Genomic DNA, 273227 nt, shown 5'->3' with positions numbered 1-273227 from the left:
ACCAAACAATTTTTCAACTAACACAACAGGTTTGGACCCAATCAGAGAAACATAAAACAAGAAATGAATAATCTGAGTGGTGAAAGGATAAAGGGGACATGTTTGTAGGTACTACTAGTGGTTCTTCTTCTTCTTCTTTCGGCTTTTCCCGTCAGGGGTCGCCACAGCGAGTCAACTTTCTCCATCTAACCTTATTCTCTGTATCCTCCTCTTTCACACCAACTACCTTCATATCCTCTCTCAGTACGTCCATAAATCTTCTCTTTGGTCTTCCTCGAGACCTCTTGTCTGGCAGCTCCAATTCCAGCGTCCGTCTACCCATTGTACCTGTTGTACATCCTTTCCATCTTTATCTCTCTGTTTCACCAACATGTATAGATCATTCTCACCCTCCTTACTATCCAACCGAGCATACAAGTCATCGTACACCCTTTGTTTTGCCTTTGCTACCTCTATCTTTACCTTTCACCGCATCTCCTTGAACTCTTGTTTGTTCTCTTCAATCCTCTCAGTATCCCACTTCTTCTTCGCTACCCGCTTTCTCTGTATATACTCCTGCACTTCCTCATTTCACCACCAAGTCTCCTTATCTACTTTCCTTCCAGATGACACACCAAGTACTCTTCTACCTGTCTCCCTGATAACACTAGCTGTAGTTGTCCAATCATCTAGAAGCTCATCCTGACCACCCAGACCCTTTCTCAACTCCTCCCTGAAAACCATGCAACCTTCCTCCCTTTTCAGCTCCCACCACTTCGTCCTGTGCTCTGCCTTTGTCCTCTTCATCTTCCTTGGCACCAGAGTCATCCTACAAACCACCATCCTATGCTGTCTGGCAACACTCTCACCTACAACTACTTTGCAGTCACTGATCTCTTTCAGATTACCTCGTCTATACAAGATGTGGTCTACCTGCATGCTCCTACCTCCGCTCTTATAAGTTACCCCATGTTCCTGTTTTTTTCTGGAAAAAGGTGTTCACTACAGCCATTTCCATCCTTTTTGCAAAATCTACCACCATCTGTCCATCTGCATTCCTATCCTGGATACCAAATCTGCCCATCACTTCTTCATCCCCTCTATTGCCTTCACCAACATGTCCATTGAAGTCTGCACCAATGACCACTCTCTCATTTCTGGGAATATTCTGCATCACTTCATCCAACTCATTCCAGAACCTCTCCTTCTCTTCAGATTCACATCCCACCTCCGGGGCATAGCCACTAACAACATTGAGCGTCACACCTTCAATTTCCAATTTCAGACTCATACGTCTATCTGACATTCTTTTCACCTCTAGGACGTTCCTAACAAACTCCTCCTTCAAGATAACTCCTACTCCATTTCTCTTCTTGTCAGTACCATAATAGTACAACTTAAAGCCTTCTCCTAAGCTTCTAGCCTTACTACCTTTCCACTTTCCTTCTCTGCATCATGTCAACCAACTCTCTACCTTTTCCTGTCATAGTCCCAATATTCAGAGTCCCTACTCTCAGTCCCAGGCTCTTACCTTTCCTCCTCTCTCTCTGCTTCCGAACACGCACTCCTCCTCTTCTTCTTGTTCTTGTTCTTCGACCCACAGTAGCCCAATTTCCATTAGTACCCTGTAGGTCATCATTACCAACGACGGTCGTTGTTAACCCGCTCCGCGACCGATCCGGTATGGTATAGTTTTGGTTGACTCGCATGTTTGGTTTTGGCAAAATTTTTACGCTGGATGCCCTTCCTGACGCAACCCTCTGCCGGCTTGGGACCAGCTCAGGGAGTCACTGCTCCGTGCGCCCCCAAGGCAGGCTTGGAGAGACATGGGCCAGTGCCGCCCTGAGGCTGCATTAGGTACTACTAGTGGTTAGTGGAGAATAAAATTACACAAAAAAACATAGTTTTTTCTTTTTACAAATAAAGTTACTTCCAAATCCCTCTAAGATTCACTTTGGATACAACTGAAGTATTACCTCCTCTCAAAATGCTGTGGGCAGTCAGTTAGTTGATACATGTTGTGTATTGTTCTACAAAAATCATCACATATCATCGCCCACCCAAGCAGTGTTCATCTGATCCAGTAAAGCCTGAAGGATGGTTGTGTAGGACAAATCCGGTGTCTTTGAGTCTGCACTCACTATATGAATGAACATATGGAACCTCAGCTTTGTGCAAATCCCTGGCTCCCAGTTATAATGACCGAATATTCTATAGAGAAATATATCTGAATTAGATATATTTGAGTACATTTGGATTGTAGAGACTTGTATCGGACCAACTTTATAACCCGGATCAACACAGAGTATTGTTTACAGGAAGGGGGTGCGTGCTTTTGATTTTAACAGCAGGTGCAAAAAAGTGTCTGAATGAGAACAAAAACTTACAGTCAAGTAGAATTACAATGTCTTAACATAAAGAATTAGGATCAAAAATGTGTGTTCGAAATGTGACACGTGTTAAATGTGGTCCTATTTCCTACATCAGCTAGAACTGAAATCACATACTTTTTTGATGTACCGGTTGGTGTGGCAATTTCATTTTCCCCTGTGGATCTATCTATCTATCTATCTATCTATCTATCTATCTATCTATCTATCTATCTATCTATCTATCTATCTATCTATCTATCTATCCATCCATCCATCCATCCATCCATCCATCCATCCATCCATCCATCCATCCATCCATCCATCCATCCATCTATCTATCTATCTATCTATCTATCTATCTATCTATCTATCTATCTATCTATCTATCTATCTATCTAAAACAAGGCTCCGCCAAGTGGATGAAGTAAGGAAGTGACGTTTGTAGAAAAATATATTTTACTGACAAAATAAATGCACACTTATACAATGTGGAACAGACGCTACATAAATCATGAACCTTTTCTGTTACGTTTGCCCCTTTTACAGTCCCTTTCCCCAATAAAACAATAGTTTATATTACAATCACGTCAGTCTGGCAAAGTTCTTATGCATGAAGAAATGGAAAGGGCATTATTTTAGTTCAAATGTTAAAGCACTGGGCTCTCTCATGCAAACAAAAAAAACTGAAGAAACAGTCTTGACTATTTAAAATACTCCATACTTGAATCCGTGTCCATAATTGGTTTCATTTTTTAATCTTAATTATTATTGGAATGAAATAGTCAAGAAAAAAACAAAAAACAAAATCAAAAATCAACAAACCCACACACACATAGACACAAAAGCCCAGCAACCTGAGACTGGTATTTACAGAAATGCTGAGAACTCTGTGATCTTCTGTCATGTGATGATGTCAACTGTATTAGATATATTGTGTTTTCTCCTCATTAGCTGCCAGTTCTGCATCAAAGCTGACTAAGAAGTGTCAAGGTCAGAGCTGGACTGATAAAAACAGTTTCGAAAATGAACGAGTACACAAACTTTTGCAAAAGTTGTTCCAAACGGGCAAATATTCTAAAAACCGTGGAATGATCAGCCCTGTTTACAAGCACACATAGCTGGTCTGTCTTTTTATCACATTTTTGCATGTAAGGGTACATCAGGGACAATGGCTGGACGGATTGCTAAGCAATATAATAATAACGATTATGGTAAAGGTAACAGGACAGAAACAATAATGAATACGTTTTACTTTTTGTGAGAAGTAATTTTTCTTTGCAGTCTGTAAAATTGTAAAACAATTAAAATAACATGTAATTGATGGAGTAATAATACATGAATAATAGACAGAATACAATTGAATGTAAAAGAATGGAGTGCCAATTACCCATCTGATATAGAAATAATCTTGAATTGTAAGTACATGATAAATCAAGAGAGATTTGAAATTAAATATTTCAAACACAGCTTTGATTGAAGCACATCTATGACACAATTTAGTTAGTTTAGTTAATTATCTTTTTTTACAAGCGCATTGGCTAAAATGATAATATAAATTATTATACAAAACATATGGCTGCCCTGGATTTTACAGCAAAACCCCACATACTTGAGACGTGACACTCGATGCTGAGACAAATCACAGGTGTGCAGCAAGAACTCTGAACCAGCATTCGGAGGCGCCGCAGGACGCGTACGCTGCCCTCCAGCTTCTAAGGACAAGAGGCCCCGAGAGGAGACACAGACAAAGCTTTCAAAGCCAAAGTGTAGAGACAGTGGTTTTTTTCAACCACAATGCCGCAACTTCATGGTAGTTTCCCGCAATTCTGGATCACCCATCCTGCTGCGTTGACGTCCAACTTGAAGAGCTTCATGATCCACTCATCCCTCTGAGCTCCCTCCATGAACTCTGACAAGGAAATCTGACCTGCAAGTGCAGAGCCAAAGGTATGTTGATGTTCAGGCCAGACATTTTTTATTACATATACATAGTACACATATTATATTTAGTTAGATAAATTCCTGCACCAGTCTGAGTAAAACTAATGTACAGTTAGGCCTAGAAATATCTGAACAGTGACAAAAGTTTTGTTATTTTAGCTGTTTACGAAAACATATTATTGCGAAGAGACCGATATAAAGATTTAAATATGAATCCAGACTTTTTTTTTCCTTTAAATACCTTGCTGTTCTATTTCTGTATATTTTTCTTCTTTTTATTCCTTCTCTTTTTGGCTTTTCCCTTCAGGGGTCGCCACATCAAATCAACCTTCTCCAGCTAACCCTATTCTCCGTATCATCCTCCCTCACACCAGCTTTCTTCATATCCTCTCTCACTACGTTCAATCTTCTCTTTGGTCCTCCACGAGACCTCCTGCCTGGCAGCTCCAATTCCAGCATCCAATCTACCAATATATTCACTATCCCTCCTCTGTACATGACCGAACCATTTCAGTCTGGGTTCTCTAACCTTCTCTCTAAAACGTCTAACAAGTGTTGTTCCTCTGATAGACTCATTCCTGATCCTTTTCATGCTTGTCACTCCCAAAGAGAATCTTTGCATCTTCATATTCAGGATACAATTATGTAATCAATATAGCCTTATAGTGCAGACTCTGAGCTGTCATTTGAGAGTAGTCACATCCAAACATGCGGTCAAAGGAGCTCTCAATGGAGGTGAAACAGACCATCCTGTGGCTGAAAAAAATAAGAAATCCATCAGGGAGAAAGCAGAAACGTTTGGAGTGGCCAAATCAACAGTTTAGTACATTCTAAGAAAAAGAGAGTGCTCTAGTGAGCTTGGGAACTCAAACAGCCCTGGACGTCCTCAGAAGACAACAGTGGTGGATGATCAAATAATTCTTTCCATGGTGAAGAAAAACCCCTTCATGACATCTTCATGACGTGTTTATTGATGATGTGACAAAAGACAGATGAATTCTGAAGTGTATAGGGATATACTTTCTGCTCAGATTCAGCAAAATGCAGCAAGGTTGATTGGACAGTGCTTCACAGTACAGATGGACAATGATCCAAAACATACTGTCAAAGCAACCCAGGAGTTTTTTAAAGCAAATAAGTGGAATATTCTGCAATGGCCAAGTCCATCACCAGATCTCAACCCAATCAAGCATGCATCTCACTTGCTTAAGACAAAACTTCAGGGAGAAAGATCCACAAACAAGCAACAACTGAAGACAGCTGCAGTAAAGCATCACACAGAAGAAAACCCAGCGTTTGGTGATGTCCAGGGGTTCCAGACTTCAGGCAGTCATTGCCTGCAAAGGATTCTCAACAAAATACTGAAAAGTAACATTTTACTTAGGGTTATGTTTATATGTCCAAATTACTTTTGAGCCCCTGAAATGAGTAGTGTTTGTATAAAAATAGCTTCAATTCTCACATGTTTAATGATATATTTTTGTTCAACCCCTTGAATTAAACCTTAAAGTCTGCATTTAAATTCAATTTTAGCTGTTTAATTTTGAATCTGATGTGGTGGCATGCAATGCCTAAAACATGTAAATTGTGTCACTGTCCAAATATTTCTGGGCCTAACTGTAAATGACCCTGCAGCCCAGGCAAACACCAAAGTAGACAATTTACAAAAACTCATGAAATTTGTAAAGCTTCTTTTTCCACTGCTTATTAACATTTGTAACAAAAAGTTGATAATTCAGGATACTGCTAATCTGGATTCACCTGATGACATAAGGACCCCAAAAGTTTTTTACACTCAGCAGCTACCACTATAGATATTGCTTTTCCATTCCTCCATTCCATTTTTCCATTCCTCCATATCGTAACATTTAACGTATCATTCTTTGTTGAACAATGATGACAAAATTTTAATGCCAATGCAAGGTAAGTTGTTTGGAATTAGGATATTTAAGGGAAATTATCTAATAATTCCTATCAGAATTAGCTATTGTTCAAGATATATTTAGATTTCTTGTTGTCACCACTTATTTTACTGTTGAGTCTAAATTGATAATCTGCTCAGTTCTATTCTACAGATATTCTACAAATTCCTCTAACTGGCTCATATGAAGCATTTTGCTTCACTTTAAAACATTTCTTTGTAGAAACTTGTAACATCTGAGTCATGCTTATCATTCTCAACTAAACTATTAGTTAGTAATTATAACTGTGACACCTAACTTTTCAGTGCGCCAGATCATGAAACCTGTAAATTAAAAGCTTGACTGACATCAACTTGTTTTTAACTTGACAGAATTGATGAATGTCACTCATACAGTGCGGTGGTAACGCCTTACTCACCATCACGATTCTCATCAACCACCTCAAAGATTCGGTCACAAATTTCTGCTGGTGTCAGGCCAATTTCACTTGTCCGGAGCTTGATTTTGTAAAGTATCTGCAAACAATGTTTTAAAAAAATTAAAGAATTAAATGCTTGAGAAACTGTATAATTTAACAGCAATCATGTATATTTTTTTAATAATATGTGTATTTTCATAACTAAATTATAAAAATGGACACATCAAGGTGACAACAACTACTGCGGTGGATTTTTTAGAGTAAAGTGGAATTTAACATTTTTAAATTATGCGTGTCACCTAATTTGAGGAAAAGATAGTGTGTGACCTGCTAATTTTACAGGTCTAAATAAAGGTTGACTCTAAAGATACTGACATCCAAAATAGAAAGAGAGGGGAGTTGTGGGCTAATTCTGATACTGTAAGTCTGGATGCTGGTAAACCTCTAATCTGACCTCAGAGGATTTGTGTTATGAAACCTGTTCATTTTGACAACTGAGGACTAATTACCCTACATTCCCTACAAGATACATGGGACGGCAGAAAATAAAGTACAAAAGAGTTTCTATATATATAATATCTTGCCCTTTTCATAATTGGTCATATTTTGGGGATTTCAATATAATCCATCTTCACTATTTAGGTAATTTTCAGCCCATGTTAAATCCTGTTCAAGCGTAATGATATAAATGCACTGAACTTGATTTTGAAGTAATATTTTCGAGATTCAGGTTATCTCTGACTGAATTTAGAATCCAATTTCATGTGACATTATTGGAATCTTTCCTTCTTACCCGTATGAGGCGCTTCACCTCATGCCGGTCCAGTTTGCCATTACCATCCTTGTCGTACATCTTGAAGGACCACTTGAGCCTGTCTTCAAGATTTCCCCGTAAAATCAGGTGAAGAGCTGCCACATATTCCAAGAAATCCAGTGTGTTGTCCTATGAGCAAAAGAGCAGAAAGACGCATCAACAAAAGTCATGAAAACTCAATTATGTAATTAATCTCACAAAGCCCTTACATGGTTTGTGTCAAAGGAGTGAAATATTGTCTCGATGTAGAGGGACTCTTCTGAGGATGTGCTCGGAACACCAAATATCCTCTTGAACTCGTGCAAATGCAAGGCTCCACTTGGACATTCCTTCATAAAAACAATGCATAAATCCTGAATCTGTGCCAAATCCATCTCTTCACCATGGCTCTCCTCTTGTCCCATCTTCTCCACTGATCTTTGTATTAGTAATTTTGAGGATATTCCTTTGTTCTGGAGGCAGATTTGGATCCTACGGTTGCAAAGTCATCTGTTCACATGTCCATCGGGCGGCTTTACACTGCTCTGTAGCCAAATGGTTCAGAGGCTGGTAACGGTACAATCTCATTAGACCCCATAATCCCCTGATCTCTCACCTTAAAGGTATCCCAGCATGAGGATATATTGTTGTTGCCTTGAGCCAAAGACAAGTGAAGCCAAGGGAATCAGTAAGCCAAGGGTAACTAAAAAAAAAAACAAACAAAAAACAGAAAATAAATGTAAATAGTGTGGGACAGGCAAGTTACCTAACATTACAATAACCCAACAAGTGAAAATTACTTGTTGCGACAGCACAGTCTGTGTCATGATTTTATGTCTTAAAAAGCAGGTTTATTCCATATATTGTGCTGTTTGGTTACAGTTTCTTTTCAATGTCCTTGTGCTTAAATATTTGAATTCCAACAGTAATAGAAATTGCAGAGGTTACATATTGCATATACGTTTAATGCAGCCACAAAGGATTTAGTTAGTCCACAGAGTTTAGAGAGGAAAATAAAACAGTTTTGCAGAGGCTGCCTCCTTTTGGGTGACCTGATGAACTTTCTAGGGGAACTCCAGTCCCCCCACAGGTGGAGCTGCCGGACGCTTTAATGGGGACTGTAACTCATTGACTCAGTGCTGTTGGTTGTTGTGGCTGTTGTTGGTTGTCTAGAGTACTCCTGAGCCCACATCCACTGTGTAAGACCCTGGCCCGACTGCTACACCACCACACCTGGCATCCACTCCCCCCCCCTTATAGTCACAGGCCATAACAGAATCCCCACTGCAAAGTTTTTATTCTTGGCAAATCAGGCCCTGCAATCCTGCTGATCTGCCTGTGCCTGATCCACCACCACTGCCATACTTGGTTTGAGTAGGTCAAAGTGGGTGCATAGCTGACATCGGAGGAAGAGCATGACTGGGACTCATTAGTCGTGGCATGTGGGGCATTTCTGTGGGTGAGCAAGAATTAATCCACCCTGTGTTGCACTTTGGATTTGGTTGACTCCCTAGACGTCTTCAACGGGCGCTTCAGCATTTATAAAAAACCCTCCACCTATCCATTTGTGGGTGAGTCAAATAGTGTGAAGCGCATGCGCTTCACTCCATTCGCTTTGAGAAAAACCACAAAGTCACTTGCAGTGAATTGTGGGCAGTTATCGCTGACCAACTTCAGGCAATCCATGATTGCTGAACAAACAGCCTGAAAGGTCTTAGTGGTCGTGATGGAATCCATCAACTCTACTTCTAGCCACTTCAAGCGGGCATCAATTACCACCAAAACATATGCTCCTCAAAAGGGCCCGCAAAATCTGAGCATATTTGCTGCCACAGAGTCCCCAGCCATGGCTGAGAGTGCAGTGGGAAGAGAATAGGGGCCTTCTGGTTACGCTGACATGAATCACAAACTTTTGCCTACTGCTCAATTTGAGCACCACCAGATATAACTCTGAGCGATTATATTTCTGCATGCAGCTCTTTCAGCGATTGTGGCCCTAGTCTTGGAAGCTCAATCCCCCGGTTACCCCAGAGAAGGCATCCCTGCACCATGGTGAGCTGATCCCTCCATGAGTAAGAGGGTGTCAGGTCATTGTCGTGCCCTTGACGCAAGCGGAAGTGCCCCGAGAGCACCCTGTACATCACTTGAGGGAACACTGGGTCATACCTCGTTCATGCTAAGCTGTATCAACCGACCCGTTACTGGATTCTGGAAAATGCTCTGCTATCAAAGCACCCACCTGTTCTAACGTCGTATTGACCGGTATTGTACACACGGTACATTTCTCAAACCGAAAAATATAACATGGTGTCAGAGTAAAAGGGTGTCAGAGTAAAAGGGAAACTCAAGATGAGATGGACATGTCTGGAGTGCCTTCGCCCCGCATGGACTGGGATGCTACAAACTTGCCCGAGGCATGGCGTAAGTTCAAGCTCCACGTCAAAATGATGTTGTCTGGACCGCTGAAGAAAAGAGGGGAAGATGAAAAGTGCAGCTATCTACTTCTTTGGGTCGGAGAAAAAGGCAGAGATATCTACAACACATGGACACTAACGGATGGTGAAAGTAAGACATTACACGCTTACTACGACCGTTATGAAGAATACGTTATGCCAAAGACGAACATTATCTTTGTACGCTACAAGTTCTATGAAAGAGTGCAGGGACAGAGCGAGCCGTTTGAACAGTTTGTAACACACCTCAGACTGCTAGCACAAGATTGTAATTTTGCTAACAGCGATGAAATGATAAGAGATCGTGTTGTTTTCGGCATCCACTCGCCCAGAGTAAAAGAAAAACTGCTCAGTGTCGGGTCTGATTTGACATTAGACAAAGCAATAGACATAGCGCGTTCTCACGAACTAGCACAGAGCCAACTGCAGACGTTTGCGGGCGGAAACAGTGAGCAAGCCGTGCATACAGTCAACCGGCAACCGCAAAAGGCAGCATCATGGAAGCAGTGCAACTCACGACATCATGGCAGCGCAGTTAGCTTCAAATCGGATGGAGATAAAAAGTTCCACAACTCATGTAGATATTGCAGCAATCAAGTACACTCAGCACGAGATGTATGCCCAGCAAAAGGCAAACAGTGCCCTCAGCGCATTGTAGAATACTGGAACTATTGTGACGAACTGTCTCAGATGAACAACTTTCTTTTCAAAGGGGAAAAGATAATAGTGCCAGAGTCACTCCGCCCGGAAATGTTATCCAAAATTCACATAGGCCACATGGGTACAGAAAAGTGCAAGCAAAGAGCTTGTGACATATTGTTTTGGCCAGGGATGAATATACAAATAGAAGACATGGTTGCGAAATGCCCAGTGTGTTTGGAGCACAGACCAGCAAACACCAAGGAGCCCATGATCAGCCACACAATCCCCAAGCGGCCATGGCAAACAGTTGCAACTGATCTTTTCACCTGGAACAACGACAACTACATTGTTACCGTTGATTACTACAGCAGATATTTTGAGTTGGACAAACTGCGCAGCACCACTTCATCAACAGTCATACAAAAACTCAAAGCATCCTTCGCAAGGCACGGTATTCCTAAAATTGTGATCTCAGACAATGGCCCACAATACGCAAGCAAGGAGTTTGAGTCATTTGCAAAAACGTGGGAGTTCAAACATGTAACTTCAAGTCCACAGTACCCACAGAGCAATGGTCTTGTAGAGAAGGCTGTCCACATCGCCAAGACGCTTATGGAAAAGGCCAAAGTTGATCACAAGGATCCATACTTAAGCCTACTTGAGTATCGCAATACACCAGTTGACAATTTCAAATCACCAGCCCAGCTGCTGATGAGTCGACGCCTTAGCTCAATTCTTCCAAGCACCCATAATCAGATCAAACCAAAAACCGTAAGTCAAAAGGCTACCAGAAGCTACCAAAGCTATCAGAAGTATTATGATAGACCCTCAAAGTCACTCTCCGCTCTTCACCCAGGACAGAGTATTCGCTTTCAGGACAATGGACGCTGGAAACCAGCTGTTGTTGTTAGTACAGCAGACAGTGCCAGATCATGCCACTTCCAAACACCAAACGGAGAAAACAGGAGAAATTGTTGCCACCTGATGGACTCTAAAGAAACCGTTCCCACTGGTGATCACTCTGAAGTTCAGCATCCACCCGAAGGGACTGACTAACTCGAAGTCACCACCAACTACTAACTACCATACTCATTCTGGCCGTGACCTTTGTCTATGTTTATCCTAAGTTTTCAGTGTATTTGGGTATTTGTTTAATGTTGTATACAGGTCAAATTTACTACACTCTATTCTGTTCATTAGTCCGCTTTACCACAAAGATTTATCATTTCCTTTTAAAAGAAGGGGGATGTAATATTCTGAGAGAATATGTTGATGCTTTAATGATGATGCTTAATGTTGATGCTTTAATGTTGATGCTTTAATGTCGATGCTACGTAAACAATATAAGCTGTATCAACCGACCCGTTACCGGATTCTGGAAAATGCTCTGCCATTAAAGCACCCACCAGTTCTAACGTCGTATTAACCGTTATTGATCCCACGGTACATTTCTCAAACCGTGAAACATAACACTTCTATACGCTTTCCCCCACCTTCGGCCTGAGCCATAAGGGACCACCTGCACATGACAGAACTTGGGCTGATGATCTGGCTTGAGTTTCAGCATTGCCTCAAAGTCCTTCAAAGTTCCCAGTTCATCTTTGAACACCTCAGCATGGCTATCAATAACTGTTCTCAAAGTTTCATCTTTCTGCATGCAAAGTTTTCTTTGAGCACATAATGGGGGAACTGTGCACTTTGTTTATTCATTTGCACCCTAACTTCCACCACCCCTAATGGGGCTATGACTTGGCCAGTGTATGTTTTTAGCAGGATGTGGGAGTGGCACAGATGAATGTGGCTGAATTGTACATTATACAGCTTCTCTGAGATAATGGACACTGCTGCTTTTGTGTCTAGTTCCATCTTGGTTGTTTGTCCCTCACTTTTGGCCTTACTCAGATTATTGCAGGGGCTGGGTTATCCTGCAGTGCAATGTTCGTTCTGTGTTCCCCTGTTGGCTACATCTACCATGAGCAGGGCAAAATCTGCATCAGAATCAGTGGTATCTGTGTCACTTAGTGGCAAGCTTATTGTCTCTTTGAATTTTCCCTCCATTTGTTGTCTTTCCTCTCCCACGTTGTGGTTCCAGCTTTATTTCGTGGCCTGCTCTCTTTGCATGTGTGTTGAGATGTGGCATTTCTTACCACAGTGGTGCCAACTCAGGTCCTTATAAGAGCAGCCACTTTCAGAATGGTTTGTCCTACCACATTTGCTGCATTTTCTCCCTGACGTGGATGAGAAGGAAAGTGCATTCACTTTCCGGGAGCTGCTAAGCTGCTGGGACTCCTTTGCCACTCTCTCCAAAGATATGGTGATTTCCACTGCTTTCTGACAGGGGAGGTCAGCCTGTTAATAGCCCCTTCTGTATGGACTTGCTACTAAGGCCGGACACCAACCTGTCCCTCCATGTAGAATGTTCAAGCAATTTCGCTGAATCTCCAATGAATTATGCAATTGACTCGCCCTCTGCTTGATGAAGTTTATGGATGTGATATCTTTGGCAATCACGATGGGTTTTGGGGATAAATGGTCATGTAGGACATCCACAACCCATACTGAGTTTTCCTCTGGTTTCTCTGGGGCAATCAATCTGCGCAACAATCCATTCGTTGACGGCCCTATCACACTAAGAAGTATTGGAAGCTTCGTGTCATCTTCTATGCCATTTGCCAAAGTGTTTGCTCTCCACATATGTTGACGACTGCTCCATTGCTTCGTCAAAAAACTCTGACATGACCGACAATCCCCGCCATCTTCCCGGCTAACCGTCAACCGGCCGGCACAGTCGCTAGCAATGCCGTCGCTAACTAACGCAGATTCACCACCAAAGCGTCCTTACGAGCCGCCGGGTAAATCATCCTCGTCGCCAATTTATCATGTTCCCCAAGCAAGTGTGCTTTGTTATATAAACTGTCGGGGTTTAACTTATCCAAAATGAACGTGGGCGAAGACGTGATATCCCGTTGCCAAACCGGAAGTACTCAATGACGCACCGGCGAGGAAGACTTGAATATACGGCATTAACCACGGCACATATAAACACTACCGCCCCCTGGCGGCACCCGGGGGAGATGACCAGAACAGACAAACAACCCAATATGTCTCACTTTGGACTGAGAAATTTTGTACTTCAGCATGTTATTAACACATCAACAGTACGTTGAAACTGCTGGTGAAGCTGACTAAAACTTTATTTCCAATTTATAATACAGAGGCACTATGCCAATAGTGCACAATGCCAATCCAAGCATTTTGATATTTAATTGGTGAAGACAGAAAAAACATGATTACAAGCACGTGATAATTTCAATTGATTCATAGCTGACACATGCAGCTCATGAGCTTTTCACAGAAAGTTTTGTCCAAAAACTGTGTTGGACATGATACTAAGTGATGGATGAGCAACATCCTACAAAGCAGCTGTAACCCTCTGAGATGGCTGCCATTTGAAGAAAATTATTTTCGCTTTTTACTGAACCTCCTGAAACTTGAATTTCTCTTGTTATTTAATTCTGGTGTATTTAAGTGATATATGTGACTCCAAGGTTGACCAAGAATGAAAAGAATCCGATAGCTTGATAGTTAAAACCAGTGAAAACAAATGGATAATCACAAATTAGCAGCATTATCGCTTGTTGCGATTTATCATTTTAAATGAGTTAATATTGTTTTTATAATGATTTGTGTCATTTGCTCCCACTACAAAAATAGGACCTACAAAAATAGATAAAACACTCTTAACATCAAAAATAAATGCCTTTTTTTGCTTTTAATCATTGTAGGTAGGGCACGAATACAGACACTGCAGCGATCTCTTCCACCCTGACTGCAATGTCTGTTTGATGGTCTTAGAACCCTAAAACATTGGGAAACTGGTCCTCATGGAAGAACATTTTGAGATCCTTAGGGAAATCCCAGGGAAAATTCTCAATATAATAAAATTTTGGAATGCATCAGATCCTCCTCAATTGGTTCAGTTGTTTATGAATGAATTGTTATTCCATGAGGCCCAGTTTAACCTAAAACATTGGTCCTGGATCAGGGTGGCTCATTCCTTCCAAGGAGTCTACACGATGCCGAACTGGGCCAGGTCGCTCAGCTCCATGTCACCGAACGCCTCCCAGGGACAGACCACTGCAGAGTCTGCAGGACAAGTGCACCGACAATGTAATTAAAAAAGTTAACAGAGTTAACAAAGACATTGGGTCAAGGCTTGTCTTACCTCCAAGCCCCTCCATTCCCGGGACATCATTGTCAAACCTTTCAGATCAAAGATAGAACAATATTAATGAGTCTGGTATTTTTTTCCGATATGACAGATAGGTCAGAGATTTGATTGTACTCACCCCTTCTGTCCCGCTTTGGGAGCCTTGCTCTTGAACTGCCTGGCCTCCTTTTGCTTGAACTTGGGAGGAGCGGCCTTCTTCCCTCCTTCTCCAGCTGTTGCATTCATTGTTGCACTTTTAAGTGTGAAGAAAAAATATTTTTAAAAAGATCTGGTTTGCTGGGACTTCCTCATCTCCCTGTGTCCTCATATGTAGAAATATCATTTTGACTTCTCTCATGGCTTCATAACTATATGATCATCAATGTACTGGCAAATGTTTCCTTTTATTAGATAACCGATTGTGTGTGTGTTATATTAGTTAACTAACTGTGTTATGACACGAGTACAAGTTGTAACAAGCTGCCCTGCTAACCTCTTAATGTCCATGTCTCTAATGGACCTTAATGTTGGCGAGACAAACTGGGGGCAGGGATTAGGTGAAAATTAATGCTCTAATACTTTATTGTAAGTATTTATTGTCACAATAAGAAGATTTGCAAAAATTTAAGATTCAAAATAAAATCTTTTTATTTTTCATTATTTTTTTTAAGTCAAGATCTGAAAACATAAGAAAATTTATATCCAACAAAAGATCTTCGTCCCAGGAGATTAACATAATTAAAATTTGTCCAAAACATACATGTCCCAACATACATATGACATCTTCTCGTCCCACACCCAACCCAACTCCCCTGTTTATGTAATTTCTATATATAAGCTTTCATATTTTACACAGTTAATCCTATTTGTGAGTCTTAAAGCCATGGGATCACTGGCCTTTGAGTCAGGGATCAGTGAGACTCAGGTGAGGTCACACTCGGCCACCAAACAAGATATAATTGATCCATGTAAAACACTTTGACAAAGATGGATTATGTTGAGGATTATGATCTATTTCTCGAACAGAATATCCAACATATTTAGCTGACAAACACTGCAACAGCTCCTGACCTATAATGGATTGTCACTCATTGGCTGGGAAACACTGGTTATTTTAGCATATTCAAGCAAATGTTCATTTGTTAATATGACGTTAACCTAATGTTTCCCTAAATCAAAACTAAATGAAATAACAATCTACAACTTTTCTCTGATTAGCAGAGTGAAATATATGTTTGTGTTTTTTTCCGTTTTATTCAAAAGATCTAGAAATCATTTGAAAAATTACTCTATGTGATATTATTTTTGGTGAGATTTAGTTTGCTGTGAAAGATCATGAATATCCATGCACACACATATATACAGTATATAACACCTGCACACATTTCAGCTACTTATCAAATTAATCAGTCAACCATTCATTATTCCTTTTTTCCTTATCATCCACAATAAATGTAATGTTTATTTATTTCGATTTCCAAATATCTACATGAAGCTTAGCGATACCAAGGTTGAAAATGCTAATGAATATTGCTGTTTGTTTCTCACAGAAGAGCAGTTATAGGGAAATTTAAAAACTGAAAACTTAGCCATCATTAACAATGGTGTTATAACTGAGCCACTGATATTTGATTATTTCTCTTGTAAAACTGTGCAGAAAAATAACCCATGTTGTTTTTGATCATCATAGTATTCACTGACAGCATGATATTATAAATATTCAATAGAAATTATCATATTATTGCAAGAATAAAACATATGAGAACATTATATATTGTAGCTTTCTGAGACAAATCTAACTAGACTTTTCAGTTTGAAGATATTCAACACAAACTTCCAAACTTCCACAAAGATACACCTACCTGGCTTGCTTTAGGGCTTGATGTCAGAGAAATATCTCTTTGCAGGTAAGAAGCACTACAGACACTGATGCAAGATAACCGTCTCTGATCTGTCAGTCACTGCTCTGTCTCATGATGTCATCAGCCTGCCTTTTAAAACCCAGTTGAGACCTCCCACCAACACATAACTGATCTTATGGCTTCAAAACACCTGCCAGGGTTGACGGGTATTTTGAGCATTGGCTTATAGGCAAACCTTTTATTCTCAACTAATTAGTCATATTTGTAAAAGATGAGGGTCAGTGCTTCCCAAAACCCACAGTGACGCCTGGTCCAACAAGCTATTTTTATTCATTGAGCAAGGTGGCATCAAAGAAATTTGACCCCTTGGTCCTGAAATTTTGTTTTAGGACTCAAAGCCGCTCTTATACTTTTCAAGTAACTAACTGAATTTGAGACTGCAGATAAAACAACATGTGAATGATATATGCAAATTTCAGATATTGACATGCACATTTCTAGAATTGAAAATTCACAAGAATGATTTGGTGACACAATTCACTTATGTATGAAGTACATAGACAATGAAATGCTTTCACAGATTTGTACAAAGTATATTTATACTAAAAACAGGATATGTCAAGATACTATAATTGCAGGGAAAACATCAGATTTAAACAATACTCCTGCAATGTCAAAGAACTGGAATGGACATTGATGTGATATTAAAACACACAATAATAATACATACAAAATATGGATATTTTAACATGTCATTAAAAACAACTGTTGGCATGAACAAATTTGCACAGTTCAATCCTGAGCAATTGATTTGCGTTGAAGAATTTAACAGGTTGCCAACTGTCCAGGTCCAGTTGTCCGAGACGAGTTTGACATGAGTTAACTGAATACATGTAATGAATATGTAGCAAAAAATAATATAAGCTGGTATGCACTAAGTATCAAACCAGAGAATCTGTATGAATCTGTACAAGTCATATGAAACAAACCTAATAAACATAAAACCTAATCAAATCCTCCAGGGTTGTCTCATACTTCATAAAAGTGTTTCATGAGCAAGTAGACAACTCTCACTAAGTAGAGAAATAAATCATGATAGTGTTCTTTACAAACTGACTACTGGGCAGTTTTTGAAGCAGGCTTTGCTTCCAGAGCTGCTCCTCCAGTCTTGAGTGTTTGAGTGTTTTAGCACTTCAGGCACTGAGCCCTTTAGATGCTTTTAATTTTAAGCTTTAACATAAACATAAACATAAACATAAACATAAACATAAACATAAACATCACGACGTCAGATTAGTGACACAGAGTACGTCTAAACTCACCTGAGCAGGCTTATCTGCAAGGCTGTCTGAAAATACACTCCCTCTCACATCGGCATTATGAATAACAGGATTACAGAAACTACCAAATATAAATGGTGGATATGAAAAGAAACTACCTCGTCACCATTTACTCTTCTGTCAGCAAACCTCATCGTATTGGAGTTTTATTCAATTTTTTCTGTGGTCGTAATATTTCATTCGTAGAATTTCATTCACGTCTTTGGCTTATTTATTTTTTTCTCTTTGCTCAATGGCCTAGAGACATTAACTGTGGACCTCACATTTTGGTAAACAGCAATATCTGGAGTAGAACAATGGCTGGAACGTTGCACAGTGTAATACACACCTAAAGGTTAGTTGGTAACTGGACAACACAATTAACTTGATATAATGATTTGTGTTGAGCGTGACACTTTGTCTTCAGACACTCAACTTGTTTTTCAGTCTTGTGTATTTTGGAAGGCTAATTTAAGCAGTTTTTCCAAAATAAAGGCCATGTTGACACAGTGCTGTTAGATGCTGGATAATTAACTGAAACTTTCATTTTTTTTTTTGCTTCCTGTTTCCAACTAAACAATTCAAGACAGCCATGTGGAATAACCAAGAGTCTTGGATAACATTGGTGTAAAATATTTTTTATTTTTGATTATTTTAACTTTTGACTTTCAAGTACAACATGGGATCAGTTGTCCACGAAATAAAATAATTTTGCAGTGTAATTATCCACGCCTACAGATTTTTTGGAGTGTCATTGTTTCTGGGGTGACTTAAACTATTGTAGCGAGCAGTGGGTTCTCACTCTTTAGAAATAATGAAGCACAAGTATTGCTTTGTCGGGCTTTTATTTTGAAAATTCCAAACACAGGAAAAAGGCTGAAGCCTATTAAACTGTCTGTCTGCTTCCCACACAGCTTCGACAGTAACTGTAAATATTAGACTACCCCTTTATAATACACATAACTGAATAACCCCTACGTAAAAACTCTCTTAAAATGGTTATGACAGTCCCTTGGTCTTCACATATCTTATTCACATATCTCACCTCTTGGCCACCAAAACATTTGATTAAAGTATTACAATTTTAGAATTCTATAGAAAACACATAGCCTGCCTCTCCATCTCCTTTTTTAAACTTTGGAATTTTGGAAAAAGCCAAAAGAAAATTGGACGGTTTACATAGCATTTAGCAACCTAAGTTGCTATAAAGTGACCAACCCAGCAATTTTTTTATAATTCCAATGTTTTGTAGTAGTTATCCTTTTCAGTGCATCAAAGTAAAGACTACTAGACCCAAATCATTTGAATAAAAAATATTTTTATTACAGATACAAACCACACAGCCCACAGTCTACTTGATGATAAAGTCGAGATGGCTAGCTAGCTCCAGTTAGCTATAGCACAAATATTGTTTGATAGCTAACTTGACAGCTAGACATCAAGATAGATAGATAGATAGATAGATAGATAGATAGATAGATAGATAGATAGATAGATAGATAGATAGATAGATAGATAGATAGATAGATAGATAGATAGATAGATAGATAGATAGATAGATAGATAGATTAACTATTGATTAAATATTTCATAGTAATTATAATAGTTTGGTTACAGATTTGATATGTATATATCTATTCACTTTAGATGAAGAGGATCTAATTCTCTGTTTATCACCAGTCGGCTTAGTGATGAAACCCAAGTAGTGGTACAGTGTCCAACACTCTTACTCATGTACTGGGCTACAACAGACGACCAGGTCTAAACAGAGATTTCCTGAGATTGAACAGAGATCTTATGAACCTCAGACAGATGGTTAAACTTCCAGGTGGTGAGAGGTAGCCGCCCAGCTGTGAACAAGACTTATTCCTTGGGGGAGCTGCTGTCCAAAAGCTTCATCTTCTGCCTTTCCAGGGAAGCGTTTCAGCATTCAACCTGAATGATAACCATTCAGACTTATCTCCATCATCCAAAGAGGAGAGCGAAAAAAAAAGCTGCTGGATTGCAGTCGCCAGGAATAAACTGTTCATATTTGGCATAAGATTTAGACAATGCCAAACTGGGCCAGATCACTCAGCTCCATGTCACCAAAAGCCTCCCAAGGGCAGATGACGGCTGCGTCTGGAAGACAACAACCACAGGTTAATGCCCTTGTCTGCTTTCCTCTCCTCATTGTTTATCATTTTGATCGACAGTTACCTCCAAGGCCATCCATCCCAGGAACGTCATCAAATCTAAAAACATGAGGCATTTTAGAAAATGTCAGAATTCTATGGGGTGTTTCTTAATTCATTTATTTGTCTCTTTTAAAATAAATTAGACTAAATAAGTAAATAAATAAAGCCATCCAAACTCACCCCTTCTGTCCCGCTTTGGGAGCCTTGCTCTTGAACTGCCTGCTCTCCTTCTGCTTGAACTTGGGAGGAGCGGGCTTTCCACCTTCAGGTGATGCAGCTGTGGCGTTCATTGCTAAGAGACCAACAATAAAAATTATCTTACAAAAGAAAGAAAAATTTTCCTTAGCATATTTCATAACTAAGTATTGCTTTTCTTATTATAAAATAAGCTTTAATTATGTTAATCGGAATTCAGCAGTGGCATGCAACAGAAAGGTTCTTCTGATGGCACGGAAAACTTGAGCTCTATTTGTTACTAAATAAACTACAAAAGGTCAAAATACTGGATTAATAGTAATGACAGACATATCTCACCATCAGATCCTGCTAAAAATGTATTTCATTGTGAATTTTAGGGAAAACAAATGAGCAAGAACTATAGTAATATCCAATAATCCCATAATGGATGAGGACTGTAACACCATCTGCTCTGTGTTACAAATGATAGTCATATAACCCCATCAGCAGGTAAGCAGGTCCTTTTTTATCTTGGGGGGGTTATAGAAACACAAGTATTTTCACTGGCAAGGGAAATAATATTGCATGATACTGATAGCTCCAAACATCCTTAATTTGATTCAGAGGGCACGATTTAGGATATTTACTTATTTGTTTGTTTGTTTTACACCTGACATATTGCTGACATATTGGAGCTAATTTTGATCATTTCTAATATTGATTGATGCACCTTTTTTTTCTACATAAGTCAAACTTAAAATATATGCATTCAGTGAGCTTCTCCCACATGAAATGATGTGTTTCAGAAGATTATATGTAACCAAATGCCACATCAGAAATTTTTATTTTTTTTAAACTTGTACTAATTTCATACTAGAAGATTACGTAGTTCATATCTGAGCAGCTGTTCAGCTGCAATTTTGTATACATTTTCACTAAAGAAGCATGAAGAGATCTGGCTGATTGCGAATTGTTCCTTCGTGACTCCCATTCACACTGGTTACAGACTAGAATATATATCAAGACGTCTTACCTGGATGTTGGTTTGGGTGGTTGGTCTGGGAAGAAGTTGACTGGAAGGTCTGAGTGAGGAAAGATGTGTAAAACAAAGAGAAGAATCTCTTTCTTTTTACACTCTCTGCTCTGCGTTCACTCCCAATGCTCACCCCCTTTTATACCCTGGCTGCGCCGCTCATACACAAAGCTGTTTATGGAGTTGGGGGGGAAACTATTTTCAGGGATAATCTAATGAACCTGAGAACAGCATGTCCTCATGTGTGGTGGAACATGCAGCTGGTAAGCCTGTGTTTGTCCTGGGCGTCTGGCAGAACTCATCACTTTGTTTTTACATTACATTACATTGCATTTGGCAGACGCTTTTATCCAAAGCGACTTACAATAGAGGACATAGGGACTGCAAATACACTTGCAAATACACGATGCACAGGAAATATACAGAACAGTAAGCTTGGGTTAGTGAGGGTTTTTTTTTTTTTTTTTTTTTTGGACAGAGACACACAAACGTACACACACACACGCACACACACACACACACACACACACACACACTGCATAGCCTAACTTGCTGCCAGCCTGATCTGGGGCATCAGCGCAGTAAAAAGTCCTGAAAGAGAAACGTTTTTACCGGTTTCTTGAAGGTTGAGAGAGATGATGCTAGTCTTGTTGCTTCTGGGAGTTTGTTCCACCACTGAGGTAGTAGAACTGAGGTTAAGTGTTTGTTTAGGTTAAGTTGTGTCGTCATATGAGGTACTGAAAAATAAGAATTAATTCAAGCAAGTGTGTGAAACACTGGCCATCTCAACAGATCATTTTCATAAACATTTGATAAAAAAACACTTATTTCTTTACTGTAAATATGCAGCCTGCAGATGGTCTTGATTAATATCATACAAATAGGATTTAAGATGTCATGTCTAATTTGCCGATGTGAGTTGTAAAAACTTGTGTTTACTGTGTATTGTGTTCTTATTTTAGAAATCATCTAATTATTTTATATGATGTTACTGGATGTAATTTGCTTTGAAATGATTTTAATGTGAATACCTCAGATGCTCTTCCAAAATGTTGAGAAGAGCGCATTTGCTCACTATATCTTTTTTATAAATGGGTTAAACAACTGATATTGTTGTCCAGTGAGTACGTTGTGTTTATTATATTTGTATACAAATACGTAACTAATGGAGCCTACTTTGGTGAAAAAAATTACATTTTCATAGGATAAGGGGCGGGGCTTGACACTTGAATCACAAAATTAGAAATCCTCCTTAAAATGGTCTGTGCTTTGGAAAGGGAGTGGGATGAAACATAGCATTTTATCACTAATTAAACAGAAACAATAGTTGGATTACATTAGTAACATGAGTTTATATGACGCTGGAGACATCGGATGAGGATACAAACAATTGGCTTACATCATATGTTAGAGTACAAGAAAAACTGTCTGCTCTCTCTTCCTTATATAAATGAGAAAAGATTACGAGTTTCAGGGTTGAGGCACATCTGAGCAGCCACTGATTGACAGTGCACAGAGACGCAGTTGGTTCAACATAGGACACATCCCTAACTTGCAGGGATGCTTCTGGAACAAGACATTGTAAGTAAATAATTGGATTACACATGGCGACCTGAATTATGTAGAGTTGATGTAACCTGCAACACAGTTATAGACAGTATACTCACCACTTCGTTATTCAACATCAACATTATCTCAGGATGACCATGAGCAGGATTTTATGACTTCATTGTCTCTTTTTAACCCTGTAGAAGTTTAGTTTAATGTTTTAACTGGGAGGAAGACACAAGCAAACTCTCTTTCTTTATTAGAGGGACAGCGACACATTGTATTCACTTACATTGTTTTGGAATAAGTTCACTTAGACTAAAAGGAGCAGTTGCTTCTTTCTGGTTTGTTTCAGAAAACTGTGTACTTGTGTGAGGGTGCCTGAGTGGTGGTCCAGGAGATGGGCGACAGTGAGGAAAAGTGCCATTAGGTGGCAGTCTTGACATTAAAAGCTTAAGTTCCTTCGTCTACAGTCAACCGCCAGGATGCTGACAAATTGTTTTACTTTTATTAAAAAAAAAGAACATCTCAGGTATAACTGACTCATAACTATGTCATATTGTTGTCAAAATGGAGCAGTCAATCTAATTAATCATCAAGTTAAATATATATTGGGCTGCAAACTCTGGTTGTAAAGATCCCACTGTTGGATGGTCACTGAAATTTAATCGATTACAAATATTGATTTTGTTATTTTCCTTTGCTGCTCTGAGAGACATGATTATTGAGTTATATATCATGAGGTGTAATCAAAACCTGCATGAACAATTGTCAATGACCAGGTGGCAGGTATGTGATGAAGGCTCATGTGTCCTTATAGGATTATAACATCGCTTGTGAGGGATTTATGCAGGACTTGATTATCCATATTTAGCTTCAGATGAGTCATTAGCGTACTGGCCTATGGGGAGCCACAAGGATTTTATTACACCTTTGAGACACCTTTCATATTATCTGCAAAATGAGGAACTGGATGAAATGGAAATAAACCAAACTAACATGCCATCAATGCAGATTAAAGCCTCATGGAAGCCTCATGGAAGCCTCAGGGGGGCACAAGCCAGTGTCTCTTTGAGCTGGTCCCAAGCCTGAATAAATGCAGAGGGTTGCGTCAGGAAGGACATCTGGCGTAGACTGTGGTAGACTTTGCAAAAAGAATGGAAAGGACTTTTTTTTCCAGAAAAGACAGGATCATGGGGTTACTCATAAGAATAGGAACAGGAGCACTATATCTTGTATAGATGAAGTAATCTGAAGAAGATCAGTGACTCCAAAGTAGTCGTAGGTGAGAGTGTAGCCAACAAAAAGGCAGGGTAAAGGACAAAGTGGTGTAGTTTTCAGTGAGGAGTTGAAAAAGGCTCTGGGTGTTCAGGGAGCACTTAAACTACAGCTTATGTGATTAGGGAGACAGGTACTTGGTGTGTCATCTGGAAGGAAAGTAGAGAGTTGAAGGCAGAATGAGGAAGTGCAGGAGTATATACAGAGATTGGTAAGCAAAGAGGTGGGATACTGAGAGGACTGAAGACAACAGACAGGAGTACAGGGAGATACAATGTTAGGTAAAGAGAGAGGTAACAAAGGCAGAACAAAGGGCGTACGATGACTTGTGTGCTTGGTTGGACAGTAAGGAGGGAGAGAATGATTTATACAGGGTGGCAAAACAGAGAAATAACGATGGAGATTATATACAACAGGACTGGGTGATTAAGGATAGAGAGGGAAATGTATTGACAGATGCTAGAGGAGTAATGGGAAGATGGAAAAAGTACTTTGAAGAGTTTATGAATGTGGAAAATGAAAGAGAGGCAAGGGTAGAAGAGGTGACTATTGTAGACCACAAAGTAGCAGAGATTAGTAAAAGTGAAGTGAGGAAGGCATTTAAGTGGATGAAGAGTAAAAAAGCAGTTGGTCCTGATGATATATTCAACAGGATCTTAGAGAGTTAGAAGATGCCTGAAGAATGGAGACGAAGTGTGATGGTGCCCATTTTTAAGAATAATGGGGATGTGCAGAATTGCGGCAACTATCGAGGGATAAAGTTGATATGCCATACAATGAAGTTATGGGAAAGAGTAGTGGATACTAGACTGAGAGCAGAAGTCTGCATTTGTGAACAGCAGTATGTCTTCATGCCTAGAAAGAGTACTACAGACGCAGTATTTGCTTTGAGAATGCTAACAGAGAAGTACAGAGAAGGCCAGAAGAAGCTGCATTGTGTTTTAGTTGACCTGGAAAAAGCATATGACAGGGTGCCAAGAGAGGAGCTCAGGTATTGTATGCGGAAATCTGGAATTGCGGAGAAGTATGTTAGACTGGTGCAGGACATGTATGCTAGCTGTGAGACACTGGTACGGTGTGCTGTAGGTGTAACAGAGAAGTTCAAGGTGGAGGTGGGACTCAATCAGGGATCAGCTCTGAGCCTCCTCTTGTTAGCAGCAGTGATGCTCATCTGTTAGCCAAATGGCTGAAAGATGAGGTTAGACAGAAATCTCCATGGACCATGATGTTTGCAGATGACATTGTGATCTGCAGTGAGAGCAGATAACAGGTTGAGGCAAATCTAGAGAGGTGGAGGTATGCGTTGGAAAGGAGAGGAATGAAAGTTAGTTGTAGCAAGACAGAGGATATGTGTGTGAATGAGAGGAACTCGGGTGGAATGGTGAAGCTACAGGGAGTGGAGATCAAGAAGTTGGAGGATTTCAGGTACTTGGGGTCAACAGTCCAGAGCAATGGAGACGGGTTCAAGCAGGTTGGGATGGGTGGAGAAGAGTGCGAGTGGTACTATGCGATTAAAGACCATCGGCCAGAATGAAAAGAAAGGTTTACAAGACAGTGGTGAGACCAGCAATGCTGTATGGCTTGGAAACAGTTCCAATGAGAAAAAGACAGGAGGCAGAGCTAGAGGTCGCAGAGATGAAAATGCTAAGGTTCTCTTTGGAAATGACCAGGATGGAAAGGATCAGGAATGAGTCAATCAGAGGGACAGCTTATGTTAGATTGTATGGAAAGAAGGTCACAGAAGCCAGACTGAGATGGTTTGGTCATGTACAGAGGGGGGGAAAGTGATTATATTGGTAGGCAGATATTGGAATTGGAGCTGCCAGACAGGAGGTCTCGAGGAAGACCAAAGAAAAGATTTATGGACATAGTGAGAGAGGATATGAAGGTAGTTGGTATGAGGATACAGAGAATAGGGTTAGATGGAGAAGGTTGTGTCACTGTGGCAACCCCTGAAGGGAAAAGCTGAAAGAAGAAGGAGAAGGGTCAGTAGTCCAGAACAGCGGAGAGTGTGGAAAAGAGCAAAAGAAACCAGTTCAAGCTGGTTGGAATGGGTGGAGGAAAGTGTCAGGGGTACTATACAATAGAGGACTTTCAGCCAGAATGAACATGTTAGATGTTTTGAAGAGAAGGTCAGAGAAGCCAGACTGAGATGGTTCAGTCATGTACAAAGGTGGGGTAGTGTAAAAGTTGGTAGACAGATACTGGAATTAGAACTGCCAGGCAGGAGGTCTAGAGAAAGACCAAAGACAAGATTTATGGATGTAGTGAGAGAGGATATGAAGTTAGTCGGTGTGAGAGAGGAGAATACAGAGAATAGGGTTAGATGGAAAAGGTTGACTCACTGTGGCGACCCCTGAAAGGAAAAGCCAAAAGTAAAAGAAGAAGAATAATATGTATTGAAAAAAACTAAAAAAAAAAAAAAAAAAGTCAAAAATGGAGTAAAAAGCAATTTTAAATGTGATGTTGATTTTGTACTTTAGTTGTACTCTTGGACAAGGCCTACTGTAAAAATAAGATACAGAAGAAGCCGCAAAGAAAGTGTTTTTATTAAAAAAAAATACAATCAATACAAAAATGCAGTCAGAGATTGCTGGCAGTGATCGAAAAATGGAAATGCTCATGCACACTCACTCAGTCACACACACACACATACACATACACACACACACATGGGAAGAGTCTTCCATGAGCACCTCACAGAATATATCTTTTGTCCTGTAACAGAAAAAGTGACAACATGACTCCTTTATTCCATTTATCATGCATCAACCACTGAACTATACCATTCAAATATGTCAAAGCATTGTCTTGTTTTCATTATTTCTTATTTTAAACTCTTTTCCTATTTCATTTTTTCCAATTACGATAACTCCTTCTCATTGTCCCAATACCCAGATCTCTGTTCTTTATGATTTTCTAATTGCACCAAATTACTTATAATTAGTTGAGTGTCTGGGCATTAAGTTGTTTTTGACTTTATAACTGCAACATTTAAGCACTGAAGTGCTTCTATATGTCTCTGCCAAGCTCATAGCAGCATCACATCTAATCTGCTGGGAGCTGATAATGACAAATGACAAATGATAATGACATTCCTTGGCCAATCCTAATTTACACCTTCATAGCTTTTCATAGTTGGTAATTTCATATAATATATCTGTGTGAAACTGCAGATATTCATAAAACTATAGAAGCAAATTTAAACCCTTTTAAGTCCAGGGATTTTTGGTACATTTGCCATATCAAGCAAATTATTTTTGAGGGAAAATACAACAAATATTTTAAAATCAAAATCCCTTGATGCCTCCATCTATTGGGTGCTGTGCAAAAATAAGCACTGTAACTGACTGGATTTGAAACTGTGACCGTAGCTCTGCTCTTTAGCGTTTCCTCTCAATGAAAGGTACAATAACTTAATTTATTTGTAAGTAGAATGAAATATAAGGTTTAGAAAGTTCATCTAATGTCTAATATTAGGGGTCCATTTTGTAATAGGATACTTTACGTCTGTATCATAGATGTTTCCTTTATTTGCTCCACTTCAGGCTAAAAACAAACAAAGAGCAAACGAAATAAACCTAATCATCCGTGCATGAAAGGTGAAGATGCCTTTTTAACACCCTGCGGAACCACAGGAAAGGGGCCCTGTCTGATTCTATTCCACAATGCCAGCGTTGCTGAGGAGCACATCAGTGGCAGGCAGGCAGCGTGTCTGGTCCACGTGCGGAGACACAGTGGTCTGCTGGATGAACTGCTGCAAGTTACACTGACGCAGCTCCTTATTCAGCTCCTCAGTCACCTCCCATCTGTCCTGGAGGAGGCAGGCAATAACACGTCTCGTTGAACACATGTGACTGGCATGTGGAGGCATGAGCCGTCTCGTCCTCTGGACACGTCTACTTTGGATTATCTTTTTATTGCCTGCGGTGAGCACTGCGGGCCACAGCCAAGGTTATAATGACAACCGCTAGATGTTGTTGCATTGGTAGACCCTTTAATATATTAGCAGCTACTGCTCCCCTTTAATATATTTGTTGTATTTCCAATAAACATTCAATGGAAGAGGTGAAAATAAATAGCTGACTGTGGTTCTTAGTATAAATATCATCTTCTAGCCACAGATTTTCCTGCCTCAAGAATTCTTTAAAAAGACACATCTGTATTTGACACCATGGACCCGGAGAGAAATGTAGTTCAATATTAATATACCTGCAGTCTTTCCTCTGCAGCTTGAAGCTTTCTATGGGTCTGTGACAAGTTTGCGTCCAGTTTTTCTCCCTGCTTCAGCCGCTGCTGTAGCTCCTGCTGCAGAGGCTTCACCGCGTCTCCCACCTGCAAGTTCAGTTTTTGGGAGCTGAGCTGAATGTCCTTCTCCAGATGTTTGGATCGTTCCTGCAGCTCTGTGATCTGATGGATGTGAGTGTCAACCATAGCCTGTATCTGCTGGAGACGCCTGTGCAAGTCTGTCCATGACAGTGACACAAACAGGTATTAAGTCAGGCGTACATGTTTAATTTATAACTCTCTTAAAACAATGTGCGATACACCATGACTAAATGTAACAAAAAAAAAAAAAAAATGGGACAAAACAAACCAAGAATAAGAACACTAATAAGACATGACTAAGAACGAATAATCAATTACCTGGAAATTATGCACAGATTAATCAGAAAAATACCCACATCATTATTGAGAATTTTATTCTTTTTTAATGATGAACATCTAATATCTAAATTAAGTGGGAAGTTTACTTGTGTAATTAACAAACTGCACACAGAAATTTGCTTTAAAAAAGTAAGAAAATGACAATAAATGAGTAATATTTGACCTACAAAGCAAGGAGAATTTACCTAAAACTAAGAAGAATCAAAGGACACAACAGTCAATATGGTAGTACTTAAAATCATCAAGAATACCCCATCCCCTGCCAAATAGCGATACATAACATTGATTTTGGAAATAATGACAAGCAAGACAAACTTGTAAAATACAGTTTGAAAAATGTACACAATTTACATTTACACAACACACAATTACAAATGCACTATAGTTTTAGTTAGTAACGTTATGTCAAATTATTTTTATTTATACCAATAGAGGGACACTCTTGGAAGATTTCCAGAAGATAAGAAATGGGCATTTAGCCAACTGGGCTACTCTCTTCTTGATTGCAAGAGATTACTGTAGAATCAGATGTGCAATGACTGGGAAATTTACCTTGTTCTCTCTCCACCTCTGCTTGGAATCCCTCCTCCCACTGTCTGCAGAGCATCAGCTCCACCTCATTCTGCTGCAGCTGCTGCTCCAGTTCTTCCATTTCCTCCTCAGAACCAGCAGTCCAAGTGGGAGTCCCAGCAGCGATGGCCTCCTGCTCCCACACCTCCTGCTCCAGAGCTGAAAGCGTAACTTCCAGGTCATGGAGCTTCCTTTTTTGCTGCAGAATATGTCGAAACACCCCCTCCTTTGAGGAGGTGGACAGAGGGTCTCGGAAAGGTATGGGGGATGGCATCGCGATCATGGGGTTTGTTGAGTGCCCAAGACTGAAGCTGAGAGCCTTCTGCAGTCCCTTGCTTTTCAGGGGCTCTGGCTCCTGTGGCCTCGGCAGAGGAAATTGTTGCTGTCTAGAGGGCTCGTCCTGCCCTCCACCCTGGCTGGGACCAGTGCGCCGTAGGATGAACTGGACCTCGGCAGCCAACTGTCCCAGCCGAGTCAGTTGCTGCAAGGGACAGTCATCAGCAACCAACTGCTTATCTGTCCCTCTGAGCCTCAGGATGAGAACGTAGCGACCAGTCTGACCTGTGGACCAGGTACACATTTGGCAACATCAGCGCACCAAGTCTGAATAACATAAGGAGGAATCAGCGCTCAACATTTCACAAATCTTGTCTTGACACAACAGTTGTATGAGGATTTAAAATTTAAACATCTAGTTGGCCAGTGCATTATTCTCTTGCCCTTGATTGGCACAACACAAGAGTGGGTGACCTTTGGGGCAATTTTCCCAATTAACCTGCTGGATGTTTTTGACAGTAGGGGGAAACCCATACACACACAGGGAGAACATGAAAACTTCACAGAGAATGATTGGAATCGAATCAGCACAATTCTTCGTGCTGTGGCGTTAATCACCACCAAAAGCAAAAAACAAAGAAAAAAAAAAAACACTGACGTATTGTTCAGTGTATTTAAATATTTTCAATATACAGCATTCAATCCCAGCCAATAGCTACGGGGAGAAACTGTGTTTAATCTGGACTGGCTTCCTGTCAATCACAGGACCATACATCTACATGTTAGACCACTCATATATTCACAGTCATGGACAATTTAGAGCCGCAGTTCACCTAGTGATGTTTTTTTGGATTTCTTTGTGTGTGTGTTTGTGTGTGTGTGTGTGTGTGTGTGTGTGGGGGGGGGGGGGGGGGCATGTAGAAATCATGCAATCTGCTGACTCAGCTACGTTGTGTCCGAATATCACAAACTTTGTGTGGTAGAATGGATAGATATATATACTATTAAAGAGGTCAGGAAGCATCATGCTAACAGAAAAGTATTTGTTCTATGACATTTATAAGACTCACCAATGGCTTGTGCCAGAGCGATGACAACATCCTGACAGGAAGTGTCCAGAGAAATCCCGCACACCACTCTGACCACACCCTCCACCCATACCTTCAGCTCCATCCCCGACACTCAGTCACCTGCATTGATAAATACATAGTATCACTCGTCCAGCCCTTAAATTCATTATGAATTCCTTAGACCAGCCTGATCAAGGCTTGTATTTTGCATTGTAATTTTGCAAGTAGGAATTTCAACACTTGGAGTTCAATGGAGATGAAACAAACACAAAAAAGCCCTGAGAGAGATGAAACATTTTGTTTCCTTTTCAAGGATACTGTATATTTTGCCATATCCAGGATGAATCAAAGGCTGAGTGGAGGCCATTAGCTCTTTATACACAAAAGGAGACTATGAAAACTCTTTTAAAACTCATAATACACTTTTGAAAATATGACTCATCATCAATGAAGTGTGTATTTTTGTCTTGCATGGGTGGAAAATAAAGTATTGACTTTCACTTTGTAAAGCATAAATAATACTTCAGAAAATGTTCTTGTTATCTTCATTTTTTAATGTATTCTTTATCTTCATTTAGGATCTGTTTGGGTACAAAATAACATTTCACTTTTTTTATTGTACTTTATTGATCCCGTGTGGGAAATTCCATCAGTTATTTTTAAAATATTCATTTTTAATCTTATTTCATTACATTGCTATACAGATATGCATCTATCTGTTGGTTATTGATTTTTACTTCCAATTCTATATGGCGTCTATGACTGATAACTGTCTCATAATGAATTTTAAGCAATATAATTACCTGCTAAAATAGGAAATTATCTGTGAGTGGAACTGGAAACATTTACAAACATCAAAACATTTACAACCTTGCTTGTGAGTTATAAAACAATATTTTGTAGTTTGGGAATAATGCATATTTTTAACATTGATCAAAGCTTAATGCATGACCAAGGATTTCTATTAAAATACATTTTGAAATCAAACATAATGAACCCAATGAAGGCTCAAATCAATTATGTTGGCTCCTTTTGGTGTGTGTCGACTCAGTGTGAAGTGTGTGAGGATAAGTATCTATGCAGCTGACCGGATTGTAGCAGGAAGACAGGAATGTGGCACAGCGTGCTGACATTCTTAGACAACCGCCTCTGGTCTCTATTTACTCACCTCCCTATCAGCATCATTTCAAAAAAGCATTAACAGGAATTCCTGTTAGAAACTCTCAAAACCACTGAATATTTTTGCCTCAGTTTCTGCATTCTCTCAAGTGGGAACTCATTCAAAACCCATTTCTGAATGGGGGTATTCACCATTTTCCAATTACTATCTATCAGGTATTGATTGTACTTTATCTACATGCACAGTCTACCTCAGGGGTTACGTTTGGGTCCTTTGCTTTTCTCTCTTTGTATGTCACTGCTAAGCCAACTCTTGGTAATGGCATAGATTTTATCTGTTATGCTGGTGATACACAGCGACAGATACAGATACAAAGCTAATGCCCAGCCAAGATTGTTAATCTGTAGGTATGCTTATTTGCCCTCCAGGGACAAAAGAAAGTTTTTTGTGATTCTGATTCTAAGTAACTCAGCTAAAATATGCCACAATCTATGATTTTTTTTATTGATTTCAATTAATGAATGAATTAATAGATAAATGAACAAAACTGTTTTATTTCACAGTTATTGTAGACATGAAAACAGTTGAAACCAAATATATTTTACAACAGTGATTGCATTTATAGACTTCTTCGAAACAATGATACAGAACTATTTCTATTTCTGTTATATATATATATATTAACATATAATTTTGGTTTGTCATATTCAATTTGTGTCATCGCTTCTGTCTTTTACTGCCCAAAAGGGTCACTTACAAACCATTCGTATCATTCTATTCTATCACACTATTTTAAACTTTTCAGCAAGACTGTTGCCAAACTCACCTCAGGCCTCATCCAACAATAAATCAAATCATCAACAGGGTTAAAAATGATACCAAGAAAAAGTGGAAATAATATTGTTCTGTAGGTTAGATTGGCACAGACTTTTGTATGACATAATGATGTCATGATGAGAAAGCTGAGAGAAATATCAGAATCTGGACGCAGTTACCTGTCAGTTGAAGTCTCCCTCTGTATCCCTTGAGTTCATGGTTCTTTCTGGCGTTGTGTGTTGGTTCAGATGGCCAACAGCGACCACACACTCACCTACAGTAAGACTTCATCTGTGGATGAGGAATGAAGCCCTGGAATGCAGCCTTTCTGGTGCTGTATCAACAGTGATGTCACTTTGAAAGCACTGGGAGGAAGTTCAGTGTGTGCTCTCTGGTGGAGATTTTAAACCAGGGTTCCGTGAGACCTCATTCAACAGTAATATCACCGAGGGAAAGTTTGACCTGAGATACTCAAAGTCCATTGTTTTTTGGGTTATTTTCCTGCCACTCAAACACCATAGTGTCTGCACAGTGACGTCACTTTGACACTGAAACTCCTTCCTCTTCCTTCTCCTCCCCCTCCACCCTTGTGCAGGAGATAAAAAAAATAAGAGGTGTGTTCTCTCTCCAGATCTCCTGCATTCCACTCTCAAGCATGTGTGGTTGTAGCTCTCTCTCTCTCCCTCTCTCTCTCTCTCTCTGTGTGTGTGTGTGTGTGTGTGTGTGTGTGTTTGTTCCGGGTGGGTGGAATGGGGGGTATTTGTGTAGAAGATTAACAGCTCTGCTCGGCTGGTTTTCCTCAGTTTGGATTCATTACTCGAGCTAACAAAGAGAAACTTGCATGGGCGCACCCACACACATGTAAGCAAACAGACATGCACATAAACACACACATGCTGACAAACTTAATACTAATTCTTGCTGAGAAAAATTAGGATATCTGTATAAATTATGTGCAATTCTTGCTTGTTTTTCTGTTGCTATCCATTAAACATAAATAAATACATAAACAAATGAAAAATGAAACAGTCAAACAAATAATTCCTCAATGTTGAGTGTGTCATTGATCTCAAAAATGGGACAACATGTTTACAGACAATATCCAGCTATAGTAATAATGAAAATGTTTATTTCAATTAAATCTAAGTAAACATGAAATAATTTTTGGGGGAATTCTATTGAAGAAACTTGATTTGCTGTGAAAAAAATTCCACTAATAAACTCAATTTACATGGGAGAGTCTCCAAAAATGGTCATACTGAGGCCACAGCTGTAGCAATCTTTGGGGCCCTGTAATCACTGCTGGATAAAAAAACAAGAACCAAGACCTTTTCAAGACAATTTTTCTACTATCTATTTGTTTTCAGCTCTTCTGATTCGAGCTGACAGCATAATAAAACATAAGAGGTTGTGAAAAGCAGAGAGCTATGAAGAACAAAGAAAACAGTCGTTAGGTATTAAAGGCTTTTTTCAACTTTATAGTTTCAAGAGTCTAAGAGGGGAATATTGGAAGGTGTGAGGCTAAAATGAGAAGTGACCACAGCAGAGAGGGAAGCCATTTCAAAAAAGACGATCACCATCCATCATGATCTATGATAAGTGGCATCATCTGCTGCTCTTCCTGCACTCAGGCTCACAGGCGAGAGGCAGAGTGAACCCTTGACTGGTCACCAGTTGATCACAGGGCCACAGGCGACCATTCAGTCACTCACTCATTTTGGGCTCATGTTCCCAATTAATCTGCTGCATGTTTTTGGACTTTGGGAGGGAAGAGGATGCAAACTCCACAAAAGAGCTCCCCTTGTTGGAATCGAACAGGGTCCTTCATGTTGTGAGGCCGAAGTGCGTGTGTGTGTGTGTGTGTGTGTGTGCGTGTGTGTGTGTGTGTGTACAGAAAAACATATATGCAAACATAAACACACGCATATACGTTAATGTGTATCTGTGTATCTGTGTGTATAGATAACATGCCATTTTTGATCTGATCAGGTTGACCTGATTGACACTGACATATATTAGATCAAAATAACATATTCATGGTTTGTTTGAAACATTACACATAATTACACATAACATAATAATAATAACCACATAATAATAACCACATAACCACATTACACATAATGTGGTTTGTTCAAAACACTAACACACTTAATTACTTACCACACTGCATCATCATCATCATCATCATCATCCTCATCATTACCTTGGTGCAATATAAAGAGGATATTAGGGTTTGGAAGCATGAATGGGTCTATTGATCTGATTGATAACTGATAAGGTAAAGTCACTTGGGATTAGTAGTGATCAAGGGGCAGTTGTGACCCTGCTTGTAGAGTGGGCATCCCTCAAATCAAAAGGTGGATTCCCCCGATCCTCCTGTCTGCATGCTGAACCATCCTTGAGCAAGAGAAGGAGCCCCCAGTTTCTCCCCATGTTCTGGTCAGAGGGTTGTGTGGCATTTTTGTCATCATCGCTGTGTGAATGCCTTTGTGAATGTTAGACTGTAAACCATTGTAAAAAGCCTTGAAACTGCAAGGTAATGAAAGCACTCAGTTGAGTCCTTTTGCAATCAAGCATGACGTCTGACCCAATAACTTTTATGCCGTCTTCATTACTGATGGTTGTGACCAGACAGGTCTGTGCTGTTCCAGTTGCCTTGAGAAAAACTGAACCACATTTAACACCTCTATCCCTCCATCAATAGACAAAGTGGATTTAGCGTTCTGGTTTTAGATTCTTATGTACAAAAAATGTTGAACCTTACTTTGACAGTAAAATAAAGTCTACATAAAGGTAAGTCCAATTTGTATCTTTATGTCACTTATTGTATGGGCCATATATCTTGTACGGTGAGTGGGCTATGTTCATTAACTGCTACCCATGGCATTTTGGGCAAGTGCTATTGTTTAGCCCAAAATATAGTTCAGGCCAAAAAATGTATTTTACACGTCAAGAGTTTACTAGCATGATGTATTTTAATAATGACTTACTTTTGTTATTTAATACAATCTAAATTTGGGTAGAATGACAAAGAAATACAACTGTAAAAATGTGAACTATGTAACTGTGTACTAAGCACATTTTCATTGATCATAAAATTACAAAAGAAGGCAGATTAAAAAAAAAATATATATGATGGTCTGTGCCATTTGTCATTTTTGCCAATATAAAAAAGAAGGGGACACAAAAAAAACAGCTTTTGTTTATAACATTTTTATTTTACATCCTTTTTTTTTATTTATACCGTACATATTAGACGTAAATCTACCTCTTACTATTATTACAAGTAGTGTAAATATGGCTCATTCTTGCATTATTATGGGTACCAGATGGGTATACCAGATTTTGAAAAAAAAAATCCCAATGAGGGACAAAATAATTTAAACTCCTTGATAGTATGGAAGAGTAGCCACAATAGATGCAGAGTCATATGCCAACTTTCAAGAAAGATATTTGCAACAATTTTTTTTGTTTAGCTTTACATTCATTTTCATATTCGAAGATGATGATGAATGTTCCTCCGCTGCCCCGGAAAGCCGTAAATATGAGACAATTTGGAACAATTTTGTTCGTCATTTGTCTTTGTTACACATGTGTATATTTCCTGCTGATTCCTGAGTGTTCAGTGGTAACGTTAAAAGCATCGTCTAATCCCTTTAGCGCTTTCTCCAATGTGATTGTCCTCCAGGCTTGTGGAATGTCTGCAGGCTCAGCGTCATACTCTTTTGCAAACATGGTATTGTATCGCACAATTACGTACTTCCAATAAGCAGATGCTTCTATGGAGGAGTCTGGTGGAATGTGCCAGTCGGGGAAATAGTTAGTGTATTCTTTGTAGGGTTGCCACGTTTCATTTGTTTCTTTGGTCAGAAATGAGGAATCACTTTGCACATCAGTTGTACAAAGTGTAACTACCAGCTTTTCAGTGGTATCGTCGACGTACATTGCAACACCTTGTGGGCGATGCACCGCGGCATGATGTCTCTTGTGCTCTTTCCCCCCAGCCTCACATGGGACTTTACAGAATGGACACTGCTCCCCGCAACCAAACACCCTCTTGAAGAGCTCATCTTGTGGCTTGACTACAAGTTTTTTCAGTGTCTCTGCGATGTCCTCTGTCTGTGAGAACTCTGCCTGGAGTGTTTCCATCATACCAGTCACAGATGTGATGATACTTCTTCCAAATGTATGGCAAGTACTCCGGATCTGAAACAGACTGCGTTTCTCAGCCTCCCCCGAAATCAATATATCTTTGATCAGCTTTTTACGTATGTGGTTGATGAGATTCGGAATGTTTTTATTGTCGTCTGGTAACACTGTTAATGCCAGTCTTATCGATTGTATTATTTTATGTCCCACAGCTTGTAGGATCTTGCACTTCAGTTTGCACAGGGTCTTGTTCTCATGCATGCTTTGAAAGATGCGCTCAAATATCCAGCCTTTAGCATATGATTCGTACTTACGAATGTACCTGACAAAGCATTTGAAGTCATCCTTTAGCAGCAAGTCTTTCAGAATGCTGTACTGGAAAAAGGAACGCGAGCTGTACTCAGCCGAATGGCAGCTTGTCAATATATCATCTACGATGTCAATCCCCAGAGATCTGTTGATGTACTCCTCAACGGCCGGTTTGATACAAGACTGGACGAACTCATTCGCTTTACGTTGACAGTGATCAGTCTTTTTATAGAGATCGAGGAAGTCGGACAAGTACTGCTGCTTGTACTTCTCCAGTTGAGTTCGCAGATCATTGTCTGACAAGAATTTCCTATGCATTTGGAGGAATTTCCTTGAGGCAATGCCGCAAATGTGAAGCTTCAGGTCGATCTCAAACTGCGTGTTTGTTTTATTACGTATCTGACTGTTTTGAAGAGATTCGTCGATTCTCTGTAGCAGATCTCTGGTAAAAGAATCTTGGTAATCTTTGTTAATCCTGGTTATATCAAGAATAAATTGCGTGGAATTCTCGATTATATTGTCTGCGAAGAGTTGTAGCTCTCCCTTCCACGTAATGAGAATTCTCCTCATCAAGGAGTCTGAATGATCAATGCATGCCTTAAATGAATGATTTCCAATTTCTTTGAGGTCTGTTATGTTTTGCAAATTCTCATTTACATTACGATTTATGAAGTTTTTTTTCAGCTGGCTAAGAATGCATGCTGACACATCTCGTTCTTTCATGGTCGGTACATTTACTGTGGCTCCGGCCCACATATTTTCAAACTCCTCTGTCAGTTGTCCGTCAGACATTGTAATGTCCTTGCAGTCACTAAGGAGTTTCATGACTCGCTCCTCAATCACGTCTCGGTATTTTCTCTGTATGTCCTGAACCTTTTTGGAACCTATCTTTAATTCGAGAGTGCAGTCAAGCTTTGTGTATACAGACTGTTGGATTTCATTTGAAAGACTAGTGATACTGTTGAAGAAGTCAGCTTTATATTTTTCAATCAGATGTACCCGTCTGTCTTTCCTTTTGTAGTAGTCAGTGAGTTTCTGCTTCAGTTTTGTTTGCTGAAGTTCTATTTCACCTAATACCTCCCTTTTTTTGGTCACAACCAGCGCATTCCATGTTTCTACATGAGCATCAATGTCAGCATTTAGGATTTCCAAGTCTGCTTCTGCCTGCCAGGATAGGATATCTTTTCTGAAATCCCAGTCCCATTGGTTGAACTCCTTGCACAGGTTGTCATAGGCGTGTGCCACAAGTGTGTTTCTGAAACTAAAGATGAAGTTCTCATATTTCACTGCTTTCCAGAGACTCCTCATCCATTCTACAAACTCTGGGATCCGTGAGATGTCATCAGACCTGTCTTTTTTCAAAGTCTCAAGGAGATTTGTCTTGAAATCTGCGACAGCCTCACTGTAACCTGTGTTGACTGGTGCCATCGGAGGGGTCCCGTGCCAAAGTCCAGGGATGTTCCAATTGTTGCTCTGTATGTTGTAATCCAGCACATCAGTGAATGACCGAATGGATGTCTGGTTCTCCATTTCAGCAGCAATTTGTGTCATTTCATTGAGCTGTTCCAATAGATGTTGTCTTTCTGTCATGCTCTTGCTGTGTGCTGAGACTCCAGCTACATTTTGATGCACAAAATGACAAACTGGCTTTTTCCCAATTTGTTTCATTCTCAAGAAGGCATGTACAGCGATTTGAAGGACGTCTTTCATTTCAGCGCAGTTCTCCATCGCAATGTTGATGATGGTAACATCACTTAGGCCAATGACAAAAGTTGCCAGCTGATTATCATGCTCATAACTGTCTTCTAGTTGTGCCAGATCCGGAGATTTAAGGCCCTCTGTGTCAATAAGAAGGATAAAGTCGAACACCAATTCACTCATGAGATCCTCTCCAACTTTGAGAAAGAGCATGTAGGCTCCTCTTGTGCATCTGCCACTGCTGACAGGAAATTGGACGCCAAACATGGTGTTGAGGAGCGTCGACTTCCCAGTACTTTGAACACCCAGTACTGTCAGAACTAACAATCTACTTTTCTCACCAACCTTCTTGTGAAGTTCCATCAGTACATCAGTCACCCACCTCTCTGGGATATTGGAAGCGTCTCCATCTAGAAGCTCTAAAGGGTAACCATCCAACAGCATTTCAGCTGCCAGCCCAGGGAGATGAAACACACTGTTAGCTCCTTCAGTAAGCCTGGACACCTCATAAATCAGTCCAATTTCTCTCATATAGTGCTCTATTCCTAAAGAGCAATCCAACAAAGCCTGATCAGTCTCTTTAATGAGCTTGGCATCTTTCTTCTTGCAATGCTCTTTGAGTTTGTTACGCAGGGCATTTAGTTTGCTCCGAGAATTTGTGTTGAATATGAATTTCATCCACTTCAGGAAAAAATCTCTCCTCTCTTTGTCGTTTGTCGATAAGGTTTCAATAAATCCCTTCATTCCTTCAGATATTTTTTGCTGGCTTAGATCCCTCCAAATGTTTTGTCTCTCAGTCTGGAGTTGAGCTTTGTACTGCTCATAGCCTATGTGGTTAGCATCCTTCAGCCTACATTCCTTCTTGTCCAATATTGATAACCTCTTCCAGTTCTCTCCTTGCAGAGGAAGTTCCTTCTTCTTGTAGTGTGGAATACTCCGTATACCAATTCCATTCAAAATCTTCTCAACAACTTTTTTCTGGTCATTAGTTCTGGTTTCATCCACAAAGATACCCAACTCCACGGCTTTATCGAGCATTTTAACAATGCTCATTGTTGACTTTATGTCCAAGAGGGACATCTTGATGGTTGCGCAAATTTTCTTTGAAAACTCTGCTACATTAACCCTCGAGTCTTTCATTTTAACATTGCTTTTTGGTAAATCCAATTCCTCCAGTGTTTTTCTGACTGACATCATATCCTCTCCCGGCCTCTCTTTGCGATTTACGACAAAGAAAAGTTTAGAATGGACATTGTGGAGAGCAGTCAGAATCCTGCGCTCATTATCTTCAACTTTGTCAAGGAAAACAAAGGTAGCTGTTGACACTTCGAAAAGAAACGTAAACTGTGTGACACACTCGCAAATGTCTCCTCGTAAATTGGCAAAAGCAATCGGCTCAGGAAATACATCAATATTTTCCCTCCCACACGGAAGCGACCAGCAAATCTCCACCAAACCATTAGCAATTTTCCTCGGCAGTGCTCCTCCTTCCATGTCTCGATGTATGAACATGTTGTGATTCTGCTGGCCGCGGCTTAGAACATGATTCAAAAAATGGGACTTGGACAGGCTACAGTTCTTCAGCCTTACAAAGGAAAAGAATGGAATTGAGGCTTGGACAATGTTATCCTCTACAAATCCTCTTGACTCAGACAAATCATGTGGACACCATTCTTTGACAATGTCTCTCAGTGCCCATAACATGAGGGTACACTTACGAGTGTCTTTTTGGGGCAACAGCAGTGGCACAGAAAGCTGGCACATGGACATCTTGAGAGCCATTTCTTGTTGCAACAAGCTGTCGGCACATGAGAAAAGTGCCACAATGAGGTCGAGTGGATTAATGTTGTTGTTTGAAGAGTGGTCCGCAGTGTAAAGGTCAAGATCATTGTCGTCCTCATAGTAATTCAACAACTGTGTGCAGTTTCGGCATTCAGCATTCATTTTAAAAAGTTTTCTGAGGAAATATGATGGAATTCCATCCACTGACAAAGCAGTTTCATCCTTTATGCTCTTCTTGTTGATCTCCAGGAGAGACCGAAGAGGAAGCTTGTTGGGATAGTATTTCTTTAATCCAAGCTGGGACAGAAGGTCAAGAAGGACTGAAAAGGCAAAAGACAAAGTCCAGTTAAGAATAGAAACATATTATTTGGCAGGGCTTTCCCTAAATTTTCAGGAACTAGCTACTTTATAACATTTTTAGTTGAGGAGAAAAATTCGCGAAAAGGTTTACTGGCACAAAAAAGAAATGTAATGAAGAGGAAAAGAGCATGTGTTACGTGTGTCCGGCATCACTTTTACTCATTCAAATTGTAAATGAATATATTCAGGATTTATCATTTGAAGATATTGTGTGTATTAATTTACAATTTCATTATTAACCATCTATATCATAAGACCTAAACGTAGATTTTTTTTTAGGATTCAGACCCCCTTTTAATGCTTCTGTTTACTTAACATCAGTGTTTTTCTATTAAATCTAGACTACATTTCATCTGAAAACGGTTCAGAAGGGTGCATGGGGTCTGAGAAACATTGATGGGTTGAATTGTGATTGGTAAAGTTTGCTATTATCGCTGGCTCTCAACTGGTGGAAAGGTAATAGGAAGCCATGGATCACTGATACTCAAAAGGGGGCAAGAGGCTGGACTGTGCGATCTGATCCAAAAGAAGAGCCACTGTAGCTCAAATTGGTAAAAAGAGCAAAGATGGTTCTTGAAGACAGGTGTCAAGACATTTCCTTGTGTACGGAGCTGGGAAGGCACAGATAAGAACTATGGGAAGATGACATGCTGGACAGACAGTGTAGATTTTGGACAATTTTCTGTGCTGGAATTTTGGGTCCTGGGGTGCCAATTTGACCTGCTGCACTGAAATATTAAGTATTTTCAGAGATTCTAAACCCCACACTGAAAAAAGGATCAGGATTGGCTTGAGGAACACAATAAATTCCACACAGTCTCATTCCACCTATAGGAAGTGCTAGATTAAAGAAAAAACCCTCAACCCTTGGGTTTTTTCCATAGGAAGTGCTAGATTAAAGAAAAAACCCTCAACCCTAGGGTTTTTTCCATAGGAAGTGCTAGATTAAAGAAAAAACCCTCAACCCCCCCCTCCCCAAAAAAAAAAAGCTTGAGAAAAAAAATTCTGTATGAATATGACGCATTGCAACTTGCAGTCTCTTGCAAGATGTGTATTTTATTCATGATTTTTATCTATTACATGAGGAACCAAAAAAGACAATATCTCAGTAGTACCTGAACAGGCAAACACAATATCAAGTACTTTTACTTGCAAAACTCAACTATAAGGAGAAAGTTGGATCCAAGGTGGAGCAGAGCAAAACAAGACAGGTCTGAAGGGAGATGAGGAAGATGACAGGCTGTGGGAAAACCACACCTGGAGCCAAAGGGGGCTCTGAGTTTTTTGTGGGGCTAATCGTTTCCTCCAATAGGTTTGACACCCCAGTGAGCTCTAGGCTCCCATCCCCCTCCTCCTCACCCCCTCAAGCCTCTGAATATGTTCTGAATCCCCCATCAACACCTTGCCCCCCCAATCCCCATCCTCCTGCCCACTAGGAGCAACTTCTAAGGACAGGCCTCCTCACCCCGCCTCACCATCTCCTCAAAACTGGACGCAACCACTACCTGCCCCCCCCCCCCCTTCTCCCCCTCATCTGCAGCCACCAGGGACACCCCCCTCCTCCTGCCGACCAGCATTTTCAGCTCCCGAGGACTGTCCCCCCTCACGCCACTTCGACATCTCTTTAAACCCGGACGCAACCACCACCTGCTACCAACCACCATCTAGTGAGGAAAGCCCGCTCGGTGGTGGGACTGAACCTGGACCATTTTCGATTGGCGGCAGTGTGAAGGTGCCTGAGGTGCATCTGTGCTGCTACCACAGTCTCACTACCTCACCCATTCACTACCTCACCCATTCACTACCTCACCCATTCATGTCATGCCCTAACTCGTCTGTCATTTTTTCCTCCTTGTTGATCCGAGTCCACACACATCCTACCTACATTTGTTTATTTTATTATTGTCATTGCTACTGTCACTCCATCTTATCTTATCTTATCTTATCTTATCTTATCTTATCTTATCTTATCTTATCTTATCTTATCTTATCTTATCTTATCTTATCTTATCTTATCTTATCAATTTGCATCATAGCATATACCGGTTTGCCTAATGAAGTGACTAATCAATGTCTGTGTGTATGTCTGCAGGGTGTATAAAGTTACCTGTTAACGCCGATCCTTCCATGTTCATTGGAGATGTTGTCTGACTCTTCTCTTTATGTCCTTTTCCTTTGAAACCAGAAGAGTTTATTTAGAGTTCTAGAAATAACATATTTGGGGGTGACCTGCTTCACCTCACTTGCAAAAAAATCAGCTGTGTTTTGGAAAGGTATCAAGTCATGTTTTTTTTTTCTATACCAGCTAAAAAATCTCTATTTTCTATCAACTAATATTGTTGTTGAATACTTACTCTTTTTCGGTAATTGCTGCTGGGAATTCCCCTAAACCTTCCTCTAAGATATTTTGAATTCCACAACGCCCTCATGTCATCATTCTCTGATCATCTTATCACCCCAGAAAGAAAAAGAAAAAAACAATCAAACGAATAGTTAGAAGGGGAAATTTGCTATGCAGGGACATGTACTTCTAGATTACAAAACATTTTAATTGTAACTTTAACTGTTAGTGTATCTTTTTGGTAGTCTTAATCTCTCACTGACTGGTGCAGTTGTTCACAGAAGTTGCATTCAGCATTAAAATAAAAAACATGATGTAATTAAAGTCAATGAAAATGGATTCACTGATCATCAAGACATTAACAAAAATTAACAGCAATGTATACAAAGTCTATCGCATGGGAAAAGAAATGTTTCAAAAGTTTTGTGACAGAAAAACTGCATGTCAGTACCTGGTCATTCCGGTTCAAACAGAAGGATGAAACTCCCAAGACGACAAATCTAGACAAATAAAAAAAGAGGTGAACTCTCACAGAACCACTGTTCTCCTCAACAACGAAAAAAGAAATACAAAAAGCCTCACGGACGCTCTGTGATTTATTGAAAATAAGCCACACACTGGTTATTGTCATTTTGTGTGACCAAACTGTTTAAAAAGTAAATGGACCAGATGTTACCTGTCAGCATTGCGCAGCATACTGAAGCTGCCCAGGTGGCACTGACTTGTTTGTATACCACAAAGTATTTCAAGTCATGACAGGGAGGAAAACAGGTTTCTGGAGTTTCTGGAAATGTTTCTTCTTCTGGGTTTATAGAGAAACAAATAAAGAATAAAAACATCAAATACAATAAACTTTTACTGTTAACACTAAAGCTGAGGTGACAGATACAATTCATGGGACTCATGGGAGCTTTTGCAATAACAACGTATCACTATATTAAATTTATGTTTAGAGATCTTTGGTTCTCTGTTTGTCAATGTTGTTGTGCTTTTTGGCTTTGCAATGTGTGTGTTTGGTGATGCGTGTGTTTCCCCCCCCACCCCCACATACAAAGATACACAAAAACACAGCCACATTTTCCTCAGTTCTGGGTTGAACATGAAAAGAATGCTATGTGTTGAACTTTGTGACTCAAAACACTGCTTCTAATCATGAGTGCCCGCCTCTGAAAAAAAGCAAGCTGTAGTTACTTCCTCATACATCGGTGAACAAAGTTATACCTCTACAGTATACCACATTTTTAAAATGTAAGCAGTTGGACAAAGGCTCATGTTAGTTTTTTCACCAGAAACTTGCAAACTTTAAAGTTTTCCTGTATCATCTGCATATGCTCAAAAACCTCTAGCTGCTGAAACTCACAAGTGTCACACTGTTTTTATAGCCTTTGCTACAATTCCAGAAGAATGACAGGGTCTTTGCCAAGCAAGAGCTATGCAGCAATTGATTCAAACGAGTAGAAACTGTTTGATTACAAAAGAATGAAAATAGATGTATAATACAATCATTATCTTAGTGAATGATTTGTAGTAAAAAACTTAATTTCTTTGTTACTTCAAGAAAACCCATTAATAAGTGGTGATGACTAATAACAGCACCAAAAAGAGGTTAAAAATACCAGAATAAAATAGAATAGTCTTATTGTCATTGTACAATGTAATACAACTGAATTATGGTGAATCTCATGTCTGTGTTTGTCAAAACACAATGAGTACCTTCTGTCACATACAGTAAGACATGATAACAAAGATCGGGATACATATAAAAACTCTTACAGACAAATTTGAGAGCTGGTGTCAAAATGCTCAACACTGTGATCACAGACGGACCACGCTTTAATTTGAACAAAAGTTCAAAAATCCAAACAGATGGGCAGATGTCCAAAAAGCACTGCTTTAAATTTTTCAAACTGAGGGAATAGTACCTGAACAGGCAAAATATTGCCAACTCTATTGAGGCATCTCATGTAAATTCAAATTTTCTGTTATTGGCCCTTTGAACCAGTGTCACATTTATTGGTGTCCTAAATTATAGTGGATGGTGAATATTTTTACAAGAAAGGGCAGAACACTAAACTGTTAGAATATAATTCTTCTTGGCCGATACATTAACAAATAAAGATAAAAGACTAATGATTACCCCCATCATTAACTGATACCACACAATATTATATATCAGTAAAACAGGAATGAAAGAAAGAAAAGCAAAAATTGTTGTACACATGCTTTTTTGTACACAAAGAACAAACAATATCACCACGACTGCCCTCACTGCTGCATGCACTACTTGCCATTTACCTGCTGCCATACTGTGTGACACTCATCATTACCACCATCTCCTGAGACTGAGTGTTTCTTTTATTTTTTTATTTTTTAATGTCTCTGAGCTTGAAATAAATGGATAAATGTATAAATGAGATGTAAGTGATCTGGGTGAACCCTGCCTCTTACCTGATGAAAGCTGGGATATGCTCCCGCCCCCCCAGAAACTGTGAGTGCAAGATAAGTGCTATAGATAATGAGTAAATTGAATAAATGGCAATATGTAATGCAATGACAAATGCAGTTTTTAGAAGCAGTGTCTTCATATGGGCACTGTTTATTGTACTGTATAAAACTGATACCACACTATGTTTGAGTTTATTTCAGTCCTACCCAAGGTGTGAGGTGTGCGTCCATTTTGCTGAGCTTCTCTATCTATCCTGTCTATAATCAATAACTTATTTAGTTTTCACAAGGATTCCTTTCATTTTCAACCTCCAACAAGCAATAAAGGTTTCTCTATTTTGAGGACAGCAGGTCGAAGGCAAATGAAATGGTAGCACAGTTTGTTAAGAACTCTGAATGTCTCAAGTCTTATTGTGAGGACTTTGGGTCACGAGACGTTTAACTAATCTCAAATCCACAGAAATAAGGATATCAGTATCTTGTGCTACTGTGCTTTTGATGTCCACCTGCTTCCACTAAGAATCAGCACGCACTCATGACAGATGAATAAAAGAGATAGAATATATATTAAGTGAGAGGCTGTAGATTGCAATTGAAGTAGAAATTATAGGCGTCTCTCCATTTTAATTGCGGTGTGGTAATTTAAATGGGCTCATGGAACAACACAATAAATGACCAGCTCTGTAATTACCACTCAACTGCAGGCAGTGCCGCACTTCCCCCTCTTAATTACAAACTATTTGTCTCTGGAAGAGGCATTGTTATGCCGAGGTCCATCACGATGAGATTAGAACAGTATATTTCGTTTGCTATTCAGGTACTCCTTCTCATTCTATTCATTCCAACCACACATGCTAACATGGGTGATGGAGTGATGATGTCCGTCCTCGACCAAACCGGGTGAAATCGGTAGCGTGAGAGGAGTTTTGCCCCAAAGATCGCCACATTGTCATTAACTCTTTCATATCCTGCAACTTCAGGGTTCAGAAAACAATAAGAACACAACCTGAGGCTCTGGCAGATGTCTAAAATTGTTTGTATCCCACAGAAGAATCACAAATATAAATTATTATTGGTGCTTGAATGAATATGTAATAAGGACATTTACAATCCATGAAACATGTTTTGCTTGTATTTACTTGATTATCATTTCAATTTATTTTTTTTACAAATTCAGTCGGATCAAAACTGCTTATGACAAACACCATTGTTTTTTTTTTCAATTGTGATATAAATCAACTAGGCAAAAATCATTAAATCAGCAATGGAAAATTATTTTATAAACACCAGGAAATCATTGAAAGCTGAAATTCGATCAGAGCTGAATGGAGCTTATCCAGTGAACCTCCTTCATGTTTTTGGACTGTGGGAGGGAACCGGAGAACCCAAGGAAAACCCACGCAGACAAAGGGAGGAGATCCAAAATCCACAAAGAAAGGCTGCCAGGGACTTAAAACAGGGACCTTGTTGCTGCTGGGCAGACTATGTCAACTGTATTCATAAAATAAATGTTGCTGAAAAAATTCACATTTAATTCAACTTCTGAATTGTATTTATTTATTTGCTTATGTGATGTAAACCTGAGGAATCTAGATAAGACAATCCAACAGTATGTTTTTTTTTTTTTAATTCCAAAACAAATGAATAAAAAATTGACTTTTTCATGTTACCAGATATTTAACTGAATGACTTTATACACTGTCAGTGAGACAAATGTGGCTTTGTGGTATACAATGTCATAGATACAGTATCAGAAGGGTCCCAGGAACTAAAAGTTCTAACATGGTAGTGAATAACAAAAAGGACAATCTATCTTTTACTCACCGTGTGAACCTACAGGCTCTGATAAGATGTTTTTTGTAATGACAGCAGATTTAAGAGTCTATAAAAGTAATTCCAAATCTGGACCTCCTTCAGACTCCGTGAGTGGTGATGTTCACTGGAACAAAAAGCTTGCCAGGAATCTCACATCATAACGTCTGCTTGAGTTCACTTATTTCAAAATACAATATATTAAGTGGGTGTATAATATACAGATTTTATATAATAATTTCCTTCTTCTCAACATCACATGTACATTTGCCTTGTAAAGAGGAGTGGGATGAATTCCTCTTGTAATAGCACCATTTATCATCCCGAGCACAACGGTTTTTAGAATCTCATGAATGCTTGATAGAATTCAGCTCCAAACCCATCTGACCCCAGACATTTTGCAGAAAGAAATGTCCTAATGGCTTTGAGTATCTCAGTCAAATAAAACACTTTTATTTTTTTTTCCAACAAAGTTAGGCATAGGAGAGGTGTGGGTAATTTGTCTCTGAGACTGGAAAAAAAAATATTTCAGACAATCTTTTATTGTTTATCAGAATTTCCTGATTCAGACTATAATTGATGTATGACACATTTTGATTGTCCTTCTTGAAGCTATCTTTGACAAGACAATGTTTTTGTCTTGTCTTCAATAATAGACAACTGATATCCCCTCAGACATAAAAATATATATATATATATTCAATTTCAACACCTTCTTAGACTGTTGTTAAGATGTCTTATACTGTATAATTGCTCAAACATTCAAGTGCTCAATCTCCAGTGATATATTGGTATGGAATATAAATAAACAGTAGTTGTGGATCAAAGATTAGATCACAGATCCTTACCGGTTGATTATATAATCAATGTGACTAATTTCAGAAAGTGAATCAGCCACAAAATGGTGTCATAGGATATGTCCACATGTACTAAATATTCCTTTTTGGGGATATTGTGATCTTCAAATGTCAGGTGTCAGGTCCCTGTCTAGGGCTGTGAGACCAAACAAAAGGTTGGGAACAAAAGTATGCAGACACGAGTTATGGCGATATAGCGTGTAAAATTGCGATAGAAAGTGTAAAATCCTCGGCTCCTAGAATATATGTCTTTGGAATGACGTCACGGCCGGTATTAAAGGCCCAGCACCCTGGCCGGAACCAATAGGGAACTGCAATCAATTACCAAAACACTCTCAGCTGCTCGTAACAGTGCCACAGAAGACATCCCAAAACACACAACGACCCCTGGAGACGTAAACAGGCATAATTCAAGATCTGATTATAGTGACTATTGTTTGAAAACTACAAGCTGAAAAAACTTGTGTTGCGGTTTAATTCACTGATTCATCCCAGTTTATTCCAATTCATTCCAACTTGGCAGCTGAGGCGGAGGACAGAGGCTGGAGGATAAGGGTGTGTGAAGTGGAGACGGGTTACAGGGGCTTTATAGCTGGCTCAACTGCAAAACTCCTGAGGGAGGATGGAGTCAGGGGACAGGCACACAAGCAAACCATTAAAGACATGGCCAAAACTGCCGAAAGAATGAGCCATTGACTGTGGCTGAAGAGGAGTGACACCACCTAAGCTGCTAGGACACACAGCTAACCACGAGACACACACCCAGGCTTGATTGACCTGTGATGGGCCGGCCTCAGTGGAGAGTGTATTGTGATAAGTGGCCAAAACACCGCGTGATGCTGAACTGATAATGTGTCCCACTGATAAAACTGTGTAGCAGCCATCCCTTGAAGAACTCCCAATTAAAAATTGTGCAAAAAGTAGGGATTATAACATCAAGTCCTTTCAATGAACCTTGAACTACACCAATGATTACGATGGGCAGTCATATTATGGGAGTACTTGAAAACACTGACAATGGAAGGAAGGCTCATGAATATTTGGACCATTTAAAATCAACAAGGAAAGGTAATTGTTATAAGTAGAAATGTGCTTCCAGGAGAATGAGACCAGGTGGGAAGGTAGTAGGGCTAGAAGTTTAGGAACAGGTTTTAAGTTGTGCTATCATTGTACTAACAGGAAGAGAAATGGAGTAGGAGTTATCGTGAAGGAGGAGTTTTTGAGAAATGTTCTGGAGGTGAAAAGAATCTCAGATAGACTTACGTGTCTGAAATTGGAAAATGAAGGTGTGATGCTCAGTGTCGTTGGTGGCTATGCCCCGCAGATGGGATGTGAAGTATAACAGACTGTATAACAGCAGTCTGGGTGGCACACAACTATGACTGGCCAGTGCATCTGTGCTACCACAACCTCCCTATCTCACCCATTTTACACGTGTCATGCCCTAACTCTGTTAGAGCATGACACATGCAGAGGGTTGAGTGCGGAGGGTTGCGTCAGGAAGGGCATTCGGCGTAAAACTTTTGCCAAAACCAAACATGTGAGTCAACCATAATAACCAGATCATAACGGATTGGTCGAGGCCTAGATTAAAAATGACGGCCATTGGTACTGATGACCTACATGGTACCAGTGGAAATTGGGCAACTGTGGGTCAAAGAAGGAGAGGAGGAAGGCATGTTTGGAAGCAGAGAGAAAGGAGGAAAGGAAAGAGCCTGGAACTGAGAGTAGGGACTTTGAATATCGGGACTATGACAGGGAAAGGTAGAGAACTGGTCGACATGATGCAGAGAAGGAAGGCGGATATACTGTGTGTCCAGGAGACCAGATGGAAAGGTAGTAAGGCCAGAAGCTTAGGAGCAGGCTTTAAGCTGTACTATTATGGTGCTGACAAGATGAGAAATGGAGTAGGAGATAGCTTGAATGAGTTTGTTGGGAACGTTCTGGAGGTGAAAAGAATGTCAGATAAAGTAGAATGATGAATCTGAAACTGGAAATTGAAGGTGTGATGCTCAATGTTGTTAGTGGCTACGCTACACAGGTGGCATGTAAGTTTGAGGAGAAGGAGAAGTTCTGGAATGAGCTAGATGAAGGGTTGCAGAATATCCCCAGACATGAGAGAGAGGTACTTGATGCAGACTTCAAGGGGCATGTTGGTGCAGGCAATAGAAGGGATGAAGAAGTGATGGACAAAGATGGGGAAAGATGGTGGTAGATTTTGCAGAAGGGATGGAAATGGGTGTAGTGAACACTTTTTTCCAGAAAAGACAGTAACATCGGATAACTTATAAGAGCGGAGGTAGGAGCACGCAGGCAGACTATATCTTGTATAGACTAGGTAACCTGAAAGAGATAAGTGAGAGAGTAGCCGGACAGCATAGGATGGTGGTTTGTAGGATGACTCTGGTAACAAGGCAGATCAAGAGGACAAAGACAGAGTAGAGGACAAAGTGGTGGAAGCTGAAAAGGGAGAAAGGTTGTATGGTTTTCAGGGAGGAGTTGAGAAAGGGTCTGGGTGGTCAGGGAGAGCTTCCAGATGATTGGACAACTACTTTTAAAACTAATGTGATCAGGGAGACATGTAGAAGAGTACTTGATGTGTCCGGAAGGACTGTAGATAAGGAGATCAGCTGATGGAATGAGGAAGTGCAGGAGTGTATGCAGAAAAAGTGGTTAACAAAGAAGAAGTGGGACACTGACGGGACTGAAGAGAACATACAGCAGTACAGGGAGATACAGTTTAAGTTAAAGATAGCGGTAGCCCAGGCAAAAAAAAAGTGTATGATGACGTGTATGTTAGTAGTAGTATGTTAGACTGGTGCAGGACATGTATGCTAGCTGTGAGACAGTAGGGAGGTGTGCTGTGGATGTGACAGAGAAGTTCAAGGTGGAGGTGGGAGGTGTCTGTTCCTCTCAATCACACATATATATTCTGTCTTGCTGTAACTTACCTTCATTCTTTTCCTTCCCACAACATACCTCCGACTTGCAAGATTTTCCTCTACCTGTGCCCTGCTCTCACTACAGATCACAATGTCATCTGCAAACATCAGAGCTATGGTGCTTCCTGTCGAACCTCACCTGTCAGCCTGTCATCACCATAGCAAACAAGAGGGGGTTCAGACATAATGTCTGGTACTGTTATGACTAAACATTGAACTCCTGTCAAACCTACGGCACACCTAACCCCCACAACCTCTGAACTTCTCTTTCAGGGCCGGTTCTAGTTTTGTAAGAGCCCCTGTTTTGGCAAATCATGGTGGATAGAAAAATAGATTCATAAAGATGCAATAATCTATTACAATTTAAGTTTTGATGAAGGATCTAGTGTCATGAAAACTTCTCCAAAGTTAAAATCAAACATTATTGACCCAACCAATTAAGTTGGAAAGAGAGTTACGATACAATAAAGTTTAGAATAAATTTTACAATTAAGTTTACAACTAAGGTTTACAAAAAAAATCACAATAGACAAAGTTTACAATAAATGTTCTGATTCTGATTCTGATACAAGTTAAAAAAGGAATGTAGGGGTTTTGGCAAATTGTTTCGATTAATATTCTAATAAATGTGGAAACAAAAGACGGCAACTGGCTCAGGCAGTCTTTTCTCTACACATTTATTCATGAAGTAAATTTTTGTATATTTATTCAAAATCTTCTTCAGAGCGTTTTTTAAATTTCATTTTGAATAGTGGTCATTGTGTTTTAATCTGAACACTGTTTAGGTATGTTGTTTTTTTTATTTATTACATTATTCATTTTCTTGAATATAACTGTTATTGTATTGCATCCTGTTGCTTCACTTGGCCTTATATCATCCTGGTTATTTTGTTATTTCTTAACCATTTGGTACATTGTTTTTGTCATTTTTGTCATCTTTATTTATTTCCACAACATCGCTATTGCTGTGCACTTGTGTCTCATAACAAGAAGGTCCCTTGCGTCATTCCGATCAGGAGGCCTTACTGGATGTGTATTTTTCACCCTCACTGTTCCTCGTCCATTGCTATCCTGATGTTATTGCTGTTGCTGTCTGATGTCTATTTATCTGCTGGCAATTTATTTGTGTATGTATTTGTGTATATCATCTGTCTTGTGTTTTTCTATTCATATTTATATTCATATTTATTTTAATTTTTTTGACATACTAACTGTCACGCTGCTGTGAAAAAGGAAGTTGTTCTTGTTCTTGTTCTTGTTCTTGTTCTTGTTCTTGTTCTTGTTCTTGTTCTTGTTCTTGTTCTTGTTCTTGTTCTTGTTCTTGTTCTTGTTCTTGTTCTTGTTCTTGTTCTTGTTCTTGTTCTTGTTCTTGTTCTTATTCTTATTCTGTGTGGAGTTTGCATGTTCTTTCCACAGTCAAAAACCTTATATCCCCGAGACGTGTGAAGAGGGAGTGAGAGGTTGTACCATACGTCTCTACTGTATGTGCCAATGGTTGCGTGTCTCTACAGGTATATGTGGCCCTGCGATAGACTGGTGACAGGACCAGTGTGAACCCCACCCCTCGTCCTTTGACAGCTGGGATAGGCCATAAGTGCAGGATAAGCATAAAGAGATGAATGGATATATTTATGCAAGTAGGAGGCTGAATTATTCGAGTGTTGTTGCTTCTGTTTCCAGACAAAACCTCAATGAACCACCAGAGGGCTCAAAGAGCTGCATTAGATTAACCAAAGCTTTGGCGTTTGTGCAGAACACTGTCCCATTCCATAATAATATATGTAAGGACTTCACACCACAAATGTATAAGCTGTTGCCACAGAATAAGTAAATTATGAAGTGGTCCCACGGTAAAGTGTTATATGTAAATCATTTATTCTGTATATTCTATACATACCCCTACCCCACACTCACAACATGAAAATAACTTACTTTTACTGTCCTGTGAGTGATATCCATACAGTTTGTTCTTTTTACATATGTCTGCACCAAGCAGACTTGGGGAGAACATGCAAACCCCACAAAGAATCTGAATCAAATCAGGGACCTTCTCGATGTAAGATGGAAGTTCAAACCACTGAGCCGCTGTTCAACCACTTTTTTATGTGTACAACATGAACATACTCATCATCACAACTTACCCCAAGAGGGATCCCTAGTGGTGAAGGGTCGCATTTCATTTGCACAATTTGCTTATAGAAAGAAATGGTATACATCATCAACTTTCTCAAAGCAAATACTGACATTTAAAACCATACTAACATAAAACCATACTGCCGCTCACAAGTACTCACCTCTGTTCTCATATTAGCTTATACACTACTCTTTCCCTTATCGTCTTTTTATGGCTCACCAGCTTAAGTTATGAGATGAGATGAGATGAGATGAGAACAACTTTATTTAACCCGAAGGAAATTGTTGTGCCAGAGTTTCAAGTAAAAACATAATAGTAATAGATAATAGTAGAAAGGAGGAAGAATAAGAAATACAATGAAATATAAATTGCCTTAACTGTTAACTGTTAACTACAAAGATTTGAAGATTCCCTGCGGCTGAGGGAAGAGGAATTAAAAAGTCTGATAGCCTCAGGTAGGAAAGACCTCCTGTGGCATTCAGTGGAGCTCCTTGGTATACCACCATATACCTTATACATACTTATACACCGTATACCTTATACCGCTATAAGTTATCAGCACCGCTGGCAGTCATTGTTCACCCTGGCCTACGGTAAGCCATTGGTTTGATTAGCATGTTTAGTCTGGCATCAGGCATTTTGGATGCCCTTCCTGGCCCAACCCTTTGCATTCATCCAGACTTGGGACCAGCTAAGAAGAGCACTGACTTGTGCATCCTTGTGGTTGCCTTAACAATATAATCAACAATGAGATGTCTATGTCATCCGCAGTGGACAGAAGTGTAGAACACACGAGTGCTTTGTACATGGTAAAGTATAGTGCATCAGGGCCTATGCAAACAAATACTGAGATATCAAACCACAGAATTCCACACATAAACACATTGATGAAGGGAAGAAAAGGCCCCTGGGTCATGGGAACTCCTGTGGTGAATTATGAAAGAAACCAAAATCAAAATACTTAAAAAAAAAGTAACTTGATAATTTATTTTTGGGTTCAACACAGAAAGTAGGCAGACATGTGATATTCTCAGTGTTTTCATACGTCTCAGTGGTTAACCTACTTTTTCTACCTGGTAAGAGAGGTGTTTTTCTTTTTTTGTTTCTGATTAAATTAGTCTTTTTCAACTTAGCAGAATAAGAAGCATCAAGGCAATCACAGTTAATTGCATATTGCATAGTATTCCCAAAAAGAAAGCTGTTTGTAAAAGATATGTCTGAAAAAATAGGATGGTGAAAATAGAAATACATGGATAATGTGTATCATTGCACAGCCAGGCTGCTTTTTGTGTCACCAGAGCCCTCTAAACTCATCAGCAAATCACAATTTTACTGCTTCTTGTCTCAGTCTCTGTCATAAATGTGGTAGGTTTTGAAAAAAGTTTGAAAAGATTAACTCAAGAAATAAAAACATAAGAATGAACAAAAATTACCCCCCTGAAATCTCAAAGAAATAACAATCTTTTTTTTGCTTTATTTCCTTTTTGAAACTATGTATCATTTTATACTTGCTTGATTTGTGAATATTCTTTATTTTATAGTCTTGATTTATTGTTTCATTTTATCACTTCATCGATCACCTTACCCAAGAGCATTCACTTTCTTAAAAAGATAGACAGTGTAAACAAGAAATGGCCAGAAAAAAATCCTAGAACTCTAGAAATACTTTAATTAGACTTTTTTCTTTTTAATCACAAATGGAGCAAAAGGATGCTGACACCGCAATCGCCAGGCTGGAGGCCTAGAAGACGACCAAAGCGGAGTTTTATGGATTGTAAGTTGATGTGGGAGAAAAGGATGCAGAGAATAGGGTTACATGGAGGAAGATGATTGTGGAAATCTCCGAAGGGATCAGTCAAAAGGTAAAAGAGAATAAATGAAATGAAGATGTTAGCTGAAATCTGGAAACACATTTTCATTGAGAAGGCCGGAGGAAAATGAAGAAGAAATCTAGTAATAACTGTCAGTCTGATCAATCACCTGGATCAGTAATTATCGCTCATCCTGATCAATGGCTGTGGTACAGGGCCCTAAGACATCCTTGGAACTCTACTTGTGGTACAGCTGCGCTCGCTATACCGCACCAAGTTGAATATTGATGTCAGCTGTGAGAAATGACTGACAAGCTCTTCTACAAGTCATACAAATATAAATTGCTGGAAATGAGCTGTCAATTGTGAAACCTCTCTGCAACACGAAAAGATAAAACATCACCCATTTCTACAGATATGGGTTTTACCTGAAACACAGAGACCCATTAGTTTTGTGCTGATGGGAAATATATTCAAATCAGGAGAACGTCTTCCAAGCTGATGTGACTCTCTGCCGCAAAAGTGAGCACCGCCGTCATGTGTCTGACAAATAGGCGTTTGGAAGGCATTTTTTAACCCTTATCTCCCCTGAAGTCTTGAACTGATGTTCTAACTATGCTTCATCTCTGTGTTTCACTATCTATCATTCTGGCACTATCTTTTTTATTCTTTGGCTCAAAATATGAGTAAGCTCTGTGCGCATTAGTGTGTGTGTGTGTGTGTGTGTGTGTGTGTGTGTGTGTGTGTGTGTGTGTGTGTGTGTGTTTATTCTGCACTACTGGAAAGACACTGCACAATAGAGCTGACTAATGCAGAAATAGACTGCAGGCTAAGCTGCTTTTTTCTCCCTCAAAAGTGTCTTGAAAAGTGAAGACGCATTACATGCTTGTTTCCGTGATATTTTTATCAACCTCTCCGTCTACTTTTCTGGAAATGTGCAATATCACGTGGAGTGTATATAAAATATCACCATGAGCATTCATGTGATTTAAAAGAGGCCAAGTGATGGCACGGAAATTGTTTGTGCCCAAAGCACTTGCATCAGAAACCGAGTTTGACTGATTTTCTCCTGTCCATTTTTGGTAAAAGGGCTATTTAGCTAAAATGTCCAAAATAGTGGTTTGTTTGTTATCTTCTTCTGATCTCACTAACATGTTTGCAACATTAATTCATGCATTCTTTCATTCATTATCTATACTGCTGTTCCTGCACTCAGTTTCGTGGGGCTGCTGGGGCCACCAGTCAGAATAGAACCAGAGACTTTCTCCCCGTGAGACAGAAGCGCAAATCACTGCACCCTTCTTGCTACATAATCCTGTTAACTTATACAATAACATTTGAGGATATTGTATAAACTCCACCAGAGATCAGATCAACTTTTGAAATCAAAAGTGAAAATGTTGTGTGGATGTTAAGGATTGTTGGATTTTAGTTAGTTAACAAGCCATGCACATCACAATGTCATATCACATGGGTTGTAGTCAGTGTGTAAATCAAGTGGCACTGGCAGTGACTTCCTAAGTGTCAACCAAAAATCAACAACATCCTACAAACAGTTTCCACAAGAGAATGAGGATACAACAAACTGATCAGATACTGTAATTCAGATGAGGGATATTGATTTGTGGGGATTGGTCGGCAAATACGGAGATACATTTCTGTTGAATCCAACATTATTTGGTAAAATCCCCCGACTGATCGATCTGTTGTAGTCATGTTATTGGATTCATTCACATCTTAACTGGTCTAATGCATTTTCTCACAGATCCAATTTAATTTGAATCACCACTGAAATGTCTTTGGCCAGCTTATTAAGCCTCTGTGACCTGGAAAATATGATTGTAAATAATTTTCATATTTTAGTTCCATGTTGTGCATAATTTAAATCTAGACACAGCAAAAAAAAAAAAAAAAAAAAACGTCGACAACTTCGTGTCATGAAGTTTAAAAGTGAGTGGACAGACAATGCGTGACTTTGTCTTTCAGGGCTAAGAAGTCGTGCTGGAACGAAAAGTGAAATAAAATGTTATTACAAATTTATGTGAGCTTGTTTATGGCTTCTTTGCTCTTGAGATATCCTTGGCGCAGACATCCTCGGCACGCCATTCCAGCTTTTCATTGCAAGTTATCTTTGGCAACTTTGACACTTTGTTGATACAGGTCCCAGATCAGCTACAACCATCAAAAAATTGCTTCTTTTTTATAAGAACAACTTCAGTTGGTCTGATATTGGTACAACTGTCACATTCTTCAATTTTACTACCGCTACTAATAAATATATCTCTTTCAAGCATTGCTTTTAGTTACTTCATTATTGACTGGGCAAAGTTTCTTTTCATGTAACTTTTACATGGATCTGCATCTGTGTTTACACATAATCGGTCACAAATAAAGACAAATCCCGAATCTAATGACGCAGACACACACACAGCCTTTCATTAGGAAATGAACAAACTGATTAAACCAAATGTATAAAACTCCTGGAAACACTTGTGGTTAAGGTTTATATATAGAACAAATATATATATTTTTGGAAATATCATACATGTGTAACATTATAAACAAATTTTTCCAAGGATATTGGAAGCAAGATAACAATTTCAAAAAATACATAAGCGATGTTGCAAATCCCATCACTTGTGTTCCCAAATGAATCTCTGTGGAAGAGTGATTTTGACATTTTGAATATCAAAACTGAAAGAGAGCTTATAGAATCATATTATATGAATTCATGTTTGAATGTAATGATAAATGTGATCCCTGAATTTATAACACTAATCTGTTGAGTCCTTATGCCCATATGTCTTGTTATGACCACGATATTAGCTGTATAGTACACATGTATGCATGTCCATTCTCCAGTTATCTACTACAAACCACACGGTATAATACAGCATAAATGTTTTTTTAAAAGATAAACAATTGTCTTGTACAGTGCATTATGAGTTTTTTTCCTGGATGTACTCATAGCTTTATCTTACCTTTAAAAAAACTTGATATTAGACACATTAGTCACTCCGTCAGTTCTCGAACAGACAGGCAGAGAAAAGACTCAGCTCAAGAGCTAAGATGTTTCTGCTCAGAAGCTTGAAGGTTAAGAACTTTGGGAGGCTGGAAAAATCATCAAACAATACAGGTAAATGTTTCACAGATATATTCACCTTCCCCGCAGCCGTCAGGTTGAAGAGCTTTTCTAACATTCATCTTTACAGATCTAAGATATGAGAAAACATGACTGGTGCTTCAGTGAAACAACGCAAGGGAATGTTATATTTTATGGGATGGCCTTTTTCACCTGAAAGTCTAACCTCTGACTGGAGCCGCTCCATCAGCTTGGTGGTTTTCGCTCATTCTTCAGCACGCTGTCGGATCCTGCTGTATTTCAGCAGCGCGGGCAGTTCTTTTGTGCAGACATACCAATTTGATTATTCCGTCTGCAGTTTAGTGCCTCGATCGCAGATAAGAAGCTTCACGCAGCTAGTTTTTTTCAAGTCTTTTCTGCTTTTTGTTTTCACGTCAACAGTTCATTCAGCTCAGCAATTCACTTTTGTACATTTCTGACCCAAACTGTACAATGAAATACCCATCATGACTGATGGTTATATTTGAAAGTTACATGTACATTTGACAGTCTGCCTTGTATTTTCTGGCCTGAGGCACACTCAAATGTTATGCAGTCCTCATGTCTTACTTCCAATCCTGCAAGATTCAAATATCTGAGTGGTATACAACGTTGCTGCACTGAGTCATGAGGGACAGGGGGTGGCGTTGACAGGTCCGGTGAAAATGAATCAAGTGTCTCTTGCTTCAAAGGGCACTGAATAGCCTTCAAATAATCTAATTGGGAACCCTGCTACTCTGTATTTGGTTGCTTTTATAACCTTAATATTCATTCATTCATGATCTACACTGCATATCCTACACTCATGGTTGCTGCCATTAGGTGAGAGGTGGAGTTCATCCTGGATTGTTGGCCGGTCAGTGGCAGGGATTGCATACAGTCACTATTGGTTTGTGCGCATACAACCATTAACTCTTATTCAAATTCTTGGAAATTGGTGTTACCATTGAGTCGTAGGAAATAGGAGAACCTTGAGGACACCTACGGCGACCTGGAGAGAACATGCAAACTTAACACTACCTGTCAGAATTGAGCCAGACTTTCTTGTTGTGAGGCAGAAGCGCTGACCACTGCGCCACCGTGCTGCTAACTCTGACATCAACATGTGAACTAAAGGAGGCATATTACAGAAATAAGTAATGGAGCCCCTTTGGAGGGCTTTTGAACACACAATGTAACCCCCCTCTCCCCACACACACACATACACACACAAACACAGTCCCCCTCATAGGGCCGGGTGATTATGGCAGATTATTCCACATTGAGGTGATTAGGATGCTGCTGCTTTATAGCAGAGGTGCTGTCTGCAGCTGTCAAACTGTGTTACGGCCACCAGGAGATCGGGCTGCAGCATGGAGAGCACGCACAGTCACCAATACAGACGAAAACTCATGATTGATCTGTGGATGAGGGTCACAACCCCCTGCTGCGTTGGTGGTAGTCGGTGGGTGTATCAATTAACAGGAAGTAATTTGTGGTAAAGCCATCCCCTTGCAACAGGGTCTGACGTGATAACATGAAGCCACCCCCATGCCTTTGTTAGGAATATGTGTTTGGGGTGTGTGTGTGGGGGGGTGGGTGGGAGGGGGGGTGAGTGAGGCGGGGGAGTCCATCTGCCACTGAGTGTGCTGGGTCAAAAAGCTTTTGTGGAGGTGTGATGAGTTAGATAGATGGTTGTTGTCACCAACTACTGGTTTAATCAAGTGAAAGCGGCCCACTGTGTAATGTGCTCACTGCAAGCAAGCTCGAGTGATGAAAACACACAAACACACACACAGACACACACACACACACACACACAGACAGACACACACACACACACACACACACAGACACACACACACACACACACACACACACAAACTCTAACCTGAAGATGTACAAGATAGTCTGTTTTTTTCATCTGATGAAAGTCATGATATTTTTGACAAAAACATCAAATGCTTGATGATGATTCATTTTGATTACTCATTAGGATTAGAGGAATGGATCCGAAACTGAAATGAAGACACATGATGCTGTATCTCACTAAAAACTCATCATTAACTGAGGATTTAGGAAAAATAAAGTGAAACTATATCTAATCATGTTATCCTGACAAGGAGTAGGGATAAGCCAATCACAGGTCAGACATACAAATCATGATAATCAATCAATTAAAACGTTAAATATCCCCTCAAAAATCCGGAAAGCTCATTGTTTCAACTAACCCTTTTATTGCACTTAAATTTTCCATAATCGCAAATAAACAAATAAATAAATAAACAAACAAACAAACAAACAAATAAATAAATATTTTTTTAAATAAATAAACAAAAGAAATAAAATGAATAAGCGTGACAGCCTGTCACTTTTCAATCACCACAATCCGAGTAAATCACCCAGACCTGAGATGAAGACTGCGCATGCTCGTTCACTGATGAGCCCAGCTGTGCTGAAAAGAGCCAGCGAGCGGAAATTTCAAAATAATATCGATATTTCTTGGAAAACGAAAACCCTCACCAGTTACCATGTCGTTGTGTGGACAGCACAATTTCATGTAGGGCATTTTTCTTAACAATAATGATAATAATAATAATAATAATAACAATAATGATTTTCAAAGGATTTTAAAGGTTTTTCTGTTTATTCAAACATTTCTTGTTATTGTCACCATGTCTGGTACCGTACATTTAGTAATTTAACATAACATAGATATTGTGAAATCTAAAAAGCCTATATGAAATTGATGAATTCAAAACAAACAATTAATCAAATTTAAATGCAGAGAAGGAACGTTTTATTGGCAACCTTACTATGTGCCAGTGCCAGACCTCCTATTTTCTGAATAGGAGGTCTGTATCGGAGGGTAATTGAGTTGAAAAATAATCAATCAATAAATAGATTGATAAATACATAAGTAAGTAAGTAAGTAAGTAAGTAAGTAAATAACTAAATGCATATTTTGAAATCATATTAGACGAATTAACCAATATTATGCTATCAGACCAAACATCTAAGAGATGGCATTCCTGATATATGCTTAAAATTAAACAACGTTGCAAAAACAAAACAAATAAATAGAATGTGTGTTTTGAAAATGTTGATAATGGAAAGCTTGTAAATTTTCAACCAGTATAAGAAAATAATCCAAAGAAAATCTGTGATTGAGATTTGGACGGAAGATATACATTTTGTTTTATTTTGAAAAATATATCGGAAGTGTCTGTTATCCTCAACAGCAGCTTGATCATGCTGCTGGAGCGGCAGCGGCGGTGGATGTCCCATCAGCAGTTCACACCCAACGGGGCTGCAGAGCACCGTTCCTCCGGCGCCAGCACCATGATGCCCGGGTTCAAATCCGTAGTCTGAGCCGTACCGAGGACACCCGCGAACGGAGCAAAGGACGCACACACACACACACACACACACACACACACACACACACACACACACACACACACACACACACACACACACACGCACACACACAATTATACACGCGCGGGAGGAAGACGGAAAGAGTGTTGCAGAGACGGGAATTCCGCTGCGCCTCGGAATTGTGCATTTCTCTCCGTCCGACCCGCTGAAGGGAGAAGTCGCACTCCGCGCCAGCAAAACATGTCATCGTCGGGCAAGGACGCCAACAGCGGGCACTACGCCAACTATGTGGGACCGTACCGCCTGGAGAAGACACTGGGCAAAGGACAGACAGGTTAGTGGATGTGGCGTCCGGATGCGGATGATGCTCCGCGGCGTCACCGCGCCTCTTTCGCTGACATCACGCCGGCAGCGCGTCCGAAATGTGCAGATGCGGGGGGTTGGGGTGGCAAAAAAACTGCGGGTGGAGGGTTTGTATGTGCGTGTGTGTTTGTGTTTGTCGGGTTATTCTCCTCGTAGAGACAAGAGATGCCGTTAACGGTGGTAATAATGAGGGTGATGATGATGATGATGATGATGATGATGATGACGGTGGTGCGCCTTTAATCCTTGTTGTCAGGCAGAGAGGACTCGATGATAACGGATCCTTGTGATGTTTCTTGTCTCTTTTTTTCCGTTCTAGGATCCATCTGTCACATGTGCCAGCTCTGCAGAGGCAGAGGCTGTCCGACTATGGGTTAAGACACGCGCGCGCGTGCACGCACCCACATAGACGCACGCAAGGCAGCCGCAGCCTTTTTAAGTTTTATCCCATCATCTTAGAAAGAGAGAGAGCGAGAGAGCGAGAGAGCAGGTGTCATCCTGCAGAGCTGCTCGATCGAACTGGTGATCTTGACTAGGAGTTGGGTTTGCAAACGAACGGGCACTTTCGGGCTTTTTGCTCGAATGATTCACGACGCATTTTAATTTTTGTTCAAGAGAAATCCATTCATCTGTTCTGTTCCGTTATGATGACAGAACCGTTCTTAGTTTATCATGACCGAACCCACAGTGGGTCTGCAAGCCAAAGGACTGACGTTGGCTCCATCACTCTGATTTTTGTGACGTCACAACAATATTTCAATGAGCCAACTACAATTGGAATAATCCTGATTTTAAGGGTCAAACAATGTCTTTAAGTACCTGGCCATCATTGACTTTACTGTCATTTAAACAGGCCTGTTTTACACTCATGCAGAAATTACTGGGTGCCGTGACTATCTGCCATTTTTTTTTTTTTTTTTGTGGGAGGGTTTTGGGTGGTGCTGGGCTTGTGAGAAATTCTTGGAGTCCTTGGTCTGATGGGTGGGCTGGTGAATAATTGTTAGATTTACAACAAGTTTATACCATTTAGGTTGGTGAACCTTGGTGAATAAGCCATTTGATCAGTCAACAAAAATATTCCTTGGATTATTTGAAAGTCTTTGGACGTGTGTAATGTAACTGTGATACGTAAATAATATGGTTTCTGTGTTTATTATGTTTGTGTAACACTTGTGAAAGTTCAAGTATTTGGGATGTCTAAATATGAGTCAGTACTTTTTAGTGTTCAGTTGTAAGTACTTTTGGGATACCAACTTGTAAGCATGTGTTGGTCTTTGGGTTACTCTAGATGTAAGCATATTCAGGTATGAGTAGTATAGCAGTTGTTAGTACTTTTGTGTATGGAGACTGCAGTTCCAATTCAGTAAAAGTAATAGAGGCTGTAAGTTATATGTGTTTTTTTTTTTAATAGCAGTTGCAACCATATGAAAGTATTCCGGTTGTTTTGTAGCTTAATTTTTCGGACAAATTTGGAGTATTGTTGTTGTAAGCATGTGACGATGCATGTTGTACTTCGATTGGTATTTCAGTCTTGGTATGTGTTTATGCGTGGTTTAAAGCAGTAGGTGATATTTGTGTAGTTGTCAAGGTTTGTCACGATCTGCAGCATATATTAATACCCGCAGTTTTAATTTTTAAGGGTATTTGTTTTTAGTACCGCAATTGTAAGTGTGTGTTAATGTGTTCATTTGTGCTATATGGATCCTGTAAGTATTTGTCGTACTTACAGTGGCACAGTACTACTGCAGTTCTATGAACATGCAGGTGTTGGTTTTGTTTTAGTTGCAAGGACGTGTCATTATGTGTAAGTCGAAAGCCTTTGCCAGTTCTTGCGGTACTGCAGTTGGAAGTAGCGGCTGGTTTGAAACCAGTGTAGGTCCCGTCCTGCAGAGGCAGCAAGAGCAATAATCACAACAACACAGGGGCTGATTGTTGACAGCAGTAAGTGCTGGCTTCAGTCCAGTCTTGTATCCACTTCGTGCTGCCGAACGCTGACACACAAAGTGCGTGTATGTGTGCGCGAGGTCAGTGTGTAGCTCCGCACACACTCTACGTCTCTGTCAGTCCGTCAGCATCCGAGGGTCAGTGGTGTCGTTGGTGCGTTCGTCTGCGCCGCTCAGACCGGCTTCATTGAGTTAGAGCAGCTGCGTGGTGTGTGTTTGTGTGCATGTGTTGTGTGTCTGCGTGGCTCAGGCTGGGTTCACATGGCCCACCATCTGTGAGAACACTCAGCCAGAAATGATCAAGGTGTCCCCCTCCAGTTCCAGCATGTTCATTGTACTGCTGCTCCTCTCCCTGGCTGAATTATTCATTACCAACTAATTAGTTGGACTCTAACCCTCTGTACCCCCTCCCACATTCATCTGAACGCAGTTCCATCGAGGTTGCCTTTAAGTCACATGAGTGCACGGAGTGTGACCGGCTCTTCAACGGGATGACTTGTGGTAACCGAACCTGCGGGTGGATTAAAGGTCCTGTCCTCTTGTCGATGTGACCCCTTCCATCACCTCTGCTGTGATTATAAAGAGTATGGATTTACAGCTTCCTGCATGTGATCTCCCACTGGACAGGGCATGGACTTGACATATATCAAGTGTTCGTACAGTATAATCTTTTTTTTTTAATAGGAAAACGCATCGAGATTCGTGTTTGTTTTTCCATTGTGTCTTTTATCCACCAATTTGCTACATTCTTTGCCGGTTCACATGTTATTTCAATCTTAATCTTAAACCAGCAAACAGACTATTGGTAATCTTGAAAGTGAGCAGGAAATGAATCAAGGATAAGAGAGAACGCAAGCTGTTCCAAGATTGTGATCAGTAATTACATGGTTATAAGTGGGGCATTTGTGTGTTGCCCTATTTGTAAATTAAAATGGTCACATTCTTGATGCTGTGTTAAATTCACTTATTAAGGGCCTCTTTATCAATTATTGTTCATTGTAGTTCAGACAGTGCATTTATGTTGAGGTTGTGTAGGCTAATATTCTCTACCCAAGCAGACATTGTGACATATCTTCATATATAGAAACGTAAAATTATGTGCTGTATTTTTTTTTTTTGCTTTGCTAAAGCTAAGCTTTGCTAAAGTTAATTTTCCACTCGGGCAGTTACGTTGTGTAGTATGCGCTTACACGTTCCATCATTAAATGTGTGCTGACTGGAGAGCTGTGAATTCCCACCCACACGGATGACATGTCAGCAGTATCAGGCCCTGCCGTGTGTTCAAAAACTGCTGTTTGCCCACTTGGAAAACAGTTGATGTCTGCTGGTGGAATTATGTATCCCCCTCGTGGCAGGACCTGAAAAACAGCGAGAGGATAATTGCTCCTGCCCGTGACGGCGCTCAGTGTGAGTGAGATCGACACAACCCTCGCACGCGTTGATTCAGGTGGCCATGAGAGTTTCAGCCTCCCTATCAATGAGACAGGATGGTGGGAGTCAACATGTGGGTGTCTGGATGCTGAGCAGCTACAGCAGCGCAACACGCCGATCAATAAACACACACGCGATGACGAGGTGACAAGCAAAATCGCAGTGGCGCAAATGTTTTACCATTGTTGATTGTTAAATGGCTAGAAATAATCGACTATGGGCACTAGTCTGCATCTGGACTTTGCCCTATGTGATGAGTTTGTCCTTTTCAGTAAATGGAAAAAAAAAATATTGGAGTTGGTTTACAGGCTTTAAAAATGAACAAAAATTATCTTAAAAGGGTTGATTACCTGAGGAGTAATTTCAGTCAGAATTAAGGTTAGATGTCATTTGCCTTTCAACTGGACCAATGAGCCTTGTTCTTTGTGAATGTAGTGTTTTCAATGTGTATTCCTTTTTGAAATGCTACTCCTGCACCGACCCCGGTGTTTCCATTCCTGGTTGCGCTGACTCAAGAATCTGGTTAAGTGCATATGCATGAAGTGAAGTCCAAAATCATACAGAAAATTTTGTGTGTGTGTGTTTATTAGTGTTTTAGACCACTTATCCAGCGTGCTGAAGAAGAGTAAAACACTCTGAGATTCAATTAATGGAGAGCTCGTCTGCTGCGCTGGCAGACATAGAAGCCTGTATGTCATTAAACCACCTCCACAACTGTAGGGCAAGTCTGACACAATGCTGTGTGTGTGTGTGTGTGTGTGTGTGTGTGTGTGTCTATTTCAAATATGTCTTTTTAAAGCAGCATCACCTTCATATATCAACGCTCCATGGAATTTCTCAGTCTCCAAAATGTAACTTAATCTCCTTAAGTCCCCACCATGATAAATAGCTGCCTCTCTGTTACCAGCTGGGATTTTGCATCCAGAACAATGGGCTCGTCGCATGTCTAGCAGTCAGCACTGAATGGCGAGAGGCTCTGCTTTTGCCGGGGCTGTCAGTGAGTCCCGTTTTTTCCCGCCTTTTGTTTGTGTCCTTCACGATGGAGTCACAGGTGAACGTGCTAAGTACAGTGTAAATACACATGAGACCCGCTGAGATCATATGACTTAGGTCATCATCTGAGATGGTATGAGCTGCATGTGGCCTAGTTCTATGAACAGTGTGAACACAACACACCATGACTCCCTGACCCTGAGATTACCGCTGTCTGAAGAGAAATATGGAAATATGTCGTAAGTGTTGTTACCACACAGGGGTAAAAACAGTGGCAGTGTGTTTGTGTGTGTGTAACAAAACCATGACCCTCTCTCGCCAAAAAAAGATCCATCTCAACCAGTAGTCCCCCCCCTCCCCCGTCTATTCATCAATCAATCAGATCTTCTAATACTAGACATTGTCTATGTAAAGACAATAGAAGATTTCAGGGATATAGACAAATGATGCTTGATTCGATCCATCACAGAAAATAAGATTATTGATGAGTTTGGGTTAATTTTGTATGATGTGTAGAACACATCCCAGTCTGGTTACTCACACAACTTACCATATTTGGTTTCTGCCAACAGGAATGATGTGCAGTATTTTATTTTTTGTCCCCGTACAGAGCTGAGAGTTGTGACTTGAGCGTGAGTGGTCAGTAAAGACATGCTGAGACACATTTTAATTCCAGGTGTGAGGTGACCGTGTGAGCGTGTTGTGGGTGTGTGGGGGATGGGAGGGGGTCGGGGGGGTGAAGTACCCCTCTTCATATACTGTTTCCCATGGCTTGTCGCAGCATTTGCTTTCACAGTGTTTGCCAACAGTGGCGATCGTTGCCATGGTTTCACGTCTCCTCCTGAGACGGTGACCACACGTCTCCTCCCTGGTTACAACATCATGTCGCAAGTCATCTTCTGGTCTTTGTGCTCATTTGCAATGACCAAGATGTCAAAAAGATGCTTCGATCAGATGGCGACATGGTGGCTTAACACGATTGCCATCCTAAATATGCATTCCATACAACCGTAATATATTTGAAATGAAATGAATTAATGACTTGGTTTAGAATAGTTTTATTGAAGTCTACAAGCTGCATAAGATTGACATTCTTAACCAAAGTACAAGATGACATCAGCAGCCCAAAGATATTCAACATATTGTCATATAAATGTGACAAATAAAGAGCACCGTGAACATTTTTTTCTATTATGATGGATTAACCAATTTCCAAGTTTGTTATTAATCTGAAAAGAGGTCTACTGGACCTTTCCATTAAATTTTGCAATATTGTATTTAACTTCATAAGTTGTCTTGGATTTTTCATGGTATTTGGGAATAGTCAGACCAAAACAAAAAAAAAAGCTCAATGAAGTCATAGGTACTTATAAAAAATTAGGCCAAACTACCCCATAATGCAGTGATTCCCAACCTTTTTTGTACCAGGGACCAGTTTATGTATGAAAATGTTTCCATGGACTGGTTAGAGGCGCGGAATCATCAAAACTTTTGTCAGTTCCCAGTATTTAATCTGAATACAACGATTACACCATTCATTAGGCAATTACAATATGAGCTGCGGTAGTAAGGCGAAGTCGGAAACTATTGTTTTTCAAAATAAGCTCCAAAAGATCTAATGAAAAAAATATCATTTGTACCAAGAAAGATTTGCTTTGCGGACCGGTACCAAATGATCCGGGAATGGTACCGGTCCAGGGACCGGGGGTTTTGGACCCCTGCGATAATGGAAGATATACATCTTTGGGAAGAGTTTCCAGGCAGTTGTAGCAGGATGAGAACAAAAATGCTGGCTATTGATGATAGAGGCTTCCCTCTTGCTATTTAGTGAAGCATAATAAGTGTATTGGCTTAGCTTAGGAAAAACCCAATGTCATATGCCTTTCAATTACACCTCATCCATGTTTTGGCTCACACACATATTGGACTGAGAAATAATAATGTCATATTACCAGACTTCAATTTCTTTAAGCAAATACAGATAGAATCAATCCCCGGTGGTTGCATACATTGAGCGATGCCATAAGGGTAGCAGAGGGTTCACAGATGAGATTTACATGCTAAATTTGGGATTACACTTAAAAAAACATATATAAATAAACCGAATATGAATGAGGAGTAACAAAACAAGTAGAAGATTTGAAAACAAAGTGACAAATCTCTGGTCTGATAGGACTTTGGAATAAAAACATGATAAATAACTTCATTTTACAAAAAAATACCAGTGTGTGGCAAATATGATAACTAGTCCTGAAAACCCAGGAAACCATTTTAACATCTCATCAATAAACAATGTAGAGAGTTTATGTATAAACCCGTGTGTGTGTGTGCATACTTTCTGTATGTGTGTGTGCATCCTTGCCTTGTCAGATAATTGACATAGAACATCCTAAAGACTGTTGCACAGTGGCCTGGTGGAGGAGCTTTTTTGTGTGTTTGCACACTCGCAAGTGCGTAGGCGCATGTACATAAGTGCATAGTGTGCTTGTGTGTGTGTGTGTGCGTGTGTGTGTGGAAGTGGTTGTTGTATAGGCAGCGGGGAGGAGAGCCCCACACAGATGGCTGCCTTTAGGTGGCTGAAATATACAGCTTCATTATCAGCAGGTTGCAGGTGGTAACGCTCCCACAACTCTCACCCAGCATGCATGCATATGGATACCCTCCTATGTGTGTGTCCCTACATTATGCATTTGCATACTTGAATGTGGCAGGATTCAGAGTGATTTTTTATTTTCTTTTTCTCTTTTCATGGTCCTCTGTGTGTGTCATTAAACTTTATCTTATTATGCTGCATTACATTTAAAACAACAGCAAATATTTATGCCACCACATTTACATACAGAGTAAGGAAAATGAAAATAGCGCAAATACTGTCTCATGATTTACATCATGCCAGAGCAAGAACAAGAAATGCTCACTTAAATAACTCTATGTGAAGAAAATACTGCTATTCTACTATATTGTCATTATAGACCTAATAATAATGATTGAAGAAGAACAAAATAGCATGAAATTCTGCTGAGTGCTTCTTACTCAAACTCCTATGACCAACCTGTTCCATTTCAAATTTTTTTTCATTTTACTGTTTTTATCTCATTATATTTTCAATATCTACTGCAATTTACAATCAACCTCAATTTTCCTATCTTAAAGCATAAGCAATATGAGCTGTCTTGGAATTGTAGTATGTATGACATAATCAACTGAGCACTCCAACAATTCCGCCATAAAATAGAGAGAAATCTGATTTACAGTTTTCTTTGCAACATTGATTAAGGTGCATAACAATTGTACCTGAGTGTTTTAACAGTTACACAATAGCCATTAAGTATTGATCCTTTTCTTCTTTCATCAAGCCACTATATTGTGTATTGAGTATTTATTACCAGTAGAAAGTGTCAAGTTGTAACTGCATCTATGTTTGAAATTCTCTGAGAGTCCAGTTATAATAGAAGACTGATGGTAGTAAACCTCCGCACTTGCAGATCAAGTGGAGTTCCAGACTCTCAAGAACCCAAGTGTGCCGACTGTCATATTTTCAAGTGACAAAGGTGCTCTTGTGCAAGAGTCTCGCTGTCGAACAGCTTGTCAAGGCTAACAAAGAAATCCATGCACGAGCACGTTGGTCCATTTGCATTGGATCAATCAATTGAAGCACAAAGCCCTCAGCGTCCGAACGACCTGCTCCCACACGCCGGCTCGTCTTCCTCCTGTCACCGTTGGCCTGCCATGTTGCTGAGGAACATGACATGTTGCTTTGGATAGTTGCTCCACCTTTTTCTTTTTTTTTTTTTTTTTGTAATTTGAAATGAGCCTGGGATAAAAGCACACGGTAAAAATTAGCAAATTAAAATTGTATTTGCAAAAGAAAAAAAAATGGGGGGGGGGTGTCTACATATTTGGAATTTTATAAATGTTTTGACAATCGTCAGGGGTGAATGCACCAGCGGTATTATGCTAAACACCTTCTTTAATAAGCCCTTGATAAAAGACACTGTTTAAAAGACAGAATTTGATTTCAGTCACAACAGGGGCAACTGCTGCTTTGGAAGCACTTGGGTTACAACTGATTTGGGCTCCATGTGAGGGAGATTGAAAACCAAGTAGTTTCAATGAAGATGCCATAATTCTAATCTCTTGAGGCAGATTTTTTTTTTTTTTTTTTTGGTCCCTGGATGACATTTTTTTGAAGGGAATTAGCATATTTCCCTTTGGATATTTTGGCTCCTGATGCCCCGAAGCGGAGGGATGAGCCACAGTTGAGACGCAGGAACCTCTGTGCCACACAGGGAAGCAGAAGCGACAGAAGATGGACTAAAAAAAGTCAAAATGCTCAGCGAAAAGATTTCGCCACTGCTGTGACACGCTAAGCCTTCCATTCGGCAGAAGAGGAAGGCTTTAGAACTCTTCCGCTTCAAGTTTGAAGCCGTCTGTTGCTGGCTCTTTGACTGTTTTGGGGTCTTTCAGCTCTTGGTTTCGGGACAAACCAGGAGAAGAGCGAAAGCCTGTGGGAGGAGAACATACCCCCCCACCCCCCTCACTGCCAGCTGCTTCCCCTGTGTGTCTGCTCCAGGAGGTAGGGAAGGGGGTGTCCTGGTAGTTAAATCTCTGCAGACAGAAGGGGTTGGGTGGGGGGGGTGTAACCCTTCTCTTCATCCGCTTCCCCCACTTCTCTATACTGTACAGGGCTTTGGCTTGGTCTCTCTCCCTCCCGTGGCTGTTGCCATGGTGACCACAGAAATGCTCTTTTCCACGGCTTGTTTTGAGGTACGCTCACTCGGGTCGGCCGTAGTCCCTCCAGTGCCGCTTGTAAGGAGGGGGATGTAAGGGGGGGGGGAGGCATCAAACAATGACTGAGAAACTACCCCCCATATCCGTGTCGCTCTCATGTTCCCCTCCACATCGCCCCAGCAGCCCGCCCCGCTCTGCCTCGGCCCTTCTCCGAGACTAAAGCTCAAGACTATCTCTGAATCCCTGCTGCCTGAATGAGTCATTATTGGGAGGCGGCACGATTTTCATCTTGCGAGTACGACTAATGCCTCTCTGTCTGCCAGATTATCATGGGCTTCTCCTCACAGGACGCATTCAGCCTCATACGTCCCAGTTTACACACAGGCCGCCACATTAAGAGGTAGCAAACAAATCTACTCTCACATGGATAGTGCTGTATATTTTCATTGTTTGACGAAGGAATTAGTCACTGCAGGCTCTTTGTGTCCAACAAATCAGTAATAAGCACTGAGATGGTGAAGCACTATCTGGTGCGCGTTGAATAGAGTGGAACTCACGATAAAATTGTGTAGTTTCGAGGTTTTTAAAACATGACGGCAAATAATTCTACTGTCATTTTCTCTGTCAGTAAATGTATTTGATCATTTTCAAACCATGAGTCCTGTTCGGACTCTAAGAAAAAAACAACTTATAGAGTCAAGATATGACCCTAAAAATGTCAGTAACGAAAAATATGCAAGGAAAAGTAAAGCCCCGTCCTTAAACTGTAGTTTTTAAACTTTATGGAGGTTTAATTGTGAATGATTCCTAATTCTTTGTGTGCATGTGTCTATGATTACATTGTTATTTCACTGGAAATAGCCAGATCTACAAATAGAATTATCGTCAAGCCTCTGTGACCAGGTGTAGGTGTTCGTCTCCTCTTCCTCCATGTCTTCCTGGTCTTCTCTGCAGGTAGAGAAGTGATGACTCTGCCGTATCCATCTCCTTTTGTCCTGGAATCATCCTGTCAATTATGTTTATTACGCGGTAGGTAGAGCTTCAATCCGCCCCTGGGGTGCGAAGGCACCGTGTGGTAATCGATGTGCGAGCGCTTGTGTTTGTCTCATTGTTAGCGGCGAGTACGTAGCACGTACGCGCACCAATGAGGGTCGATATATTCACGTGTGCGTCGAACCGTGTCGCCACCTGCTGCGCAAGCCGTGCCCGCTTTCGTCAGCGGGTGCTGATGACATCTTTATGGATCACCCTCAGGGAAATAAGACTGGGGGACCCTGCTGGGCCGCAGGAGCACTGCAGCTTTATCTGCCCCATTTATCATCACTTATAGGGTGATTTTAACAACTGTTAGGTGAACATGGTACGAGAGGAGCGGCGACTGATGTGGTGATGAAAGAGGGATTGATGCTGCTGTCGCTGATGCCCATCTGTGAAGGAAACTGCCCTTAACCTTTTTTGCTTTGAAAAGATAAATTAAAATGAATTTGAAAAAATAAGTGCGGCGTTACAAGAAGGGAGGTTATAAAACTTGGAAACCCAGTGATTGCCAAGAATGGGTAAGAAGCTATATTTGGCTTTCTGGCATTGTGATCTGTCATCGGTGTCCCGTCCATGTGTTTCTCTGTCGGATTTCGATGGCCCTTAGAGGTCAACCGGCCAAATCGGAAGGAATGGTGCTTTTGCAACAATGGAGAAAAATCATCATTGGCAGAAATAGTTCAATGTCAGCTGTTTTTTTATGGACACGTCAAGCAGCAGAGACAAAACTCAAAAGTATGTCGACTCCCGACTAGTTGTTACGCAATCTGCTTCAACTTTCACTCAGGACTCTACCAGCCATTGTGCTGTAAGTCTGACTGAATCATCTGACTTCTGAATTGGTGTCCGTACTTCATATTTGAAAAGTGTTGCGGACAATTAATTTCCTATCTGTTTTGCAGAGGAGTTCTCAAATAAACAAGAAACAGTAATTGCCTACACAGGGCTTCGCATCTCTGAGGAGGTGTGAAATACGTGAAAAATGGCACAATGAACACATTAAGAACCTTTAGAGGTAATCATTCATTTGTCCGTACCAAACAAAGTGGCAGGAGGTTTTCCTGTTGGGAGCTGAGCCCGATCCAACCACCAGGTGATCTTTGTAAATATCAGCCCAACAGCTGCTGGAAGCATGTAGGCTTTGCATTTGCAGCTGTTGCCGCCTGTGTTGTTGGGAAGAATTAGTAAAGGTATTTGCTATCTCGTTTCTACCTGGGAAACACCTGACAAATGAGCGAAAGGATTTCTTCGCATACTTCGCACTGACATGGGTTTTCTTGGCTGGGACTGGACTTGGCCCTTAGTGTCTCACCGGAGGTCCGGACTTGTTTGTTGGTAAATGTTCAGTCACCATGACCACCAAGATCTGCTCGGCTGCTGATCTGCTATCCCTTTTTTAATCCAGTTCCGCTTCCTGTCTGATCTAATTGCTGAGCCATTGCCACCTTGCACCGCCACCATATTCAACCTGCACCAATTTAATGCCTCAATCAATAGCTGGTAATCAAACCGGAATGGGCTATGGCCACAGATAAGCCCCTTAAGGTCACAGAACGCTCCATCCTCAGCCAAAAACTTAATGAAATTGAGAATAAATCCTCCTTTTCTCTCTTTCTCTAAAAGTCTTTCATCCCATTCCAAAAGCAATCTGGACTTTACCCCTGAGTCAGCACTTAAAGCATCCAGGAGTAAAGCAGGGGAAATTGCAATTTGAAGCTGCTTTACTTGCCTCGCTCTGATTCGGCCCTTTGCCCACACTTGACCCTTTGCTTCATTCCGCTGCAATATGAAGTTTCTGCTATCTCATATTAGATAAATAAGCCCCTCTCTCTTCATCCTCTAAAAGAGTCTTGGCGGGATTGGCCAAGTGTTCTCGGCGGCAGGCGATTTCACAGAAAAGCGCGACGGGTCCACGACTGCTTTCGGAACATAAAGATAAATAACAATAATGGATGATTATGAGGCATGTGCAGCAGAAGCTACGCAAACGCTCATTCCACTTTTTGCTATTTCGTGTGGCTCTGCTGCAGTGGCCCCGCTCGCATGACAAGTAGAAGGCATCCAGTCCTCCCAGATGGCCCGTCAGTGCATGCAGATGAGCTGCCTGAAGCTGCAGCCTCAGTCAAACATCCAGTCATGTGGCATAATCAGATTAAGGGGTGGAGGGACCGGCCGTGAGAAATACTATTATACCCAATTCGCTGATGGAGCCAGCAGGTACATCCGCCCTCAGTCCCTCTGCAGGTCATTCACGACGCAGTCATTTTAATGACAGAACATTTCTCTCAGCCGTAGTTGACAATGAAGATGTAGATCTGCGCATGGTTCACATCGCCACGCTCGTTTATTAGTGTTTATCAGGGTCAGAGTGTGTTGCTGTATTTCCAGGGGGTGTGTTGCCTTTGTTACCTGCAGTGTATTCCGGAGGGTGATCGGGCTGCAGTGCTGCAATACAGCAGCAGAGAATGGCTGCACCCTCACTGCAGTATAAACACACCACACACACATCTATGTGTTTGTGTGTGTGTGTGTGTGTGTGTGTGTGTGTGTGTGTGTGTGTGTGTGTGTGTGTGTGTGTGTGTTTGTGTCAGAGGTTTAGTTCAGTCCAGGTTCCAGCTCTCTGCATTATATTGCCCATCTCTGGCTACCAGCGACATGTTTATGTGTGACAGATAATGCAGGCATAAATTATTGACATACACGAGCATAGAAGTAATTCATGATCCAAACGATACGATGATGAACAGCACTTTTAGCTGTTACTAACAGTGGCTGTGAACAAGTAATTGAACAATAATAACAATGTTATTGCATGGCTCAGCAATGATATTTGAATCCCATTTTGCCTAACACTACTATATATTTGAATTTCCATCGTATCATGGCAGATAATCTGAATTGATAATAAGAACATGGGAGAATTCTGTGGTGGTCCACAATTTTCTCGAAGGAGAAGTGAATCCTAATCTCTTTAAATCAGGAAGTTAGCCTTACTGTTGGGGTGAATTGTGTCCTTTATGTGAAGACAATGGGCGTGTGGGTGGTGGTGTCGGAGCGAGGGGGCTAGCCCCCTGGAATTGCCACCAAAGCTCAACGGGCCTTAGTCAGCTTCAAAATCAGATCATGTGATCTGGAAGTAACTGTTCCACTGAACACCAGGCCCTGCTTCTACATCAGTATATTTTTATTGGAGTATAAGAGATGAGCTTTTAAAGAACAAGTACCAATAAACTTTTCTCACATCATTTTAGGATTGCCAAAATCAAGTTTGGCTTGAGGTTATTTGTTTACTCTACTAGTCCTATCTGGATTCTTAACCAAGTCATGAGCCAATGCAGAGGTGAGCATGCATTGTTTGACAAAGATGATTAGTGAGATAATAATAAAAAAATGACAGTGGAAACAATGTATTCTTTTGTTGTTTGCTGCTGTTTAAAAACAGCTTTTACTGTGCGTGGCACAGTGTTGACTCACAGGGCCTTATTAAGGTGGTACCAGGGTGATGAATCAGCGGCTATATAACACTGGCACGGTTTGCTGCAGTTCCAAAACCCCTGGAATCTGCTGTTCGCAGTGCTGAAACTGCTGCTGTTGGATGTTCAGGAACGTAGCTGTAGCCAATTGTTAGATGTTTTAACAGCGTGGTAGAGGCAAAAGGTTTTGTAATTTAGCCAGGAATCTGCTAAGAGAGCTTCCTCAGAAGACCGATCACCTGATTTTGCTATCCATATGTGATGTAGGCTGGTGAGTAGGAATTATTCTCAAGCTTCAACTTGCTCCTCAGCTGTCCCTGGTATCTCCCAACTCCTACCATTGGGAAATGGGAAGCAGCAACCCACATACACACACACACACACACACACACACACACACACACACACACACACACACACACTTACATATAAATATGGAGCCTAATAGCAGCTTGAGGGCTCTTACAACATTCGCGGAAAATGCTGAAATACCGCCTGCGGTTCCTTTTGTGACTTCTCCAATGCCCTCAACAGCGTCCAACCCACCCCGAGTATGCAACTTCACCCTGACATCACTGCCTGGATCCTGGACTACCTCACAGGACAGCTGCAGTGTGTCAGGGTGGATGGCTGTGTTTCCGAGGCCGCGGTGTGCAGCACAGAAATGCCCCAAGGTACTGTCCTGTCTCCATTCCTCTTCACCCACTTCACCTTCGACTTCCGGTACAACTCCGGTTCCTGCCACCTCCAGAAGTTCTCCCATGACTTTTCCATCGTTGGATACATCAAGGATGACAAGGAGGAGGGGTACAGAGGTCTGATCGTGAGTTTTGTTGAGTGGAGCAACCACTCCCACCTTCTACTCATTATCTCCAAGATCAAGGAGGTGGTTGTGAACTTCGGGACGAATCGGGACACGTACCAATCACCATCCAGGGTGAAGAGGTGGAGAGAGTAGACTCCTACAGGCACCTTGGGGTACACATTAACAATAAATTGGATCGGTCACACAACACTGATGGACTCTGCAGGAAGGGTCAGAGCAGGATGTTCCTCCTGAGGAGACTGAGTTAGTTTGGCGTCTGTAGCGGGCTCCTAAAGACCTACTAGTCAATGGTAGCCAGTGCACTCTTCTTCAGTATAGTGTGCGGGTGGGGCGGTGCCAGGACTGGTGAGGTCAATAGGCCCAACAAGATATTGAGGAGAGCCCGCTTGGTGGTGGGACCGAACCTGGAAAATTTTCGGCAGGTGGAGGACAAACTGGGTGCTATCCTGGACAATCCATCCCAGCCCCTGCAGGATGAGTTGTGGCTGGTGGGCAGCTCCTTCGGCCAACGGTTCATCTCACCCCGGTGTAAATCTGAATGCCTCAGAAACGCCTTTGTGCCTGCGGCCATCAGACTGTATAAAAGCAGTCCTGGTGCCACCCAACTCAGTCTGTGGTGCATCTGTGATGCTTCCACAACCTCACTACCTCATCCCATTCACTGCCTCACCCTTTCACATGTCATGCCCTAACTCTGCTGTCTTTCCAATCCTTGATGGTCCCAGCCCGCATGCATCCTGCCTGTATTTGTTTATTTATTTTATTCTTGTCATTGCTATTGTCACTTTATTGATATTGTTGTTTAGTTCTGGTTGTGTATTTTTCACTCTCACTGTTCCATTATGTTGTCCATTATTATCCCTGATGTTGTTGCTGTTGTTGTTCTCCCTGCTGTCTGTTTAGTCATGAATGTCTTGCTATCTTCTGTCTTCTAGCTGTCACTCTATTCATATTTATATTTATATTCACATTTATGTTATTTTTTATGTCTGACATTTTAACTGTTACACTGCTGTGACAAAGGAATTTCCCCTATGGAATCAATAAAGTTTATCTTATCTTATCTTATCTTATCTTATCTTATCTTATCTTATCTTATCTTATCTTATCTTATCTTATCTTATCTTATCTTATCTTATCTTATAAGGCTGTAGAGATATTTGAATCTCATGTGGTCCCCAGATTTTGTTATCAGTTGACCTCAGTGATTTTTCATCTGGCCTATCATCTCTTGCATGTTTGTATTTTTTTCTGTTTTTCTTCCAATCACTTGATGATGGTTTATATTGGCTCCTCTGAGCACAGTGTAGTAACGTTAGGCTGTAATTCATGGCATGCTGTTATTTATCGTCAGACATGACAAGAACAGAGTTGAAAGGAGTGATTTCCTCTGCACTTATCTGATGAAATATACAAGGTTATTATATCCGCAGCATTCAAATTGTGTTTAAATCATGACTCTTCAAATCATATCAAGGCTAGAGATCATTTGTGTGTTTTCCATCAGATAAAAACCCAGGGCCGCTGCTGTAGAGAAAATGTTGGTAATGGAGGAGGAGGGGGTGACAGGAGGTCATGACCCTCATTACACCACCTGCCAGATGGCCCACCAAGACAGCATGTGTGTGTGTGTGTGTGTGTGTGTGTGTGTGTGTGTGTGTGTGTGTGTGTATGTCATTGCAGTCATTCCCATAAGTATGTGATGACATAGGAGCGTCACTGTCAGAAATGGAAAGCATACAATGGGTCCTCTGGGGAATTCCGTTATTCCACAATTTAGTTGTATGCTTGATTTTGATTGGTCAGCGAACATGCTTTATGCAGTCGCAGCAGTTTGTCTTTGCATGTCTTTAAAGAGGATGAAATATTACATTAATAATGTAATTTAACATCCCTCCCCAAACTGTGCAATTTGATCAAGAAAAGAAGAGCTGATAAAAAATATGATGAGTTTTATCTAGAAATTGCATGACACAAGTACTAGTGTGCTTAACATTGGGGGGGTTGTTGGTTAGTTGGCAGAGGGAGCATCGGATTAATCGGAAAGTTGGGATTTTGATTCCATGATCTCTTGTCTGCTTGCAAAAGTGCCCTCGGGCAAGGCACTGAACCCTCGGTTGTTCCCCATGTCCTGATTAGCGCCTAGCATGGCAGCTCTGCCGTCATTGGTGTGTAAAGAGGTGAATGCTATTTTGTGTAAAACAGTGTAGATGTGAAAGCTCCATATAAATGGAGACCAGCTGTAATGACAAAACCAACTGTGCATAATTACAACATTTAAGTTAAATATGATTTATTGACGTTTTCCATATTGTAAGTTTTGAAAAGTTCCCAGTGTTAGGAAACAAGATGAATATAATTTTTTTCCGACTATTCTTCCTTTCTCCCTTGTGTGCCCTCCAGCGTAGTCTCGCTGGTTGGAGGGGAGTGCAGACCAAGTCAAGTTGCCTTTCTTGACCCTGCTAATTCAGATTTCACGCTGCAGGCCAAACAACCCCCACGGTCTCACACAGCCCAACCCACAAATGCAGCGCCACAGGACTGCTGGGCTCTCCCGGAGAGACTGTCTGAGCCCAGTGCCCACAAACGGCCATGAACAACTCTGTCCTTCATGTGTCAGCGTCACGCAACGAAGGGAACTCTGCTGCCACACACACACACACACACACACACACACACACTCACCTGAAGGTGTACAAGATAGTCCGTTTTTCATCTAATGAAAGTCATGATATTTTTGACAAAACATCAAATGCTTGTCGATGATTCATTTTGATTACTCATTAGGATTAGAGGAATGGATCCGAGAGCAGGCTGATGCAGAAAAAAAACAAAAAGAATCTCAAAATATTTTCAAGTCCTTCTTGACACCAACATTTATTCGAATATCTGATTTGGTTTGAAAAATCTGGTACAGACTATTGACAAACTGTGTGTCTCCCTAATGTGTAGAGTTTGAGGCCCCTTCAGCATCTTTTTTGATGAATTTCCAGGAAATTCTAGACTAAATTTATAGTTGAGAGTAGAGAATTCATACCCATTGGGTTGGATCAGGAAGTATTGGATATATGAACTATAATCTTTGTCTTGTTTGCTGTAAACGCAAGTTATTCCTGCTCTGCATCCACCCCAGGCGAATGCTTGAATGCTATGTTTCATATCAGTATGTAATTTTGGATTATGTGATGCAAATAATGGTTTGTAATTGCTTGTGTTTGCCCAAAATGACAGACGTGTCATTAAACAGGAAAACATTCTACATAATGAAGGAATTATGAACTGATACATAGACAACAATCGTTTGGAAAATCTGCCTTTTAGGGGGGCAGCTTGTAGGATAATTATATAACTAATAGTAATAATAAGATGGTCAATGAATGCCAAGAGAAAAAAGAAAAAAATAATTTAAATTAAGATGAAATATAAAATACAAAGATTATTGAAGTCTGATGAAGATAAATAAATACTAGAAAAATAATGCCCTATTTGAAGTGTATAACTAGATAATTGCTTCCCTCACAACTCAGAAATTGCAATATTCAGTAGTGCCTTCTCTTTGACAGGGGATGATGCTGGTGGTGATGGGGGTGGTCGTGGTTGTGGAGCTATCGGGGTGGGGTGAAAAAAAAACCTGAACTGACTTTTCATCATACTGGATGTGTATTATGTCACATCAGCGAAATTGTGGAAAAAGAGAGGATCGCATCAATTTACTGTTTTCAAAATATTGCATCATAAATTAAGCTGATTTCTCATCTCGATGTGCAAATTATAGTTACTCACTACTTTGCAATAAAATTTTCAATTTTGTCGAAGGTGAGGTGGGGGTTATACGAGTGTATGACCTCTATTCTGGCGGAAGATGCCATTCTTATGTAAGATTGGGCACTGTGTGTTACAAACAGCAGTGGACCAGTTGTAGAACCATGAGTTCCACCAAATTTAAAGCAATGTACAATTTAAGTTTAAGGCAAGTTTTCTTCGGCAGGTGAAGATCAAGTATAGGACCAGCTCTGGCTTCTGACTATGTAAAATATTTAAGGCGCCTCACTCGACACTCAAGGACACCATATAGGCATATACAAATACACAAAATACAGATTCAAAAGAAACAATGAAAAGAAAAAAACATTAATGTGACAAAGTTAAAAAAGGCTTATAAAATTTAATAAAATCAGTAGAAATATATGTACTATACAAATACTATTTCCACAGCAGTTCAATATATGCTTACCAGACTTGTAATGGTTTGGTTTCGGTCAGCAGTCTGAAATTTCGTCATTTCTGTTTTGTTCTGAGGAAATAATCTCTGTTGATTTACAGACAGAAGACCTACAAGTTTGGACTTGCAAGGAAATAAATTAGCAATTTCACACCATGTCTGACAGTAATAAGGCTGCTCACGGTGGTATTACTAGTATTTGTGCAGGAAGAAGAGGGCTAAGGGGATGTGGGAGGAAGGTGTTGATGACGGGGTCAGTATGAGCTGGTCAGCTCCCTCTTATTCTCTGAGGAGAAACCAGAAGATGAGAAGATAGTCTGAGGCTGAGCTAAAAATACATCCCAACATCTCCCACAGCCGTGTTTGGGTCTGGACACCAGTCAGTGGTCTCAGACGCACACACACATACACGGAGATGCACGCGTGCAAACACACAGATAAACACACACACACTAACACGCACAAAGACAGCGCTGCAAGCGAATGTGGAACTGAAGAGGCAGGTGGGCGGGGCTGAGGGGATGGAGCGAAAGAAAGAGTGAGAGGGGGAGGGGCAGCAACAGTGGTGCATGAATAAAAGCCAAAGGGGGAGGGTAGGCGAGAGTGGGGGAGGGAGGGGATTATGAGATCCAAAAGCAGGGAGCTTGCAAAAATAGCAATGCAAAAAGAGTTGAGGAGAGTAAGGAGACAACAGGGCCGAGAATAAACTGATGATCAGAGCAAAAAAACTCGCACGAGGAAGAACAAAAGGACAGAAGAAAAAGCAGCTTTGTAATCCTCCTCCGCTCATCAAATCTGGAAATCAGTCCAGCCGATGATGTCATCCTGTGTAATTGGCCCCATTTATTTATCAGTTCTTGATTGGCTCTGGGGTAGAGCCAGTTTGAAGTATGTCATCGTCACACCCGACTGTATATCATGCTATGCGGAGAGAGACCTGTTTTTTTTTTTCATTACAGTAGGAGTGGGCTCAGCTGGGATGTAAATGAAAAGCATTACATACACATCATTGGCCAGTTACACAATGGGAGTGTGTGGCGCCGTCCCAGCATGCGCTCCCGGCAGCAGTGGCAGCAGCAGCACAGGCCAAGTACCTTGCATTGCAGGCAAACAGATTATCACAAATACATCTTCAGAAAGGCTGTGGTTCACAGGGTCACTGTAATAAAATTTCTAAATAAAAAATATGAAAAAAAAGGTATATTTGGAACGTCCACAAAAATCTTGTGGTGTTTTAAAAGTGACTTGAACTCTCATTTTGCTTCATAATAAAGAAGTGATAAGTCATTTTGTGCCTTGACGAATCCAAAAAGTGCCATACAATCGTATCAGGTATAATGCGTTTGTGCTTGTAATCCTGAAGGACCGGAAACAAAAGCTTTCAGTGGTCTGGAGATTTCTTGTAGGATTATACAAGTGAACTAAAAATTCATTAAAAAAAAAACCTGAAAACATAATGATATGATTCCTCTGTTCGATTTTTTTATTTAATTTTTGTACACATTTTACGCTGGATGCCCTTCCTGACCCTGCCCTCTGCATTCATCCTTGCTTGGTGCCAACTCAAGGAGAACACAGGCTTGTGCCCCCTTGAGGCTGCATTGAAAATATTGAATATTCATTCATTCATTACCGCTTATCCCGCACTTGGGGTCACCGGGCAGCTAGTATTGGGCGAAAGGCAGGGCTCACACTGGACCATGCTGTGAGGTGGAGGTGCTAACCACTGTGCCACCCTTGAAAATATCATAATTCCGGAATGAATTACAAAATAGCATGCAGATGAAAAACAACAAAATATGAAAAAAAAAAAAAAAAAAATACTGAGAAAATGTAGCTGAAATTTTGTCAGAAATTAGCTGTTCATCAAACCAAATAAATTGTGATGAACTCCTTCACTCATTTGTTTTCAAGCTATTTTATGGCTACTTTTCAGTAACGTAACTGTCATTTAACAATATGGCTGTCTATTGTTGCTTCATATTTTCACATGTTCACTTTTTCATTGATGCTGAAGCCACTGAAGATCTCTCCATTGGCTGGCAGTAGAAAGGGATTACCTCGGCCAAATCATTGTGCAGTGTGAGCTTAGTCTCCGCAAAGCCCATTTATTGATGATCGGGATGAGCAGCTCTTCTTACTCTTACTGTAGATTCGCATGCATTCAGTGATAAATAAACATCCCTTGGTCCAAACAAGCAGGTCAGAGTGTGAAGTTTGAGTAACTTATGCTCCCCAGCAGTTTTTTTTTTAAATCTCATCATCACTTTGAGCTGAAGCAATATGGAGAAAAAAAAAGCTTATAGTAGATGGCTGGTTGATCGAAGACCACCAGTTCTGACAATTTGTTTGACTGAGAAAGGCAGGACTTATTACTACAAGATGTTGATTTGTTGATGTCTGTAATAACCTCAACACATTTTTAAATGCAGGAGGGCCGTAAGCTGGGATGGGGATTGATTGGATTTTGCTGATACTGTCAGCAAATTGATTCTGCTTATCAGTCGAATCCTTTATTGATCCCTGATCAATTCTCCCTTTTGGTACGATGCCTTTTTTTGTGAAGCAGTTGTACTCAACTTGCTTAGACTTGTATTTTAACATAATAAAATAAATTACATTTTTAAATTTTCTGAAGGGGATATGAAGATAAAATGCAAGCTACAGTCAGTGCTATCTAAATGTGATATTGTTGGTGGATTTTACTGTTAAAAATTGTATTATAATTTCATAGTCATAAAGACTATAGAAATAAATGAATGCCTACACCTATTTAGCTTTAAGTACCAGTAAAATATGACCTAAAAACCATGAAGTATTTACTACAAGATACAAGAATGTTAATTACTGAACGCAATCATGAAGCCACCTGCACCCAAAAAAATTTTTGAAATCGACTTTCAAAATAAATTTGCAAAACAATAGTCAGAATATAATACTACTCATAAAGGTGGGACAGCTCTCAGTTGAAATATGTCATACACGCAACCTGCAATTTCCGCACGAGAGCGCATATTGAATAATAACTGAATAATAATAACGTGTTGAATAATAACTGAATAATGTGATGATTTGCTCCTCCTCCCTGCTATCATAAGTGTTGCAGTTGCGTTGCTCTTTAATAACTGGATCTATGTCCTGATGTCCATCTGTCTGCAGACACCCTCTCTCTTTGCCAGCTGCCACATGCATTCAGTCCAGTCACAATTATGAGGTGAGAAGAGTCGGCTCCTTGTGGACCATTGATGCTCCTCAACGGGAGGTTTAGGCCTAATTGGCCGGAGTCCTATCTCTCGCACAATGCCGGGCCTTTGAATGTTAAAGATGAGCCCTGATTAATTTGTGGCCAACTCAACGTGCTCATTCAAAGCTCCTTTATTTACACTGATGCTCTCCTCACTCATGGATGACGTGTTGTTTGCTAAGACCACACTCACACATAAGCTTTCTCTTTCAAAAAAAAACAAAACAAAAAACCCTCAAGATTCATTTAAGCCCTTGATCCTCTTAGGATTGTATTTTTCATCAAAAGCATTGAAAAATATTCAAGAGTAATCTGGTGATGTAGAATTTTTGATACGGATGAAATTTGAAGATTTAGGTATAGTTTTCAAGCTTTATATACCAAAGTGCCAATCTTAGGCAGTCTCCCTCAGGACATTTCATATTCCCCACATATAGTGACAAATACTCCCCAGGATACAATGGGCCGGACTGAGGGCCAATCAGAGTAATGGGATTGATTCCTTTGCGCTTAGAATGGGAACAGACGACACACTGCTGAAGAGCCAGGAGAGCTTTAATGGTGTATCCAAGAAACAAAAGAAAAAAACCCGTGATGTCAATTTTTTTTTTTTAATGGAGTCATTTAATTTGTTCATTCTTGCAAATAGAAAATAGGACACCCTGAAAACATCAAAATAGTAACTCATTAATGACATATACATTACTTTCACTGAGGTAATTGCGATTGATATGTCTTTTAAATCTGTGAATTCTTAGCTTTGTCTCCACTACCGATGAAAGAACCAGAGAGTTGTTGATTTAAACCGCTTGTTCCCGGTTTGTCCTGGCATGACCTCCTTCTTCCCTGTCTCCACCAAGGCTCCCAGGCCATGTGAGCTCTCTGGTGAAAAGGGTCTCTCCTCTGTGGCCTTCGAGTTTGAGGCGCAGAGGCCTTTGTGCATGAAGGACAACACAACAAGAGAAAGATGAATGGACGTGGGGGACGTGGCACAGGGAGCGACTGACAGCTCGGATTTCGGATTTATAAAGCGGGACACCGTTGGAAATGGAGGGATTTCTCTGTACTCGTATATTTGTCATGGAGGGTCTGGACATGAGGGCGACGCATGCGATGATGAAATGGCAGCTGTGAGTGAAGGATGGGAGCTGTGGGCTCAATGTGGGGCCGCCGCGGCCCGCCACTGTCAAACCTGATGAAAGATGCAGTCCAGTTCAGCCTCCCGCAGACAGAGGAGAATTTGCCCACAAATAGAGCTGTCACTGCTCATAAACAGGCCACCGTATTAATCTGAGAGGGCCATCCAAGACGTTACTCACTGCACAGCCAATAGGATGAGATTAGGAATTTGTTGTAGCTTGTCTTCTCATTTGGGCCCCTTATGATTTTGTTTCTTCGCTGCCTTTCGCCCTCTGTCGCTCCCTCGCTTGCTCCCTTTCTTTCTCTGTGTCTTTCTCTGTTCTCTGTGATTATATGTGTATACAGTACGCATAGTGTAAAAAAAAAAAAAACATGGAAGAATCTACCAAGCAATTTATAGTCATTCACAGGTAAACATGAAATCAAAAGAAATTAAGCAATACTTAATTGAAAGAAACTTAGGCAAATGAAAAATCTGTAAGAAATAAGTTACCAGTTTTAAGTACGGGGAGGATGCCTGGATTTATTTAGATCAGTAAATGTCAGTTTATGTTGGTTGTCTATGCGACAAGTGATGTTTTTCCTTGTTTTTTGTAATTCATTCCCCTAAATTGGCCATAGTTATGTTCAGGCATTACTTTGGATTTTATTTTTTATTTTTTTTCATTTCCTGAACTGGCCTTAGCTACATTTAGACTAGTTGGGATTTTGTTTTAAATATTTGATTTTTTTTTCAAATTGGCCATATTTATCTTCAGGTATCAGTTTGGATTTTTTCTTCTCTTTTTTCCTAAATTTGCCATTGGTACATTCCGGCATTAGTTGGGATTTTGTTTGATTTATTTTATTTTTTTCTAAATTGACTATATTTACATTCAGGCATTCGTCTGGATTTTTTTTTGTCTGATGCAGGCAGTGTGTGTGTTGACTCTCTCCGGATCAGGTTTAGTAGAAATAGAGGAATGGATGCGTGTAAATGAAAGTGTCAGCTGCAGCCATAACAGACAAATGGTGGGTGGATAGTTTTATATGCTGACTAGAGCGAGAGATGTGGAACACTACATCTCTGAATGTTGCTGTCAAGTGGAAATTGATGAAGATTCCATTTCCAGAAGGAAAGCTTCTTCAGCCTTTTCGAATGCCATACTTGAAACCGTGCATCAGAACGTGTTAATGCTAAAATAGCTATTGTTCCATTTCACAAACCATCGATCAGTGACAGCGTGATCTGTGTGTGATTAATTTTGAGCAGCTTCCCAATAAATAATATAAACATGGAGGTGTTTAAATATTGTAAAGATTGAATATTGTATCATGATTAGAGCCAGTTGACTGACATATCATTAGGCAGGTACACAAACACAAGCTCAAAAATTTTTATTTGTGTATCATATGACAACATTGTTGTATTTGCCCTTCCAGCTTGACACCCAAGGTTTTGGACATTGATAAGTGGCTGAATGTTGAATGGGATGTTGTTTTTCTAAGTCCATTGTCACTAAGCTAAAATTAAATGTTTCCCAACTTTGTAGTTTTAACTTTGCTGGATTGGAGAAAATTGCTTTTGATGTCCAAATATCAGTTCAGTTACTAAAATCCAGTTTCAGTCAGGATCTCAATTTCACTTCAGAATTAACAGTGAGTTTAATCTTGTTGGTTCACACCCAGTGTTTGAGTTTGTCTAGAGCTGCCAGGGAGAATTCCAAGACACTGCTATTTCTCATCACATTCAGATTCAATGTTGTTTCAGGCACTTTTCAAGGAAGTGATATCACCTGCTACAATGTTTAATTCTCTGCTCCAGTCTCGTGATTATCGCTGACCCTTCTCATGTCTGCTGACCTTGGATGAGTCATAGAGTTTTGTAATAGTTGAGAGGGTCATCCTGATACCACGGAATGACAGATGTGGCAGTTTGTTTTAAAACTACATCTCAAAGTAGAGAGGTGACGTTGTTTCCTTTTCCGAGTCTCGGTGTATTCTTTTTTAAAGGCAGTGTTCAGCTCGGGGTCTTAAGGACACATGATGCCCGTGTCAACGCGGATATTTGTGGTGTTTGTGACGATTGATTGTGCTGAAGCTCTGACTGCCAACAGAGGCAAGCCACAGTAGGTCATTTAACAGCGGCTTTTCCTCACATATACAACCATACGCGCACACACACACACACACACACACACACACACACACACACACACACACACACACACACACACACACACATAGACGTAGTAGGATCGCTGTGTCTCATTCAGCTGCACTCAGGCTTCCTGCCCTCTGTTTCCAGAGTAAGAGGATATGGCTCTGGCAGGCTGGCTGACACGTAAGGCCGAAAATTTGTCTGGTTGTTTACAGTTACATATTTTGGAGCTATTTATATTTAGAGTCATAATCCCAAACTGTAGACAGAGCTGTGCACAGCTGTCACATCAGCTGGATTTATGGGCCTTCAGCTGATGTAAGCTGTATTTAGAGTTGATGGGTGCCAGTGTAATGGCTTTGTGTCAGCGTAGGCTTCATAAAGAGAATGAACATTTAATTAAAAGTCGTCACACCCAAGAGACAAATCATGTTGTTCTTAAGTAAATCCCATCTTTTCCAGCTCTTAATACTTCTCTGGCTCAATAATACTTAAATCCTAAAAAAATAAAAAAAAACGAAAAACTTTTGGTTTTAGTGATGGTGAGAAGTAGTTTGAATACTACACAATCCGCTACGATCGCTCATGAAAACTATGCAAACTTGTGGATTTTGCTCGGTTTATCTGCATGTCATCGGCCTATGCGGTAAATTTGTCCATTTTATAGGGTTAAATGGCATTTAACTGGTGATGACATTAAGCTAATGGACAGTGAAATAAACTTTGTAGTTTTATTTTTCTCTCTTATTGACAGAGATCACCCTTTAGGTAAAGTGCTAATGCATGAATAAATAAGAACAAAAATAAATTGCTGACATAACAAAGGAAAGCAAGACAGTTTCAGAAAGAGCGGTTAGGTGACAGCTGATGAGTTACCGTATGTCATCAAGTGTTTAGCCATGCCAGTTAAAAAATACAACATTTCTATTCACAGTTCTGATGCAGCTGATAAAAAACAGCAAAAATGGGTCTTTGAGCACCCTCTCTGAAGGGAGGGGGGATTGTATCGGAAATTCCTGGGTGTCAGATGTGCCTATTTTAGCGATTACAAATGGTTTTCATGTTTTTGGGTCAAGGAGGACGGCCCACTGTAGAATTCTGCTCATATCATCATTAAGGTTAGAGTGAGCTCAAAACCTTACAGTCCTAAACTTTCCACAAAATTGGCGGCTGCGATTTCCACTCTGCTCTCAACTTCACCCTTACAAGAGGTGAAATGAATAAATCAGCAACATTTTGGAGATTATTATTCCTACAGTTTTCTCTTTAGTCACCATCTGGAACAGCATCCTTGTTCCAGGTACAAATGATATAGATGATGGCATGGTTTGTGATTCTATCCAAGGGGCAAACATTTATTGAATATTAATGAACATCTTTGAATTGTTGATGTAGACCGAGATTTGTTGTATCCCAGTGCTGACCAAATTAACATACTCAGTGTAGAAGTTATCGCAATTGAAGATGATTTTAAGATAACCATTCGTATTAGTCTTTAGTCTTGTCCTAAAAGTCTTGAATGAACAATAAATTTGAGGTAAATATGGAAAACATGTTAGAGTTAAGGTTTAGTTGGGTTACTTGCAGCCAGAACTTCCATGTATCTGTGTACCCAGGAGTTAGTATGTGCGTTGGTATGTCTTGAGCGTGTGCGAGCGTCCTTTGTGGCCTGGACCTCTCTGATGGCAGTGATTTAGCGGCAACCATTAGTGGCTAAGTGGCGTTAATCCATCCGACAGCCAGAAGTGATAAAAGTTTCATTAAACCATCGATCAGCCTCCTCTGCCACAGAGGCACAGAGGCCCTTTCAGCATATTGCCACACTGGAGACACCTGAGGAGGTCTAAACATCGGCCTGTTTCGAGAAGCAGCCCAGTGTTCATATATACAGAAGACTTGAAGCGTGTGAAAACTCCATTGACACAACTTCAAGAACAGGAAACAGAGTAATGTTTAAAATCAACTTGGTTCAATTTGTAATTGAAGGAGGTTTCACTATAATACCCTCAGATTATGCAAATTTGGAGGAAAGATCTCATATGTATGTGTTTCTGCAGACTTGGAAAAAACAAAGCTACACATTATTCTTATGCTCTTTTAATACATAGAACATTTTGTAGTATAATATTTTTAAAGCGTCATCATTTTAACCCATCTCCTCAGGAAAGCTGAAGCTCAATTGCAGTTTCAGAGCAGAAATTTTCTACTACGTGTTTGTTCTGCTCGAGATATGTGACAAGCCAGCTTGACTCTCTCAAACGCAAACTGAAGTACATGCACAAACAAATAAAATGTGAAAAAACTTTAACTAGAGCCCCAGATGATGATCTATCGCCCAGGATGGGCAGAGTAGTAACAGAAATATAGACCTTGCTAACAAAATTTCAACTTTCAAATCATCGTGGCACAAATCTGATAGATTTACAGGGATGATCGCTCTTGGCGTCAATGTATTTCCAATATCCTCGTTGCAAAAGACATAAAGACTGGTGGCAAGAGAGCAAGACCTCCTCTCAGCCATGGAAACCTAGGAGAATCCAGGTCACATAACTTAAAGCTGGAGGAAGGCAGGTCACATGACATAGAGCTGGTGGGGCGCAAGCAGGCAAAGAGAAATAAGATTGAAGGAAATGAGAAGAAAGAGAGGACAACTCCACGCTGACATGGTGACATTTTAGGTGATGTTTTCATCCCAGGGGCCATGCGACAAAAAAAAAAAAGGTTTTACGAAATGTCTTGAGGGATGTTGCGGTTGGGGGTGCCTTTGCAACCCCCCCCCCAAGCCTCTCCTACTGAGTATGGGTTGGAAACTGGAGTCTGGCAGCCGTCTGGCTGATCTGAAGGTCATTGCTGAGAGAAGTCACCGCCAACAGGAAATTGCTGATGGAGCAAAAGGAAGTAGCATACCTAATTGGCAGTTAGCCACCCGCAGCCTTCTGGAGAGAGGGGTTTAGCACCCTGGTGAGTTTGCTCATCTCCTCACAGCTGGGGAGGCTCATTGTGAATATGTAAGAATGACACTATGTTGTCAGAATGGGCATATGCATGTACAGATATTTACAGGAAAGCCTCCCGGCTTGGTTAAGATTGTCCACTGTTGGAGGAGTGAATGGGAACTTTGCCAAACTTAGGGTTTGTTTCAATGCAATTCATGTTAAGTGATTAATATTAATAGTTAGAATTACAATCAGTAATTCTGTTCTTTGCATTGGTTTCCTTTTTGTACTAAATCATTTTGACACTGGTTTGATAAGGAATCATGTGTGAATTGTCTCAATTTATGTTGTGCCCTTTTGGCCTGCAGACAAGAGGAGCTTTTTTCAGTCTATTAAAAAACTACTAGAGCATCTCTACCAACTTAGCCACAGCTGCTCAACTTCTGAGTAAAAATTTCCCTCCAAAAATGAAAATGCCTAGAAATCAAGAATTGATATATTATCATTATTCAATTAAAATCTCATTATTAATATTGATGAATTTCTTTTTTATTTTTATACATGCATGATCATGTATTGACATCTACTGAAACTAAACAATTTAAAAAAATAAAAAATCAGCCATTTTGAAGCTTTTCATCTCCCCAGTATTTAATAATAATGATGATAATAATAACAACAATAGCTATTATTATTATTATTATTATTTAATTATGTCTGCATTATTTGCCACATATTCTACTACATATGTGTGACTGTATTGATCCAGCTTAAACTGTTATTAGTGATCAAGACATAGATGTAAGCATGATCATCGCTCCTTTTCCATGTTAAACCCAGTGTTCTCTTACAACCCTCATCATTATCATATTGGCCCTGTGGTTAGAGCTCCTGCGCTGCACATGCACATCTGTAATGAATAACTGATAACATATTGTCTCTCAGCTCGTTTCCCCCGGAGCGGCTGCCATTTCTACTGCTCCACATCTAAATCCAGACGCTGACATGAAGCCAGTTTACATCACTGTCCTGTTTATTGTTGTTTCATTTAATCGCCATGGCATACAGATGTCGGAATTAAATGGAATCCCATATTAACAGGGAGCCGTGCGTCATGAACTGCTCAGCTGTAGTGTCGATAGCAAGTCAAAAGTGCTTGGGGCAGCAGTAAAATGGATTTTCTGCCCGAGACGTTCGGTAAAATGATATCATATCTCTGTTTTAAATAAGACCATTTTCATTTATAGGTAGAATGGACTGAATGTGGTTACCAAAGATATATCTGGGATTGTATTTAAATCTCTAAAGACGTTGGATGAATAAGGATTCCTCATTCCATTCTTCTTTAAAAGCCCATCGTATGGTGACGCTCAAAGGATGGTCTGACTGGTAAATGGCAGAGTTACTCTCCATTCTCTGTAATTCTTAGAAGCTATTATCATCATATTGCATCCCTATTGTTCGTCCTATTTATGGCCAGCATGCACTCTGCTACGTTGAAGAGTATGCGTACACATGCACTTTTTACATGCACATTTTGGTGCCTGTGGACGAGGTGCCTTTGTGGATGCGTGCTTATTCTATTGGTGTTTTGTGAGGAAACATATTCTTTCTGGCTCCTCTCCAATTTGAGCTAAGAGGCCTGGCCCACCTGCCAGGAGGAGCTTATATTCTTTGCAGTTTTGACAAAGAAGCAGCTAAATCTATTGTCGAAGACATTTTTGCACCTTTGTTAAAAGATTTATTTTTATTTCTAGGTACGCCGTCTGTCTGTCCTATTCTCATGAATACATAATCTCAGCAGTTATATTGGGAAATTTGCTTGGATTGAGTGGTGCAATGATTAGGAGTTTCTTGTCACTCTCACTGAGCAATTTCATGTTCATATTTGACACTTCTGCCAGACTTAAAAGATTTGCCAATGCATCGAGATCATTCTGAGAACCGTTAAAGCTGTATGAGTTTTATCTCTCAGACATGACGTTGCATGATTTCATTTCATTTTTTTTTTTTTAAAGGAATCAGCATTGCAATGTTATCGCCCCAGCATCACTCTGAACTTTCAATTCCTATCCACAATATACTTAGCTGACATTTTTTTCAGTTAGCCCTCTACTGACATCGGCAAGCCTCGCTGATTTTCAGGAAAGTAGTGCCGGCTCCTAATGCTCCAGGATGATGCAGTGCAGTTTCAAGGAGTTACAGCAGATCGTAAGCTCCTCCACTGCTGGGGCTGCAGGTGTGTGTGTGTGTATATGTGTGCTTATAGGCTACAGGCTCTGGCAGCAGAAGGGGGACTGCAGTGTTAAGCTGCTGGCTCTGTAGAGCAGGCCATGTTGCTTCTGGCTAGCTCTGACCCCATGAACGCCCCCCCCGGAGAGATATAGGAGGAAAACAGGAATGCAGAAGTTGCCGTGTTTTCAGTCTCCCAACTGCACTTTAATCGTTTCCACTCTTCTGCCATCAGTGCCATCGTGTTTTGATGTCAGCAAGCTGCACTCTTGGCTGGGATGTATATATGCTGGCTTTTGACGCTGGACTGACGATAGTTTGACCGCTATCTAGGTGAGGTGTGTTAGCCTTGGGCCATGAATGTCATGTTAACCTCGGGAAGATGTTATTCCAAATTGGGCTGGCTCCACCACTGAATAATACATCCAGACTTTTAGCTGTGTTGATTTTAACATTTGGACATTCTGAACTAGTATTAACCAATTGTCCCAAAGTTACAAAAAAATTGATTAGTATTCATTTCAAGCTATTAAAAAAAAAAGTGATAATTAGAGATGGCTCATTTGTAATAATTGTCTGACAAACCAGCTGGATTGTTTTTGAAAATATCCAGGAAAAATCAATGGAAATTATGATAATTTGGCAAAAGTGGGCCCTCCCCAATTAACTGTGGTGAGTTGTAAGGGGGAAGCTAAAGATGTCTGTCTCAATGATCCGACTACTCGTGAGCAGAAAAACAAGGAGAGATCACATGATATCCACTGTAGACATGTGTTTTGTCCAGATGCAAGAGCGCCGTTTAATGTGGTCTGTAATTGGATTTGTGGTCGGAGACGTAAACCAGTCAATGGTTGGATGAAGCAGCAGCCTTCAGATTAAGCCGTCAATTTCAGCAGGTTCCTGGTCTTCTTTGTTGGTGCTTTGCCCGGCTTACGCCATAACAGGTGTCACATCCTTCTTGTTTTTGGTGCTTTTTGCTCGGTCAGTAGGATTGCAGTCGTTAATTCATCGAGTCAAAGAGCCTGAAGGAAGGTTTGTCTGCTCTGTTCGCTCAAAGATGTTGTTCTGCTGATTTGTCGAAATAATTTTTTGGGGGAGGGTCTCCTTCAGACGTCCTTCAACTCATTTTGGGACAAACTGTGCAGCACGGTTGCTGAAATTCAACAGCCACCCCTGTCCTTCATTAATGCCGCCTCCACCAGAATGAGATGAGAGAATGTGGAGGCCAAATAGGAGGAGCCTTTGTTTCTTTGGAGGTTTGCTTTGCTATTTTCTGCACAGAAATGGCAGGAATACCACCCCACCCGACCGCCTCACCAAGCCCACCCCACCCCTGAAAATTCCCTATCGTCCCTGAAACAGTGCTTCCAGCAGGATGTGGAGCAACAAGAGCTTAACCCAAAACCCCCACCAGCACTGCCACACACAGATGCTGTGGAAACTCCCGCTTAAACCCTTCTTTCATCGCCCCCCATAACTCTATGGATGAACTACTGCTCCACTTTCCTATAAGTCCTCATGCAGACTTTTGGGAATCCCTTTGTGTCTGCTGTAAAAGTGCGGTGCGTGGAAACACAGGAAAGGCAAAGGAATCATTTCCAGACAAATATGATGAAGGTGGAGAGATAAAGGAAAAGCGTCTTGTGTATTTTTGAGGCTTGCTGTCAGTTTCCCTCCCTTAAGACAAAGGAAGCCATATTTGATGAAAAATGAAAGGCACCAGTTACAGCACGCACATACTGGGGATTAGTGGTGCAGAGGGGTCTGCCCCACTTTCAGATTTTTTTTTTTGTACCAGTGAACGTCAGAAAAAGCCTCGTTGTGTCAGTGGAAGGGCTGCTGATGCTACATCCGCTGAAGAGATGGCGTTATCTCCTCAGTCTGAGCAGTGTGTGTAGTCAGCAGGTTCCTGGCTGGGAGTCTGTTGGCCTTTGATTGCAGCTTGGAGCCCGCGGAGGTCTGTCTTCTGACCACAGAGACCCCCGGCTCAGCCCTTCAGCTCACTCAGCAGCAGTAGCAGACACCAAGCCAGGTTAGCCGGATCAGCCCAGCTTTCAGCAGCTACTCTATTCTCTGAATATTGGATGACTTGTATTGGATGAATATAAGTTGTTACATCCAGAGCCATTTAAAACAAACAAAAAAAAAGATTGTTAACTTCAACATCCACAGGCGTATTAGCTGTTTTGTATATCATCCCATCTAAAAGAGGGATAGAAAAAGAGATGAATGACCAAAAATCCACCTAAAATGCCCCAAAATGTGTCCTTATTGGTTTTTGTCCTACCCTTATCCCACTTCACCTGTCTAGCACTTTAGTGGAAATTGCTCTGCAAATTGATTTACTATAATTATTATTATCATCATCATCATTATTAATAGTATTAATGTTTCCTATAGAAGTGTAGTATTACATCTAAACAGAAGACTTTAAAATGAGCAGAAACTTGACTTAAAAATCATCCCAAAGTTAATTATACAAATTTCAAGTTAATGCAAAAAATAGTAATTAAAAATCTGAGACCTCTTTATATATTCATATATTTGTGTGTGTGCGTGCGTGTGTGTGTGTTTGTGTGTGAGTGTGTGTGTGGGTGTGTGTTTGTGTGTAGGTGTGTGTGTGTGTGAGGGTATGTATGTATGTATGTACGTATGTATAGACAGATAGATAGATAGATAGATAGATAGATAGATAGATAGATAGATAGATAGATAGATAGATAGATAGATAGATAGATAGATAGATAGATAGATAGATAGGTTTTACTGATCACCACGATTCATTTAATTCAAATTGGATAAAAGGGGATTCTCTGAAAAGAAAATACGTCATTGATGTAACAATGTCAATGTCATTAGGAAAAAAAAAAGAGGTTATGCAGTATTCCAGCAGTAGTGTTTGTCAATCTGGTGTGTATTCCCATGCTCAGGTGAAGGGTGATAGCCAATGTGTATTATTACAGTTAATAATTAAGAGTTGTGCAGCTGCAGGTTGGCTGCTGAGCAAGCACACACTGCAGCAAGAGCGCCGCGTCGGGAGCACACTCTGCTTCTTATCTAACCTTCAGTTTTTCAGAAGACAAAGAAAGCTCGAGGGAGCAGCAGCTAATTTGAAATGGCTGGAGTGATTTGTGTCAGCACTCTGCAAGTCTAAATGACGACCCAGAGAATCATCTTGCATTTAACAAGCCGCACCAAGCCTGCAAGTTGTCGGGATTTCTTTGATCTACTGCGAGCCTCGGGAGGCATTGAGCTCCAAATCAGCCTGTCTCGAACCAACACGCAAACACTCACACGCACAAACATGTGTGCACATAGATGGGCTTCAGTCTGGCCCCCAGGCTGTAATTTGTCTCCTGTCATCCCTCTCTGTGGAGATTGGGGAATACTTATGTAGATTATTGCTAGAAAGTAGGTTAAGATGAATGTGGTAGAGCTGCACCCAAATCAAGCCTTGTTTTTTTTTTTTTTTTTTTTTTTTTTTTTTGTAAGACATGCACAATCAGGACTGTCTTCCAGCCAATCACAAAAGAAAAAACAATCAGTTTACTGATTCAGAAGCCTTTCAGTAATAAATATAAATACATGTATTCACATCTGCTCAAGCATGGGTGATGGCACAATGAGTGTACAGCTTTAATAACCTGAGTGTTTCTGCAGCACAGCAGACAGTTTGAATCCAGTCTGATGTCTGAGACAGCATCACAGACTCAGCCCCTATTTTCAACTCATTTTAGGTTATTTGAATTTATATTTTCTAATTTTTTTTGGCAGTATCCTGTCATATATTGAAGTTTGTTTTTATTCAAATGTTTGAAAGTTTTTTTTTGGGTCAAAGATTTTTGGATAATTCCCTGTTAATTTTTTTTTTCTGAATTTATCCTGTTGCTACTGGGCTATTGTTTTGTAATGTTTATATCCACTCACAGATCTGTATCAATGCTTTTTGATAACTTTTTCAAGTAATTTTAAGTAAAATGAGGTAAATGTAACGGTATATATTATTGTTATCGTTATCGGTATTATTATTTTATTTCATTTTTTTATTTTGTTTTATATATTTTGTTTTTTTGAATTAGTCTTTAATCTTTATTGGGAAACGTAATGCCTAAGAGCTGCAGAATCCTCATCTAGTCAGCAAAACCACCCAGGAAACTTTCTCAGCAAAAAAAAAAAAAAAAAAAGAACATCCACAAAATAATTTCCTGTGTGAGCCTATATCCCTCCCCCCAACCCCCTTTTTTAAAAGCTAATATTCACATTCAGCGGGGTATTTTGACTGCCTTTCCACTCTGTGTGTTTATTAGCTTCCACGGTCTCCTATAAACACACAGCCAAGTTGTTTCGGGCTCCACGCGGGCTGTAAATGTCAGGTTCTCCGCAACATCTTGAGATTAAATTTGATTGAGACATTCAGCAGAACGGGGGGGAGAAAGCTCTCTAACCTTTTGAAAACATTTTTTTATTTTTTTTTTCCATTCTGGCAGTGTTTCTTGTAGACAAACACAATCTGAAGTTCTCACACACACACACACACACACACACACACACACAGATAATGTAATATGTTGAGATGGCTATCTCTTAATATCATTCCTGTAAATGTCATTTAATCTCAAAAGTGAATGTTTGGTCCCCGGTATCTCCTATGATAAGCATGTGAGATAAAACATTTTCATTATCACTGCTGACTCTTCTTAATGGTTGACTGCCAGCATTTCCCCTTCCTCATGTTTGCTGAAACTGATACAGCCAATCTCCATCATAAAAGACTCTCCTAAACAGCAGCAAACAAGTTAAAATGAATCTATGAAATACTGCCTAAGGTGCAAGATGGTAAAAATTCAACATCGGCAGTTGGAATTTTGAGTTGTAAGAGACACACTTTCACTTTGATAACATCATAAATCAATGGCTTCCGGCTAAAATGTTCAGCAAAAAAAAGAAATAAAACAGTGATTTAGCCAATTAAACTCCTGAGCATCATTTAATTTTTTAAAATGAAATGTGACATGTTAAACTGTAATTTAGTGAGCCCACAGGACACAATGTTATCGATATTTACAAGGTAGAAAGTAATGATATAGTTATTATACCCCTGCTCTCAGCAATTCCTTAGCCTCTCTTAGGAATCTGAGATGAACCGAGCATAGGCAGGGCTTTCTGCTTGTGATGTCACGGAGGAACTCAATTCTAATGAGCTATTTTAAGCAGTGAGCATTGAGCTGATGTCTTATTTTATTGCAAAGAGACCAATATAAAGATTTAAATATGAATCCAAACTTTTATTGCTTTAAATACTGTACTGTTCTATTTCTACATATCCTTCTTCTTCTCCTTTTTGCTTTTCCCCTCAGGGGTTGCCACACCTCCTGCCCGGCAGCTCCAATTCCAGCATCCGTCTACCAATATATCCACTATTCTTCCTTTGTACATGACCGAACCATCTCAGTCTGGCTTCCCTGACCTTCTCTCCAAAACATCTTACGTGTGTTGTTCCTCTGATAGAGTCATTGCTGATTCTATCCACTCCCAAAGAGAACCTTAGCATCTTCCTCTTTGCGACCTCTAGCTCTGCCCTCTGTCTTTTCGTCATTGGAACTGTTTCAAGGCCATACAGTATCGCTGGTCTCACCACTTGTACACCTTTCCTTTCATTCTGGCCGATAGTCTTCTATCACGTAGTACCCCTGACACTTTTCTCCAACCATTCCAACCTGCTTGAACCCGTCTCTTCACCTCTTTTCCACACACTCCGCTGTTCTGGACTGTTGATCCCAAGTACCTGAAATCCTCCAAAATCTTGATCTCCACTTCCCGTAGCCTCATCATTCCACCCGGGTTCCTCTCATTCACACACATATTCTCTGTCTTGCTGTGATGAACCTTCATTCCTCTCCTTTCCAGAGCATACCTCCACCTTGCTAGATTTTCCTCAACCTGTTCTCTGCTCCCACTATAGATCACAATGTCATCTGCAAACATCATGGTACATGGAGATTCTTGTCTAACCTCATCTGTCAGCCTGTCCATCACCACTGCAAACAAAACAAGGGCTCAGAGCTGAACCCTGATGGAGTCCCACCTCCACCTTGACCTTGAACCCTTCATGTGGAAAGTACAGAAGCCCTGAAGGTCCAAACTGAATTTTAGATCTCAGTAAACTCTTTAAGAAAATCCTTGGCTATTAAACTGCTTGATATTCAATTTTTGCATCTTCTACAGTTGTCAAAGTTTCAAACCTTCATTTTTTGCAGTAACTGTAAAAATTATATACAATCCTTTCTTGTAGACATATGTAGTTGATAGAGTTTGAGATCCATTACACTGGGAAGAGCATTACTCTGGGCTCATCTTACATCTACTCTGCTCTGTGTATCATCAATTTCGTATTTCGTATCTGCATATGAAAGATCTGAGAATCAAACTTCATCTCCTGCAGAGCTTATTTCGCAGATCATATATTTAAATGATGCTAAAACACAGAAGTTAATACAAATACGTGCTGTAACAACTGCATTGTTACTTAAGGCCGAGCACGGATGAATTGTGCAGTTTAGTAAATAGTATTATTTTTCCATGTCCAATTATAAAAACTACAATTACTCTAAAGGGCATTTTATGGATTGATTTTCTGTATAGAGGGTGTTTAATGCGAGCCAAAAGCAAAATATTAAGCTACTCAAATGTGATGAGCTTGAACAAGGATCTTTTTATTGTCCCCGTTGGTGTTAACAGCCTCCAAGGTTTTCACTTTTTGTCAGCCCACATGGTACATGTCCATATTTACCAAAGAAATTAAATTAAATTACCTTGCAGCTGACACCTTACAAACTTCAAATTCCATAGTTTCCAGATGAACATGCTATCTTCATATTTTAATATTTTGTCCACATTTCTTATGATCCTGCCGTGGGGTCTTAGTCGTTTTTACCCACAAGCTTCTATACAGATGCTTGGGACTGAGGTATAATCTGGCAGCCTGAAGGAAATTATAAATAAATAAGACTATTGTGGCTCCTGTCTGACAGAATTAATGGCCATATTTGTGGGGGGTGAAGGTTCTTTTTTTAGAAATAGATAATAAAGGTGGAGGCAAGTAGCGATGATCTCATAGCTGCCGCATTTGTCAGGCTGGGTGCTTTGTTGCTCTGCTCACATCAGAAATGGTTCATATTTACAAAAATATTCACGTCATTTGTTTCTCAGCCTTATGGTTTTGAGTCATCAAAACATATTTTGGTTGTTGTTGTTGTTTTCTTTGATATTCACCTTAACTATAGTCGCCGCATCTTTGAAAATAAGAAAAAGCATGTCATGACTACAGCACTGTCAAGGATCAGTGGTCATTTGAAGCAGTGAGTTCAGGTGTCTGGTGTTTGATGCCCAAACAACAACAAACCATCATTCCTCTTCTTACTTTTGAATAAAAACATTTTCATCATTGACATCATGAGCAAGCTTCAATTTCCCTTTTTTTTCCTTTTGACCTTTTTCTATAAGGCTGATTTATGGATTTATTGAATGTGCTTTTTTATCATATTTTCTCAATAGTTTTCATGGGATATCCTAATTTTTCTCTGTAGTTTGTCAGTAATCATGGGCTTTGTAGTTCTACATCAATAAAATGAGGACAAAAATGATCAAATCTGATATTTTATTTTTTTGTGTAATAAAAACTAAAACCAATAATAATCATGCATCTATACCCTGTATCAAGTTTGAGCTTTTTTAAAAGAAATTGCTGTTAATAATAATAATGGTGAATTTATTGTAGACTCATAATAGGAACAGTTGAAGGGGGGGTGTGTTCTATAGGGGCATCATTCCTCTGCATCTTTCTGCATCCCCTGTCATCGGAACAGACATCAATACTTTATCTTCCTCTTTCCCTCGGATTCTCATCTTACACTCCTCTCCTCCGGGAGTGCAAAGGAAATGGTTGTGGGGTTATTAAATATCATTTAGTGGGGAGACAGAGAGGAAGGGAGGTGTGTGATGCTCTGAAATTCATCCTCTCCGATTTCTGTGTGTGTTGGTATGTTACACCTGCTGTTCTTGTCTTCTTCTTCTTCTTCTTCTGGCTTTTTCCCGTCAGGGGTCGCCACAGCGAGTCAACTTTCTCCATCTAACCCTATTCTCTGTATCTTCCTCTCTCACACCAACTACCTTCATATCCTCTCTCACTACATCCATAAATCTTCTCTTTGGTCTTCCTCGAGACCTCTTGCCTGGCAGCTCCAATTCCAGCATCCGTCTACTAATATATTCACTATCCCTCCTCTGTACATGACCGAACCATCTCAGCCTGGCTTCTCTGACCTTCTCTCCAAAACATGGAACATGTGCCGTCCCTCTGATAGACCCATTCTTTATCCTATCCATCCTGGTCATTCCCAAAGAGAACCTCAACATCTTCATCTCTGCAACCTCTAGTTCTGCCTGCTGTCTTTTGGTCATTGTAATAGTTTCTAGTCCATACATCATCGCTGGTCTCACCACTGTCTTGTACACCTTTCCTTTTATTCTGGCTGAAAGTCTTCTATCACATAGTACCCCTGCCATTTCTCTCCCTGCTGTTCTTGTCTGTTGCTGACAAACCTTGAACCCTGTGTCTAATTGACCTTTGACCTGCTTTAAGGCTTTGGCACAGCATCACCTTTCCTTTCCTTTCCTTTCCTTTCCTTTCCTTTCCTTTCCTTTCCTTTCCTTTCCTTTCCTTTCCTTTCCTTTCCTTTCCTTTCCTTTCCTGTCCTGTCCTGTCCTGTCCTGTCCTTTCCTTTCCTTTCCTTTCCTTTCCTTTCCTTTCCTTTCCTTTCCTTTCCTTTCCTTTCCTTTCCTTTCCTTTCCTTTCCTTTCCTTTCCTTTCCTTTCCTTTCTGCTCCTCCACCCCCTCCCCTGCCCCCTTCTCAGCAGTGGATGAGTCATATCTTGGGGTCTCCTCCACTCTGTGGTTTCACAGGGGTGCATGTAGGTGAAGCACACTTTATGAACTAGGCTGAATTTAGGACAGGGTCCCTGCAGCCTCCAATCTGCTCCTCCTGTCGCCCATCCATCTCTGTTATAGCAGACCGTTCAGTCCGAGTGACAGCTCTTCCCCCCCTCTCCCTATTCTCCATGTAGGGATCTGCTCCACTGATCAGATTAGCATCGATTGGACAATCCCGGAGATGATCTAGGGAGTCTTGTCTCCACGGTTCTTTGTCCTCCTTTCACCCCAACAAGCCTGATGAAGTGGAAGTCAGTTCCCAGCCCAGACCAGTTGTTACAGTTACATAAAGCTGAGAGATACAAAAAAATATATATATATATATTTTTTTTTTCTTTATCATTGAAGCAATATAGATTAAAATCACAGTTTTTTAAACTTGAAAAAAACTGAAAGAAAGATTTTACGGTGCTTTATAAAAATGTTTCACAAACATTGAAGTGAAATTAATTCATCTGCTCTAATTAAACTTACTACTTCTTCCGCAGTTTATGATTCATGCATTGGGTTATGATATGATAATAATCGATATTGGTGACACGGCGGCCATGGATCTGGAGGGTTATGTCATTCACCATCGTCATCCTTTGCTTGGACGGCCACTACCATTTACTGCTTAGCGTTCATCGTAAGAAATCTCTCCTATGTGCCGGGTTGTTTTCGTCCTGCTGACAGTGGTGTCATTGTGAGCGGCAGTGTGGCAAGGCCAGTTGGTGGCGATGATTACGCCTACACACCAACACAGACAGCACATTCCTCACATCATCGCTCAGAAACCATGGACACAGTGGCTACTCACTCAACCTTCTGCTCGCTCCTCATCCTCAGTTTTTCTCTCTGCAACAGATTGAAATCTGCTGACCTTTGAAGGCTGAGTGATTCTTAAGGTGCTATGGTGCGAGCCGCGTTTGGTCACTTGTCGATATCACTGCCGCCCATCTAGAGCCTCAGCTAAAATTGCAATATTTACATTAAAAAGAAAGAAATAAAGACAGTTATACAATCAGTCAGAATAGTAACCATAATCATAGTCATAATCATAATAAATAATCAGCTCTGAGTGTGTTTTTATCAGCTTCATGGTACTTTGGGGTTTGTAATATCTTCTCAACATTACATGATTACATGCAGGTTTGTAGGTTCTGTTGTGTATTTGTGGATATGATTTGGATTTGGCGGTCTGTCACAAATATTTGAAAGAATTAAATCTGACCAAGCTTGACTCACTGTTTAAGACCATAAATAAATACTCTGAGAAGACTAGAGAAACCTTTGTTGTCTGGACAGTTCATGGATTATAGGTGTTTGCTTAGCAAAAATATAAACACCATTATGCCTTATTTAGACTGTATATATTTATAAATGTATTTATTTATTCATTATTTTTATTCATCATTGATTTATACAAAGAGGAAAAAAACACACTGAAATTAAAAAAAAATATTTTTCAATCATAAGTAGCCCATAAATCCAGATGAACATTTAGAAGGTTTGTTTTAGGTTTGTATTTTTCCCCAAGTCATTTTGTATCCTCTAAAACCATCTGTTCGGTGATACCAATTTCTTTTCAGATGTTTTTCTATTTCATTCCAGGCAGAAGGGTCAGCAAAAAGATACACCTCTGTTCCCATTTGAGGTCTGACCCTTTAGAACAGAACAAACTTAGCATTAAACATATTGTGGTCAACATGACTTATATACAGGATAAAAAGTAGTGACCCTTTGAGTACTTGTCACTTTATTTGTGTACTCCCAAGGTGCCTCAAAGGTATTTGACAGTAATATTGATCGGTTGGCTGTACGCAGTATATATATATTTGAAAAATAAAATCTCAATCCTAAATGGTACAGCTGCATCGGACATTTGGAGATCATCCTCAAGGGAAATTATTACTATTTTCAGGGAATATTTAGATTATGTGGGAACCATTTAAAAGTCAAAATTTTGCCAAACACCTCATTCTCAACCCCTGTTTTCTATTTGTATCTGTATGTCTTTGGCAAAAAATCCCAACAAATGATCTGCCTGGATCATGTTATAGTGTGAGCAGTGGCACAAGTTTACCTGGATTTATTTCCCAAAGGTCAGCCTTGTTCATGTGTACCAAAAGAGCTAATCCCTGTTACTTGGCCGAGGACAAATATGAACAGGTATGAAACATCGGAGAATGTCACAGGGATTATTTTCTATTGTATGGTATTGATAACTGGTAATGGCCATCCAGCAGGTTGATAACAGTCAAAAGACGTCTTAATGCGTATAGTTTACTCCCTCTCTGCTTGCTCCATGTAATGCACGAAGACCCCTGCAGCTTATACAATCAGGCAACCACTGTGTCCCATCAGAGAAACCAGTGAGAGTCCATGCCAGATCCGCTCAGGGCGCCATCACGGCGCTTTTAAGTTTTATTTTAAAACCAGGTAGATGACTTGGAAAATGGATGGGGAAGCGACATTCTCATTTGAGTTTCTCGAGAAATCTATCGCTTCAGTGTGGTTATTTTGTCCCGCATTTATTGACCTTGATGTATACGTTGAAACTAATGGGGGACAGATGGAGGTTGTGCAAGGTTTTTTTTTTTTAACCCACACAAGAAGGGGATGAAAACAAAAGAGGTGGAGTGGAAACAGCAACGACGGAGAGGTTGAGACTCGCGATGAGCATCGGATGAGTGCTTGAAAGGGTGATCCGTCAAGAAGAGGGTGAGTGTGTATGAAAGAGGGAGCTAAAAATAGTAGAGTGTCTCTGAAGGCATCATGGAGGGAGCGGAGGAATCACCTCTACAGCCTCCGGCAGGAAGCCTGACAGAGAGAATACCCTCCTCACAAAGCCAGCTTTTGTTTGTATTTAGATATGGAGTGCAGATGTGTGCGGGTGCTTTTTAATTTCTGTGTGTGATTATGTGACTAGGAAAGAGGGGGTAGAAAGTTAGAAGCTGAAAATTATGGGAAAAAAAAAGACCAATTAAGATAATTAAGAATCAAATGAAAAAGAACATATTTGGTGCAGACACAGCGATATGGAATTGGATTTTCCAAAATGTATTACGAAAAGGACCATGATTCCTTTTTCCCCCATGGAAAGCTGTGACATAATAACCGCACATGCACTATAATTATCGAACCCCCATCCTGTTAAATAGCTATTATATTGCTCACTTATCATAAATATTGATTTCTTAATGAGATTTAATCATTTAATCTATCATATCAGAAGATCCACAATGATGATTTGCAAGGAAAGATTCCTTAATTTTTCACGTCTTTGCTGTAGATCATTTTAATTGCCAATTTTGTCACAAGGTGTTTTCGATTAACAAAACAACACTGGGTGACATCTCCATTAGAGGATGATTGATAGTTAGTTTAAACCTCAGTGATGCTGTTTGGAAAGAAAGCTCTTATCACGTGACTTAAGTTCGTGGCATCACGTATTCCCCTCTGAAAGAGGCTGGCTTCAAATCCCACTCATCAAGCAAAACACTCGCCACTGTACGACCTTTTGGCCTCCTCTGCCTGGGAGAACTTAGTGGACGATGTCTGATCGTGCAAATGAGCTTGTGGTGTTTCTTTTCAAAGTGAGCAGGGTCAAATGAAATCCTATGATACGACGTACATCCGAGTTCCCAATGCCTTTGGCAGCCTGATACAATTAAAAGTTTAAGTCCATGTGAAAACTTGACATGGATTTAATTAGCCTCGGCTGGCAGGACGGCTGATCACAGCGATTTCACTGAAACAAACTGTGCAGACCCTCAGGGAGAGTCATTACATCCAGTATTAATACAATGACTTAACCGGAAGAGGCATTAAGTAGATTTTGGGTCAATTAGGGTTTGAATATCCTCCTGTGTCTCTAATCTCCCTCAGAGCAGGACTGATGCTCGGTGTCTTGTCTGGACCAGTGTCTCCATTACTGATGCCTGAATGTGTGTGTGTGTGTGTGTGTGTACATCGAGGCTCAAGTGAGTAATGTGTCATATTGATTGACGCTTCCTTTTAAGCTCTTTAGCTTGGCTGTTTTGGTGTCACCTGAACACTCTCATATGATGGGATAGTGCATGCGTGTGTAACCTCGGAGAACATCATCGAGCTGCAGTATGCAGACGACTGTGCGGTTGTGGCCCACTCACCTGAAGCACTTCAAGCTGTACTCGCAGCTGCTGCATGTGCCTATGGCAGCTTGTGTCTCTCTATAAATGTAGCAAAGACCGAGGTACTGTGCCAGTGGGCAGCTACTCCCCCACCTCACCCACCAACCTTCACCATCTCAGACTAGCCTCTTTCAATTACAGAACCTTTTGAATACCTCTGCAGCTTCCTCTACAGGGATTGCAGCACGGAAAGGGAGATTCAAAACTGGATCAATCAAGCATCATCTTCTTTTGGGCGACTCAGACGTAAGGTCTTTCAGAAAAACACCTCAAACTCCACACGAAAGTATTTTTACCAGGCAGTAGTCCTAACAGCACTCCTCTACACTTGTGAAACATGGACACTGTATGCACGACACATAAGGATGCCTGAGGCCTTCCAGATCAAATTAGTCCTGGGTATATCCTTGAGGGACCATGTCCCCCATACGGATATACTCCGAAAGACCAATTGCGTCGGTATCGAGACCACAGTCGGCCAACACCAGCTGTGCTGGGTTGGCCATGTCATCAGGATGCCCAAAGAACGCCTTTCACGGAAAGTTCTTTTAAAAGTAGTTAAGGCGATACAATGACCAACTGAAAATCCTGATGAAGAAGTCATCAGACTTGAGGAGGATCTAACTGATAGACGGATGAAGAAATGCACAAGGAGACATGAAGCCAGCACTATATCTACAACCCCTGCCTGTGGGTTCTCTTGCCGTGACTGCGGCAGACAGTATGGATCAAGGATTGATTGGACTCTTTAGTCACAGCAAGACTCAAAAGTAGCAGAGGCAGGATTGTCATCATCCGACACAACCAAAAAACTTTTGCACATGTGTGTCTGGAGCTGCTATTGTCATTGACATAACATCGGTTGAAGTCATACTCACACACACCGTGATTGAACACTGGACTCTGAGCAGCTGTCGGACTCAGCAAGTCTGTGGCCTTGGGGAGCAGCAGAATGTAAACACACTTCCTACTTGTGTCATCAGCCTCTGAGGTGTGAGTGTGAGTGTGTGTGTATGTGTGTGTGTGGCTGTCAGTGTGCATTTTTGTGTGAAGCTTTGCTTTCCATCTCCACCCATGAAGTCAGTGTATCTATATGTATATATGTGTATGTTTTTATTTCTTTTTTTAAATATGTTTTTTATTTTTTTCTACTATCCTGGTTCAAGGTACATCCACGTTATTAATCGACTTCTTTCCGTAATTTCTAAATATATCTCTTTTGCAGTTTTTTTTTAAGGTGACCAACTGCCTCTCTGCCCAGATCACCGTCCTGTGATTTTGAAACGATCAAGTTGAATTACTGAATATACTGAATTGTCAATGGCTTTCGTATTTTATTTCGTGATTCAATGACTCAAACTGATTCTGGCCTGACTGGCAGGGGTTGCAGATTTAATTTTATTCATCAATTTATTTCCCAGACCAATCAATGAGAGGATGCCAGGGTGCCTTGATGCCAGTTTCGGCACAATTTTTTGTTTTTTTTGCCACCTTCTTATTGAATGTCTAGCAGACTCGATCAGCTCCTCTACCATGTTTAGCATGGTTATCTTAGCAAGCAACCCAAGGGTACACAGCCATGTATTGCATTGCTGTTGCCTGGCTCAGTGGAATTACCAGCAACCTTATATTTTCAGATTGAAACTTTTGACCCATTTTCCAATTTCTGTTAGCAAAAGATTCATGAAATCTGAACCTCAGAGATTCCTCCTCCTCTGGTGGAATGACAGAACAGACATTCTTCTGATGTACACATTCCAGTTTTAAGGCTGGCATCCTCACATATTGACACACATGCACCTCTTTTCTTGCTATCCCCTCCCCCTCCATATCATGTTGTCTCCCGGCCAATCAGAATCCAGAGGCTGGCAGACAGGCAACCATCCTGTATTTGGGTCAAAACAGCAGGATGCCAACTCAGCTAAGTGAGTCTCAGTGCTGCTGAGAGAGAAGCTGGCAGAGACCTGCTCCCTGAGTCACTCAGGTCTACATCGTACATTGTTTTGGGAAAACCTTGTAGATCTTGGGACACGTCTGTCTGTGCAATACATGTACATTTTTGTCGATAAAATGAACAAGGGTGTGTTTAAAACTGAGGTCGAAACCTGTCATTGTCAATACTATACTATACCAGTTAAATGGTGGTTGGACTGCAGATAGAACAATACATCAATTACTAGTATAGATTAACCCATTTGCATAAAAATGAAAAAGAATACATCATCACCCCAGTCGTTTCAGAGAGAAAATGTAATCATCAGTTGACTTAATTTTCACTCGAAACTCTTTCTTCCTCCACCTGAAATGTTTGATTCATGGTAGGGAGGGGAACTTTCATAAATATTTTTACATTTTGTAAAATTGTTTGATTTCTACTTCAAGCAGCCATGATAAAAGTGAGTTCTTGTGTTTAAGGCGTCGTACATGATGATTAGATGCGGGGCATTTTCAGCAGCCTCTAGCAGGGCCTGAAGCAGAGCTGCAGTGTTCTTCAACCAGATCCTTCTCCTTGGTGTGCACTTGTGTGTGTCTGTGTGGTCCGCTGTGTCTTCCGCCTTGGCAACATTAGCTATCGCCATTGCTTTTGTGAGTAAGACATCAGGGCTCATTAACAGTCGCGGTCTGACAGCCAAGTCGGGTGAGGTCGGAATCATGTCGGAAATTAATTTGCACAGGAAATGTCGAGCTATTGCTTTGTGATGGAAAGGTGGGCTGCGGTTGGCGGGGGCTCTCTTGAGGGGGCGGCAGAGGCGTCACACGCTAATTACAAAGCTGCGAGTGGAGGCTCCGGGGATGACTACTGCAGCAAAATGTGTGTTCACAGGTGAATTGCAGGGTTCAGGCTTGATGAGTCCAAATGCACAAATATCACTTCTACTGAGTGGCAGCAGAACTTTGGAGTCATTCAATTACCTCTGACTCTTTCCTGTCCCTTGACACTGTCTGGCCGGCATTGGCTGAAAGACGAAGTAACTGATATTCGGTTGCAATATGATAAAACGATGTATATTATGATATTAATTAATTCATTCATCATCTATACCACTTATCCTACTGGCAGGGTAGCGGTAGGACTGGATCCCATCCCAGCTACCATTGTGCAAGAAGCAGGGTTCGTCTTGGACCAGTATGGAGGGACATACAACTGTTCATTCACACATCACAGTGTGACAAACAAGTATTCACCCTTTCAATCACCCGTGTGGGCTATTTAGGGTCTCCAATGAATCCGCTGCATGTTTTAGGACTTTGAGAGGAAACCGGAGAACACGGAGGAAAGCTAGGCAGACAGAGGGGAACATGCAAACTCTACAAAGAAAGTCGTCTGTTTAAACCCAGCTAAGCACCATCTTCCTGTGAGGCGGAAGCGCTAACGACTGTGCCACCATGTTGCCCAATGATATTGATAACAATAAGAATAAATATGGAGGTGGAGCACTTTCCATCAAAGTGCTATATGAGTGAGAAGGGAATTAAATAAGGCACATTAATTTAATTTTTCCGCCTCTCCTGTGATAAGGGACTGAAGAAGGTTAGAAGCATCCAGTTGATACGTAAGCAATGATGGGGAGGATCGCGTTCCATCTTTTCTAGTTTTTGTTGCTGTTTTGTTCTGCAAAACTTTGTATGAAGTACAAAAGATTGACTCTGGAATCTCCTGAAAGCTTGTCTGGTTCCGAGTTAATCTACATTTTCAATTTGGGAAAAAAAAATTACTACATATTTTGACATTACAAGTTATGTGCACACTCACAGTTCAATGATTTCACATTTGGATGCCTGTGAGGGTCTGAGGCGTTCTGCTTGCGGATGATCTGGAGCATAGGTGAAAGCGCTCGGGTAGAAATGGAGTCAAAATTGATCGTCATTGTTCGAGTTATTGCCGTGCAGGATTATCATCAAAGGTAATGGAGATGTAATTGGTCGGCCATGTGGTGAGAAGCCCTGCTGGAATAATTACCACCGCAACTGCGCGAAGGAATATTTACTGTGAAGCTTTTATGAAATGACAAAATTCAAATATACGGAAATCCAGCTGGCTAGTTCTCCAGCAGCTGCTGTCACGATGCCAAGGGAGATTTGAAAGATTTAAATTGAAACTCACCAACTCATTAGCGTTGTTGAATTGTAAATGGCACCACGCTGAGCACAGAAATAAACACCGCGATCCAGCAGTTTGTGGAGCAAGGCTCTGGATTAGAACGCTCCTGACTTCTTCTTGTCCCGTTTTCAGGCCAGGAGAAGCTTCTCCATTCTGTGTAATCTGACCATTTCAGTCGTGCAAACACAGAAATCAATCAATGAGCTACTCGACAGCAGTGGGCAGACACGGGAGGTGAAGAAGATCCTTTCTGCATTTTGTCATTCTTCCCTGAAAAACAAAAACCAAATAGGCGGATAACAAGTCCTTTTAGTAGTGACCAGCATTGAAATCTTTAATACCCCATCGCAAACTCATTATGTTCCCCGTGGCTGTATTACAATAAATCTACCCAGTGCTTTATTTAGTTAAGAGTTATGAAAGTGGGGCAGCCACCAAAAAAACTAGAAGGAACTCAATGTAGATTTAGTTTTGTGTGAAGAGAATAAACAGCAGGGGCTTAATTTGTGTTGGATCTTTTGGATGAAAAAAGTCAACTAATTTTGAGTCGATTATGTGAGCATCTGAAAATAGTTCCCAACAAATGCACGTACACCTCATGGCCAGCTTTTATTTGAAAGCAAGTCAGAGTTGGTTGTCAGTCAAAAAACTGATGAGTCACAAAGCTGATTATTGCAAGTAATTCACAAAATATCAAGTAATTAAAATGACTCTACCATGATAACATTTAAAATGCAGCAGTGTTAATTAAGACAAATATTGAATAATTTAGAATAATGCACAAAATATGAATTTCCAGCTTCACGGCCACAACTACTTTTGGAATTCATACCACATTTTGTCAACAACATGTACTTTAAATAATTACTACTAATTGCAGATATGTTTCCATCCCACATATGTATTCTACATTACTTATTGGATTTGCTGTTCTCCCTTACTATTACTTTACTCATTTATCCAAATCTCTTATCCTGCACTCAAGGTTTAGTCAAAGGTTTGCATTGGCATTCTTGGGGCAATTTCAGATAAATCTGTTTTAAACAGATTAAAGTGGCGCTTCCAAGTGGGTCGTTAACATGTAAACTAAGTAAAGACGCTGAAGACGAACGGATACGAGTGCAATAAGTTCGGAGAGCTGTTGCGTCACTGGATTGGGATCTTGGCACCAGCATGTCTTCTTTGTATTATCAGAAGTGCTTCTCCCCCTCTTTCTTCTCCTTTCATCATGTGGCGGACGTGAAGTTTCCTCTTCCTCTCATCCTACTCAGATTTGGATCTTTCCCTTCCCTCTCGCTCTCCGGTGGCTTAATTACTGTGTTGTTGCGTCCCCCTCAATGCTGCCAGTTACGTAAAACTGAACTCATTAAAGTGATGAGCTGGAAGTTTTGCGGCTCCCTTGTCATGACAAGATTTCTCTCCGACGGTATGTTGGCAGCGAGGCAGACACGTGGCCATTAAAGTGGCCAAAGAGCTGTCGAGAAGTGTGATGTCACTGCGGCATCCTCTGCTGAACGCCAGGGAACGGGCGGGGACAAGGGGGAAACTTGGGCTGTCTGGATCAGTGACTCAGACTTTTGTTCAACTTACTTATTTCAGTATCTATCTATCTATCTATCTATCTATCTATCTATCTATCTATCTATCTATCTATCTATCTATCTATCTATCTATCTATCTATCTATCTATCTATCTATCTATCTATCTATCTATCTATCCATCCATCCATCCATCCATCCATCCATCCATCCATCCATCCATCCATCCATCCATCCATCCATCCATCTATGCACTGGTACAATTTTCAGGGTTCTCCGGTTTCCTCCCACAGTCTAAAACCATGCAGCAGGTTAATTGGAAAAAAAAAAAAAAGATTAATTCCCCCGAATGGCTGAATGAGACAGTGAGTGAATGGTTTTCTGTCTTTGCATGTGGCCCTGTGATTGACCGGTGACCAGTCCACGGTGTATCTCACCCGATGACAGCTGGGATAGGCTCCAGCATCCCCTGTGACCCAGAGTGCGGGATAAATGGCAGAAGATGAATGAATATATGATTCTGTTTAGCTTTTTTTCACTTTTCCAAAATAATACAGTTAGTATCTTGGTGTTTCTTTTATTATAGTTTTACCCCTCTTCTACATTCACTTCCATTTTGTCCATTTTGGCAATGGCATTTTGAATGAATTGGAAAATGAAACAAACTGATTTGCAAATTTGTTGAAAATGTGCATACACTGTACAATTATATAAAAAGACTTAAAATGCCATCAAAAATAATCCAAAAAATGAATCTGACTGCCTGACTATGAAAAATCAAATGCATCAAACCTATCTAGTTCTTTAAGTAGGATAAAAATCCTGTATTGGCTGATACTGCTACTTCCTCACCATGGACATACAATAAGTAGAAGTATGTGACCCTTTTATCGGCTGAGACGCCACAAACCAATGAAGTCACTCAACTGAAACTGGAGAAACTGCAGCAAATCAGCTGAGAATGTAGATCACTTCCTCTGAACCACAGGGGTCTGCTGTGTTTCTCTGCGCTGTTTGCTTCTGCTGGTGACCCGCACACTCGACACCGAGCCTCTCTTCCGCCTCTTTCTCTCCCTCTCTCAAGGCTTGACCTGCTTTTTCACGGCCTCCCTCGTCTTCCTCTCCTCTCCTTCCTTTCCAGGCGATGGAGAGGAGAGAGGGAGCAAACAAAGGCGGAACTGGTTTTATTAATTACATCATTAATAGGGAAAAGGGGGAGCTGGGTTTGTCAGTAAGCGGCAAAGGGTGGGTTGGTTCGTAATGATTCAGTGGGATTTATATTGCCAAGGGAGAGATGGATGGAAGTGTGTGGGGGGGGATGAAGGATGAAAAAGAGGAGTGTAACCTTGACACAGATAGCTGACTATTTTTGGATGCATAGTGTTTATACGGAGCAGAATCAAATCAATGTACATTTTAATTTTAAAAATGTAAGAAAGACAATGAAACGATAAAGCGTGAGGATCTGATTGGACGCAGGGTCGGAGCGCCTCCATCATGTGTTGCCAGGTAGATTTCAGTTCTGAACATTAACTATTGGTCTGTTCTTGTCTGCTCTCCCCTCATGCTCTCCCTGCTGGACATCTGGTGTTGGATCTGCCTTCAACCTCGCCTGCCTTCCCAAACAGGTGAGCACATCTCATGACACTCGTGAATATCTTCACACAGGGACTGCACACATTTCCATTGAAACAATTGTGTTATCAGGAAGTTTTCCGCAAACATAACCTCATTTTAATATAAAAAGTGTCATTTTTAAAGCATTAGTATGTGCCTGCCATGTTTCATTTTGTTGTGACTAATACATAAATAAGTAGATACATTTTTTCATCTTTTCACTTTTTTAATACCCTTCTTCGGTTTTTAGTTTACCTCCTTACTCTTCCCTATTTTTTTTGGAATATTTGGAAAATATTTTGGAAAAGTTACAATGTATTTTTGCCATTATGATCAGTTATGTTATATACAGTATGTATACATATGACCATTAATTGAATTTGATAGTCATTGATACTATTCCCACAAGATACATTTCCCAGAGACCCAAAAGGTTTTCAATCCTTGCCTGATCAAGCAGAAACTGTAGACCTATTTGCATCTCCTCCTGTAACATAAACAATGAAGGGACAGGGTTCACAATGAGTTGAAAGCAGCCTGGCTTGAAATGTCCATTCATGGATGAAATTGGCGAATATTTCATTTGTAAGGCATCAAGGAAATAACCGCGAAACAAGCGAGTGGGGCACTAATGTCATAACGATGCCGAATATTTACATTTGGTAATGGGATGTGCTGCCTGGCTGGAAAGCGCTGGCCTCTAGTTGTTAGTTGGGTGTCAAATTCACCCTCCTGAAAATGATCATTTGACAGACCTAATGAGAACTGTTGTCACCTCCTCTGGTGAAATGAAGTCATATTTTCTCTCGCTTCCTCTTGTTGCTTTGACACCTTGTTGCTGACTTTATCACAAATGTATACATTTCAATATGGTTGCAAATGGGGCTCAAAGCTGACTGCCTCCTTTTCTTTTTTTATGGTGCTCTGAATGTGACTTTCCAATTATTTTAACCAAAAATTAATCCAGTTAGCCACTTGACATCTTCTACTATTTTATTTAGGGAAGGGAATAAGGCACTTGGGATCAACAGTCCAGAGCAAAGGACGGATAGTGAATATATTGGTAGATGGATGCTGGAATTGGAGGTCTTGAGGAAGACCAAAGAGAAGATTTATGGACATAGTGGGAGAGGATATGAAGGTGGTTGGTGTGAGAGAGGAGGATACAGAGAATAGGGTTAGATGGAGAAAGTGGATTCGCTGTGGCGACACCTGAAGGGAAAAGCCAAAAGAAGAAGAAGAAGAAGAAGAAGAAGAAGAAGAAGAAGAAGAAGAAGAAGAAGAAGAAGAAGAAGAAGAAGAAGAAGAAGAAGGCATTTAGGGTAGCATAGTGATGCGGGGGTTAACGCTCTGACTGCACAACACGAAAGTGAGGATTCTGGTTCGATTCCAACAAGCGGACCTTTCTGTATTGTGTAGTGTAGTGTGCATATTCTCTCCATGTCTGCATGGTAACCTCCCATATTTCAAAAACATGCAGCAGGTTAATTAGATAGAAATGCCCCAAATGAGTGAGTGAATGTCTGTCTGTCTCAGTATGTGGCCCTGCGTTTTTCTGGTGACCAGTCCGGGATTGGCTCCACTATCCATGCTTTCGGGACTCATCTTTCACGGGAGCAGATCTTTTTTTTTTTTTTTCGCGAGCAAACAGACATCATGCTGGACAGTAACCTTTTTTAGAGGTGATTTTTATTTTTATTTTGTTCAAATAACGGTATTTCTTTAGAGGGTCATTACTATTGAGGCTTCCCAAACAAAATAATATGCACAATATGAGAAACCTAACCGCCTGAAGGCAAAAATATTGTTTTAATTAATTATGTCTGCACTTTTGCTCCCCACCCAATTACAGCAACTTCAGTGATAATAGAAACACCAAGTGCTCCTTGATTATTTAGGATTTCGTTATTTCTGCAGTGATCCGGAGCCTTGAGCAGGACAGATGAACGGCCAGCGCTACTTAATTCATGGCGCAAAATCAATTTTCGGACCCATTTTGATTTAATCGACGGCGGTCAGCATGTGACAATGGTGCGTTTCTCAGCCTGGGCGGCTGCATGGCTCACTCAGACTCATTGTTAAACCAGCAGCGGCAGTTAATCAATGTAAGAGTGCAGCGGGGGACTTTGACTTATGATTGGTTAGAACAAAGGAGGATGGCATCAAATGACTGACAGAAAGGTGGGCAATTACATTTCAGATACAAGGCTCGATCGATATCTCTCTGGTTGATATGAGGGTTGGAAAATGAATATGTATTGACCATACGTGTGTGTGTATGTAGAGGTGTGTGAGCATCAGTATCAGTTTTGACTCCAGTCCTTACCCTGTGTTTGGGGGAATGATGTGAATGACAAAGATGGTCGCTGGCTGTGTAATAAGATGTAAATAGGCCACAGCTCAGTTTTGGTGGCTGGCAGGTCTGTTAGAGATGTGAGACATGGCAGGGCTTATCAGTCTTGTCCGACAGCCACAGATGGTTCCCCGACAGCCTGAATTTCCATTCCCCCAAATGCCAGAAACAGAAAGAACATGAGGATGTTTGTTTGGGTTATTTTTTTATTTATTCATCTATTTTTGCAAAGCCTAAACGAAGACATCGACTGATAAAATTCAGTTCAGGAAGTGAGTTTGGCTTCGATGATAACACGGGAGCTGCTCGGGGTATTGGAGTAAGCCTTTGGGGAAATATACATGACACATGAGCAAAGTTGCAATTCGACATATATTTTATATATCGTAATTTCTTGACTATTGAGTATACCTGAATATAAGCCACATCAGCTGAAAATAACGAAATAAATATATGTTTACATATATAGGCCGCACTTGTCTATAAGACGCAGGTGTCCACATTGTAACATGAGATGTTTACACAGAAAGATGTTACAAAGAAGCCTTTTTTTTACTTTTAATCAATACACATCAGCAACATTCACAAATTTGTCCTGGAAATGCCTTTTTTCCGGACAGTGCCTGTGACACGGCTGATGAAAAAGATTAATAATAAATAACCCAAATATCCCCGCTGTAGCCTACTTCAGCTGACCGCTGTGTCTTCCTCCTGTGCACTGAAACCATTCGTTATCTGCAACTAACCAAAATAATCGCAGTAGGTTGGAATTGGAAATTCTTTCTCTGCAAGTAACCCATCATGGATGAACCATGAGCAGTAGGTATGCCGTTGACCAGCACTAAGGGAGGAGTTAGGGGTTCGGTGTCTTGCTCAACAACACTTCGACACACTAGGAGGACCCAGGAATTGAACCAGGAATGCTCGATGTTGCTCTACCTCCTGCACTGCGCCATGCCGCCCTTGCGGTAATTTCATTGGTCCGATGTGAAGTGACTAACTGTTTTGGCGGCATGAAGCTTGTTAGCCCCAAAAAATCCATAAATTAGCCGCACCATTGTTTAAGCTACAATGCTCAAAGCATGTGAAAACAGCAGCAGCTTATAGCCCAGAAATTATGCTATGTATCTCATATATATATATATATATATATATATGTGAGTGAGTGAAAACTCACTTTGCTTTAAAAGGATCATTTACCTGTAGTCTTTTAATAGGTGATTTTAATCGTTAAAGAATACAGAAGAACAGGAAGCGTTAAAATATGACATTGTCTCTTTAGCAATGACTGCCTCATTTTCCTAGGCAATGCTTAATTTTCACACTTAAGGCTCATTTATGCTCATGTTAAATACAAAAATAGGTATTGCCGCTTCAGTCATTGTCACTGCCCACATGCTTCCCATGCATGCTTAAGGTTGCCATGGTTGCAATGCAATACATCCACCGGAGGGCAGTGCAAAGTTCAGAGTTCACCTCTGAGTTCTGAGTTCCATTTCAGACAACAGAGAGAGTTATAAAAAGTGGCAGTGCAGTACATGGAGGTAGTTTGTGTGGTCATTAAATCCATGTTGGCATGTGGACAGAAAATTCTTCCCCCTGGTTAGACCGATACCATGTTGGCTTCTCGTTCTCTTTCTGGTTGCACTCAAGGATACTGAGCAACACCGTCCCTCACGGCTTCCGGTAGTACTGCTTCATTTACCAACTTGGGCTACTCATCCGCAAGCTCCCCGCCAATGTACAGAATTCCACAGGAAATGAACACGAAGGATGGACAGAAGGCTCGGTCCATATTAATATTTATCATTGATCCTATATAAGCCTTAGTTCGAGTCCTCTTAAATGCTGCTCTGCATTCTGACACCTGTTTTCAATATCAGTAGAAACTAAATTTCTTGCCTCACTACCCCCAACCTCAATGCCCAAAATAAAAATATCAAGATAAATTTAATGTGATAAATGCCACTCTCCTGGTTGCAGGACGAAGCTGGTTAATGAGAAGACAGAACTCCCATTTGGTTGTACAGGAATCCCTCCACTCTCTAGAAAGACTGAGCTTCTTCCGGAGCTGTTGTGACTTCAGTATTCGTCCTCCTCTACACACCGCTTGTTGTCATCCGCTATCAGCTCTGCTGTGATGTAACGAAGAGAGAAAACCGAGGAAGACGTTCCCATTGCCGGCAGGTTCAAGCCGGCAACTTCACAGATGTCGTCAGAAATTGATGCCTGAAGTGCCACGAAGGACCGGCCTCTTGACACCTGACTTTGCTGGGGAGTTTTCATCACAGTCTGCGCGAGTGTGTAGATAGCCGACTGTGGCCTGTAGTTCCTTCGGCCTTGAGGGCAGCATTACCAGACACTAAGTGCCAAAACACTGAAGCGGCAAAGAAAAAGGAGTGACCTGCCTCCTGAGCCGCCGGAGCTTCGACTGTTTAAGGAATCCCTCTGTGGTGTCCAGGGCTGCTCTGGATTTAAGACTAAACAAGTCTGTATATCTATTGAATATCACCCTAGTGTGAGATTCGACTTGACCTCCAGACAAAACTTATTGTCTGATAAAAACCCTTTCTTCATATTTCTTTGCAAATTGGCAGCATGAAAAAATAACTGAACAATAAATAAATAATATAATTAATTTATGAACTGTTAAATAAATCAAGCAATGAATAAGGTTAAATATTCACGGCCAATGCTAATAAATAATAGCTTGCCTCTATGACTTAAAAATTGAAAATAAATAAATAAAAAGGTAATCATCAGGGAGTACTTAAAGCTACATATAATGACCAATAAATGAATGAATTACCAAAACGTCCAAGCCTTTTTCCTGACAATTAAGTCAGATTTACCCTGGAAAACTTAACTAACAATCATGAGATGACCGAAAATTGTAAAAAAAAAATCATAGAAATTATAGCTAAAAGCCATGTTCATGCTTAAGTCTCAGGATTATTGACATTAATGATATGCATGACATAATCATCCAATTGTATGTGTTAAACACATTGATTCAGGAGACCAAAAACATTTGTAATCACTCCTCTTACACGTATCTTGGATGTTTGGGGTTTCCTTTGCACAGTGCGATTTTATTGTCTCTTGAAGCGATCCCAACATGTACGGGGGTGCAAGTGCAGACGTGTGACTGCTAAAGGTCAAAACAGCTGACCTGTCACCAGCAATCAGCAGCTGCTGCACTATCCAGGCCTATTTTCTACATGCTTGTTTGCGACGACAACGTTAAACCACAAACACACAAATACTTTCAAACCCAGTGCATTCCCAGAACTTCTCCAGACTCCTGTCACATCACTGGATGGTGTTTGCATCTTTTTTTAGGCGGTTTCCTTGAAATTCTTGAGCTGGCAGTTCCCCCTGGTATGTGCTCGGAGTTTAACTTGTCATTTTTATCATTCATGAAGAATCTGCCGTCTCTTCAGCTGCATCCCGAATGTATTTATTCTGACTTGAACACACACTGCCTGGGCACAAAGTTGAGTCATACAGTACGCCAAATACTGCAAGCCCCGGTAGTAGAGAAAACTTTTTTCACTTTTGAAGCATTTTCTTAATGGAAATCCATCATCCATTGCCTTATTTTGATATGCTTGTACTTGGGCATGCACACACAACAATAATTTATCCTTTATTAATCTCCTTGGGGAAATTCATTCTTTGCAATTACCCCGTCATGGATGAACCATGAGCAGTAGGCATGCTCCAGCGCCAGGGGAGCAGTTCAGCATCCAATGCCTTGCTCAACAACACTTTGACACACTAGGAGGAGCTGGGAATCAAACCAGGAATGTTCGGTTCTAGAGATAGTTGCTCTACCTCTTGCGCCATGCCGCCCCAAAACGCAGACACGTAGATATAAAACGCAGATATCAGTACATCACACCTCTGACTGGGACACTGGTTTCCATAGTGGAAACAATCCGCCTCGCAGATGAAGAACCCTGGCGTTTTTTTTCACATGGCAGTGATTAGATATGTATCGTGATGGCAAAAGCGAGGAAAAAAAAGAGATAGATGCTAATATTAGATCTGCTTTTAATAAAAGAAATGACCATTGTTGGCATCCTCTCTGCCTCAAAAATGTTCCAGATTTGCCTTGCCCTTTGTAAGCCTTCATAGCAAAAAAGTTGATATTATTTGTGTTTGTATTTTCAGTGTCAGCTCATTCACATCATTTGTCAGGGAATAGAGGAAAGAAAACTGGGCAGTGTGAAATCCCTGGACTCTGAGGATAGTGGTTTTTGGATATCAGTGAATGTAATGACATTCGCTAAGGAATGTGAAAATACATGTCAGATGCACAAATAAGCCGAGTGATTTTTTTTTTTTTTTTTTTGGCGGTGGTTTGTGGAGCATGGTTTTGGGCATTTCTCACTGTTATTAATTTCTTAACTTTTTTTTTTGTATGGAAATTCTTACTTAAATGCAGGGAACTTGAGGATTTCAATCAGACAAAATGTAAAAAAAGTAATGTTGTGCTCTATCAAAGATGACTATAACATTTAAAAGTATAAATGACATCTGATATATATATACTGTATATTTGTATATTGTTCACTAAAGTATTTGAAAACATTTCTGATATGCAAATGCCACCTGTCAGTCAAACTAGACTAGAGACCCCGAATTTAGCCGAAAGGAAAACTTCGCCCCACCAAACAAAGGCATTAAGCAAAGTCTTTTTTTGTGTGTGTGTTCTATGTAGGAGGTAATTGTTGAAATGCTCATTAAATGGGCCTAATTGGCTCTTTGAAAGTTAATCTTCCTTATAGCTTAAAGGCACAGAGGAGGTTTTAGGTGGAAGGATTTAAGTGCCTGCAGCCGGTGGCTCAGTCTGCTGAGTTCAAGTCCCTGAGATTATTGATCTGACTCAGCAGAGGGGAACGGGCTGATTGAGGTGAGAGAAATCAATGGGACTGAACTGTCCAGTCAGTTGTGGCTTTCACAACTGGGTTGTCATTTTTTGTTTTGCTTTTTGTTCCATCAGAAAGGTTTGTATTATCTAACTTTAGGGCTCCACATAGGTTTGATCGGTTAATGAGTCTAGAAATATATCTAATTTGTCAATTAGTTTCATGTGGCTGTCAGAATAGGCTTTTGATTAATGTTCCCTCTTTCTCTTTATTTGTATCTGGCAATAAAAAGGCCAGTGATAACAGTAAAACTTTGGAAAACACAGGAACCCAAACACATGTTTAAATAATTTCAAGGCAGAAAAAGACATTTTGGTCTGATTTACCTCCCACAGGCTCAGGATGCAGCACTCATTTATGTGACATTGCTTTATTTAATAATGACATTTCACCGGGTTCAGGAATCGTGCAAAAAATGCAAAGGAATCCTGAATATTATTAAACAGCGAGGGCGTTCCATTTTCACCATCAACATGTATCACAAGGGTGGTACAGTGGCCACCTAGCACTTCCGCCTCACAGCAAGAAGGTCCTTGGTTCGCTTTCTTTTTTTCTTTTTTTTGGAGGTTTCATGTTCTTGCCATAGCTTATTGGGTTTCCTTAAGGTTCTCCACTTTCCACCTACAGTCCAAGGGTCGGTTCTTTGGAGACCCTAAAATTGCCTGTGTGTAAATAACTGACTGAATGGTTGTATATCTCTATATGTGGCCCTGTGATTGACTTGCATGAACCCTGCCTCTCGCCAAATGACAAGCAGTATAGATCATGACTGAATGAACGAATGAATGAATGAACATATATAGCAATTTCTGCACAAGTATGGAAAAAAAATTGCCCACACATAATGATTGGGGGACTTTTACAACATTCTTGACTTTGGTGTAATTTTTAAACTGTTATACAGTCTGGTGATTTAGTGCACAAGCTGTATTTTCACTGTGAAGCTTTTTACTATCTGAAAGGATTCCATGTTACCCTGACAACCATTTAGAAATCAACTCATGAAATGATACCAAGTGACCTGTAAAAAAGTGTGAGTCATGACACTCAGAAATCCAACACACTGATCTCTGGCTTAAGGTTTGAATCTCCACTTTTGGAACAAGCTCACAGTGTCTGCGGTTGCCGGGAGCAGCTGATGCTGCATTCACACACTTTTGAAAAAATAAGGGATTCACAGCATCCCTGATTGATACACAACTCAAATAATTGGAAATTCAAAAATGTTTACAATTGTAAAATTTGCCCTCTTACTGTGGTCCTTTCCATATAATTTTACTGTAATTGCTGATAAGTACCCCTTTTACTTTCATTTGTAGCTACATGACCTTCTTTTTTAATTTTCCAGAAATGTCACACAGCCATTTCTTACTGATTTTCAGGTTTGTTGCTAACTGTCAAATTGTAGAAAATTCCTTGCAAATATGTTTCATATTTCTTGCTCATTTGTATATGACTTGGGTTTGGTTTCCAGATATGTGAAATTCTAATTATTAAAATACTGGAGTTAGTTTTCTGAGGGAATAATAGTAATAATGGGGTAAGCACAATTGGGCTGTGGTTTGTGCTTCTCCTCACACCAAAAAGGTCCATGGTTTGATTCCAATCAAGGGTGTTTCTGCGTGGAGTTATATGTTCTCCCTGCTTGGGTTTCCTCCAGGTTTGGCTTGCTTCCATAGTCCATATAATGTTGTAGGTTCATTGGAAACCCTGAACTTCCAAGACTTGTGAATGAGCAAGCCAATCATTGAATATCACGATATGTGGTTCTGTGACGGCCTGTGAATCTCTCGCCTAATTTCAGCAGGGACAGGTTCCAGCTCCACCACAACCCAGAATGCAGGTTAAGTGGTATAGATAATGAATGAATGAATGAATGAATGAATGAATGAATAATAATGTATATAGGATAGGCTAGGTATTAAACACGAGTTAATATACTAGATTCAATGCATGTAGCAAAGCTCAGCAGTACTGAAGGTGCTTTACTTTGCCTTATTGACCAATTCAAAAGCGTGCCCGCCCACGCGCGCGCACACACACACACACAAACACATACGCTTGATGACAGTTATAGTTCCACCTGGAATCAGTCCAGTTATTTTTCTACAACTGTTTATTGCAAATGAGTTGCATTAAAAAATGGCAGGCAATGAAATACTGCACCCCAAGGAAGGTCTCTAACAGCAGAGGGAACTGCTCTGATACACTTGTTCTCTCTTAGCTATGTAAATAAGCCGAAGAGAAGAAAAGATAATGTAATAATGTCAAAGCTTATTACTTTAGGGCCCCCTTTTGAACTACATTTAGTTGAATGTGGAATAAAACGAAACATCAAACATAAAGAGCTCTATGAGGTTTCAAATAGTACTGGATAAAGAAAAATATGATCATCTAAGGAGCCACATCAGCGCAGTTTAAATGCGCTTTTATTGACTTTACGTCATCATGACCGAAGGAACACGCTTTAAATAGCCTTCCTTCCGATGTGGAAAAAATGACTGTGCATTCAATGAAGGAATAATTTTTTACTGAAAGTTACACATCAGTGTCAGGCTCGCTAAATTTACATGATTCTGATCGGATTTGCTGCCGGAGAAAAGTAGAGTGGTTGTTGTAGACACTGAGCGGGATAGGGATCTCATTAAGGAATTTGGTTATTTCAAGCGTAGTGAAAAAGACCAACTGCGCTTAAATGGATTTGTCAGAAGTCCAGCCTGAGCTTGAAACTGCATCCCTGAACCCCAATAAAGGGCTTCTTTAGATTTCTGAACTCAGGTTTTAATGTACAACTGTGATCATAGCTGCAATATTTTGAGTTAGCTTTCTGTGATCGTGGACATGCACGTAAGTAATATTTAATTGATTCCCACATGTATTGTCCTGCTGCTGCTGATTCTAGCCTAAAAATGTGAGTTTATGGGAAGTTTCCTATTTCTGGTTCAACTGTCTCATAACTGTCACCAATCATCTTATTATCCTTGTGATCGAGGCTGCTGAGGAGTAGTGATACCACATTACTGTAAATGCAGGTTAAATTTATCTTAATTAAGTTATGAAGTTCAAGGTGGATGGCTTTGAGTCATGGCTACTTTCCAGGCTGATAAGTTCTTGACGCAGAAGCTCAGATTAAAAAACATAAAAAATAATAAAATAAGCATGCATGCTGGAGGCTCCTCCTCGTGCCGTTTCGGCCTTCAAAGCTGTATTTACCTAGAGAAGAAGTAGAAAAAAAAGGCAAAAATGTGACACGTGCCCACTAAATCCAATAAGTTAGATAGTTGGGCGATAATCAATACTTTTTTCAGCCAGTAGGAGCATTTGTTTCCCGCCTGTTTGACAGAAACATTCCCCAACTAGCCTAAGCAGCTATTTGGAGAGGATTCATGATCACATTGATTTTCCAGTCTCTAATTAAATAGATGACTGTCCTTTTTGCTCTAGCTGTTAGAACTCCTAAGCTTTTTGTACATGGTTAAGAATCACACACTTTAGTGAACTAAGGCTTGGTTCACTAAAGCATCTTTATATGTGGTTGATGATCACATGCAAAAACCACTCAGGTGCTCAAAGTCAAGACTTTGAGCAAAAAGAGATTACCAGATGTCTGCCTCAGTCTCATCCCTTCTGTGTACAAAGATCAGCAGTGACTTTCTGCTCAGTGTAAATCCAAATGAGCATTTAAACAAGCAAAAATAGACTCCAGCTGACCTTTTTCTGTCTTGTGCCGCAGGCGCCTTTGTCTGCTTCTCTTTATTTTCAGGCATCCACTTTCTCACACTTTTTTTTTTTTCGCTCCTTCCATGCCTGCTTTCTCAGAAGACCTGCTTCACCCAGCCCTCCTTCCCTTCCGTTCCTTCTCGCCTTTCTCAGTATGAAACGCACTCGCCCTCCGCTGACAGCTAAGCTTCCTTCATGCAGCTGCGGGCCTCCTCGTGTGACTCTTACAAGATCAATGGCACCTGGTGAATGCCGCGCGGGATGCCATTTCGTTGCTAACTGGAGACATTAAAGGGCCCCTGGGCTGCCATATTGGCTCAAACACCACCACTGCACTCAACAATGTTTCTGAGAGACCCCCGCAGGGAAATCACCTTTCAAATAGCGAAGCACTCGTATACAATATATAAATATATCTTCATATATATGCAGTGCAGTGTAATGAAGGGGTGTGTGTGCGCTCTGGCATTTCTGCCATCATCCTCAGACAAAGTAGACCTTAGCCTTATTTTTGATAGCTATGGATGGGGCTTTTTTTGTGGTCGTATTAAGATTAAGCTCTGCATGTTGACATTTTTGTTATGACACCCAAGTCACTTCAAGTGGATTTCCTAAAACACAAGGAGAAGGAAACCGGCTAGTAGCTGAAAGCAAAAGGCGTGCATGTTTATCTGCTTGGACTGTATAGTGCTTGGAGATCTCAGTAAGGGTTAGAGGTGATTGTATCAGTCTCATTCACCTTAGAACAGGGGTGGGCAATTATTTAGGCTGGCGGGCCACATTTGGTATATTATTTTTATGTGCGGGTCAACTAGGTAGAAGAAAAAAAAGAAAATTGCAATTTAAATATTACATTTTTTTGGCATTTTATTTCAACTTTAAAACCATTAATGATCACAGAAATGTGCTGACATTGTTTTGTATGTAATCATCCATACAAAATTAAACAAAAGGAAAAAATAAGGAGTTTCTTAATTCAATATTGATTGAAAATACTTATTAAAATACTCCAAGAAAATAGTTTTGCGGGCCGGATAAAGAAGCAAAACGGGCCGGATGTGGCCCGCAGGCCGTAAAATGCCCAGGTCTGCCTGAGAAGATATGTGATGGTCTTTAAAGTGGTGTCATACCTGTGTTTGCCCTTGTCTGTTTGTTTTTTTTTCATTGTAATATTTCATCCAAGAATTCAGAAAAACATGTAAAAATAATTCTGATTTTGTCTGATATTGTCTCAAGTAGAAACGATTGTACTAAATCAATTGGCCCTGGGGGAGTCCCCAGTTGTTGGCTCTCAGATGCGAATGTGAAATTTTAATCATAAGAAAGCTTTTACAGCGGCAATGTTTAAATAACCTTGAAACGGGCCACTAACATCCCCTCTGCAAGATGAACACAGTCAGTGTATACGCTGACAATCCTCACTTGTTTAATTATTCATGTTTCAAACATGCAAAAATCATTGTCTTGCTTCACAGTTGCCATGTGTTAAACCCTGGCGTACCCGATGGTCTTCTCCTGAGAGGTACATTTGAATTAAAGACCACACAATATGCAGTCGTCTGAGTTTCAGTGAAAGATTCCTCTCTTAATATATGATGTACAATATGATTAAGGAAGTCTGGAGGTGTAATTACAACTGTCAGCGCAGTTATTTTACTTCTTGAACCAAATCCAAAAGTTCCATTAGTGGTCATAACTCGACTGGGACCATTTAGACTTTCATCCATGTAAAGTGAGGGTGTTAAGTCGACTTCCGAGGGGGCCAGGGTTGAATTGCGGGCGAGACATATTTAGAGTGGGACAGCTTTGACTTAGTTGGTAGAACAATTGGAAGATCAGTGGTTTGATCAAGTGTACATGCCGAAGTGTCCTTGGACAATAAACTGAACCCCCAGTGGCACCCATTGGTCTCAGTAGCGTTTACATGGCAACATTTTCTACTGATGTGTGTGAATGGGTGAACAGTAACAATATACATATATAAAACAATATAAAGCTTGTTGAAAATTTTTCCTTGAGACATTCTTACGAAGTCGAAGTCACCATTTGTTTAGTCATGAAAAAAACAATCCTTTTTCCTTACTTTTTAACCACCATTAATTTAATCTCTGGCTATAATTTCAGTTATTTATTTTTTCCTAATTTAATATTGTTTTTTCTTCACATTATGTGCTTGTGTGTCTGATACACAACTACGCACTGCATGCAATGAAACAGGCTTGCTTTTATGTAGAGCAATCTGCACACACATATAAAGATAGGTTTTAATATTAAGTGTTTATGAAAAGGTGTGCACAGATATTTGTTTAGTTATTATATTTTGGATTGATTTTCCACATGTAAGCAGATCTTGTAACGCTTATCCATGTAAATGCATGTCATCTACCGCCAGAAAGTTTGACAGGACTTCAAATGAATCCGTTGCATAATGAGCACCCGTTATTTGGACCTTGATACTGCACTAAAGGTCAAGGCTCAGTGTCTGTATTGTGTATATTATAACAGTGTGGATATGATCATCTGGAGTGTATTTGACTGACTCACGTCATTATGAGTCCCGGCTCTGACTGGTGCCTTGGAGGAAGAGCCTTGAATATGCCTGCATTAATTCAGCTCCTGCTTTTTATGCCTGTCTCATGCCACAGTGGCCTCTTTCAGATTTCATTCTTTTTGCGCACATTAGACAACCCCCCCCCCTCCGAGTATGACCCTGACGGCCTTTGAAGACTGAATTTCATCTGCTTTTGTTTTTCTGTGTTTCAGGTCTGGTGAAGTTGGGCGTCCACTGTGTCACGTGTCAGAAGGTCGCCATAAAGATTGTCAACAGAGAAAAGCTCAGCGAGTCTGTTCTCATGAAGGTGAGGTAGAACTCCGTTCTTTTAATCCCAGTACGGGGTGAGGGGTGTGAATCTGCCACCTCCTCTGCTGGGGAGCAGATTCGCTCGACTCACCTGTCCTCCCTGGACGAGAGAAGGAAATTTCTGTCTCTCCTTTCTGTGGGACGCTCCTCGTTCCGGAGGACTGCCGAGTCCTGGCCCGTGGGGTCGATTCTCCTGTGTCTATGTCCGTGGGACGAATCTGTGCGTTCCTCGCCACACTTGATCGAGGACGACGCATTCTCAATCTTGTGTCTGGCTGTTCTGGCCAGGGGATACACAAGATTTTGTTTCGGAATGTTTCTGCGTTCCAGATCTACAATCTCATTTTTGGGGGAATTTTCTGAAACACCTGTGATATGTTGTGTAGCAAAGTTCTTCCCTGTCCAGCCCTAGTTCTTAAATTATTTGATGTACCCTGTGTACACATTATATAGTACATAATATAGTTTGAATAGTTATATCTCAAAAATGATTTTAAATTGAAATGTATGAATAACATTTATGGCGAAAAAAAACACACAAATTTGTATGTATGTAAACAATTATGAAAATTAACATTTTCTTGAAAATGATCCCAATGATGGATAGAACTACATGTAAAATTACTGTAATAACTTACTTACCTTAATGACTTAAATAACGTCATGCATATATAATGACATATATAGTGAAATAAAATTGGAGATAAGGTCAGAGAAACCAGAGTGAAATGGTTCAGTCATGTGCAGAGGAGGAGTAAATATGTTGGTAGAGGGATGCTGGGGTTGATGCTGCTAGACTGGTGGTCTAGAGATAGAACAAAGAGAAGATTTATGGATGTAGTGAAAGTTCATATGAAGGTAGTTGATGTGAAAGAAGAGGATACAGAGAAAAGCTTTAAATGGAGGAGGGTGATTTGCTGTGGTGAGGGAAAAGCCAAAAGGAAAATAAGAAGAAGATATCGTAAAATGAAAAAAAATCTTAATACACAAGTTGAAGAAATGCTTTTTCCCTCATTTCTTAAAAATGTCTTGCAACCTCTTATCGTGTGAGGACACACTCTAAGCTCTTACATTGTAGATAAAACATTTCGATTCATGCAGCTTTAATTGCAGAAAAATCAACCCGAAGAGATAGGAGTAACTGTACGTTATATTTTTCTTTCACTGATTATCAGCGCCAAGAAAAAACCCAGAGATATTTCCTGGAAACTATGACTTTAAAAGGGAAAAGTGTATTTTGCCTTTCTATTGTAATTGCCAACAAAGAGTCGAATAAAATCACCATCGCCTTTCTGCACTATACATTACGTCTCTGGAAAAGATAAATCCAGTCAACACACTGCATGATGAAGAAGTGGGGATAAGTGCTGAAGGCTAACCATAACACACTGTCTGCTACAGCACTTATCATTGTTCATCAAGCAGTAAAATTAACTTTCCAAGTTTTGGAAGAAAATATCAGTGACATTCTATGAACTCCAGCCATGCTCCTCCGTAATGACAAAACATACTTACAAGAGAAGGAGCTTTCCGACATCAGACTATAAGAGATGCAGCAAGTTAGGCTATGCAGTGTGTGTGTGTGTGTGTGTGTGTGTGTGTACGTTTGTGTGTCTCTGTCAAAAAAAAAAAAAAAAAAAAAAAATCACTAACCCAAGCTTACTGTTCTGTATATTTCCTGTGCATCGTGTATTTGCAAGTGTATTTGCAGTCCCTATGTCCTCTATTATAAGTCGCTTTGGATAAAAGCGTCTGCCAAATGTAATGTAATGTAATGTAATGTAATGTAATGTATTTACTGCCTTACTCCAAAGTTAGCAGTCTCTCACAGCTTGTTCTGCTTTTGGGCCATCTCGCTCCCGGAGAGTCAGTCCAACACATAAGTTGTTTTTCAGCCGGTCTGTTCATGGTCGAGCAAACTCACATTGCATACATTTAGCACAGATAACAAAATCTTGCTGGAAAGCAGGAGGAAATGTCATATTATTCAGATTTAAAGGTCTGTTGCGGCTTGTACTGAATCCCTCTGGAAAAGCTCTACACATTCATTTTCGTAAGTGTTAAAACAGACAAGCTGTTCCCACGCTCTCACTTCTCACACCGTGACATGACTCTCACTTCTGACATAAATTTTTAAGAATCACCTGTTCTAGCCACCAGTCCTGTGTGTCACGGCAAAGTGACGCATTGTCCCTTCCCACTTTTCATTTTCATTAGTGTCTCTAATTGGATCAGAATGGAGGAGATGAAGGGAGCATATGCTCCTGTTTGCCTCCGAGCAGAAACAATGCTCTTGCCTGGTCTCCTGGCTCCTGCAACCCCCCCAACACACACACACACACACACACACACACACACACACACACACACACACACACACACACATACTCCGCAGGGGGTGTCATGCTGCTGTGAGCTTCTGTTAATGTTTCCCGTCTGCAGCCACCTCTGTCTAGTTCATAGCATGTACAGGATTCTCCTTCAGGGAGCAGTTTGTCAAAGACATGGATGTGTTTTCATCAAGTATATAAAAAAAACAAAACACAGGATTTGATTGATAAAGATGCATTTTTGAAACCTGGCGTCCGCAAACCACTCCACTTCCTGACATTTTGGAGAGCCCTCATTTTGTTTGACATTTTGAGATGTGTCGCAGATTTCCTTTTTTCCCCGCTGCTGGTCTTTTTGTGCAGCTTTTATGCTGAACTTTGAGAAACCTTGGATGTTTCCTTGTGAGATTTTGTAGATGAACATATCGGCTGTTCACACAACTTGATTTACATTCCCTTTGTTCACTCTAACACACAGACATTTTTTTTTCAGGAAAAGCTCAAGTCATTTCCATATAAATGCACATGTTGCTCTTTTTCTTTTTTTTCTTTTTTGCTTAAGATCTCTCACCATGACTGATACACTTTATGTGCACTTCTTGAAGGTTCTTTCACATGCAATAATAAACACTCACTGTATATAAACCGCTGCTATGCTTTGTAGCAAAAGGGCCCTTTCTTCAAAGATAGACAAAATAGGTTTTTGTTCAAATTTCTCAAATGAATAGGTTTGTTGTCAGGAGATGTATGCGTGAATTATAGTGTCAGAACCCCAGAAAAGAAATCAGATTAAGAATTCCAGAGACATTTTTTCATACATTTCCAAAGCACATTATTATGTTGAATGAGACTTGTTCTTCTTCTTCTTTTTCTTTTTCTTTTCCTTTCGGCTTTTCCCTTTTGGGGTCGCTACAGCGAATCAACTTTCTCCATTTAACCCTATTCTCTGTATCCTCCTCTCTCACCAACTACCTTCATATTCTCTCTAACAACATCCATAAATCTTCTCTTTTGTCTTCCTCAAGACCTCCTGCCTGGCAGCTCCAATTACAGCATCCGTCTACCAATATATTCACTATCCCTCCTCTGTACATGACCGAACCGTCTCAGTCTGGCTACTCTGACCTTCTCTCCAAAACATCTAACATGTGTTGTTCCTCTGATAGACTCATTCCTGATCCTATCCATCTTGGTCTCTCCCAAAGAGAACCTCAACATTTTCATTTTGGCGTACTCAAGCTCTGCCTCCTGTCTTTTGGTCATCTTAACTGTTTCTAGGCCATACAGCATCGCTGGTCTCACCACTGTCTTGTACACCTTTCCTTTCATTCTGGATGATAGTCTTCTATCACATACTACCCCTGACACTCTTCTCAACCCATTCCAACCTGCTTGAACCCGTCTCTTCGCCTCTTTGCCACACTCTCTGTTGCTCTGGCCTGTTGACCCAAAGTACCTGAAACTTCTTAATCTCCACTTTCCATCGCCTCACCGTTCCAGCTGGGTTCCTCTCATTCACACACATATATTCTGTCTTGCTGCGACTAACTTTCATTCCTCTCCTTTCCAGTGCATACCCCCATCTCTCTAGATTTTCCTCTACCTGTTTTCTGCTCTCACCACAGATCACAATGTCATCTGCAAACATCATAGTCCATGGAGATTCCTGTCTAACCTCATCTGTCAGCCTGTCCATAACCTCAAACAAGAAAGGGCTCAGAGCTGAACCCTGATGGAGTCCCACCTCAACCTTGAACTTTTCTGTTACCCCTACAGCACACTGTACCACTGTTTCACAGCAAGAATACATGTCCTGCACCAGTCTAGCATACTTCTCTGCCACTTCAGACCTCCTCATACAATATCAGAGCTCCTCTCTTTGCACCCAGTTATACGCTTTTTCTAGGTCCACAAAAACACAATGAAACGCCCTCTGGCCTTCTCTGTACTTCTCTATTAGCATTCTCAAAGCAAATACTACATCTTTAGTACTCTTTCTAGGCATGAAGCCATACACAAATGCTGACTTCTGCTCTCTCTTGAGTGAGACTTGTTATATTTTAAAATTCCAAACTGATCAAGCAGAGCAGAGAATTGCAGTAGAGACAGTACAATATCCTAGATCCAAATGTGTTTGGTTTTTGATCAGATGATATTTCTTGCACCCGACCAGAAATCAACCAGTGGAATATCTTTACTTTTGCGGTGTGATATTCATTTTAGAGGCTGATTAAAAAAACAAACAAACAAACAAACAAAAAAAAAGCCTTCAGTAAATTTCTTTTCACGTAAACACTTGCACATTGACAGTTTCCTAAGGCTCAGATATACAGAATTCTAATTCCCTTCATGTTGTTAGTGCATCACGATTATGGCTTGGCTTTTGTTTTTATGTCCTATTTTGTAATGTTGTGGCTGGAGGAAAACGGTAAATACTGCCCAGTGTGTGTTTATCACTGATGGTTCAATCAAAGATAATCCTTGATGTCTGTAGTGACGCCAGCTGTTTACTACTGACAAATAAGAGGTAAGACACAAAGGTCTCCGGGGTGTTTTACTTTTAAAATGGAACAGATGTTCTGCCATGTTTTTGTCACACCCTCCTAACCCACTCCATTTGATCTACTCAATGCGGTCATGTTGCCTCCAACGACCGTCCTTACTGTGCTATTGGCCACCGACTACTTACCATTGAAACTGTCTGGTGGTTGTGACCGGTTCTTGACCAACACCCCACAACAAGGAGAAGGTACTTTGGGTTAATTATTGGAAGATTCACTTATTGAAACACTCATTAAACATACCCATGTAATTCCATAGATTGTTGGTCACCCCATGGACTTTTTGGGCATGGGGGGGCAACAATTTGGTTTGGTTAATTTCACTTTGAATTATAAGATGGACAGGAATGGTGGATCTATGTCGAGTTGTTTTAATGTCCATTGGAACTTCCTCCCGATATGGTCTTTATCTGTAAATCTGTATACTGTTGTGTGTATATCACTATGATTCTGTGTGTGTATGACTTTATGAGCTCTCTCCATCTGCAAGGAAGAAATTTATCACTGTCAGTTAGTTAGCAAAAGGGATGACACTGAATACATTTTTAAGCAAAGTCAAAACTGTATTCGTTTAGGACTGCTGTAATACTCGCTTAAACATGAGGCACAAAGGAGAGGGGTGTTATCTGAATTTTGGTATGGACAAATGGAAGCAACTTATTAAAAGTCCCATTATGTGTTAATGAGAAGGTTTTTCAGGGCCCTGAGCGAAATAAACTGTCTGATTAGTATTGAGGAGCCAGAGGATCCTTCCTCGCTTAACAGATCTTTCTAATTGAGAGGTCAACTAGTGAATTGTGCAGTGGCGGCAAAATGCCAAAGGCTTTTAATGCTTTAAAAACAGATTAAAAGCTCAGCCTTGACAAGATAAATAATGTAGGCCAAGTCTGAAATATGTATGTCAACACAGCTGTCACCATTCACTCAAAAGGGGATGAATTTATGGGGTTAGTGTTCACGCATTTCCCATTTAGTGCAAGTGGATTACTGGATGATGGTTGAATATGAGAAATCAAGAATCAAGATTTTTTAAATGTCAATGTGCTGGCACAGTGAAATTTTGCAGTGAGAGCTCCCAGCTTGGAGTATGTATAGGATGATAAATAGACATGGTTGAAATTCAGCTGCAATGATTGAAACAACTGTTGAGATGACTCAACCTGCATGATAACCATGGCAAACAATGACAAGAGAACATACCTGATGCGTGTAAAAAGTGTGGAATTAGAAGAGTTTATGTGCCCGTCAAAGCCAGTCCTGATTTGTTGAGACTTTAAATCGTCTTGAACATCGATTTTTCAATTTTTTATTTTTCACTTTACCATGTGCATTTGAAGCTCTGTTCTTTTCTTTTCTGCTGGACATAATTAAAAAGCGCAATAGAAGTAATTAAAAGTTGAAGAAGAGTGTCATCAAGAGGAATTTTTTGGTTTTCTATAAGTTTAGGTGTCAGAATCTGTGTTGCTACAAGTGAAAAATAAAATCAGAATATCTTCTATTAGAGGCGGACACAGAGGTTTTGTCACTCTTACTCTGTGTGAGCGTATTGGAAATGTTGAATTCTTAAGTGGCAATCAAACCATCCCATATCTGAGGTGTTTGATGAAGTGCAGGGGTTTGATTCAGATAAGCACATATACATTGCTAAAGAGATTAAGTATTGACTTGCAGTTGGGTAAAAAAATCCCTGCACGTATTAGATGCCAAAATCATGAAGGAAGGCTTGAACACCACAGGCGGAGAGAGAATAGAGCTAATAGGAAATTAAATTGGGTAGGAAGGAAATAAATGATGGTCCCTTTGCACTCCCAGGCTTTGTCATCTTCCAGTATGCATATTTAATGCGTGCTCAGCCTTGTATACACATATACACACATCTCGTGTATGTGGGTGTGTGTCGATTGTAAGCGAGATGATGTCCACAGTGTCTACATTATTTTGTTCAGTGTCCAGCACCTTACAGAGTCGCTAACATCACCCCAGCTTGTCCCCATAGGTCAGGACTGGCATTTATACCAGAGTGGGGGGGCTTCCTTAAGTAATTTCAACACATTTACAGATGCGAACAGATGAAATAAGATAAAGCGCCGGCTCATCTTTGCTTTTGCGACGGTACATTGATCTGTTGTGGCCGGAAGGTTTGACACAGCCTCTCTGGCATCAACAACACCATCGAATGTGTTTTTTTACCAATGGCAGCGCTCAAAAAAAGTGTGATCGCACGCTAAGCAGCGACAGGTCATGTTCTTTCTTCCACTGATAAAATTTGACTGCATCTTACTAAAAGTCTGCAAAGTTTCACAATGAATTACTGTGATGCTGTTGAGCTTGCGGCAATGGGAGAGTTGTTTCAAAGCATCCTGCAGTTTTGGTTTCTTTTATTGGCCATTTTTTTTTCTCATTTTTGCATGCTCAGTTAGCCTTAACTTGTTTCTCTGAATCAAAGCTTTGACAGTTTTGGATGGCAAAACATCTGCGAGGTCTGTGTAAACTTATCTCCAACCCCAGTTATCACTACACTGCAATGCCCTTCCCATCCTAACTTTCTGATTTGGATGTTCCTCATGTGGATTCTAAAAAACAATTATAAATAGTAAATTTTCAGAGCCTGTAACCTTCTTACGCTATTTCTGCTACAGCCAGGATCACGGTCAGAATGGAGGTAATGTGAGATTTGGTGAATATTGATTCACTATTCACCGGGGGAATCTGTGAACGTACACAGAAGCAACTTAAGCTTTGACCACAATGTAACTCACACCAAATAGCTTCAGGCTTTCTGGTGATCTACTGTTCTGTCAAAACCCGGTCCATTTTCAATAACATCATCTTTGATGAGTGAATTAGGGTACATGTTGGTGTTTGTGTGTGTTCTAGCTGTGTGTGTGTGTGTGTGTGTGTGTGTGTGTGTGTGTATGTTTGTAAAAGCTCTTCTGATGGTGCGCCGAGCATCTCATGCCTGGCCAGATTCATTTCATCTCCTCAACGACTGGCTGCTCGTGTTAATGGTGTCAATAATGACTTAACTGCATTTTCACTGCACAGCCTCTCCGAGTGTGTTTCCAGGCCTGGAAGATAGAGAAGTCATTTAGAGCATTCAATGTGTTAGATTTTCAGCTCTGCTGGCATTAAAAAAATTAAATAAAATGGAAATGATGATCGACAGCCTTGCACATTGCTTAAGTCAGTAGAGGCAATTCTTAATGGATTATTTGTAATAAACTAATTGCCAGCTTAGTTACTGTATATACATTGTCTGTCATTGTATAAAATGTGCATATTCAAAATTCGGGAAAAAAATAAAATAAATAAATGTTATTTTATACATGTGTGTATGTATCTATGTATATATGTATGTACTGTATGTATGTATATGCATGTAACTAAGTTATAGTCTTAGTAGCATTTATTTAGTTTTTGTGTCCTTTTTTTTATTTTATATTATTGCACCATTAACCCACTTCCATCATTGGTTTACAGGATTTTTAGTCACAGAACATACATCTATTGATTTGTTATTGAGAAACTATTTTCAGAAAAAGGACATGCAACTCAGAATTCAAAATAAACAAAACATCAACAGCAATAGCAACACTAATAATAATAATAATAATAATGATTTGCAAGGAATTCCCAAGCAGTTGGAAATATTAAGTATTTAAACTAAAAAACAAACCAAAAAAGAAAACTAATAATCAATTTTTTTAGGGTCAGGTCAGTCATTTCCAGTTAGCATTATTGTGTGGGAAAGCTTCTGTAGTTTTTTTTCCTGGTACAGAAATGCCACTGGGGCAGATAGCTGGAGTTGTTGCCCTCATAACTAAAAGATTACTGGTCGAGATCTACGGCAGGAGTGAGCATCTGCCCTCCTTCCATGATTCGCTGCTGACCTTAATCTGTTCGCTGTCCATCTTTTATTTTTTTTCTCCCTATATTGATTGTTGATGCAATTTTCCTGAATGATGACTCCCACGCAAGGGACTTGCTTCCACTGTCACTCACCTCCTGCCCTCTTGGTGGTGCTTACGGTCATGCGTCCCAGAACGAGATTCTTTGTTTTTTACAATGGCTACACGGTATTCTTCTTTCTAAAACACAAATGTCCAATAAATGTGTTAAAACCTACTTAACAAACCTATTTAAACAAAACACAAATGTAAAGGAAACTTAGTAGGAACAAAGCTGAAAATACAAGTATATATACCACAAAAGTAAGGTCAAATCAAAAAATTTCCAGAGTAAATAAAATACACAGATGAAAGAATAAAAAAGTAGTATCTGTACTTCAAAAAAAAAAAAAGAAATATAACAATATGAAAAAAATAAAGTAAATTGAAAATAATTTAAATCAAATTTCAAAACAGGCATGGCCGTGTGGTATTGGCCCCTTCAGAGAAATGTGCGTTTTCTGTGTGTGTGTGTGGGGGGGGGGGGGTTGCAATTAGTCTCTCAAGCCAAAGTCCTGCAAAATCCTTGGAAACTGATCATCAGGATAGCGCGGGCACCCTGGATGGATATTGAACGTTCTCCATGTCGGTTAAATCACATGAAGTGGTCAGTGCCCTCAGGATGGCCCAGCCGTTACAGCAACAGATGACGCTTTGATTAGCGAGCGACTGTTCCCATTTATCATCCCGCGAGCCCCCCAGCTCTATATTGTTGCAATTAAAGAGGGATTTGGCGACAGCGTCGAATGAAAGCTCATAATTCACCTAGAAGAGTTACCTCTCACCCATGAGGGCCTGGGTTGGGGGGAGCAGAGGACTGTTGGCATTAGTTGGTATGAGCTACTTGTAGTAATAAAGTGTCTTTGACACTGAAAATCAATTTTAGTCACTCCGGCATTGTTTCCTTTTTATTTATTTCTTTGTTTATTCCTTTTTACTAAGCTTTGTGTCTATTGACGCACCAAGACACCTCTCATCAAGAGCAATCTAATTCTGAAGCTTGGTCCAAGCAAAAAACAGTGTTTGAGAGCCTTAGAAAACAACATTTGGTAATCAGAATGCATATCTTTTAACCTAGGGTTTAATTTGCTAATGAAAAATAGCAGAGTAACAAATTTAATTTGATTATCTTTAGAGGTTGTACTCATTCTTAAATGGCTGAATGCAGTTTAATGGTTAGTTAATTAACCTGGTTAGATCGGCTTAATATAAATTTAGCAAAGCTTATATATCATTTTACTTTAAAATGTTTCAGTAACATGGACTTCAAAATAGGAATAGACAGCAACATGTTTCCAGTAAAAAGAACCTTACATAAATAGGAATACTGAAATGGATTTAAGCATAAAGTACTTCTTGCACAAGGGTATTTGTCATGTATGTAGGACAACAGGCTGCTGTATGACAGATAATTATTTGTTAAATTGTTTTGCTATTGCTATTTACCAGCATCATACTCTTATAAAGAGGTTTCGCATTGAGCAAATGTACATTTTCACCAGAACACTTAGCAAACTGCCGGTTGTTGTGCATAATTGCCTTCTCTGCAGAGCATCTACCACAACAGAGTCCACAGGAGAGCTGCCTCCATTGCCAAGGACCCCGCCTACCCCCCAACATGTAGTGTTCACACTCCTACCCTCCGGCCGGAGGTACAGGAGTGTGAAATGTAGAACGACACGATTAAAAAACTCGTTCTACGCAACTGCCATCAGACTCTTAAACAGCTGACACTCATTCTTCTTGCATATGTAAAGTCGACTGGCCATTTTATACTGCACTCATCCTTACATCTGCACTTTGTGAGCTGCACACCAAACTACACTCAAATGTGTAATTGCACTGCCACTGTTCTATTCCATTCTATGCCACTGTTCTATTCATATTCATATCTATAATCATATTTATAATAATGTTTCAGCACATATTCAAATTTAATGCAGACAGCAAAGTAGGAATTTCACTGTACAGGGAAGCACATTTCTACACTGTGCATGTGAAAATCAACACTTTGAATCTTAAATCTTGAATAACCCTCATGTCGCTGATTTCTTATCAATCTCGATGCCAGATAACGTGCTTCCTTCACCAGTTTCCTCTTTCAGAGAGGACACTTTTCTTGGATAGATTGTTTCATGTTCCTCATTTTGATGCCTGCACTTTGTTGTAGCCTTTCATTGGAGAAGAAAAATCTTGGCATCCAGTTTCTTGCCAAATGTTTACGCTTGAGCCCCGATCCGGGCGACACATGAATACATGTAATTAGACTTTTTCTTTTGTCAACTGAATTTGCTGGTTTTCTGCCGTCCTTTAGGAAAAACAAATCTATTTAAATACCTCGCTGGGTTTCTTGTGTGCATCTGCACTTTCTAAGATCTAAATACAACATTTATTACGTGACGGTAATGGTTCTGTGGGTCTATTGGCATCTGTGTTTGTTTGCATAGGTATGCGTCTGTGTGTGTTTGCGTGTGTGGTTGTGTGTGTTGTGTAGCTCTGTTTGCTGGCTCTTAGGTCAGTGAGTCATCTGTTCTGTGTGTTGGAAAGGAAACTGACTCAGACCCATTGATTTACTTTGTGGCCTGTTGCGGGTCTGAGTCATTTGCCGTATGGCGGACCTTTTCAAACCATTAATCCAATTGCACTGTCTGACTTCATATCAGGGATGGTCTAATCCTGCAAATGTCTCTAATTAAGTGTCTTCGGCATGTTAAGAACTTTGATTTGAATTAATCTGTTCATCTCGAATTTTCACCGAGGTTTAAAGCAGCGACCTCCAAAAAATTCTTATGTATAGTGTACTGGTGGGGCGGTGCCAGGATTGGTGAGGTCAACAGGCTTAACAAGATAGTGAGGAAAGCCCGCTCGGTGGTGGGACTGCACCTGGACCATCTTCAATCGCTGGCAGTGGGGAGGGTTAAGGACAAATTAGGAGCAATCCTGGACAATCCTTCCCACCTCCTGCACGATGAACTGTGGCTTATGGGCAGCTCCTTCAGCCAATGGTTCATCCCACAACTGAATGCTTCAGGCGCTCCTTTGTGCCCACGGCCATCAGACTGTGTAAAAGTAGTCCTGATGGCACACAACTCAATCTGTGGTGTATCTGTGCTGCTACCATAACCCCGCTACCTCAACCCATTCACTACCTCACCCATTCACATGTCATCCCCTAATTCTGCTGTCTTTCTTATCTTTGTTGGTCCCAGCATGCACGCATCCTGCCTATTTTTATTTCATTTATTCTTGTCATTGCTATTTATTCAATTCTATTTATATTGTCGTTTAGCTTCTCTATTTGTCACCCTCACTGTTCCATTATGTTGTCCATTCTTATCCCTGATGTTATTGCTTTTGTTCTCCCTACTGTTTATTTATTCGTGGATGTCTTGCTATCTTCTGTCTTCTAACTGTCTCTCTATTTATATTTATATTCATATTCATTTTTGACATCATAACTGTTACGCTGCTCTGACAAAGGAATTTCCCCTATGGGGATCAATAAAGTTTATCTTATCTTATCTTATCTTATCTTATCTTATCTTATCTTATCTTATCTTATCTTATCTTATGCTTTTGTAGTTAACAGCAAATGAGGATTGAATGGAGCGAAGACTGCCCGTGTTTATCCTGCTAGGATTCATATTCCTGACTAACTGATACGACTTCAACTCACATTCTTTGCAGTAAATTCTCTCGCACTGATGGATCAAGCCTGATTTAAATAGTACAATTTTTCCCATTATACTTATGAGGATTATGCATGACTTAATATGATAAAAGTATATGTATTAATGTGTTTTTAATGACAGTTGACACAGCCGAGAACAAATTTGCAAATTCTCCTCGACGGAGAGGATGAGCCCAACGTGACTGAGGGGAGATCATGTGATGAGAGGGGGTTGGGTTGGGGGGAATGCTTCGGTTTGGTAGATTCAGAGGAGGGTGAGGTCTGATATCACCGCCTTGAGGGAGAAAGAGTTTTTTTTTTTCCAAAGCCATTAAGACATCAGTGGCACTCATGTCTTGGCCCGTAAAATGACCCACCCCCCCACACTCCAACCCCACATCCCTCTATTACAGCACATTAAAAAACCATACGGGGCATAACAGAGCTTTAATAAATGTCACTGCTTCTGCTAGATGACGAGCAGGGCAGAGGCCAGGATGTCTGTTTACCTTCGACATGTCACTAATTAGCCTCTGTTATACTAAACCCCCCCCCCCGTGTGTGTGAGTGTGTGTGGCATGGGTTCAGAGGGCACATTGCACGATCATGTGTGAGATAAGAAAGGAGGGTAATGAGATCTGATAGCACCTGCCTTCTCGCTCGTGGGGAGGAAACACCTGGAGTTCCGGCTCCTGCTGCCACCGTTCAAGATATCACCTCTTTCAATTTACTTAGGCACGCACGCAGACATATATTTGTGTGTGCGCACATTCACTTATCATTCACGCATGTACTTTCTCATGAACTTTGGTGAAAATATTTAAATCTGACTCAATTCAAGCCAAAACTCTTCCTTTTTGAGTTGATTTTCCTCAGCTTTGGTTGCAGAACCACCAGTCCGGTGTTGTGAACTTTGCGGGCCGAGAATTAAAGAATTATTTATTTACTACAGCCGCCATCACTCGCAATTACAATCCTATGAAGACCGCCGTTCTCGTCTCTCACGCCTTGCCCTCAACCCCGTCGTATCACCTCTCAATGGCTGCGCCAGGGGAGGATTCAGATCCGGCAGCCGCAAAAGCATGGGGTTGTTAAGATGGAGAGGAAGATCACACCACAGTGATGGACTGATGAGTGATGTCATGTTTGTTCAACTGATTAACAATCCCAGATCAATAAGGAGCATCTGCAGAGGATTAGTATGATTACCAATTGTATGGATTCCCTCTAATCCCCTGAGACTGTACACCGACTCTCAGCAGACATTTAAATTCAAGATTCAAAATGTTTATTGTCATGTGCACTGTCTGGAAACACTCTGGACAATAAAATTCTTATTTTACCATCCATAGTGCAGAGAGACAGGTAAGGATACATAGAAAAAATAATAAATATACTGATGTAATCAGATGTAAACAGTTCAGGGAAATGTAAACAGTACACAGAAATGAAAACAGTGTAAAGTGTAAACAGTATTAGCAAGACGTGCAAGTTAAAGTTGAGGGCAGTTTTGAATGTGCAAACTCACAAAGTGCAGGGCCAGGTTGGATGCAGATGGTTTAAATAGAGACATAAGTTGCATGAATAGTTGTGTGCAGCACTGGCTGTACTGGATGTAAAGTGCAGAATTGCAGAATTTAAAAAAAAATAATGATAATGGATATGATATGATACAAAAACTATTTAAGAAAAATAAAAACCTCATATAGTTTCATGTTCTTATGGTACAGTAAAAACACCTATTGACTCCATATGAGGTCAGAATTTTTGAAGTTTACTTCACATTCAAAGTTTTACCACTCGCTCTAGCCCCAGTTCAATCTCACAGCTGGGAGGGATTAGAAAAAGCAAAGCGGACAAAAGCTCAGGTCTGTGTCCGTGTTAAAAGAATGACTTATAAACAAAAGAGTGAGTTAGAGGGATGATGAATATAGAAAGTGGGGAAGGTTAGAAAGCAATGCACACAGAGGCCTATAGACAGTGCTGTTCACTCCATAGCAACTCCTCTCAGGCGGCACTAGGAAGGCACGGCTAACAGCTCACTCATGTACACTCACGCTCCTGACTACATGCTAACACACGCCGCTGGAAGTACTCCTGTCCCTGTCGTATCAAATGTTCTGGCATTGCATTATTCATAGAGCAGTGGATCTAGACCAGACTTGAAGGCTGTTGTCAGTGGTGTGGAAGTATATCCAAATACGGAGACTATTTATTCTTCCTCGAATCCTATCACCATGTTCGCTTCACTTGGAGAAAGTCAAATTAATAATTTACTGATCTTTTTTTTCTCTTTTTATATTAGAGGCCGGTATATATTCTCTTGTCATTCTTCGAGCACATAACACTAATTTAAAATCCTTATGTTCTTCAGATGACATTTTGACATGTCAAAATGCCAGTCAGATGAACTTAAGGAAGCTTCTTAAGAAAGCAAGTGTGCAGTCAGACCACCCTCTGCCCTACTGGGAGGCTGACTGGCAGAAAATCCATTGCTGGAGATAGAAGGTGTCTGTAGGCACAGACACTTAAGGCCTCATTTTATGTATTTGATTTCTCCTGCCTGTTCATGATGCCCACCCTCAGAGGCTGCTCCTACTTGAAAGTAAGGGTTATCCCAAACCAAATAGCTTTGGACTGGCTTCACAGTTTTTCGCAACTGGTGACTTTCTTTCTCAGTGCCAGAAACCTTTTTAACACCCCTGGAGAAATCCAATGTATTAAGTGATTCATCTATTCATTATCTATACTGCCCGTCTGGGTGCTTGAGCAGTGAGGCGGGGTTCTCCCTGGACTACTTGCCAGTCGATAACGCAGCCAAATGTAGAGACCACTCACTTGCTCATTCACATATCTGGTCAATTTAATGTCTCCAATCGACCTGCTGTATGTTTTTGGAGTATAGGAAAAAAAAAACAAAGTACATACAAGGCTCCCTATGGGTATCAAACCAGGACTTTCTTGTGAAGAGCTGACATCATGCCCCCATCCATGTATCCAAGTCAAGCTCAGGGAACTGATGGGCCTCAAATTGCAATGAGTCGAGGACAATTCAAAATTCAATTTATAAATGAAATTAAAATTCAATTACCACACAAAAACAACTTTTATTTCAGAGAAGTACTTCAACAATGATGGGGTGATCTTTGAGTCAGTCAGGTGATGAAGATGTTCCTTCAATGTGTCCTGGACCAGACTGTTAGTGAGCGCTTGCCTGCGAAACGTTGATGTTTTTGGCCCCGATTTTCCACGACTGCTCTGACAAACAGCACAAAATATTACCCAGACCACGGCCTTCTGTCTGCTGACCTGAGCCACGTTGGGTACTGAGCCTCTCACCGATCACATCGACTGATGTGTCCAGCTGCCCCGAGGTCGGATTATCGAGCCTCCACCTTCAGACAGGGAGCTGATGGCTTCTGTAGAAACAGAGAAAAGGAGACGTAGGATTATTGCCATCCTCTCCTCGTGGGTTAGAGGAGCTGTGACACAGAATAGATTAATGCCATTCATCACTAGGATGTTCTTCCTCCATTGATCCACAGAAAAAAAATCTCAAGGATCATTCTAATGTTCCCCGCACATATCAAAGGAGAGATTTCTCTCATTTTGAGCAGACCACCACCGTTCTTCCAACATATAGCTCCAGCAGAATTTCAGGAAACTATATTGTTGTAGTTTATCACTACTTCATTGCGAAATTGCCACAGTATTCATGGTCGGCATGGCAGGAATAATAATTATGGTCTATCAAAGGAGCTTGAGTGTCTTTATTTCTCACTGCGCAGTTTTGCCATGTGAAAACCTTGCTGTTTTCAATACTTCAATACTGTTTTTCAATACTTTTTGGCCAAAAATGTTTTTTTCCTCTGTGAACATTGGAAACCCCTCTGTGGTGTCGCAGCTCAGAAGCGCTTGCAGCTCACATTGGTCCACTTCTCACTAACTCTGTCCATTTGTCAAGAGAAAACAGCCAATCAGTGACCACAACTGCTTTTTAAAAATGGCAGTAATAGTTAATGGGTTCCAGCACCAAGCACCTACCGATAGGTCCTATGTAACGATAAAAGGGTCCAATAGGAGCTGCATGGTTCAGAGGTCCATGGATGCAAACTGAATCCTAGATCCTGAAAATGTTCTAGGAACTGCGAAGAGTTCTACAGTGTGAAAGAAGCTCTAGATAGATAGATGGGTGAAATTCATGCTGACTCGTTTTTTTTTTTTGTGCTTGTCCATTGAAAAGCATGGCGTGTGAGAGGAAACCACAAGTACATTTCTTTCAGGAGTGATTTATTTTCATTATTCCTGCCAGAGGTGTGAGATGCAGCTCCTGCTGAAGCGTGCTTTAGTGTCAAACAACAGACTCAGACACCAAACACCGTGGCCTCTCGCAACATGCCATCCCCAAGCGCTGTAGATCCAGGGGGTTAAATGATTTTCTTTTTAACCAACAGAGATGTGAAGCAGCACGTGGACTACGGTGTGACTAATACAACAAGCTGTGCACGTTCCGTCCTGTCACTTCTCATCAGCGCTGCCTGAGCTTCGCCCTAACAGTTTACCGTCCTCTGTGTCTGCAGGTGGAGCGGGAGATTGCCATTCTTAAACTTATAGAGCATCCTCACGTCTTGAAGCTGCACGACGTCTACGAAAACAAGAAATATCTGTAAGTAATTTCATGCCGTCGAGATGAGACAAATGACCGTGGCTCTGACATTCACCGTTCCTTCCCCCGAGCAATAGCAGCGCAGCAGACAGTTTCGGAATTTGCATTATTCCACCCCAAGTCAATTCAGGTTTTATTTGTAAAGTGGCAAATCAGAGTAGAGTTTTTCTTGACGCTTTCCATGTTGAGCAGGTCTGGACCACACTTTTAAAATGATTTACAGAAACCCAGCATTCCCACATGAGCAACAGTGGCGAGGAAAAACAGAAACCTTGGACAGATCTAAGCGCAATGTGTGCAGCCGTCTGTCTCGACTGGCGGAAGCCATCTCATACTAATGACAACAGTAGCGCTAACAACTGCAAGGTTATATAATACAATAATATTTACCATATTCATCAAGCAATAATGACATAATGATGGGCGCCTGGCCAAACCGCTGTTGTAGATCAAGCCAGGTGCCCCGGGAACCTGTAACATGAGAGACCCCAGAGAGCCCGAGGACTCGGGAGGAGACGGGAGGTTACTATCATGCATTGATGAAGGGATGTGTATGCATACAAGATTGGAGGAGTGGAGGGAATGAAAGTAGAGCATCAAGGATATCCCTCGGATTTCTTCGAAATCCATTGTTCCACTTTAACTTTTAGCTTTCTGGGAAGTCCTTGAGTCATTTGTGCGAGCGCGGACTGAGCATTTCTAGTGTTCGCTCACGTGAAAATGTCAAGAGATACTTTGAAGACTGTCCTTTTTTGAGAGTGTGTCGCTCAGTTGAATTCATGGAGTGTCAATGTGTGCCCATGTTTTATCTCTGGCATTAATCTTGTGCACGTGGTGCCTGTGCTCCAGTGGAAATGCCTCCTTCAAGAATTGATAAAGGCGGTCCTGTCAAACGGAACGGGGATTTGTTTTCTTAATGTTGCGGGGACAGGAGGAGATGTTCATCACGCATGTAAACAGTTTGCAGGGGAACATGGTGCACTCGCAAATCACACACAAACTCCGCTCTAATTTAAATGGCTATGGCAGGTGAACACTCGAGCAGATCCCTTAATCTGCTAATACATCAGGCCCCGGGGAAGCCGCGGACCGGCGCAGATCACCAGTGTCTCTGAGACAAATCGGGGAAGGGGGAGTAAAGCATCTCAAAAACTAAGCACACAAAGGAGCATGAGAGGTGGATTGTCTCGTGTGTCTTTATTTTGTTGATGCACTGAGGTAACAGGACTTAATTGTAACATCCACAAGCTCCCTATTTTGTATTCATTCATGCTGCTTCTACTGTGAAAGAGTGGGTTTTAGTGGATGGACTGATTGTTATCTCGATAGAGTCACAGGTCAAAGTGTTCCAGGTCCAGATGTTTCATTTTCTTTTTCTACAATTCACAATTGTTTTTTTTTAATTCATGTAATATTCAAAATGTAAATCTGGAAACTTGGATTTTCTTCTTTTCCTCTTGGCTACTGCTTTCACGGGTCCCCACAGTGAATCAACCTCCTACATCTAACACTATTCTCTGCATCCTTTTCTCTCACACCAATAATATTCATGTCCTCTGTCTCCACATGCATAAACTGCATCTTCTCTTTGGTGTCTGGAAACTTGGATGTCAAACCAAAAAAAAAAACAGAAAAAAAACAGAAATGTATTAATATAGGATAATGTATATTCAATAAAAGACACTCCATGGCAACTAGCAAGACAGCACCTAAAGCTGAAATAAAAGTCTAATGCTTTCACATCTCAATCATAATATTTAATTGATCTTCACACCCTGTGACGCTGAGGACGATGGATAGATGGATGGACGGATGGATGGATGGATGAGTGGGTGGATGATCTTTACAAATGTATTATCTTTGTGTTTGTGTTTGTAAATCATTATTAAGGGGATTTATAGTGCATATACTCAGGAAACAATCACTATTATCTGGATTTGCTGGTCATATTTGGCTTAAAAAAGCATGTAAAATGGGTTATAATGTGTTGTAAATTACATTAAAATCAGCACTCAACCCCTGAGGTCTTGTTGAATATTTGATGAAAATCATCCAAAAATTGTGCTTGAATATTTGATGTGAACAGATGACCAATCAGTGAAACCATATAGAGGCTACAAATAGAGAAGTACAACTGTTCACCCTCTCATTCACATATCAGGGAAATTTAGCATCTCCCATGAATCTACTGCATTTTTTGGGAAGCCAGAGAACCCACAGGAGACCCCCACACACGCAATGAGAACCTGCAAACCCCTTGTCAGAATTCAACCTTGTCGCTGTGAGGCAGAAGCGCGAACCACATTCCAAAATTTTACCGAACCAATATATGATGATCAGCCAGAAAGTGAAGAAACTAACTCAAAGGATTTGATATTGTCCTGTTTATTGACTGGAGGCACAGCCAACGCAAAAGCCAATCAGATCTTTGGGGCTAAACTGCTCTCCTTCAGGTCCTGTTTCTTAAATGCTTCATAGGGGACTCTGAATGCTTTAGCAGCGCTGTGCTCAAATCATGAAGGCATCTGGAGCTACCTCTCGATCCCGGTGTTGAAATAGACGATGCGGGAATAACGTTGGCATCATCCTTGTATGACTGTGTGACTCAGATGGTTCGGTTTCCCGTACAGGTACCTGGTGCTGGAGCACGTGTCAGGAGGGGAGCTGTTCGACTACCTGGTGAAAAAGGGGCGGTTAACACCCAAAGAAGCCAGAAAGTTCTTCAGACAGATCATTTCAGCCCTGGACTTCTGCCACAGCCACTCCATTTGGTGTGTTCACCTTTGGCCTCCTGCCTGTATCCCGCACACAACATGCTCTATTCATATCTCTGGATTATTTTTGTTCTCAGACACAAAACAAAAACTATAACAACCTAGAATTTCTAAAAAAAAGATAGGAAACTATATTTCGTCGTAATGTGATATTTGATAAAGCGTATTCTTTGTCTGGTCATCTATTAATGGTTTCACGGTACCTTTTAAAGTCCTTAAACTTTAATATCATTAAGTATAATGAGGCAGAATGTTTGTTTTAATTGTGCTTAGACAAGTTAAGAAATCCTCCAAAAATGAAGTTTTGCTTTTGAAAAGTTTAGTCAATCTCATTTCATGAGAAAAGCATGGATGGATTCCCTTGATATACTTTTTGAAATATCTGAAAGACAAATAAAAGCACACTAGAGGGCAAACACATGTATATGTGCAGCAACGGCAGCGTTTATATGAGGAAAAAAAAATAATATTTTCACTTGGACAAACGTACAGACGTGAAGAAATGGAATTAATCTGTAATCACTGTCGTCTTAAGCTGTCCTAACATAGTCATTACACATTCATTAATGTGTCTCATCCTTCTGACTACTCGTCATTCTCTCTCAGCTGTAATTTGCGGTAAGTGTAAAATCTCTGTCAAAGGATTGAGTATCTTCATGTTCACACAAAGGTTGTTCTCAGGGATTTGCAAAGTCAAGGAGGGTTTGGGTTTCTCCCAGAGCGTAGTTAGTATTAAATGATCCAACTGCCTCTGGATGTTAAGAGCATTTCAGGTCAGGGACAGTTCAGGACCTCCTGAGGCTTCAGGAAATCTCAGACCTTGAAGGGGTCAGGGTAGGGGCAGGGGTCACAGTCTTCGGTGATCCGGTGTTTTGATCTTGCACGGTAAAAAAAAATAAAATTAAAAAAAAAAAAAAAAAAAAAAAAGCAACACCCTCAGAAAACCCTCTCATAACTGACGTGTGTGAATTAATCATCAAAAAAAGAGGAAAGGGACCCGGAGGACAGACAGACAATGTCTGGAATAAAATCCAGAGTAATTAGATCCCATCAATAATGGATGGTGCAGCTGCAGCTAAAACTTTGATGATCATGATGAGGCCCTGCAAGATTTGAGGTCAGGAAGAGTTTGCCATGACATGAACTGTCCTGATGATCAGGAAGGGGGAATAAGACCCCGCTCCGCCCAGTTCCAAAAAAATCTGATTTAAGGGCACTTTAACTACCTTTTATATTATTTTTTTTCTTTTTGCCTTCAGCCACAGAGATTTGAAGCCCGAGAACCTGTTGTTAGATGAGAAGAACAACATCAGGATAGCGGACTTTGGCATGGCGTCTCTGCAGGTTGGGGACAGTCTGCTAGAGACCAGCTGCGGGTGAGCATTTCTCGCATATACGATTGTTGTTGATTTAATCGCGTTTCTGCATCTCGGTTCGTCTCAAGGCTGATGTGTTTTCATACACATACTCATACACATTTTGTGATATCAAAAAGCTTTACAATGGATTTCATTCACCCACTAACAAACACACACACATTCTCACACTCACAGACACACACACACATTCACACACACACTCTAAAAATTCAGCAAAATAAAACTGAAATATATATATTTATCAGCATGATATTTCGTGATTGTCTAAATATTGCTCTACTGTGTGTCAATGAAATATTCATTCCAGCCCTCAGTTTTGCAGGTTTTTAATTTCACTTTCTTACCTCTGTCACTTTTTGTCTTTATTTTAAGACTCACCATTCACACAGGTGATGCGTGTCCTGCTCTTTATTATTCTGGATGGAATGACTGTTCATCACATAACATAACTGCTTATATGCGTCATCTGGAAAGGGCGAATCCACCGTGACACAATGGAAGTGCCATGGCAACTCAGGAGTGAAGTTCACTGTCACTTTCTTTTCGTCACAGCCATGTAGATGAAAGCTTATATAAATGGAACATGAAGATTTTGTGTATTATTTGGTCTTCTACAGGAATTCGGTTAAAAAAAAATGTATATAATGATCATATATTACATATATATAAAACTAATAAACCAAATACAGCTGGAGACGTAAGAGTCCGTTTGGAACAAAATAACTTAAAATAAGGGTCTTCAGCTCCTTCAAAGTTTCTCGACAACAAAAAAGACTTGAAAACAAAGACAGGTGTTCCCCCACCTCGCCGTCTTGGAGTATTAGAACGTGTCAAATGTAATGTGATGTGAAGTGATGTGCTGTGATGAAGATGTGAAGATGTTAATGAAGATTTTATTTATTAACATATTTATTTTTTTCCAAAAAAAAATCCAGCATGACTTTGCCATTCAAGCGATACCTGAATGCATGTGATTAATACCCGAGCCTTTGGGATGCTGGTAGTTATTGCTCTCTAGCTCCCTGTGCTAATAGACAGTAATGAAGACAGTGACAGGATCTGCCATATTAACACACAGTCACTGATGGATCTCATAAATCTTCTGCGTGAGTAACAAGTCAAATATCTCCTCGATGCGACATCCTAGGACATATTAAATGTCACCTGACAACACTTTGCTTCAAGCGTGGACGTTTTTGCTCCGGCGTAATTAAATAGCAGTCTGTGTGTGTTTGAGGACTTCACGTTACATTGATTATCATCGTTAAGTATGACGCCGGCCATGATGGAGTGTGACTCTGTGGTGTGGCTCCCAGTTTGTTTAGCACTAAGCTGGGATGGCGAAGGAGTCTGCGCTCCGGTGGTTCCAATGTATCAACACAAGAGGACGAACAGACAGTGCTGTTACCGTGACATTCAGCTTATTCCAAGAACAGATGTTGAGTGTTATAAACAGATATGAATGAATAACTCTGGGCCTGCACCATTACTTACCCTTGCTTTGGCTCTGTCTTTCTGTCTTTGTTTGTTTTCTTCTTTTTTTCTTTCTCTCTGCAAGTATATTTTATGTAATCACAAATGAATACCATCAGGGAATCACACGATAATATTTGGAAAAAAGGAAGAAAAAAGTTAAGAAGAAATTTGTCAAACAAAATCAACAAAAATTAACAAAATCAGAGTAACCTGATCTCAAAATAAAGATTTTTTTCCAGGAAATCAATCGGGCACCTTGATTTATGAAAGGTACTCTGTTACGAACAGTCAGCTCAGGGATTTTGCCTTTGATTTTTGTTTCTTTCTGACTTGAAATTACTGTAACATGAACAAAACAAAACAAAAAAAAAAAAGGAAAATATTTCTCTAAAATCGATAAGAGTAATAACATGCTGTCAGTCAAACTGCTCTGATGTGGCTGGAAAAGTGAGTGTGAACCCTCGGCTAGCCTTTAATTAAATCTTTATAGATTTGAATATTAGCGTGTCTGCGTGACAGAGTCAGGCTCGGGTCCTCCGACATTGCCGTTGGACTCAGGGTTTTTATTATTTTTTTAGTGTTATGTAATGTCATCTTTTTGTCTTTTTATGTTTTTAGCTTTTATCATGCCTGTGTATTTCTCAGAGAGGCGATGGGTTGTGTTCAGGATCTTTTGTGTGTTTGCTGCTGGCTGTTTGCTCTGAGTGAGTGGAGTTTGAGTATATGCTCCAGCATTATCCCTCTTTCTCTCTCCCTGTATCTCTTTATTTTATTTTTTTGTCAGATCTCCACATTATGCCTGCCCAGAGGTTATCAGGGTAAGTACTCTCTCTGTGTTTTGTGTCTGTTATTAAGTAATGGCAGCTCCAACCTCCAGGACAGGTCTTCTGTCTCCATCCTCTCAGCATCCAGTGTACTCATGCCCTTTTTTGTCTAGCACTTTTATAAGCAAGTGTGATGTCATGCAGTCCTTTCCGACCTCATCCTTTTCTTCTTTTGTGCATCGTCTTCATCCCAGAATTCAACTTGTTCATGCAAAAAGACTGCTTTTTTAACAGTTTGGGAATCATCAAATCAAATATAATGCAGTCCATGAATGAATGAAACACCACTTGAATGATTTTCTAATGGAGAAACACAAATTGATACACTAAATACTAATTATCACAAATAGAGGACTCGGGTAATTAGTAGTTCTACAGTGAGCTGAGTATTACACTAGCAATAAACAAGGGTTTCTCAGCTGCAGGTGTATCTGGTTCTCCTTTATTTTTCTTTTGTTAGATTCTTTCTTTTATTTCTTTAATCTGTTTCCAGGCGTGGTTTCATCATAACTCTGATTACCATTCACTTTGCAGTAGGTTCAAACTTCCTAAAAGAAAACGTCAGACCGTAGTCACAGTTTCCAATTGCATGCATTATTGTACATTTTAATTTTAATGGTGTTTTGAATAATGTTCTCTCATTGGAGGAACGTTATGATTAAAATAGCATTGGAATGACATTTTAATATCCCAGTCATAAGCTTGAAAATTAGGTCCCTCTTAGTGGGGGTATGAATTTCATTATGAAAAGGCACTAGAATTCTGATCTGTCAAAATGAAAATTACAATTGTGTTATTGCATTTTTTTTCACATTTCATTCCACACTGTATGCATGTAATGCATTATTTATTTATTTATTTTATTTTTTTATTTATTCACTTATTTATGAATAGAATGGTTTGTTATGTCATCCTATGGTAACAATAAATAACCTATCAGCCCTATAGAGTGAATATCATATTAGTTTACATGATTAGCTTAGAACAGATTTAAAAGTGTAATAATGTGGATATCTAATAATGAAATACTTTTTCATCTTTCAAGAAGATGTTTGAAGAGTGTATAAGTATAAGATATAATCCCAAGACTAAAAAATTTGAAATTGATCTTAGAGAAAGAACTTAGAGAAAGAATGGCTGTGGCATGGTGACATCCACCTCCAAGCAGTCCTCTGAGCGTGGTGATAGTCAGGGTGAATGGCACCCCATCCTAAAGTGGGTCCCCCGTCTGTTCCAGGGGGAGAAGTATGATGGCAGGAAAGCAGACGCATGGAGCTGCGGAGTCATCCTGTTTGCACTTTTAGTGGTGAGTGACGTCCGCCGCTGAGCCGAAGAGGTTAGATGGAAATGACTTCAAATGACTAAACAGGGGTGTGTGTGTGGGGGGCAGGGGTCTTGAAGGAAAAAGAAAGGTTCAAAATAGACACTCATGTGGTCTGACATGAAATCACATATTTACAGCTAGCTGCCGTTTTAGCCGTTGTGTAAATTACGTTGGGGCGGAGCAAATTACAGATGAGGTAGTTGTCATAGAAAAGACAGCTAAGAGATTAGCAGCTTGTACACTGCAAGCTGCAGTTACAGTCAAGACAAATATTACTATATATAGTTATAGGCTGATTAAAATGTAAAAGTTATTTATATTCAGCAGCTGTTACAAAAAAATACCTATAATTGACAGGGAGATGTTCTGCCTAGTTCACGATAGATAGATAGATAGATGGATGGATGGATGGATGGATGGATGGATGGATGGATGGATGGATAGATAGATAGATAGATAGATAGATAGATAGATAGATAGATAGATAGATAGATAGATAGATAGATAGATAGATAAGGCAGAGGCATACACTTGTTTTAGTGACATGTTTGCACAACAAAGGTTGGATTGAATGACTGCATAACATCTTGAAATCCGAATTATTTGAGTTCCTCACTGTAAATACAGAAAATAAATTTGTCCTTTAATCCTGGCATCACACATTCGTGATATGATCGATGACCGGAGAACAAAAATCAAACTTCACTTCCTGCGTTACGTTCAATTATCTCACAGAGAGAGTGGTGCCAAGTCTGAAGATGAAAATGAAGACTGACAGGTTGTCAGATCCCCCTACAAGAAATTATTTTTTCAGTTCATTTCTTTCAGCACAAAAATTTGTCTTAGGGAATAGTCGCCTCCCTGCAGCATGAGCAACTGCTCATACATTCAGCGTCACACAGAGTGACGCCTTTTCAAGACCGCAGCCTCATAATATGACATTGAGGAGTGAGTCATCATTGGCCATTGATTTGTCGTACACTCCGCGTTCTTCTTCTGACTAAGATGGAGCACAGAACAAGTGAAGGTCCGCAATCCCCCCTTCGCGCCCCTTTGTCGTTGTGACTTTGTCGGTGCCCATCTGGCTCCATCCTGCTGCTTCTCTACGAGGAGGAAACGGGATCAGTCATCACTGCATCACTGAACGCGAAGTCGGGCCGTCTTCATCATGGCCGGCCCGGCTGACAGATCTGTCCCGCTGATCCTCCCCGGGCGGGCCGCATCATCCCTCACTGAACACCTGACAGGCCATTTACCTGACAGCAGGAGGTGACAGGGCGGCCCGGAGACCAGAATCAGTTCCTTTGCCTCTGAAGTACAAACATTTTAAATCGGGGCATTTAAAAAGAAAATACATATTTTATGAAATTTGCATGTGTCTCTTCTCTCACCAAGCAGATGTGTTTTTGTATAGGAGATTTAAGACTAAACACACATACACAGACATATATATATATATATATATATATATATATATGTACCCAGTATATATACATACATATGCACATATATGCATATTTGGGTCCCTTTTTTTAATATATATCTCCCTCTTAAAATATGACCAAAATTCACCCATGTTTTTAAAAGAAGGGAAATGAAATCTAGCCATTTAAAGTGAATGATCCATTTCTGGTTATAGAGCTGTGGATCCTATGGTTTGATGTTTCACAAAAATCCCCAATTCTTTAATAAGTTGTCATCATAGAAAAGACAGATAAGAGATTAGCAACTGTATACCGCAACCTGCAGTTATAGACGAGGCAAATGTTACTATATACAATTATAGGCTGATTAAAATTTAAAAGGTATTTATATTCAAAATCTGCTAGATAGCTAACATCTTCACATCTTCACAATTTCATTAATCAGTCAGTTAAAATAAAGTAAATGATGAAGTTTCCCTCACAGAATTCTATTGCATTATACAGGTTTTCTCTGACACTTCGCTACAGCCATGTGAGTAATTTCTAGATATTTTCGATGACATATCTCCTGCTCTTGTACCTCCAGGGCGCCCTACCTTTCGATGATGACAACCTGAGGAATCTGTTGGAGAAGGTGAAGCTGGGGGTTTTCCACATGCCTCACTTCATCCCTCCAGACTGCCAGAACCTTCTCCGCGGAATGATTGAAGTGGATGCCACCAAGAGGCTGACGGTGAGACTGGAGCTGGGAACTGGCAGAGACCAGCACCAGCTTCGCATCTTCACAGTCAACAAGGCCACTGCTGCGGAAACAGCTCTGGCTAAATTTAGCATCCCTCGCTTCTGTGCTGTGCTTGAAATCTTTTTATAAACAGGCAAATTATTTGTTTCCTCTCGGAATAGAAACGCTCTAAAAATAACAGTATTAGATAACGTGCTTGGTCTTTATTCATTATTTTATTTATTCCATGTTGCTGCTGACTCAAACAGTTACTTATGATTCAGCTTTCTTGCAAAAGGAGTCTGCAATACGACAAAACCAAACTTTGCATCCCCAGGTGAAGGAACTCACAGTCACTCAAGTCAAATGTACAAAACATAACAAAACAGTTTAATTTTTCATTAATTTTTCTATTCCTGTCATTAGGAAGTTAGTTGATCCCTCTATTTCATCTCCCATTTGTGAGGACTATATATCTGCTGATGAAGTCTAAATGCATGATGGTCCTATCAGACACTTCAGTTTTTAACATCAGTACTTTCAAATGCCTAAATTATTTCGAAAGGGAATTTAAACTAGCCATCATTTTGCTGAGGACCCTGAGTGAGACTCTTAAGGGCCCCACTGTTCCAGTGTCAATTATCAGAGATTCAACTATGAGGATTAGACACGGACACACAATCTGCAGCGGTCAAACATAGCAGCAGCAGAACTGTTAGTGGTTCACTGTGTGTGTGTGTGTGTGTGTGTGTGTGTGTGTGTGTGTGTGTGTGTGTGTGTGTGTGTTTGTCGCTTGTGTGTGTATGGAGACTAACTGGAGGTTTAGCAGAATCAAGATGATTGAAGTGCAGCCGGGGTGAAGGATGTAGCTCAGGCCAGCCTTTCTCTCTGCCGCTTCACTGCAGCAGTCTTGCTAGGACATGATAAGACTCCAGAGACCGGTTTCCAATCCATCTGTTCTGAAAAAAAAGCAAAAAAGATGAAGCTCGACCCAGCCTGTCAAATATATCCAGGACTAATAGAGCTCCTCTTAAAGTAGACTTTTGTAAGCGCGTCAGCAAAATGGATTGAAAATTGCAGATATTTAAATTGTCTGGATTTGCATTTTGGAGTTGCTTTTTTAATGGATCTGATTTTAACACACTGTGGCCAACCTGTCTAACAACCAGCTCCTGTCAGTTTAACTCCAGAGAGATGGTGGAAATTTAAGTTTCAGATGAACGTCAGATTCCTCTGTGGTCGGGCTTAAAACCCTCAAAGTACTGATGATACAATCTGGGTTGGCCCTCCCCAAGGTGGTGCCCTTGGCAAGATTTTATATGGTGCCCCTTCTTCATACGCTTACATAAAGAAGTAGATTGTCATTCTTCTCACCGTTCTCTTTTATTTATGCTTCTGTTTTTACTTTGAGTCAACAAAAACTGAACAATTCCATAGTTTCATGACCAAAAACAAAAAGAAAAGAATCACAGTTTTTATGTCATGACCCACAACCACCTAAATATTATTGTCTTAATACTGCTGAAGGTGGATTTGTAGATACAAACTGATCAGACATTCAATGTGGTTTTTTTGTATTGTGCCACTTTTGATAGACCTGAAAAAGCCTGATACTGTCTAATAAAATCAAATTGCTAATGTGTTTGTCAAATCCTACTCAATCACTGTCATCACTTGACCAACTTATTTTATACAACTAATCCTGGGACTGAGACCCTTCTATTATTGAGTTAATGTTGCTAATATGTGTTTTCCTTTTCTCCTTTGCATTGCAGTTAGAACAGATCCAGAAGCATACATGGTATCTGTACGTATATCCCTTTTGCTTTTCTTTGTCTGTTTGTGAAAACCTGTTTCAGAATAACTCATGAGGGAACTTTAAAACTTTTAAAGTTCAGTCACATGGACTCTACCTGTCCATAAGTAGTTATGCCCTCCATAGAATGACATGTTGGATGTTTGAGTCAGATGTGGTTTGATATTCTTCAGAATTTCAAAGCCATTTTTGCCGCCTGTGTGTTGTGTCTATGTGTGTGTGTGTGTGTGTGTGTGTGTGTGCAATGTCTCAAAGAGCGGGAAAGAATGAGCCTGAGCCCGAGCAGCCCGTCCCCAGGAAGGTGGCCATCAGGACGCTGGCTTCAGCAGAGGAGATCGACCCTGACGTGCTGGAGAGCATGCACTCTCTGGGCTGCTTCAGGGATAAGGACAAGCTGACCAAAGACCTGCTGTCAGAGGAGTGAGTGAAGGAGTCAGTTGGGGGGGGGCTGCGGCAGGACAGGTGGGGCTGGTAGCATGATAGATGGCATACGGTCTGACAAGAGGCCCCCGTGACTCTGCCTCCAGGGACAACCAGGAGAAGATGATCTACTTCCTGCTCCTGGACCGTAAGGAGAGGTATCCCAGCCACGAGGACCAGAACCTGCCACCACGGAATGAGATTGGTAGGCCGGGCCAAACAGGTTTATATGCAACTGAAAAAGTCTGGAAAACTGGAGAAAAAAATCTGGAGAAAAACTAAAGAAAATATTTCCTGCAGAAATGTTAACCAGACCTGGGAGATATATTGATACATATCCCCTTCTGTTTATTTATCTGTTTATAGTATCTATCTATCTATCTATCTATCTATCTATCTATCTATCTATCTATCTATCTATCTATCTATCTATCTATCTATCTATCTATCTATCTATCTATCTATCTATCTATCTATCTATCTATCTATCTATCTATCTATCTATCTATCTATCTATCTATTTATTCTTTTGGGATTTTATTTGACAGTATGACTTTATCTGTGAACCCAACTTTTTCTCACTATCAACTCAAATTGTTTTAAAATTATTTTATTATTTTCTAATAAAATCAAGGAGACATTTCTTTTTCTAAAATCAGCTGTTTTTACTTACTTAAAAAGGCAAGATATGGCATGTTAGTGGGAAATAAGTTCTTGCGTGAGCTAACAGCCCACAAATTGCAAACAGGGAGTTGGTAATAAGTGACCACAACGGAAGATTATAAACTAAAGATTACCAACAGAAGATAAACATGTATCAAAGCTAAAATCATATTTGGAACATACCGGTCGGGTTACGGTTTGACACTTTCCAACCTGTTTGTTACCTTTTGACTCCTCCATCCTTCCTGAACCTGCTTAGCAGACCCTCCCCGGAAGCGTGTGGACTCACCCATGCTCAGCCGCCACGGCAAGCGGAGACCAGAGAGGAAGTCCATGGAGGTGCTGAGCGTCACAGAAGGAGGCTCACCAGTTCCCGTACGGCGAGCCATTGACATGGCCACTCACGGTCAGAGGTAAGACACGTAGATGTACATGCGTGTTCATGTGCATGGGCAACCATGTTTGACGTGTAAGAGGATCAATCACAAAGCTGTTACAGTGTTATTAATTGTGATAAGGAGTGTATTTGAGCCCAGGTTAAGGTGAAGGGGTGTAAGACCCTCATTCTAATTCCGCACCTCACTGAGCTCTGTCACGTTCACAGTGACATCCGCCCACAGTCGTAATTCCTGCCATCCTTCGCTGGGATCAAATACACGATGCATCACCCTCACCCGGTCGGTTCAGGGGTTTTTAAGCGCAAGCACAGATCACATGACTCCGGCCTGGGTCACACAGCAGTGCTCACACCTCAGGCGCTGAAACTTAACAGCTGGAAAATTGCATGATGATGATAGCGTGTGTGTGTGTGTGTGTGTGTGAGTGCGCGTGAATGTCTGTGTATGAGTGTGTGTGTGGGTGCGTGTGTGTGCGCGCGTGCGTGACAGTGTCCTAATGGATATACATTGTATGTCTGCACGCATGGAGCATGCAGTCAGGAATGAAAGAAAAGCGGATTCAATAAGCTGTAATACCACATTATGCGCAATCCCTTTTTTTTCAAAGACTGGCATCATAATATTTGCTTTGGTATGAAAATTACACGTCAGATAGACCCTCCATCTTCCTAATCAAATGTGCACACTTCTAAATTCAGCAGGTCAGAGTGGGAAAATTAATGTCCTCCTTATTCTTTGATTAGGGAAATAACTCTCATGTCATAACAGTGCTATGAAATCTACCTCATAAATTGGTCTGGAAAACCATTTTGGGCCCCCGACCACAAGTTTATTAAAGGTAGACCTAAAGGACAAACATCGGTTGACAGCCGGAGCAATTAATCCGTGCTTGACATTCTTGATCATGAACGGTTAAACTCCTCCAAATAAAATGATTTTAGGATCATTGAAATGGCGCTGGTGAAAACGTCCATCTCTGTGAAAGTAATCAATCCTGCTGGACTTCGAGCTCTAAATGCATCACTGATAATCGTGCCAGATTATCAATTAATAGGCAAACTACAAAACACCAAAAGTATCTTACTGCAATATAATATATCGTTGCCAAACCCCTACAAAGTACTGCATGATCACTTCTTGTGTTTCGGTCTGAGTGTGTTTCCAGTTTTATAATGTAAGAAGTCGACAGGATTCCTTCCTTTCTTGAATCACCCTGAAAACCAGAGTAAACACACAGACACACACTCTGTGGGCTAGAAACAGTCATGGCCTCCTGAGCGTATCGACCCCTTTCACAGTCCCCCAGCGGTCACTGCTGTGCGCGGGTTCACGCGTGTGCTCAAATCAGCAGGGGAAAATCAGCAGGGGTCTGATTCGTTATTGTTGGTGTATTGGTGTAGGTGTATTAGGCTGCGATCGTTCGTCCTTGCTGCTCGCCCAATCAGCTGAGCCAATAGAAGCTAAATAAGAGGACGTGTAAAAAACAAGCTCAACAGAGATGGTCTCAGTGCAGTGTTAAGTGTGGTGAATGCCACTGTGGTCTGCAGCACGAGCCGTGACTTTTCGATTTGTGCATGTGCGTGTGTGAGCGTGTCGCTCCTCCTGTCATGGCGGTCTCACCATTCCAGTAGTAAATTCATTGAGTTTAATCATTTTGTGAAAAACTGCATGCAGTAATCTAGAATTCCCTTTTTTGTGACGGCCTTTCTGTCTTGTCTCTTTATTTTCTGTCTGCCCCCCTATTCAGCAAATCTGTTTTCAGTAAAAGCTTGGATATCACAAACGCTAACTGCAGCAAGGAGGAAAGGTATTGGACCGCTCCACTCTTCCTACTTCATCTATGTGTAGTTTAGTGTCAACGCCATTTTTTCCCTGGTTTCTGACATCCACTTTCCTTTTCTAGTCTCCATTACTGTGTAGAAATCTTCTGTCATCCTTGTCTGCCATTTTTAAATATGGCATGCTATGTCCTCTAACAGCTCCAATTGTTTTCTGCAAGGAAAAAAGCATGACGTGAATGAACAACACTGACCACCTGTAAATTTGAAAAGTGTGCCCAAAATATATACTGTATATACAAAATGTATTCAAATATGGAAACGGAAAAATTGGGCAAAAGGTCTTTCTTGATTTTTATTATGAATTCTGGCAATTCAACACTGCACCAAATAGCATCTCTCATATAATCCGAGCTTTTATTTTAATTTTTTTCAGAAGAACTCCCTATGTCAAAAAGAAATAATATAGAAAAAAAAATGAAAAAAGAATCTGATTACCTTTTGTTGTTTATATTGCGATCATACATTACCTGTTTTTTTCTAAAGCGTTCCAGAGTTGAAACACGACCTTATTAGAACATTTTCGTTTCACTTCTGTTAAATTCATCCAAAGAGGAAGAAAGTGAAGAATCCATGGGTTTTGTTCATTTTTCTGCATTTGACATCAGGCTGTGAGACTGTCGGTGCTCACACAGCAGGCTTTACAGCAGCAACATAAACCTTAAAACCTTAAAAAGTCGTGCGGATCTTGTCATTTAAAGAAAACAATAATTTGCCGCTGCAAAGATAAATTCAGAATTCAATCTCAGTGTCATGCAGAGGGAAGTACCAGAACAAGGAAAACTCCTCTGGAGTTTTGCTGGCAGACTCCTACCATATCAATAAACCCAAAGGAAATAACATCCCACAAAAATGTTAGCTTTGTTGCATAAATCAAAATTTTCAAAACCCAGAAAAATAAAGGAGATCATATTTTTTTGGTTTGTTTGTTGTTGTTTTTTTAGCAGAGTTTCAATTATAGTTGATAGAGATTTACAGTTGTTTCAAAATTCTTCACCGTTCTTGAGGAGGGAACTGCATCTCTGTAGTTCACCGGAGCTCTGATGCTCCTCTTGTGTATTTAGTAAAACAAAAGGAAATGAATGAATGCAGAAATAGATAGATAGATAGATGGATGGATGGATGGATGGATGGATGGATGGATGGATGGATGGATGGATGGATGGATGGATGGATGGATAGATAGATAGATAGATAGATAGATAGATGGATAGATAGATGGATAGATAGATAGATAGATAGATAGATAGATAGATAGACAGACAGACAGACAGACAGACAGACAGACAGACAGACAGACAGACAGACAGACAGACAGACCAGAGCGATGCAGTATTTGCCGATTCCGACTCGCAGCAGGAAGGTCCCTGGTTTGATTACGACAGGCAAGCCTCACTTTGTGGAGTCTCCATGTTCTCTCCGTGTCAGCATGAGTTTTCTCCAGGTTCTCCAGTTTCATGAAGGATGTCCTTTGACCCTTCTCTGCCCAGATGTGTGAATGAGTGAGTGAATGGTTGAATGTTTCTACATGTGGCCCTGTGATCAGCTTTCTTCCAGGGTGAACCCCGCCCTCTCGCCCAATTACAGCTCGGATTGGCTCCAGCAACGCCCGCGACCTTGAGTACACCATGAGCTGTATAGATAATGAATGAATAAATGAATAAATAAATTAAAAAGGGGAGGTAATTCATTTTCCAAAATGTAATATTTCACCTCATAGCCACTAACCATCTCGATTGCCTGAGATTTATTACAGCCTCCAGCTGGTCACTCCCCCCGCGTACAGACTCTTCGCCACTGAGGTTTTGGCCTCATTCAGCTTCTCTTCTTGCCTTTATGGCCCATTTGATGTTTGCTTGGGTCTCTCAGGTCTCATCACCCGGAGTTTCCAGTTGACGGCCGCCAACTGTTTGGCAATGAAAAGGTTGACTGACAATGTCAGAGAGGAGGATAAAGAATGCAATTTGTGTACTTATTTGTAAGATTCACAATTTAGTTTTGACTGCAGAAGAGCCCGAAGGACGGCAAACAACATCTAGGATCTTAGTGATTTTGTTGCCGTGTCGCAAGAAAATAAGAAAAAAGCATCACAAACTAAATGGAAAATTGAGCAAATATGCATATCATGCAAAAATAATGTTACGATGTAATAACAATGCTGTATCAGCTTATATTGCAATCTTTCCGTTTCCAGAATAACATCCGTTTCTCCCTCACTGTTGTCTTCCTTCTGTCTCTTCATTCTTCATCTGTCTGTGTTTGTTCCAGAAAAGCATGGTGAGATGTCTTTTTGATGACACGTGTGTTTGGAGTTTCTTTGTGTGAGAAGGAAAGCAATTATGTCGATGGAGGAAGATTAGCCGTCCGTCGACGGAAGCTTCCAGGAGCACAGATAGAAGATGGAAACAAAGATTTTGCTCTCTCTGAAAAGCCCTTTCTCTTGCTTGTCAACTAATTGGGGAGATCTGTGGAACGAAGCAAGGCTCTCTCTATTTCACATCATCAGTAACAACGAATTTATAAATTTCCTTATTTCAAAGATCGCCCCAGAATGCACGGGTGTTGCAGTGCTTGAGTGGTATATTAATAGGACATCCTGCCCGAAAGTGTGAAAGGTCTTCTCTGCCCTCCATCATTAATCCGGCACTGCAATGTGTGTGAGGGCTGGCATCATTCCCTTCTTATTAGGGTACAGTGTTGTGTGACCGGGATTGGCACAGTTACACACACACACACACACACACACACACACATGCAAACCAGAGAAGCAAAGATTATTACAACAAGGTGATGGCCCAGCTGCAGCTGCTCTTATCTGCATCATTAAGGATGCTTTGCAACAGGAAAGTCAGAGCAACTCCTCATCTCAAGTTAGATAATTTCTAAACACTGTGTTATAAACAATGCACACAGAGAGAAAGTCAGGAAACCACTTACTAACTCTTTATTATAATTAATTAAGCATATTTATTTTTTTCACTGTCAACTAAAACCATGCATAAAGCTCACTGTGGATGCAACAAAAGGATAAAGGGGAAAAAATGATCTTGAAGAAGTGAGAAGTCTTATAGATTAAAAAGCAGCAGATTAATGAGAAAAATCACAAGCCTGTGAGATTAAAGTGTCAAACTTATAGTTAACATAACCTTTTGTGAAGATAACTTGAGAAAATCAGGATTCCACAAGAGGATCCACACAATTCCCCTCAGCGTTGTTTAGAGGAAATTTAAGGGGTTTTCGGTGGATGCAGGTTCCTGTGGGTGTAAAAAAGAAAGAAAAAAAATAAACTTAAGAATATACTAAAAATAGATCTATCCATAGATAGATAGAAAGATTGATTGATTGATTGATGCTTGTTTAAATAGCAACTCCAATTTTAAGTTGCATTTATGAGTTAAGCAAATTTAAAATAGGTAATGCTCATCAAGTTTGAAAAAATACAACTTCCCAAATAATAAGGCAGACTATTCTTGAAATGAATTACTGCCCAGAATGGCTTTTATCCACTTGTGATGCGTGAAGGTATCCACTTTGAGATAAAAGCATAAAAATCCCAATACTATTCACTTGTGCTTTTTTTCTTTTTTACCTAACATATTATATGCCCTGGCAGCACTGTGGCGAACTGGTTAGCACTGGTGCCTCAAAGGAAGAGAGATCCCTGGTTTGATTCCGACAGGAGGCCTTTTTTTGTGGCGTCTCCGCTTTCTCCCCTTTAGAGACTAAATTGCCAAATCATGTGAATGAGAGGGTGAATTGTTGTATCTCTCTGCATGTTACCATGAGATTGAGCGGTCCAGATTGAGCCCTGCCTGTCACCCAATGATAGCTGGGATAAGCTTCAGTACCTCGCCCCCAACCAAGCACTTTTGAGTGACAGTTCAAAACTGGAGGATCAGACATAGATATATATAATTTTAACCTGAACTAAACCTGATACCTATTGTGATGCCGATACACAGAATAGACTGAGTCATGTTGTCTTTTAGAGATAAAGCCTTCAATCAGAAGGAGTGGCACGCATGATGCCACTAGTATCTAGAGCCGAAAAGAAAAACAATGGTTCTTTGTCTTTGCAGAACATGCAGCCTCTTTTTTCAGCCTGTAAAATGTTGATGTGATGTGATGCCAGTGATGTCATCATCCCTTGTCTGTGTGTGTATGTGTTATGTACGTGCTATTTACATGTTTTTGTGTGTCCTGGAGCATGCTTAATCGTGATTTACTGTTTTCATTTTCCAATTACAACAAAGCCAAATTGTCTATGGACAATTAAATCCACAAGTTGTCAGCGGGCCCCCATTGTTTTTGGTTTGTGTGTGTGTGTGTGTGTGTGTGTGTGTGTGTGTGTGTGTGTGTGTGCGTGCGTGCATGCGTGCGGGTATGTGTATGTGCCTGCATGTGTGTGTCTCGGGGAATCTACCAAGAAAAGATGTTTGGTAATAAGAAAAAGACAAAGGAATACATGAAAAGTTAATGACACGTAAATGACATATGGAGAAGAATAGAAGAAAGGGGAAACAGTAGCCAATGAATTTTGCAGTTCAATTATTCCACACGTGTGTGTGTGTGTATGATTGGTTGATTTGTGTGCTTGTGTGTTTTTGATATTCATGGATGTCCGCAAATATTATCAACAGTCCTTATGTGTTGGTGATTTCTCTGAGAGACTCACTTAATCACAACAATTATCCAGCTCCTTACATTGTGCTTACAAGATATTTCACAAAAATATAGAGGAAAAAATTAATAGAAAAAAGATAACTGCAATTATAACATTATGAACAATACTTTGGGCGTAACTACCTGGCAAAAAATAGTGACAATAATCAACAGATAAAAATAGCTGTGCAGGAAAATGAGCAAAAGTAAGGAAAAAAAAATTACATCACATTATTTCAAAATTAGCAAAGAAATGAACTTGAAAATGATTATGATATTGCGATTCTCTTCGATGTGGGATATTAGAAATCACAGTGGGTATATTTCTTTATCTTATCATTAAAAATATTTGATGTTTTCATATTTAGAATTTTTAGCCCTGTGATTGACTGGCGACCAGTGCACGATGTGCCCCGTCTCTCACCCGATGACAGCTGGGATAACTCCAGCATCCCCTGCAACCCTGAGTGTAGCATAAGCGGAAGAAGATGGATGGATATTTAATTTTTTTTTTAATATTTAACAATTTTAATCTTAGGTGTAAAGCTTAGGGATTGATTTCTGCTGAATTAAGGTCATAAGAAAGACTTGACTACTGGTTGATTCCTTTTAGTCCTGCTGAGATATAGTAGCCTTTTAGAATAAGTGGCTTTGTGTGTGTGTGTGTGTGTGTGTGTGTGTGTGTCTTTGTCATTTTGTGTTCATAGTGCTGGTTGTTGCGCAGTTCCTGGCTGTACACTGACTGAGCGTGTTTGTGTGTGTAGATCGCGGTCGATCAGTGGAGCATCCTCCGGTCTGTCCACCAGTCCTCTCAGCAGTCCCAGGGTAAGTGTCCTCTGTCCAGTTTCCCACAAAAAAAAAACCCTGTCCAGCTGGCCTTGTGCTCACACATACAGACAAACACACACTCACACAAAGAAAGACACATCCATTGAATTCAGGCTCTCATCAGCAGTTCATCCCATCCACTTCATGAAGAGTGTGTGACACACAATAGAGCTAAAGATCCAAAACTGAACTCTGGGAGGAACTGAGCAACATTAGTTAAGAAACAGTGACAATTCTGTTTTTTGTAAGTTATTTATGATTTATTAAGTAGAAGATAAGATAAAAGTCTTGGACAAGGCAAGACGAAAACCACTTGGGGTTCTAGAGGGCTTTTTAACAACCATCAAACTGCTCTTTCAGTGTTATACTGAAGACAAAAAGCTTTTAATTTGAAACTAAATCATGGCCTTAAATTATATGTATATAGAAGCACAAATGTTGGTAACATCAGTCTTGAGAAATCTCAAATCCAATACTGAAACTCTCGGGCCCTGACTCCTGTATTTACTTAGTCAAATTATATTGTGTTGATAATGTAATGCTAATAATAAGAATAATAATATTAATAATTTTATTGGCGTTGTTGGCATTATATTATTATTATTAGTGTTATTATTAGCATTGTTATTCATTTTATTGAAAATGATATTATTATTGTTGTTATGAACTTATTGTCATTATTATTGTTGTTGTTGTTGTTGTTATTAGCGCAAGCATTTGTTAACCAGCTGTAGCAAATGCACTTATCCTTGGCTAATGGCAACACATAATAGTGTTTCATTTTTAATCACAAATAAATTGTCCTTTGAAAAAGGTGGGATTCACTTGGGCATAAAATATCAGGTTGATATTAAAAGCTGACATTGATCTTTAAACAAAGAAACATAAACATCCAGGAACCAGCAGTAGTGACAGAGCAGTCTGAACACAGTCAAATGGAGTTGTAACCTTGGTCAGGAAGCCTCTTTGAGTTATCATTTGTCACCCGCGCTGTATCGCAACAAGAAACGAATTAATGTAATTGTTAGCTGATGAGTCAGACATTTAACAAAAAAAAAAAGAGAAGTCTTGCCTGCCATTGTGATACTTATCGAAGGGTTCAGTCATCGTCTGATGAAGAGTGGTTTGACCTGCGAGTCAAGCTGTGCTCTGCTGGGTGTCACTTAGCTTTAAATGAAGTGGGACCAGATCCATCGGAGGCCACATGCCACACTCCAGATGAGATCCGGTGATTAATATCACCACAGAACACATTATCATGCAGCTGCCAATCTGTCCTTCCTTCTGCCTCATGAGAAAAGCCAAAAGAGTGAAAAGTGCTGCGGCATAGACGTAGTCGACAACTCCCGCCAGTCGATCTACCACGCTGTGTGTTTCTTAATAAAGCCATGCATTTTTTAAAACCAACCGTCTGCAAGTGAGAACAAGCCGTGCATAACAAAGCCCAGCACACATTCCTCACAATCACCAGAATGTTTTGTTTTAGGAACGCATCCCCATTGCAACGTTCCCGTAATATTTCCCCCAAGTACTTTCTTTACAGAATGATTGCCTGAAGGTTCTAATAGTGTTCTCAAAAACACTATCCTTATGGGAAACAGGAACATACTCCACTGGTTAGCTTAGCCCAGTGAATATTAGCTTATGAAATGTGTTAATCAATGTCAATCAGTCAAATTGACATTCATGTTATTCAGACACTTTATTCTGCCCTTGTTGCATTTTCTACTTTCACCGTCTTATCAAATGGTGATGTGAAACTACTGGACATTTTCTATGTGTTAGAGCACAGCTAGCACTGCTTTCCAAAAGTGGGGACAATAACATGATCTTAAAAAAATTCACAGGAAAAAAAAACGAGTGAATGATGTTGCAATGATCCATCTGGCCAGCAGAAAATGAAACTGGGGACTTTGCAGCCCTTGTATATGAACACCAACCAGTTCCTATATGTTTGGGACAGACATCTCTCTATAACATCAATTCAAACTTGTGATAACAGGTTGTATAATGTGAGTGAATAATATATAAGTGTCCAAGATTATTCTGTTATGAAAAAAAGGCATTCATAGAAATTCACTCAGCGTGTTTCCCTCACTGCAATGTGAGGAGTTTGTTCAGCTGTGGATTCACTGTTCTGGCCTGTCCTGAGTCACACGGTCATTCATTCCACAGCATTGTGCATCGGCGCTGCTATGCATGCACTCGGGCCGCTTTCACAGGCGGAAGGCGAAGCTAAAGTTGTTAGCTTTTTGTCCGGTTCACTTACTGCTGAATATGGATGCACCGACGTGTCAGACAGTTGACGCTCTGCTCGTTAACTCAACTAATAATATAAATAAAACAGGAATCAGTTCGAGTCCCTTACAATGCTTACAACATTTCTTCGGGGGTTAGCTCACATAAAGACAGATTGGAAACAGTCCTTCTTTACTTAGTCCAAAGCAATTTTTCTTCAGTGAAACTAAAATTTGCACTTTCCTCTAAAGACTAATTTACATAGATTCTAACATGCGTGAAGTCTTTGCTAAATCATTGTATTTGTTCACGATTTCTTGCAGCCTGTAAATACGGGCACGCTGGCCCAGTTAGAGCAGAAATCACATAACGTTAGAATTTTATGGTCCAACTACCTCATACATCAAACTATTCAACCCCAATGCCTGTCTTGCCTCTTTTGTTGGCTGATACATGGCGATGATCAGATCCTCTGTCTCCATGTTCTTTGTTGTCTGATCTGTCCTCAAGTCCACATAGTGCTTAATATCCACACTATTCTAAAGGACACAGGGAGGTGGTACGCTCTTCCTTTCTCATACATAAAGGAGGCATTAATGAGTCCTCAGGGTTTCTGTCCGCTAAATGAGCCTACCGTTTTATTTTTCTATTAATATCACAAAAACCACCGTATTCGAGGACAACAAACAAAGAGTCAAAGTCATATTCTGAGGTTATTCTGTATTAAATGATAACAGGATTGAAGGACATTTATTGAAACTGATATTCCAACTAGGAATGTTGGGAATATAAACAGTGTGAAAAATTAAAAGTGTGAGCTCACCAGGTTTGATGTCGGTGCATCCCTATTGTCACGAATGCTCCACTGCTGCCTCTTGATTGGCCAATCACTTTGCTAATCGCATGTTCTGTTTTTCTTTCTTTCTTGCACTCTCACCACTTTCTGCCTGCTCCACCTCTCCACCCATCTTCCACACTCCTATTTTTTTTCCTCCTGCTGACTTTCATTTTTTGGGAATGAACCTTCGCTGGGCTGTGGTGTTCGCTATGGCCGCCTTGCTCCTATTGGCTGCCGTCATGTCAAACGATGCATGACCAATCACAGCCCAACCGGCGGTTCTTCATCCCACCCCAGTCCCCAGATCTGTGTCAGTCACCAAACTGCAGTCCCACCCATTCCACTGAGGTTCGCCTTAATGGGGTGGGGCCTCGGACACCCAACTCCTACCAGCCAAAGATGGGGTCTCCCCTCATGCACCCCCGCACACAAACCCTCCCCGCCAAGCCAAAAGTGTCCGAGAAGCCTCTGCAGACCACCAGGTCCAACCCGCTCCCCAACACGGCACAGAGTCCATCTACCCCCAAGTCTGAGCCCTCCACCCCGAGCCAGCCACTGGCCCCCTGCATTCCAAACAGTCCCCGGGTGAGGCGCCACCCACCCCTCACTGTACCCCCAAAGCTCTCCATCCCCCTCTCCCCCTTGCCACCTATGTCACCCCTCCGGCGCCACCACCTTCACCCTGACCACAATGGAAAATCTGTCCCCATCGCGCAGGTGACCCCTCACCCCTCTCCCAGAGGGAGCCCCCTCCCTACCCCCAAAGGCACCCCGGTGCACACGCCAAAGGACAGCCCAGCTGGCACACCCAGCCCTACGCCACCACCCAGCCCCTCCATTGGGGGCATGCCCTGGAGGACGCGCCTAAACTCCATCAAGAACAGCTTCCTGGGCTCACCGCGTTTCCACCGCAGGAAAATGCAAGGTAGAGTAGTAGAAATAGTAGCAGCAGTGAAAGGGAGGACTCACTCATTACATTTATTGAGACCATTTTCTCAGTAGGGCAACAACTACTATAAATTACTTGGCCATTAAGCAATTTCTTTGCATATCAAAGTATTAGATCAAGGGTGGCAAGACTGGGATGATATTTTCTGGCCCCCTTCTTGTTTTTCTCTAACACACCATTCTTAACAGTATATTCTAAACAAGCAATGATAACATAACAACTTCTCAGGTAAAAAATTCAATTTTAATTCTTAAGATAAAAAAAATCAGAAATTGTATTATCATTATTATTATTGTTGTTGTTGTTGTTGTTTTTGTTGTTATTATTATTGGATTGTCACCCCAATTTTGTCACTCCAATATAAACATGCTCGATAATAGCATCATGTTTTCATCATTTCGTTCTCAATTTCCAGTTACAACTGACAACATTTAGCAAGGAGATCTCTCGCACTTACCAGAGGCATGCATCTGTCTCAGATCAATGAACGCCACTACGTGATTGGCTAAGAGCAGATTAATCATCTTCACTCAGCCCATTTTCTCCCCGCACATACATGAATCGAAAAATCAGACACGCTTGCTGATGATCCAGGATGACCTGCAGCGGCGTACTGGTCGATGCAGTCGCTGATTAAAACGGGCCCCAGTTCTTATCTGTATGATAATGGATTCACCACAAATTGTGTTCATGCGTCAAACTGCATTCCTGTCCGTGAGCAAATCCAAACAAAATCTCCACTCTTAATAACTGTATTTAGTTTAAATTAATTACCTTGCATCCTTATTTTGAAGAACAGTAGCTTCTGGTCATGTTATATGCAAGATAATGATCTCATTAAAGCAAGAAAAATAAAATGACCTATTTTCTTCTGTTTTTTTTCATGTTTTCATGTTCATCGCTGCTTTCACAGCACCTTGAAAAGAGCTTAAAATAATCTCATTCAAAAAAACAAGGAAAAAAGAGATAATAACGCAACCGTGGTATATCCAGTGAGTGAGTATGGATGGCTAGCCAGATCTCTCCCTGGACTTTAACTGATCTCTTGTCACCTTGCATCCGCAGTCCCAACACAAGAGGACATGTCCAGTCTCACCCCAGATTCATCTCCAGAGTGAGTGACACCCCATAATAACACCGACACGAGCACTTGAATTTTCAACTTCGGTTTATTGATTTAAATACCCATTCCAAATGTCCTATATATGCACTGAAAATGTTCATATAACTCAACTTTTTAGCAAATTATGTATTCATTATATCGCATGCATTTACACACCGACACTGTGTTTCACATTGTTTAAATCTAGCTTAAATACAATGCGTGTATATATAATTGTATGATTTTTTTTCAAGTTACAAATATCAATGTCTATCACCCTGAGGTGAAACACAGCTGGTACAAGCAGCAAAAGTTATAGCCTCTTTTGTCATCTTTGCACAAATAGACAGAAAGTGTTAAACCAAATTTTCATGCTGATTCAGCGCAAGAGGTGGCCATTCACATTAAAGAGTGTTCATCCCAATATCTGGGTAGTAATTATTTAAGTTATATTTGGTCGGTTGTTGATGGCTCCTGCTGACCATCTGAATTCCACATTGAATATGTGGTAATTCTATTAGTTTTATTTGTGTCGGTTTTGGGACCACAAATGGCTCCTTGACTGTCGTCATTTGCGTCTGTCAGCATTTGTCTCAGATGTATATTGTGTTTTCCACGAGTGGAGTCGTGACCTCGGCCTGCTGTTTTTCTCCAGGCTGGCCAAGAAGTCGTGGTTTGGCAACTTCATCAACCTGGAGAAGGAGGAGCAGATCTTTATCGTGATAAGAGACAAACCCCTCAGCTCCATAAAGGCTGACATCGTACACGCCTTTCTCTCTGTGAGTTGCGTCTTTTCCGTCTTCCAGAGATTGGCGGTCGGGGTAACAGCATTCAAATCTTATTTTTCAGTGGTCTTAGGGCAGCTTTGGTTTTCTTTTGACGGTGGTCCCTCTCGGGTCTCTCAGGGAACAATTTTGTGACCAGTTCCGTTCAATTTTGTCGATACCTGCTTGTTCCATGGGACGACATTTGTATCTGCTGCTCAAATCTTGAAATCCCTCTAGCTTTTTTTTCTTAGATATTTTATGTTCTCTGGGTTTTTTCACACTAGAATAATTTTGCCCAGCTCTCCGAATCTGTCATCCCTCGGGACAAAGGGGCAGGGCTCTTATTTTGAGCGAAATCAAACTATTTGGCCTTATTAATGTCCTTTCAAAAGCGATATTTTTAAGCTCATTACACTACAGCAGAGCCTATCAAGCATACTATATTGATTGCAGAATAAAATTACCGAACAAAAAGCTTCAGGTTTTCCATTTATGAAATGCAGATTGGAAAAAAAATAAAGGTTTGTGCTCAGGTTATGTAAAGTAAAAGAATTACTCATTTGTAATAATGTGGTCCTAACTCCCCAAGGAAATTATTTGATGCTGTACACCTTACTTGTAACAGTCAGTCATAAAATGAGGAAGAGCTATATTTATTTTGTTTTAAATCATTATAAACTTATATTATACAGAGGTATTTGTGTTTACAAAACTGAGCTGCAAGCTTAGTAGTCATGAAAGGATTCAGAATCTGGAAATGATAAGCCAGTACACTGCCTCATCACCATTCCATTCCCCTGTTACTTACAAATCATCTCCAGTTAAATTACTGATTAACTTACTTAGTTAATCAGTATTAACTAGCCGAGTTAACATAGCATATTGGACAGCCTGGGTAAATACTTGGCTGAGAGATGTCCGACAACGGTATCCCACTACAACATCGAAAGAGTCAAACACAAAGAGCATAATGCCTTCATCTCCCTCACCTTCGTCATTCCACAACCTCCACTGGTGAGCAAGTTGTTGTTCCGCGCAGCCGCTGACTCAGCGTCTCCCTCTCAGATCCCCAGCCTGAGCCACAGCGTCATCTCGCAGACAAGTTTCCGGGCCGAGTACAAGTCCACCGCTGGGCCCACCGTATTCCAGAAGCCTGTGAAGTTCCAGGTGGACATCACGTACACAGAGAGCACCAGCGCTACCAAGGAGAATGGAATCTATTCTGTTACCTTCACGTTGCTCTCAGGTAAAACACGGCGGGATCAAAAGGCATAGGATCAAAACAGGTCAGAAGACAGTTGCAGATATAGTGCAGGGGGTTAGAGCGGTCGTCTTTTGCGCCAAACATTCCTGGTTTGATTCCAGGCTCCTCCGAGTGTTGTTGAGCAAGACACCAAACCCCTGATGCTGCTCAGTAGCTACTCTCTGTTCATGGTACATCAATGATGGGTAAAACGCAGTGGTTGAACTTTGGCGATGTTGTGTTGTATGTGTAACTGATTGTGACAAATAAAAACAATTTCTATTCTAGAGTGAATTGAACAGGAGTCGGTAATTAAAATCATGAAAACTGTGGGACGAAGATAGAAAGATTCACCCCAAGAAGCTCTAAGACTTGCATATTTGAAATGCTTTGTTACCACAATTAATTCAAAAAACTCTAAAATGCCAAGATGTGTGAATGTTTGCATGTCTCTATATGTGACCTTGTGATTGGCTGGCGATGGGAACATGGTGAAGCCCATCCCTCACCCAGTGACAGATGGGATAGGATACTAAGTGCAGGGGAAGTGGTATAGATAATGAATGATGGATTTCTTTTTTCTTTGTCTGCGAAAACACCCGCTTTGGGCTGCCTGTTCATTCCATTCACACAAGTTCACTGCCTGTTGCAGACTTAGCTGTATAAATAATTACTGAATGGAATTACGACAGGCAGGCATGAACATGGTAGAAATCTAAGGTTGCCTAGGTTTAATGAGGTGAAGATCTAGCCCCTTTTACTGACTTTTAGTGAGATGCAACCTTAGGTGTTTTTTTTTTTTTATTTTTTTATGCTTTATTTGTGTTTGCACCATCGGAATCAATTGAATTAAATAAAAACATCTAATTTGTTTTTAACTTTTTCTGTTTGTCAAGTGAAGGAAATGCTTGATAGCCCTAAAGAACGTCCGCCTTGTTTCCCTGTCAGGTCCCAGCCGTCGTTTCAAGCGTGTGGTGGAGACCATCCAGGCCCAGCTGCTCAGCACCAATGACCAGCCCGGCATCCAGCCCCAGATCTCTGGTAAGTTCAACCCCCCTCCCCACATGCCCTGGACCACGCCTCTAAACCACGACAACCTCCTCACACGTCCCCCCGAGCATCCCAGCATTCCTCACGGCACAGCTACACCTCCCCGCCCGGCCCTTCGGCCCCACATCAGCTCGGCCCATGGCTCGGCCTGGCGCACCGCTTTCAGCACATGGCATCTCCACGTGCATGCACCTGCCACATACCACGGCTAACACACAACACACACAGATGCTTCCTCACACATGAACCACGCACAGCAGCAACCGCGCATCGCAGTGTAATCTATTTTTTGCAGACAGCGGTATAACATAGTCACCAAAACACTCCAGACAGAGAGGGTTTACTGGCACGCGGTTGAAGCGTTAAGGTTGTAAGTTGCATACATTGGTGATGCCACACATGTCGCCATGGAAACCCCTATTCACACCCAGTCGCAATCAATCCCGCAATTCTTTGGAGTCCTCTCTGACGGTTTGTACTGGGCTGCCTAGAGACGGATGGATTTTTGAAATATGGAAGAAACAAAAAGAGTGACTTTGTCTGTAGTTTTGTTTGTCAGTGTGTATTGTATTATACACCGTAATATTCCTCCTGTCGTATCTGTGGTTATTGACTTGATAATATTCCCCTCTGGTGGTGAGGCAGTGTTATTACAGGCTGTCCTCTTCAGTATGCAGCTGAGAGAATCTTTTGTACCATACTTGAAGTATTTCAAGACGTTGGTTTTTGGGGTGAGAAATAAGCAGTGAAGTACTTTACATATAGATTTATTTGCAGATTTCTGAACGATCCATCAGGCGTATTTTAGTATCACTTAAAAAATCACGTAAAATAAAATATCGTGAATATCTCATTTATCATAGAGAATGTTTATCTGATTATATGTTTTAAAATCAAGTAGTTTAGTATTTCTAAAATAATCTCGATCGGCTACTGACTTGAATATTTGCTATGGATACATGCATACAGTGCATCCTTTTCCTTAATTCAAATACTCCTTGATTAAGAATAAGAATAAGAATAAGAATAAGAATAAGAATAAGAATAAGAATAAGAATAAGAATAAGAGCAACTTTATCTATCCCGAAGGAAATTGTTGTGCCAGAGTTTCAAGTAAAACATAATAATAAATAATAGTAGGAAGGTGGGAGAATAAGAAATACAAATAAAACTATAAGATGTCAAAGTTAAGGCTATAAAGTGTTTTAAGGTCTTAAAAAGTACAAAGATTTGAATATTCCCTTCGGCTGAAGATAGAGGAATTAAAAAGTCAATCCTTGTAACAGGAAAAAAATACGATCATAGGCATATTTATTTATTTATCTGTTACATTTGATTTAGTTATTTCTTTATGGAACAACCGCTTGGATTCTAGACAGTAAATGTTTACTTGAAATCACCCAATGATAAATCTATTTTGAGCCCAACGCTCAAGGGTAACGCAACTGGAATTATAAATCCCTTTTTTTATTCCCTCTTTGTTTGGAAAAGCAGCAGATCAAATAGACTAATAGACAAATTGCTCCAAGCTCAAAAATAATTTCTATGCTTTTAATACTCTGCAGTTTAAAAGAAAGCACAAAGTGAAATATGGAATGGGTTTAAATGTAAGTTTTTTTGTTTTTTGTGACATTAGTAGATGCTGCTTATTTGATACCCAAAAACCCAAACTATCATGAAGACAGTCACTGCCACAGATGGGAACTTTTATCAGGAAGTGTATGAAAAACCTCAGTCACCCCCACCATGCAGATGTGCCAATAACCCACATCTAAGCGTATCTTCTGACTGTGTGCGTTACTCGTCCTCTGGCCTGCCTCTCCATGCCTCCCCCGCTTCACGTCATCCGCAGCTTCTCTCTGATGCCACTGAATGATGCGCATGCTGAAGCGCCTACCCAGAGCCTTTCACACGCATATTTGTTTGGAAAAATGATCCAGCAGGGGTGTGATCTGCGCCAAACTGTGCGTGCTGATGGTTCTGGGTGAGCTACCTGCCATACAATGCACTGAAACCCATTGCATGCTCGGAAAAAAAAAAAAAAAAAAACGCTTAACGCAGCGAGCAAACACACACATTACCTGTGACTATGATCTCTTTTTTTTCATGAGTGGGTCTTGATAAAAGTGGTGGTCCTGCAAACGTGTGAAGCTGCAGGCTTCCCCTGTGTGTTTGACAGAAGAGATGGAGGCTGTGCAGATTGGAAGAGATTAGCATTACAGCGACTGTTTCGCCTCAGAGTTTCCCCTTCTGCGTTCTTACCCGAATATGAATCCATTGCTTTGATAAACCGATCTAATGTTTGTTGCACAGCTTTGATGACAGGGCTGGTTGTGAACCAATGACAAAAAAATAAATAAATTGTTAATGTTTTATTTTTATGATTACTGAAATCCTATGAAGAAAGGAATTGAAAGTCACCTTTAGGGCAAATGTCAATAAGAACAGCCATCAATCAACCCCAAGTTCTATTGAGTAAACCAAAGAATCATAATTTACTGTAGTATAAACAACTAAATAGGATCATACATACCATAATTCATCTTCATGCTGCACAAATCAGGAATATAAGAGCTTATACCTTATTCAAGTATTGTTAGATCACACAGTGGCTCAATTAGTTCATTGTTAGCCGTCAAATAAGAAAAGTAATAAAACTGGTACGAAGTGCATGGTAAAATATTCATAAATGTTAATAATCAGATTCTCACAAAATATATATATGTGTAAACATGTTATTAGTCAACTTACATGATAAGTTAACAAGTGTCAAATAAACGCATTGTTAGAGGCATACTTTTTAAAAATAGAATAGAATACAACGTCCCACAGTGGGTAGTATTTTGGTAACAATTTTGGACAAGTAGGGGTTTTATATTCTTACATTTAGCCTATTGTGATACTTTGATTAACCTTAACCAACAAAGTTATGTCAGTGAGCATTTATTACTTTCTCATTATTAATCAACGGGCCTGTATGAATGGAAGCCTACGACAAGAACTTAAATATGATTGGGTTTCCAAAAACACAGTCTGTGTTGGCTTCATGTAGTGGCAAATCTATCCAGGCTGTATTTAGAACTACACCAGCATAAATAAAAAAAATCTTTTAAAAAAAAGAACAGCAGGGACGAGCGAGAGGGAACTCTGACCCGAACACTCGGTGCCTCCAGCATTAGCCGATGTGGTGAGGGAGCCGCTGATGTCTGCAGCCAGCTGGGACTCCCTGAGTCTCCGGCTCTCTTGACACTGTCCTCTGCTCTCAGATGGCTCTCTGCACTCGGCTACTTTACCAAGTAAATCCTCCAAACATGGTAAGACCCAGAGCCAGCCGGGAGACCCCTTTCAAATGCCCTCACCCCCGGCTTCTTACTCACATCGGCCACATCCCGGAGGCCCCCTGCCACCAGCGCACCCTGTTTATACTAACCTGTGTGCATGTGAGAATGTGTGTGATGTGTTATTTATAGCACAAATATAAACCGTTTGCATTTACCGAAGCACAGATTTAAACAAAATACTGAAAAATAAAAGCCCCAAAGCCATTCTAGGCCCAAACTACAAATCAAGAAGACTTAAGGAACCACTTCTGGAATTAATAAGTTGTCACACCATGAGTACAAATTAATCCCCGAATGAACATTAAAAGAGTGACTCAGCAGGCTGCACTCTGGTAGAGATGGATCCAATCCAGATTCGGGAAGGTCCCGGCAAGTGTATGCAGGCTGCCCTGTGACAACGACAGGCAAATCGACCATCAACGCTGACATTGTCTGCTTAGTACTAAGCAATAAGAGCTTTATAAACAGACAGACCAAAACACAAGTCATCTAGAGCAGTGTTCTTAAGCTGGACAAAATGGGTGAAGCCAAAGGTGGTGTGTGGTTATTTTCCAGTTTGAACTGAAATTTGAAATGAATCAAAGAGCCGGATGTTCATTGTGTGAGTGTGTGTCTGTGTGTGTGTGTGTATGTGTTTGTCACTCAACTGACCTCTGTAACCCTTTGCATGGTGTTGCCTGATACCGGGTTATAACCCCCTTCCGCACCGACTTTCCATATTCAAACTTGAGCACAGCAAATATGTCTCTGTGTCCCCAAAGGGGGATAATGGTAAGTTGGACCAGCAAGCTTTTTTTCTTTCAGCTTAAAACAATGAAATTACATTTTTAAAAAACACAACACACAGCAACACTGTGCAGAAGCAACATCAGTAAGATCACCTTCAACAATAGGTGGATGTATATTTATATGTGCACCATACTGTTATGCTGCATGTTTTTTTTTATTTGCTCATGACTGTTTTAAAGCATTAAACACACTTAACCAGATAAAAAGAAAAGCCTTGTCTTAACAGATTGATGTTGTTGTGATGGATGCTGATATGACTGGGAGTTGACTGGAGCTCTGGAGGACTCAAACAAAGACACGCAAACTCTGAAAGGCCAAAGTGATCCTCCTGCATTGAGCAGTGGAGAGGTTGAACAGACCTGACCGAGGCTTCCTAGCCGCAATTTGACCCTACATCTAAAAGCGCTTCAGCTTTCAAAATTCTAACAAATAAGTAATTCAAGTTCTTCAATTTTAATTCTTACCCTGCGGGATGTGTCAGCGAGCTAATCCAAAGAATTAATCAGACATGGGGATGTCCTTTAAATTCAAGCAAAGGCAATTCAACTGGCCCATCCAGTTGGTTGAGTAGGACTAAAGGGGAATATTAAGATATGCATGTAGTTTATTTAATAATAATAATGATAATAATAATTCCATCTTGTGCCACAGTGGCTGAAACGTACCGAAATAAAAAAAATAAAAAAAGACAAAATCAATAAATAGGAATCAGTATCAACAGGATGATATTGATTATCATGCCCACATTGTGGAATCTGTTTCAACAGACATTGGCATTGGTTTTTTTAAAGATCTTTGTTACTATCTATCTATATATCTATTGAGTTATTTATTTCGAATAGAAAATGCAGATGAATAGAAACAAAAACAATGTATTCCCCAAGATTTCAAAGAAAAAAAAACACAACGGAAAAGTTTTAATTACTCCGTTGCTATATTGTCACATATTTATTCATATAACTTTATGAATAAATTATAGGAGACTGAGACCTGTCTCACACCTTTGGTGATACATCAGCACGCATGCATCCTCATGGAATCCCAGCTGGTGGGTATCCTTTCCGTAGCATTGCCATGACGGCACTGCAGTTCATCACTGGTTGTTCTGTGTTTGAGATGCAAAGTGACGCTGCAATAATAAACAGTCAAAATAAACAGTCTCTCTCGTTGATACCATATCGACAGTTGAAAAATAAAACAAATAAGTAAAATAAATTAAAATTAAAAGGTTCATTCCGCCTCATTCCAGTCATCCATCCGTCATTCAGGTTGGATGTGGGAATGTTTAGGTTGAACCCAGTCCCGTCTGATGTCCCAACACGTGTCTTCCAGCGCTCCCATCAGCTCCCGCCCCCGCAGGGGAAAGAGAGACTCTGAAACCGACAGCCGTCTCACGCCAGCACCTGCTCGTGCCTCCCGAGAGTCCCGCGGGCCGAAGAGTCTCTTTTTCCCCCGGCTCCGCTCTTCCTCTCATCACTCCATCACCTCTATCACACCTCTTCATGTTAACCCCATTGCTCATGTGTTGTTTGTTCTCTCTCTCTCTCTCTTTGTTTTTCTTTTCTTTCCGTCTGTTTAGGCAGCCCGTTGAGTAACTTCTTTGACGTAATTAAACAGCTTTTTTCAGACGAGAAGAACATCCAAGCGTCCCACCCCCCCGGCACCCCTGCTGCACCTAGTTCCCCTGCCAAGCATGCCCCCAGCAGCAAGCCCAACCAACCCCCGCCCAATGACTCTAAATGCCCCCCCGGCAAAGACAAAACAAAGATGGCCGCCAGCAACAGGACACAGGAACAACCTTAAGGAGCGGTAGCTGTGCATGACTAGACGAAACGCAGTTATCGGGTCACTAACAAGAACGGAGAGCTGCTCACCTTGCCCTTTAGTTAGGATTAAAACTAAAAATCTACTTTTTGCCTATAAATTTTCTACTGTATAATGGTAATGGCTATGTCACTTATATAAGTATTTTACGACAAGTAGCAGATGTAGCTTTGTCACCCTGCCTCCCGCCCCTCTCCCCTCCCTCCTCCGTCCCCCGGGGTCTTTCGGTGGGTTTGTGTCCTCCTCACATTTTTGACAGCTTGACTTGTCTCTGCCACCAGGGATCATCCATAATAACTATTAACCTCGGCGGCCCTCTCAAGACTGTCCCACAGCAGGCCGCTCACCGCCTGCCATCACCACGAGCGTCTGAAGGAAAGAAAGAGGAACCCCCCCCCCCCCCGACCCCCAATCCCCCCACTTCGCTCCATTCCCACCTGTCCCACCCACCCAACCCCTTCAAGTCTTTTCTCCGTCCGCCTCGGCCCAACCCACACCAGACACGTCTCAGAAGAAGAGAAAAAAAGGAAGGCCTTAAGACAGTGATGTTTGTCAATCCACATACACGCACGCACACACACACACACACCATTTACCCTCTATCTCTCCTACATGCACATTAAAAGAACATACACATTCCTCTAAAACAAGTTCTTTGCGGGATGTAATAACTTGCACACACTGATGAACAAGAAGCGGTGGGTGACAGGTGGACAGACGGACAGATGGACGAAGGCCAGCTGGATTGTATTTCTTATAAATGTTGTCTTTTCTTTGTGAACGGCAGGATTTTCGAGCCCACGTCATGACCTTTCCCCCGCAAACGGCCGCTCGCATTTAAAAGCCCGGCCATTAACAATATGCTACGGGGGAGGGGGGATGAGGTTTCATAAATGAATGATCTGTTCTGTTGTACAGACTAAATAATGTTGCGTATGTACAAAAAAAGTGTAGTTGTGACATTTCTGTTTCAGATTTGTGTTGGTATATTCTGTCCGTCGCTGCAAAAAGCCCAGTCACACCAGCTGAACACGGTCACTCCACTGGGGTGTGGTGAAGCAAATAACATGATTTGCTTCACGTTTAAGCGCAGCTTGGCAGGGGAAACCATCATTTAATGAATATCCTAAACTTTACACATGTAGGTCTGTATGTCAACGACGGATGGATGCTGTTGTTTTAGTTTTATTTCATTTCAGAAAGCAGCAGAAAGGTCCACTGTGTTTAAGCTCCAGATATGTTCAATATATATATGTATATATACATATATATAAATTAATCTTGGTCACAAAACTGCGCCTCCGTGATACTGTGAAACCTACTTAGTAACACTGCTGCTGCCACGCACCGTCAACATCACTGCTCGCTCCCCGTCAGCTGCACCCTTTTTAACTCTTCAAATTGAGTTTGACTCTTTAACACTTGAAAACTTTCCCTAAAAGTAAACATCCAAGGTTCCCAGGCCAGCACATTTGACCTCATTTAGCTCATTTGTTTGTTTTAAATTACTCAATTGCAGGATCATCAATTTATTATTTTCAATTTATCATTATTATTATTATCATTGGTCTAACTATAATTATAATAATGACCATGATGGTGATGATGATGACTGTGATGGTGGTGATGCTGAGAGTGATAATGATATTGTTGTTGTTAATTATTTTTTTATGAGTTGAAGCACCACATCTAACTATTTTTATCATTATTAGTTGTCTTATTACATTATTATCAATAACAGTTACAATTATAATAATACTGAAGAAGATGATGACGACGATGGTGGTGGTGATGAGAATAATTATGTCATTATTATTGTTGTAATTTTTTGATGAGTTGAAGCACCAAGGGTTTATTAATCATAGATGGGAAAACCTTCCCATGAAAATTAACAAAAAATTGTTAATTTTTTATTCAATGGTTTCCCTGAAAGTGTCCTTGAAGAATTTGGTACTGCTGATGTGGAACTACAGTTGGAGTCCTGTGAACGTCTCCACATTGCTGTCAACATTGACATCCCATAATCATCCTCCGCTCGTTTGGGCTGGCTAGTGTTTTCCTTCCCGTTGGCAGTTTTTGCCGGGTCCTTTTCTGGTGCGACCAGGCCTCCACGAAACGCCTCCTTTTTCATTTTGCACTTTTAACCAGCCTGTCCAACACTGGTTTCAGTTTCACGGCGTCAGAGCTTTTCAACCTTCGCTGTCGTTCAGGTTTCAGACAACATATGAACTGCTGTGTATATTTTTGTACTTTATTGTATCTTGTCAGTCTTGTTTTTGGCATTAATTTATTCTCTTATTTATATGAAAGCTGTAGAGAATGTCTCGTCAAATTATTTAAAAGGAGGGTTTGTCATTTTTAAGTTATCCCTTCATTCCTTCTCCCAGCTTCTGGTGAAATAAACTTGTAATATACATTCGGGAAAAATTATTTACCGTAATTTAAGAATGTAGACGTAGCCTCTTTGAGAGTGAACAAACCCTTTGTGGATAATTGTCGGTGTGTATGATAACTCAAATATCTCCAAGCACTCATCCTGTAAATAAGCCAAGTTTACCGACAAGCTTATTTAAGAAAAAAACAAACAGACAAAAAAAAAAAAACAAACAAAAAAAAAACAAACAAGGGGGATTCCTACTTAGCTTTGACCCTGTACGGTTGTTTGCATGTTCAGCATTCGTCTTTTCTTTGCATGTCGTCGTTGGAATTGTTCCCCGCACCCCTTTCTCTTCACACATTATTTTCTTAGTAATTTATTTATTTTATTTATTTTATACGTATTAATATATATATATGTATATATGTGTGTGTGTATACATATATATACACACATATAAATATACATACATATATATATACACATATGTATGTATGTATGTGTATACATATATATATATACATATACACACACACACACACACACACCACTGTCCTCTTGCCCTCCCTTTTGTTGACTGTGTGCACACAGTAAAACCATGCAACGCATCCTCCTTATCTCTCCAAGAGGGAACCTGCTGGTGATCGCGTCATTTGCTCAGACCAGCCAGATGGGTGTTGGCTTATCAGAGTGAAAAATTAAAGCAATATCTTTCATCGTTGGCTTTCCTCTTTTTTTCTACTGTGGGAATCCAGAGCACACACAATGGACTCGGGGCGCTGCAACTGAGCAGGAGAACCACTGGCAATGTATTCCCTTGTGATGTTACTGTGAACAACTTCAGTGCTAAAAGGAAATAAATCTGTTGACTTTGGCGTTGCGTGTGTAGTTTTCATTAGTTTGACATGAATTTGCGAATTACATGTCCTGTTTTTTGTGCACTGAGTTGATTGTTTACTTCGAGCAGTGGTTAATTCCCGTAACAATCCCTTTATAGCTGCAGTTTGTGGACAAAAAGCTTTCTGTCTGCCTTCAAGAGTCTAACTGTAGGATTGAAAATACAAAACATATGATGCATCGTAATAAATCTTGAAGTTATAACGATAAAAATGCACATATTGTGACAACAAGAGAGTTATGCATTTATTTGATTAAGGCAATGTGGTTATAACATAGCCGAATGGCGAAATATCATCTCATCGTTGCACAGCAGAGTGGCACGATTGGTTTATTACATGGAATTGTTGAGTGTTACGCTTGCTTGACACATAAAAGAAGAAACAAACAAAAGATGGGTCCACTACAAATCAATAAATACTACAAAACAAAAATCTGTATTGGTGGCAGGCACAGAATGAGAACCATAAAGCGAATATTGTTACTAATACCATTGTGAAATATTTGAAAACCATAGTACCGTTTAAAGGCTTAATTTTCCCGGATGTGTGTCTATGTCATCAAAACATTGGCTTATTCTGTTTTTAGAACGACAAAGACAACTGGAGTTTTACGTTTTTGAACTCCCAGGCATTCAACAGCGAGTATTGAAGATTTCTAAAAGGAGCAAAATATGCATGTTTTTAAGGCTATTAGGAGAGAGGCACAACTACACAAATGGCTTCACTGAGGAAGATGGTCCAAGATGGTACTCAGTACACATATCACAGTTAAGTAGTCCTTTTTATTCTTTGGCCATTGGCTACTGATAATGTAAACTGTCAACTCAAAGATTTTTTGGTAAACAACAGTTATTCCATGAACTAACTGATATTTTCATTTACTTTCAAAGTGAATTCAAAGGACCACTGACGCCATGATGAATAAATATCATGAAATCTTCAACGTCAGATGTTCTTTTCGTGTGAAGCTACTCCCTGCATGCGGTGTTGATTGTGTACAGTCTGTGGATCAGGGCCACTTCCAGGTCCCTCAGCAGGCCTGGCTGGTTCTGGTCCCTTTCAAGGCCGGCCCAGCTGAGCTCCAAGCCCACGCCGCCAAGCAGCAGGCGGTGGAAGTCCTCTCTGTCCAGGAGCTGGTCCATATTCTGCAGGAAGAAGCCCTCACAAAACCTAGAGAGTTCATTTGCTCCATGATGCTGCAGTCACACACACACACACACACACACACACACACACACACACACACACACACACACACACACACACACACACACACACACACACACACACACACACACACACACACACACACACACACACACACACACACACACACACACACACACACACACACCATAAACTATTGTTCACAGTTAGTGAAGTGGAAACAGACACGATAATAAAGCTAATGTTGTTAATTCACTTGTAATTTGGCTTGAATCGGCACATATGGAAAATATACTATAATTTTAAGATGTTTATTTTAAGCTTATTTGTACTTATTCATATGTCATCCATTTGGAAGCTAACATTTTACCAAATATCATTTAGGAATATATAAGCTTCAAAGGAAACATCTTTGCAAACATGTGAAATATCAGCTCAGATGGCTTTGGCAACCTCTTAATTTCTTCATTGATGTACAAAAAAAATTAAAAAGGAAAAGGAGCAACTTTTTATTTTTTTTTTTGTTTACAAGTTTGTTTGTTCTTATGTTCGAATAACTCACACTACTAATTACCCATTTGAGTATTGGAAAGGACAGGTAGCAAAAAGTTGCAGTACTTTAACTACATACAGTACTGCATTTCACACAAACAATTGTTCAGATTGTGACCATTCATTGACACATACTCCACCTCCTTGTGTCTCCACCACCCACTGTCCAAAATATCTCCTCCGAAATTCAACAGAGAACAAACACAACCTCTCTGCTCTTGGCCTGGTATTTTAAAGGTCACAGGTCAAAGGACTACATTGCTACCTCACAATGTTTTTGTACCTTGGCAATCTGGTAGATGTGGACGCCGTTATCCAGAGTCAGAGAACGTGACAGCGTCGCCTCACAGCTCCTCTGCAGCCCTCGCAGTTGGAAGAACACGGCCGCCGGCAGCAGCTGCATAGTCAAGAACAATTACCGGTTTATCTCAAAGGGATGGTTTGCAAATACAGACGAGTGGGAGAAGGGCGTGGATTGGAGGTAAATCAGAGCATCCTCGAGACGTCAAAACCGTCAGAGCATCATGAAATCCAGCTCTTTCGTTCCGAACAAGCCTCAGAGGCCTGATCTCACAAAATGTTTCTGTGTCTTCAAATATGCGGAAAGACGAAATGCAAAACTAGAATTAAAAAAAGAAAAAAAAACAAAAGTTGGCTATTAAGGGCTTAGTAAAATAGCACGTTCTGCCATTTCACCAAGTTCACCTCAAGATTACCTTAAGTAACTACAAGATTACTTGCAAAACGAATATTGAGGAGAAAAAAAACGCAGGATGTTAATTATTTATTCCTATGCTGAGACCAGTTTGCTTTGATTATACTACCTCTTATGAGGTAGTGAATTTCTTATGAGGAAGTGAATTTGCCTCTATCCATCTACCTACCTACTTATCTATCAATTAATTTACCATCTCTCCATCTTTCTATTAGCCTACTCAATTATATATAAAGTATTTCTCTATCTGTCAATTCATCTCTAACAATCAATCTCTATTGATCGATCTATCCAATCATCCCTCATTATCTATCATCTATCTACCTACCCATCCATCTATCCATCTCTCGATTCAACTCTAACAATTAATCCATCTATCTATTCAAATAACCCTATTTATCTATCCATGTATCTATGAAAGTCTTTTGAATTGGTGAGTATGTTTCAGATTTCCTCTTTTCATGATTTTAATTAGAAAAAATGGAAAAAAAAAAACAATGAAAAAGACATTAAATTTCAATGAACTGAATTTGTAAGATATGTAGTTGAAAAATCTTACCTCAGCAGCTTCGGAATGAGACAAGGTGAGTCCCACCGTCCACCCGCAGTACAGAGACTTCATCATCAGCTGAGGGGAGAAACACTCTTCAGGATCTCCCTTCAGCTCCATTTTCAGAAATAATATGTGACCTAACGTAGAATATGTGCCCCACCTGGAACGTGCTGTAAGTCATGTGACTGATGTGGATGACGTTGTCAGGGGAAACACTGAGCATATGTCGGAACCTGAGGGGAGAAAAGCACACGTCTATCACTGAAGTGAATCCAAGAGGAAGCTGCTTGATAGAGAGCTGCACAAAATATGAAAATATAATTAGTAGTATCCACATCTGTGATACCGGTCTGTAAAATTTTATTAATTTCATGTTGTGTATTACCCCACTTGAAGGATAAGAAAATGAGTATGAGCCGCGATCTAGTCATCTCAAATGTAACGAGTTGTCATTGAAAAATCATATACAAGAAAAAAAAAACATATATATATATTCATCCATCCATCCTCTTCCTCTTATCCTGCACTCAGATCTTTATTTTCAGATCTATTTATTTATCTAATTCTTTAGTCAGTAGGTTATTTATTTGTTTGTTTATTTATAAATATTTTTACTTTATATTCTTTTTTCCACAAATCAAGGGGATTACAGAAACACATTACACTGAACTATTAGTAGCATGATTATCCTAGTATTTTGAATCAATATTAAAATAATTTGACCAGGCATGTATATTGAACACATATTCACATAACTTGAACGGATATTTAAACAAAAAAAAAATCAAGTGGACCTTTCAGAAGCTGACATCAGCAACACTCTGTGGGCAAAGAAAGGTCGCCTGTCCACCACAAAGGTCACATCAGACATCTCCTGGTTGTTGAGGAAACGAATGTCTGCAAACATTGACTGTATTTAAAATGCGATAATCGTTACATATGGACATGATGGGACATGAAGGGACATTACCGAGCTGCGTGGACAGAGTGATGTCCATCGAAGGGACGGCGGGGACAGCACAGCGGCTGTAGCAGTGAGATAAGACAGACGCCAGTCTCTTGGTTACCACATAGTCCTAGGAAACAAAAATACGAGACATCTCGTGAACCCTCCCGACAAGTCAAAGCACTGTGCTGAAAACAAAGCACCATTCAGGGTGTTGAAATTGATCCATTATTTTCTTAACAGCTGCTCAAGTCCAAGGGATTATTCAAGAGATTCTACCCTGCGGTGAAATTGCATTGAGAAATTCTGACTAGATTAGGTCTTCAGTTTACTATTTTTGCTATTATTGAAATGTAATTACCTGTATTATTAATTAATGCAGCTACGGGGGGGGCAAGGGCCAGTGTCTCATGAGCCGGTCCCAAGCCCGGATAAATGTAGAGTGTTGCATCAGGAAGGGCATCCGGCATAAAACTTTTCCCAAAACCAAATTTCAAATTTGCAAATCAAACCTAATAATCTCATACTGTATCGGTTGAGGCTCAGGTTAACAGCGTTCACCATTGGCACCAATGACCTACAAGGTACCAATGGAAACTAGGCTACTTTAGGTCAAAGAAGGAGAGGAGGAAGGCGTGTTTGGAAGCAGAGAGAAGAGGAAAGGCAAGAGTCTGGGACTGAGAGTAGGGACTTTCAATATCGGGTCTATGACAAAAAAAAGTCGGGGGGATGATTAACATGATGTACAGAAGGATGGTGGATATACTGTGTATCGAGGAGACCGGGTGGAAAGGTAGTAAGGCTAGAAGCTTAGGAGCAAGCTTTAAGTTGTACTATCATGGTACTGACAGGAAGAGAAATGAAATAAGAGATATCTTGAATTAGGAGTTTGTTAGGAATGTTCTGGAGGTGAAAAGAATGTCAGATAGACTTATGACTCTGAAACTGAAAGTTGAAGGTGTGATGCTCGATGTTGTTAGTGCCTATGCTCTGCAGATGGAATGTGAGTTTGAGAAGGAGAAGTTTTGGAATGAGTTAGATGAAGTGATGCAGAGATGAGAGAGTGGTACCTAGTGCAGACTTCAATGGGCATGTTGGTGCAGGCAACAGAGGGGATGAAGAAGTGATGGGCAGATTTGGTATACAGGATAGGAACGCGGGGGGACAGATGGTGGTAGACGTTGCAAAAAGGATGGAAATGGCTGTAGTGAACACTTTTTTACAGAAAAGACAGGAACATAGGGTAACTTATTAGAGCAGAGGTTGGTGCACGCAAGTAGACTATCTTGTATAGAAAAGGTAACCTGAAAGAGATCAGTGACTGCAAAGTAGCTGTCGGTGAGTGTGTAGCCTAGGACAGCATAGGATGGTGGTATGTATGATGACTCTGGTTAAGAGGAAGATCAAGAGGGTAAAGGCAGAGCAGAGGACAAAGTGGTGGAAGCTGAAAAGGGAGGATTGTTGTATAGCTTTCAAGGAGGAGTTAAGAAAGGCTCCGGGTGGTCAGGGAGAGCTTCCAGATGATTGGACAACTACAGGTGGGACTCAATCAGGGATCCACTCTGAGCCCCTTCCTGTTTGCGGTGGTGATGGACAGGCTGACAGATGAGGTTAGATAGGAATCTCCAAGGACCACGATGCTTGCAGATGACATTGTGATCGGTAGTGAGAGCAATTGAGGAAAATCTACAGAGGTGGAGATATGCAACCGGAAAGGAGAAGAGCAGTGAGGCTACAGGGAGTGGAGATCAAGAAGCTGGAGGATTTCAGGTACTTGGGATCATTTGTCCGGACCAAAGGAGAGTATGGAAAAGAGGTGAAGAGACAGGTTCAAGCAGTTTGGAATGGGTGGAGAAAAGTGTCAGAGGTACTATGTGATAGAGGACAATCAGCCAGAGTGAAAGGAAAGGTGTACAAGACAGTGGTGAGACCAGCGATGCTGTATGGCTTAGAAACAGCTACAGTGACGAAAAGGCAGGAGGCAGAGCCAAAGGTCACAGAGATGAAGATTCTAAGGTTCTATTTGGGAGTCACGAGGATGGATAGGATCACAAATGAGTCTATCAGAGGAACAGCACCCGTTTGCTGTTTTGGAGAGAAGATCAGAAAAGCCAGACTGAGATGGTTCGGTCATATACAGAGGAGGGATAGTGACTAAATTGGTAGACGGATGCTGGAATTGGAGCTGTCAGGCAAGAGGTCTCGAGGAAGACCAAAGAGAAGTTTTATGGACGTAGTGAGAGAAGATATGAAGGTAGTTGGCATGAGAGAGGAGGATAGAGAAGTGAGTTAGATGGAGAAGTTTGATTCACTGTGGCAACCCCTGAGGGGAAAAGCCGAAAGGAGAAGAATTACCTGTATTATTAATTACCGCCCATATTAATGTCTTTGTATATTTCAATTGCTGCCAGAGTTTGGAGGGACAAAATATTAATATTTACTTTGCTGGTTTCCAGCATCCCGAACATGAGTGGTATGCCTGTGGAAAGCAGCTCTGGGGTGTAGTCCTCCGTTCGGATAGAGGGGAACTCTGCGAGAAGGGAAATGATGACCTCGTCTCTAGACAGCTGCTGCGCCTGACGGAGCGACTCCAACCAGACGTGGAGCTTCCAAGGCACACCTGGAGATAAACATAGTTTTGATAGGACATGGTTTCACAGAGTTGTGTGATCCCCACTCTGAATTTCACACGTAAATTTTCCTGCTGATAAATTTATTTGTAACTTTTTTTTTTTTTTTTTTTTTTAAAAGCATTAAAATCTCAAATGCATGCCAAATATAGCTCTCTGACAGTAACTAGACAGCTACTAACATCCATCCCTGCAGGATGCATGGGTAAAAAGTTTAGGAATTTAAAATATTTCCCCTGATGTCAGGCAAATTCATATGATAATTAAAATAAATAACCAAAATAAAAGGAGGGGATTAATTACCCATCTCCCTGAGCTCCATGGTGACATCGAGGTAGCCATGTTCTGCACTGTGATATGCAGCCTGCTGAAGGGCTCTCATCCTGGCCTTGCAGAGTCGTGGAATTGGGATTTGGTTGTCAACACATTTTGCTTCCTTCTCCTCTTCCACCCGCTCCTGCTCCACTCCTTCAGCTAGGATCTCCTCCAGAGAGAGGATATCCTCCTTCCTCTGCTGTGACTGCAGCAGCAGCCTCCTTAGGACATTTCTGGAGAAGATGAGATTGTATTAACTTCAGTAGTAACTGGTATGATTTGCATCGCAGTAATACTGCTATAACTACTTCTCAAACAACTCACTACCACTGTTTGCTGAGAGCCCCGATGAAGCTTCAATCCAAAACTCCAGTAACAGGTAAGCAGTTTTCTTAATAACATGCACTGCTTAGATGACAGCCTACAGAAATGTATCCTAAAATGTACAATCTTTGCAGGAATACTAATCCTACATATGATTTTATACAGAGTAAAACATGGAAAGAATTTGTTTTTAATGAAAAGTAAATTGTGTATTTACTTGTTCCATCATGAAAAAACAGGAGTGGTATATCAATATCATATCTAAAGAGGGCGTGGAGTGGCATACAGCACTGTATTCCAGGATTGATATTCCCTCCTTATCTTTGGAGGTAAAATAGGAAAACAAGAAAAAAAAAATTAAATACTGTTAGATGTGTACAAAGACAGGCATCTCACCTGTGTCCATGCGCTGCGGCATAGCTGAAGCAGTTCATGTCGTCGTATAATGGTGACGTCAGTGAGCTCCCATGATTCCCCCCGAGGAGAGGGTCGGCCCCGTGGTTGAGCAGCAGGTCTACCATCTCGTAGTCACCTACCGGGATGAAGCACATAGTGGATGGGATGAGCTCACAGGCATATCTAATAAATTGGCAATACAGAATACTGACCTTGGCGGGTTACTGTAAATCCAAACTTATTGAATAAAAACACCATTTTTTTTTTTTTTTTTTTTTACATTCCATTTTTGACAGTTCCCCTTATGTTTTTTTAATCTTCTCCTTTCGGCTTTTCCCTTCAGGGCTCGCCACAGTGAATCGACCTCCTCCATCTAACCCTATTCTTTGTATCCTCCTCCTCACACTAACTACCTTCTTATCCTCTCTCACAAGGTCCATAAATCTTCTTCCTTATTTTTTTTAATCATATCAATTTTTTTACTGGTCAAGGAAAGCTTTAAGTACTGATTGTTCACAAAGGGCAATAACATATGTGTTTTTTGAATAATGTTTTTTTCAGGTGGAGAAAAAGATGAACAATCTCACAGATATTCACACACAAACCAAAAACAATAGGGGCCCACTGACAACTTGTGAATTTAATTGTGATGTGATGTACTGACAGGCAACCCTTCCCTCCACACACACACACACACACACACACACACACACACACACACACACACACACACACACACACACACACACACACACACACACACACACACACACACACACACACACACACACACACACACACACACACACACACACACACACACACACACACACACACACACACACACACAATTGGCCCTAAATTCTAAATCAATGGATTAATGGTATTGCAGCTCATTGGTATGAGCTAGATATACTACCTGCAGCAGCCGCCAGCTGCAGCGGTGTCTCGGTGCAGCTCTCGTGTGCATCCAGCTGTGCTCCACCCTCCACGCCCGCACCGGCCTCGAGCATCAGCTACCAGAAACAGTGAGAATAAGGGTTCAGGTGGTGAGTAACTCAACTCACTGATGTCCTTCCCTGCTGTGAATGTTCCCAAACAATGCTTTTGTTATCAATGTCAAGACTCAAAACCAGGAACGCAGTCATAACGCAAAGAAATTATTTCCTCAGTAGATTCGCTCGATTGGCTCAACAGAGGACTTCCGAATAAAACTGTCCAAATCAAATCCTAAATTAAATATATCTATGAATATTAATGAAATAAATGATAATGATGCCGACTGGATGTCAAACCTGAGTGACAGGGAGGTGACCGTGCAGCACAGCGAAGGTCAGAGCCACCCAGCGTCGAGTGCCAGGGTGAACAGACGGGTGTCTGGTGGAGCAACCAGGGACCTGAGTAACAACCAGTCATCTCTCAAAAACAATCCCTCATGAACACACACACCAGTGAAGATTGTAGTTTGTGTTTCACCTGCAGGTCTAGTTTTGCTCCTGCCTCTATGAGCATCTGTACCAGAGCTTCGTCCCCGGCGGCGGCGGCGTACATCAGAGGGCTCATGCCCTGTAGACGAGAATACATGCTTTTGGTGTTTACTTTTCTAATACACTTTCCGTCAAAGACTCCAAACCCTGCATCATATGGCGGGTCACAATTCAAGCAGAACTGTTTTATCAGTATTTAGTGGACGAATGAGTCAGGGAAGTGAAACATAACAAATGGTTTGATCAAAATGAAATTGGGTGATGTAAAAGAAAAAAAAACTATGGAGTATAATATATAGAGTAAATAATCCTATCAAACCCCCTTGAAGTCTTTTTTTTTTTTTTTTTTTTCTTCTTTCGATCTAGATTTCATCTTCTTCTTCTTTTCCTTTCGGCTTTTTCATTCAGGGGTCGCCACAGTGAATCAACCTCCTCCATCTAACCCTTTTCTTTGCATCCTCTTTTCTCTTTTCTCACCTCATGTCCTCTTTCACTACATCCATAAATCTTCTCTTTTGTTTTCCTCTAGATCTCCTGCCTGATAGCTCCAACTCCGGCATCCTTCTACCAATCAACTCATCATCCCTCCTCTGTACACGACCCAACCATCTGTCTGGCTTCTCTGACCTTATCCTCAAAATCTTTAACATGTACTGTCCCTCTGATGGACTCATTCCAGAGCTAATCCATCCTCGTCGCTCCCAAAGAGAACCTCAACATCTTCATCTCTGCTTCCTCCAGCTCTGCTGCCTGACCTTTTTCACTGCCACTATCTCCAAACCGTACAACATCGCTGGTTTCACCACTATCTTGTACATCTTTCCTTTCATTCAGGCTGATATCCTTCTATCCCACAGTACCCCTAGCACTTTTCTCTACATACTCCAAACAGCTTGAACCTGTTTCTTCACCTCTTTTCCACACTCTCCATTGCTCTGGACTGTTGAAACCAAGTACTTAAAATCATCCACCTTCTTTATCTCCACTCCCTGTCACCTCGCCGTTCCACTTAGGTTCATCTCATTCACAGACTAATTTTATGGTTCGTGTTTTTTCTAAATGGAACTTTATGCTTGAAGATACCAATTAGTTTGTATTCTTACTCTGGGACTAGTGATGCAGCTTCATCCACAAGGATGTTCTCCTCACCTGGTCATCCATGGTGTTGACTCCCCGAGCTCCCAGCAGCTTTGTGGCCTGAGGGACCAGGTCTGTCCGCCCGCATAACAGCATCCTGAAACCCAGATCCAGCTGGAACTTGACCGAGGCGGCTTCCGCATCCAGACACTTGAAAGACTGGAAGCAGCACTCTGACCTACGGATTGTAATTTCACTGTGAAGGGTAAAACAAAACTCAAGCTCCATATTCTGAGGTTGTTTTTTTTTTTTACCTGAGCTGTCTTGGTTCACAGTCCAGCCCTGGAAGAAGCTGCCTGGCCCCCTGTCTGACATCATCACTGTCCACCAATAGGCTGCAACGGTGCTCAGCGTGTACCACTGTGACACGGATCCACTCCATGAGTGGGGGAAGAAGCAAGAACGGCCTGAAAGACAGTTTCATTTTCATAGGTAGCAGGTCTTTCTGCATTTTCACAGAACCCTCCCATGTGAATGGTCCAGTATGTGGAAGTCATGATGTACAGTTGCCTTCTGACTGGATCGTATTCTTTTTTAACTCATTACGGGAGAGGCAACACTTCGTAAAAGCTGTGGCAGCGGGCAAAACCACACCTCTCACTGGTCAGCGTCATGATCGGAGGCTCCAGATTGTGATTTTCCAGGGATTCCATCTGTGGGCTACACAGGAAGTAGTACAGCGTCCGCAGGGCATCCGGTGCCCAGGATACTGGGAGGTCATTGGTTGAGCAGGGAGGGCTGACGTAAGAGACGGAGCTACGCAACCGATGCATGTGGTGCATCGCTCGGGACACCAGATCACCTGCAGGAAAAAAATTGACAGAAAAAATATTCAATCTCGTGACAAATTAACTTTCCTGACATTTTAAAACCATGATGATTGTTGCCATGGATGTCTGCTGATTTACCCTGGGAAATGGTCCAGCGGGATTTTACATTGAATTTACATTTCTGACTTAAGACCCCAAAGGGCCCAAAATTGTACAATTTGAATAAAAACAATTGGATACATGTAAAAAGTAAAAAGTAGAAGACTTTGTAGAGTCACATTTTCGTCGTGAATAGGCCATTTTCACTAAACCCCCGTGAACCACGGAGTACCTATGAGAGGTGTTGTGGGTAATGTTTCTCTGCAATATCACAAAGATATAGTCTCACCGCAGTTTTCAGCTCGGTTAATTAGAATTTGAAAGGGTCTTAAATGGAAGTGGAATAAAACCCCTGATCAGAATTAAGGGTCATTGTTTACATTTGGATTCCCATACCTAAACAGACATTGTGATATTTATCAATACTCAAAAAACTGTTTTCAGTCGGGCTCACAATGTCCAAAGGGTGAAATCTGGAAGTATGAATGTACAATGAAACACACAGTAGAGTGAGAGAAAAAGGTGCTTTGTGCCCGAGTTAGCGGGATAATGAAATTGGCCCTCTGGGTGTGAAGGTGCCTCTGTTTCCTCGATACAAGCCAAGGTTGTTATGTAACGGAGGGGGGGACAACAGCTTTTCCCAGGGGCCCGCCACCAGTTAAAGTTAAAACAAACACATGGTCAAAAACCTCTGGGGTTGCCTGCGACAGTGAAGACACACACTCTCGCACTTACTGAGCTCAGCGATGCTTCCAACACTTGTGGTGAGAAGAGCCTGTTCCAGCATTTGCACCTCCAGCTGCATGTATGTGTCCTCTGGGCTCTCCAGCGAGTCCCCTGGCATCTTTGTGTACTGGCTCATGTGTGGAGGCAGCGACAGCTCACCTAAACACACACACAAACACACTCTTTCATTAATATAAGCCTATTGTTATTCAATAGATCGGTCTTGATTTGGACCAGTAGGTGGAGACGTGTTTCTCATCTCGGCTTTATGTGTTTAAATGGGCTGAGCTGATGCATAAATATATACATTAAGTATCAAATCCATTGGCATTATATTATAGTAGTCTGGATATTCTGTTACATTGCCATATGAAAGCATTATACAACAATCAAGACACATATCGTTTTCTGATGAGAATCTCTTTGCAAGGTTGGTTTCTTTTTTTTTTTTTGCTTCTAATCACTATTCATGGCTTTTTTATAGAGTGCTTGCTAAAACAACAGAAACAGTGATTGCAAATCAAACTACTCTGCATCTGCATGGGGACACACTCAAATTATCAGTAAGAGGGGCTTCTGATTATAATCCCTCATGTGTCACCACTGAATAGAAACATCCCGCCAGTGCTGACAGAAAAGCCCATACAGCAATTATATCGTGTGTAAAAAAAAAAACACGAGAGAGCTACAATAGAAAACACAAACAAAAGGCTGAAGGCATCAAGGGCATTCATATTGCATGTTATGGTCATCATCACATACTTAACATTTATTTGAAAAGACAATATTGTCACTGTTTGATCAATTTAATTAAAACCATAACAAATAAATAGGTAACATTAATATGGTTGCTCTTTTGTTGCGCCTTGGTCAATGTTGTCTCAAGGTGAGAAACTCATTCTTGGAATTGGAATGCGCTCCCTTCTTAGATTAAATACAGGAGGTAGCATGAAGTTGTATCCTACAGTACCTGCAGTAAATTACGCAACGTTCAATGAGCATTAACTTTTATCAAGACGTCAGGGAAAATGTAAGCTAGCTTCAAATTAAGGATTAATTAACATTTTGTTTTTCAAAAAAAAAAATCTAGAAAGGCAGTTGTTTCACAAAAACTTAAAAAAAAATAAAACAGAATTGGTACTATTAGGCCAAATTGTTTTCTTCCTTTTTGCCCTTCCTTGTATTCCCTATCTGCATTAAATGAACATTTCATCATTTGATGCAGTATCTGTTTCTTGAATTTTTTTACATTGTTGTCTTTGTCATATTTACTTTCTGTGATGTCTATAATTTTCTACTATTAATTAATTTTCTTTTATTACATTGTGAATTTTAGAATAAAGCAACTTCAAGGTACAGTATTTCTTTTGTTTCTCTCATATTCTATATTTTGTTTTTTCTGGTCATATTTTTTTTTTTTTTCTTACTGCTGTTTGCACTAATTGTTATGCTGCTGGAACAATTGAATTTCCTCAGGACCAATAAAGACTATTTTATCTTATCTTAACTTATCTTATCTTATGATATGGCATGATTGATAATACAGTTGACCGACTTTGAATTTGTCAGAGCAGAGTTGAAGAGCAGATAAAATGAAGGCAAGAATGGACCGCTTTACTGCCCCAACCTGGAAAAGTCACCTATGCACGTAAAAATCCACTCTTGTCTGGAAGTTCAGAAAGAAATCTTTGGCTGAACATGAGATGAGTGTGGCAGATAATTGCTACTGATTAGTCTGCTTTGTTTACAACGAGGGAACAAGCATCTATTCATGGGAACACAACAGAAGACCAGTTTGCGGAGGACAAACCCAACCTCTGTTTTACAAGCCATACCTGCTGCCAACACTGGGCTGCTCACATCCAGGATCAGGACTCATTAAGTCACTTCCTTTGACTCGACATGAACACATAAAAACACTAAACGACCCCTGTGTTGCAACAGCATCCTTAGAGTGTGTGTGTGTGTGTCAGAGAGAGAATGTGTCCCAAAAGAAAACATAGCCATGGTCGCCAAGCCCGAAAACAACAGCTCTTTTCTGCTGCCCACTATAATACTGCAAGTGTTTGGCTGCAGGGATAACAGAACTGTGTGTGATGCATGTGTGTGTATGTGTGTGTCCCAGGTCAAAATCACCTAACGGTCTACAAATACTCCTTCTGTAATATGCGCTCTGTACTTTTAGGATAAGCAGAGTTTGTGTAAACTGGCTGACCTGTTCATTGAGGATGATGATGGTCTGTGTGAAAGGACTGTCGAGAAGACAAGCTCTATATCGAACTCGGACTTTCTTCGCCAATGTTGTTTGATAAAGATAAATGACATTTTACTAAAGATTATTTAGGGAGTCCTCAGCAGCGTGGGAGTGAACTGTTGGATATAAGTGGCTGTCTTTTGAGTACATTAGTGAGTCTTACTTTGTCAGGTTAAAAAAAAAGGGGGGGGCAGAGGTCTCACAGCAAAGAGTGGTTTCCAGGGGCAACAGTGGCTTGCCATGACGATTCAATCTGAAGACATTACACGCTAGAATGAGTGGATGAGTGACAAAACTTCAGAAACAGAGCTAAACCTGTGATTATCCTCGGCAGCAGGCCAGATTGAGATACCATATTCAAGACTCACTCTAGTGAACCCTGACTCCGCGTCCAGACGACACAATGAATGAATAACTTAATAAATGAGTGAATCAATATTACAAAGTGGAACCCACTGGTACCGTTATGCAGTAACTTTTGGTGTGGTAGGATTATCATTCTTACTACTGTGATTGTTCACTTAGATTGTCAGTACGTTTCAATTTTTATTAGACAAAAAAGGGTGAGCAGCTTAAACTGGCATCTAAGAAAAAAAACATGGAAAGTATTTGAACAAGAATAATTTTATTATCAAGGGTTTTTTTTCTTACTTTCTTCTTCTACAGAGATTTTGATTTCCTCCTCCCAAAAATGTTGCTGACTTCGCTGGCCTTTTAAATCCCGGGTTGGTTGTATGAAACCTTTGGTAATCCAGGCAGTCATGGATGATATTCTGACACCCTGGGAAATTCAGAGTTCTCTGTAAACTTGAAATGCTTCCAGTTTCTGGTAGTATAATGCCCAGCAAGATTTTCCTCTTTGCATTTATTTTGGAGCGGCATGGTGCAGTGGATTAAAGTGGTTGTCCTTAGAACTGAACAATCCTGGTTCAATTCCTCGCTCCTCCTAGGCTGTTGAAATGTTGTTGAGCAAGACACTACACCCCTAGCACTGCTCAGTAGCTGCCTTATGTTTGTGTTACATCAATGATGGATTAAATTGAGTGGTCAAATTTCACTGATGTTGTGCTCTATGTGACAATAAAGGTCTTTCTTTGTGATACCTTTATGCTACTTTGCCGATATTGAACGGTGGTCTATGGTCTGTCATAACTAATCAGACATACATTCCAGCAACCAGTAAAGCCTTTTTAATTTGCATTTATTCCTTATCCTGCATGGTGACATCAACCAACAATATCATCATCAGTCCACTTAATGACAAAAGCTGGTTTTGCCCAAGCCTTCTGTCACTGCCTCCACTTATCTCCTCATGGGTTTGGTCCCTAAATGTGGTCAAAATTAGGAGTATGGTGTGAATTGACCTGCATGGCATTAAAACAATGCACATTCCGAATGATTATTAATAGTATATAGTATTAAAGAGACATTATAAACACCTCATGACCACTGACTGCTGGCTTACGTGTGCAAAGCCCGAACCAGCAGAGTCCGGCCACAGTGGCTCCAGACAAATGGCTCGTAGGTTTAAACCAGATTACATTAACAAAACAAAGTCTTCCCGCCAGTTCTAACTGGCTTGGGTCATTTACTGCTGCAGTGTTCCCAGTCCGCAGCAGCTTTATTAAAGTAATTCTTTATTTGTTATGATGGGAAATTTGCTTTATTTTTCCTGTGATTTGATTCACTTTGCAATAGATTTTTCATTGAGGACACTATGTTGTGTTGTCATTTTATGATAGACTGTGGCTTGTGGTTTGGTAGGATTTTCACAACAAGCCAAGATAAGAATTAAATTGTTATTGTAGTTTTTCATGGATATAATAATTGCTCTTTGAGACAGTTTTGATACAATATTTTCAAAACCTTAGTGAACTCACAGCAACATCAGTGTAGCATGAAACACCAGTTACTGAATTAAGAGGCAGTCCTCAAAAGAGCACAGGAGGACAGATGAGCAATGTTGTGTTTGCACACAACCTCGGCTGGGATGTTGAAGTTACCATTCTCCTCCATACTCTGACAAAATGTATAAATTGATCAATTAAACACCCAGCTTAAGGATTAAGGAGTGAAGGAAACTTCACAAGTATTTTGTGACCTCCTCTTAAGAGGCATTTAATGTGTAATTGTGTTTCTGACCCTCAGCAAATCTCTGCAAACAGAGCAGAGGCACTTTATTTGAAGCAGGAGCTTAAGCGAAACAATTTGAGCATTCGCCGCTTGAATGGTGCCTTTACTAAAAAGGCAGAGGGTGTTCAAGGCACGAGGTGTGTGTGTTCAGCTAGAGTTGTGTGTGTTTGTTTAGCCAAACAGACAGGACAGGGAGCTCAGCAGCCCAAGTGGGAAAGAGAGCTCCTTTGTTTCCTCCGTGTGGGTCAGAGGCTAACAACACTCACTCATTTACTTTGCTTGCTTTTTCCTGCTCGCTCTCATGGGAGCGCAGGTCTGCATCCCAGCATGCAGTGGGCCAGGGTTCGAAAACATGGCACCTACAAGTGGGGTCATATTTTGTATAATGATGAATGTGCTGTTCTAATGGGCTTATTCATTCACTGAAGCTGTCAGAACTGTTTTACTTTGCGTGGTGTGACTTTCAAACAAGGAGTCTAATGGTTGTTTTTTTTGGCTATTGGTAAGTAAGATGGCCTACGACAAAGTACCAGATTTAATGCAAGTAAACTTTTTTTTGACTTGCTAGTTAAATATTTCACAATATATCCCAAGGTATTGTTAACCACATATTAAATACACAACATGAAGGAAACTTTCTCCATCATCAAGCTAAAGTAATGGCATTCAGTGTTTATATATGGTAAAAAAGTTAGACTTTTACTGTTTCTAACATACATACATACATACATGTATGTATAAATATATATATATATGTGTGTGTGTGTGTGTGTGTGTGTGTGTGTATATATATATGTATATAAATGTATATATATGGCCTAGTAAACTAATGGAGCGGGGTCAATGGATGCTGAGGCGCATAGTGTGAAGAAGTCTCAAACTTTCTGCAGATTCAGTCACTACAGGACCTCCAAACTTCATGTGGCCTCCAGATTAGCTCAAGAACAGTGCTTTGTAGAATGGGTTTCCATGGCTGAGCAGCAACATCCAAGCCGCACATCACAAAGTGCAATGCAAAGTGTCGGATGCAGTGGTGTGAAGCTCGCCACCACTGGTTTCTATGGCAGGGGAGATGCGATCTCGAGAGTGACGATCGCATTTCTCCATTGGCAATCTGATGGATGAGTCTGGGTTTGGCGGTTGCCAGGAGAACAGTACTTGCCTGACTGCATTGTGCCAAGTGTGAAATTTGGTGGAGGGGGATTATGGTGTGGGGTTGTATTTCAGGAGCCGGGCTTGGCCCCTTAGATGCAGTGAAAGGAACTCTGAAAGCTGACAAGATACCAAGACATTTTGGACAATTCCATGCTCCCAACTTTGTGGGAACAGTTTGGAGCTGCCCCCTCCATTTTCCAACATGACTGTGCACCAGTGCACAAAGCAAAGTCCATAGAGACATGGATGACAGTCTGGTGTGGATGAACTTGACCTGGCCTGCAGAGTCCTGACCGATAGAACACCTTTGGGATGAATTAGAATGGGATTTAAAAAGGATGAATGGGTTTAAAAAGGGGGCGGCATGGTGCTGCAGAAGTTAGCACTTCAGCCTCACGGCACGAAGGACCCCGGTTCAATTCCTGACCAGGGAGTCAGGTGGAGTTTGCATGTTCTCCCTGTGTCTGCGTGGGTTTCCTCCAGGTTCTCGGGATTCCTCCCACAGCCAAAAACATGCATGTTAATGGGACAAAATTGAGAGAAATTGAGCAAGTGAACGGTTGTTTATCTATATATGTGGCCCTACGATTGACTAGGGATGTACCCTGATGTCTCACCTGATGATAGGTGGGATAGGCTCCAGCATCCCCCGCAACCCTCAGTACAGATAAGCAGAAGAAGATGGATGGATGGATGGATGGATGGGTTGAAAAAGGCTTTATAAGGTCACATAAGTTCAAGGAAAAGCAGTTTGGACAAAATGTTGAATCTGGGGTGACATTAACAGGTCTGACGCCAGTATAGGGAGGCCTGTGTTCATTCATGCTTTGTCTTTGATCATCTTGCTCTAAGGTTAATATTATTCACACATACTTCTCTGTGTGAAACGTTTACGTTGGTCTAATTAGATGAGAGATGAGAGATGAGAACAACTTTATTAATCCTGAAGGAAAATGTTGTGCCAGAGTTTCAAGTAAAAAAAAACAACAAAAAAAAAAAACATAACAGTAATAGATAATAGTAGAAAGGAGGAAGAATAAGAAATATAATGAAATATGAATTGTCTTAACTGTTAGCAGTAACTACAAAGATTGAAGATTCCCTGCGGCTGAGGGAAGAGGAATTAAAACTTAGGTTATCATAAAATTAGGTTATCATACCGGTTTCCTGACTTTATATGGTTAGTATTACATTTTGGCGGCCCTGCGATTGACTGGCGGCAGTACCATTTTATTGAGTCGATGTTAATTTAAAAATAAAGATAGATAAGTTAACAGAAATGTAAATATTAATTTCTAGTTAGTCAGGTGCATGGTATTTACTCCAGGACTATACTTAAACTATACTTAGAGCAGACAAAGCAGAAAAGGGGGGACAAGAAAAGAAAAGACTCGAGGACTAAACTGCATTATTTCATCCTGTGATCATGTGACAAACACGCGTTACACCCTCCCGCAGTATTTGGAACTCACCGCTGGCGTTTTTGCCGCAGATGAGGTGTTCGTAGACTTGCAGCGGCCCGCACAGCTCCGCGTCGCCGTCCACGGTTGCCTCCAGCAACTCCGGGGTCACCGGCGGACGGCAGGTGCCTCCGCCGCCAGACTCCGTCTCCTTCCCGGCGGCCTGCCTCGCCGCTCGGAGCGCTCGGGCTGCCACCTCCTCCGCCAGGCTCTCCACGCACGCGGCCAGGTAGAGCGCGGCGGAGTCGTGCACGCGCACAGACACGCGCGTGTCCACCATCCACCGGAAGAAGCGGCCGACGGAAAGCGAGAGGCCACCGCGCACGGATTTGCTCCGCTGGCGCGCACCGCCCGCGACGCTCATGCAGTAGCGGGAAGCCGCCGCAACCGCGGAGGAGACGCAGCGTTCGGCCAGAGCCCAGCTCAGCACCAGCCGGACTGCGCTCTGCACCTCCAGCCGTGTGCACCGCTGGTGTAGCTTGCTCAGCCGCTGTGCTTCCCGGCAGACGCGCACCAGAGCCCTCCGCAGCAGGACGGAGAGGCGCTGCTCCGCCGCCGGCGTGAAGGACGAGTCCGAGCCGGACACCCTGCGCAGCAGCAGGTGCAGCTCCCGCTCGCTCCACGGGTAGTCGTCCAACTCCGGCAGCACCGGGCAGCTTCCCGCGACGTCCGCCCCTTCCTCCGGCAGGGTGCTCACCGTGTCCCAGCTGCCAATCCGGCTGGAGCCCACGTTTTGCCGCCACGGAGGAGTACCGGCACGGGGGCGGATCTGCCTCGACCCACCGGAGCTAGCAGGGCTACGAGGCGGGTAGGGGTCCCCGGGAGGACACCCCAAATCCAGGCTCAGGTCCTCCAGGGTTTTGGCCACCGCACGACTGAACATGGCGCACGGCGTTTGGAAGAGTGTTCGACCGGGGTTGAAACGCGCGTCCGGTTAAGAGTTGGTGTTGGAGGCGGATCGAACCGGGGGGGGGTGGGGGGTGGCAGCGTGGGGGCCTTCCCACGGAGCCCCAAACCAACCGGCCTCTGACGGCGCGCCTGCCGTTTGAAGGCGCGCCGACCAATCAAACCCACGGCCGCGCAGTGATAACACAGCTGTGTTTACATCCGCCCTTTAAGCGCCCCCTGCCGGCCGCAGCGCGGCTGTCCAAACACAAAGGCAACACCGCTTGTTAAAATAGATCCTGGCTCTTCGGGTCGTGTTTCCAGTGAGAGTGTTTTCATCGAGCTGTGTGTGTGTGTGTGTGTGTGTGTGTGAGGTCTAACGCTGAACTCTATGGTGTATTTTAGTACAAAAACTAAATACATAATTTAAACTTCAAACGCCCCCCCCCCCCCCCCCCCCCCCCCGTATTCTCCATATCAGTCGTACTACAATCATAATCGCATCTCAACGCATCTCTGATTTTTATTATGGCTATGTTTTGTAAAAACATGAAAACGGATCTTTTTGAAAAGCATAGCTCATTTGTGATTGTGTTTAAATATTGCTTTTCCTTGCTATTCAAGGTAACAATCAAATCATTTAATCAGCTCCCCTTTTCAGGTGTTCCAGCCCCACACCCTTTTTATGTAGCTTGAGTAGGTTATTGTTTGTAAAATAATAACTTTTCATGATCTTTTTTATAACTAAACACTTGATACTATGTTTAATGTTTGATAATTGTGTCCGTTTTGGTGCAGAAAATTACTGAATTAAGTCTGTTGCTGTATTCATCAAGTTATTCACACACTCACTCTTCTCTATCAACATTTATGATTTTTTGCTGTTCTATTACAATGTTATTGTTAGTGTATGTCTTTTAATTATTTTCCACATTTTCTTCCCACATACTTTGCCCATATATTCACTCTGTATTCATGTCCCCGTGAGTTTGTCCACAACAACCTTTTTTTTATGTTGATGTTTATTTAAAAATAATAAAGATACATTAAAAGAAATGTAGAGGTTGTCAATTTCAAGTTAGTCAGGTGCATGGTCTTTACTCCAGGTCAAAACTTAAACACCTGCCTTTTTCTCAGGAAAACAAGACAAAGCAGAAAATGGGGGACAGGAAAAGAAAGAGAGAGACTCAAGGAACAGAATGCATTATTTCATCTGTGGCTTCCGACTTCTAACAAGAGAAACCCTATATTTGAGTCAAAAATAAAAACATTTTCTCTTCCCACATTCAAGTTCAGAACAGTCTGGGTTCGAGAATGACAAGGCAGAAAGTACTTCATCACACAATTTACAGTCTCAGCATTAACTTACACCTAAATTATATACAATCTAATCTTAAAATAATCGCCAAATTGAAGTATGAATATTAAAAAAAATCTTTTTCTGCGGAGGAAAATTTGTCAACATGTCCTACGTGTCTGCTTCTAGCGTGCGTTTCCTAAATCCACCACTAGGTGAAGATATTGCACTATTTCTAGGCACAAACTCTGAAAGGATTCTCTAACTTCAAATGGGAGAACTTGTCCGGTTCTACAGTAATGTGTGTTTCTAACCACATTGAAAGGAAACTGAAACATCCACACCCAAAGTCTCCTCAACAGGACGTAAATAAAACAACTCTCACAATTGTAGGATTAAGCAGTAAACAGTCCAGTTAATCTTAGAAAAAGGTTGTTACAATGAATGATGGGGATATAAAACTACCAAGATGTGAATTAGTGTACAATCATATCAGTGAGCCAGCCCACCATCTTCAGTCCATCTCCTGAAAGTCTGGCCCTTTACAGATTACGTTACTCCCTCCGTTACCTTGCCGGATGCAGCGTCGACATTCTCCGGAAGAAGAAAATTAACTCACTCCAAATAAGGCATCAATTTGTCGGTACAAAAAAATAAAAGCGAAACTCTGCTAGCAAACATTTTACAAAGGGCGACTCCATGAAACCTTACAAAAATTAAAAAAGTCTTCATTTTGCACGTAAAGGGTGATGCTTCAGTTCTCAGAAAAAAAATGTATTTTGAAAACATTAGATTGAGAAATCCTTATCAGTGCCCGAAAGCGCTTGTAAAACCTTCATAAACTTAGTCTGTTTCCAGCCAGATGAGTTCCAAACCAATTTTATATAAGCATGGCTGATCAGCTTAACATGTTTGTTTCACCTGCAGTGACAACTACATCTGCTTTCATGATTATGTTTCTTTCACCATTTATCTTAATTCTTGGCTGACTTTTGCATAACTTTGTACAATTTTAAGGTTTCGTCATACTTTCTCTTGGGTACCTTAATAGACATGACCCCCAAAAAATGATATAATCTTTGAATGTTTTTTTGGGCAGGTGATTTCTTTCTGTTTTTCTACATATAAATGTACAGTCTCTTTTCTTATTTTTAGGTAGTTTTCTCGATTATTACCTGGCAATTTCATAGGATGGTCATATGCATTTGTTCAATTTTGGACGCTACTCATGAAAATTGCTCCTGAGATTTTAACACAGTTCAAAATCAAGTCAAATTTTAATCAAAAAACGGGAGAACAAATGTGATCTCATTGTTGACTATGAAAGTATGCTTTAAAAAGAAAGTCGATACTGGGCATAAACGGATATATCCTGTAGTGCTGGCAAGTGGCACAGACTTCTATTCATTCATTTATTCATTTATAGCTCCTATGCCTGAATTTAGATGAACAGCATCATCAGCTCATCAACACGTTCAGCTGCTGACACATTGCTCACATCAAGCCAACCAGGCTGTAATTATAAGATGCTGGAGATCTGTCCAATTTGAAATAAAGAAAAAAAAATACATTTGTGAAGCGCATCCTATAACTAATGGAGTGACGTTGTTTTGTTCAGGCAAATCTGGTCAGACCGGACCATCCGAAGCCTTCTTCTAGAGCTGCCATCTGAACGTGATCAGAACACCATCAAAAACAGATTTCCAACAATCAGCTCTGTCCTGCAGATCCCAACTATAATCAGGAGTCACAAGGTTGGAAATCACAATCCGATTGAGCAAATGTGCCGTGGCACTTTAAATATGAATTTCTTGGTTTTTCTTGGGCTAAGGAAAACCTACGTACAATAAGTGTGATCTTTCCTGAAACACTGTAACCGCCAACCGTACAAGGAGATGTGAGAGGTCACTGAGTGATCTACTTCTCCTCCACCCCTTTTTCAGTTAAGGAAGACATAAATAATGAATTGGACGAGCACAAGAAAAAGCATCTAGCACGCTTGGTAAACACAGTGCTTGATGGTTTGTCTGTCTTTTTTAGGCCTCAGACTTATCACCTACTCAAAAATCACTTTTTCATCCTCTGAGCACGAGACGCACCCTAAAAAAAAGGAGAAACACATCAAGGGAAAAAGTTAAATAATGACATTGCTTTAAAAAAGTATTAATAATCAACATGGAGATACCACATTTAAAGCAATTATTAGTTGACTTTGAGAACGGACACCCCAAAAACCCAGTGTGTTCATCTCGTATCCCGGCCCACTTCTTATTCAGGATTGGATGTTTCTTCAAAACATGGTGTTTTTTTATTATTCAATCAAATCTATGTTTCTCATTATCTGGAGTGTCTCAGTATGTAAACAGACACTAACCCAGTAAAAGCGGATGGAAAACGATACCTCATATTAAGAAGACAATCTACATCTTTCGTTGTAAAAAACGTTCATGAAGTCAGTCTGACGCTGAGTCCTGGTCCAGGTTCTCCTCTGGGGGTGGGGCCGACTCCTGCTTGCTATCCCCAGCCTTCTCCACCACAGTCACACTTTCAGACTGAGTCAGGATCCAGGCCGGCGAGGCCATCTGGCCCACGGGTGCAGAGAGAGTACGCGGGACCCTATCGCAGGAGCCTTTGGTGCCTGTGGTCGACTTGGGGTCCTCTGTGGATTCTGCGGTGCTGCCCCTTGGCTCTGCAATGGTGAGAGCTGCTTGGCTTTCCGGTGGCTGGTAAGGCGGTGGCCCAGTCATGGGGAAGTCGTCGCCAGTGAACGGGGCCTGGCTGTGAATGATGACGGGGTCGGGGGAAGGCAGAGGGGCGTCGTCCTCGTCCGCAGGATGTAGATCCACGGGGTCCTTGGAGGGGCTCTGCTCCGGTGATATGGAGTCCGGCCGGTGGGAGATGATGTGGAGGCTGAGGCTGGCAGAAGACGGTATCCCCCTTGGGGGTTTGACTGAACCGAGGAGCGCTGGCGTGTCCTGGCCCAGGGGCTTGCGAGGCAGCTCCTCAGGTTTCCCTGGGAATCAAGCACATTGACAAGGGGCCACATTAAGTTCAATTTCAGCAGTGCGTTTTTTATAGCTGGGCTCCATTCGAGCATCATTTCGGCTCCATGAGACCATTCGAGGCCTAAATCAGCCTGAGTTCCTGCCCAAGGAAATGATTAGTAGCGATCTATCCCCCTCATGGCCAAACAGCAGTCCTGTGCACCTCTCCGATGTCCCACTCTTTAAGGATTATCTTTTACACTAAAGTTCAGTAAACCCACATCAGTGCCTTTATCCCACTCACACCTGCTACATCTATTTCATACAAAACATGTCCTGACTTCCAACATGAAAGGGGACAAAGGTAGAGATGAGAACGGGATCCAAGACAGCCTTGATTAATAACAAATCGCCTGGCTCTACCTGGAGGAGGAAGGTCAAGCTTCATCTTCCTCAACTCAGTCATTGAGGCCTGCAGCTGCTCCACTATGACGTCGTCGCTGAAGAAGAAGGTCTGAGCGATCCGCTCTTGCAGGAACTCTCTGAGCTCCTCCAGAGACATCTTCAGCAGACGCTCTGTATACGCGTGTGCGCACACACACACACACACACACACACACACACACACACACACACACACACACACAAATTGATAAATTTAAGCAACGGATACTGAATATTTTCTCTGAATTTCCTTCTCGCACTATGTTACACACTTTTTGATTTTTATTTCAAGTAGTTCTGGTGTATCTGGATGTAACATGTGCAGAGGGAGCCAGTTCTGTAGGACAATAAATCTGATATCGTCCAAGTATGAACTGTCAAATGATCCAGTAACAACGATTCATCTTACACAGCATAAAATCCATCCAGTCACAGGTCAGTGGGTCCTGTGAAAATCTGAACTCTGTTTTTTTTTTTTTTTTAACCGCAACACTTCGGTTGCTATGATACCAGATATTTGTGGTATTTAAAAATCTGGGGTCCCACTCATTTTTCAAGATAATATTCCAGGACCTGAGTTATTTTTGGCAATTTGTGATGAATCAAACTAGTTTGCCAGGGATGAAGAGAAAGACCAAACTCTAATATAACCTCTCCTCTCTGTGGGCGGGGACACAGGATGTCTGTCTTTATCGCAGCCGCAACTACTGGTCGGATTCTAATCTACAAATTACAAATAAACAAATAAATGTTCAAATTTATAAAACAGTCTGAGTGGTGTGTAGATTTTAACAATCAGCTGTTGAGCGGCTTACTCCTGTGGATCTTGAGGACGGTGTAGGACATGGCGGTGAGGAGCCGCTCTCCCTCCAGGATGAAGACGTCCCACAGACGGAGGGTCAGCGTGAACGGCGTCTGCAGAGATCACATGACTGCGGGTTAGTTTTTGCCTCCCCACCCCTACCCCTACTCCTAACCCCCCTGACCACTTTGGTTCACTTCCAGACCTCAGAGGCCTGTGAGCTGACAGACGACTCAGTGGGATGGAGAAGTGCTGACAGTGGTACGGACCTGCCAGACCACCACTGCCACAGGATTGTGGGCCGGCGGGGACGAGGCTGATCACAGCTTAATGCTTCTAATAAAGTATCCCAGAGCTCAAGTATCAGCCAGCTTGACTTCTGGCAAAATCATAGAAATTTACATTGAAAGACAAACATGTGGCTACTTTTCAGACACTTTGCTACTGATGTGTTAAGAGATCAACTTTCTCTTTCACATCACATCACATCACATCACATCACATCACATCACATCACATCACATCACATCACCTCTTTTTCAGACTTTTAACCCTGGCTTCCTGTTTATTGAGGACTTCTTTATTGCCCTTAACCGCTATATTTTCAGACCTTGGAGGATCCTTAGATTGCTGTTGCAGAGACCACCGGCTATTTTATTATTTTTTTTAAATGATGTCACAGCCAATTTCTAAGCATCTACTGCAAATTGATAACAAAGATGAAAAACTGTGCTATTATAGGATCTCCCAAACTCTATAGACTGAAAAGGGATGCTGTCACACTGATGCTGTCAAGAATCTTGCTCAATTGGCACCAAACACACAGCAGGGCGCATGGCTATTATATTTTAAAATATCACGAAAACACACCTCAGACCTTTACCCTTACAGTGGTGGTGGTGGTCGGGGGGGGGCTACTTTTACAGAATTGAATATCCTGAATGGGATTAATCTGTTAATCCTCCACGACAATCATTTCCCCTGATAGCAGCAAATGGGAGGCATTTCATTTCTGTGGAACACACATTATTTGTTTTGAATCTCACACCAGCAGCATGTTTTTCGAAATCCTCGGAATGAGGAGGTCCGCCAGTTCGAACAAACGGCACGCACACAATCCTGCGATTTAAAAAACAACACTGGTCAAAGAGCAATTTGAAGGAATTTGGCAATTTCACCATATCCATGCCATAATATTGTTAAAAGATTCAATAATCCGGATAGTTCTTTTTTTGGGGGGGTGGGGGGTAAAAGACAAGGCTGAAAACAATGAATGGCTGTGACCTTTGACCCCTGGGGGCCACACGACATTACAAACTCAGTGTGTTTCTCTAAAAGGCTCAGAGGGGGTTTTGGAAAACAAACAATCCACAACGTCTCCCGAATCGAACCAGCCCAGGCGGGCCAGTGGGTACGTGTTTTGGATCAGACCGGACGATAGGACCTACCCCAACTGTACACATGGAGGTTTGTGGGTAAAAACAAACAACAACAAAGAAACAATGAAATAAATATACGTCTGACACTTCAGTACGTTTGTACTACATTCAATTCATAATTCTACTCCAAATCTATGTGCTCTGTTTACATTAGGACTATATGAGAGCCATTTCCTCTCTGCTAAGCATGTATTTATTTGCCTTTTCCTTTTATTCACTAGCTCTTATCCTCTACTTTATATTCTCTTACCACGCTTGCTTTTTTTTTCTTCAGTATCACTGACTCTCCTGCAGATGTGCTCCTGTAAAGAATCATCTTCTTATATATTTATCCTTGAGAGCGAGCGTCCGGTTTGTTCTCTCTCTTCGGAAATCTTAAAAGAATCAGGATGGAGGACAGGAAGATGCACTCGCGCTCTCTTTGACTCATTATTCATTAAACTGAGATTGCGGTGCGGCGTTCACCCACACCCATGAGATATGAGAAACGTCCTCCCCAGCTTTTAGATATTGCAAATACAGGAAATGTGAATCATAACTGCATGGAACACTTTAATTACTGTTATTAAAGTCAGACTTTTTATTTTTGCAATTTCCTTTTTTTAGGGACCATTCAATACTCATCCTTACCCGGTCGATGAAGCACTGAAGGAACCACTTGGTGCTGTAAATCCCTGCTGACATCTGTTCTTTGTCCTGCGCAGAGAAACAAATAAATCAGATTAAATGTCATCACGGTTCCTGCTGAGATGTTGTTTCTTCCCCCCCTTCGCTGGCCCGGAGGCTTGAGTAAGTGTGATCTCACCAGATGTTTCTTGAGTTTGGGGATGAGTTTGGAAATAATGTGATCGTGATGAGCCTGGAAACGCTGAAGTTTGGGAAACCCCGGAACAAAAAACCCTTCAAGAGAAGTAGGGGAGAGGCGACGGCTCAGCTCAAACCACCAAGAACAAGAGAGGCATCCCGTTTTATGATTGCTTTAGTTTGACCTCACCATGCATGCCGTGCTTCTGATTGGTCAGCAGCTGTGTCAGGGCCCAGAATGCATCTTCCTCGTTCATGTACATGAGCAGAAGTGCGGCAACCTGGCTCATCCCCTGACAGTAGCTCACTTCCTGCACAACATTTGAACACACTGGCATCACCCATCGCCGGTACACTCGCGAGCTTCGACTGGCAGCACTAATTGAGGAGGCCTTTAAGGATCAGTATGCAGGATTTTCTGGCATCTTGTGCTTCTTTTATAAGCGTGTAATTTAGGCCATATTAGATGTTGGCTAACACCAGCTGCAAAGCTTCTTTGCCGAACATTACACTTTCCTTGGCAACCCTTTTTCCACGTTATGTCACCATGGAGCTGCGTAAGCAGAAGACCAAATCCTTTTAACATTTACTTTGGTGATTTGAATTTAGTTCGTCTGAGATATGACAGTAAATAACGGTGGCTGTATCTAATTAACTGCAAGTCCTGATCAGCCCCTTAAGTTTCTGATAATCATATTTTAATTAGTTATTTTTATATAATTTAAAATTTTGGAATTTGTCTCTAGATTATGTCATCATGTTTTATCACGTTCGCTCAGCTGAAATCCCTGCTGGGGTTTAAATAGAGTCTTGTGTGATGGCTGAAGAATAATGTTACAAATGAAGCATTTGCTTTTACTTTGGAAACATTTGCCCCTTCAGAGGTGTTTTTTGACTTGCAGCTTGCAGTCATTAATTTTCTATTTTGTTTTATCTTCTTTTATCTTATTTTATTCTATTTTTCATTTTTCATTTTTTTTACTTCGCCCTTAATCCCAACCTCAGCGTGATTTGATCTCCACAGTCACATTGCAGCGTTCTATACTATTTATTATGCTGGTGATTCCACTGCTGACGCAGCGAACTAGACACCGGCCTCTTCCTGAACCTCTCCAGCCACCATCTCTTCTTCTTATTGGACTTTTTTCCTCCCCCTCCTTTTGATTTCTGTTTTCACAAAGAACACGAGCATCAGTGATTCATATGGAAACTGGATCATTAAGGGTGTGCCGACCTCTGGTGAACCTCCGGTGGGCTGTTCGTGAGAACGGGCATTCCGCATAGAAACATGCACACACACACGGGACAGAATCAAATGTGCACGTGGCTTTTAAAAAAACATTGGAATGAAAACAAGAGAACGTCATTCTTTTTTAGTCTCCAAAGAATTTCACACGTGGTCTCTCGTTTTCTAGACCCAAAAATACTAACATGAATTAATCCATTTATTTTCATCATGGATGCTGAAAGACGTCAACACTCCAACAGTTACCAATGATTGATATCCAAAATATTGAATTTTTAGTTATATAACCCAAACACTGAAAAACATAACCATAGAGACCACATTTGGCACTTATGCCATCATGTGATGCCCTTCTTATGGGGATTCTTGCTTTTTGCATGGTCTTTTGCTTGACCAAGGCTTGAATGATGATCCCTCCTTTGCCCTTCCAGCCTATCACGCCCAATTCATTGGATGTCCTGCAAGTTCTACAAAATAAGACGCAATCCCAAAATGCTTTACTCCACCATTCTGCCAAATTTTTTGAAAATTGGCTTGATGGATTTTGATTAAAAAAAAAAAATCTGAGATGGTAATAGGACACATGAGGCTGAAAATATTTACATACCAGCTGGGGAAGAGCAATTGATGTGTAGAGTTACGTAAAAGGAAAATTAGAAGTTTTGCATTAGTTTGGGTTTTTATGTATTTATTTGTTTATTTCTAACCTGGTTTCATCGTAGATTTTTAGAAACATCACACACGCCGCAGTGGTGTATCAACCTGCTGTACTCAGGAATAACAAAATTGTAACGGAATAACATATCGTACTCTGGCGACACACACTGAGCCATGACTGGAAAAATCTAATTCAATCATTGTTTGGCTAAGAAAGAAGACAATCTTAGAAATGAAAATGGATTTCTACCAGTCAAATTGAGTTAACCTACTAATATGTTGATGAATCATGTGATGGGATAGTGGACAGTCACTTACTGTGTTGTAGACCGAATATGCTGACAGGATGTGGAAGAGAGACTGCTGCCTGCAGAGAAAAGCGGATTCAATGAAGTCATCTCATTTATTTAGCTTCTTATGAACTTCCTGTCCATGCATGCCGGTCTTAAAAAAATAGTCAGGAGTCAGAATGTTCTTAAATGTAATTGGTGCCAATAAAATTAACAAAAATAAAATATCGATTTTTATAACAAAATAATAAAATAAATCATAATAATAACAACAATATACATACAATTGTTGATTTTAATAAAAAAGGATAAGAATCATTTGTGATTAATGAATGAGTGAATGAATGGCTTATTTCACATGTCATGATATTATGAACCACATCATGTGTATGACACAAATGTAAGGGAAACTGCACATTCTCACAATTAAATCCGTTATTTACCAGTGATCAGACTTATTTGGATGTATGGAACAAAGTAACAAATAACATAACATTCAAGTGAATGCAGTCCCTTTAATTGTGAATGCACAGTAAACCATTTTTCAGTCCAGCACAATTGTAATTGTAATATTTTTTAGAAATAATCATAATGTCATCAACATAATCAACATAATTTGGACCTTGTTAGATTATCATTAATCAAACAAAAGCCCTGCTCATGATCCAACTGTATGATATTTCAGACCAATCATAAAAAAACTTTATGTCTTGCTGCCTGTCTATCATCTTGACCCAGCCCTTTCTCTCACATCACTGGCTGAAACACCAGGTTGGAAGTTGAGGAGTGGAGGGTATAAGAATATTGAAGAGTTTTGCTGCCCCGGACTTTCTCTAACCATACGCAAACAGGCCTGCGGTCTATGAAAATATAAGTGACATCACTCTGCCCATGGATCAGGTTCCACTCAGACCTGGAGCTGTCCAGCACTTTACTTTCCCTCGCCTCTCTCAAATCCAGTCAAGAGTTCACATAAAGGATGAAAAAAGGGAACAGGCTGATCAAGGCTAAATCATTCTTTGAATCAAAGTAGGCCAGAACCCGGTGACTTTCAATAAAAAAGAAGATGAAAAAGAAGACGAAAACTCACTTGACTCCAAATCGATCCAAGAACATGATGTGGTTTCGAAAGGTCCTGTTGATGTCCAGGTCAATCTGCTTGATCTCTGATGAATAAAGTCTGGCTTGCTCCTTCATTTTCTGATGCAGGCAACAGAATTGTCAACATGAGCAGGGATTAAAGAGACGTGCAACAGATCTGGATGGTATCAACAAAGAAAACAACATGCATTCGGCCCTTGTCTGGCAAGAGACTGGCTGGGCAACGTGAAAGATGATAAATAATATAATTTGGAGAAATGGCAATATTTAAATATACAATTCCCAGCCAGATAAACCAGCTGAATTGTGTTAATACAACCAATGCTAATAATAGATAAATAAAAGTTGGAGTGAGACGTCCATTGACAGCAATGTCACTTCAGAGCTTAAATATTTTTCATCCCATATTTCACAAGGGGCCTGAAACTGCACTAAAAACCCCAGGGATTGAGGCTGTGCAAGATGATGCCTTTGTTGCCTTTGTCTGTGTCTGAATTCATACCCTTTCTTCTGTGTTGAATCGAATTATGCACATTTTTTTTCTTTGAATCACAATATAATATTCATCAGTTACCATTTATTCAACGTCTTTGTTTTCACACATCAATCCAGGCATATCTATCCACACACACACACACACACACACACACACACACAAGCTCCATACTCTGAAACTTGAGATGCACTAATACACTCACAGAAGCTCATTCTGCAAGAGATCTACAGCGAACGTCTGTGTTTGGATATTTATTATGTAATCTAAGCGCAATATAAACACCCACTGCTCAAGAATTTATATTAAGAGGTTGCCAACAAAGCGGCAGCAAAGACGCCAGCGATATCCAACGGAAGAGTTTTTTTAGGAGTACTGGGTCTGGCTACAACATACAAATACATCCCTGAAGTTAGCTCTGCTGCTGACGTTCAACCCTGGATAAAACAACAGCAGAACAGGGGTGGTTCAATCAGGCCCAATCCACATGTAGATTATAAAAATAATGCTAAATAACTGAAGAAAAACAAAAACAGCAATTACTTTTAAACGGATTGCCTGTGTATACCAGAAGCCTGTCCCTGACACATTATCGGATAGGATCATTGAGCCAGACTTCTCTCACGGGATTATGAGGCTGCTTTGCCCAAAGCCAGTGGAGGCAAACGTCTGAGAGAGGGGCCCCAAACACTCTAGTTTAATGACTATTTTTTAGGGCTCTGCTGCAGTCGGTGTTTGTGCACCAAGCATGTGTTGACCCAGGATGCGTGTCTATATTTTCTCCTTCTAGGCTGCGTTTGGACTAATTATTTTAGAAAAATGGAAATCCTTTGGTCACAGTGGCCATGGAGATAGTCATATTCCTGAAAGAAGGAGGCAGTGGTTGTTATAGTACCTCATATTTGCCCTTGTTGTCCGTTTTGGCCTTTTCCACATCCAGCATCAGGGCCCAAGCGCGTCCGCGGAGCTGCAGCGGGATGCCTTTGTACACCCGCTTCGCCAACTGACAGCGGAGAGAGTAAGAAGTCGGCGGTAAGGAAGTACAAAGACTAGTGCTGCCCCAATGTGAGTCACTGAAGGGGGGACAGCATTCAAAGTAGGGGGGGGGGGACAGTATTCAAAGACCATGGCAAAGTTATTTTTTTAGAACTGCAACATTGATTGACGGCGAGGTATAGCGTGCCTGTGTTCTGGACCCCCAATTTTGGTCCGAGTTGAGCGCAGATCCTCATAAGATGTAAATATTTTCTGGTTGAAATGTAGATCACTTTCTTTACTTATTAATATTTTTCATTTCTTCTTTTTTTATTAATTAATTGTGCTACATATCTTCATAACAGTTTTGTGTAGCACTTCATTATAGTAACAATATCCTCGAGGGCAAAGTCTGTCATCTCATGTATACATTGATTTTAACCCAATTTCAGTTAACAAACTATTCTGCAGTATGAGAGGTGATGGCCATGGGGAGTTTTAATCTTGTTTCTAACTAAACTGAAAACTAAAAACATGTGACTGACTGCATTCCCAGAGATAATTCCATTTCATCATTAACTTTGAAAGAGTGAAATGTGTGACGCGGATTAATGCTTAATGTCTTCTTCCAAAATGGATCATGTACTTGAGAGGCTGGTGCACAGGGAAAGAGTCAGATGCCGCAAAAACGTTTTGATCAGATGGATTTTTGCAGGTCTACTTCAAAGCGGGAATATAATCTGGGTCTATGCGTTTGGTTTTCTACCCCCATATTGTGTATATACGTATAAAAAAAGGAAAAAGAACTTGTGAACTCCTCTTTCACCAAATGATTCGTGATCATAAATACAGTACCACTCACTGGCATGTTTCTTAATGGCAAAAAAATAAAAATAAGTTAAATATACTACTACTACTAATATTACTACTATTACTACTACTAATATTAATAATATTCTGACGATTCTGACGAGGGGAACTTTGTGCAGTTTGCATGTCTTCCCTGTGTCTGCGTGGGTTTCCTCCGGGTTCTCCGGTTTCCTCCCACATTCCAAAAACATGCAGCAGGTTAATTGGGAAAAATTGGAAAAACAATTACAATTATCATTATTATTGCTATTACTATTATCATTAATAGTAATACTGTGAAACTAGTAGGTAGAAATTAGTAATACTTACGATTAACAGTAGTTTAGCAGTGTCAGTAAGATGACAATAACAACAATAATAATTTGTTGCTGGTTTAGAAGTTCAAATACCTTGACAAGGCAGCACTGTGAGGATTTACTATTCTGCTGAAGTCACAGTTTTATTGAGTTGAAGCAACTTGTCATAGGATAATGCAAAGAAAATTCACAGTTTAAATCATAAATTTTCTGCATTATAACAGCTTGAGGTGTTGTTTTCCACTCACCCGGTCACTATTCTTGTATTTATCCCAGTTCTTCACCATCTTTAACCATTTCTCTGCCCGCTCGATTTCCAGTTGCTTTCTCTGCTCGAGGAGAGGAGAGGAGAGGAGAGGAAAGGAAACAAGGACATGAGTGGAAACTGTCCCATTAGTTGCCAAACACATCGATGAGAAGAATTTCAAAGGTTTCTCTATAAATCATGTGACTGTGTTGGATCTCAACCTGTTTGTATGGTTTTCAGTGTTTCACTCTCTTTCTTTGTTACAGTACTTAAGTTAAAATTTCCCTGGCTCAAATATTTTTCAGCTTAACTCTATTTTGAAAGCTATAACTTTTTATCAACAAATGACACATTAAGCACATTTGCATTGACATACAAATCAGAAAACAAGACAATCACATTAAGCATAATATTTTTCAACATTAAAAATGAGAAAATGATAAGGGTGTCTTTTCCCTATTACAAGAGTAGTGATTTTGTTTGGCGATGCTTGTGAAAGCCTTCTGAACTCATTGCTTCTGTTTCTTTTTCTACAACCGAGACTACAAAAAAAAAACATATTCATAAATCACATGGCCTCAGGCTTTTATTGTCCTACCCAGTATCAAATAGGCATTTGGCAGCACATTTACAAAAACGGATCATCCCTCATACATTCAATGATACAATCCTCGTATTGTTTCCTGGTTTACCTTCTCTTCCTGTGCAGTCGGGGCAGGCAGCTCATCCTCACTGGCGGCAAAAAAAAGACAATTTACAGGAGGGACGAGTGAGGTCATGACAGAGAGCAGCAGCCTGCAGAGCGCCACCAGCTGGAAAAAGAGAACACACTCACTGCATGAAGCCGAAGCGGTCGATGACTTTGTAGAGGCTATAGTCAGCGTCCTCCCAGGGGTCGATCTCCACCCCACCCTGCCGGCCCTGTAGGAGACACACAAGCACAGTGTCTGAAAACAAATGGGAAATCGTTGACAAATGATATCCAGGTGTAATAAATCTTGGGCGATCTGTCAATTTCTGGTTTTGGTCGGTAATTGGATCCATATAAGGCAAGGACGACGTTTTGAAGAGAAGTTGAAATCCATATTAAAAATGGCTGGCTCTGGAGGAAGACAGAATTATACTCATGTATTATTTGCATGTTAGATGGAGCCTTCATGTCTCTGTATCTGTGTAAAGCTGCTTAGTATACTAATATGGTTTAAGGGATATGGAAAAAAAGAATATCAATACTGTAATATTTAATAGGCCCTCCTTTTTATTACAAGTATATAGCATATCTGCTGAGTAATGGAGAAGTCACTTTGATAGTTTGATCGTGGAGGTTACTGATTAGTGATGTCTTCAGATTTCCTTCCAAATAGAGCGCACAGTGGATATAACTTAGCAACTAAGCGCCTGGTTCTAGCCTTTCTGTGTAGAGTTTGCATGTTCCCCCAGTGTCTGTATCCCAATTCATTGGTGACCAGATGTGTGATTGAGAGGGTGAATGATTGTATGTCTCCATATGTGGTCCTATGACTGCTAGGATAGCTGCAGCAGGCTAGGCCTCTACTGCAAATCGGCTAGGTCTCCACTGTAAATATAGGATATGAGTATTACCATATTTTGTTGTCGAGTACAACAACAATCCTTTCCTTAATGGTAACACACCTGTGAAAACTACAGGTGTCTCATAATTACTATGATTATAAATGTTTGCTCGCTTATGTGTAACATTCGAAAGGCCTATGTAATGTACTGTAATGTTTTTCATGGGGATACGTTCAAAACAAAACAGATTTTTATCAGACAGTCAGGATAAAAGATGCTAGTGTCTATTACTTATGTATTTGTTTTTACATTGCGGTTTTTCAGTCGCTGTACCAGACTGTGATACTAACAGTAATTAGTTAGTTACTATTCTTCTTCTTCTTCCATTTTTCCCATCCCATCTCCATAAACTCTGAATCCCTTCAACCTCCATGACCTGCACACATTCACCTTCACATCAAGGAATATCCTGTTCGGCCGGAATCTGTACTCATCTTTGGCACAACAGAGAGCCACCTAATCCTACTGCTGCAATGCCATTGGCTGCCTGTCCAGGAGGCAGCCAATTGGCTTGCTCCTGTGACGATTAGGCTGAGACGACACAGCTGCATGGCTCGAGTCAGCGTGCTGAATGATGCCAGCCCTCTGGATGTTGGGCGACTAAAAATACTTTCTGTTTGGCCGGCAGCAAAGCAGTGACAATGGAGCATCAGGCCGGTCACAATCTGTCGTCACAATCTGAGTTATTTACAGTTATCTTTATATCTATAATTTTTAAATCCAGAATGTATTTTTTTTTTAGTTTTTCACCCGCGGGGCCTTAGGCTTTCTTAATCTGTTTTCTGATAAACTGTTACATGTGGCCTAATCTCTCAGCGTAAACTATCAGTGAGCTTTCTCTGTGGCCTGGTGATCACGGCTCCTCACACAAAGCCATATATGGATGGCCAAGCCCGGTTCACTGACTCCAAGAACCTGTTAGCCGCCACATTCAAAGAGGGGAGTGGGTTGCGAGAGATATTGAGCAGGAAACTCAATTTCCTCCGCAGAGTTTCTTACAAACACAATTTAGCGGCAACGGGGCTTGACGAGCCGGGTGATTGTTCTCTCCACAGGACTGAGGGTACTGATTTATTCATTTAATATTCTTTTGTTTACTATCCCGTTCGCCGATTCGCTCGAAGGAAACACAATTGCAGTGTTACTCCGACCGAACTTCTGTTGCTCAAAACCATTGAAATAATCATTTGACTGAGTGAAGTCAAAAGAAAAGAAACAAGTAAGAAAATCTGCATGAAATGAGCTTGTCATGTGCATGAAAAACCATTAAAACCCATTAAACCCATTACAAAACTAATAAAATTAAACGCCTTAAATGTATATTTGAATTTGTTGAAAGGAACAGTTGAAAAATATTGAATAAAAAAAATATTTGAAATCATTTTTACAAAATTACAAAATATTTAATGAAAAAGAATATTCAAATAAATAATCAACTGCAAATATGCATGAAAAAGTGAAAGATTCTACATGAGAATTAGTTGAGAAAAATATTCAGTTTGCACCCAAGTTATTAGCGAATTGAATGATGATAATAATGATAGAAACGTTAACATTAAAAAAGATTAGAAATAATAGGAAATAAAATGTCAATATAATCGCACAACTAGATATAAATATTTAAAAGATTAAACTACTGAGGTTGATTACCTTCAACTTCTTGCATCCTTCATCCTTCAACTGTATCCATTCAAATTGATTGTATATTTCAAAAATTTGCTTGAAATATTCCCTTGGGGATTCCTTTTTTAATAACTGTATAAAGGATCTGGACTCCACACCCTGCTTTGCATTCTGACCCATTTGTTCAACTCCTGCTAAACCCAAATTCTCCAAGAAGACATCTTTTCAAAACTTTACAGCTGCATGAATGGGGCTTCAACATTCTAATGTTTCTCTGGTTTCTTTCCTTACTCCTAGATATCCAGTCCCATGGGCCAAAGTTTTTCCTTGACCAAACAATGTTAATAGTTTTACATTTTTAAAGATACTGAGAGTGGCCACAGACCAGAGCAGAGGGCCTTAATCACAGCTAAGTAGTTCCAAAATCAGTGGTAATTATATTGTTATTAGACCAAAATGACGTGCAACGGTGGTGTTGTAAATGCACAAGAACCCTAAGAAAAGGAAAAATCTGGCACATGACTCGACAAGCGCAGGCACAATGATTTGGTGAGAAGTTAAAATTTTTGAAATTATTTTGGCCAAAAAGAAATATAATTTTTAAAACAAATCGTCAACAATAACAATAATAATAATAATAATAAAAATTATAATAATAATAATCTTAACGCCCAATCAACTGATGAAAAAAAATGAATACAAACATCCCTCATAACCTGGAAAAACAATAATTACGGGTGATCTTTTATCTGGGAGTCTGTCTGGCAGGCCCAGGATGTCCCTGTCCAGTCAGTCACCGCAGACTGTATCACAGCTGTTGCTGTGGCCAGACAACGCAAACCCCTGGACAACCGCTTCATCACCTCATTGAGATAATTTGAACAACTGTCTTCCAAGGCTCCCCAACCCCCTAACCCCACCTCAAATACTCACGACTGCGTACAGCAGGAAGCCTGAGGTGGCAGGCAGTGCCACCAAAGCTTATATTTTGAAATTTTATTGGGCACTTTTTCATGCGTAATAACATGATGTTGGTTCTTAATGCAATAAATGAAAAGTAGCAGTTGTTCGTCTGGCTCTTATTCCAGGCAAACATGGTGGTTTGATTTATTTACATGTTTATAATGCACGTACTACCCTGCAGCTATTTGAATTGGATAGTGGAAGGAAAATAGAAAATAGTTCCCTTTCAGACAGAGAACTATTCACATCCTTGCCAAAGCCTCAGCCGCATAAGACAGGAATTTGATCAGGTCATATTTGTGAAACAACAGCAGAGACATGGGAAAAGGGCTTTCCTCCCACCTAAGATATTCATCATTTGATAACTTTTTATTTATCTTTTTACAGTTTTGAATTTGTTTTTATCTACACATACTGAACACATCACACGTACGTGGCTGACACGGACTCAACTCTTCATCCCCTCCCAAGGGTTTTTTGACAGCCTTGGACTGAGCAAGGAAGGCTAACAGTGTTTTGACATCGTTCTTAATTCCAACCCCGTTGGCTCCCACTTCATAGGATCCAACATCGGCTTTGCATTCAGCTTTCAACCTCCACCTTCCTGTTCCTTTTAAATCCTGAGCTAAATAAATGTTCCCAGTTCCCATTCCCAGTCCTCATATGATTTCTCTGCACTTTATATTTGATGTTAATTTACTTCGACTTGTCTTCTTCAACAGTCAAAAAAGTGATGCAAACACATCCACTTGAATCAGATCCTGACACCAAAGTGGACGAGGTAAAAAACTTAGGTTGACAGGTTCATGTATTTGGATATGCAAGTGAATCGAAAACATATATTGGCAATGGAATAGGCCACATTGCTGCTAATGAAGATGGCATTGAGATTTAATGGCACAGCTAAAGATAGCAAAGGGTGACTTTGCAGTGGTCTGGCTAGGTGTGGGGCTTGCACTCATTGTTTAGTGCAACTATTGTACAATAAAGCAAAACAATACTATTTGAGAACACCTTAAAAACAACCTCATGTTCACATATAATAATCAATTCTGACATTTCACTGGCTCCTACTGACCTCAGATCAGAGGAGAATAAGGCAAAGCCTGAGCTAAGTCCAAAAACAACAGTATGATTAACTAATTTGTGTGCAGGAAGTAGGAACTCACTTACCTTAGCATATTTTAAAATGATGTCAGTTCGTTCCTCTGCTATTAGTGTCTCAATATCTTTCTTCATGTCAATATCTGTAGAAAAGAGAACAACACGAGATGATCACTTCTAAAACAAACACACACACACACACACACACACACACACACACACACTCACATACACAAATATACAATTAATGATTGTGGGTGAGTGTTGGATGGGGTGGCGCTTTATCATAGTCAACAAACCAGAAACACAGTTACCAAGTTACCAAGTTACACAGTCTCTGTAATAAACTGATACAGAACAAAAAAAAAACCAATAGTCTTGTTGAGTAAATTAAGAAAGAAAGACACACACATATACACGTGAACACTAACACATATGCTCAAACACAAATAAAGAAAATTAATGGCAAATAGTCAATAACAATGTATTGACTATTTTAGAATGTATTATTACAGAATGTATTGTAAACATTGTCAAAAGTGGCTCCCCCAGGGACTAGACCCCTGACCCCTAAAGGCAGGATGCTGTATGATACGGTCAGTCTGTAATTGTGATGAGTGGATCCAAACAGAAACATGCGAGTGAGTGCCATTGCTCAGGGTCAGTAGCCAGAGGTCAAAGGTCAGAATCAACTACATAAAGCACATATTAACTATTTAGCAATGCTAATATTAGCAAATACAGAGAAATCATTATGTTTTGCGTGTTGAGGAAAACTTAATTTAAATGAATCCATGTTTTGACTTATATTTACTAAGCTGGTATAGTTAATACATATGTATGACTATTGTAATACACTGCAAATGATTCATTAATGAAGAAAATGAATAATATAGAACTTATTATCACACTGATGTCATGTGCAGGATTGCACTGATATCCGTGTAAATCCTTTTCTCAAATAAATTATGCTTTCAGTTCTAATGATAACAACAATAAGTGGAGGTCCGCCGATAAAACAAGGAAGGGCACAATTAGCGTGACAGACATCAGACAGAGTGATTGATGGGCAAATCGGTGATGGTGTGACATGAGATCACACTATGTATCATGGCCACTTTTCTGTCACCAAAAATCCCAGGCAGCGTGTTTGCTCCAAACTGTTCTCAAAACAAACCAGCGATTGCATAATACTGCTTAATCTGCATTCTCTGCACAGGTTAAAACTGAAGGGATCACCCCAACATGTAATCTACACACGCAAACCATCTGTAATAAGAATATTTCCAGAGTGGGATTATGCAAGGAAAACTGTTATTCCCAAGGCATGAACAAAGAGTCTAGAGACAAAGCAACGCTTTCAGATTTGGATGCTGTTTAATTTCCTTTGGATTTCTCTTTTTTATTCTGGCATTGCCCCCGGGGAGAGGTGCCAGGCAGATGTGGGCATATTGAATGCCCCCCATCTCAGCACCTGCATGTTGGGGTTAAACCAGTGGATGAAAGGGTAGCCTCCTTCCGCCTTAAGATGGCGGGACGGGTTCTGACTGTTGATTTTGGCTATGCACCTGACAACAGTTCAGTGTACGCACCCTTCCTGGGGTCCCTAGAGGGACTGCTAGACAGCACTCCTACCGGGGACTCCCTCATTCTACAGGGAGACTTCAACGCTCATATGGGCAATGACAGTTCCACTTGGAAGGGTGTGATTTGGAGGAACGGCACCCCTGATCTGAACCCGAGTGATGTTTTCTTATTGGACTCCTGTGCTCGTCACAGATTGTCCATAACAAACACCATGCTCAGGCATGAAGATGTCCATATGTGCACTTGGCACCAACACACCTTAGGCCACAGTTCTTTGATCGAGCTTGTGGTCGTATTGTTGGACTTGCGGCCGCTACTTCTAGTTGTCCTCCAACTACAGGGAGATCACATTCCGCAGCCTCCCTGGTGAGGTCTATTCAGCGGGGCTGGAGAAGAGGGTCCGCCGGGTCGGAAGCAGTGTGGTTTTCGTCCTGGCTGTGGAACAGTGAACCAGCTCTACACCCTCGGCAGGGTCCTCGAGGGGGCATGGGGGTTTGCCCAACCAGTCTACATGTGTTTTGTGGTTCTGGAGAAGGCATTCGACTATGTCCCACGGGCAGCCCTGTGGGGAGTGCTCCGGGAGTATGGGATACTGAACTCCATCATACGGGCTGTTCGGTTCCTGCATGATCAATGTCAGAGCTTGGTCCACATTGCAGGTAGAAAGTTAGACCCATTTCCGGTGAGAATTGGGCTCCGCCAGGGCTGCCCTTCGTCACCGATTCTGTTCATAACTTTTATGGACAGAATTTTTAGGCACAGCCAGGGCGTCGAGGGGATCTGGTTTGGTGACAACAGGATCGAGTCTCAGCTTTTTGCAGATGATGTGGTTCCGTTGGCTTCATCAGGCCATGATCTCAAGCTCTCACTGGAACGGTTTGCAGCTGAGTGTGAAGCGGATGGAATAAGGATCAGCACCTCTCAAATCTGAGACCATGGGGCTCAACCGAAAACGGGTGGAATGGCCACTCAAAGTCCGGGAAGAGGTCCTGCCCCAAGTGGAGGAGTTCAAGTATCTCGGTCTTGTTCACGAGTAAGGGAAGGATCGGGAGCGAGAGATTGACAGGCGGATTGGTGCCATGTCTGCAGCAATGCAGACTCTGTGCTCGTCTGTCGAAGTGAAGAGGGAGCTGAGCCAAAAGGTCAATCTACGTTCCCACCCTCACCTATGGTCATGAGCTGTGGGTAGTGACCGAAAGAAGAAGATTGCGGATACAAGCGGCCGAAATGAGTTTCCTCCGCAGGGTGGCCGGACTCTCCCTTAGAGATAGGGTGAGAAATTCAGTCATCCAGTAGGAGCTCGGAGTAGAGCTGCTGCTCCTCTGCACAGAGAAGAGTCAGATGAGGTTGCTCGGGCATCTGGGCAGGATGCCTCCTGGACACCTCCCTGGGGAGGTATTCCGGGCAAGTCCATGTGGGAGGAGACCACAGGACAGACCCAGGACAAACTGGAGAGACTATGTCCAGGCTGGCCTGGGAATGCCTTGGGATCCCCCAAGAGGAGCTGGACCATGTGGCAGGGGGAGAGGGAGGCCTGGGCCTCGCTGCTCTGGCTGCTGCCCCAGCAACCCGACTCCAGATAAGCAGGGGAAGAGGGCTGGATGGATGGATGGGTGGATACTTTGATGTCGTCTCTGCTGTTTATGTCATCATTTTATTACTGAAATTCCTACTAATGTTTCAGCAAGTAAAGAATGAAGAAATAAAAACTTAATAGTATCTCACTATTGATGACATCTAGCTCCCAGGAGAACACACATATCATGCAGATATAAATTAATTAAATTAACAAAACCTCACAGTTCGTGCAAAGCGACTTTGATCCGACTGACATCCGATGCAGGATTAAAACACTAAAAGTGACCTGACACAGCCTAAATCTGGATGTGGATTAACAAGGTTCAGTTATTCTTTACAGCTGATGCAAGCCATATCTGCTAGATGGTCAGCAACACCATTGAGACAAGAGGAGATAAGCTTTGTCACTTCAGTGACCTACATTTTCACTGCTGTAGTTCCATGTACATTGAGACAGCACTGTAGATATAAATCAATGAAAGGCCATAATACTGTACCAGTATTCCTACTTGTTTCGTACTTTTCACACTTTCAATAAATGTTCGGATTGTGCAAAATAAAAGCCTGTTGTATTGCAGCATCATGTTATGACCAATGCAATTTACTTTATCATAGTAAAGTACTTTCCAAAAATCCACCCCTTGTGATGATGTGCCAACATTATGGTAAACATCTGGACAGCTTTTGGCAACAAAAGGCTTTAAGCTGAAGGTTTGGTTTGAAAATCCGGTTGTTGAGATTAAGGTCAACACTTGGGGTAAAGTAAGTGGGTTAGATGGATTGAGACAGTTTCTCATTTCCTGATATAATTGCAGTTATTAACTGTTCCCTAAGACATCATAAAAATGGCAATTGAATTCAAAGGGGTTAAAAGCCTCTGATTCTGGCACGGTGAAAAGACTCAAGAGGCGGTCATTAGGTTTCTCAGAGGAAAAATCTCATAGTCCAACACCTTAAGCCTCCAACAGTGACCAGAATGTGAAATTTACCAAGTGTGCTGTGCGTGATCCCATGCAGACTCATTGAGTCATATATTTTCAATGTTAGCCACATCATAGATGTAATGAAACACCCCTGGTTCCATGTACCCTGCATTTCAGATGATTTCTGATCACTTAGCTCTCTCTGAAGACCCTCAAAAGTGCAAGATGCTTCAGATTCCGCAATTCTCGGTGCGAAATGTTTTGAAAGCATCATAAATCTGCAAAATAGAAGCTTGAGTGTGTTTCAGATGGAGAGTAGAGGCTGACAGCTTGCAGAAACTTTAAATATGAGCTTTCATTTGAAGCATATGGCAGTGGCTGCATGTGGTCAGAGCACTAAATCAGAGAGGAGCTCTGGCAGGGGTCCCAGGGAGGAGGGTGGAGGCCCAGACTGGGAGTAAGCACATAGACTGATATCCATTCAATTTGAAACACTTCATTTATCACTAAACAAGTACATAGGTATTATTCATTGAAATTGGAATTTAAAAAAGAAATATACGATAATGTGAGAAGAGACTTGAAAGTACAAATTCATGGATTGTTGCTGATTTAAGAGTCAAAGGCTGCAGCAATTTTTGGTCTCTGCATGAGATATAGATAGATATGGTGATATAGTTTCTCATGTCCAACAGCTGAAACTAACCAATTTTTCATGCACATTATTTTACTATTATCCTAACGTGACACATGTCATGGTAACATCGTAGCTTATATCAAAGGTGACTTTCAGCTGTTTGAATTCAGATAAAATAATGTAATTTTCCTCAGATATATCAAGTCGGGATAGTAAAACAGCTCATTTCTTGGTTTTGACTGTAACAAAAAAAAAATCCCCAGCTTAATAACATCTTCTTTCTGAAGCTCTATCGCTATTTGACCAACACCAAACTTGTAGTTGGCCAGTTTGGATGTTACTAACCATTGCATCTGCACGTTAGCAACATTATAAGACTGCTAACTGCTTGCAGAATGACCTTTGCATGTTCACACTTTAAAATATTTAAGCAGAAACTGTCAAATTTTTGGAGCAGAGCTGAGCTCTTTTGTCTCTGATATTAATTTTACTCAGCATCCGTCGGAAGCATGGTTGCTTCTCCATTCTGCTCCAATAAGATATGATATGGAATCACGGCCGCATCAGGAGGGAATTTCAGAATTTCACTTGTACTTGTTGAACTGCATGAATTCAATACGTCAAAGGTTGTTGTCATGGTAACCTTTGGTGGATGAAACATCTTTTGCCCCTAGCTCAGGAGTTCACTTGCCAATCATTGCATTTTATATAGATGTGTAGCAGGACATATTTATTGTCTTTGTTTCGGTAATTTGTTACAGGCCGTGGCCGAGCAATAAATTGATTTGGGCCTTTGGTGATTATCAATCTTTTAAAATCAGCAAGAAATTACCTTACAAAAATCTTCATACTGTTATATATCATACTCTGAAACACACAGTCCTGGTTGGATCTTTGTGAGAGCCCTGAAACCTCACTGTTAAATTATTTATATATATTCTTTTGAAAGGGTAGATGGAGGTGGATGTTTAAACCGAACCGCCCTCTCAGAACCAACCAAAGGACAGATGGATGAGGAGAATGATGGATCAAAATATTTAGAGGCCAGACAATACTGATGTAGATCAATATACTGCTCAAGAAAGGGCTTCACACACAACAAGGTAAAGTAAGAACCCTCTTTCTCTCTTTCTCTCCCTCTTCATGTCCATATATATCATCGCCCTCCTAGAATAATATCATCTAAGTCATTTTTTTCAAGATTTTTTTTTGGAACATAAAAGACTAAAACATATTTTAAATAAGGAGGTGATTTTGGCAAAAAAGAATATAATTTTTGGCAAAAAATGGCCCGGGCAATTATTTTAAGAAGGTGACAATATAGCAGGTACATATCGGTATACATAAACTTCTCGGTCTTATAAAATGTCTGATTTGAATGTCTTTGTGATGCAAAATTGTATAATGTTACTTGGCCACTTCTGTTATATAATGGTATTTGTAATGAGTTATATCTGTAATGGAATTTTGTAAGCAGTTATATAATGTACTTGAATTTGATGCAGAGGATTGTTCTGCAGAGTTCTGTTTAGTCCTTTTATAATGGAGGTCCATCCCATAATGATGGCTGAGTATGAAAGTATGATGAGATCATCATCGCCTACGTTGCCCACATTACAATCAGCACATAACTACAGAAAGCAGTCTCCATGCCATGCTGCGTGCCATCGAGTATCACCGACCCAAGGGAATCCCAACGTGTGAATAAATATATTATGATGCAAGAAAAACATCTGATTGGCAAATTCTTTGGTCTAGATAATTGAAATGAATAAGAATAAAACATAAAATAAACACAATGCCACCCTCTAAGACACATGGTTCAAGTATCAAGAGGAATTGGTCTAAAAATCATAAGGAAATTATCAATGAAAACCAGGATCGCACAAAGCGGTCAGTGAGAAAATCCATTAGTACTGCAAGGAAAACAGAGGTATCTATGAGAATAGGTGTATCTTTGCGAATAAATAGATAAATGAATTAAAAAGGATTAAATTAGTCAATAAATTATGAATAATAAATACGTTCCTGAAAATGTACACAAAAAAAAAACAAGCCATAACAGGTTAATGAATAACCACAGAAATTCTAGATATTGAGGGAGAAACTATTTTGACTGTGATTCCTTCCGGTTGCCCCTGACAGGCCGTCTGTGAGAAACCACCAAGGCAGTGAGGTTAACCTGCTCCTCATCCTCCAGCGGCAGACGCGCACCTTTCTGACGTGTCATTTTTCTGCCATCCCATCATCTACCGCATCGAATCGTGCGTGTCTCCGTCGATCCACGGCAGCCCCGTTGTCCCGCGTATCGCCGTGAGATCCAGCAGTGACGTGGGGCGACCCCCGGGTCGGGCATTTAAAGGCCTCGGAGCCGAGCAGCCCGCGCCGGGGACGGATGGGATGCGGGTCCGGGGTCCGGACGCTGCACCGGGTAGAGCCGGAGCAAACAAACCCGTCTCCTCCGGTAGAGTGAGCCGTGATAGAGAAGCTCCGAGTGCTCGCGTGATATTCCTTTCTTCCAGTGAGAATAATAAACCACGGACGCGGAATAATCCGTGGAGTGGGGGTTGAAGGACGGTGTGATTACCGTTTTCGGTGGGATTCCGTTGCTATCCGTGTAGCGGCGCAGCTCCGGTCGCTCCGGGCATCCTTCTCCGGCGCGAAAACAGGGGCGGACAACAATAGCGTAGCTCCGTCAATCCATAGGTTAAACATGAAGCAGTACACACACACACTCACACACACACACATCCACGCAATCGCACACTGGCAGACCCAGTCAATCTCAGCTGGCGGTGGCAACACAAGGGGGACGCACTGAGCAAGCGCCGCGGCGTGGCATGGCTCCCCTAAGACGGGGTCTTCTGGCGCCATCTGCTGGACAGAAGTGGGTCTGCAGCCACTTCTTGGGACGTGTAGCCTGATTATATATTTTTAGATTGAAAAACGTACATATTGTAGCGAGCATGGGGCTCAGCAACCTTAGCAATCTGGGGGGGGGGGGGGGGGGGGGGGTCTCTCTCTCAGCGCTAACAGTTCAACTGAGGGTACAACCCGTTAGTTGTCATTGGTACGTGCAGGTGAGTGTCACACATCAACCATAACATTGTACAGCTATTCCACAATGGAGTTTTCTGACACAGAACCATGAGAAGCTCCCAATTGTCACCATCATCACTCACAAAGGATTGTGGGGTTCCACTGGCCAGTCACCCTGGCCCAAGCTACATAGCCCCCATCAAGCAGGTTAGCTGTCCTCAGCAACCTTAGTGTTTATTACAAAGTCCTTAAAGTGGGTTTGAGTCCTACAGGGTCGGTGAGGTCGACTAGGTCCCTCCTGAGCAGGCCGGGAAGGGGAGATTATCTCTGGTGGCCTGTATCCAGTCTCACCCTCTGGTTAGAATAGGGGTTGGTCCAGGCCATGTCTGTCTCTGTGCAAGACCATCATGTGACTCCTTTGCATTAGTCTCACCCCTACAACATCTGACAGTTTTTTTTAAAACAGTAAAAGGCCGAACCCAGTGGCTCATCAGCTTAGGAGATAGGTCCTTTTTCCTCATGGGGTTGCAGACCCTGAACCCAAGGAGTGAAATCCTCTCCAAAACAGTGGATGTCATAAACCTGTTTGTATTTGGACCCCGTGTGAGGGCTTGCCCGGTTAACTCATGCACCCCCTTGCGTTGTTCTTGGAGATGATACAGGTAATCCAAGCCAGGTTTGCCCTCCACTTCAGGTTCAGTTGGAGGCCCAAAACCAAGTCCACATGCATGTGTAGTTCCCTCCCAAACAAAAGTGCCGCGGGGGTGCACTTAGTGGGGAAGGCATTTCTCCCCCTTAAGGGGAGGACTCAGCAGTGGGGTGAGGCGTCAGCAATGACCCCCATGCAGGGGGTCATCAATGGTAGCAATGGTAGCAAAATCCTTAACAAAATGACAGTAGAGGGAGGCCAGGCCCAAGAAGCTCCACAACTCGCCAACACTTTGGGGGAAAGTCCAGTACCTCACGGCTACTATCTTTGCTGGGTCAGCGGTTACTCCAGCTGCACTCTCCACGTGTCCCAAAAAAGATGTCTCTCACTGGAATAGGTTGCACTTTTTCGTGTTGAGGCGGAAGCCGGCCCGGGGAACGGCAAGTAAAACGTCTTTAAGGTTGTCCAAGGCCCTCTGTAACTCTGCAGAGTGGAGTTCCAGAGATATTGCTCATAACCCTCCCCATGAGTCGCTCAAAGGTGGCTGGTGCGTTGCGAAGACCAAAGGGCATCACCCTGACCTGCCACAGTCCTTGGCCAATGGAAAGGGACACCTTGGGGTTAGCGTCTCTGGCACTAACTCCACTTGCTAGTAGCCACTTCTGAGGTCAAGGGGGCTGAACCAGCTGGACCCCGAAATGTAATCTAGCATTTCTGACCCATGCCCAACCCCCCACAGCTCCAGCAGTACAAATCATCGACCACCTGTCTAGTCTCGGTGGATGATGGCTCCTTGGTACTGGCGTCGGACAGCAGCATGCCACATGGCCTGGCTCCCCGCACAGAAAATACTCCTCTGTTAGCCATTGATCAGCCACCTTCACTCTCTGTTGTGAGGGTCATAAAGTTCCCCTTGGGGCCTGGCGGTTTGCGCCTTCATCCTCATTCGTTTAACCTTCCAACCAACATGTAGTTGGTCTTCCACTGCCCATCCCAGTATGGAATTCTCTATCCCCCAATATCTGTTCCACTCTTTCTGTTTCCCCGAGAGCGTCCGCCAAGGTCTTGGGAGTATGTAAACTGATATGCTCTTTAAGGCGGGGAGGTTGAAGCCCCGAACTAAAGCAAGGAGGGCCAGCTCATCCTGTCCAGTAGCATCAAAGGTCAGGTATCCTTGGCGGGCATAAGTCCAGCGATCTTCTGCATGAGGCCCCAAGTTATCCCCCATTCATCTCTGATGGGTGGAGAGCTGGTTCCTAGCATCTCCAGAGAGGAGTCAGCAACCAAACCGTTGGTTCAGGGCCCTTTCTATGGCCTGGAAAAAAGAACATTCCTGAGGCTGGAGGTCGGAAAGGATTTGTCAGGCCTTACCCTCCAGGGATGGAGCAACCTGGGGGGCTGTTTCCTCCGGGGACCAATTGTTGAACTGTGCCATCATCTGCACCTGATTGAGGTATGTCACTGGACAGTAACTTGAGCCTCCAAGGCTGATGACATGTTCCCAGCCATGGTCATGTCTACTGCCAAGGATGATGAATGACCCTGTGATCAACATCCTCTCTGAGGGGTCTGTTCCTGGCATCCTCTAGAAAAAGGTTGCCGTCACTGTAGTCCTCTAGGATAGGGTTTCTGCACCGTAATCCTCAATGCAAGGGTGGCAGCTCTTTATGCTGCCACTGATTCATGCATCGCCGCTGTCAATCCTCGGCCTATTTCCAATCCTCTGCTCCTGAGTGGAGTGAAGTTCTGGCAAGAGGGTCCTATCCTCCATTCAGAGGAACAGGACATGTTAGATGTTTTGGAGAGAGGGTCAGAGAAGCCAGACTGAGATGGTGTGGTCATGTACAAAGGAGGGATTGAGAATACATTGGTAGACGGATGCTGGAATTGGAGCTGACAGGCAAGAGGTCTCGAGGAAGACCAAAGAGAAGATTTCTGGATGTAGTGAGAGAGGATATGAACGTAGTTGGTATGAGAGAGGAGGATACAGAGAATAGGGTTAGATGGAGAAAGTTGATTCGCTGTGGCGACCCCTGAAGGGAAAAGTCGAAAGAAGAGGAATTATCACTTAAAAATCAGAAAGAAGTGACCTTAAACACATGAGGAATGATCTCAAAATAAGCCAGCTGCTATAAAAGATGAATAAATTTAGAACAAGAATGGAAGATCCACAAATTATTCTATACCTGGTTATTCAGTCATAACTTTACTTACTTTTGAATTTTGAAATCACTCACATTATGCAGAAATCAGGAAATGATTATTAGCTAGAAATTTTTAGAAAAACAGAATCAAAAAGCATTCCTTCTTTTCTTTTTCTTTAAGAAATAATGAAAGTATTTAACACCTATGGCTGAAATATTACTTTTGATGTTAAAATACAGCACCTGCCTCAAGGTGAACATGGACCATAAATAATAAGCTCTAGTGACAGCAGCATGTTTAATAGAATGTTTAGAGGATCTTGACGGCTGAAAAGTCTTCATTAACATCTGAAACGAGACATGGTGAAACAAGGAATCACACGTTACAATAAATTGTTCACATTTAAGTGCAAAGACGTGGTTGCAGGGAGTCACTGCAAACAGTCAGCAGAAACCACAGAAACCCAGCTCTCCATCGCGTTGTCTCAAATACAGAATGAAAAATAACAAGGAGGATTCTATTCCGTTTAAGAGTTCTAAAATCTTAGATCGGACTTTGTCACTTTTGTTTCTGATGCTTCAGATCCAAATAAAGGATTGAGAAAATAGTGGATGTCAAAATATTTATGTATAAAATCCGTAATCCCACATTTATTTTTTCTTTTCCAGCCAAACTGAAGAGAAAGGAATGGATTTTTTTTAAACTCACAATCAAGCACTGTATTAGAAAAATTTTAATGTCACAACAACAAAAATGGAAACAGATGGTTATATCAATTCCTCAAAAAAAAAACAAAAAATAAACACCATTCGGGTAACTGTTTGCCCTTTGTATCCAAGATATCCTCCAGTGGTTAAAGTCAAAACAAAAGTGTGAACCAAAAAAGTGAATGTCCATATAAAATAAAATAAGAAAAATTGCGATTTAAGTGCTGTTTGTTTCCTGTTTCAATTCACAATATACCGTACATAATAAAAAAAATTGTTCTTTTGTCACAATAGTGCGGAGATCTTTCTCCAGCTAGTAAGTGGAGATCCTAAATGGTTGGAGATAAAACAAGCCTGACCCGGAAACAACAGCCTTAGAACCATGTGATTATAATGTTAACCTTGTATTTTGAAATGGTTTTTCATGTAGCCAGTCCCCCAGGCAGAGGGAAGGCCTTTCCCCTTGCTGTGCAGCAAGAGTGGCCCTACCGTGTAGGAGCCTTGTCTTTGATTCATGGTGTCACAGCTGGACTCTTAACTTCATTGTGACTGAGAACTTGCTCATTATGGTCAACAAATATAAATGTTGCATTTATCTTGCACTTCCTCTGATTGCCTTTATAAAAATTGTGCAATTACCTTCTCCACAGGTACTTTATCCAATACATCGATTCTGATTTAAGCACTTATGGCTTCAATTCTGAATCTTATTCACCCTTGTTCCTCAACGAATGGAGGCCAGTCCCCAAAGTATACTGAAGACAACATCCACCCACATTGCAAAAAGAAAGGAAAAGAAAAGCTGAGTAGTATTATTACTACCTTTGAGTGGTACAAAAAAGAGCCTTAAACGAACCAGTCAAATTTAGCAGATAAATCAATAACTGCATGTATCAGCATCTGCCTCCAGAAATATTTGTACCCAAAACACCAAATTTTGCATTGAAAGCCATGCATTTGACAGCTGCACACGGGGGATAATGTCCACCAGCCAATTATCAATTTTAGTTACAGGGGAAGGTTGTCAAATCATGAAGGTGTTTTAACTTGTGCTAGGTGTAGAAGGGGTGCGACGCTTTGTGTTAAGGGTACAGAGAACAGCGTCTGTGTAAAAGCATGGGGAGGTATCCAGTTTAACTGCATGGATAGGCTTGCTTTTAATGGCAAATATTACCTGTGTTTACATGAGAAGTTGGCCAGAATGATGAACACAATGTTCCCTGAGGTGGAAGAGCTGTGATGGACGCAATTCTGATCATTGTGCCGTGTGTCTCTGGCTGCTTGTTACTATAGTTACATAAAAAGAGACAGATTGGGTGACAATTTAAAAAACTGTTTTTTTCTCTTCCACATGCATGGCTGATGTAACAGGGGTTCTACTGTGGGTTCTCTCAGGCAGATGCTTGGTTCCGTAAGAACACAGTGACTCTGCAAAAACCTGGCAACAGTCAATCAGTGGACGGATGAAGAAGGTCAGTTCATCCAGGCGTAGGAAAACATCCCATTCTTCTGCCACAGCTCACAGCGGGCAGCGGAGTAGTTCTGCTCTACCACCAGATTGCCGGATAGGAGAGCAGTACCTGCTGGGTAATTTGGCCACTCATCCTTCATCTTACCTGCAGGAAAAAGAGATGGTTTTCAGTTCTGTTGTCAAAACCTGCAATAAACACAACACACTCAAAGTGTAATTGTAAAGTGAATTGTAAAGTGACAATCAGGACAGACTGAGTGGGAAAAGCGGTATTTGTGTTTGGGGTCTCAACAGAGATTGGAGCAAACAGAAGCAGAGATTGAATTTGGAAGCAGTGGGGGGAAAATACACAGATGAGATGTATGAACATCAAAAAAATAACAATGGGACAATTCCCATGACCTTTGACCCTTTGTTAAGGACAGCACGCCGTGTCACCTGTCTTTGCGAAGTGCACGAGGTGCTCTGTGATGAGATTCTGGAAGCTCTTGTCCCTGTCAGAGGGGGGCTTCCCCAGGATCAGTTCCAGACCCCTGAAGAAAGCCATGGTGTCCAAGTAATGGAAGGAGAAGCGGCTGGGGAAGGGCAGCAGGTCGCTGGACGTGTTGACCGGTCCAGATGGGGTGTGGGTCACCACGTAGCGATACACAGGACTATGGAGCGCCGCTGCACACAAGAAATTACAGGTCTGATGACCCTGAATCCGAATTTTACAGTCTGAATCCCTTTACCTTATTATTCATTCATTGATTTATTATCTATACAACGTATCCTGCATTCAGGACTGTGGGGGTGCTCGAACTTATCCCAGCTGTCATTGAGTGAGCAGCTGGTGGCGAGAGGCTATGTTGCCACTGGAGAACCCGAAGCCAGTCACTAGTGGCCACATATAGAGACAAACAATTCACATATCTGGGCAATCCAAGACCTTCTATAAACCTTCTAGATGGGGGGTTGGCAATCTTTACCGCTACCACTCAAAGAGCCATTTGGACCCGTTTCCTCGACAACCCTTTTGAAATTTCAAATGGATTAAAATGGCATATAGTGTTAGAAATTTTTATTGCCTTTATGCTATAAATCCAAATGCACTGTGGACAGCAAAGTAGAACAGGCAAACACGTTTCTACACTGTGCATGTGACAATAAACAATCTGAATGTATGAACTAAATGGGTTGCAATGAGCAACTGCAGATAAACAGAAATTACATTTCTGCATGCAAGAAAACATTTTGAACTCCGAAAAAAAGACGTTTGGTTGAAGGTTACTTTTAAGAAAAATTCCAAGTCTATTTGAGTCCTTCTTGTATTTATCAAAAAAGCCGAACCTAAATTATCCACTGGCAGTAAACTAAAAATGCTGTCCTCTCTCTGTGCTATCGCCCTTTCACTGGGGCGTGCAGTCGTTTATTGAGAGCGACAAATTTTTTTTAACACATTTTACTTAAATGTTAAAAAATCACCATGACCTTCAAATTTAAAATTACAAATTTAAAAATGAATGAGCCAAAATAACATACATTTTAATTAAATACTCGATTATTTTGAAAAGCCAAGCATTAGACGGATCAAATAGCCGCAATTGGCTCCAGAACCGTAGGTTGCCGACACCTTTCCTAGATGTTTTAGGACCCTGACGGGACACTGGAGAACCCAGAGGAATCCCACGCACAAACACAGAGAGCAGGCAAACTCAACATAGAAAGGCCCCCAGCTGAACCAAGGACCTTCTTGCTGAGAGGTGGAAGTTAACCACAACGCCACCCACTAATAATTTTACAGCTGTTGTACTTATTTCAGTGCCTTCTAGTGGTAGCAAAACCAAGTGTCAACTCAGTTTCAGGTTGGTATAAATTCAAACTTAAAATAAATCAATCGACCTGGAACAACGCAAATAAAAGGGGACATAACCCCACATGAGCCTGAACCCCCCACCTTGCATCTTCTATGAAATACATCACAGTTAATACTTAAGTTGCAACTAAATACACCACGGACTGGGATGTAGTACCTCCTGCTTTTTTCCACAAAAAAGCATGTAAGTATCATATTATAAACTTCAAAACAGCTTCTTCCTTAAATGGGGGAAACAGGACAGAATCTACAGGGCTGTGTCTACCTGCAGCTCGCAGAGCCAGGTCGTTGTTAGGACAGGTAACTCTCATGTCAGACACCATGGTGGTGTAGGCTCTCTCCGGGCATCGCTCCGTGGTAGGACAGTGGGCGGAGGGCGGGTACAGAGCCAGGGCCTTTTGGGGAAGGGTCTCATTGAAAGGCTTCAGTTTCTCTGAGAAGAGCAGAGACACAAGTAATATATATATATAAAAAAAAAATTAAAAAAAAAAAAAAAAAAAATATATATATATATATATATATATATATATATATATATATATATATATATATATATATTATACACTCACATATAAATACATACAAACATATACACACACACACACACACACACACACACACATATATATATATATATTTATAAATACGTGAAAATATTCATACATATACATATACACATACATATATACATAGATACATCTAACCCATTTAACCATATTCTCTGAATCCTTCTCTCTCCCACAAACTTCCTTCATACCCTCTCTCACTATAGCCATTAATCCTCTATTTGGTCATCCTCAAGACCTTCTTCCTGGCAGCTCGAAATCCAGCATCCATCTACCAATATATCCACTATCCCTCCTCTGTGCATGACCGAACCATCTCAGTCGGGCTTCTCTGACCTTCTCTTCAAAACATCTAACATGTCCTGTTCCTCTGATAGACTCATTCCTGATCCTATCCATCCTGGTCACTCCCAAAGAGAACCTAAGCATCTTCATCTTTGCAAACTCCAACTCTGTCTCCTGTCTCTTCATCATTGTAACTGTCTAGGCCATACAGCGTCACTGGTCTCACCACTTGGTACACCTTTCCTTTCATTCTGACTGGTAGTCCTCTTTCGCATAGTACCCCTGACACTTTTCTCCACCTATTCCTACCTGCATGAACCTGTCTCTTCAGCTCTTTTCCACATTCTCCATTGCTCTGCACTGTTTACCCCAAGTACCTGAAAATCCTCTAACTTTTTGATCTCCACTCACCGTTCCACCAGAGTTCCTCTCAGTAACACTCATATACTGTGTCTTGCTAACTTTCATTCCTCTCCTTTCCAGTGCATAACACTACCGCTCTAGATTTTCTTCAACCTGTTTTTTGCTCTCACTACAGATTACAATGTCATCTGCAAATATATGTATATATATATACACACACATATATACATGTGTATATATATGTATACACACATACATATATACACACATTTATCTATATATACACGTGTATGTATGTACTGTATGTATCGAGGTCTATAATTTTGATCATATCAACTCTTCAACTATGAGTGACAGAATCTAAAACTAAAATCCAGAAAATCACATTGAATGATTTTTAAGTAAATAATTTGCATTTGATTGCATAAGTATTTAATACATCAGAAAAACATCCATTCATCCTCCCCTCAATACGGTGCAGTCGTCCTATCCCCTTTGCAGAAAAGCATCCTGAAAAAAATGATGTTTCCATCTCCATGCTTCACGGTTGGGATGGTGTTTTTGGAGTTGTACTCATCCTTCTTCCTCAAAACATGGCAAGTGGAGTTTAGACCTAAAAGCTCTATTTTTGTCTCATCAGCCCACATGACCTTCTTCCATTCCTCCTCTGGATCATCCAGATGGTCATTTGCAATCTTCAGACAGGCATGGACCTGTGCCTGCTTGAGCAGGAGGACCTTGTGCGCACTGCAGGATTTTAATCCATGACGGCGTAATGTGTTACGAATGGTTTTCTTTGAGACTGCACCAGCTCTCATGGGGTCATTGATGTTGTCCAGCCATGTAGTTCTGGGCTGACCCCTCACCAACCACCTGATCACTGATGCCTGCGAGATGATATCTTGCATGGAGACCCGTACGGTCAATCTCGTGAAGGAGATTGACCATCATCTTGAACTTCTTCCATTCTCTAATAACTGTGCCAAATGTTGTTGCCTTCTCACCAAGCTACTTGCCTGTTTTCCTAAAGCCTATTCAAGGCTTGTGCAGGTCTACATTTTTATCCCTGATGTCTTTACACAGCACTCTGATCTTGGCCATTGTGGAGAGGTTGGAGTTTGTTGATTGAGTGTGTGGACAGGTGTCTTTTATACAGGTAAGGAGTTCAAACGGGTGCAGTTAATACAGGTTATGAGTGGAGAACAGGAGGGGTTCTCAAAGAAGAAGTAATAGGTTTGTGAGAGCCACAATTCTTACTGGTCGGTAGGTGATCAAATACTTGTCATGCAATAAAAAGCAAATTAATTATTTAAAAATCATATCATGTGATTTTCTGGGTTTTTGTTTTAGATTTTGTCACTCACAATTGAAGAGTTCCTATGATAAAAATTACAGACCTCTACATGCTTTGCAGGTGGGAAAAGCTGAAAAATCATCAGTGTACTACAGCAGTGTATTGTAATACTTGTTCTCCTTACTGTGTGTGTGTGTGTGTGTATATATATATATATATATATATATATATATATATCTGTATATACTTGTCATAACAAGCTAATGACTTATACTTCCCCCCCTCAAACTATATCTATGTGTATTCCCATACGGTACCTGTTACGAGCCACCTGTAGTCGCCCCACGTCCATGAGGAGATGTTCTCTACTGCAGGGCTATGGAGAAAACACACAGCTGAGCGTCTGGGTGACAGCAGCAGCTAAATGGGGAGCCTGAAGCAGGTGAGTCTCACCTAAAGTCCACTTCCTGCTCCATCGTCCCGATCACAAAGGGGACGTCATTAAAAGCCCCTTTCTTCGCCCACACCTCAAAGGGCGGACCCTTGAGAACATACCCGTCCACTACCGCCACCGGGCCGACAAAGTGCCCCCTGGTGGGCAGGTCTGTAAAATCTTCTGCTGCCCAGGAAGGGTACTCCTGCCAAGGGGTCGCCTTGGAGACAAGTGGAGTGGTTGGAATTGAGTTTATACTTCCTTTAGGAAAATAATGAATGGATGAATTTCAATGGAACCAAAACCCGGTATGACCTTTGAAATATATTATTTAACATATTTTGTTTCTAATCATAATAATTTACGGATTACTCACAAAATGTTGTTCTTCAACTGTGCAGAATTAAAACTCAATTCTTGTGTAACCTTGGAATTTTTAAATGGTTAATTAATTAATTGATATATCTATGTATTAATTAATAAATGCATTTATTTTATTTAAAAGGTCAAGTTATTCATCGTAACTTGGTAAAATTTCAAAAGTAATTATAAACTGACAAGTATAAAGAAGTTATCTGGATGTCAATCAATCAATCCAATTCAAGATTTAAGAAGTATAAACAGGGGACAAGACAAAGATAAAAAGCTGTTCTGGAGTTATATCTGACTGCCATTCAGTAAATTTCTGCTGCCTAAAATGATCTTGCAAATGAAAAGTAACACAGCTCCTGGTTCCTCATGAAAGGATAGGCTGAGTCTGACTTTTACTGCTCACCAAAATACTCTTTTATTAAGTTTTATAAGGTGTAGTTGGGGAGCACAGAGTGACAGAGAGAATCTGTAATAACCTGTAGAATCAGTGCCATAAAGGACATTTCCCTTTTGAACAATTGCTCTGGAAGTTTATTTTTATTTGTAGGTATAAAATTAGTGTTGGGTGGATTGTATCAATTTTTTAACCCCAAATAAAGAAAGAATTGGTAACCTTGGAAGATCCTATCACGACAATTATTTGCGTATAACTACAGGACACTTTAAACCTTCATCGATACGTGGTGATTAGTTTAAGCTGCAGTTGAAACAACCCACAAAATAAACATGGATAAACATGGACCATTGTAATATCAGAGTCAGCGTTTAGCGTTCAAATGAAGGCGTTTAGGTGCAACCATTAAAACACGAAAGCCTCATATCCTGCAGATTCTGCTGTCTCACTGTTGCATTATACATCATGTCAGAGGCTTAGGATCAAGTGTTGAAGTTTTAACTTCAGAGGATACATATAGGGATAGAATAGGGGTTAGATGGAGAAGGTTGGTTCCCAGTGGCGACCCCTGAAGGGAAAATCCGAAAGGAGAAGAAGATTCTACTGTAGTTAATTTATACCATGGTCCAATTCCTCCCACTCTTTCTTTCCTGTCTGCACTTCATCAGTGCATGACAGTAACCTCATACCCTGCCATCGCTCGTGTAGCAGGTTCCCAGGAGGCGTGGCTTGATCTACCGCAGCAGTCCTTCCAAGCATCCACAATTATTATTTCTTTTATGAATATAAAAGCTATTAGTGAATCAATCAATCGATTGATTGATTCACCATGACCTGGATGACTGAGAACCTCCAGACACAAAAGCTATTATTGCAGCTATTATTGCAGTGTCTGTGTGTGTGTGTGTATATGGAGAGGGGTTTGTTTCTGTCAGTCATTTTGAAGAGTGTCATCATCATCACAAATTGCATGATTACCGTAATTCAAAGTGAGTCACAATTCAAACTGATGTCAAGTAATTATGATCTGGATTTTGTCACTTAAATTCCTTTATTTCAAATCTTAATGGAATTTCAGATTAGTCTTAATTCTTGATCACTGATTAATAACATATCTGTTACCTGTAGCAGCTGTTTGACAGAGAGCTGTCGGAGGCAGGGGAGGTCGGTGCAGCCAGTCTTCACTAGAAAGATCCTGTTGTCAGACTCAGCCTGTTCCAGAGAGGCGTTGTAAATGTACGAGCCGCTCATGTCAACCGCTGCCCTGAAGAGCCCCTTAGCAAGGGGGGACATCATAAGGGTCCAGACAGATGTGCCGCCTAAGGAGCAGAGAGGCTTTACGGCATCAAATCATTTTCACTTATCTATTTTTAAACTGTCTCTGTGAATGATGTCAAAGGAAAAGAGCCTGGGTAAGATGATATTTATCATCACTGAATTAGAAACATCACAGTTGCATCATTTTAAAGAGTTTAATGGTTCCACAGTGACGAACATGACCGGAGGCTTAGTGTTTTCAGGTCATCTCTCCGTCCATCTCTATGCATACCCCTTTCTTGTGAACAGGATTATTCCTTTTGCCACAATCCACTCAGAGTTGAAGGTGAACTGTGCAGAGGTCATTGAGACCTAACAACCATGTCACTGTCAGCAACGCATGACCTGATTTTATTAAAAACCACTGGTGTAAACGTTAGCTAGCTGGCTGAGTCATATTATAATGCTTTCAGAGCGGGGACAGCAGGACCCCCAAACCACAACAACCTCAACGAATACAGAAATTGTTGAGATTAGAAAAGCCAGGCAGAAATAACACAAAGATTAGGGTGATATACAGCAAAAAGATAAGTCTGCATTACATGAAGAGATCCAAACAGGGATCAGTAAAGATATGTCAGAGAGAGTTAAAGATATTTTATGCATATGGGGGAAGATCAAATGTGAAAGTCAAAGTGACTTCCTTTCATTCTTAAAAGACACTCTCCAACACAAAAGTTCCAAGAACTCACAGCTCAGTCCAGGAACTCTACTCCCACAGGGGAACTTTTTAGTTTTGCATTGGCACCGGCTGAAAGGGATACGGTTTGGGACCGTGGTGAGGATGCAAGCATCTGCAACAGTGACGGTTACCTTAAGCATCACACTCAAACACAACCCACTGTGAAGAAGAGAAAGACTACATAGACAACATGGGTTACGCTGTGACAACTTTGTTGTTCATGTTCTGCATCCCAGGAATAATAACAATGGACTGCCAAATGAACATCTTGCTGTTAGCCAGCTCCATACTTTATTTGTACACAAACTGCTCATGTTCAGCTGTGAGCCCTTGGAATCCCTCTGTGTCGTAGCAGGCCAGAAGAGCTCAGACTTCTTTGTCAGTCCATTTCTCACTGGTTCTGCCCACTTCATCACAAGTGACAGCTTTAGTTTTGAAAATTACTAGTAATGGGCGTTGCTCATCAGTTCCACCAATGATCAAGCAACTACATCATAATAGTTCTTATGGAACTGTAAAAAGACCCTGATTGGAGTAGGAGCTTAAATGGGTTTAAGAGCTGAGGACCTGCCCTGCTGAACAGGAAGCTCCTAGACATGCAGGTGGATGCTTCACTCGCTGCCTGGATCAACAACTACCTCACAGGTCGGCCGCAGTATGTGAGGCTGGGAAACATCACGTCGGACACCATTGTGAGCAGCACGGGGGCGCCACAGGGGACGGTCCTGTCTCCCTTCCTGTTCACGCTCTACACCTCAGACTTCAGGTTTTCCTCGCAGTCCTGCCACCTGCAGAAATTCTCTGATGACTCTGCCATCGTGGGCTGCATCAACGGAGGCCAGGAGGATGAGTACAGGAGCGTGGTGGACAGGTTTGTAGAGTGGTGTGGACTGAACCACCTGCAGCTCAATGTGTCTAAGACAAAGGAGCTGGTGGTGGATTTCAGGAAACAAAGAACCCACCTGAATCCGGTCACCATCAGGGGTACTGATGTGGACATTGTGGACACCTATAAATACCTGGGTGTCCACTTGGACAATAAACTGGACTGGACCTTTAACACCAATGCCATCATCAAGAAGGGTCAGATCCGTTTGTTCTTCCTCAGGAGGCTCAGATCTTTCAACGTCTGCAGGACCATGCTGCAGATGTTTTACCACTCGGTGGTGTCCAGTGCTATCTTCTACGCTGTTGTGTGCTGGGGCAGCAGGCTCAAGACAGCTGACACCAACAGACTCAACAAGCTCATCAGGAGAGCTGGGTCTTTCCTGGGAGTGGAGCTCGAGTCTGTTGTGCAGGTTTCAGAGAGGAGGATGATGAGGAAGCTCCACAGCATATGGACAACATCCATCACCCCCTGCATGCCACGTTGATGTCCTGTCGGAGCTCTTTCAGTCGTAGACTGATACCACCAAAGAGCTCCACTGAATGCCACAGGAGGTCTTTCCTACCTGAGGCTATCAGACTTTTTAATTCCTCTTCCCTCAGCCGCAGGGAATCTTCAATCTTTGTAGTTACTTCTGACAGTTAGGACAATTCATACTTCATTGTATTTCTTGTTCTTCCTCCTTTCTACTGTTATCTGTTGCTGTTGTGTTTTTTGCTTGAAACTCTGACACAACAATTTCCTTCGGGATAAATAAAGTTGTTCTCATTTCATCTCATCTCATTGGTCGCTGGTTCATTTACTGTCTGGATAAAGGAAAAAATTTTACCTGAAAGGTAATAAGAACTACAAAAAGTTCTCAGTGTGAAGGGGGCTGAATAAAATTCAAATACAACTAGAAAGACCTTGAAGGAAGGTCAATGGCTCTAGCACTGATGCCCATTTGGGGTCAAACTGATTTCCTTCTACTGTTCAAAGGTCAACTTCACCGTGACGCGCCAGTATTCAGCAGGAAGACTTTTCTGATCATTATTGAATTCTTAAAAGGTCCTTTGGTGAGCAGCTCTGAGCTGCCAGGGCCACAGAAGCACAAAAACGAGCTTAGTTCTTTTCTATAAAGGCCTGGCCTCCTGCTTTGTGTAGCCACAACATGATGATGGCCCTATTTCCACGGCTGTTAGTGAAGCTGCACAGTTCATGCCTCAGACAGTGACCTTAAATGTCTGAAAAAGAAAGAGATGAAACACCAGAGGAAGAGAAATTTCCAAGTTACCGTAAACCCGGAGCGATGGAAATTTGCGGCACATGCACACGCTGCCTAATGTAAATTCCATTGTACCCTATTTTCAATAATTCATTTCAAATGATAGGTGTTTTATTTAAAGATAATCCCTCAGTGTCAGAATTTAATTAAGAAACTTACTTGTATCTATGATAAATATTGGAGGATCTGCTTTATGTGTCCCCATGCTTCTACCAACTTTCCAGAAGAACTACTTTGAAAGACCTACTCACAACACGTACATATTTGAAGGCAATTCCATCGGAGTGCTGCGGATGTTGTGTTGCCGAGAGACACCAGACGCTGTCACAGCACAACCGGCATCCTACCTGAGCTGTGCCCGAAGATGGTGACTTTCACTGGATCTCCTCCGAACACGTGGATGTTCCTCTGGACCCACTTCAGAGCGGCAATCTGGTCCATGAAGCCGTAGTTCCCTGAGGAAGTAGAAGCAACGGAAGGAATTGATTGGCTACAATGTGGCCTTGTTTCTAGCGTCCCCCCTCCGCCCCCATCGGCTCCTGAAGTGCTCCGGCAGCATGAACTATATTTAACTCTTTTCAAGCTGAGGGAGCCAAGAACTGGGACATGGAATTAAGAGTATTCAAAATTAGAAATGCGAATGAAGACGCCGTCTCCTGGACATGTGCATCCCGCCATCATGAGCAACATGCCACGCCACGCTCGGGTCTGTCATTAAATGGGTCATCTTGCATCAAGGTCACACTGGGACTATTTGGATTACGCAAGAAAAAAGACCCGGCTTGGCTCAAAGTAAACGTACGGCTTGAGAAATGAGCTCCATTTGTCCACATCACATTAACCGTCATTAAATATTCACGTCTTAATGGAAAGATATCAGACCAGGAGCAAAACGTAAACACTATAAATATTTAAAGCTCTGCTTAAGTGGTAAAAAGCTTGTAGAAATATGGTCGTTTATTACTTTTAATGCAACAAAATGCACTGCTGTGATCATCCTGCACTTGTGTTGCCTATACTGCAAACTCCTGCAGCCTGGCAACTGTTTTAACACATCAGGTTAGCACTGATGTTATTTATTTATTTATTTATTCATTTATTCTTGCTTTCTGCTTTTGTTTTTAGTGATGTTTGTTAAACAATATTTACTAAAGATGATGAACTATTTGCATTTTGTCAAAAGCATATAATATCTTTTAATTCAATTATACATTTTATTTTATGGTTATAGCTTTGAGACATCACTGACCTGACCTAATATGCTTGTCATTCCATGATTATACCTTTTTTAAAATAACTATGCCATTTTTGTATTATTTTGATACAAGTTATTTCCTGTTCATCTTATTTTCAGTTTCCTATTTTCTTTACAGAATTAGTTGATTCCTTGGGTGTCTCCCATCATTTTGTAATAAGTCAATGAACAGTGAAAAGAGGGAAAAATGGTGTTCCTTTGTTAATATTAACATGAACACACAAGCAAAAAAAAAAACAAGCAAACTTGTTTGATGTGAAGACCAGGTTTCCCTCAACTCAGTCTCCCCTCCAAATGCCGGAGAGGTGCGCACTTGTGCATGTCACACACACAAAGATTTAAGTATCCCGTTCCCCAGGACCTGTGTGAGAGGAAGTGCCTTTTCGCCAGCAGGTGGCGATATTCATTGTTCTAAAAATGGTAACTTACAGAATTTGAAACTGTAGACTTCCAATTTTCAAGGCCTTGTATACTCTGACGACTTCAAACACCCTCCAGAGCACTTGAATTCAACGTATCTGCTACAACATCACTGATTAGATGTAATTTAAAAAAAGATTGATTTCAAAAACTTATAATAATTTTATTATAGATTAGGATAATTCTGGTAACTACCTACATTTTCTCAAAGACTCTTTCAATTTTATTTTTTAAGTGATTTCAAAACCTTTCCCCAATCAATGGTGCTCGAAATAACCAAAAAGACCCATCTCCTCTGACATACTAGTTTTTCCTGAAATAATGGAATGTGAGTTTGGAAAACTTCGATATTGTAAAAGTAAATAAGTAAAACAGTTGCATTAACACAACTTCCTTTATCTCTGCTTTCTAGGATGGACTGACCTGATGAGTTGGTTGGAGATCCTTCTCGGAGCATCTCCAATGCCAGGAAGCCGAAGACATTGAGCCTGTAGTTGAAGCTGACGTAAACCATCCCCGTGTCGGCAGCAAGTTTCTCCGTGGGCGAATAGCCCGACTCTCCCCCACTGAGCATGTGCAGATAGCCTCCATGGATCCACACCATGACGGGCAGCTTGGCGTCGGCCTTCAGCGTGGGCGTCCACACGTTGACAAAGAGGCAGTCCTCCTGGCCCATCATCCTGCCCTTGCTCGACAGTGGTCGCATCTGCGGACACATGCTTCGGAAGCGGCCGGCATCAGTGACCCCCTGCTTGCACGCCGGGTCGGCTGGAGGGGCCCAACGCCGATCACCAACTGGTGGAGCGGCATAGGCCATGCCTTTAAAGGAATAGGCTCCATTTTTCTATAAAAAGACATGATTGAGCAGGAATACAAGATACGTGTTATTGCAAACAGACCAAAAATGACTTGGTTGTCCGCGTAGAAAAACACAACAATAAACACTTCAGTCAACCAAGGTCCTCTAAGCACCTATTAAATATTTTATATCAATGCTATATGACTGACTTTTCCAATACTGAATATCAGCAAATTCCAAAATATCAGCAACAGACTTAAAAGGCAGGTGTAATTTGCAACATAGTGAAAATCACCAAGAAATATGTAGCTATTAATCAAATCTGAAAGTGGCTAGGGACAGGTTGAATATATTTGTGATGAGATGGGATTCGTTATCTTGAAGCTACTGCATATGCAGTAGTCAGACTCAGTTGTCATGAAGCCAGAATAATAAATACAGGAAGTTTGTTCAAGCAGAGAGCCGGAATCCAGAGATCTCCCTTCGACAGAAGAGTTCATTGGGGGCCGATTGAGCGCATCGGTCTAAACAGAACAGCCCTTTCCATCCTGAAGGTGCTGACTGCAGTCAGATTTCAGACATTTGTGCATCTCACTGTATGAACATCAATCAGACTTCTTTGCCTTCTAGTGCTTTGCATACAACACTATCCCTTTGGTTATCCATTTCTTGCAGGGAGTGTTTATTCTAAATACGTGATGCCAATTTAACATTTGGAAATCAACAATTCAAAACAAGTCAGAACGGCATCAATATAACATGGAAAGATTCTGAACCTAAAGCTAAATGCATATTAAATACTAAAGTATTTCAAACAGCATAATGTCTACAACTTACCAGTTAAAAAATTGGAAGACATTGTATTTTGTACACATCAAAACATAACGACATGATATCAATGGCTGCCATGTCATATAATATGTTGACATTGATGGTAGGTTGGTAGGTAAGTAGATACTTAACTCACCCCTGGGGAAAATTCAGTAACTTCAGTGTAGTAATAAGTGATGGTGCCTCTCCCAGCACACCACTGCATGAAAGGGGGCTGCACCCCACAAAAGTCCGCTAGTACATCGACATAAGCTTATTGCAGATGTTGGAGATGTGGGCCCCCGGGGAAGTACAGTAGGCTTTGGCTTTCCTCCATCGAGCGTCTCTATCCAGTATGTCCAATTCAGCCCAATACGAACTATACAAATGCTGGTGTTCAGCCAGGAATGCTGATACCACAGAGCGAGTGTATCGTGACTGACTGCTATCAGCCAAAAGAATCAGTCAACTGATGTATCACTCTTGACCTTGGAGTTAAGGAGATTGTTTTAAACCACAGGTCCAAACTGTGCTGCCTGGTAACAACTTGGATTTATGTATATTCTGTGAGAGGTAGCTGTACCCTCATTATAGTGGTCAAACTTTTCAGAGAAGATTCAGGCCGAGGACAGATTTAAGACATGCTAAACTCTTGTTTTCATTTCTTGTTTCATTACAGCTGTGTTTGGTGAGCCCTTATTTATCTTGATTATTTATCAACATTACAGCAGTGAAGCGACTCACTGACTAATGGCGTCTTCCTAAACATACATGGCCGGCTTAATATCTATGATGCTTCGCGTTTATGAAATACCAAAGTATATTTAAAGTCGGCGTCCTCCCCAGCATATTTCAGTGGCCATGAAATGTAAACTTCGCGGAGTGCAGGGCAAACAAGAGTGAGGTCTGAATATAAACGTAGCTTTCCGAGAGCTACGTGGATAACGAATGACAAAACGCCTGCACAGAGGTGGCACTGCAGCATTTTTATAGTTTTGTTTTCGATCCAAAGCCATCATTTTTGTCATTTCTACAGAGAAAACCCTGGAACATTGCAGTGACCTTCAGTGGAAGAAGTGAAACCAGAGCAGGGCTGGCTGAAGCAGGAAGTTCAACCATTACCGCTTCTGCTTTTCAGAGATCTGAGTTGGAATAACATGTAAGCCAAGGGACCATTGATTTCAGAAAAACTGAGACAGATCAAGAAACAGAACAAAAAAGAATAATATGATGCTAATATGTGTTAACTGGTCATTTATCAGCAACAATCTAGCTCACATATGTCAAAGTCAGGGCCCCCGGGCCGGAACGCATTATCTCTGGCCCCTGGGATGGAATTGATTATTATTAGAACCAGCAGGCCGCAGCTGCTGGCTGGTGTTTTGAACGAAGCAATACTACATTCCCCACAATGCAATGGTAGCCCGAATGGTAGCCCGAACACACTGCAGCGCAGCGAGCGGGCTTTGGCTTCATTCTTCATCAGCAGTCAGAGCAGATGTCAAATTTCAGCTGCCTACTCCCCAAAAATGGCTAAACAAAAGGTGGATGCTGAGAACAGCGGGTTTCAAGCCAGGTGGGAGACGCAGTACAAGTTCACAGGAGTAAAAGGCAAACCCGTGTGTCTTCTGTGTGGAGAAAGTTTGGCTGCAGATGCAGATAGAAAACTTGAGCCACTTTTCCAGCTGCCAAACCATGAAAGAAAAGCTCTCGACCGCTGGGTTCCCAAGTGCACAGTTTGCAGATAAACTCAACATACTTGCCGCCAACGTCCGACACCGATTTACTGACTTTAAAGCCCAAAAAAGCAGGTTTGCATGGCTCTGCAATCCTTTTGCAGTTGACGTGGAAAGCGCACCACCAAACCCACAAATGGAGTTGATTGAGCTCCAGTGCAGTGACACACCGAAGGAAAAATATGAGAGTGGGTACTGAGTTTGCACGATTCATCCCTGACACAATGCCCCAGCTGCGCATCCAAGCTGCTCAGATGCTCTCTGTTTGGCAGCACATACCTGTGTGAGCAAGTGTTCTTTTTGCTGAAGCTATACCATCACACAGGAGCTGTCTTAGTGGTAAGCACCTTCACGCAGTCCTGAGGATTTCCTCAGCTAAGAGCCTGACCCCGAACGTTGATGAACTTGTACAAAATGATAAACCAACAAGTATCCGGCTCAGCCTCTGACAAGTGAGCATCACAGAGCATGAACAAATTTTTAGTTTTTAATTTAGTGAAATATTACTTTTCTTTCGACAAGACATGTGCTTTTTCTTTGAAGAAAGTATTGTTTTGTCTGTGTGCCATAGATTTTTGTGTTTTATTTATTTATATTTATTTTTCAGTTAATAGACTCAGGGGAAATTGCTGATAGGAGCTATGAGAAAGAGTACAACTGATTTGATTTATTTATTTTTATTTTGTCATTTTCCTATTTGAGAGCCGCAACTGATATGATCATAGAGCAGCAAAATATTGCATTTTCAGTCTATAATGCATGCCATTTCATTTATGCATTTAGGTTTTCATTCAATAGGCTATGTTCAGTCAGTTCAATGTTTTAATGTTTTAACACGGAACTGATCTGACTGACATGAATATCCTCCTCTCTTGTGACTCCGACAGATGCTTTTCTCACTGTACATGTTTTACTTTCCTGGAAAAAGTGGTCATCTGTTCTCTCGAATTTCAAGAGTTTATGGGAAATGTGAGAACCCAGCCTCATATCTATCAGTATTCTACCACAGCGTTGCTCATAATGGGTGTTTCATGCAATCTGGTCTCAATAAACTGATTTGTTAGGTCCTTTCCAAGATGCTGCAACAGGACGCAAACATGTTTCTATTTCTTTTTACTTTTAATATCTGGCTTATGGATGGATGGAGTGAAAGAGGACATGAGGTTAGTTCTTAAGAGAGAAAAGATGCAGAGGATAGGGTTAGATGGAGGAAGATGATTTGCTGTGGCCCCTGAACAAAGAATATGAAGCTTAGAATAAAATATTCAGTTTATTTATGCTTTCTGTCTTGCTGACTTAGTGTATTGGGGGGGGTTGTGTTTGTTTGTTTTCTGCACTTGATCAATTATAGCTTCTTTTTTGGCCAAAAAGAGAGAAATAAGATGGGTTTTTAACTATGAAACTTTCAACAGGATTGAGGTTTCGGTGTGTGTCCAAACTCACATGTCTCCCTCTGTATTCTCCACAATCTGTGACGACGATGGCAAGGCCTGGTGGCAAAGTCTGTGAAATGTAGCCCAGGTAGGTGGCAAGAGCTAGCAGACCCAGCACCCCTATGCAGATCAGGACAATGCAGCGTCTGGAGAGCACCACAAAGGGGCTGATGTAGTTCCTGTTACGCACATACTGAACCTCCTCCTCTTCATCTTCATGCACCAGGTAGCGGTACTCTGTCCTCTCAGGGACCTCGAATGCATCCTCATCCATCTTCACTCTAGGATGCAGATGCGGAGAACAATGGTTCACATTCAGGGTCACGATGTTGGAGATGCGTCATTAGAGGAGGTGAGGAAAGAGAAGTTGTGAGCCAATAACAACTCTTCTTTTTTCTTAAGTGGGTTAAAACACAGAGCCCAACATAGATATACATCAGCCTGATATGGTTTAATATAAAATTACTTTGAATACTAGGTAAAATAAACAATGTGTTTGTTGGACATGCAGTCCAATCAGGCACTTAACAGAACACCTGGATTTTCAGATTTATCAGATAACCAAAAGTTGAGACATTTGATTTGAAATAGTGACAACTGCTTCAAATGTCAACATGTTAAAATCAGTGCAACTGTAAATGTGTAAGCTGATGTTTTCCTCTAATTAAATTATCCCTGCTCGCCTCGAAAACTTTTTTCTTAATTAATTATAAATGTTTTTTTTTCCCAGAAAACTAATCAAACAACTGCCTTTGGTTGGTAAGGGATTATTTAAGAATCTTACTTGAAAAGAAAAGAAAAACGCGATTAAAACAATATCGGAAAACATGTCTATTGTTCAACATAAATAAAAACAATCAACAAAATATAGAAATTTTAAATAATCTGCAAACTATTAAAAATACACACCTTAAAATTGGTTGCTTGAACATAAACAAAAAAGCCTTGAGGGTGAATTCTATAAATGAACCTCATATGTTTTAAGAAACACGAGCAAAACCGAGCAAGAAATGATAAGTGAATAGATTTCGCTTGAACATAAACAAAAAAGCATTCTGGGTGACTTCTACAAATGAACCTGTTTCTTTTTAAGAAAAACAAGCGAAAGCGAGCGAGAATTAGGAATTTGATAGATCTTTATACTTAGAATGTAGTTTTATTTAAAACCGAAAACAGGAGGCATTATGACTGATAAATAAAAGTGATTTTGAACCTTTGTAACAAAAAAGGAGCCAAAATTTGCCCCGATGGCGTCATGACGCCATGACGTAACTTGTGGATCCGCAGCTGGTGGTGCAGATAGCAACATTCGAAGTTCGAACAGGGCGGGTGGAGATTTCGTTGTCAAAAAATATTCAATGCACGCGAGGGTCCGAAGGGGGGTCCGAAGCCCAACCCTTCGGACCCTCTCTTTCCTCGCAGCCGTGGACTTCACACGACACGTTAGGTCAGCAACTCCATAAAAAGTATTTTGTAATACTCACCCATATCCTTGGAACGTCTGCACGCGCGCGAGCTAAACTTTCGAGTCTACACTTATGACGCATGTTTTTCTCTTTCTGGGCGGAGTCACCAAATGAGCACGCGTGCGCACGCACAAACACACACAACCGCTTCCTTAAAGTGTCCCAACAGTTTTTTTGTTTGTTTGTTTGTTTTTTTACTGGATTGAACACTTTATTATTTATAATAGTCATATATATATATGGCATATCTTGTGTCATGTTGCATTTTTTTTTGTTGTTTTGTGTGGCGATGCATTGCGCATAGTCGGAGTCTTTAGATACAGCTTTGATAGTGAAGCGTTCAAGAGCTGCGTCTAATGAATGTGCTCTCTGCCTGTGTAGCCTGCTAAGCTAATTGCGTCCTCCTGTGTAGTCCTTTGGGCTGTAATTAAAGGCGGTGATTAAGTTACAGCATCTCCAATTAGTGTCATGAGTTGGTACAACAGCGAATTTGTTTCACATTTGCATTAATACAAAACCAGAACCAAAGAAAAAAAACACGTTCAAAAAAAAAAAAAAAAAAAAAAAAGAGTTTCTGAAGAGTTTATGTACTGTAACATTACCACATTGTCCATTCCATCAAATAGCCCTGCATTCACTGAAACCTTTTTATTCTTCTTTAACCCTGTGGACCTATATTCCGTCACCCACCACCACCACACACAGGTGTTTAAAGATTTAACCATATATCTAATATAGAATATAATGTAAATAAGTAAGTGAAAAGCATATTCATGCATTTAAAGTTCCCAACCTCTGCTTTGTACGCTTATATTACATTACTTTTGACATTTGACATTTCTTTCATTGTTGTGACTTTCACTACGTTCTAAACTTAGGAGGTGGGTGCTACATCAATTTCAAATAAAATTTTATAAATTAGAAGTCAATGCGGTACAGTGTCATCATTTAGTTACTCCTAATTTAGGTAAACGCTAAGCAGAAAGGAAGCAAGGGCAGTGGGCGGGACTTTATAAATGCTTAAGTAAGATAAAAATTCATAAAGCAGTTAAGGAAAACTTTTATGAATGCCTTAATTACTATGCCTTCAAATCAAACAAAAATTCTGCTTTTTCCTTGTCTTTCTGGGTGCTTGACTTGACTTGACTTGACTTGACTTGACTTGACTTGACTTGACTTGACGTGATTTCAATGTCTCCTTTCCTCCCAAAGAGGAAAATCCCTGTCTGGCTCATTGCTCAATTATCTACCTCCAGTCTGTATTTGGCCACAATCAATACTTTGCATCCATAATAAGCAAAGGGACCTTGGAAGCGGCTCTGTCGCCACAAGCATGACAGAAAACACATTAATAAACTGGATGTGAGTCGATGGTGAGAGCGGGCACCGGCGCACAGAGAAATGTTTTCTGTATTTGTTTGATCACAGCGATTGACTACGAGTCCTGGAGGGCTGAACTTCTGCTGTGTCTGTGATTTTACCCATCGATTCACAGCAAAACAAAATAGATGCAGTGATGTCTGTAAATATTTGAACCTCCACAGGAATAATAAAAGCTTTAGAGTGACTTTAATCAGCAAAAAGTAATGGAGGTGTATTTTCTCTCTGTCATCAACATCTGAAGAAATGCACTATTTGGTTTGGCGCTTGGGTCATAAAGTCCTAAATTTCAATATAATAATTTAATGCTAAGATCTAAGACCCATACATGTTCTCTTATGATAAACGATAATCAATCAGAAAAACCTCGATCATATCATGCAGAAGCTTCATGTAAGCAGGTGAACACCAATATCACTCAAAATCAATCCAACCTATATTTGAACTGAGAGTAGATTTGCACAAAGTAGATGAACACATTAGTTGCTCTTTTTAATTACTCTGATCATAATCAGGATTCATGACATTTATCTTGGCAAGATTTATCTGTTGTTTATTGAATTTGAGTGCAAGTTCAACCCTGTGATCAGTAGAATGACTGAGTTACTGTATCACAAAGGGGACTGATCAAGTCATTAACCGCAGTAATGGACTTTGCAGTATTTGTCCACAATCAACACTATGTGAACAGTTCTTGGAATTTGAATTCAACAATGCATTATTTCCAAATGTACACACTGAATTTTAGAAAGTTTTCACATTGCTGTTAGTTTTATCATTAGCCTGAAATCACCATTTTTTTTATTAGTCATCACAAAAATATGTATATTTATGTGTTGGTTTGGGGCTTTGCATTTTTAAAATGTCTTTATTTATTTTTTCAGAAGTAAAAAGCAGTTTTGAATGAATGAATGAAAATCCAGTTCCATTTTAGCTGAACTTTTGTCCCCTTCAGTTTGTCCTGTCATTTGACCAGTTGTCACACTCACTTGGTAATTAACTGACTCGTTGCAAGAACATGTGAAACACCAAAGATTAAAAAAAAAAACAAGAAAAGAAGACAAAAAAGGAAAGTTGTCATAAAGTTTCTGAAAGCGGTGATGCAAACCACTGAAATATCATCCAAATTCAACAAACAAATGGAGGCTGACGGGGCCAATAACAAAGTGCTTCTATTTCAGTCTTCTGATCTGTGGAACCTCAAAGCGAAACTACAAGGGAACTAGCATTTTAATTAAGTTGATTTACAATCAAAACAAGCTTTACAATTGCTTCAAATGGATTCCAGCTATTATGCGATGCCATCTGGGAAGATAACAAAGGGAAAGATATGTAACCTGTAATCTGGATAATCATACGAGCTCTCTGATCTGCCACGCTGATTCGGATGAGAAATATTTACACAGCCTCTCTCCACACTGCTCGCTGTGAACCGGCGGGCCGATTTCAATGCGGGGATGCAGCCAAACAAACTGAGGAAATGCCTAAGAGAACAGCTGCAGGATGCAGGAGCAGGAAACAGGTAGATGCAGTCATTTGACGAGCCCTGCTAACAAGTAAGCAGCACACTCATGAACCTGTAGTGCTTGTGACTGACAGTTAATAAAAAGAGGAGGGACAATCACGTTACTCAACAGAAACGTCTCTCTAGTGTTTTGAAGTTTTAATGTCTTTTTTCAAATTTTCCCCATAGTCACATAACCCCCCTCTACTCTACGCTCACCCACACACAAACACTGGAAAGAGTGGGCATCCCACCAATCAAAAGGTTGGCGGTTCAATTTCCCAGCTCCTGCCTGGATGCTAAAGTGTCTTTGTGCAACTGAATGCCCAGTTGCTTCCCATGGCCTGATTCGCAGGCATGGCAGCTCTGAGTGAGTGTGTGGATGGGTGAATGGCTGAGTGATATCTAGAATAAAGGTCTTTGGAACTGCAAGATGCTCTATAGCTTAAGGCTATTTATACACAAACACATACACACACAATAACAAGGTGGCAAAGTAATTCCTGGTCCTGTCCACCAATTATGGCTTGTGATAAAACAGGCAAGTGATGAAATGTGGGAAGCAAACACAATTAAATCATATTTATCATGATTTACACAAATATATCAATGGCAAGCACCTGGCGCCTGGGCCTGCACCCATGGGGCTTGCCGTGCACAGCCCAAAAGACTGGGATGGGTTTCTACAGCTGTTTGTGGCTATGGACCTAAAAGCAGCTCAGTTCACCTATCCTTCTCAGGGTCCCTAGATGGGCTGCTAGAAAGCGCTCCAACCAGGGACTCCCTCGTTCTATTGGGCGACTTCAACGCTCATGTGGGCAACGACAGTGTGACTTGGAAGGGAGTGATTGGGAAGAGCGGCCCCCCCAATCTGAAACCAAGTGGACTTCGGTGCTAGTTCGGGATTGTCCACCATGTTCAGGCATAAAAGTGTTCATATATGCACTTTGCACCAACGCACTTTAGACCACAGTTGATCTTTGATTGACCTTGTGGTTGTGTCTTTGGACTTGCAGCCGCATGTCCTGGACACTCGGGTGAAGAGAGGGATGAACTGATCACCACCTGGTCGTGAGCTGATTCCGATGGTGGGGTAGGATGCCAGGCAGACCTGGCAGACCCATATCGTTAGGGTCTGCGGGGAACGTCTGGCAGAGTCCCCTGTCAGAAGGAGTTTCAACTCCCACCTCCGGCAGAACTACAACTATGTCCCGAGGGAAGTGGGGGATATTGAGTCCAAATGGGCCATGTTCCTTGCTTCCAGACCTGAGCTGCTGCTGCAAGGACAGCCTGTGCCGGTCTGTTTGGCAAGGGTGAGGGATGCCATCAATCTGAAAAAGGAATCCTATCGGGCCTCTGTGGCCCGTGGGGCTCTGAAGTAACTGTCAGGCAGCTGACAGGTACCGGCAGGCCAAGCAGCATATGGGTTTGGTGGTTGCAGAGGTAAAAATCCGGGCATGAGAGGATTTTGGGGAGACCAAGGAGAACAACTTTCGGTGGGCGTCGAGGAGATTTAGGGTCCACCATCTGGCGGCTCAGGAGGGGGAAATAGTGGTCAGTCAACACTGTGTACAGTGGGAGCAGGGCGCTGCTGACCTCATCTCAAGACGTTGTAGATCGGTGGAAGGAATACAAACTTGCCATGATCTCCAAATCTCACTGGAGCAGTTTGCCGCTGAGTGTGAAGCGGCCGGGATGAGGATCACCTCCAATTCTGAGACCATGGTGCTCAACCGGAAACGGGTGGGATGCTCCCTCCGAGTCGGGCAAGGGGTCCTGCCCCAAGTGGAGTTCAAGAATCTTGGGGTCTTGTTCATGAGAGAGTGGAATGGAGCAGGAGATCAACAGGTGGCTCGATGCAGCATATGCAATGATGCAGACTCTGTACTGGTCTGTCATGGTGAAGAGGGAGCTGAGTTCCACCCTAGGGTGAGAAGTTCAGTCATCTTGGTGCAGCTCGGAGAAGAGTGGCTGCTCCTCTGCATAGAGAGGAGGCAGATGAGGTTGCTCGGGCATCTGGTCAGGATGCCACCTGGACACCTCCTGGGTGAGGTATTCCGGGCATGTCCATCTGGTAGGAGGTCACGGGGGAAGACACAGGACATGCTGGAGAGACTAGGGTGGCCCGGGAACGCCTTGGGATCTTCCCAGAGGAGTTGGACCTTGTGGCAGGGGAGAGGGAGGTCTGGGCCTCATTGTTCCGGCTGCTGCTCCCGCGACCCAACTCCGGATAAGCAGGGGAAGATGGATGGATAAGTTGATAAACAAATTAATTGATATATCAACAAATAAATGTGTTTTGCTGCAAACTTTACAGCTGTAAACATTGTAAAACATACTACTATTCAATGAGTTATAGTATTGGTTCTTTTTAAGAATTCTTCTTAATTCCTTTACCGCAAATTGACCTGACGATCCAGTTTTGTGTCTTGGGGAATGTTCCTTCAGCATGCTGCTTACAGAACCTCTGGCTTTCGGCAGGCAATGTGAGTGTCAAAGAGACACAGCGGTGAATGCCATGAGGGGCTTTGAGCCTTATTTAGGTAAATATATGCTATGCTTTGTGAAAGCATTACTTTTAGAATTGTAATATGCCATAGCCCAATTTATCAGATCGCAGACAGAAATCAGATTGTACCAGCTTTTTTCATGCGTCTTTAGCTTTTATATCATAACGCCACTTGGTTTGCCTCACTACAATTTCAATACATCCCAGGGCTCAGAAAGATAAGCCAAACAGGAGTAGACCATTTCCCCAAAATGCAGATTTCAGATATTCATACGTGCGGGCACATTATTGCAGATGATTTCCTTCCTTCAGCTGTTTATACACCATTACCATGAATAATCACCAGTCATTCAATCCAAGTAGCTTCTGGCCAAAAGGATTATTCTTATTTTTAAAAGGAGGGTCAGAAATATTTTGACCTAGTATTATTGATAAAACAAGAAATTGATCTCACTGGAGCAGGTTTCTAATGCTAATTTGCATGCTTGATGGCTTTGAGTGAGTTCGATAATATTGTTCAGATATGTTCAGGTTTCTGTGGAATACAAAACATAACCTGCTTTTAAAAAGTCTGTAATGTTGTATATTATGAACAAATCTTTTCAAGCTTGCTGCTTCTAACAGATGTGTTTGGAAAGGCTATTATGCCTCTGAGTTTATAGCTTGAGATAAAGGAGACATCAGCATGTTTTAAGTGAGGAGAGGAAGACAGATTTACCCCGGAAAAACAACTAATACAGGCAAATCTCTCTTCAACAGGACTGCATAGCGTCTAGCAGACTTGGCCAATTACTGTAAAAGACAGAGCCAGAAAAAAAGAGGCTGATGCCTTTTACTACTTAACCAACGGAAAATGTTTGGTCGTGCTAAATTCTCCACACATATAGACAGGCAAGTAGTTGGCTGCTTGGAGGTTCTGGAGGCTGAGCTGCAGCAGAAGGCTGTAGATATGGTTCAAACTGTGAATTTTCAGGTCAGATAAACAATCTTCAACTACGTTGGCTCCATCTCTGGAAAAAAACAGACTTGCTCCATAGACCTCTCTATTTTGTCAGTCAGATCAAACACAGGAACATCACCCAGGAGAGGACAGAGCTGCAGGGTGAGGTAAGGTGTTATACAGTTGCTTGTCCAGAGGGGATTTCAGAGTGGGATTATCCAGTGATTGAACAAGAAAAACAGCTTTAAAATATTAATTGTATTTATTTATTTGTTCATTGCTGTATTGTTCTTTTTTTTTACCTTTTTTTTAACAGGTAACTGTGCAAGCCCAAATCAAAAGTCTGTGAGACACAAAAACACAGAAAAATTAAATGATAAGACATGAACTATAAACCACCAAAACCAGTCATCATGAAATTCATTGGGGAATTACAAACACATCTGAAAAAAGTTATGTTTCTTATATGGTATACCTTAACAGAGGTCATCCAGGCAGATTATGACCAGGTAAAGGAGAGGTTGCTAGAGGCTTCTGGACAAAAACATTTCCTTGACTGGTTCAAAACAAACTTCTCTGCCCTTCCTTGTGCTCCCGGAGAGAGCATAGAAGCATATGCTATAGAAATAAGAACACTAGTTCTGGAGGCTTTCCCAGAGAAGACATTTCGCAGGTTTCTGGCTGGACTAGACACGGGTATCAGAGCCCCTGATTAGGGGGAGGCTCTGACCATTGCCGGGCAGTATGAGATGGCCAGAGAGGCCTTAAAGATGGACTGTGTCAGTGCTCAAATATGCCAGCCTCCCACTGGAAGCTGTGCAGCGGCAATGATGCACTCCATATCGAATCGAGGTGGGTTGTACCGAGCTATGGACCAACTTGTTGTGGATATGAGAGAAATGAGGATGGAGATTAAGCAGTTAGCAGAGGGAACTCACCGGCTGAAAGACAACTGCTGGAGAGTAAAACGGAAAGCCCCTCAGCTGGTATGTGGAGGCCAGTACCAGTATAATCGTGGGAAGCAGGGCTATCCATCTCACCCATGGAGTGAACAGAGAGGACGTTCACTTGATAGCACCTGGTATGAACAGGGAGCAGAAGGAGGCTCCAGGGAGAAAAAGGACTGCGGGGCTCCCAACCCTCAACTCACCAATTGGCAAAGACCCTCCAAGGATGAACTGGAGAGGGGTGTGTGCTTCCTTTCCCCCCAGGGGAAGACTCAGCATACCCGTCAGGAAAAGAGATGTAGCTGGTGTTGCGGCCCAAACACCAGCTGCAGAACCTGTGGGCCCTCTAGAAGGAACAATGTTTGCAAGTAAGACAATAACGCCGCACAAGACAGAGCAGCGGAGCTCATATATGAGGGGATGCATTGAAGGAATATAAGATAATATATTGGTCGACACTGGAGCACCAGAGTAATTTATTACTGACCGTCTTTGCATGCCTGTTCCAGGCCTGCACAAGTGGCCCTTAAGTACAGACTACATCGCAGCATTAGCGGTGAAACGGCAGATGCTTGACACCCTTGGTGCCATAACAGGTAATCTGGGGAAGACCTCCCAGCAGCAGGTTTTCCACGTAGTTAGGGGGTCCACACAAATAGCCCTGCTGGGTCGGGATTACAGCATTGGAGAAGTGCATCTGTAGGACATGGTTCTTCCATTGTTGAGTGACAAGGACAGAATTCCTGAGTGTTGCAATGTTTCCATCGCCACTGACACTAAACTGTCCCCACTCTGGGAGGCGCTAGTTCCTGTGAGAGCGTCCCCACCGGCTTGTTGACCAGCTCCCTGACTTCATGGGCTATTTACACTGAATCCCAAGAGCAAAAGTGATTGTGTCATAGGTCATACTGTGACATCTGTGAAAGACAGGGTTTCCACAGCCTGTGTGTTGAACCCTGCCAATCAGGACATTATAATGAGGGGAGGCATGCCATCTGGGGGAATTGTTTGCGGTGGACGACTCCGACCTTGTGTTGCTCCCATAAGTTCCAGCTGAGCCTGTCTCTGCCTTTTCGGCCGGTGCCGTGCTTGTTGCGTCTCTGGAGGGATATCTAGCTAGTTAGCACCTTAAAAGGAGGTAAGTGCATGCTATCCATCACCACATCAACACTGGGAATCATCCCCCTCTACAGCAACGTGCCCTGCCGGACCTCACCTGAAAAGAGAGAGGAAATAGACGGAACAGAATATATATGTATGAATGAGAAAGACTGAAGTGCAACTGTTAGGTAACAGGGAGTGGAAATAAAGAAGGTGGTGGATTCTAAATACTTTGGGTCAACAGTCTAGAACAATGGAGAGTGTAGAAAAGAGGGGAAGAAACATGTTCAAGCAGGTTGGAAGAGGTGGCGAAGAGTGTCAGGGGTAACATGTAATAAAAGAATATCAGCAAGAATGAAACAAAAGTTATACAAAGCAGTGGTGAGACCAGTGATGCTCTATCGTTTGGAGACAGTGGGATTGAAGAAAAGACAGGAAGCAGAGCTGGAGGTAGCAGAGATCCAGATGTTGAGGTTCTCTTTGGGAGTGACCGGGGTGGATAGGATCAGGAATGAGTTGATCAGAGGGACAGTACATGTTAAATGTTCTATTCAGGGACGCCAGATTGAGATGGTTTGGTCATATACAAAGAGGGGAAAGTGAATATATTGATAGGACGCTGGGCTTGGAACTGCTGGGCAGGAGCTCTAGAAGAAGACCAAAGAGACAATTTATTAATGTAGTTAGAAGACATGAAGTAAGTTGGGGTGAGGGAAGAGGATACAGAGAATAGTGTTTGATGGAGGAGGTTGCTTCGCTGTGGCGACCCCTGAAGGGAGTAGCTTAAAGGAAAAGTTCACTTGAAAAGAAGTTCAGTTGTGAAGACTTTTTTATACCCAACGAAAAATGTCAGTTTTAAAATTGAAAGTGGAAAAGTGCCGTTGTGACTGCCTGCAGTCATGTAAATGAATCTTTATTTGGGAAGTTATTTTAACTCTTTCCTCTCATTTCCTCTTAAATGATGGGACAGATCAGCCCTGTGTGTGATATTTTATACAACGATATTGCCACCTCTCTCATTTAGAACATAAAATTATGTGTGTGTCAATCAAATACTGATTACATGTCAGTTTTAATGAAATATGCAGCATATGCTTCGGCTGATAATAATAATTCATTTGTTGTATAACATGATTGAAATTTCCCTCATCAAACGTGTCAGGTAGGGATAGCAATCTGTTTTGAAAAGATGAACAAAAAAAAATCAACAACATTCTGTTGTGCAACTTTATGTACAAATAAGATAAACCGCAAACTAATTTATTCATTACTGCAATGGTTTCGTAATGTGCTAGCAAGTAGTTATAAGGTTTCAGGACATATAAGCCTGGAGAGGGTGTGGCTACCTGGCTGTCCATCAGTGCATCTGCTCTTAATTGATAAAAATAAAATTAGTCTTGCTGATCAACCTTAAAAGATCGGCGCCGCCAGTGAGCATGGGCTGAATTTATTGCCGGCGTTACAAAAAAATCCCTGGAACTTGGCTATGGTTTTGAGAAGTTTTAGCCAATTAATCAACCAATTCAAACGCTACATAAACAGGCCAGGGTATTGCAAGTGCTTCACTTATTGATAAATTGCAGTTTTATCTCAGACTGCAGGAGAGAGGACTGGAGGAGTTCTGGAAAAGTAGGTCGCATTAGATGCTTAGTCAATAAAAATGAAAAAAAGAGCTTTTATGGAAAGGCTTTTATTGGATTTAGGAAGCAAAAAAAAAAAAAAAATGAACACACACAGATTAAAATCACCCTAAAATACGACATTGTTTTTATTCTTTTAACAAAATCCCTGCTTCCTTGGCCAGACAGGAAGTTTGTTAAGCTGCCGTTGGCCAGTGCTCTTTCGACGCCCAGGCGAAAAGCCCGTCTCTGTGACTTCTGCTATCATCAGTTTCTGAAGGACCCAGTAATAACTGAGTTTATTCAGAATCCTAATGGATGTGTTTGTCCCGGTGACTGAGGGGTTATTGATCAAACTGTTCCCGGATAAACGGCAGAACTGTGCGCTTGATTCTTTTTCCTCTGTGTCTTCCAATTTCTGTTTCACTGCCTCTTCCCTTTCTTTTATTTAGTCTCCTATCGTCTCATCTAAGCCTGTGTTCCCTCAGGGGTTGAGTGAGCAGATTTAACCCAGAATCTTCCCTTTTTTTTTCTTTGCCCAGAAAAGTGTGATCTGTTGCAGGACCTTAAAGTTTGTAAAAGTTTTTTAATCTTCTAAATTGCTGTTTCAACTTCCTCTCGCCCGAGTCCATCAGTTTTGTTGTAAAGTTGTTACATCTTTTCTGTAAACAATAGTGAGGCCATGGAGTGTTTGTGAGGTCCAACACTCATTGGCAAATGAATACGCATCTATTGTTCTGGCAAACGTCACTGGCAGCAGGTAGGTGGGTGAGGCGAAAAAAAAAAAACAAGTATATAATTTACACTTGTAGTGAAAAAAATCATCACAGTGCAAAAGTAACAAGGTCAGTATTTTTTAGGGTGAAGGTTGTGCCATGTCTCAGAGGAATTGTGAAACTACAACGCTAACAATTTCGTAATGGGTATGATACATTGAAGAGGAGGTGCGTCGATTCCGCTGGAGGCCGCAAGGTGCAGATCTTCCCTCCGCTTTCATATCCTACTGCATTTATCATATCCTTAACATCTCCTGTCCTCATGGATTCTCTGCTTTAACCGACTGTGTTTTTTGCGAGCTGATTCCTGGTGACGCCCTGCTCCCTCTGGGCACGGCTGATGGGCACAGTTCTTAATTGCGACCACCTCTTTGTGAATAATAGATGCTTGTCTCGCTAAGTGAGGTGATGAAATATTAAAAGACTGAGAACATGCCATGCAAGTCTATTTTTGAATAGCAGGAGGCAAATTGCAGCAGGAGAGGAAATCCAGGAGTCTTGTGAGAGCGGCGGGGGGGCATTGTTTCTGCATGGCTCCAGGCTGAAATCCCTGCCAGAGACACTCTGTCACTGTCAGAACAGGTAAAACACAGTCTCAGAGGGAAAGTCCGGCACGGTTACAGAGCATCATGTAATGCTTAAAGCCAACCTGCCTCACACACAACAGAACCCTCCCATACTGTCAGTTTTGAAGAGGGGTTTTTATGTTTCCTCCATAACCTACACATCTCTCCAACTGCTCAGCGGTTGTTCAGCAAAAGCTATTGTATGATGGAATGTTGTGTAGAGACATGAGTTGAGAAAGCGAAGATGTCACGCTTGCCCCTAACTTATGATCGCTGCAAATTCCTTTACCATGAGCACCCTGAGCGTTCAAGCGGAGACGCTCAAGACGCAATGGATCAGGTTGCTCTTGTTCTGCATGGCGTCCAGGCGGCAGTTGATGAACCTTGAACCTTCATGCTTGTGAGGCTTGAGGGATAAACACAAAAAACACAAGTCCAGGTTAGGCAGCGAACCTCAATTTGGGATTTTGTAAAACATCAGGAACAGGGTTATGACAGATGAAAAATCCCACAAATCTCAAAAAGGGTTTGTGGCTGAATATCCTTCTGTTGGTAACCTTCCAACGTAACACCCCTTTGTGCTTTTGCTAATGAATTTATGACTTGTTTTCCTGTTCAGTGAGCAATATGATGAGAAGAGTTTAATGACAAGAAGGAGGGGGGGCAACCAATTTGATCCACCTACAGTGGGGAAAAAAATGTATTTAGTCAGCCACCAATTGTGCAAGTTCTCCCATTTAAAAATATGAGAGAGGCCTGTCATTTTCATCATAGATACAATTCAACTATGGGAGACAGAATGAGAAAAAAAATCCAGAAAATCACATTGTCTGATTTTTCAAGAATTTATTTGCATATTATGGTGGAAAAAAAAACAAAACATTTGGTCACCTACAAACTAGCAAGATTTCCGGTTCTCACTGACCTATAACTTCTTTTTTAACAGGCTCCTTAGTCCTCCACATGTTACCTGTATTAATGCCACCTGTTTGAATCGCTTATCAGTGCAAAGACACCTGTCTACAACCAAAAACAGTCTGAAGTTTGCTAGAGAGCATTTGGATGATTCAAAAGAGGATTGGGAGAATGTCCTGTGGTCTGAACTAAAATAGAACTTTTTGGGAAAAATTCAACTTGTCATGTTTGGAGGAGAAAGAATGCTGAGTTGAATCCAAATAACAGTACACCTACTGTGAAGCATGGGGGTGGAAACATCATGCTTTGGGGACTGTTCCGTGTAAAGGAAAGTATGAATGGGGCCATGTATCATGAGATTTTGAGTGGAAACCTCTTTCCATCAGCAAGGGCACTGAAGATTAAATGTGGCTTGCTCTTTCAGCATGACCATGACCCAAAACACACCTCCCAAGCAACGAAGGGGTAGCTTTGTAGGTCAAAGTCCTGGAGTGGCCTAGCCAGTGTCCAGATCTCAACCCCAAGGAAAATCTTTGGAGGGAGCTGGAAATCCACATTGCCCAGCCACAGACCCAAAACATCACTTCTCTAGAAGAGATCTGCATGGAGGAATGGGCCAAAATACCAGCAACAGGTGTGTGAAAACCTTGTGGAGATTTACAGAAAATGTTTGACTTCTGTCATTGCCAACAAAGTGTATACAACAAAGTATTGAGATTAACTTTTGTTCTTGACCAAACAATCATTTTCCACCATAATTTGATCTTGGCTTATGATTTTCTGTATTTTTTTTCTCATTTGGTTGAATTGTTGAAACCAGAATGGAAGGAAAGACATACAAGATAGTGGTGAGACCAGCGATGCAATAACAGTTACAATAACAAAAAAGAAAGGAGGCAGAACTAGAGGTCGCAGAGATGAAGATGCTCAGGTTCTCTTAGCGGGGGGACCAGGATGGATAGGATCAGGAATGAGTCAATCAGAGAAGCAGTGCGTTAGATGTTTTGAAGAGAAGGTCAGAAAAGCCAGACTGAGGTGTTTCAGTCATGTACAAAGGAGGGATGGTGAATATATTAGTAGAGGATGCTGGAATTGGAGCTGCCAGAAAGGAGGTTTCGAGAAAGACCAAAGAGAAGATTTATGGAGGTAGTGCGAGAGGATATGAGGGTAGTTTGTGTGAGAGAGGAGGATACAGAGGATAGGTCTGGATGGAAAAGTCTGATTCGCTGTGGCGACCCCTGAAGGGAAAAGCCGAAAGGAGAAGTTGAAGTTGTTGAAGTGTACCTATGGTGAAAATTATTGTCCTCTCATCTTTTTGAGAGGGAGAACTTCCACTATTGGTGGCTGAATAGTTTTTTGCCCCACTGTACACTGCTCTCACTATTAAGGTAGTTTGTGTGTGTGCGTGTGTCTGTGGCAGATAAAAAATGGCAGATATGAGGATGAAACTATATTCCATCAGCTAAGATTGCAGGTGTAGTTTAGCTATTTGAAAGACCATCATGCTAATATTTCCCGTTCACCTAGTAGCCGTGTGAATTTTTGACGGTATGAAAAACAATTAGCATTATTAAAGATTTTAAACATCCGTCAGCATCTGCTTGGAAAAGTAAGAAAAGGAAAATGCTAGTGCAATAAAATACCAGTGTAAATTTCTTTTCTATCTATTTCTATCTGTCTTTAATGAACTAATCACCGTAAAAAAATACAATAAAAAAAACACCCACACATACACACACTCAGACACACAGCTTAAATACAAGTAGGTTGAAAGACACTCTAGAGAAATCGGGAGTTTCTCTCTCTTGCTCGCTACCAAATTATTACATTTTTGTGGAAGTCCAACTTGTTAGTTGCACTTGAGTTGATTAAACCTTAGCAGACAGTGTGATGCATTTTAGCTTTGCGCTCACTTCACCCCTGACCGAATGCAGTTATGATGGTAGGATGAGATGACACACAATGTTGTCAAATCAAATTTGTCACTTCATCCCCCTTCTTGGGTTTGCATCCTAGTGGATAGAAGTTTTGCTAGCAGACATTTTGAAAATTCAGAGGCCATATTCACAGTGACATTTTGATATTAAAAAAAGGAGAGGAAAACAACTTTTTCTTGCTTTTAATTTCCGTAAATGTATACTTGTTTGTTGCTCATATTGGTTGTTAAACCTTATTTTCCTGACCTGATGGCCCTGCTGTCTGTTTACTTATCACGCAGTAGACAGAACCGTAATGTGTGGATGTTACATGAACGTACAGGCTGATAAACATGTATCCATGAGCTTGAAACCAAGGTCAAACATCATGTGCTGAGATTAAAACAGGTCCTACCTCATTCCTGAAAAAGCACGGCTGCTCTGCATGACGGTGCCTAAACGCATAACAGCTGGTAAAGTCATGCATAGAAGTTACAGATTTTGAAATGAGGGCCAGGCAGTTATGATGAGGTCAAATGATGAGCTAAATGGTGGGGCCAAAGGGTTCAGTAGACCTGAATGAAAAGAGAGAGCAATCGAAAACAAAATAAATGAATAAATTGAAAAATAAAGAAAAAAAATGATTGTACATGATACAATAAATACATAAATACATAAATTATACAGAACAACATACATAGCGGCAACAAACAGTTGTCCAAAATGAGCTTAATTATCCTCTGAATATATGACATTTTGCCCAGTGCATCTCAGAGTCAATGTCTTGTTAAAGTACCCATTATGAACAGTTAATGTGGTCAGGGATCATCTTGTGGCTTGGATCATCTTGAATGATATTGCGTTTTGTCAGGAAATTGCTTGTTGTGCCAAGTAAAGTCGTGTGAGAGGATTTTACACAACTGTGCTACAAGCAACCGGTCATGATTGTCAAGGGTCCATTTGAAAAGGACAAGGCATTATTTGTTTTTCCAATGATGTTGCCCCTATGCTCTGTATTCAAGCAGAGACTTTTCATCAGCTAACAGATGTGGGCAAAGTAAGAGGAGAAAATGAAAAATAAACAAACAACAAATACATAAATAAAGGAATAAACAAATACACATATAAAAAAGAAAAAAAAGGAATAAAATTCTAGTGATAGAAATAAGATAGATTCTTCTTCTCCTTTCGGCTTTTCCCTTCAGGTAATCAACCTTCTCCATCTAACACTATTCTCTGTATCCTCCTCTCTCACACCAACTACCTTCATATCCTCTCTCTCTATATCCATAAATCTTCTCTTTGGTCTTCCTCTAGACCTCCTGCCTAGCAGCTCCATTCCAACATCCGCCTACAAATATATTCACTATCCCTCCTCTGTACATGACTTTACCATCTCAGTCTGGCTTCACCAGCATATTCATCACGAGGGCGAACAGGGACACAGAGATTGCGATAATGCCTTTCTCCAGACGGCGCCAACCGATGTTGATGCCCCAGAGGACACCCTCAGACTGAAATTGTTGTAATAGTCACGGATGAGGATGTGCACCTTCTCCGGGACGTGGTATTTCCTCCGGGATAAGCCCACCAGTTTATGTGGAATCGACCCGTAAGCATTCGCAAGGTCCAGACAAAGCACTGCCAGATCGCCCCTGCTCTCTCGCAGACCAGTGTGCTCGTTACACCCTGGGACTCCCTTCTTCTGCACAGAGGTATCGAAATCTCATGAGGCGGTTGGAAATGATCTTGACAGAGGCCTTGCACTCTGCGCTGAGAAGGGAGATTGATCTGAACTGTTCGATATCCTTTGCGTTCTCCTCCTTGGGAATCCATACTCCCTCTGTGAACTGTCCACTGCTGGGGTACCTTCTCTCTCTTCCAGATCGCTCTGAAGATCTTCCACACGCGCTGCAGCAGGCGGGAGCACTGTTTGAAGACCTTTTACGGGACTCCACTTGGGCCTGGTGCTGATGCTGCTCTGGAAGCTCCGATGATCCATTTGACCTCTTCAGGGTAGGTGCACTGATGTCAAACAGGGTGCGGGGTTCAGGTCAGCATACAAAGACTTTACAGTGGCCGAGGTCTTGGTCTCTCATGCTGTCGCTGTGTGTATTCCTTATGTTGCGGTCACACCAAATCTGCCCATCACTTCTTCAGCCCTTCTATTGTCTGCACCAACATGCCCATTGAAATCTGCATCAGTTACCTCTAGCCCATATCTGGGGATATTCTGAATCGCTTCATCTAACTCATTCCAGAACTTCTCCTTTTCCTCCAACAAGCATCCCACCTGCAGGGCATAGCCACTAACAACATTGAGCATCACACCTTCGATTTCCAGTTTCAGACACAGAAGTCTATCTGACACTCTTTTCACCTCCAGAACATTCTCAACAAACTCCTTCTAGATAACTCCTACTCCATTTCTCTTCTTGTCAGTACAACGATAGTACAACTTAAAGCCAGCGCCAGAGCTCCTCGCCTTACCACCTTTCCACCTGTGAGCTTTTTTTCCAGTAATCTGTTATTTATTTAATCTCTACATTTCTGAATGTTTTAAAGTATTCAAAATAAAATGAGACAGAGATGTAAAGATTCATGTATTGACCACTTTCCACTGCTGTTTCTGACCTACTCTGTGTTTTTTATAGCCTTTCCATCCCATGCAATCTGATCGTCCAAAACCAATTATTGGGACACTTTTATAGAGCTGTGATGTTGATATCGAGTAGAATTGAGTTTAAAAAGAAAAAATACTATATCGTTAAAGCCAAAGCCGCTCATGTCTTCAAACGCGAGAATCTTGGTCAGAAACTGTATGCATTTTTCTTTCAACAGATGTTATATAGAGGCGATATAGATTTATCTCATGTATGCATTGAAAATATTACATTTTTGAAGCCACAGTGTCCAATTTCACAAAATGTGTTTTTTGCAGACATTCAAATAAGCTACAGAGCTGAAGTGTCAACTATTTTATTTTAATTTTGTAGTCCCTCAGATCCCATGGGTGATGGCGGAAACCGCTCATCTGCGGTATAGTTTATGCAACAGGAAGCATATAATCATAGCGGTCTGGTCGCACCTGACACCCAATGCTTACACGGCTGGAATGAATGAACATTTGAATCACTTCCAGAGTTTTGGGTGTGTTTTGCACCCACAATGGGCTTTGTCGCATGAAATCATTGATATTTGTGAAGAATTTTGTTTGTGGTCCATTTACATTTTCCTCACCAAAGGCAAGGAGGGCGGGGGGCAATGTTTTTTCCTCACGGAAGGGGAGATTTGACCAAAATAACTCAATCTGCCTGCAGAAGTCAAAGTGACACATTAGTATGCCTCAGATGATGTGGGAGACCTTTGTGGTTTTTCATGTGCGCATCCCATTAGATAGAGGAAGAAAAGAGGCAGCACTCAGCGCAGCGGGCTGAGCTAAATGACCCAGGCCAGCAGGCCTTTTCCACTCACGGTGTTTCTGCACATGAAAGCAAAACCATCGTATCACCACGTAACATGTGGGACAGTGGGAGCTCAGAGCAGTCTCATGTTGTAAATTCTTACAGAAACATCACAGATTCATACTAATAAAAACAGCAAGAGATAGATATCTTGATAACGCAGCAACAAACAAGCTATAATGGATTCAAAATTGGAAAATATTTATTATAAAACACATCAGACCTGTGTCAGCAACCTATTCTGTAATTTGTGAGATAGGAGTGCACCTCTATAATCCCTGATGATTATTTAGATAATTTTATACATCACAGTTGTCAAATGAATGAATTTGGAGGACCGGTGTACAATTATTTTCACAATCAGATTATTTACACAATCGATGACACTGGGTCAGTTTCACAGATTTCTTATAATAAATTCTTTGTAGATTTGATTTTTCTGGGGCTTTGTAAAACCGCCTATGCTGAATGTGATGTCTAGTTATATTGTATATTTCACAGGGGCAAACTCCCCCCCAAATATCCACCCTATCCAGCGTGAATCCATCACAGCATTACCTGTTGCTATGGCAAATCCGACAGCTGAATCTTTCACGAGGATTTATTATCCCAATTACTACATCATAAAATCACTTCGTGGAGTCGCCATAGCATTTTTAATTTACAGCCATTCGTCCCATGTTCTTTGTGTGACGCCGGAACCCCCTGCCCCCGCAAACCCCCAGCCCCCTATGACCGTCAGATGAAAACGGCTTCATATTAGAATTTGATTGAGTGTTAACAGACACGGTGCGGATAACAAGTACTTCTCTCTGTTAAAGCGTAATCAGCGCAAGGACAAAATGATTTAGCTACTTATTTACTTACTTCGCTGCCGCGCATGGATGCAAAATGGCATCGCCACCACTCGGAGGCAGCTGTAACACTCATTTGAAGGTGTCTGTGTGTGTGCACGAGCTATGAGCTGTAATAAATCCTCAAGTGGATGATGTATGGCAGCTCCTCTGGGCCTCGTTCCCTTTGTCGGCGGGGCTGATTTTAATCAACGGCAGCTGCGGAGGTTGCGCTTCGCATGCCGGATAATTATTTATCAATAATTTAATCATCATGTGTCCACATATCTTCTGCAGCTGCAAGAACATAGCACTCCAGACACACACTACAGTCCGTCCATTCATTTACGTATCAGTTGTAAAATATCCTCCATTCATTGTCTCTTTGGCTCGTGCATGAAGTTTGGACACGATGACTTTGTTTCATCCATACAAGTCCCTAACCACAATTTATTAACGCAAGGTGAAGTAATTCAAAAGTGTTGAGTAAACTCTTTTTTTTTATTGAAAAATACCCCAGCACTGGTCAGCACCCGGATTACCTCTGTGTCATTTTGCCGTGAACTAGAATGTTCTGATCTCTCCTGAACAGATTGAAGCTATGACGAGGTTCTTTCCCTCCAAGCTGCAGGTCCTCCTCTGAAGAAAAGCATGAATATTAATAGAATTAGTTAACGTTGAACCCGATCAACTGTTTCATATCAGCGTCGGGAAGCTCGTTCTTCAATTCGCCTGTCCAAAAGAGCGAGCAGTGGAGAGAGATCAATGAGGGGCCTGGATGTAATTGGGTGATTAACTTCGCTCCCTGGGGATCCTGGTCTTGAATCGATGACATGACGAAAGCAGTAAAACACTGGAGGAAGCTCCAGTAGGAAGTCAACCATCATTAGCCCCGTCACCAGGTGTTCCTAAGAACACGGATGACATGAGGGAAGAAGCGATGGACGGGCATCAAAAGAACACTCCAGTGTTTTTTTTTAAACTTGTTTTGTCTATCTTGTCATTTCTTTTTCTGTTTCATTAATACTGTCTGCTACGGGCCGGTCAAATGAATAACCGCACATGGAAGATCCTACTGGTATTTAACACAAGGGATATGATGCTGTGATGAATTGTCTACAGAGTATAATAATAACATTTGAATTGGCTCAAATATCAAAAGGTGTCAGAATATGTACATGCAAACTTTGCATGTCGGCACAAAAAACAAATGCATATTTTCAGATCATTTGAAAGACTTTCATGTCTAAACCATTTATACTTTAAACTATACCATTTAAACTTTACAGCCTTGACTTTGACACTTTATAGTTTTATTTGTATTTCTTATTCTCCCCCCTTCCTACTATTATTTATTATTGTTATGTTTTACTTGAAACTCTGGCACGACAATTTCCTTTGGGATAAATAAAGTTTTTCTTATTCTTATTCTTATTCTTATTCTTATTCTTATTCTTATTCTTATTCTTATTCTTATTCTTATTCTTATTCTTATTCTTATTCTTATTCTTATTCTTATTCTTATTCTTATTCTTATTTGCTTAATGGTTAAAATTCAAGTCACATTTAAGTATATTTAAAAAAAGTTATAGCAACGTATATGAGACCAGCGATGCTGTATGGCCAAGAAACAGTAACAAGGATGAAAAGACAGGAGGCAGAACTAAAGGGCACAGAGATGAAGATGCTAAGGTTCTCTTTGGGAGTGATGAGGATGGATAGGATCAGGAATCAGTCTATCAGGGGAACAGCACGTTAGATGTTTTGGAGAGAAGGTCAGAGAAGCCAGACTGAGATGGTTCAGTCATGTACAGAAGAGGGATAGTGAATAAACATTTGTAGACAGATGGAAGGTCTAGAGGAAGACCAAAGAGAAGATTTATGGACGCAGTGAGAGAAAGTATACGAAGGTAGTTGGTATGAGAGAGGAGCATACAGAGAATAGGGTTAGATGGAGAAGGTTGATTGGCTGTGGCGACCCCAGAAGGGAAAAGCCGAAAGGAGAGAAGAAGATATATCGTCTATGTGTGTGTGTGTGTGTGTGCGTTTGTATTGCAGTTTTTCATATAAACCTGGGTGAAAAGCACTATCAAAAATACTGGAATACCTGGAATGCCATCACTCTGACAGGATCATTTATTGATTAAAAGAAAAATTCAAAAAAATAAAAGCAATGTGTATGTTGTATGTGTCTGTGTAAGTGTATTGCAGCTTTTGAATGCAAACCTTGATGAAAAAGTATTATTGCTGAGCTTTTAAACAACAATATACAGTAGATATATGGGGTCCTGAAGGGCATCTTGCGTCAAGTAGCTTAACATTAGAGATTTAGAGTGCATCTGAATGGGATGAGGACCGTATAGTTTTATGTGAAGCTGCAAAGAATTGCTTGACGCAAAATCTAAGAAAAAAAGAAAAAAACTTGAAATGGTCTTCTGTTGGTAACGGCATGGATTACTTGTGACAGAAAATTAAGATGTCCAACATGTTGTATCACGCCAAACTGCATCTTTGCAGTGCATGGGTGAGCAATTGAGAGCCAACAGAAATTTTAGGCTCAGAAAACTGCCAATGAGGCTTTGAGTGAGAGTAAGAGTGAGGTGCTGGCAGGTTAATTATATGGTTGGTTTGTCAGAAGTGGTGCCCACAGAAAGGTTGAGTGCAGCATCAGGATCTGTGATGACATGGAGGAAGTGGAACAGCTGATTATTTCATGAACACTCGACACTCGGATGACTTCTTTTTTTCCCAGTGACTTGTGTCTTTCTTGGTTTTTATCTCCATGTCTATTCTGCAGACGCAAAGCTGTGTGTGTGTGTGTGTGTGTGGGAAGTATGAGGCGCTTTCAAGTGTCTGAGGTTATGCGAGTATTAAATGAGACGCTCCTCTGCTGAGCGCTCCCTCGGTGCAAATAGTGGAGGGGAAAGTAAAAAAGAAACCCAATGCAAAGGTAAAGGTATCTTGGATTCATATTGGCCTCCTTTGGACATCCCGCCTCCTGTCTGGTTTGTAGGAACTACATTTTACATAGCTCTCTGAGCAGTGCTGGCAGTAGTGCAGCCATCTGCACGCAGCTATATATTTAGACACTAAAGTGGCACATGTCCTGCCAGGGCTGACACCCGCCCACACAGCCATAAGCTCTGCGTTTGCAAGTTGAAAACAAAGTTAATCATTCTCCTATTGGGTCACGCTTTTGCCTCTCTGTGAGAAAAACAAAAAAACAAAGCAGAAGCGCCTGCAGACCCCTGCTGTTAATGTCTGACTTCATAGACGTGTTGTAATTGTCAATTCCATAATTCTTTGCAATCGTAGTGATGACTTGTTCAGCTTCAGGGCAAGTGTCTCTGGGGCAGGAAATCAGAGCAGGACATTAAAAGATACAGCTTATGGTTGAACAGGGGAATTTAGATAACGGTTCAGGTTGGAACAAGGACACTTTGGTAGGCGTCCCGAAGCTGAACTGGGCATTTCTCAGGTGGGGGGCCAAGGACTGAGAAAATAATCAGACAGGGCGGGCTGCCAAGAAGGTCAACACTGACAATGCAGATGAAGGGCTTGGGAAATCTGGGG

At 41.0% G+C, this 273227-nt stretch overlaps 9 protein-coding genes and 1 long non-coding RNA gene across 20 annotated transcripts; 2 read left to right on the top strand and 8 right to left on the bottom strand.

Moving 5' to 3' along the window:
* Window positions 1–2874: 2874 nt before the first annotated feature.
* Window positions 2875–13247, bottom strand: LOC147235657 (guanylyl cyclase-activating protein 2-like). 2 transcript variants are annotated; one of them, XM_086139555.1, is made up of 5 exons: window positions 12419–13247; window positions 7656–8128; window positions 7426–7575; window positions 6633–6729; window positions 2875–4278 (listed from the first exon to the last, which is right to left on the bottom strand). In XM_086139555.1, exons 2-5 carry the CDS (start codon window positions 7848–7850, stop codon window positions 4157–4159), a joined length of 564 nt encoding a protein of 187 aa, XP_085995681.1. In that variant the 5' UTR covers window positions 7851–8128; window positions 12419–13247; the 3' UTR covers window positions 2875–4156. The 2 variants fall into 2 exon arrangements, with proteins under 2 accessions (XP_085995681.1, XP_085995671.1); XM_086139545.1 differs by lacking the exon at window positions 12419–13247 and having other exon boundaries at window positions 7656–8397.
* Window positions 13248–13861: 614 nt separating this feature from the next.
* On the bottom strand, window positions 13862–16608 carry LOC147235656 (retinal cone rhodopsin-sensitive cGMP 3',5'-cyclic phosphodiesterase subunit gamma-like). The gene is made up of 4 exons (XM_086143802.1): window positions 16593–16608; window positions 14870–14983; window positions 14746–14783; window positions 13862–14666 (listed from the first exon to the last, which is right to left on the bottom strand). The coding sequence occupies exons 2-4, from the start codon at window positions 14974–14976 to the stop codon at window positions 14590–14592; spliced, it is 222 nt and encodes a 73-aa protein (XP_085999928.1). The 5' UTR covers window positions 14977–14983; window positions 16593–16608; the 3' UTR covers window positions 13862–14589.
* Window positions 16609–19212: 2604 nt separating this feature from the next.
* Window positions 19213–21458, bottom strand: LOC147235655 (retinal cone rhodopsin-sensitive cGMP 3',5'-cyclic phosphodiesterase subunit gamma-like). Its single transcript, XM_086143794.1, has 4 exons — window positions 21299–21458; window positions 20269–20380; window positions 20111–20145; window positions 19213–20032 (listed from the first exon to the last, which is right to left on the bottom strand). Exons 2-4 carry the CDS (start codon window positions 20376–20378, stop codon window positions 19956–19958), a joined length of 222 nt encoding a protein of 73 aa, XP_085999920.1. The 5' UTR covers window positions 20379–20380; window positions 21299–21458; the 3' UTR covers window positions 19213–19955.
* A 1363-nt stretch (window positions 21459–22821) lies between these two features.
* On the top strand, window positions 22822–29462 carry LOC147235654 (uncharacterized). Its single transcript, XR_015105924.1, has 3 exons — window positions 22822–22879; window positions 28505–28615; window positions 29395–29462. It is a non-coding gene; the product is annotated as an uncharacterized LOC147235654 (long non-coding RNA).
* Window positions 26661–33040, bottom strand: LOC147235653 (ras association domain-containing protein 7-like). 3 transcript variants are annotated; one of them, XM_086143798.1, is made up of 5 exons: window positions 32824–33040; window positions 30709–30828; window positions 29345–29923; window positions 28337–28590; window positions 26661–27938 (listed from the first exon to the last, which is right to left on the bottom strand). In XM_086143798.1, the coding sequence occupies exons 2-5, from the start codon at window positions 30809–30811 to the stop codon at window positions 27783–27785; spliced, it is 1092 nt and encodes a 363-aa protein (XP_085999924.1). In that variant the 5' UTR covers window positions 30812–30828; window positions 32824–33040; the 3' UTR covers window positions 26661–27782. The 3 variants fall into 3 exon arrangements, with proteins under 3 accessions (XP_085999924.1, XP_085999927.1, XP_085999925.1); XM_086143801.1 differs by having other exon boundaries at window positions 26661–26842; XM_086143799.1 differs by lacking the exon at window positions 32824–33040 and having other exon boundaries at window positions 30709–31064.
* Window positions 33041–35879: 2839 nt separating this feature from the next.
* Window positions 35880–43788, bottom strand: LOC147235652 (up-regulator of cell proliferation). Of its 2 annotated transcripts, XM_086139522.1 has the most exons (4): window positions 43738–43788; window positions 43300–43393; window positions 43053–43118; window positions 35880–40905 (listed from the first exon to the last, which is right to left on the bottom strand). In XM_086139522.1, exons 3-4 carry the CDS (start codon window positions 43078–43080, stop codon window positions 36233–36235), a joined length of 4701 nt encoding a protein of 1566 aa, XP_085995648.1. In that variant the 5' UTR covers window positions 43081–43118; window positions 43300–43393; window positions 43738–43788; the 3' UTR covers window positions 35880–36232. The 2 variants fall into 2 exon arrangements, with proteins under 2 accessions (XP_085995648.1, XP_085995656.1); XM_086139530.1 differs by lacking the exon at window positions 43738–43788 and having other exon boundaries at window positions 43300–43582.
* A 17886-nt stretch (window positions 43789–61674) lies between these two features.
* Window positions 61675–179028, top strand: LOC147235651 (serine/threonine-protein kinase BRSK2-like). Of its 7 annotated transcripts, none has more exons than XM_086143791.1 (20): window positions 61675–62102; window positions 126652–126746; window positions 143837–143922; window positions 146553–146693; window positions 147956–148072; window positions 150336–150369; window positions 151613–151681; window positions 153710–153856; window positions 155620–155651; window positions 155916–156080; window positions 156188–156285; window positions 157003–157156; window positions 158889–158948; window positions 164406–164466; window positions 167813–168470; window positions 169560–169608; window positions 170252–170375; window positions 171429–171609; window positions 172555–172647; window positions 178892–179028. In XM_086143791.1, exons 1-20 carry the CDS (start codon window positions 62009–62011, stop codon window positions 178912–178914), a joined length of 2481 nt encoding a protein of 826 aa, XP_085999917.1. In that variant the 5' UTR covers window positions 61675–62008; the 3' UTR covers window positions 178915–179028. The 7 variants fall into 7 exon arrangements, with proteins under 7 accessions (XP_085999917.1, XP_085999914.1, XP_085999913.1 ...); XM_086143788.1 differs by lacking the exon at window positions 178892–179028 and adding an exon at window positions 178366–178721 and having other exon boundaries at window positions 157006–157156; XM_086143787.1 differs by lacking the exon at window positions 178892–179028 and adding an exon at window positions 178366–178721.
* A 3091-nt stretch (window positions 179029–182119) lies between these two features.
* LOC147235650 (ankyrin repeat and BTB/POZ domain-containing protein 2-like) lies at window positions 182120–201650 on the bottom strand. The gene is made up of 17 exons (XM_086139514.1): window positions 200718–201650; window positions 193713–193862; window positions 192703–192910; window positions 192363–192515; window positions 192121–192286; window positions 190961–191050; window positions 190780–190881; window positions 190404–190500; window positions 189485–189620; window positions 188753–188997; window positions 188261–188439; window positions 185844–185949; window positions 185668–185770; window positions 185034–185106; window positions 184880–184948; window positions 183889–184002; window positions 182120–183082 (listed from the first exon to the last, which is right to left on the bottom strand). The coding sequence occupies exons 1-17, from the start codon at window positions 201586–201588 to the stop codon at window positions 182855–182857; spliced, it is 3090 nt and encodes a 1029-aa protein (XP_085995640.1). The 5' UTR covers window positions 201589–201650; the 3' UTR covers window positions 182120–182854.
* A 447-nt stretch (window positions 201651–202097) lies between these two features.
* LOC147235649 (USP6 N-terminal-like protein) lies at window positions 202098–227942 on the bottom strand. The gene is made up of 14 exons (XM_086143786.1): window positions 227758–227942; window positions 220888–220961; window positions 216371–216456; window positions 216228–216267; window positions 215537–215617; window positions 214043–214150; window positions 212644–212753; window positions 211582–211630; window positions 209551–209671; window positions 209362–209456; window positions 209187–209252; window positions 207131–207230; window positions 206295–206447; window positions 202098–205900 (listed from the first exon to the last, which is right to left on the bottom strand). The coding sequence occupies exons 1-14, from the start codon at window positions 227771–227773 to the stop codon at window positions 205341–205343; spliced, it is 1659 nt and encodes a 552-aa protein (XP_085999912.1). The 5' UTR covers window positions 227774–227942; the 3' UTR covers window positions 202098–205340.
* A 4149-nt stretch (window positions 227943–232091) lies between these two features.
* Window positions 232092–251274, bottom strand: LOC147235648 (uncharacterized). The gene is made up of 10 exons (XM_086143785.1): window positions 251203–251274; window positions 249729–249999; window positions 245364–245784; window positions 243613–243720; window positions 240239–240435; window positions 238371–238570; window positions 238235–238293; window positions 235675–235842; window positions 233993–234220; window positions 232092–233699 (listed from the first exon to the last, which is right to left on the bottom strand). The coding sequence occupies exons 2-10, from the start codon at window positions 249990–249992 to the stop codon at window positions 233557–233559; spliced, it is 1788 nt and encodes a 595-aa protein (XP_085999911.1). The 5' UTR covers window positions 249993–249999; window positions 251203–251274; the 3' UTR covers window positions 232092–233556.
* Between the last annotated feature and the right edge of the window lie 21953 nt (window positions 251275–273227).

The sequence above is a fragment of the Fistularia commersonii genome, chromosome 3, assembly GCF_037954325.1.
Source record: "Fistularia commersonii isolate RoL2024-O1a breed Wild chromosome 3, RoL_Fcom_v1.0, whole genome shotgun sequence".
NCBI classification, from domain to species: Eukaryota; Metazoa; Chordata; class Actinopteri; order Syngnathiformes; family Fistulariidae; genus Fistularia; species Fistularia commersonii.
Note: the sequence above shows the minus strand (reverse complement) of the source record. Positions and strands in the feature narration are given on the sequence as shown.

Bases quoted from the DNA above. Each gene is read 5' to 3' on its own strand.
- LOC147235657 (XM_086139555.1), bottom strand. From the start codon at position 7,850: ATGGGACAAGAGGAGAGCCATGGTGAAGAGATGGATTTGGCACAGATT. The intron at 6,730-7,425 runs GTAAGAAGGAAA...CATTGTTTGCAG, and splicing joins AGGTGAAGCGCCTCATACGG to ATACTTTACAAAATCAAGCT. The intron at 4,279-6,632 runs GTGAGTAAGGCG...CTGCACTTGCAG, and splicing joins GGTTGATGAGAATCGTGATG to GTCAGATTTCCTTGTCAGAG.
- LOC147235656 (XM_086143802.1), bottom strand. From the start codon at position 14,976: ATGAATGCAACAGCTGGAGAAGGAGGGAAGAAGGCCGCTCCTCCCAAG. The intron at 14,784-14,869 runs GTGAGTACAATC...TTGATCTGAAAG, and splicing joins CCCAAAGCGGGACAGAAGGG to GTTTGACAATGATGTCCCGG. The intron at 14,667-14,745 runs GTAAGACAAGCC...CTTGTCCTGCAG, and splicing joins GGGAATGGAGGGGCTTGGAG to ACTCTGCAGTGGTCTGTCCC.
- LOC147235655 (XM_086143794.1), bottom strand. From the start codon at position 20,378: ATGAACGCCACAGCTGCATCACCTGAAGGTGGAAAGCCCGCTCCTCCC. The intron at 20,146-20,268 runs GTGAGTTTGGAT...TCATGTTTTTAG, and splicing joins CCCAAAGCGGGACAGAAGGG to ATTTGATGACGTTCCTGGGA. The intron at 20,033-20,110 runs GTAACTGTCGAT...GTTGTCTTCCAG, and splicing joins TGGGATGGATGGCCTTGGAG to ACGCAGCCGTCATCTGCCCT.
- LOC147235653 (XM_086143798.1), bottom strand. From the start codon at position 30,811: ATGGAGCTGAAGGTATGGGTGGAGGGTGTGGTCAGAGTGGTGTGCGGG. The intron at 29,924-30,708 runs GTGAGTCTTATA...CCTGGTCCACAG, and splicing joins CGCTCTGGCACAAGCCATTG to GTCAGACTGGTCGCTACGTT. The intron at 28,591-29,344 runs GTAAATTTCCCA...TGTCATGGACAG, and splicing joins AGAGGTGGAGAGAGAACAAG to ACTTGCACAGGCGTCTCCAG.
- LOC147235652 (XM_086139522.1), bottom strand. From the start codon at position 43,080: ATGAACATGGAAGGATCGGCGTTAACAG. The intron at 40,906-43,052 runs GTAACTTTATAC...TTGCCTTTTCAG, and splicing joins GGAAGGATCGGCGTTAACAG to TCCTTCTTGACCTTCTGTCC.
- LOC147235651 (XM_086143787.1), top strand. From the start codon at position 62,009: ATGTCATCGTCGGGCAAGGACGCCAACAGCGGGCACTACGCCAACTAT. The intron at 169,609-170,251 runs GTGAGTGACACC...GTTTTTCTCCAG, and splicing joins ACCCCAGATTCATCTCCAGA to GCTGGCCAAGAAGTCGTGGT. The intron at 170,376-171,428 runs GTGAGTTGCGTC...TCTCCCTCTCAG, and splicing joins TCGTACACGCCTTTCTCTCT to ATCCCCAGCCTGAGCCACAG.
- LOC147235650 (XM_086139514.1), bottom strand. From the start codon at position 201,588: ATGTTCAGTCGTGCGGTGGCCAAAACCCTGGAGGACCTGAGCCTGGAT. The intron at 192,287-192,362 runs GTAAAAAAAAAA...TACAATCCGTAG, and splicing joins TGTGAACCAAGACAGCTCAG to GTCAGAGTGCTGCTTCCAGT. The intron at 188,440-188,752 runs GTAATTAATCCC...GTTTATCTCCAG, and splicing joins CATGGAGCTCAGGGAGATGG to GTGTGCCTTGGAAGCTCCAC.
- LOC147235649 (XM_086143786.1), bottom strand. The intron at 212,754-214,042 runs GTACTATAACAA...TGCCTGCATCAG, and splicing joins ACAACAAGGGCAAATATGAG to AAAATGAAGGAGCAAGCCAG. The intron at 209,457-209,550 runs GTGAGGTCAAAC...CTTCTCTTGAAG, and splicing joins TCAGAAGCACGGCATGCATG to GGTTTTTTGTTCCGGGGTTT.
- LOC147235648 (XM_086143785.1), bottom strand. From the start codon at position 249,992: ATGGATGAGGATGCATTCGAGGTCCCTGAGAGGACAGAGTACCGCTAC. The intron at 238,294-238,370 runs GTGAGACTCACC...TTTTCTCCATAG, and splicing joins GAGCAGGAAGTGGACTTTAG to CCCTGCAGTAGAGAACATCT. The intron at 235,843-238,234 runs GTACCGTATGGG...TGCTCTTCTCAG, and splicing joins CTACAGGTGGCTCGTAACAG to AGAAACTGAAGCCTTTCAAT.